General features: G+C 48.2%; 4 protein-coding genes across 4 annotated transcripts in view; 1 reads left to right on the forward strand and 3 right to left on the reverse strand.

Annotated features, from left to right (window-relative positions):
• Positions 1–1491, reverse strand: part of Tlnrd1 (talin rod domain containing 1) — a 1704-nt gene extending 213 nt beyond the window's left edge. The window contains exon 1 of the mRNA XM_075952607.1: positions 1–1491. This exon is cut by the window's left edge and continues 213 nt beyond it. Coding sequence (XP_075808722.1) covers positions 403–1491 — 1089 coding nt within the window. The 3' untranslated portion in view covers positions 1–402.
• Positions 1492–10073: 8582 nt separating this feature from the next.
• Positions 10074–17688, forward strand: Mesd (mesoderm development LRP chaperone). The gene is made up of 3 exons (XM_075952662.1): positions 10074–10311; positions 14810–15042; positions 16477–17688. Exons 1-3 carry the CDS (start codon positions 10123–10125, stop codon positions 16733–16735), a joined length of 681 nt encoding a protein of 226 aa, XP_075808777.1. The 5' UTR covers positions 10074–10122; the 3' UTR covers positions 16736–17688.
• A 15700-nt stretch (positions 17689–33388) lies between these two features.
• On the reverse strand, positions 33389–174840 carry Cemip (cell migration inducing hyaluronidase 1). The gene is made up of 29 exons (XM_075952440.1): positions 174602–174840; positions 96116–96225; positions 92976–93122; positions 92343–92481; positions 91070–91306; positions 89991–90170; positions 87121–87191; positions 85764–85859; positions 85204–85325; positions 82082–82214; positions 81135–81326; positions 72258–72433; positions 70952–71161; positions 63629–63834; positions 62572–62641; positions 60953–61081; positions 59537–59622; positions 58611–58742; positions 56542–56577; positions 56304–56459; positions 53847–54027; positions 52523–52738; positions 49570–49781; positions 47923–48108; positions 44413–44617; positions 44156–44242; positions 42707–42864; positions 38028–38128; positions 33389–36248 (listed from the first exon to the last, which is right to left on the reverse strand). The coding sequence occupies exons 1-29, from the start codon at positions 174652–174654 to the stop codon at positions 36121–36123; spliced, it is 4155 nt and encodes a 1384-aa protein (XP_075808555.1). The 5' UTR covers positions 174655–174840; the 3' UTR covers positions 33389–36120.
• Positions 174841–196613: 21773 nt separating this feature from the next.
• Abhd17c (abhydrolase domain containing 17C, depalmitoylase) lies at positions 196614–235942 on the reverse strand. Its single transcript, XM_075952580.1, has 3 exons — positions 235112–235942; positions 201614–201793; positions 196614–198023 (listed from the first exon to the last, which is right to left on the reverse strand). The coding sequence occupies exons 1-3, from the start codon at positions 235672–235674 to the stop codon at positions 197804–197806; spliced, it is 963 nt and encodes a 320-aa protein (XP_075808695.1). The 5' UTR covers positions 235675–235942; the 3' UTR covers positions 196614–197803.
• Between the last annotated feature and the right edge of the window lie 52416 nt (positions 235943–288358).

The following is a 288358-nucleotide window of genomic DNA, read 5'->3' on the forward strand; positions in this document are numbered from 1 at the left end:
AAAAAGGTAGCTACATCCATGTCTAAGGAGTGAAAACTGAGGTAACCTTTCTTTTAATTAAAAAGAAGAAAGAAATGAACCCATGACCTCTTTCCTGCCAAATTAGTAATTGAGTTGAGGGGCTGGAGGGTGTAGGAGTAATCCTGCAGCCAGCAAGACTACCTAGATCCATCTTCTGTATCTGAGTCCCTACAGGGGGCTGGTAGACACCTGGACCCTCTGTGTGTTAACCTGTGTATATGGCCCTGCGGTCTGGAAAATTCCTCTTGAGCATTTTAACATGGGGGAGGGGGGTCACCTATGATTTCTTTGGTATAAATGGAGAGGGGAGGAGTAAGAGTCTTCCTTTAGCCTGGGGTGGAAAACGGGGGGGGGGGGGGGGATGGGGATGGGGCGGGGATGCTAATTCACAGAATTGGAATTCACTGGCGGTAAAGTCCTGGGTGAAGACCTTTCCCTTAAAGCCTGAGATAGCAGGGTGCAGCCTTCAGACACGGCGCAGGCCGAGTTCCTCAGCCTCTCCCTGTGGTCCGACATCTTGGCGCCCCCATCGGGGTGCTGCGCCAGATCCCTGAGGCACTGGGTCAAGAGCACGCAGGCAGACACCACGCTCATGGCACCTCCCAGTATGGCGGTCTGCACCGCCTTGCCTTCGGCGCTCACGGCGGCTGCGCGACCCAGGAATTGAGGCTCGGTGGCAAAGCCCACCAGGGCGCTCACGGCCTGCACCAAGGGCCCGCTGAAGAGCGCGCAGCGGCTGCGGGCCAGCTCGCTGGGCGCTGCCTTCACCTCGCGCACGCATGCAAGCAGCGCCGATGCACTGGTGCTCATGCACTTGACGCCCAGCTTGAACTGTTCGCGCGAGAAGCGGTCCCGTGACTTGTCACTGGCCAGGGCGCACGCGTCCGTCAGGAACTTGAGGTTGCGAGACAAGCCCTGCGACACCTCCAGGAGCAGCTGCGGGGTCATGTCGGCCAGCGGGGTGGCTCGAAGCACAGCGCAGCCCTGCTCCACCTCGTGGCGACAGCGTGTCACACGGTAGCGGTCCACAAGGCCAGGCTGGGCAGGTTGAGCCCCCGGCGTGGCCACGGCCGCCAGGTAGGCCGCATGCGCAGAACACTCGGTCAGCGACACCACTAGGTCGCCCAGTTCCACGAGACTGTCCCCTGCCTCTCCAAAGCGGCCCATGTTGAGCTGGCTCTGCACGTCGTGGGTGAGGATGGACAGCCCCTTGGTGCGCGCGATGATGGTGTCCCGGCACTGTTCGAAGGACTCGGCGCCAGCGCCAGGGGAGGCGGGGCTTTCGGAGAGCACGGGCCGCGCCTCGCTCGACAGCAGCAGCAGGTCGGCCACCAGCTGCATCTTGCCCTTGCAGTGATCACAGATTGACACCAGCCTCTTCCGCGGCTGTGAGCTGGCCCCGCCGACGGCGCTCCCAGGAGCCGGAGAAGCCGCCTCGCCAGTGGGTTTCCCGGCACTGCCGCTAGCCATCGCGCCCAGGGGGCACTGGCATGCCGCTGGGGAGCCCGCTACCACCGCCGCCGCGACTCAGCTGGCCAGGGCCGCGCTGCCTTCCGCGCACCATCATGCCACCCACCGCGGCGGGCACAGAGATCGGGGTGGTGGCGCCAGCGGCGGCCAGGGGCCGGGCGTCGTGGGGCGGGCCCAAGCCGGCGGCAAGCTCTTTTGGGGCGCTGTGCACGCTCTCTGGAACCGTGAGCCGGGGCACGGTTAGACTCTCAGTCCGCGCCCCTCGCCACGAGCCTACCAGAAAAGTCCCCGCTGCCGGGCTGTCGCCGCCTTCCTGGGCATGGCCGGCCGGGCCGCCGGAGCGGAGAGGGCGGGACGGGGAAGGCTGGGAGTTGTCCTTCCTTCCTTCCTTCCTTCCTTTGAAATCAAAATCCTCGGCTCCTGGAGGAGCGCGGGCGGCGGCCCCGGGGAGACTCTGCTGTCAGCCGCTGCGCTGCGGCGATCGAGCTCGGCGGCGCACGTGGGCTTCAGGCGCGGTGACCCCGCCAGGCGACACCGGCCGGCGAAGGCGGCCGGAGCAGACGATCGGGGGCGCGCGGCCGCATCTCCCGCTCCGGCTCTTGGGGCGCTGGGCGGCCGCAGGGCCGAGGGCGTGGCTGGCTCTGGGGCGGCCGTTCGTAGTCAGTCGGGCGGGAGGCTGCAACGCAGGGCGCTGGGCGGCCGCGCCTTCCCGCCTGGCGGTTCAGAGTGCGCGGCCCGGCGCCGCGGCGACACGCCGTCCCCGCCTGAATGGCCCGCTCCCGGCGAGCGGCTGTCGTGGCGACTCCATCCCTGTTCCCCCGCGCATCCGACGCCCCGGGGTAGTCGGATCAGAAGGTGCGCGCGGCTCCGCGGCGGCCGACCCGGGCTCCGACTCCTGCCATGTTTGTCAACCAGCAACTTCCGAGCGACCTCCGAGCAACTGAAAGGAAGGGCGGAGACCGCAGGCCAGGGGACACCCGCCTGCCCGCGCGCGTCTGCGGCTTTCGCCTCCTCGCGTCCGCCTCGCCCCCGGCTCGCCGCCGCCACCTCGGCCGTAACCTCCCCGGAGCCTATAGGAATCTTTTGTGTGGCGTCACCGCCTTTCGTTTAAATCCCGCTTCCTCCTCTTGCCCTTCCTCCCGCCCCCCTCCGCCGATCCCGGATGCTTGCGCGATGCGCTGCTCCTCCCCCGGGAAGCTGGGGGCCGTGGGAGGACGCCGCGCCCAGCCCCGACACCGCGGCCCTGGGGGCCGGTGGTCCCCGCGTCCAGAGAGGCTGGGAAGCGCGTGTGATGTGGAAGGCCCGCCCTCGCTCGGTTCCCCGGCGCCGCGCACACCCTGGGGACACCGGGGCGCAGCCGCGAGTGGCCTTACGTAAGCTCTCAGCCAGCCCCGGGGTTTGGTGCTTTCTCCCCGCTGAGGGAGCGAGTGTAAAAGGTGATCTGTTTTTGCTTTCTTGAGGAGGAGGCCACTTATTTATTACCCTCTATTTTTTGCCCCCCGGATTCCAGTTCGGATCTCTGAGATTCGGTGACTTATGCAAGCCCTTCCCCGCCCTTTGTTGTATTCGACCCTTTCCTATGGGTGGGTTTCCGTGAAACACTGAAACAACAGGAGTGCTGGTCACGCACAGCGAAGGGGACCAGAGACAGACCCCTCCTGGGGTTGGTCTCCACCCCCCCCCCCCAAAAAAAAACCGATCAGGAATTGTGTGGCCTTGGGCAAGTTCTTTCTTCAAGTCAGGTTGTGTGTGGTGACTCTGTTCTAGCTGGCTAGAATTAGTACGCACCTTGATCAGCAGTTTGCCTTTTCCTGGCTCCATCTATATAATGGAATAATAGCAGCCATTGTTAAGTAATGAGCCCGAATCTGGAGGTAAACACTGCTATCTCTGGGTTATCAACTGGGAAACTGGTGACCCAGATGGCTCTCCTCCTCAGACACAGGGATTAAACCTAGGACTGTACTTTTATTCATTAATTTAACTTTTATATATTAATTCTGGAAACAGGGTCTGATTAAGTTGTCCAGGCTGGCCTTGAACTTCTGACCCCTCCTCCTTCCGCTTCTCAAGTAGTTGGGATAACAGGCCTTTGCCTTCCAGCCCTGTGGCCGGGTGCACTAAGTGGCTTCCTAAGCTCCTTGGCCACAACAGATGGCAAGAAGAGGTGGTCCTCTACCCCCACCGTTTTTGGTCCAGGCCCTGTGTGCAGGAAACGCCTGGAACACCTGGGCCTGCTCCCAGAAAAGCACTCTGCTCTGAGCAGTCCTAAAGCCTTCTGCTGGTGCCCGGCACAGCACAGCTGGGTGTGCTCAGCCAATGGAAATGTTTGTTCCTCTGTCTCTTACTAGGACCTCCACAGCCAGTTATAAATGTTATTTATAAGTTGGGTGACCTTCAGATTTATTGTCCAAACCCCAGTAGTTTACAGAGTGAACTTAGGAGACAAGTTATTAATAAGTTAACGCGGAACGACAGTTACAAACCCGGATGGCTAGTCATCCTACTCATAAACAAAAAATGCCCTTACGGAAGATCGTCTTGATGCTAAGTGAACCAACTTTCTCTACAGACTGAAGCCAGTGGCTCTCTATACAAGTAGTGGTTCCATAGGGTTACTCCTTCGTATTTTTTCTACAAGGGAAAAACAGAGCAGACTCTTTCCATGGTAACCCATGAATGGTCCTAAGAAATGGTTTCCTTAGCTCTAAAATCTTAGAGGCCAGCAAAATGGCTTAGCCGGTGAAGGTACCTTCCCATAAGCCTGACAGCTTGATATTAGTCCCTTGGACCTGCATGTAGAAAGAGAATCATCTCTGGCCACTACATGGTTGGCATTCACACAAATTCACACGCGCACACTGAATATGTAAATAAAAATTAATAAATTTAAAAAGCCAAAGAGAAGCTGATCCTTTCTCCTTGTGCTCACGCTAATTCCAGGAAGCTGTGGGATCAGAATATGAGAAGAGTCCAGTTTCTCTTCTTCTATTGTTACTAGAAGCCTCTTGTCCCCAGGATATTGCACATGGACTGCTCCCAGTTGGTTTGTATCATGAAATTGGGTGTAGCTATGCGTTTGGTAGGCTAAATTTTTGGTCTTCCCGCCTTCATTTTTCAGATAGTGCCATTCCTAAACTGATCTACCCAGGTTCCACCTTCACCTGCCTTTTTTGCTTTTTTTTTCTTCTACTATTGTTTTCTCATAGCTCAAGTACTAGGCCTCTACCATTTGCCCATTCAAGACGCTGAGCTTACGTAATAGATTATAGTAGGCAACCTCTGCCTATGAAGATTAGAATCCAGAAAGGGCAAGTTCATGAGCAAGTGCCCCCAGTTACTGTTTGTACAGTGGAGGCACATAACAAAATGAACCCCAGATCCAAGTACCACATATACCAAGTTTTTCACTCAAAGTGGGCAGACCACTTTGCCCACTTTGCCGTTTTGGTACATTCTGACCAATGCTGGGGGAAGTAGAGGTGACTTGCAGACCAAAGCAGTGGAAGCCAAATCTAAAATCTCCTGCTCTTTCACCTTGCAGTGACTGTGGAGGGATTGTGTCCAGCAACATCCGTCTTCAAAATGTCTCATCTTCTGTGACCCCACCCACCCAAGAAATAGCATCTTTCTAGTCTCTCTCCTAGTCCCTGGCCATCCCAACTTCTTCTATGAGTTTGATTATTTGAAGTCCTCTGTTCTTTTGTATCTGTCTTATTTCATTAAGCATAATGTCATTAAGGTTAATCAGTGCTATAATGTGTCAGAATTTCCTTTTTAGGGAAAATAATATTCACCTGTATGTACTTTGGGCTTTCCATACCCAAGCCTCATGTTACATCCCTGAACTTGTGGGCTAGCAACCAAGCTGTCTGTGGTACACAGTGCCACCCAGTGGTAAGGAGCAGTGTTGGCCATAGTTTTCCCTTGGAGCTGTTTTATGTTTGTGCTCACAGACAGTGGTCTCAGTTGATCTATCTCTGTTACGCGTTTGCAGACATCCCAGTTCATTCTCTTCCTCTGAGTATCACTCTTGGCTGGACACGGGGGGTGCACGCGAGCTCTTAGGAGGTAGAAGTAAGAGGGTTAGGAGTTCAGCATCATCTGCTGCTATAATAGGGAGTTTAAAGCAAGCGTGGTCTAGGCGAGAGACCTAGCCTAAAAACAACAAACGCCACCTCTCTAGGAGAACAGTTACAGCTGAGGAATGTGGTCCCATCCCTTTTGTCATCACAGGTTATGAATAAGAGCCCCTTGCAGGCAGGGGTGCAGAATCACCATGGTGGAATACAGCACCCTCCCTATCTGGCGTGTCCTCTAGACCTCTGGCACATCATGATCCTGTCTAGTACACTGCACACCTGGGCAGAACTTCGGCCTTCAGTTCCTCATCTTCCCTCTTGCTTCTGCAGTGAGCAAGGAGGCTGTGCACAGGCCCAGCGATGCATTGGCAGGAACGCCTGAACATTCAGCTTCCAGTATCTGAGAGTAGGGATTTCCTCCAAGGGTTTCCATGGGCTAGGTTGCTTGCACAGGGCAATAATTTCATAGCCTATCCCTTTGCTGGCCAGTAAGAGAAAAGATGAATCCCAGAATTTAGGGACCGCAGGCAGCTAACATTAACCATTCCTGGCCCGGATACCTGGTGGTTAGTATCTATAGATTAACTGGCTATTGCTGCCTCACACAGCTTCTCTGGACCTTTAGATACGCTTGGGCATGTCTGCCCCTTGTGTCCACTGTGCTGTCTGCCCAGCCCGGGTGAGTCCATTGCCATGCTGTTTGGGGCTACAGGCCTCCCTCCCTCCACAACCCTGTCAGCCTGTGAAGAACAGAGCTGGTATCTATCCTCCTCCACATCTGATGCCTTACACAGTCATTGGCCAGTGCTGATGGTGTTCATTTGTCAGACCTTCTCTCAATTTGATTGCTAAAGGGGTCATGTTTGGCACCAGTGACATTCCTACCAGGTCCTGCGCCTCTTTGATGACCGTGTCATTCCGTTTCTCAAATGTGGATGTTATTCAGGCAGGGTTTCAGGTAGTGCTGGAAGGTGTCATGCTACCCCATTTCCCGTGGAGAGCATAGGTCAGCACGAGTCCAGGCTCATGCTCTCTTTAAACCCGAGATGCACTTGGAGGTAGGGCAAGTACGCAATACAGAACTTGGCCCCTCGTTTAGACCATGAACACAGCCTCACTTCTGGCCCCTTTTCTCTAGGTCTATGTTGCTCGGCCTCAGACCTGGTTCGGATACCAGTGCTATCTGAGTGCTCCTGGCTCCAGATTTTGCAATCTATTTCTATATTTGCTGGTAGTGTTAGTGTTACTATACTCAGAGGTCTCACTGGCTAACCCGTATGGGGCCACGGTAAAAGACCTCAAGGAAGAACATGTCCCATATTCCTGGGTACAGATTTTTGTCCCCATGGTTCTACTAGCTGTCTGACCAGAGTTGAGTCTAAAATCAAGATAAATACAGAGGCTGGGGAGATGGTTTAGCGGGTAAAGCACTTGTTGAACAAATACTGGTCAGCCCTCAAGGAAACAGAAATGGGAATCTTTGTAGTAAACCGGCTAGCCAGGCTAGCAGAAATGGCAAAGTCCGGGTTTAAAGAACAGACCCTGCTTCAGTGTATAAGGTGAAGAGTGATGAAGGGGGACACTAGATGTTAACCTCTGGCCTTCACATCATTACTACACACGCGTGTGTGCGCGCGCGCACACACACACACACACACACACGAAATAAACACACAGACACTTATCATTGGCATGATCCCTTTAGCCCCTTCTGGAATCTATGTAGAATTCACGGTAGATGGCTTATCTCCTCTGCTAGTACCAAGCCTCCGATGATGCCTGAATCCTAATTAGTCTTAACAATAAAAATCCAGAGTCAGGTCTTAGGGTGAATGAAAGACCAGAGAAGCAGAGCAGCAGCTACTAGACCTCTATGAAATCTCAGACTGAATGGGGCCTGCGGTCCCTGTGAATCCTTAAGACTGAATGGGGGCCCTCCTTATAGTCCCGTCTCCACCTCTCTAGTGCTGGGATTGAAGACATGAGTCTCCCACGTGCGGGGAGTATGGGGGATCAGATGTGTGAGCCATCCCTGCCTGGCTCTGTGGTTCCTTTAGACGGGTGGCCTTGAACTCCTGATCTTCCGGCTTCCTCCTCCCAGTGCTGGGATTAAAGGTGTGTGCCACCTCTGCCTGGTCTCTTTGGTTAACTAGTGGCTAGCTCTGTCCTCTGATCTCCAGACAAGCATTATTTGTCAGAATACAAATGAAATATCATACAGCACTCGGATACGGTACTGAGGGCTGCAAGTTCACCTTCCTGTGTGTCTCACCAGCCTAACAAGTCACTGGTAAATAAGGTCCTTCAGAGTTAAACTGGTCCAAGTTCCAAAACACTGAAATATACTTAAAACATCAAAGTGTTAAAATCTAGTTGCTCCAGATGTTTTCACATCAGTGGAGTGGGAGCCAGATGGGTTTCCTCCTCAGATGACAGTCGGTAGCCCTGGAACTTTCAGACTTGTTTCCATGATTGCAGTACGACACTTAAAAAAAAAAAATATTCTCTGTAACCAGATACTGTGGGCTAAGAAAACCAGCAACCAGCATTTTTTCACCTTACCTTGGCAGTTGGCAGAATGAATGACCAGGGTTACCCCGCCCTGCAGAGCACATGATCCGTCACAGCTGTGCATGTTTTTAGCAAGACTGTGCCAGGACAGAGCTCCAAGCCATTGGGTGGAGCCATGTGCCCTTGGGAAAAGGCTCATGACATTTCCCCTATGATTTCAGGAAAGAAAAAAAAATTCCTTTTTTTTTTTGCTTATGAGTTGTTTCTGCACAATGTCAACAGAAAACTTTCATGTGTTTATGTATACCCGTGCGTGAATATGGAAATGTCAGCCTCTGCTATAGCAGGCTAAATGCACACGGCATTTGACCTTAGAGTGGAGGTCAATAAGGCGCTTGTTGCTAGGAAGCTGCTTTCTTAGCCTCTGCTTCATGCACAGAAGCCTGGTTGTGTTTGGACTGGTAGCCAATGCAGCTAAATGACAGTTCCTCAGCCCCTCTCAGAGAGGCAGACTCCGGCCCAAGAGACCTGAAGTGCTGTGCAGTGCACAATTCCCTAATAGGACGTTTCAAATACCTTGATCCCACTGAAAGGCCGTCTCCCTTCACCTTGGCTTCCTTCCCACTTCCTTTTCTTGGAATGTCATCCAATGACTGGAACACCAGGAGCCATCCTGGAACTTTTGATGCCCTTGAGGATGGAAACTCCAGAGCAGTCTGAAGAGGCGGTGTGAGAAAGAAGTCTGCACGGCCCAGAACACCCTAACACACTCAGTTTCCACCTACTTCTGTGAGAGAAGTTCCAGTGATAAGACTTTTGTTTAAACATCTTTGTTTGTTTCTCCGTAGCTTTGAGCTTGTCCTGGAACTACCTCTTGTTAGACGAGGCTGGCCTTGAAAAGAGGTCCGCCCGCCTCTGCCCCGCGTGCTGGGATTAAAGGCGTGCACCATCACCAGCCAGCCATTTATTATTTATTTATTTATTTATTTATTTATTTAACGGCACAGGGTTTCTTTTAGCAGTTCTGGAACTAGCTCAGTAGACCAGGCTAGCTTAGATCTCAAGAGATCTCCCTGTCCTCTGCCTCCCAAGTGCTGGGATCCTCATTGCCTGGCTGAGACTGGAACTACTTTAAACAATAAAACATGGTTATGTATTAAATCATGTAAAACTCTTTTCAAAGGTTGTTGACAGTGATATTGAAAGACTTTGGGCTGAACTGTCTGTGGAGCAGGGTGGCAATAGATCCTCTATTTACTGCCTTCGAGAAAAGTTGCCCTGGCTGTCCTTAGCTTTTTAGCTGGAAGTTCTCGTGGGAAATTGTTAGGGAGCAAGGCTGAAAGTCCACACCCTGAAAAGGGCCTCACTAGGGTCAAGGCAGTTTGCACATCTTCCCCCTCTCTCTTTCATTTCACAAGCAAAAACTGAGGCCTCAAGGACGCTGTTTGGCAGTTTCTGCAGGCCCTGAGGGGAACTTTCAGATCCGGTTAGTGAATGAGAGACAAAAAGGCTGACTTCTAACAACTCCCCCCCCCACACACACACACCCCAAAGTAAAAGCACACACAGTCCTGCGGGATCCAGCTAGGTTAGACAGTTTGGCCAGGCTAAGGGGAGGAGCCGTAGGCGGAGCCTGGAGATGGGGCGGAGCCTTTAGGGTGAAACAAGGGGAGGAACTGTTGGTGCCCAGCCTGGTGAGGTCCTGGAGCCATGGGGCGGAGTCTGGGAGGAGGCGGAGCCAGATGATGAGCGGATCTGCGGGGCGGGGCCGAGGCTAGGGGGCAGGGCTTCCGGAGGAGGTCGCCTGGAGGAAACGGGACGAGGCGGGGCGCGGTAGGCTGCTGATGGGTGGGAGGTGGAGCCACTGGCCCCTGAGTGTGCGGAGGTGGGACTAGGGGGGCGAGTACTGGGCGTCGTAACGTACTGAACACTACGGGGGCGGGGCCGGGGGCGGGGCCGGGGGCGGGGCCGGGCTCCTGGACTTCGCGCTGTCTGCGCAGGCCCGGTGTGCGTGCCGTGGTTCCTCTGGGCGGCTAACATGGCGGCCTCCACCTGGATGCGCGCGGTCTTCCTATTTTTGTGTGCCTCGGACCTGCTGCTTCTTCCTCCTCCTGGGGCCTGCGCGGCCGACACGCCGGGCGAAGCCACCCCACCTCTGCGGAAGAAGAAGAAGGACATCCGCGATTACAATGATGCCGACATGGCGCGACTTCTGGAGCAGTGGGAGGTCCGTGCTGCCCTTACTCGCGGGCACGTCTCCATCCAGATCCCTTCTCTCTAACCTTTACCCTCTTGGTCTTGTGACCCTCTGACTTCTGTCCCCCGATCTCTAGCCCTGTCCTATACCCAGGGCCCTTATTGACCGACTCAAGTTACTGCGGACAGCCCCCCCTTCCCGTGCCTTCATTCCACCATGGCTCAGGCCTCTCTCCCCAATGTCCGTGAGCCATGACTGCTCGGCTACCCCAGTCAGGATTTAGCTTCTCACCAGTCAAGCCACGCTTTCCCTGCTGGGCCCCGGTGGTCTCTGCATTGAGCCTGCAGACAGGGAGAGAGCACTTCTGAAGAGCGTTCCCTCACTCCCTCCTGTTGCTGAGTTGAGTGGGTTGTGAAGGTTGTCTCTCGAGAACGTTTTTTAGCTTTCATAGAGATCCTTCCAAATGTAGAGGGTATTTTCGATTCCTTTGGTGTGTGTTCCTGCTGGGTTTTTTGTAATTTTGTGGGTGGATTTATTTTACTGGTGGAGGGGGAGGTAAGGCATCTCATGTGGAACTCAGGTTTTTCATTCAAGGGAACAGTGGATTTGTTTTATGAGAGGCCGTTTTCTGATCTGTTACTCTAACGCACTGGGGTATGTAGTCCCAGTGAGAGTGTATAAGGTGCCCAAAAGCACATTGCAGCCTTCCCCCTTTCCGAAAGCAATTGTACCGTCATATTTGATTTGCACAGCTGATGGATGGTACCCACTGGGTAACTTGGGGCACTTAGTCTCTTTCTGCAAAGAACTCCCAAGGTGTGTTTCCAAAGCTGATGTTTTGACTTGTAGCTAACTCTGTATTATTAGAGTAATATATAGTATTAGTATTTGGGCTAAGTTGAAAGTAGCCACCTGCTGAATTTGTCCAGAAGAAAGGGGACCCTTTTTTTTTTTCTATGTTATCTGTATCCAACAGAAAGCTTGAAGTAGTGGGGCGGCGGTAGTGCATGTTTTTTTCATGCCAGTACTTGAGAGATTGGTGAAGTAGGCTAGCCTTAGTTAAACCTGAGCCACATAGTAAATTTCCAACTAGTTTGGGCTTCACAGAGAGACCCTTTCCCCCAAAGAGAAAAGAAAAATATGATATGGGTGAGTATCACTAATGAGGAATCCTCTCATTCTCTCCTCTATTTCAAACTGTCTTTTTTGGACTCTAGTAAACATCTTTTCATCTGCCAAGGTGAGAACCTTATCTTGTGAAAAGCTTTGCCATGGTCAGTACAGTACACTGAAACAAATGGTTGGCTCCTCTAAAGAGAAGATGCAGCCAGCACATCAGAAGGCCGCTGGGAGGGGGTTGCATTAGAACAGGATAAGGAGAGTACCTGAGAAGAGTCTGAGAGAGACCTGGGCTTTGGGCAGAATAGCAGAGACCAACGGGTTGACATTCAATACACTTGAACTTGTGAATTTGGTCTGGTACAGATCTCTGTGCTGTGGTTTCCTTATATGCATGATGGAAGTGTTGGTGTTCATCTCCAAGCGGTTGCAAGTATTAACTGAGAAAACTGGGAGAACTTGGAAGAGTGCAATTCATAATCGGTATTGAGTATCAGAACTAATGAATTTCGGCTGTGTCTGAAGCAGAGCGCTAGTGAGTGGTCTTGAATACCTTAGAGCCTATGCTGTATTTAGTAGTGAGTGGTTGGGTCTTAAGGGGATGAAAGCAGTCTTACCCGGACATCATAGCACTAGATACCATACTTAATCATCTCAACCCTGTTTCTAGTCTTTATGAAAACATAATTTTAATAGCTGTAATCAGTACAGATGAACTTTTAAAAGTTGAGTTTGTTTCCTCTGATAGCTATTAAATAGTTCCCTTTGGACCATCTTTATAGCTGTACTTTTTTGTTGTTTTGTTTTGTTTTTGAGACAGTTTCTCTGTTTAGCCTTGGAGCCTGTCCTGGAACTCTGTAGACCAGGCTGACCTCCAACTCAGAGAACTCCACCTGCCTCTGTCAAGTTTGTCTCCCCCCCTCCCCCATGTGCCCTGGAGCTGTGGAGGGGTGGTGGGTAAACAAAGCTTTTGAAGTCTGCTACAGAGCACCTTATTTAATCCTTTCTCTTGGATGATAAGGAAGACTGTTTCCTGAGGGCTGACCCTGAGACAACTGTTTCCTGAGGCCAAGTGAATTTGCCCAGGGTCACAGCAGTTTAGCCTAGTTTGGAATTCTGTCCCTTGACTTCAGAGCCTGTTCTTTGACTCACTTAGCTACACTGCTGCAAACATTGGTGTGCACTGTGCAGGAGTACAGATGTGAGCTCCCTTCCCCAGCAGCCCTGCTTCTCCTCTGAGAGGAGAAGGTTCTTCTGCAGTGGAGTCTTTAAATTTGGGAGTGCTCTGACGGCTTCCTAATAGCACAGCTGTTTCCTGAGGGCCTTACCTCAGGTCTGTGGAAAGGTGGGGACTCTTGTGTTCAAACTGATGGTGAGTCTCAGCTGGCACAGGAAATGCAGGTGTGATTGTGCTTTTTGTGGAGGCCAGAGGGATCGACAGCCAGAAATATATATTTAGCTTAGGCATCAGGCCTTCTGGTATATGTGTAAACTTGCTCGTTCTTTGAGGTCATCTGATTCCTTCAGTGGAGAACTTAAGCAATCCACTGTACAGGTTGGAGATACGGTGTGTCCAAACGGACTATTATTATAGTAACTCCGCAGATGGTCGCTGTTATCAAGGCCCCTGAAAGAACAGAGTTCAGCTTGGTTGTCTACAGACTTCTGTGGGGCTTGGAGAAACGAGTTGGCATGCAGCCAAGTGTGTGGTGCAAACCTGTGGTTCAGGCACTGGTCCTGCTCCCTCACTCTCCCTCTTATTCCCATGGGCGGGGTCTGTCACCAAATCTGAAGCTAGGCTAGTGGCCAGCAGACTCCAGCCATTTTCCTCCCTCTAACCCCAGTGCTAGGATTATAGGCTTGAGAGACCATGCCCAGCTTTTCAGTCTATATTAATTTGGTGTGAGCCACAGGTCAGAGAAAGAGCTGGTTGGGTGGTCAATTCTTTTCCTCCCCCATGTGGGTCCTGGGGATTGAACTGGGTCAAGTGTGCCTAGGCAAGCAACTTTTATCCACTGAGCCAACTCGACCACCCTTTTAGGGATTTTTCTTTTTTCTGTTGTGTGCATTCTTTCTATTTATTAGTTATTTTATTAGTTATTCTGTTTATTAGCTATTTATTGATATTCCACTATTAATACATTCTTTTCTTTTTCATTTCTGATGTCAGTGTGGACTTTATTTGGTGTTATAAATCATTTTTCATGTTCACATTATTCCAAATTTGGCCCTTGAGCTGCTGCTTCAGGTTGGCGTCTGTGTCGTTCTGACGTGGTGTGTGATTCATTGAGCACTTCTTTCTGACGCAGAGATATTTAAGGTTTCATTTTTGTTTCACAGGCAATGATTAGGCTTTTCTTCAAGGAACCTACGCTTTAATATTTTTACCATCTACTCTGTCATCTACTTGTCCAATCAGTCTGTGCCTACAACTCCAGTCTGATCCCACAAAGCACTCTCTGTCTCCTTCCATGTTTGCATCTTCCCTCAAGTGAGGAATCTGCTGTCGTCGCCCTCAGCAGGTCTACACCTTTTCCGGTCCCTAGGATCCGCAGAAGGTGCTTTCAGAAGTGCTGGGTCACAGCACTGAGTAGGGCAGGCCTGCCCCCTTGGGATTGAACACTTGTGCGCAGTGGATTGTGGGTTTTAAGTACGCAGCACGAAGAGTTTGTTTTGCTCTGCTGGGGATGGTTCCCAGGACCCTGGGCATGCTAGAAAAGCACTCTGTCATTGAGCCCACAGTGAGTTTTGGATAGTGTAACCCACACCTTATGAGTCGAGGAGGTTCCTTCATGTTCGTTCGTTCAGTCTGTCTTTGTCCCGAGGCAATCAGTGTTCTGATTTGCTACAAATTGATTTCTGTCACCCCTCGTTCATTTTACCTGTTCCTGATGCTTTAAACAAATGGGATTTTATGGTCTGCCTTCTGTGCCTGTCAGGTGTTATTTTTTAAAAACAAAGTTGTCTTAGTGGTTTTGGACATTGACCCCCCCCCAGGCCTCACTCACGCTAAGGCAAGCACTCTACCACTAAGCCACACCCCCAGCTGTTTTAGAGTCAAGATCTTCCTGAGTTGCTAAGCTGGCCTTGGATTCTCCATCTTTCTCCTTGATCTTCTGAGTAATTGGGATTATGTACCTTAGTTACTATGCCTGTATTTGAGATTTGTTGTAAGAGTATTTGATTTTGTTAGATACCTGGATGTGGCTGGTTTTGTAATCTACCATGTTGGGTAGATTCTTTGAGAATGAACACATCATAGAAAATGTATGACACAGGAACCCTGAGTTGGTGTTAGGGAAGTCTTGTTTGTAATAATTTGGTGGTGTGTGCCCTGCTTCTGACGTGCTGGAGAGTATCTGTGCAATTGGAGAGTCTGATGACAGGGTTTCATGCCCTCTCCTGGCAGAAAGATGACGACATAGAAGAAGGAGACCTTCCAGAACACAAGCGACCCTCTGCGCCTGTTGACTTCTCAAAGCTAGACCCAGGCAAGCCAGAGAGCATCTTGAAAATGACAAAGAAAGGGAAGACACTGATGATGTTTGTCACTGTGTCCGGGAACCCCACTGAGAAGGAGACGGAGGAAATCACCAGCCTGTGGCAGGGCAGTCTGTTCAATGCCAACTATGATGTTCAGAGGTAAAGACCCCAGCCTAGGTCGCTTTTCTGTTTTTTTGGGGGGGGGGGGTTACTATGTAGCTCTAGCCATTTAGTCCAGCTGCCTCAGACTCCCTGCCTCTGCCTCCCCAGCTCTGGGATGCAGCTTCAGGTCACCTGACCTGCATGTGTGCTGCCAAATTTTCTGGGTCTGAAGCAGGGTGTCTTTCTTGGCAGACTTCCCAAGGACCTTGGACCTTTCCTGTCTATGAACTCTTTTAAGTTTATTTAAATATTTAAATTTATTTAAATATTTTTCTTTAAACTTTTTGGAGGAGTCAATCAGTAAGTTTTAATAATTGTTTGGTTTTGAAAGTTTTGTTTATCTTTGTCTCTTTAACTTTTGCCCTGTCTCAATAAAGAGTTGTGTTGCTTAGCCTCTTAGAAGGCTGAGTGAGTTGTGGCTCTCCAGTCCATGGTGTAGCTGTGTTGATACATGCAGCTGTCTCAGGTGACTAATAATTAATGTGAGAAGATCTATTGTCAGAAACAATATGATCTTAAAATACAATCGGAAAGGTTCTACTTTATATCAATTTTATTCATTGATTTTTGACCATGTTCACCACCCTCTCCCCTACCCATCCAGCTATGAGTGTCCCCCTTTTTTCGAGCCTGCTTTTTCTTGGTAGTTCTGAAACTCGAGGTCTTCAGATGTCATAAGAAAATAAGAAAGTGGTGAGCTGTGGAGCAGGAGTTCCTGGGAGTGCAGAGACATGTCTTGGTGGTGGCTGCTCATGAGGAAGCCTTGCTATTGAATGGGGCAGGTGTGGTGTGCTAAGAAACAGAAGAATCGTGCTTCCTGGGCCCTGCTGAGTGGGGATAAGCTGAGCTGCTTGTCAGGTACCCTTGTGGGCCTTGAGGAGGAGCCATGTAGTGCCTGCTCTAAGCCAGTGGCTTTATCCTTCTCAGTGAAGACATTTTGTTAAACAAAAACAACTCGAGACTTGAGAACACAAATGGCTGGGCACAATGGCGTGTGGCTGTAATCTCGGCCTTGGGAGGTGGAGTCAGAGGACCTGAAGTTCAAGTCGCTCTCATGTGGTATCATCTTTGGCTACTTGAAATTTTTATCAGGAAAAAGGGAGACAAAACCAATTCCCCCCCACCCCCAAAAAAGTAACACCGAGATGGAAGTGACATTTCAGAATGTTAAAGATAGAAACGGGACTCCTCCCACCTCTGTCAGCCTACCTGTGCCCCCTCCACCGCCCCCAAGGAGTTTTTCTTTTATAGTCTCTTGACAAGGGCACTGTTTGTGCCCCAGGAATATGAGCTTCTGCTTCTGTCTAGATCCAAACAGGATGTTTAGAGTTCAGCAAACATTAAAGTCAGCAGTCACGTGGCCCAACAGTGCAGTGTTGTGTATTTGTGCGGAATTAACTAGCATTGCTTACCGGTGGCTTCTCCATCTAGGTTCATCGTGGGATCAGACCGTGCTATCTTCATGCTCCGGGATGGGAGCTACGCCTGGGAAATCAAGGACTTTTTGGTTGGCCAAGACAGGTGTGCTGATGTCACTCTAGAGGGACAGGTGTATCCTGGCAAAGGAGGAGGAAGCAAGGAGAAAAATAAAACAAAGCCAGAGAAGGGTAAAAAGAAGAAGGAGGGAGATGCCAAGCCACGGGCTTCCAAGGAAGATAATCGAGCTGGGAGCAGGAAAGAAGATCTCTAGCGGGTGGCAAGCTTCCCAGCATTCCAGACGACATTCTTGTGTCTTCTAGAAAGGGTCTGTGTGTGACCTGGTCAGTATCACAGTTACTGTATGAAGGCTTCACATATGGAGGCAGGCTTTGTGACTGGTAGTGGACACTGGCAAGTCATGCTAACTGTGGAATCGCCTACATGGAAACTTGATAGACGTTCTGTACCTCTTATGCCTGGTGAGTCCTTGACGTCTCCAGAGTACCACTCCCGCCTCTTCACTGCTCGGCTGTGTGTTCCTGCACGTCCGTTGCGAGCTCTCGTCAGACAAGCCTGGAAACCCGTGGCTTGACTGAGGCAGGCATTGACTGTCAGTCCATGAAGATAAGTGTGCTCAGCTCATACGGGATGTGTGGGTTCACGAGACGCACCACTCGAATCCCGAGGAATCATTTCAGATGGCTTCAGTCCTCCTCATCAGTCCATGGGACCCATTGTCCTGTAGTTGGAGAGGGAACGCGGTTTGTTCTGCCTCATGTGAGGGGGAGAAGGGTGCTTCAGCTGAGGGCTCATGCTGTCGTGGCCGACAGCGGTGACGTTGGCGAGGAGGGACCAGCAGAATCTCCATCAAGTGGACCTCATCCACAGTATTTCTAGGTGGTTTTCTTTGATAAAGTGCCTAAACTTGTGCTTTCAGATGGTTCTCTCGTGGTGTGCTGTTGCTCGCATCTGGGTTTTGCTGTTCGTAGGGTGAAGCCTATCTAAAAGAACATTTCTATGAAGAAGCCTTTTCTAAGAACCTACATTCTTTAAAACTTCGGTTGTGATTGTAAGCAATTCAGAATGGTACATAGGAAGTGTCACCGTTAGTGTTGCAGTGCGAAGAATTGTCCTGCCCTGCTGCCAGTAGTTTGTCCCAGTGGAGCTACTGTTGATCATTTGTTTTTCAGAAATAAAGTATGTTTACCGGCTTCCGGTGATGTATATATTCTGTCCTCATTTTGGCCCCTATTCATGTTTCTCCCCAGCTCAGGGTGTCCTGGACGCAACCTGCTGAGCCTCTTCAGAAAGAGGCTTTTCTTGGTCCTGGTACATTGTGAGCCTGGGGAGATGATCTGTTGCTATCCTTCTGAGGGTGGGCTACTGGTGCTCCTTTGAGTCAAATAGAGTAGAAATAAAGTGTACAGAAGCCATTCGTATACAAACCGCAGATTCCGTACAGTGGTACCAAGGTAGGAAAAGCAGGTATAGTGATGCGTGCCTGCAATCCCAGTGTTGGGGAAGTAGAGATGGGAGGATCAGGGGTCCAAGGCCAGCCAGGCTAGGGTACATAGTCTGAGGCCAGCCTCAGCTACTCCTGAAACCCGACCCCCCCCAAAAAATAAACACTAAACAAAACAAAAAGGATGAATAATTCAAGAAGAGAAATCTGTCCCACAACTCAGGGTATTCAAAATTCTTGGTGTACCGTCTTCTATTGGCATCTCTGGGTAGCTTTCTCAGCCTCCTACGTAAGCCTCCTCTGCCATGATTGCCCTCTGTTCTCACACTCAGGACACCCTGCAGTTAACAGTGACTGCAGGTGCACCTGGACAGGACATTCGCTTTGCTCCGGGGTCCCTGAGCTCTTAGTCCAGGAAGCTCTTATGCTGGAAATTGGTCCTGGTGCTGAGTCAGTTATCAGCATTTCTGAGCAGGAGAGTCAGGCAGCCCAGCCAAGGCTACACAGAAACCCTGTCTCAAAAAAACAACAAAAAAAATGCTTACCCCTCCCCTCTGTGAGCATTATGTCAGCCTTTATGTTTGTATGACTGGCCTGGGGTTTTCCTCAGCATATCACATTCTGCCCCTCTGGACAGGTCTGACATCACCATTTTGTTACTCATGGAAGGGGAGTAGTTTTTTTAGTGGCGTCTTACGAGTTTTTTTCTACATTTGTTTATTTGTGCAGCATATGTGTGGGCATGCCCATGTCCTGGATTCTATGTGAGGCCAGAGGCCAGGCCTCCTCTTAGAGTTGGTTCACGCCCTCTGTTGTGTGGGTCTCGGGGATTGAACTCAGGTCACCAGGCTTGGCTGCAAGTGCCTTTACCCACTGAACCATTTCTCCTAATCAAAATTCTGTCCTTTTGCTGGGAAATGTTTTTATGATGATTTTTCTGAATTTTCAATTACAGATTCAGCTCCCTCTCCTTTGGTTTAAATAATTGTATGAAGTATATTTTTTTCCATGATATTTATTGAGCTCTACATTTTTCTCTGCTCCCCTCCCTGCCTCTTCTATCCTCCCCCTAAGTCCCCATGCTCCCAATTTACTCAGGAGATCTTGTCTTTTTATACTTTCTACTTCCCATGTAGATTATATCTATGTAAGTCTCTCTTAGTGTCTGCATTGTTGTCTAAGTTCTCTGGGATTGTGGTTTGTAGGCTGGCTTTCTTTGTTTTATGTTTAAAACCCACCTATGAGTGAGTACATGTGATAATTGTCTTTCTGTGTCTTGGTTACCTCACTCAAAATAATGTTTTCTAGCTCCATCCATTTTCCTGCAAAATTCAAGCTATTGTTATTTTTTTCTACTGTGTAGTACTCTGTTGTGTAAATTACCACATTTTTTTTTATCCATTCTTTGATCAAGGGGCATTTAGGTTGTTTCCAGGTTCTGGCTATGACAAACAAAGCTGTTATGAACATAGTTGAGCACATGTCCTTGTGGCACGATTGAGCATCCTTTGGATATATACTACCCAAAAGTGGTATTATTGGGTCTTGAAGAAGGTGGTTTCCTAATTTTCTGAGAAATCGCCACACTAGCATCCAAAAGGGTTGTACCAGCTTGCATTCCCACCAGCAATGCAGAAGTGTTCCCTTTCCCTCACAACCTCTCCAGCATAAGTTGTCATCAGTGTTTTTGATCTTGGCCATTCTTACAGGTGTAAGATGGAATCTCAGAGTTGCTTTGATTTGCATTTCTCTGATGACTAAGGATTTTTTTTTTTTTGGAGTTCAATTTTATTTATTTATTAAAGATTTCTGCCTCCTCCCCGCGACTAAGGATGTTGAACATTTCCTTAAGTGTCTTTCAGCCATTTTAGATTCCTCTGTTGAGAGTTCTCTGTTTAGGTCTATACTCTGTTTTTTTATTGGATTATGTGATCTTTTGGTGTCCAATTTCTTGAGTTCTTTGTATATTTTGTAGATCAGACCTCTGTCTGATGTGGGGTTAATGAAGATCTTTTCCCATTCTGTAGGCTGTCGTTTTGTCTTGTTGACCGTTCCCTTTGCTTTACAGAAGCTTTTCAGTTTCAGGAGGTCCCATTTATTAATTGTTTCTCTCAGTGTCTGTGCTGCTGGGGTTATATTTAGGAAGTGGTTCCCTGTGCAAATGCATTCAAAGTGTACGTCCCACTTTCTCTTCTATAAGGTTCAGTGTGGCTGGCTTTATGTTGAGGTCTTTGATCTATTTGGACTTGAGTTTTGTCCATGGTGATAAATATGGGTCTATTTTCATTTTTCTACATGTTGATATCCAGTTATGCCAGCATCACTTGTTAAATATGCTTTATTTTTTTCATTTGATATTTTTTGCTTCTTTATCAAAGATCAGGTGTTGGAAGATGTATGGATTGATATCCTGGTCTTCTATTCAGTTCCATTGGTCCTCCTGTCTGTTTTTATGCCAATACCAGGCTGTTTTCAGTACTGTAGCTCTGTAGTAGAGTTTAAAGTCAGGGATTGTGATGCCTCCAGAAATTCTTTTATTGCCCAGGATTGTTTTGACTATCCTGGTTTTTTTGCTTTTCCAAATGAAGTTGAGTACTGTAAAGCCTTGATTCTTATTAGCAGGTTGTGATAGCACCAGCTTACACTTCCAGCCCTTCGGGGGCTGAGACGGGGGTGGGAGGGATGGGATGGGACTGGGGGGTTGGGGAGAAGATAGGGGGGAGTGGAGCGGGGGGGGGGGATGATGGACACTGCAAGCTCAAGGCCAGCCTGGGCTAACGAGCAGGACTCACCTCTAGAATAAATAAATGAATAAAACCACGGGAATGGTTAAAAGCTTTATAAAAGAAAGATCTTGGGCTGATTAGATATCTCAACAGGTAAAAGTACTTGGTGAAAACCTGCAAAAAAAAAAAAAAAGAAAGAAAAACAACCTCAAAACAAACAAACAAAAAACTGAGTTTGATCCCTGGGTCCCACAGTAGAAAGACAGGACCGGCTCCAGAAAATTGTTCTTTACCCCCCCCCCCCACATACACATTATGGCACTCTGTGCGCATGCACACACACCACACCACACAAGAACACACGAGCAAAGACTATGGGTGTGATGTGAACACCTATAATCCAAAGCTTGGGAGATGAAGGCAGAAAAACAGCAATTCAAAGGCACCCTCAGCAACAGCGGGGGTTTGAGGCTGTTCTGGCCTTCTCAAGACTCCATCTCAAACAAAACAAAACAACTTCCTCTCCTGACACGTCTTTCTTGCTTGCTTAAGTTTCCTTGGGGGCCACTGTCTCTGCCCATCATCTCCAGACTGATGTCATCACAGGAGAAATAGAATTTCATTTGTTCTTGTTTCCGTCTCCCCGTCTGGGCTTTGTGCTCAGCACACTAGCGTCTGTAGTGCCTCTGTCCTCATAGACCAGAATTTCACTTAGGATTTTACCGATGACGTCATGGAGAAAGCAGGGCCAGCTGTGGCTCCAGGGAGGACAGCAGAGGCACTTGAGCCAGGTCAATCCTGTCTCTGGAACAAGGCCCCAGACCTTAGCAGAACTGATTCCGTGATGGAAGTACCATTCAGGCCATAAAACTCAGGATGTAGACAGCACCACCTGCCAAAATGAAAACAGAGACCTCCTCTATCAAAGTCCATAGCTCCCGGAAAGCCTCTAAATGCACTAACCTTGCTTTTCGGTTTCCATAGTTCTTCTGGCTAACCGTTCTTGTTAACTGAAGTATGTCATCCAGGATATGGTTTTTGTGCTTAAAATCTCACCCCAAGAAAGGTCCGGGGCTACCCTGGGATCTCTAAAACTGGTGTAGTTGCTGGCCAGCTAGGAAATTCTCTTGGTTTACACACAGGTCTGAGTAGTCTTCTCTGGTGGGTAGCCCACAACAGCCTCCTGTCTGTCTTAATAAGAGAGAGTATCTGCTGCAGCCCAAGGCTCCAGCCTGCTCAACCTACCTTGCTGTTCCACTTCCTGGATGGCCATGGGGACCTTCCTTTCTTTTTTTATTTTTTTCGAGACAGGGTTTCTCTGTAGCTTTGGAGCCTGTCCTGGCACTAGCTCTTGTAGACCAGGCTGGCCTCGAACTCACAGAGATACGCCTGCCTCTTAGGCCTCAGTCTTTAGCATTCCTCTATGGCAAAGTTGTATTGCCCCGTTTAGCAAGAAGCCTGTCAAGTCAGTTCTAGAATCCCCTACCCCTGACAACTGACCGCACTGTGTATGGGCTGTGGCTTGAACGTGAAATGTCTTCCGCAGGGTTATGTGGTCAATGCATGGTTCCCAGATGGTGGCACTATTTTAGGATGTTCTGGAAAGTTTAGAAGATAGGGCCCAGTGGGAGGAAGGAGCCCACTTGGAGGCTTGACTTTGAAGGCTCTATCTGGTCCCCAACCCCTTCCTTTCTTGTTCCGTTTCTATGAACAACCTCCTCCACATGCTTCTGCAGCCATGATACTCTGCCCTAGTACATGGGACCAAGCAACAAGAGACCGAAGCTGTACCGCAGACTGTTCAACCTCTGTGTACGGCATCCAGCCACAGTGAAGAGATACAGGAAAGGCAGATATCTGGGGAAGTTTTCATCCCCTGCCACCTCTGACACGATGCTTTAGCAAGAACCCAGCAAGCCAGGATCCCCTCACCCCGGGTTATCCTCTGCCATCTTCATCCACCAACCCTACCCTGCCTCAGCTCTCTGTCTTCTGTTGCAATAGTTCCTGATTAAAACCCATTTTATCGCCTTCATCCTATCAGACTGCGGTTTTCTTTCACAGAGTCTGAAAGGCAAAGGCCCGGAAGAACTAGAAATTCTGCTCGGTTCCTTTGCAGGGCTGCGTGCAGCAGCGTGCATGTTCTAGACCTGTAGTTCTCAACTTTTCTAATACTGCAACCCTTTAAAACAGTTCCGCATGTGTGGCAATCCCCAACCATAAAACTATTTTCGTTGCTACTTCATAAATGTAACTTTGCTACTGTTTTGAATCATGTGTTTTCCGATGGTCTTAGGCGACCCCTCACTCCCCACTTCCTGTTGAGAACTGCTGTTCTAGGCTTTAGCGCTAATGCCCACGCTCACAGCAGCCCTGCAGCTGTGATACTACAGTTACAGGGGAGTGGGCTGAGGCAGAAAGGGGAGTGATGTAACTGGCAATGAGAGCCCCGCCTCCTTCCCAAGACTCCTGTCAATCAGGTGGCGGCACGCCCCTGAAGCCATGCACTTGAGAGACTGAGGCAATAGCAGTGTGAAAACTTATTTTTAAAAAAGACCCCAGTCCATTAATGTAAAGTTTTACGTTCTCTTTTCTTTACAGTCTGAAAAACAAAACAGTTCCTGGGTTTACAGTCGGCAACTCTCAACGCTGTCTTCCCATTTAAGAGCTAGTTTGCAATTTGAGCGTTGAGTCCACTAGGGGGCAGCAGAGACCGGCTGTGCTTGGCTGCCGCGCCAGCCTGTCTGCTTCTCCACCAGTCCTCAGGGGAGAATTTTCCCGCAGTTATTCATTGCTCAGCCGCGCTCAAAGTGTCTTGTGAAAGATGTGTATACTTACACACACACACACACACACACACGCACACACACACACACACACACACACACACACACACACACACACACACACCTTACATACAGGGAAGCCGAAGCCCGGAGAAGTTAACATCCTGCCCCCTCCAAAGTCCAACCACAGAGGAATGCCAAAGACAGGGTTTGACCTCTAAAGTCTGCCCTAGCTCACACAATTTACCTGGGGGTCCTGTTCCATGGACCTCTCCGCAGACTCACCTGCTTGCTCCCTAAGTGTTGGGCCCCACTGATCCTGGGCATCTTGAGGATGATGGAGTGGAGGTGAAGAAGGCAGGCAGGACCCTCCTTCTGGAATTTACAGATGTCATTGCATATGACATGCCAGCTCTGGACAGTGCGTTCTACCCACTATGCATAGGTCTTCAGTCCTTGGCTTTTCTCCCTCAAGGCAGCTGCTGGCTATGGTTATGGTGTCTCTTCACAGCAATGGAACACTAAGACAGCTTTTCTTGTTTATTGTTTGTTTGTTTTTTAATGCTAGGTGTGTACACAGAGAGTTTGAAGGGTTAGGTTCAATTTAAACTTCCCAGTCATAGCATCTCCGCAGCATTCTCTGTGGAGGGTGTGCTGGCTCACTTTACGTCCACTTGACACAAGCTAGAGTTACCTGAGAAAATGCCTCCACAAGATCTGGCTGCAAGGCCTTTTCTTAATTAGTGATGTGGGAGGGCCCAGCCCATGGCGGGTGGTTGCCATTCCTGGGCTGGTGGTCCTGGTTCAATAAGAAGACAGGCTGAGCAAGCCACAGGAGTCAGTAAGCAGCACTCCTCCGTGGCCTCTGCATCAGCTCCTGCCTCCAGATTCCTTCCATTTGAGTTCCTGCCCTTTAATGACGGACTCCAATGTGGAAGTGTAAGCCGAATAAGCCCTCTCCTCCCCAACTTGCTTTTATGGTTGTGGTGCATTAGAAACCATAGTTAAGACAGAGGACCAAGACTCTTTTCGCTGTGGTTTTAAACCCCGAAGTAAATGACTGGAATGGAAAACGGCATTGGCCACAGAGATTGTTCTAGAAGGACGGCCATCTTCCTGGATAACACAGCTCCCTTCCAGGCAGGACAGCTGGCTGTTCCCACCACTGTGGTTCTTGACTGAGCCTGTGGCGGTGGCCTTCACTCCCAGGTGAAATAGTCTTGCTTGTAGAGTCCCGGAATCTTCCGTGACTAGCAGGAGACTGCAGGCTGACTGATTACTGCTGACACAGATTTCCAGCAGGCAGATTTTCAAGTGGTCCCACCCAGTGCTATAAAGCCAGAGAGTCAAGAGCCTTTCCACAGGGTTCCAGTCTGGGGAGCTCTGAGCTGGAGGCTGGGTCATTGGCAGAGTCTCCGGGGAGTATGCTGAGTTCACACAAACCTGGGCTTTCCGAACACTGTAGACCTCAACAGCCTACTTGCCAGATACCTGCTAGCTGCTCACCACCAAACCCAGAATGCTTTCTTAAAATAATTATTTACATACCAATCCCAGTTCCTCCTCCCTCCTCTCCTCTCACTACCCACAACCCTCTGCTTCACCCCCTACTTCTCAGAAAGAATAAGGCCGCCCCTAACAAGTCATCTAAGTCTGTCCCATCACCTCCTTGAGACAGGACCAACCCCACCCCACCCCCGTCATGTCTAGGCCGAGTGAGGTGTCTCTCCAAAGAGAATGGGTTCCACAAAGTCAGTTAAAGTCAGTTCATGCATTAGAGTTAGACTCTGGTCCCACTGCCAGTGGCCCCATACATTGTCCAAGCCACATCATTGTCACCTGTATCGGGGCCCTAGTTCGTTCCTATGTAGGTTCCCTATCTGTCAGTCTGGAGTCAGTGATCTCAACACTAGCTCGGGTCAGCAGATGCTGTGGGTTCCCCCATCATGGTCTTGACCCCTTTGTTCATATAATCACCCCTCCCTTACTTCATTTGTACTCCGAGAGCTCGGTCTAGTCTCCAAGAATCTCCTGCGGTCCCCCAGGTAACATTCCAGAATCAATGACCAAGGGGTCTGGCTTTGGGCCTGAGGGGCTGCCCTAAATATAATGCGGGGAGGGCGTGTGTCTGCTCGAGTCTGGCTGTCATCTCTGAAGCTCTACAGATTAACCCCTATGAGTAGCAGTGAGTTGAGTCCTCTGGACTTGAGATTTGTATCAAAAGAAATGGCACAAATGGGCCTCTTGTTGCAGTGCAAGGAGGTCCCTGCCTCCTCTAGGACAGACCTTCTTTGTGAATTTCCATGACCCACGTTCCTGTGTTTGAACCACTGCAGGGTGAGGATGGGCATTTCTGTCTTTGAGCTCTTCTTAGCAGTATACCTCACAATGCTTTCTGGGCCAGAATGTGTCACCTTTCTGGGCCTCAGCTGGAGTTGGGTATAGTCCACCAGGAGTTTGCCATTTAAAATAAAAAGGCTTTTGTTTTTATTTTATGTATATGGATGTTTTTCCTCCCTAGTGGCCATAGAGAGCAGAAGGCATCGGGTCACTTGTAACTGGGGTTACATACTTGGGAGCCACAGGGAGGGCACTAGGAACAGAACCTGAGTTTGCGAAAAAGCAGTGTTCTTAACCACTGAGCCATCTCTCCGACACTTTGCCACCTTGAGCCTACTTCTCTAGGATTCTGAGAGGCACAGACGAGGGGGAGGAGGTTCAAAGCTCCGGGGGCAGAGGCAGTGGGGCATAGGAAGAGGCCTGAATCGAATCAGTGCACCAGAGCGCACAGTGGCAGCTGTGAGCAGGGCTGCAGGACTAGGAAGCCAGCAAGAGAGGCGTTGTCCCCGGGAGGCCAGGGGAAATTTCCTACCAAGTACAAGCCAGCTGAGATGCCAACTCATGAGAGACTGTCCCAGGGATGTGTGGGGAGGAAATTTCCCAGGGCATTCTCTAAGCAGAGAATGAAGCAGGTATGAGCACCAAGCTGAAGAGGGATGGGAATACAACCTTAGGTAGAGATGAGAGCGCTAATTGTGCATGCGTGCATGTGTGTGTGTGTGTGTGTGTGTGTGTGTGTGTGTTTGGAAAAGTGTACACATATGTGTATAAGGGGGAAATGAGTGTATGAATGTGTATAAGGGAATATTAAGTGTGGGTACGTATGAGTCCAAATGTGTATGGTGGTTTGTATGAGAAATGGCTCCCATGGTCTCATGTATTTGAACATTTGATTGGTTCCCAGTTGGTAGTGGTATTGCCAACAACATGAAATATTTGGGAGGTAAAACTCGTTGGAGGAATGATGTCACTGGGGGAGGGCTTTGAGAGTGTTGCCCTATTTCCTTGTTGTGGGATAATCTTCTCATACACTGTGAAGACATGGATTTGCCATGGCACCTTCGGATAGGTTTACTAAAGAACTAAATGGCCAATAGCTAGGCAGGAGAGGATAGGTGGGATTCTGAGGACAGAGAGGAAGAGAAGGAGGAATCTAGGCCCAAGGAAGTAGACTCAGAGCAAGTTGGACGTGTAGCACTCGGAGAGGCAACTGAGCCACGTGGCCGGGCATAGATTAATAGAAATAGGTTAAGTAACACTGGAAATGAACCTAAGCTGAAGGCCCAGTTTTCATAGTTAATAACAATACATTGTTATTTGGGGACTGGTGATCCAAAGATAGTCCGACAAGAAAGCTTGCTACATTCCCTGTTCTCTCTCTCTGATTAATGAGACGTGATGTGTTTGCTTCCTGTTCCTGCTGCCACATCTTTCCCATCCTCATGGGATCTATTCCTTTAAAATCTTAATCCAAAAAGTCAACCCTGTGTTCCTTGAGTTGCCTGTAGGGGAGAGTATTTTATCAGCACAGCAGAATAGCAATAACTCTGTGTCCCGTGTAGCTGAAGATGCAGGTTCTTTAAACCTACTGAATGCTCACAAGAATGTCCGCAGTGTACATCCTTATACACCTAAGCTGTATCACCTTGTGCTAAACTCCCAGGTAACTAATTAATAGGTCAAAGAAAAAAGCTCTTTCCTAGGACATTGGTTTGCAATGCTAAATGTATTCTAAATGGGCTCTTTCTGCTTTTCAAAGACTTGTCATGGGAATACGCTGAGTGAATCCCCCCCCCCAAAAAAAAACCAGACTGAGTAGTGTGGTGGGCGCCCTGATGATGGCTTTAATAGCCACCAACATTTCCATAGTCACCAGACTCTCTCAGTTGGGGAAGGGCGCTGAAATGGCCAATCTCTGATCACTTTTTGAAGTATTTCAAGATGCTCACAGGTCTTTGTTCACAGGGCAGCTTGTTTTTGTGCTGTTGGGGCTGCTGCTGGGATTGGATCCCTTTTGCCCGCTGCCCACAGGCCATGAGGTCACCTGTATTTTCTCATGGTGGTTCTTCTGCCCCCTTTCCGAGAAGACTGCATTTGGTTTGTTTTCATCTTCTGCAGTGGTTTGGGATGGAGACATCTTATTTTGAGTAGAACGAATGATCATCATTAGCTTTTGTTTGCATTCTTCAACCTGCAATTACAGATCTATCAACGTCTAGGACAACATACCAGGCTTTCCTCCCACGGGGAAGAAGGAGAATCTGCCCGGCTTTTCCTACCTGCTCCCTCCCCTGCCTGTGCTCTTTGGGAGTCTACCACAAAAACCCAACCTCCTTTCTGAGGATTCCCAGGGGCTCCCTGGGGGACCCCCAGCCTTGCCCTCTGGCAGATTCGATATCTACAAAGCCTTTTCCAAGTCTCTGTCCTTTCAGGCTTTGCTACCAGCTCTTCTGACACCTCTTCATTCCACAACCCTCAGTGCTATGACATCTGGTCGGGAGAACACCTTAATGGCATTGTTTCAGGAAGAGCACACCCAAGTGCTACCCATCCCTCTCAAGCATTTGGATGCCAGGCCTATTTTCTTCTGCTCTTATTCTGGGTGGTACCTAGTACCAGTTTTTCTGTAGACTGATTAGTCCCTTTTCTTTATGAATTTAGTGATTTGGGGATCTGGGAGATGACCGGAGAGGAGGTGGCAATGGGGCAGTAGCTGCACAGCTAAATAATGGCTCAGCAGCTTATTTGACACACCTGCGGCAAGCCTGTTTCCTACACTCTAGGTGACTCTCAAAGCGAGCCACACTTGACCATGCGGGCGACTGTTCTGGGGCTCACTTAAGATGAGGCACATATGGAGCTGGAGAGATGACTCGGGGGTTAAAAGCATGGGTTGTGCTTGAGGAGGAGCCCAGATCCCATTTACAACACCCATATGAAGTAGCTCACAACAGTCTGGAATTCCAGTTCCAGAGGAATCTGAAATCTTCACCAAAGAGGCCAAACGTCAGAGACTTTAGGACTTGTTTTTATTTGGAGATTAATGGGCTTCTAACTTAAACAAAGGTCCCACCTAGGTGTAAATCAGAGTTCGGCTCTCTCAAGGCTATTGTCAACAGGTGTGGCTAGTTGCCAGCCCTTGTGCTCCTGAAATAGAGAAGTAGTTGGTTCCTACCCAAAACAAAAATCTTAGGATCCAACTAAGTTCCAGTTCCCTTTATGGAAATAACTTGGGATTCCACCCAGGGAGTGGTTTGCCTACAGGGTGTTTGGTCTTGGGCAAGAGTCAGGGGCACAAGCGTTGACTGTACCCCGTGACTTTCAATTTGTCCGTTAGTGCCGTCCTTTTGTTCTACTTCTACCTGTTGGAAATTAAACATGGATGAATTTTCAGTACTCACTGAAATTTCCTCCTGATGCTATCCTATGTGTTTCTGTGTTTTATTATTTTTGTTCACATCTTTGTATTCTTTACTGTATTTCTAAATTCCCAACGCCTCCACTCTGGAAGAAAGGTAATTTTGTCCAGGCTGGCCCCTGACAGCCTTCCAAGTACTCACGGTCACATCACACACCCCCTCGTACATAATTAAATAGTGAAACCGATTTATTTTGTTCTCTTTATGTATACATCTGTATGTCTTAGTCAGGGTTACTGTAGTTGTGATGAAACACCAAGACCAGAAGCAGCTTGGAGAGAAAAGTGTTTATTTCACTTAAACTTCCATATAACAGTTTGTCATCCAAAACAATGAGGGCAGGAACTGAAACAGGGCAGGAACCTGAAGGCAGGAGCTGATGCGGAGACTACGGAGGGGTACTGCTTACAGGCTTGCTCCCCAAGCCTTGCTCAGGCTGCTTTTGGATAGAACCCAGGACCACCAGCCCAGGGGTGGCCCCGCCCACAATGGGCTGAGCCCTTCCCCATCAATCACAGTTTAAGAAAACTCTCTACAGACTTGCCTACAGCCTGATCTTACGGAGGAGGCATTTTCTCAGTTTGGGCTCCCTTTTCTCTGGGGATTCTAGCTCATATCAAGTCGACACAAAACTAGCCAGTACAGGGTGCTACAAGTGTGCGGACCTTCAGAGGCCAAAAGAGGCTGTGGGTGTTGGATGCCCCCCGCCACACCCCTGCAGAGCTGGAGTTGCCCATGGTTGTGAGTCACCCAGCAAGGGTCCTGGAGTCTAAACTCTGGTTCTCCAGGAGGGCAGTGTGTGCTCTTAAACCATCAAACCATTTCTCCAGTTCCCCAACCGTTGGTTCATTTTTGACACTCTGTTTGTGTGTGTCTGTGCTTGTTTCTGTGTGTCTATGTACAGTACCTGGGAGTGCAGGTTCCCGCATAAGCCAGAAGAGGGCGTCAAATGTCCCAGAGCTAGAGTTACACGCTATTGTAATCTACCCCACTAGGTTGCTGGGAACCAAACCCTGGTCCCCTGCAAGAGCTGCAACATGTGTCCAGCCCCAGCACTGACTTGTACATGGATGCTGGGGATGTGAATTCAGGTTCTCATGTTTACATACATGCACTGCACAGAGCAAGCCGTCTCCCCAGACACATCCTTTAAAATAGAACAAAACAGAATGCAGCATGTGTTGTGTACACGGTAGGCGGTGCTGAGAGCTTGGATTTCCTTCAGTGAGGAGGACCAGAGTCAGGCCAAGTGTTCTACCTGGAGCTAAATCCCCAGTCCCAATAGCCTGCCTTCCTGACGCTGGTGTTCAGCAGTAGCTGCAGAGTGTGAGGAGTCTTGATTCTGAAAGGTGCTTCTGGAAGTTTCTGGGAACAGGGAACTCTGTCTCTCCACTCCTCTCTCCCTTCCTTACCTCCAACACAGTCTGTGGTCACGGGACTCTCTCTTCTTCAGGAGGTGCCCCCTGCCTCCCATATCCCATTGCTTTTCCTGGTGAGGACCTCCTATTTTCCCAGCCTGCAGGGCGGGGACTGAGCTGGGGTTACAGGCAGCTAGTAGGATCCTGGCCTCACTGGTGGTAGCAGAAGGGAAATCTAGTCAACACCCGGGCACAGAGCAATCTCAGATAAGAAAGGCAGAGGTCCCTATTTTCAGGAAGCCACCACCTGGGGGCAGCGGGAAGGGTGACAGCCCACAGAAGCTGCAAACCCCAGGATCCTGGGCCAGGGGCTGGGTTGGGGTGCTTTGTGGAGCCCTGCAGAGTGATTCTCATGAGCAAAGTGGGGGAGAGTGAGGGATGGGTGTGCCACGTGGAGAGACAAGGCCCGGGGGAGAGGAGAGGAAGGAGGAGAAAAGACAAGAGTTCTGTCTTGGGACTTATCTGGGGCCCGGAGGTGGTGGGTAGGGATGGCGAGGTAGGAATTTGTCACCTAAGGACTCTTTCGTGCCCGAATTTGTCACCTAAGGACTCTTTCGTGCCCAGCCAAGACTGTCCTGTTAGTAACTGAGATAAACAGATAGACAGGGGCTAGGAGCTTGCCTAGTGCTCTACAGCTCCTCCTCGTGAGGACCTGGTGACTGTATCAGAAGCAACCAAAGGTCTTCAGGGTTTGTTCTAGTCACATGTGGCTTCTTTTGCTTTGTATCCAATTGGTAGTGGTAATCACCTGTCAAAGGCCTCCCCACAGTCCATTCAGGGGTCTTTGTTACTGATCGGGCCCTTATTTGTATATGTCAGTGTAAGTTGAAAAAGAAAAAAAAAGTGTATAGATCTGAAAAATGAAAATGTATTTCATCGTATCTTCTCAATAAGCCAAACAATATAAAACTACTTACTAGAGTTATAATATGCTTCATTCGCAAAGCTCCAGTAATTTCCAGAGCACCTGCAAACTTGACATTTTGCTGTGGAAGTCTCTCATATGACTTCCATGTGCTTCTCTCTTAGCCACTGTTTGATACAGGAGAGGCTGTCACACTCTTACAGTGAATCCTCTGCTAAACTGAGGGGGGTGGGGACATCTTTGGCTGAGAATCTTAGGGTGCCCCCGCCCATCATTTCATCACCCTTTGTCTGGCCCTGCCCCGCTTCCTACCAGCCCTCTTGTAAGGTAGCACGTTTTATGCTCGGATGTCCTCAAGTTTTCAAACTCTGGTCACTACCCCTGGCTGGACTGTAAAGGTCCCTTTCTTGTCCTACATGACTCTGAGGTGAACCCTGATATCTCTGCCCAACCTATTGACCTTCGTGGTGATTCTAACTGACATTAAAATTCCTCCCTACTTAAAGAATCCTGCTACACCCCTCCCTGGGAATGCCCTGGCATATTTTACTGTTTCCTGTTGCTTTTTGGGCATGGTGTCTGGCATAGGACAAGAGTTCAAACGTGATTGCTTCCCAATGCTAAAGTTTCTCCCCTGCTCCCCTGTTCTCCTCCCTCTCCTGTCTTTCCTTGAGACTAGGTCTTTAAAAAAATAAATTGTATTTATTAGGGTTTGTGTGTGTGACAGTACATGGTTGGGGATGAAACTGAGGACACCAGGCAAGTACTTTTACCCACTGGGTTCTATAGGACCTTGCAACTCCCAGGAGGATCCAAAGTTTTAAAGAAACAATACTTGACCAGAGTGGACCCAGGGGACATTTTGTTGCTCCTGACACAGTCCCCAGGAACCCACCCAGGAGGAACTGTAGAGGCACTAAGTAATCAGTCAGTAGTACATTCTATTCTGCTGCTCTCCAGTCTCCTGACTCATCCTCCCCAGAGCTGGGATTACAGAATTCCGCCGTCATACTCAATGAAGACATTTCCTGAAGGGCTTGGGTCATGAATTCACTGTATTGATTACACAGTGTATTCAGCGATGGCTCATATAATAACTGTTTACAGACAGCTTAGCACCACTAACCTGGAACCAGCTCCTTTAAGTTGATTGTGTACATCCACATTCACACTCTTTTGCTCACACAAGGGCACAGATGTTCCTTTTTAAAATGCCAATGTGTAAGTCTAAGCAGCATTCTGGACTGTATCAAGAGAAGACCTTTCCGTGGTGGTGGACGTGCTTTATAGTCACAGTCAACAATGACGTTCACTAGATTCCTCCAGCCGTGGAGAATATGCAGTGTGACCAGTACGGATAAGGAACTATATTTTACATTGTTCTTAAATGTCAGTATCAACAAGTGGTCCAGACCATCTCACTCTGCTCAGTGTGCCTCCTCACTCCCCTCCGGAGCCCATTCCACCTATCCTTAACCCTTGTCTGGGGTTCAGATTGGCCTCGTTTCTCTACCTCTGTGCCCATGCCTCTCTCAGACGTGGAGTTTGTCCTGTGGTCAGGACCCGAGAGGAAGAGCAGTTGGTCTCTTGGCTCCACAGTGTGATTACTCTCCCAGATTCCCCAGTAGGAGGGGGAGAATTGAGAGCAGCCTGGTGGCTTAGGGACATGGGGATAAGGCCAGAGTCCTTGCCTGATCACACAAATGGTGTCTTCTCTGCCAGCACACCCTCCCCTCTGCTCTTCCCAGTGCGCCTGTGGGATGCCAGCCAGGTGGGATTCGGATACGCAAATGGCTCTTGAGAACAAGACCAGGAAGTAAGTGGGGCAGACTTGGGTGATTTCCATCTTATTTTCCACAGACAAATGGTTTAACACGAGACTCACTGTCCCAGGAAATGAACCAAGCAGACAAGACAATGACATTTTTTATATGTTTCATATGGTACAGCAGAATTTTTCCAAACCAGAGCTGATGGCCTCAGCTCTGGGCACACCCCTTCCCAGTGCTCCAAAGGACATCCTCTGACAGAATACTTAAGATGATTCTTCACTCCTCTGACAGTGACTTCTTGAAGTACATATATAATAAATAAATAGAAAATAGACCTTTGTTCATGGTGACACCTACAAGAAACATTTACATACAAAACATGCTGTACATCCAATTTCCGAGAAAGGACCAGCTATTTAGCCAACAGAAAGAAGATGAGCCTTTCAATCAAAGGCCCCCAAATCAGTGGCAATGCTGATGAACAGAAGAGACAAAGCAACTTTCTAAGCAAGAAAGACATTTGTACTACCAAGAAAATGCCTGGACAGGAACTCTTGGTGGATGGTTTAGGAAAGAACCCTTTCTGTACAGAATCCCGCACTGTTTAATATATGTACAAACCTGGAGAACTTTCCAATAGGTATTTGCTGAAATGAACCGAGCCAAAGACATTCAACATTCACGGCCACCGGAAACTGATCGCATCTTAAGTGGCTCACTATGTGAGCCCCTCGCATTGAAAATTCAATGAAGCTTCAACAAGAAAAAGATGAGGTCACTTTTATACCCTTCCCCGCTTCCACACATCTCCCCAGAAGAGGTCTTTCCTCTGATGTTGGCTACTGAAGCAACCCTGTCTTAAGACGCTGGGTCCCTTCAGTGGGAAAGACCCTCTGGGATTTGGCTCAGCCTGGGGAGTGGGCTCTGGGAATAAGGCTCCTTGGCACCGCTGGGTGAAGAGGACCAAGAAAGTCTTGGAAAGAATTTGTGGTTGGGAAGGAAAGGGGACCCATGCCATTCATGAACCCCAGGGAACACCTGATACCCCAGAAGAGCATCAAACATGGATAGTTTCTGCTCATCCAAGCTATTTGCTCAGACAGGGTGCACACTAGCTGAGAGACCCTGGGCTGAAACCAACCACGCTCAGATCCCCGTGAAAAGCCAATTTGGCCCACCAGAAGAGCATTGGCTTATCCGGATGATAGCCACTGGGCTTTCCAGCACCACTGTGGAATACAATAGCACCAAGAGGGTTCCACAGTCATGAGCAGCCCATGCCCAAGGGAGGCAGGCAGTATGAAGAAAGAGAAGATGGCAGGGTTACTGCCTGGAGGAGAGCGGGCAGTGTGCACTGAGGTGCAAGATGAAAAAGCCCTTTACAAAAGATCATTCTATTCTGGCCTCTTTTCCTGCTGCACGGGATACGCCCCCTTCCGGCAGCTCCTTCAGCACTGGACTCCCCGGGCTAGCTGCTGAGGCGCCATGATGTGGCAGTGTATACTGAGATTGGGGTTCATGGATCTGGTCGTGTGGTTCTTCCCCATCTCAGGTCTTACTCTCCTCAGATGTAGGTGCAAAGCTCTGAACTAGGTGGTCCTCGAGGGGTCCCCAAGGCCCTCTCTGGAAATCTCTGACACCCCAGGGTGTGAGCATGCTCAGATATCCTGGAGTTGTCTACTCCACTCTTGGAGGAGAGTAGAGTCTGGAGGCCCATTGCAGAGGCTCAGGTCTGTGAACTTCGCTCCGCCCTCTCTTAGAGTCAGAGGGGGCTGGCTGGAGACCACTGTGAACCAGGTTCTGCGCACCACGGCTCAGCCCTTTTCCCTCTGCCGACCCTGCTTCTCTATCAGGTGGGTCAGCCATGGAAGGCAGACGGTAACTTGCCGTGACACAGAGGCTACAAGCAGTGGCAGGAAAGCCTTCCGCCTCTGAACCACGACAGAGGCCACCTCATCTCTCTTTACTATCTCTGTCCTTCCTTCCTGCCAGCACCACGGTACCCCAGAAGGAGCCTTCCCCCATGCTCCTGGGTAGTGTGAACTTCCCCTCCTCTGATCTACCACTTGTCAACCGCATCACTTTCTTTCTGGATTCTCATCCTGGTGTCAGAGTGTACAAAGACCTGGCTGCCTGTCACCTGCTGAGTCCAGCCCCCCCCCCCCCCCAGTGTGAGCTCTCGCCTCTCCATCCCCTGTATCAAGGGCACTCACAGCAGAGATGTCAGCTACAATGATGACTTCTAAAGCTGGTCTCGAGGCACAGAGCAAAACACTGTCGAGTTCTGCAATCCCAGGAAGGGCCACCACGAGCCACCTAGTCCCACTGCAATGTACCAGCTGAATGTCTTTTGAAAAGGGAGCCTCTCCGAACAGAGGACTCCATCTCCTCCCCAGCACAGTCTGCCACTCTGGCCAGCTCTGTCTGCATGCCAGCTCCTAACCCCAAGAAGCCTTATCCACGTTTACAGGAGTAAAGATGGCCTTCCCTCCATCCGCCACTTAATGTGTCCGCAAGTGGCTGTGGAAATCTGGGAGTGGTCCCATCATCTGGACCCCCATCCTCTCTGGGGTCAGACTCCTGCCCCAGTGGCTGTTTGCTGCCAGCACAACCCAGGTCTCTTTGTATGGTCCCCGAGCCTCTCCTGATGAGGCACAGACAGGAGAGAAGCACCCAAGAGGAGGTCGTAGCATCAGCCAACACTGCCCGGGTTGCTGCAGGTAGACTTGAGTTGGGGGCAGGTGGCAGCACCGAGGTCTTTGATATCTGTGCCTTAGCCAAGTGGGGCTGACAACCAGGGGACCCAGGCATTCTGTCCCTGGCTGCTGTAGGAGTCCAGCCTGGGGTGTTGACAAGTGGCAGCTGTCCTTATAACTTCTTTTTCCTCACCACTGGGATGGGAACCACTTGGAAGATTTTGGCCTTGTGTTCGTCAGTCTCCAGAGTCACCCAGGTGGGTCGGAAGCTGCCTTTGAAGCCGACAAACGCCATTTTTTCTGTCAAGGGAGAAAGCAAGCGGATGAGAACGCTGCCTGCCACGCCCTAGCACCCCCCTTCAGCATCCTTTGCCCTGATGAAGCAATCCCTTCCCAGCTCCATTGGGCTGTGTCCTCTTGGGTAAGCTCACTGCCCAGCTGGTGCTCAGATTGGATTTTTGTATGGGCCTGTAGGTATCACTTGGGCCTCATTGCCACCTCAGTGGGGCAGAGGCTCCGTCTGCTATAGGAGAGCCATGCACAGCAGGAGACTGGGTGGATGAGGAGGGAAGGGTGCCAGTAGGATTCCTGCCTGCCTGCCTGCCTTCCAGCTGACCTACGGGCACCAGAAAGTCTCTGTAGCCTGGGACTCCACCTGTGAAGTGGTGGCACTTCAAGATCTCATCCTCAGCTCTGTCACTTTGTGGCTCTAAGAGGGGGAGGAAGGATCTACCCAGGACATGAAGGACACATAATGTGGGACTGAGCAGAGCCCCAGCTCTTAGGCTTCCGTGCTGCATGGTGTCTGCCCTGCACTCCAGTGACCTGGAGGTCCATGTATACATCAGGAGTGACTCGGGCTGGAAGGCAGTGCACACCTCTCGCCTCTGGACAAGTACCCCTTGACGCTGGCCATTGTATATCTGAGCCCTGGGCAACAGCATCTTAATTTAACAGATAGCATCCTGGAAATAGGCCTGGGGAAGCAAGGTTCCCTCTCTCTACTGGCTGCTGTGGTGGGCTTTTTTATCTTTCAGGATTTTTCTCTGCCTGCTGCAATGGGATAAGTATTGACATGATGGGTAAGCTGGTTTTGCTGTTCATTATAATCAGGGCATAGTTAGTCAGGACCTGGCTCAGGAAGGTAGGGTCCGTATCCAAGCATCTCCCTAGGTAACTGTTGAATTCTTCCTCCTCTGTGGAGGGAACCATGCCCGCTGCCTGAGTTATTTGTCAATGCAGGAGGTAATTATTAAAAGTCCATCACGGCATGAGGCTGGCACTGAGTGGTAGCTATCACGGTAATTCTCACTCACACATCTGCTCCCTCTTGTTTAAATCTCCCCGGGGTCTCGCTCTGAACAATCTATGATACATGAGCATCAGGTGGATATTTATAGCTGACTGGCTTTGTCCAGTATATCCAGGAAATCGGGGTTGGGTTTCATCACAGAAGAGGTGCTGTGCAACCCACAAAAACATGGAGGGGTGTCTGGGATTTAATTCTCTCTTCTCTTCCTGTCTCAGAAGACAAGAACTTTTTTCTAACTGTAATAGATGCTACAAAAGCAGACACGAGCCGGGCGGTGGTGGCGCATGCCTTTAATCCCAGCACTCGGGAGGCAGAGGCAGGCGGATCTCTGTGAGTTCGAGGCCAACCTGGTCTACAAGAGCTAGTTCCAGGACAGGCTCCAAAGCTACAGAGAAACCCTGTCTCAAAAAAACTAAAAAAACAAAAAAACAAAAGCAGACACGAGCCAGACTTATGAGGGGGATGTAGGCCCTTGACCAGGCTGAACAGTCCGACAAAGGCAGCTTATGATGGTGCTTTTGCTTGTGGAGTGGAGGGGGCAAAAAGCTTTGAAAGTATTCTGCCAGTGTCTGGTCCCAGGGGAAAATGAATGAATGTACTGTAGTGCAGGGATGGTGAGCAGCTGGCACCCGGCCAGGAGGCCCCTGGCGTTGCTGAGGATTTTGGGGCTCTACCCAAGCCTAGTGGGAAAGGGTGTCATGGATGCAGTAAGGGTAACCCCATCTGCCCCTGGCTCTGAGGTCAGCTTACACCTCACTCTGACTCACCTTTCAACTTGAGACCTTTGTCTGCCCCAAGCTTTTCCAGCACTCTGGTCCAGTGGCCTCTGGTGACGTATCTGCCCTTGGATGCCATAAGAACTATGGAACTGAGAAAGAAGGGACTGGTCAGACGACAGGAACGAGAGGAAACTGCAGCGAGGAGTATACGGGGGAACGATGCTGGCCTTGGGTAGAACCTGAGGTGCAGTGCCCAGGCCTGGCCAGGGGCTTGAGAAAAAGGGGATCCTCCCTCTGTCTTATCCAACGTACTCTTTCCTTTTGGTGATAGGAAATCCCCCAACATCTGGTGTCCCTGGCCTTCTCAAGCCTAGAGAGGGATCCTTGCTCTTATTTGTATGCCCACAAGCGGAGAGTATGTGTAAGGAGCATGTTCTCTTAGGGTGCCATACCAGGATACCACGTCCTGTTCTGGGGCTCACAGTTTCTCTCTCTCTCTCTCTCTCTCTCTCTCTCTCTCTCTCTCTCTCTCTCCCTCTCCCTCTCCCTCTCCCTCTCTCTCTCTCTCTCTCTCTCTCTTACACACACACACACACACACACACAAAATAGTTTTATTTAAGACATTGCATTTCCACTTGAGATGCATTAATGTGGTAGTTTGCATGTAATTGGCCCCCATAATCTCATAGAGAGTGGCGCTATGAGGAGGCTTGGCCTTGGAGGTTTTCTTTATAAGAGTTGTTATGGTCATGGTGTCTTTTCGCAAAAATAAAAGCCCTAAGACAATTTCTCATAGTTTCATGCTATTTCACGTCTTTGTACGTAGTCACGCGTTTGTTTCCTTCTTTTCCTCCCTCCCTCCCTCCCTCCCTTCCCCCCTCACTCCCTCTCTCCCTCTCTCCCTTCCCGTTTTCTTTCTTTCTGATTTTATTTATTTTTTGAGACAGGGAATCACTATGTGACCCTGGCTGGCCTGGAATTTACTATGTAGAACAGTCCGGCCTCAAAATTCATTGAGATCCACCTGCTTCTGCCTCCCAGTGCTGGGATTATAGGCATACATGATCATGCCCAGTTAATATGTACTTCTTCATTCAAATAATCTCACCCATGTTTGGGATAGAAACCAACAGAAATACGGCGAAGGAAAAATCCAAGGTAGATAGAAGGGAGCAAAGAAGGAATGAGAATGGGGATACAGGGAAGAGGAAAGAGCAGCCATCAAGGGTGCCTGACGCACGGAGCTTTGGAGACCTGCTTCAGTGGCTCTACGTGGGAGTCCCTAGGGACCCTCTGCCAACTCACAGCAGACCTTCTGACCTACAAGCTTAGTTCTCACAATCTTGGCTGAATTTGTAAGAACAGTGACCATGCCCTGTGCCAGGTTCCCTGTGGAACCCATCTCTCTCTCTCTCTCTCTCTCTCTCTCTCTCTCTCTCTCTCTCTCTCTCTCTCTCTCTCTCTCGTCTCCCCATCTTTCTTTGTGTGTGGATCTGTGTGTCATGTGCATGGAGACTAGGGGAGGATGTCAGATGCCTTGTTCTATCCTCCTCCACCTTACCCACTTAAGACAGAGCCTCCCACGGAAACTTCTGCTGGGTTGGCAGCCTGCAAACCGGAGCGGTCCTCCTGTCTGTCTCCCTCAGTTCACAGGCACAGGTGTGGCCTTTTACACTGCTGCTGGGATCTGAGCACAGGCCCTAATGTTTGTGCAGCAAGCGTGGAGCCCGGGGTCTGTGTGAGTGGTTTCTGTAGATGGCACTGGGCTTGGGACAGCCCAGCCTCCTCTCAGCTGCGGGAAGAGTGTGACCCAGCTTGAGAGAATTCTGGGAAGAACACCGTGTAATCACTGCATTTCCAGAATGGGCTCCGTTGTGTGTCACCTCCCTCTCTGGTCGGGCAAGATCAGTCTGATTTTGTCAATGGGATATTGACCAAACAGTTACACACTATCTGTGAGGGCTTCCCAGAGGGGTCGCTCAGAAGGGCAGGGGTCAGAGAATCCAATTTGCCAAAGTCTAGGTGGGGGAGTGGGCAGGCTCTTCCTGCTTTGGGCTGTGTTTAGGTCCCAAGGCTAAGAAAACTGTCTCCTCAGCGGCAGCCTCCTGCTGGGCCAGACATGGGCAGTGAGCACCGCCCTCAGAACAGAAACAGGGCAGAAGCCCCACAGGGCTTCCGACTCCCAACTCCATGGAATTCTGAAACCACAGACCACAGTCCAGACATGGAAAAACTGTACGGGATTCTGGAACTCGCTTTTACCTCCAGCTTTGTCCCACTGGGAGCAGAAGAGGAACTAGTGTACAGTAAGGGAAAATGGGAGGGCAGCCGGGAGGCTGTCTTGGGCTCTTTAAGAAGGCTCAAAGGTGGAGGCCCAAGGGACTGGCAAGCTGAGGCCCATTAAGTGAGAGAGAATTCACTGCAAACACATCCTTGGGGTGGATTCAGGCTCTGCTCCCAGGAGGAAATTTCCCCATTGTTCAGACTCAAAGGTCTGTGGCAGAGAACTCAAAGGAAGGTCATACACTCAGGGTGGTATCTGGGCCAGCTGAGAGAAGAGGGGCACGGAGCTAGGTGTGCCCATCACACAGCCTCCTGGTATGGTTTATATCAGGGCCTCTCTGTCTGGTACAGTATTCTCTTGATCACTCAGCCCCTGGGCCTGCTGGCATTGTCTCACACAGGTGGAAGGTCAGAGGGGTTCCCAGAAGCCATTCTCAGTGTCTATGGTGTGAGTTGCTGGAGCCCTGGGGACAATGGTGGTCCTGGGGATGGGTGGGGAAGAGTGGAACAGGCCTAGCCTGGGTCTGAGTCGCAGAACAGAAACACCTCTCCAGCCCCACCCAATCGCTGTTTCTCAGGAGGCCAGGGAGGGGTTAGAGATACCCTTTCCTGTCTGCGTATCCACTGCCAGCCAAAGACTACGTTTCTACGTTTCTCCCCTGTCAGCCAAAGACCGACTGAGACTATTTACATTTCTCCTAGGGATGTGCAAAGACTTTGAGGAGCCCCACCCCCGACTCCGAACAGAGCAGCTCTGGGGGCTGTTTCTCACTCCCAGCTTCTGTGCTCTGGTTCATTTCAAGAAAAAGTCCTGTGGCCAAAAAAGACCCGAGCCCTACTGATCTAGATAATAAATGCGCTTCCTCCGTTTGGAAAGCTGCATCCCTCTGTTTGATTCTGTGCATGAAGAAAATTGAAGTGTGGGGCTGGGGAACTGGCTCGGCCTAAAGGAAATGTGCTTGTCTTATGAGGATCTGCATTTGCCCCCCAGAACCCATGTCAAATAAAGCCAGGTGTGGTGGCACCTGTTTAGAAATTGGAGACAAGCATCAGACTCCTGAGGTTTGCTAGCCAGCCAGCCTCACCTACTTGGAGAGTTCCAGGCCAATAGGAGATTTGTTTTTTTTTTTTTTTAAATCAAAAACCAAAACCAAAAAATCTCCAAGTGCTAAAGAATGGCACCCAAGGCTGTCTTCTGGCTTTCATACACATGTGTGCACACCCATATATACCTACACCTGTGGGCTTCCACATACATACATGTAAATATGATGTGAAAGGAACACTGGCTGTGGGAAGAACAGATACCAAATGTGACCAAGCAAAACCTGTTCTCCAGAATCGCACATGGAGCCCAGTTCCCCCAGGACCCCGAGAGTACGTCCAGAAGGGTGCTTGTCTCCCTCCACTCTTTGACTACAAAGCACGTAGGTATTACAGGGGCCACACGCATTGCACAGGGCCTTTCCCCCACCAGCTTGCGCCTGCAGAGGGTTTTCTACACACACGTGACAGTTCAGGGACTCAGCAAGTGTAAATTTAGTCCATTATGGAGCCGCTATCAAGAAGTGTGATTCCTTGACGGGGCATCTGCCAAGGCTCCTGGTTCTGGCTCAAGCAATATTCCTGTGGAGGATGGTGGATGGATGGGAAAAGACCTCAGGGAGGGGGACCCAGCTGTGCTAGACTCGAAAAGAGGTGAGGAGAGGCTACCAAGGGTCCTCACATTTAAGAAGCTCAAACTAACGTCCAGTATGGGAGATGGGAAGAAAAGAGTTGGTTTGGACCCTCGGTCATGGTGTTGGTTGAACAACAGGGACAGAGGGGACACCGGAGAAAGACCAGGTGGGAGGGCAATGGACTGGGTTAGGATGTGGGGTGGAAGAAAGATACCCAGGATTAAGTTCAGATTCTGGTCTAAATGTCTGGGAGAATGATGATTTAGAAAAACCACAACAGAAGGAGTGGTTGATCTGGAGGATTAAAGGATGAAAGGGAGAGGCAAGGGGATGAGAATTTAGTTCCACAAGAGACATCTAGGGGGCATCCTCTAAGCACCCATTGGATAGGAACGTTCCGGGTTTAGGAAAGAGATCCAAGCTGGAGAGCTTCAGAAGCCACCAGCATTTGGATCCTATTGGAGGCGTGGGTGGGGATGAGATCACTGGGAGAGAGTGTTGTGACGGGGGCAGAGGGTCAGGCAGCCTTCCAAGGTGTGAGGCAGCAGGTCCTCCATGCCTCCGCCTGACCTACATCCACAGCGGCCCTGCCTCTAGCGGGAGCAGCGACGGGCATGACGGCCTCCCCACACGGTAGGCACAATCTGTAGGCACAGATCATCCCAACTGGCAAGTATCATGAGGGGTTGGACAGGACAGACAGGGCCCTAGCCAGGAATCTGTTGTGTTCCTGGACAGGCCAAAAGCTGAGACGTAGACTCACTTGTCAGGGATAGCTGCCACATAGTTGAAGAGCTGCCAGGGTATACCCTGCAGGATGGCACTTCTGAAGCTTCCGTGGCTCACCACATGACCTCGGTTCCCGTCAATCACCACTACCTGGATCCCATCTTCTGAGCAATGGTACTTCCTGCCATCCACCTGCAGCGCCAAAGCAACACAGACGTGAGGGATCCTGGGGCAGCTGAGGCCCCAAGGGTCTCCGTTCTACATAGATACTAGAGACAGAGTTTGGTTACACAGCTGCTCAGTTTATGAGACCCCTTCACGTCATTTTCCTGTGCTGTCTGTAGGTTTGAATAGTGATTCCCCCCAAAAAAGAAAGACATGTCCACTAGGAACCTGTGGATTTGATTTTTATCTAGAAATAATGTTTCTGAAGACGCATAGTGACATACAAAGGTGTCAATATTATGGATCTCAGGACAGGAACATCCTGTTTGGGGCAGGCACTAAATCCAACGATGGGGGTCCCTTAAGAAGAACGGTGACAGATATGGGATAGGACCAAAGGAGGAAGGACCTCATGAAGATGGGACCAGGATGCCAGCGAAGTGACTCTTATCCAAAGGTCCTTAGAGTCACTGGAAGTTAGAGCAAGCTCTCGGGCTTCCCAAACTCAAAGAGAACAACCTTCTTCTCTTTTAACCCGTGCAGCTTGTGGCAATTCATCGCACCACCACCTGTTAAGGGTCAACCTGACACGCCCCCACCGGCTCATGCTCTGAAGCTCTGCTCCCCACCTGGTGAGGATGTTTCAGGAGTGTGTGGAGCCTTTAGGAGGGTGAATCAGCTGGAGGAAGTCGGTGACTATGAGTTGGTCTTTAAAAGTTATTCCTGACCCCCTAGTTTCTGCCTCTCTCAGTTCCCCGGTCCTCCCAGGAGGTCAACAGCTTCTACCTGAGCAGGTGCTGTGGTTTGAATGAGCAAAGCTCCTGTGACATGACTGCTTGGTCCCAATTTGGTGGGACGGATTGCAAAGGATTAGGAAGTGTGACCTTGTTAGAGGAGGTGTGTCACTAGGGACAGGCTTAGAGGTTTCAAAAGACTCCCACTATTCCCGGTGTCTCCCTCTTCTTTGCCTTTTCTTTGGATCAAGATGGAAGCTCTCAGATGTTCTTACCACCATGTTCTCGCCATCGCCATAGACGCTAGCCCTCTGAAACCACAAGTCCCACACTAAACCCTTTCATTTATAAGTTTTGTTTTATCACAGCAATGGAAAATCAACCATGACAGCAGGCCCCTGTGCACTGAGCTGTGCCGTTGTACCTTCCTCGCTACAACGGAGCAGAGCTCTCTGGAAACACAAGCCAAGACCCATCTTCCCTCCCATAAGTCAGTGGGTTCTGTGTTCACAGTAAGACAGAAGGAGATAATCCACCCACTCCATCTCAGTGAGCAGCCTGGTCCCCACAGAACCTCTGCTTACTTCGATATACGCGAAGTCATTCCGAAGGTGGAAGTAGTGCTGCCTGGAACTTTCCATCTTGACTTCCAGGAAGTGGTCCTTTGTCTTCTGAGAAACAAACATGGAACAGTAGTGAGGCTGTGAGGTCTGGGTGGTCTTTCTCCTCATGTGCCCTGAGCCTTGACCCAGAACTGAGTCATGGGGCTGAGTAGGTGTCCAGAGAGAGCTCAGCTAGGTCTGAGCCCCTCTTCCCCCGAGAGGCATGCATGGGCACTTACCAGCTGAGCTCCAACGAGCTTCTTGGGCATCGGCACATCCACCACGGCCCTCTCGGTGAACCTGGGGTAAGCGGTGGCTGTACAGTCGCTGATGCCCGCATTCCTTGGGATGAGGGCTTTGATCTTAATTCGCTCACAGCCCTTCATGGAGCAAAAGGCAAACTTCTCTCTTTCGTTCTGGGCTTTTAGCTTCAGGAAGAGCAACCTAAGCACAGAAGAAGCCTGGGTGTTCCTACGGGGACACTTAGAACCTTCTTCCCACCCAAATCAGACAGGGTGGCACCCACCTGTCATCCCAGCACTTGAGAAGCAGAGGTGGGAGGGTCATCTCAAGTTTAAGGCCAGCCTGGTCTATTTATTGAGTTCAAGGCCAGGTAGACTACCTAGCAAGACCTTGTCTCAGGCAAACAAATGAACAAACAGATCAAAAAAAAAATCTCTTTGCCACCGAGGTTGCGTCTTGAGGGCTTTAAATCATGAACTGTGCCTGTCAGAGTCATATACAGTTGGAGGAAGAAAATAAATGTATTTTAGGAATATATTCAAGATGGGGCTAAGAGTGCTGGCAGATATTTTCTGAGGACCAACTGTGTCATGCAATTGTAAATTGACATATCGTCTAATTTAATCATCAACTTTGCCCGCTGTGTGCCATTATCACACTGACTTGTCAGATGGGGATTGTCCCAGAGAAGTAACTGCCCCATTGGGGACTGACAGAGCTGGGAGTATTCCCATCCCAGTGTGGATCCCAACTCTACTCTCCTTCAAGCCATAACTTATTCTAATAATAACTATGGGGAAGGAAGCTGACCCATGTTCCAAGGAGGCAGACGATGAGGCCACCGCAGAACTAACTTGGCATCTGTTATTGTTTCTTTCACCTCAGAAAAATGCTCTCAAGTCTTGTCTGTAATATCTAATGATAATAAGGACTGACTGTCTCTACGCTTTCCTTTTGGGGAGCCAACTTTTAATGAGCCCACTTGGTTTCAGGCCCACGTGACACAGCCTATTCCACCCCACTTCTGACCAGAGTAGGTGCTCACACTGGATTCTCATTATGATGTGGGAGTCCCCTCTGTATGCTAGGAATATGTTTTTATTACCATTGGTTATTAAAGAAGCTGTTTCGGCCAATGGCTTAGTAGAGGAAATCCAGGCTGGAAATCTGACAGGGATTCAGGTGGACTCAGGAGATAATTTGTAGCTGCTGAAGGAGAAAGATACCAGAAGCTGGATCCTTACCAGTAAGCCACAGCCTTGCGCCGATACACGATGAATAGAAATGGATTAATTTAAGATGTAAGAGTTAGCTAGAATTATATGCCTAAGCTATTGTCCCAATAGTGCTGTAATTAACATAGTTGCTGTGTTCGGGCCAGGAAACTAACGAGCAGTCTCCGCCTACACTCATTAGGTTGTTTATTGGCTACAGGGAGACAAGAGGATGCATTCTCTTGTGAGCTACAATGAAGAAGGTGTTGAGTCTTGTCAACATGAGGGAGGGTGGCTGCTGTGACTATTTTGTACCACTGTCCTCCCCGGAAATCGAGAAAAGAAGGCAGCTTGAGAGAGGACCCTGATGCAAGAGGCTTGGCATATGCACACATATTCATGTATATGAGACCATGAGAGAATGAGCCTTGTCTTGCATCTGAGCTGTTTCAAGCCACTACAAAACAAGAACCTTTGTTCTGCTGGATATGGCATTAAAGGATTGAATCTGTAATCTCAGCACTTCAAAGGCAAAGGCTGGTGGATGTCTTTGAGTTTGAGGCCAGCCTGGTCTACACAGTAAGTTCTGGGCCAGCCAGGGCTATCTAGTGAGACCCTGTCTCAACCACAAAAATCAAACATATACACAAACAAGATACCTTTTGTTCCTGGCATCAAGAGATCCCAGACTAAAATGGAAAGTGTCAAACAACAGAGGGGAGTCTCCAGCTCAAGGCCAAGGGCAGAGCCAGTGCCCACTGGATGCTCCACAGAGAGAACACCTCCTGCTAGTGTTGCCCATGACCACATCCATCTGGGGCTCCCCTCCCCCATCAGAACCCATGCCAAGGCCCAAGGGGCAGACATCAGCATGGCCCCTTAGCTCCTATACTGAACCTAGCAGTGTTGAGACTTCTTTGTTACCAGATCAGAGCAAGGGGAACTTGAGAGATCATCCATCCCACACTCCTCTGTACAGATCACAGGTCTGGCCTTGATCTCTAACCCGTGAGTATGCCAGTGAGCTGAATGTCAGGGCCGTGGGGTGGTGAAGGAACCAGGGCCCTGGCCTTAGTGAGCCCCATGCTCCTGGAGCCCTGCCACCAACGGCCATACTTCTATGCCATACCCAGTGTTTGGTGACACCTCCCTTGGTGGAAACTGGAAAACCCAGCAGGACAGGGCACAGCTAAAACCAAGGGAGGGACCACTTCCCACCTTGGAACTCCTTCCTCTGAGCCTGACCATTTCCATTTCACCCCTAACTACAGCAAGTTGCTTTTTCGCTTAAAAAGAGAGACAAGCTACTCTGTTTTCTCCTCATACAGAAAGCAAAATGACCGTGAAATGACCTTTCGCCTTTCTCTGTGACCAGCTTCATCACTGTGAAGCATACTGGACTACTTCAGTTGTTAGCCTGGAGTGTGTGTGTGTGTGTGTGTGTGTGTGTGTGTGTACACAGGCACAAGTACTTATGTGTGAGTGTGGGGACCAGAGGTCATCTCTTGGTATCATCCTCAGGAGCTGTCCATACTAAAGGGACTTGCATTTTTACCTGGACTTTGCAGACTAAACTCTAGGCTGGCTAGTGAGCCCAAGGAATCTGCCTGTCTCTACCTCTCCAGTTCTGGGATTTTAAACGCCATGGTGCTGTGCCTGTCTTTATTATGTAGGTTCTAGGCAGCTGAACTCTGGTCTTCATGTTTGCGCAGCAAGTACTTGATCGGCTTTAACTATCTCCCCAGTCCTGGGTTTATTTTCAGGGGAAAGGACCAAAGAGCTCCTCAATGTCTTAGTGCAGACACTGTGCCTCCCTTGGGTCTCTGTTGACCAGGACCCAGTGAGGGTAAGCAGGAGTTGGGGGCTTGGGGGAATAGATAGTCATTGTCTCAGATCCAGCTGGGGAAGGTTTGTGCTGTGGCCCCTGACACAAACTCTTGTGTCTCCAGTACCTTCTTTTCCCACCTTCAGATTAGAAGATTGTTTGTTCCCTTTGGGTTTGGGGGATAGCATACCACATTCGTTTATTTGTTTTTTCCTTACTCCCTGTACTTTATTTTCCGAATTTTTTCCTACAATCCACATGCAGATTTAATAGAAAGCTAATGTCTCTCCCAGTGTTTGACTGTGTTATATGGTTGAGAACACGGTTGGCGTTAGGATCAAAGCACCCTAGGAAAGCATTCTGTACTCATCGGTATCAACTACACTCTAGTTCCTGGAGTCTGGGAAGACCCAGGATACACAGGGAACTGAGCCCCACACTTCTGTAGACCAGAGGAGCCTCCTTACCCAGAATCCTCATCCCAGTAGTAGTGGCTCCTGCCGGGATAGCTCTGCTCCACCTTGTCCATCTGCAGGGTCCTCACGAAGGTCCCGGTCTTGGACGTTTGCTTCAGCAGGCGATTGTGAACATCTGAAAGGATGGAAAAGGTGGTGCCCCTTGGGTAGCAGAGCCCCACTCGGATCCAGTCACCCCTAGAAAAGGAAGCAGAGTTAGTTCTGGGCAAGGGTGTCCAGGCCAGGGTGAGCACACCATAATAAGAATGCTCAAAGAACTCTAAGTGGGGAGGTTTGAAAGAATAATTACTAAGCGGCAAAGTGTCCAAGGAGAGAAGGATGGACGGCGACCACCAGTGGCCAAGGAGGGCCATGGGGATGGGTCACCTATGAGCATTCAAGGGCTGATCTAGGGGTGCTCTCTGTGGGTTTTAGCTGGGACGATGGGGTTCTTTCGACTGGGCTATGATTAAAGCGCATAAGCCACTGAGGGCTAGGCTCAGCCCCTTCCTGACAGAGCATGATTGGAGGGCCAGCTTCCTCCTCCTTTCTGCAATGGATGAATGTCTGTCTCAGGACCATAGCGATGAGTACATGATGGATGTAGGAAATGTTTGAATGTGAACCTACACAGTTGATCTGACGCCCTCACCCTGACTACTTCCTCTTTACCATGGTTTGTTTACACGGATGGACTTGGTAGGTCATTGAGCAGTCTGGGAAAAGCTGTAATCCCCCAGGGCATACTGGGAAGGATTAACTAGATTAGGCTAGCTTCTCACCAAGCCTGTGAGGGATTTTTCTTGACTAGGTTGATTGAGGTGGGGAGATCCTCCCTAAACATGGGTGACACCATTCCATCCACCGGGGTCCTAGACTGAATTAAGAAGTGTGCATCTCGGGGCTGGAGAGATGGCTCAGTGGTTAAGAACACTGCCTGCCCTTCCAGTTCCCAGCAACCACATGGTGGCTCACAACCATCTGTAATGAAATCTGGTGCCCTCTTCTGGCCTGCAGGCATACATGCAGACAGAATACTGAGAATACTGTATACATAATAAATAAATAGATTAGAAAAAAAAAAGAAGTGTTCATCTCCCTCTGCTCTCTGTGTGCAATGTGACCAGCTGCCTCAAGCTCCGGCCAACACGATGCCCTCACCGTGACACACTTTAACATCAACCCCAGAGCTGAAATAAGTCCTTCCTTCCTTAAGTTGCTTCTATTAGGACGCCTTACCACAGCCACAGAAAAGTAATTAAGATATCTTCTCAGAGCTTTGTGTCCTTCCCCATAAATAACAGCAGCAACATTCTGTAGCTTTTCCCCATTTCCTGAGCATTTGGTAATGCCCGGAGCTGGGTGGCAGTTACTCACTAGCTCACTACATATGCTTTGTGCACTTGGGAGTCAATAATCACACCAAGCCTTTAAGAGGTTAGCTGTTTTGCCTGAGGCAGACCCCATAAGCATCCTGAGCCCACGTCTCTGGGTTCTCAAAGACATGGTGGGTGACAAGAACCTCTTTGGATTCCTCCTGCAGGGCTGAGAGGGACCAGCCTGAGGTCCCCACTAACCACGAGGAATTCTCACTGTCTCTGCCTGAGCTCAGGCAGCGCCACTGTCCTGGGTCACGTGATCCTGGCTGCTCAGACTCACTTGTTGAAGTTGATGAGCCAGATGGCAAGCTCAGCCGGGGCTGTCTGGTCCCAGTGGATGGTGTAGCCCTTCTGCAGGGTGACGACGGGCTGGTACTGCTGGTAGTGGGTGCTCCTGGTGAGGGCCCCCTCCAGGTAGAGGGGGTGGCTAGGGAAGTCGTTCTTGATGATCTTCATGCGCAGGTTGCTGCTCTTGTAGGCCTGGATGTACATCTTTGAAGCATACAGAAAGGCTGTTAGAAGAACTGTCTCAGAGGGCCCTTTCAGAGCCACTGTCTCTTTATGGAGCCCGAATGGAAGGAAGACCAAACAAGGGGACATCTATCCCTGCTAGTGGGTACAGTCTGAGCTGTACTACGCTCAGCAGCCACTTTCTGGGGTTTCCAAAAAGTGACCAGCGGAACTGCCAGGAGTTGGCTGCCAGCTACGTGTGAACCGTGGAAAATGGATGCACGTGTGGAAAGACAAGAAAGGGGAAGAGGGGCCCTCCCATCCTTCTTCTTCCTCCTTTCCGAATTCCTTCTTCATTTCATCCTTCTTACCTGACCTCTTTCTTCTTCCTTTCTCTTTCTTCTCTCCATATATGCATTAAACACTATGGGTGTCAGGCGAGTACTCCACCGCTGGCTATATCCCTAGGCCTCTTTCTACAATTTGAGTCAAGGAAGGGCTCACTAAATTGCCTGCCCAGGTTGGTCTACTAATAAACTTGTAATCCTCCTGCCTCCAGCTCCCTAGCAGTTGAGATGTCAGGGCCTGGGAGCACCGTGACCAGTGGGAGGGGCATACTCAAATGCCTCTCTAGATACTGCTGGCCCTTCACTGTCTAGGAGAGTTTGTCTGGGTGTGTTGCCCTACTTCACGCTATGCCTCCTGGCTCGTGGGCCAGGCAGTGTATATATCAGTACCCACCAGATGAGAGCATGTTGCCTCATTCCAAGAAAACAAGACTGCCAGCCACTACATCTCCAAGGGGCAAAGAGCTGAGGTCTATTTGAGACTCTCTTCTGGGGGGCTCAACAGGTAAAAAGTCTGCTATAAAAGCCTAAGAACCTTCGTATGGGTCCCCAGTTCCTATGTAAAAGCTGGCACGGCAGCATGTATCTGTTACCCCAGCACTGGGGGTAGGCAGAAACAGTGACTCCTGGGAGCTTGCTGGACATCTAGCCTAGTCAAAACAGTGACTTCAGGAACTCAAGGGAGCTTATGTCAAAACAGAAGGTGGGTATGGGTAGAAGACATGTGTCTTCTCAGGGAAAAGCACACAAACACATACTATAACATGCGTACATCACACACACACACACACACACACACACACACACACAAGACATTGTTCAGCCCTCTGGCTCATTCCATATCCATAAAGTGATATCTCTGCAGTTAGGACCAAGAGAGACCATTACACCAAAGTGCAATGATGTGCTTTGGTAAGAACGTGCTCTCTTCCCTTCTAGCGTGTATGTGTGTGTATATATAAAATGTGCTAGTGTCATGTGTATATGCATGTATATTATGTGCATATAATATATATTACACACACACACACACACACATATATATACATACATATGCTAGGTAAGATGAAAAAAGAAACTTCAACTTTGTTCATCTTACAGGGCTGTCCAATGCATCAAAAGACATAATTAAATATCCTATAAGCTTTCTGATGTCCACTGTGGTGATAGAAATGCCTGCCTTGTCGGGTGGTCAGGAAGACACGGTTATCACATATTTCTTTCTCCTCTGGACCACCTGGTCCAGCTACTTTCTTCCTAATCTGACAATTTTCTCTGGCCTCTTTCCCCTCATTCATTCATTCATTCATTCATTCATTCATTCATTCATCAGTCGGTCATCCAAGAAATGGCAGTGATGATCACAGGGTAATGGCAATTATTTCCGGTTCTTACACTCCAAACATTATATAACTGTTTCACATGTTAGTCATGGGTCATGTGTGCCCATTGAGTCCTGGACATGAGAACAGTGTGGCCCAGGAACCAGTTTTCAAATGCTATTTTAATTACTTTAAACCTCAAAATGCAGATCTGAGTCACGACGTCAATCAATCAATCCATTTCAAAACAAGAGCACTGAAAAAGGTTTTCCTCTCATTAAACACAGCTTGGTTGTTTTGCTAGGTCTCTGCAGCTTTGCTGAGAATAAGAAATGGGCTCGTAGACTAGAGCAACAGCTCAGCAGTTAAGAGCACTTGCTGCTCCTCTAGGGGACCGGGGTTCAGTTCCCAGCACCCACTTAGAGGTTCCCAACCATCCCTAACTCCAGTTCCAGGGGATCTGGCACCTTCTTCTGATCTCTATGGGCACCTGCATGCATATGGTGCCTGTGTGAAGGCAAAACACTTACCACAAAAGTAAAATAAATACTTAAAAAAGAAGTAGGCTAGAAATTTAAAATATATGAGTAAGCTTGAAGTCCATGAACAGAAAAAAAATTGCTCCATAATTTTTATATTAACCACACATTGAAAGGATAGCATTTTGAGTATGTGTAAAAATATTATTGAATTAATGTCTCATTTCTTTTTATCTTTCAACGTGACTACCCGGAAAGTTATGGTTTGTATTATATTTCTATGTCTAAAAAGGCATGGGAGGAGGGATTTTATTTGCATCATCTGAAATCATTCCTAAGACAATGGTTAAAAGGAGTTCAGCTTTCAGCTCAAGTTCACACACAAGGACGTCAAGGCTCCCAGGGTATGAGCTGGAGGCCAGCGGTTAGTAGGTGCTGCACCCTAACATGAAACACCCCAGGGCAGTGTTTAGACCATGAAAATCCCATGGAACGGGAGAGAGGGGCAGGAAAGGCAAGGAAGGAAAATTCTGCCTCGCTCTTGACCCGACATAGAGTTGGACACACGCCAGGCAATGAGAGTCCTTGTCACAGGAGTGAGTGAACAAGCAAGTGGCTTAGGGTGGCATCCTCACCTGTGCATAGCGCCCACTGCAGATGGCCCCTCTCCAGTCTGGGACGTTGATGCAGTCTGGGTGCCGAACCAGCCAGTTGTCATCCTTAGTGAGGTAGGAGCCAGGGTACTCGGACACGGAGCCATCCACATCGTGGAACACAGATGTCTTGTCCCCGTCCATGTCCAGCTGGTTGAACCAGGGCCCAGGCTCTCCGAAGAACACTCTGGAAGTAATCTGAACAGAGCCCAGGAAAATAAGGCTGGGCTCGAAGGTGAAAGGAAACTGCAGCCGTCATCAGGCCAGGGTAAAGTTTCCAATTTCCTCTGACATTACAAAGCAGCCAGACGGAGGCTGCCCTTGGGCGCTGGAGGAAACCGCACGGATGACCATCTCATGGAACTCTGATAAACAGAGTGTCACTGTGCCTCAACTCCGAAAATTAGCGCACAATTTTCACTCCACTCACTATGGTTTGGCTGCTGTAGGTGGCCTTGGAGGCTGGCCTGATGAAGGAGGGGCTTAGTAAGTGTGAGCGTTCTGGCGAATGAGCTGGGGAGGAGTGAGGGATGCCTGCTTGCGCGAGAAAGCGTGTACACATAGTGCGTAGGGTATACCCGTGTGTGAGAATTGTGTATGAGCTTGTGAGTGAGTGCTTTGGATTTGAAGACGATCTCACAGTGCAAGCCATGGGATATCTCTGTGACTGACCTCCTGCAGGCCCTCAGGGGTCTGTGTGAAGAAATGAAATAACTTAAGTTCCCTATCTTACCGGGCAGAAAGGCAAACACAGTAGTAGGAAGGAGGAGGAAGAACTGAGGAGGGGGTGGGCAAAGAGGGGAGACAGGAACAGAAGTAGCAGGCCCCATAGGCAGCCTTGACCTGCTCTCCTGACCCTCAGCTCCTCCACCTTCTCCATCTACAGCCCCTGTTTACATTCTACTTTCAGAATGAAGTTAAACAATGTCTTCAGAAGACTTCCCTTGGACACTGCTGGAGTTGGGAGATGATCTGTGCCAATTTAAGTAGCCTGGTCCCAACATCTGGTGTGGCAGGGGTCTGGAGGAAAAACTTCAGAACCCCAAGTTCATCTCTAGGTTCTTACTGGGGCATAGATTGAAGGCCAATGGGCATTCACCCAGACTCGACCTTTTTCCGTGACCTGAGCTTGTACTTTTCCAGTTTGGGCAGAAAGCAAACTGGGACCCAGTCCAGCCTACTTGGAGGAAGCTATTCCACCCTCGTGGTGGTGGCGGCGACAGCTCAATCTCTAAACTGTGGGGGACATGTGAGTCATCACTCAAAGCCTGGCCATGCCGGGAGTCTGTCCTGGCACCATACTCACTGGGACATCCTCAAAGGCAATGTTGGTGACATTGTTGTGGGGGCAGCTTTGCCAGGCATTGTTTAGGCGGAAGGCCAAGGCGCTGGTGTGCCGGCCCTCGAGGGCCGCGAACTTGCGGAAGGTACAGTTTTGGATGTTGATGGGACCATCGTAGAACTGAATCCCTCGAATCGGAAAATTCCTGTGGAGTTAAGGAAGTCAGACGTCAGATGAGCGCTGTGTTGTTATTTCTTCGGAGGTGACTGGTGAGAGCTTTTCCGTGTTATTCCCGATTCCCACCTCCAGCAACCCCCTCCACTGAGAATCATTAAGTCAACTAACTCACTGGGAAGCCATGTATGGACCCAGTGTCAGTGAAAAGAAAGACCGCCTAAGATAGATGGTGGATGGATGGATTGGGTTGGATGCATGGGTAGATGGATGGGCAGACAGATGAAGGAACGGTGGGTAGATGAAGAGATGGAGAGCTTGTAGGTAGCTGGATGGCAGATGGATGGACCACATGAGTGGTATGTGGGTGACCACATGAGTGGGTGAGGGGTATGATGGATAGCTATCTGGATAAATGAACGGTAGGCTGGGAGATAAATAGCTGTCTATTTAGTTGCTGGCTCAGGGACCTCTGTTTAGACAATTTCTCTCCTCTTCCCATCAGTGTGTCCAGTCAGTAGGAAAATACTGTAAATACTTCAAGAGACTGCCAATATTCTGTCCCTCGGGAGCGGAACGCTGTTAGTCATTATCGTCCTAGTTCTAGTTGCTATGGCAATTTAATCAGATTAAGATCCAGATGAGCTTCCTCTGTAAGTCTACCCAGCGGCAATGTGCTGGGCTTGGGACACTGGAAGGAACAGAACCACACAGCGTGGGCCATGATAAAAAGAAGGACAATATAACTTTCAAGTATGGCCAGAGGCAAAGGCTGCTTTTGCTAGAAAAGCAAGGCCACAAACAGACAGACACAGGGCCCCTGAGAAGGGAGTGGGAAGAGGTGGCAGCTGGGAGACATGGAGGGACCAGGGAAGAATTAATGATGTGGAAACTTCACCCTTGCCTGGCAGGGAGGCGGGGCTCAGAGGGATCCTTCCCATTCCCTTGAGACTCTTGAGCAGGGTATGGAAGATGACCCAGGAGGGATTGGTCAGCCTGCTTGGTGGCCTTTCTCAGAGCTGGTCACAAATCTAAGCTTGTCATTTTCTCAATCTAACATGTTCACTTATGCCCATGTCTCTGCTTCTGGCTTGATCCCTTCCCTTCTGTTCCACAGCAAACTTAAGGAAGCGAGGGAATGAAGAAGGAAAAGCATACAAAGTATCTGTCTCCAGAGAGAGGCTGTCCCCAGCTGTTCCTGGTCTTCTATTCAGGCTCCCAGCTACTGTGTATGCTTCCCAAAGAAACCTCCACTCACCCCTAAATCCCCTTGCGTTTCCATATTTTTATATTTGTAACTGATGGTGTCGTCACCTCAAATCCTGATTCTCGTGGAGGGAGAGCTTCCGTGCATTTTCCCAGTTACGGTGTTCGGGGGTCAGCACATTCTTGCTCATTTTACACAAACCATGGGCTTTAGATCCTAATTGACTTCTAGTCAGGCAGAATATACCTCCGTCAAAACTGCACGGCCCTTTCTAGCTCTCTCCTCTCAAAGGCAGCGTGAGGAACCTGTCATGCTTCCATAGACATGATTGCCTTGGGAAGTTACCAGAATATCCTGCTCCTGGAGGTTGGCAACCTCCTAGAAAGAAATTCTAGAGATGCAGACTTAGACCCACTTGTCTAAGGGTCAGCCACGTCCCTTAAGATGGGAGCCAGGCCTTCTTGACAGCTTGGCCAAAGAAGACCAGGCATATGCCTCTGAGTATGCCTCTAGGATATCTTTGAGGAGACCCACATGCATGCACCCAGGTTGAAAGGTTCAGTTTGTGTGTTTCTGTCCTGACTGTAGCAGCAAAAACCATCATTTTCACCACAAAGAGACAACTAAGCCAATTCTAAGGCCTAAGTGGAGCAAGTCTTGCTTCTTGTATGTGTGGCAGCCTTGAGAGGCGACCACCTAGCGATGGTCTGTGTTTTGGTATACGAGTCTGATCTGTGTGAGACATGGCTGCAGGTTTGATCACCTCTGCTCATCCTCCTGTAAGTGGCCTGATTGCCTCTCTGCCATACTCAGAAGCGGATGAAAGACTTCGTGTGAGTTGTTATGGAGAGTCAGAAGCCCTCTTCTGGACACCATGTTCCCTGAACACTGGCCAGGACCATATCATGTATTTGATGGCTGTGTACTTGTTGGCATCTAGTCTATACTGTTTCTGGACTTCTCTCCTCATTCCAGATTTCATTCTCATTCATGTTCTTAGCCAAAAAAATTCAGAGTCAACACTAACTAACTTCCTTCTTTCCATGGCTGTGACTCAAGCCACATACAGAAAAGTGCAGTTCCCACCATTGCAAACCTACTGGCCTATGGGGAGGGTCCTTCCGCTGTGGTCCAGGCCACCCGGGCCCCAGATCCTGTTGTCCATCATTTCTGTGCCCACGTTGCCACTCTCGCCAACGAACAAGCTGTTCTTTATCTCCTGCTTGGAGCCATCATCGTACGGGAAGGTTCCACCACTGCGGAGAGGAGACGTTGGGGGGTGAGATGTCCAAATATAAGCTCCCACAGAAGTCCCATCACAACGACAGTTACTCTTACCTGGCCAGGGTCAGGCCGATGCCATTATCAGCAAACCTGGGGACAAGAACAGACGGTCAGCACACACTCTCACTCCACAGTCAATGAGAATATAGAAGGAAGGACCCTTCTCTGTCGCTGGAGTCTCACTGTGGACCATCGCGGGAGGAGTTTCACGGAGGAAATGGTAACTTTCCACTCTCCCCAGAAAATGGATAGTCGGGTTTCTCTTCGCAGATTGGGTGTTCCTTGAAGTGTCTGGTGGAGAGCTAGAAGTTGTACCCCACACTGGCAGGGGTCTTCAGTGCTCAGCATTTGGGGGCATGAAGCATTAACTTCAGGAGAGCTGGGCGTCACAGGCCTCCCTTGCTAGCCCACCTCGGGCCGAGCCACTGGGGCCTATGAGGTTGATCAGGAGAAATGGAGGGGGTGCTTTCTCACCCTCAGGACCAGCACTGACTGAAGGTGGACCGTGTGGGGACTACTCTCAGCCAACTCAAACCACTAGTTTAAAACTTTCTCAAAAACCAGGGAGGCTCTGTCCCTGAGAAGAGCAAGAACAAACCCCATAATTACACTATGCTGATCATGGCTGCTCCCCAGAAACTCTGCACAATTTTAGGGTCAGCATGAGCAGGTTTCTGGAGGCAACTGGTTCTGCTTCATGAAGGAGCTGGACCTTAGATCTGGGTTGCCTTCACTTCCTTTGTTCCCTTTCTCTCTTCCTGCCCAGGGCTCCCCATGGGGCTCATTTCCCCAGGGGCTATTTCACCCACCACCTGCTGTTTCTTGACTCTCCAGGGGCTTCATGGCTCCTATAAGCCTGGAAGGCCCAATCCTGTGTTGTTCTGTGTCAGTTACACCGGTGTGATCCTGGTTTCTACAAGCTCCCCAATTCACACTTCATGCTCAGCCCCTTTCCAGCACGCTGTGCTTCCCCTTCAGAGATCTAGCCATTCAAACCAATCAACCAAGGCTCACCTAGGGTACCAGGCTCTCTCACTCCTTCCTCCTCCCTGGTATCTCCTGGTGCTTTGCTGTGGTCTCTCCATGCCCTGCTGTGACCCTAGCGACCTCACAGACACTCATAGCTCCCTTATCCCCTCATCTGTTGGGGACTCTAAGGCTAGACATTCATCCTATCTTGTCTTTGGAAGATTTGCGGGCATTTTCATCGCATGCTTTATGAGCCTCTTCATCGCAGCGTGTCTAAAAGCACAGCATCCACCCATGCCTGTTCTCTGTGCTGAAGGCTGGGTTTATCCACACTCTCCGTTCTGTGATTCTTCCTCACCTGACTCGGAGTGTGGTATCCATTTGGTATTCCATTCTCCCATCTTCAGGGGTACCCTCTCCCATCCTTGCCTGCATCTAGACATACTGCCCCCCTCAAACTCCCACAAACCACACAAGGTTAATTCTCAAAGTCCTGGAAGAGACCATTCTGTCGGCTCTGGACCATGTCAACTTTGTCTATTTGTGGGACCTCAACCCTAGTGCCAGCCAGATTGGGCACTGAACACTTAGCTTCTTTAGAACGTCTGCTGAAGGACAAGAAGATGCACCCTCATTAGCAGGATGCGTCATAATTTTCTTTGCAGAAGGAGAACCATTCGACTTCTGGGGACTTCATGGTAAAGCAATGTTTGGGGCCCTTTTTTGTTGGGCTTAGAGCATCAAGTCTCATTTGAACCCTCGTTAGCTATGCAATGTGAGACACTCGCTAACTGAACCTCAGTTTATCATTAATGGAGCTGGAACTGTGCATTTTTTAAATTTGCATTCTTGAGAAGTATAGTGAGAAAGAAGTAAAACCAAAGTTTAGGCACACATTGAGTGCCCAGCACCATGGCTCCCTTTCCCTTCCTGTACTGACCAGCCAAGGACCACGAAAAAGACCAGCCATGAATACCCCCACAAATACCCCAGCATTCCGCACTGTGGGCATATCCGTCACTCTGCTGCCATCCTACATCCCTGTCTTTCAGGGGAGCACCGAGCTGAACATCAGTATGTTTAGAATCCCCTGTGCCTTGCTTGCTCCTCAGTCAAGACTCCCTTTGTGGCAGTGTCACCACTTCCAGACTCACCGGCAGCTGTCCAGCCACACGTCCCCACCCCGCAGCCAGGCTCCGTGATCCTGGTTCTTGTAGGCGGTGAAGTGGCGGATGATGGCCGGCTCCCGCGGCTTCAGGGGGTCTGCGTCCTGGTGAGGGCTGTACCTGGAGCATGGGAAGACACAGGTACTACTCCTTCTGGCCTCTGTAAGATGGTTTCCCCTCACAGGTTCTCAGAAACTTCTGACTCCACAGAAATTCACTGGCAGGCAGGCACTGGTGTGGACAAGCTGAGCTTCTCCCAGAGGCAGGAGATTCCATCTCTAGGGCCTAGCTCCTTATAGGAATGGGACAAGAGGTCCTACTGTTGCTAATGACCTTGAAGTTTTAACAATAACTTCTTTTGTCTTTTTTGAGACAGGGTCTCACTATGTCACCTTGGATGACCTAGAGCTCACTATGAAGACCATGCTGACCTTGAACTCACAGAGAGATCTTTCTGCTTTCCCTCCTAGGTCCTGGATGGAATTAAATTTGTGCACCACCCTGTCCAGGCTTGACAACAACATTTTAAAAGCAGCCCCTGGTCTTCAGCTAAGCTCTGGCTTGACTTATCAGCCCGGCCATCACATTGCCTATGATTAAGTGGCAGTGAAGTCTTCCTTTTTGATCATCTCTGCATCCCAACCCAGTTCTGTTATGACTCTGGCTATTCCTACTGTTCTATGGTCCTGGCTCTGCACTGGGATCTGGTTCTAGGGATCTTGGTCTCCCTTTGGCTACTGGAGCCTGGACTCTAACTCAGACTTAGTTTAGACTCCAGCACAGTACTGCATCTCAACAACTGGCTCCCTGCCAGCTAGCCAGCACTCATTGCGCGAAGAAATGCATGGCTGGAGCGGGAGAAGAGCAGGCAAGGAGAGAGGTCCTGAGGGACAAGTGGTCCCAAGGGTTAGTACCTGGCAGAGATGATGGAGAGGAAGGGCCGCTTGTCCTTAGCTGAGGCCTCCGTCGTCTTGACTCCATTGTCTATGATCATGCCAGCCTGTGGGAGGAGGGCACACTAGCTATCACGGTTGCCTGCATCCATCCTTACACACCAGCCTAGGCACATGCCTTTGAGTGTGCTAGTAAACCCCAGCATGATTCTCAGAACGTGTCTATGGGAACAGGAACTACTGTGAGGAATGAAAAAAGCCCACTCCACTCTGCATCTCTCTGACCAGATCTGGAACAAGGTGACCTGTGGGGGGTGTAGACAAAAAAACTAACCTGGGGTCATTGAGCCAATTCTACATACAGAATGCACACTGCTTTGGAGAGTTTCTATCCTAGACCCCCAAACCAGGGCTGCAAGTGTGTACTCAGAAGTGTGTCACAGACTTTCAAATGAAATGCTGAACTTAGCTTTCTTTCCCCTGATGTCAATGACATCCTACAGCCTTTTCATGGCTCCCGTTTGACTTGAGGAGAGAGGCTCCTTTCTAAAGATTTTTTTTTTTGGAGGCAGGGTCTCATGTAACCCAGGCTGGCATCAAACTTGCTATGTAGCCTAGGAGGACTCTGAATGCCTGATTCTCCTGCTTCAACCTCTAGAGAGCTGAGATTAAAGGTCTGTACCATCATGACTAGTTTATATACAAACCCAGGAAGTACCAATTTCCTTGTCTTCACTGTTACAAATTGGACCAGACACCATCCTGATGTCCTAGAGACCATCATGGTCCACAGAGTGTTGTCATCTTTAATCTCAGCCTTGTCCCCAGACCTTCTTGATGTGTCCAACAGCTCCAGACTTAAAGGTTGTCCTTATGTGAAAGTTCTTGACATACTGAAGTCCCAGGCATCCCAATCCTCCCCCCTTTTACTCTAGCACCTAGCTTGGAGCAGGGTACAAACTGGTACTCAGAAAAGAGGGGCAATCAGTGAAGGTGGTCAAGAAGTTTCCTATTTTCAACCTTCTGAGATAGCCCTGCACAGATGGGGTCACCCACTTCCCAAAAAAAAAGGGAGAAAGTCTAGGATACCAATGCTACCTCAGAACCATGTCCAAAGTTCCCTCAGTTCATGGCCAGACCTAATTTTATAGTCAACATCACTCATGCCCACAAATGCATCACAGGATCAAACCCGATGTCCAACCCAGCATCCTCCTGGAGGGGAGCCTGGAGTGAAGGTGCACCTTGCTCCTTTGGTTGGGCAGATGCTGTGACTGGCAAAGGCAGGCCCCCAAAGGAGACTTGTGGTGCGTGGTCAGTAACCTGCAGGCTGTGGAAGGCTGCTCTGGACCCATGGTAAGAATGTAGCTTTTCCAGGCAGGTAGGGGCAGGGGGATGAACAGGCTGGCTATAGTGACGCAGCATGGAGAGACTCACCCGGTAGTTAGAATGTGCTCGGTTGTTGTGGAATTTTCCCAGTGGAATGTGCTCGGAATAACCCGGGGAGTACATTCCCACTGAGGGGCCCGTTGGCACATGGTGAAAAATGAACCAGAATCCCGTTTCCTGTTGGGACAGGGCAGAGGAGAGAGCCACAGTAATTAGTGTCAGTGAACTCCTGATTGAGTGGCCCAGGCTCCGGGAAGGGATGCGGTACTGTCAGCAGAAAATGCCATCATTAGACACCACCAAACATACCTGTGTGGTCCGGTGCTTGCCTGGACACCACACACCACCAAACACATCTTTATGGTCCAGTGCTTGCCTGGACATCACACACCACCAAACACATCCCTATGGTCCAGTGCTTGCCTGGACATCACACACCACCAAACACACCCATGTGGTCCAGTCCTGACTGGACCAAAGGAGAAACTCAAGGTTACTCGAATTTGTGATTTGACTACTTGACAGCGCTCACACTTCACACCAGCCCCACCCTATCTGCCACTGTCCGAATTACCGGGTCCCTGTAGAGGTTAAACTCCCAATTGATAAGAGTTCTGAAAGCAAGGGTTCTCAGTCTTCCTTGGAGATCTGGAAGTTGAGGCTCAGGAAGAACAACAGACAGGATCAGGGTCAAGGACCCAAGCAAAACCAGCAGCAGGGGAGAGCTGTGTCAGAGCAAGGCTACTGGGGCAGAACACGGGGCTTGTTTCCCAGCTGCCGTCATCCAGCTCTTTGGGGCTCCCAGCACACAAGGTTTCCCTGATGCAGCTTCCTCCCTAGGCCAGGGCATAGCCTTGGTGTCAGAATCACGTGGTGTTAGCTTACCATGCTGATGCATCAGGTACCATCCGGAGGAAAAATAACTCAGAGAGAGTTACTGTGCATAAGTTGCTTAGCACTCTGGGATGTTTGGATACGAGTGTCCCCAAGGGCCTCATGTATTTGAATGCTTGGTCTCCAGCTAGTGACTCTGGCTTTCTTGGTGTGACCTTTAGAAGGGGGAAATGAACTGGAGGAAGTGGGGTCATTGGGAGTGGGACTTGAGGATTATAGCCTGGCTCCACTTCCTGTCTTGTCTTTTTTTCTAAAAATTTTTTTTTTAAGTTTTAATGTTTTATGTACATGCATGTTTTGTTTGTAAGTATGTTTGTGTATGCCTGGTGCCCACAGATGTCAGAAGAAGGCATAGGATTCCCCCGAAAGTGGAGTTATGGATGGTTGTGAGCCACCATATGGGTGCTGAGAATCGAACCAGATTCTCTGCAAAAATAAGTACTCTTAACCACAGGGCCATCTCTCCAGCCCCTCTCTCTGCTTCTCAGTCCACCCAGATGTGAATGAGCTCCCACTGAGGCGGCCCCAAGTAACACCTGCCATCACACCTTCCCCATGACTATGGACTGCATGCAGTCCCTTAAGCCACAAGCCAAAACAAACTATTCATTAGCTACGGTCACTGGGGTCATGAAGTGACAGACAGGACTGTCATTTAACACCAAGTCACAAGACTCCCCCTCTCCAGACACATGGAGGCGTGGTCTTGGGCTCTGAACACACACATTTGCAGGGCAGCCCCTGCCAGCTCCACCTGGCTTATTTCTGCTTACCTCGGACCCCGCAGCCGCACAGTTAATCAGGTTGTTGTTGGGATTTGCCATCCAGAAGGTGGACACAGCGCTGCAGGGAAGGGACAGAGGTTGAACAGGGTCAGATAAGGGGCTACCAGCACCCTTTCTGCTGCATAGTAGGGGGCATGCGAGACACCAATATTAGTGGAAAAGAGTCTCTTGTCGGAGATTTGGGAAATCGTCGATGTGTCCATTTGAGGCTTCATTTTCTCACCGCAAGGCCGGGCACTTAAGCTGTGCACTGTTCAGGACTGCAAAGGCTAGATGCAGTCTGTGCTTCTACAGAAGCAGGAACGTGGGTCCGAGAAAGCAAGCCTTTCTAAGGAAGGCATCTGTGCAGGAAGCCATGCGGTTCTCTGCATCTACCTCTCTCTGTCTGTGTCTCTCCTCTGTGTCTGTCTCTTCTCTGTGTGTGTCTCTCTTTCTGTCTCAATGTCTGTGTGTCTGCCTATGCTTCTTTCTCTGTCTTTGCATCTCTGTGTCTCTCAGTCTGTTTCTCTGTTTTTTTTCTTCTACATCTGTCTACTATCTCTCAGTGTCTGTTTTCCCGTCTGCCTGCTTCTGTCTGTGCGTCTGTCTGCTTCTGTCTCTTTGACTTTCTGTCTGTATTTTTCTATCTTTGCCTTTCTGTGTGTGTCTCTGTAACACTGTTTGGGTCTCTCTCTGGCTAGAAAGAGATTCTTGTGGTCAGGCTGATGGGTACGTATTGGGAGCTGGTGTGGCAGCTGCTTCCTGTCCACCAGGATGCCATGTGGCATTCAACCACAGGTGAGCCAGAGTTCTCCAGACAAAACAGCACTGGTGAGACTCACGAGGGAGGAGGGAGAAGGGAGGAGGGAGGAGGGAGAAGGGAGGAGGGAGAAGCTACCATGGGGACCTCACTCTGAGAAACAGGCAGAGGTAAACAGGAAGCTTTTAAGGGTCCTTTTAGAGGTCCTGAGGCAGGACGATGGACGTTCACGCTCATCCCTCCCACCCTTCCTCCCCCAGACCCAAGTGTAAGGGGCACACCTTACACTACTATGCACACACTTACTTGCAGTCCTGCCTGGGCTTAGGGATGTACCCTGGGTACGAGTCCTCCGTGATCACTTTGCACATCCTGCTGTCCCGATCTGATGGGAGGAGGGTCCCCGACTTAACAAGGAGGCCAAGGCAGTGGTCAAAAGTGTTGCGTTCCTCTGGCCCATCTTCAGTGAAGAAGCAGTGGCCCAAGGAATTATAGCCCACCACATCCTTGATCTGCAGGGTCAAGACAGGAGTTTCACTCAGCACCCACCTGTGCGTGTGCCCAAATATTCATTCACCGAGTGTGAAACAATACTCAACTACACCAGACCTAAATAGACTGGGGGTGGGGGTGGAGGCAACCTTGACCCCCAGGTAAAGGCCTGAGGGTGGACAAGGAAGCAAACGGGAACTCTCTGGTGGGATGTGCTGGGGATGAGGCTCCAGGGGATAGGGAAAGGGATGAGAGCTCAGAAGTGTGTAGGCGGTTCCAGGGGGAGACCCGGACGCTCATTCTAGAGACGATTCTGTCGAGCTTGCCTGGACGTTCCGAAGAGGGTCTCCAGGGCCTAAGTGGGGGGCGGGGCAGCTCCCCCAGCTGGCAGCACCCAGGCGAGTCTGAGGGGTGGTTCATCAATGTCTGCACTAACACACTGCTATAATCCCTGGAACCCAAGCCAGTTTGTTGGTTCAGGATGCCTTCACACCCCAGGCTGAAAACTAGAGAGGGCTGGGAGAACCAGCTGCTGGACCACCTTCCCAGAACTACAGAGTGCGCAGCAAATCAGAAAGAGCGTCTTGAAGAGACATGGTGAGAGCAGAGCGCGGTCTCAGAAACAACACCAGGAGGCTCTCACACCAGCCTGCCTACCTTGTCAACCACAAAGCTCTGGACTTGACCTCCATCGTCTCCAAGGCCTCGGAATCCTTAGAGAGCCCTATCCCGAGTCCCAGTTCCCTGTTCACACCAGACTCTGACGACAATGTCTCTCCCACAAAGACTCCTGCTTTGGCTCGAACGCCCGAGCAGAGATGATCTCAGCTCACGGGGTACAGTGGGTGAGGGTGGGAGCATTCTCATCTTTACTGTGTTCTTCCAGTCCTGACTGTCCAGTGATTTCACCCAGTGAGATCTCCCCCACTTCCCTGTGACCTCGGATCAACCCACACCTCTTAAGGAGCCACCACTGTGCCAGGAGCTGGAAAATCTGCACACTATCCAAATGCCCTTGGCACTGACTGAAATACCGAGGCCATGCCCTCGGCCCTGATGCCAATACAAGGGACTGTCTTTCTCACTGTAGGGCACTCAGTAACCTTGGTCTATCCCCGTCAGATGCCAAAAGCAACCCTACTCCACCCCATTCCCCAACCCCATCCACCCCAAGCTGGTCCCAGACTTTCATTATTCTGTAGTTCACTGAGTAGGAGGGGGTGACGAAACTGTCTCTGATGGAAAAGTATTCGTCCAAGGTGAGCAACCCCAGCACCTCCAGGCTCTCCCATGGCAGGTGCCTGCTCCCTAACAGCAGGGAAGTCAAAGCTATTTATTAGAACCATCCCCACAGCAAGCCCCTCCACGGCTGAACGCTGGCTGGTCTCTTAGACCTTTTTCATCTCGCTGTAGTCTCACACAGCAAATTTCTGTGGGCAAAGCCATGGCAGGGACATGGGTGCTTTCAGGCCTGTGTGTTCACAAGGAAGACCACACTGCCTGCCCACACCAAGCTCTCAGCCTCCTAAGCAAGCCTCCTTCCTTTAATCTTTGACAACAGGCGAGGGTGTGACCTTGAAGCCCATTCACTCCTTCGATGGGCGTTTCAGCCAATGCCAAGGTCATCCAGTGGGATGCGTCCTTCTCTTCTAGTGAGAAATGAAAGCACGTTATAAATAGCCCTGCAAGACAAGCCTGGAGGGGATTCGGCTGCTCTTGCTGGCGGAGACCTCTAAGATCATATTCAGGGCCTGGCTTTGCAGAGGAGGCAACCGTGCCCAGGGAAGGAAGGTGGGTATCCCAGGGTGTTTGGTACCCTCAGAGTCTCCCGTCTTCTGCTCATAGATCTATCTTGTCCCGACCCATTTGCCCTTCACTTTAGATCACATGGTCAGGAGCCCTTCTCTGAGAGTGAGTCAACGAGCAGGAACATTTTTCTAGCAAGCACTCAGGGAAGAGCTGTCCTCTAAGGCCTGTGAGAGGCGATCCAAACAGAAAGGGCTTCACCCGAAAACAGCTACTGTTGTCAGATGTCCAGTGTCTTACAGTCTTACACACGTTATCATGTTCCAACCTTAGCTCAATGGATGTCACTTGACTTGGATGCCCCAAGTCCCTCTCTTTGCAAGGACCGAACTCAGACTTGATCTCCATCTTGTTTGAAAGAGAGACCAATCCACTGTCTTGAGGGAGCAACGACTCTCGCAGAGCCAGGAGGAAAGGAGGACAAAGGAGAAGGAAGGTCTGGGGCAGGAGAGGAAGAGTAATTCACACCTTTCTTAGCCACAGACTGGTTCTGTAACCCTGAGTATCCCTTGAGTGATAGAGGGATACTAAAAACATACTCAGGTTGTTTCTTCTCAGAACACTTCATGAAGTTGATTACTAGTTATAATAAATGGATGGATAGATAGATGGGTAGATAGATACATAGATAATGAATGAATAGATGATATATATATAGGTAGATATAAATAGATGATGAATGGATAGATGATAGAGATGATAGATAGATGATAGACGGATAGATAGATGATAGAAATGATAGATAATAGAGAAACAGATACAGATGCTAGCTAGCTAGATATATAGGTAAATAAGAAACAGATGATGGTTGCACGAATAGATGAATAGGGAAATAGAGATATATGGGCAGCCAGGTAGATGATAGATATATACATACAGACATATCAGCTAAATAAGTATTCTCTTTTTCTCTCTCTGGGGCTGCCATTCCTTATATGCTGAGCAGAAATAATGTGTAACCCCTAGCCATTCTCTTTGAGAAAACCAAAACTATATTTCCCCTTCATTTTTCTGAGCATCTTCTTGCCTGCCGAGAGCAGCTCATGAATCTTGGAAGCTGTTTTAGGTCTTCCACTGTGGTTAGTAGGGTCTGGGCAGGAGATTGTAAAGGAGAAAATTTATATGAAAGACCCAGAAACAGCTGTCAGGTATTGTTTCAAATAACGTGACCCTTGATTTAGTTGTCACTGAGTCAGGGCATTTGGGGGGGGCGTGGCTAGCACTAGTGGAGACCAGCAGCGGGCAGCTCTAGGTAAGACTGTTCTGTGTATGTCAAGATATTACACAGTCACCACAGTCTGAATTGGCTTCCGTCAGCAACCTGTGTGTTCTACAAAGAAAGATGCTTCAATTAAACAGACACAAGCAGAAATCAGTGATCAGGCTGACTCTCTGGATATGCAGGATTCCACTACAGCTTCAATCAAGCTCAGACCAGAAATATTTCGTTAAAAAAATTGCCTGTGAGAAACAGGCACTGGCTCTTTCCCCTTGGCTGAGTTCCCCAAGCGATATGGGGTGCCAACTGTTTACTAGGCCTTTGCATGGCAGCATAAGCCACCTAGAGGTGACTGACTTAAAGCAGGAGCCTGTGCACAGGTTCTATGCAAACACCAGGCCATTTGATACTGGGACTCGAAATGAGAGATTTTGGCTCCCTCAAGGGACTCCTGGTACCAAAGAGGATGTTACTTACTCCTGAAATCTAGGGTGGGTATGATATTATAAATATGTATCTGTATGTATATATAGATACATACATGTTTATGTATATACACACAGACATACCAGCGGGAAGCCTCACATGCAATTCAGCCATTTTAAAAAAAAATTTCATTTCCAAGCTTCTGCTGTTATTAAAAAATTTAAAAATAAAATTCCCGAGAAGAAGCTGGCCTTGGAGCGCAGGCAAGGGTCATTCGTTCTGCAGATCTTAATGAGTTTTTGAATATGCAAATAGAAGTTGGGAGAGGAAACAGAAGAAAACACTACCTAAAAAGGGAAGGAATGCGTCCGAGACTGTGCAGGGGAGGTGGGAAGGGGTGAGGGGAGAGGATAAGGGGAGGCAGAGCTCCCTCCTAAGGTCAGGTGCTGCCTGAGGAAAAGCGTGTGACCTGAGGGTGCTGTTCTGGAATACTCTCCCCTCCTTTTCTGTACCTCAGTCTCCCAGTGAAGTCCTGGACCAAGGTAGCTTTGTGGGAAAGGAAAGATAAAAATCTGGGTCCTACATCTGGGCTCAAGTGGAAAGGAAAGATGAGAGCAGCTATGCAACCTGACAACACCCATGGTGGCGCACACCTTTAATCCCAGCACTTGGGAGGCAGAGGCAGGCGGATCTCTGTGAGTTCGAGGTCAGCCTGGTCTACAGAGCAAGTTCCAGGACAGGCTCCAAAGCTACACAGAGAAACCCTGTCTCGAAACAACAAAAATAAGAAAAAAGAAAAAGAAAGAAAGAAAAAAAGGAGGGACACATTCAAAGACATCAGAAAAGGGGTGAGCCAGGGAAAATGGAAGCCTCGCCCATAATTCCCAGGGCTGTGCAGCTGGCAGAGAAGATGCTGGGTTTCCCATCCTGGGCCCCAGATATCTTTAGTAGAATGCCAAGAGAAGGGTGTGGCCCCAAAGATGGAGAGCGTAGGGTCTGCCTGGACCTGTTAGCCCACAGAGCCATGCATGGCCCAGCCTGCAGGGAGACAAACCTGCTGTTGGTTTCATCCCCCTGTCACTTACAGTAAAGATAAACTGTGAGCCAGTGCCCAGGTAGAGAAGGGTGTGCTTCCTTCTGCTCTTAAAGGAAGGAGGTAGAAGAGAATAGATCTCACACTGGAGTCTGGTACTTCTGCTACAGGCCAGGAATATACTGATTGCCTTCCAGTAACAGGAAGGCAATGTTCAAGGTCCTGCCTTAGAGCTTCACATATACATGAAGCTCACAAGGAAATAATAAACTGAGCCCATTTCCCTGTGGCCCCTGCAGAGAATGTATGTAAAGCCTCTCAGTGGGAAACTTCTTCCTTCCACCCTACACCTGTTAACATCCTGGGGACAGCGTGTGTGGAGCCTCCCTCTGAAGGCAGGCTTCTTCCCTGCACCCACCAGCACCGTGGTGGGCTACACTACATTGCCAGAAGGATGCCCTCAACCTAAGAGAGCAATCAGTTTGGTGAGTTTTTCCTGGAGACCCTTCGTATGTGAACATGCACTGGGATTTTTCAAAGTGGCAGAGAGGGAGGGAGCACATTCATGCAGTTTTTGCCAAGAGCATCTAACTACACAGGCCCTACTTTTTGGTGCAGGCATATGCTGGCTGCTATCTCCCGGAAGCAGGGATGTTTTCACAGAGCACATAGAAATGCGGAGGCACATGGTGCTACCACCATTTCGTGTCCCCCTCGAAGTACGTCACTTGTTTTATCTGGTTCCGTCCTCACAACAGCCCTTTGAAGCTGACTCTATCAGCATTTTCACTATGCACTGGAGGAAACTGAGGCCCAGGGAGTTTCCATCGCTTCCTGTGACTCTACGTTTGTGAGTTTTGATCAGAGCGAAGAGGTGCACGGGATGAGAGAAGAGCAGTGGTTTGCTAAACAAAGCAGCATTTTAGAGCCACACTGCTAAAAGCTGTCTCCAAAATGCAGGAAAGCAGAAGCCGAAGGGCTTGTGTTTGTGTCAGAAGAGGGAACTGATTTAGATGTTGAACTGGAAGGGGCTGGAAGAGGTGGCTCAGTGGTTAAGAGCACTTGTTGGTCTTGCAGAGGACTCGGGTTCATTTGCTAGTACCAGGTTCCAGGGATCTCATGCCTTCATCAGACGTTTTTGGGTACCAGGCAAGCACATGGTATACATACATACATACATATGCCTTCATTCCATATAAAGATTGATACACATAAAATAAAGCAATCTTTTCTTTTTACAAAAAAAGATAAAAGAATAAATGAGAGGAAGGGGGGCTGCCTGAAGCAGGCTGAGCATGAAGGAAGCTGGCCCCAAGGATGGGGGTACACAGACAGAGGACGGGGAAGAACTATGAGCTAGCTGGCCTCCTGAGACACTGCAGGACCTGCTGGGGTGGGGCAAGTTGCCGAGACACCTCTTGGCTCCATACAGCTCAGCTCCACACAGCTTGGGGTGCTCCACACAGCTGGGATCTACTTATCTGGGATCCACCCACATCTGACCAGGGATGTTGCTAGAGAAACCATCCTCTGCCCCCCAGCCTGGGGCCCCTGCAGTCTAAACCACAACAGCATCTTTGTCTCTATATGGCCTCTTCTGGCTTTGTCAACTGAACCCTCTCCCTGAAACGTAGTCACCCCCTGGTAAACCCTGCAACCCAGTCAGCAAAGAAACACACGCCAGCGTGAAAGGCCAGCTCCCAGAGCAGCTGCATTCAGGACGGCATACAAATGCACATTCCAAGAGCATGCAAAGCCAATCTGCAAAACTTCAGGTCTGCCTGGGATATAGCCCCGCTGCTGTCTGCTTGGCTCAGAGAACCAGAGACCTGGACGCTGTCTAGATGGCAAACAGTGCAATTTGGTTCTGCCTTGGAAAGGCTGCAGTGAGTCTGTGCCTCCAGATCTGGCAAGCACAGCTCAGCTTGGAACTGCGTGGTGGGAGATCCCTGAATGGTCACTAGATATTTGTAGCTGGCACCCTAGCCATGTGGTAGCTGGATAACAAGGCAGCCGAGAGATGCTCCTTTCTAATTTGGCAGCTGACATTCCTGGGAACTGGGCAGGAGGAAGTCTTAGCTTACAGTGTTGCACGGATCTGCTGGTTGGGCAAAGCTGTCCAGGGCTCTGCTCTGCGGCTCTGACTCTACTGTGGGTACCATTGATTCATTGTCCCAGGCTAGATCTGCGGAATGGGGGGGGGGTGCCCCAACTCACTGTCTTCCTTTTCCTACCATAAGTCTCTTGATTTCCCCACCTAAATTAACACAGACTCTTGGGGATGGCCCCCTGCCAGCTCTCGAAGCCTGTAACTCACAGAGGGGCTGGCTCCCCATGCTGTCCTGGCTAGTATCCCTCATGCCTGCTCAGTTCCCCAAAGCCAGCCTGTTCTTTGGCAATACCTGGACTCCCTGCTCCACAGATGGGTTGCTAGGATAACACAGCCAGGAATGTTTCACACACATCCTCTACCCAAGCAAACTGAAAGGTAACCCTGTTCTGCAGGGCTCCCAGGAGGAAACCGGAGACCTGGCTGACTCCGTAGCCTGTCCAAGTTCACACCAGAAGCAGGTGAGAGAAGGCACAGCCCAAGATCTCCCTTCCCTGCATGGCCTAAGTCCCTAGATAGGCTGCTCTTCCAGCAGGTACTTACCAAAAGGCCATTGGAGCCGTGAACAGTGACGCAGCGGGAGAAGGTGTGGTGGATGGAGAGGTCCCTGATGTACGTAGGTGGGTCATAGCCTCCCCGCTCATCCAGGTCACCAGCCAGGTGGAAGTGAATTGGGTACTGGCCCACCAGCTGCTGCCCCATGTACTTTAGCTCCACGCCCTCCAAGTGGGTGGCTTTAAACCCCAGGGCAAACTGCAACAGGAGAGTGAAAGTTAAAAGAGCCCCGAGGCCGCCCCTGATCCCGGCCACCCATCTGATACCTGCATCCCCATCGGAAAGAGGTATCACCTTTCCAGTCCTTTGTCCCGGAGTACCTCCTGGGTACTCATCAAATCAAAGAGGCTCTGTGCACATGGATGACGATGCCTGGCCCTCTTTCACTAAGGAAGTGCAGCAAGGTTTTACAGGATGCTGCAGAATAATGAACTCTGGATTGGAAGTGCCCAGGACAATAGCTAGACTTGCTTCAATCTTCCTTTGCCATCTCCATAGCCACCAATGAAGAAGGGATAATCCTAAAATGCTTAGGGGGGGGTGACAGAAAACCTGACACAGGAGTGCTGGGGACTGGAAGACTTCAGGGTACCATTGCTTACTGTGTGAAGCCTTCTCCCAGGAAGGAAGGGGTTGCTGTGACTCTCTGGAGATACCCTGAGTCTCTGCTCTGGAGGCGGGCCTATGAGTGGAGGGTGGTCATAGCACAGGGAAACTGCTTGGCCAGGCAATGTGTGCCTTCCAGGAGCTCCGTAGAAAGCATGGTCTGGAATGACGTGAGCCAGAAGCAGGCTCGGCCAACTTCTACCAGAGGAGCTGGAGTTTGATATGCAGATCATTTCCCTAGATTCGGGTACCAACTGGAACACTAGTCCAGCAGCCAATGCCCAGAGAGCTGTGTTGAGAATGAGTCTGAGCAGAGTTTGGGCTTCATGGGTGACAGAGTCGTGGGGACTTAAGACCCTTCTCATGAGTGGGAGGCACGGCAGTAGATTGTGTGATGGAGAACTACTGTCTCTTCTAGGTCTCACTGTGGTCTTGGGTACGTGGTGACAATAGCCAGGAAGTAGCCACGGACTAGGGACTGGGGACTCTAGAACCCCTAAAAACATAGGTCTGAACCACAAGACTCTCCCCACTTCAAAGACCAGCAGAGCTCTCTCTGTGAACTCTCAGTTTCCTTTGGTCAACCTCTTTGTTGACATTATTAAAAAGAATGACCCGCCAGGCGGTGGTGGCGCACACCTTTAATCCCTCCTGTAGGGCTCAGAGCCTCAGCCAGGCAGATTCCTACCTTGATGTGACCCCCGAAGGTATCGAAGTCAAAGAAGTCACAGATGTGGCTGCTGTAGGGGTAGCATTGGTCCTCCATCTCTCCCATCACCACGATGTTCCGAGTCAGGAGCCCGACCTCAGCCCGCATGTCCACACCGTCAATCTCCTCCCCAATGTGTAGGTACTGTGGCTTCCCTAGGGCAAAGAGGGTGAGGGGGCAGATTGGCAGGTGTAGCGTGCCCACTCGCTCTTCACCAGGCCCTCACTCAGGCTGGGCCCCATGGTCCTTGTTCCCACAACACAGAACAATGCTCACGTTCGTGTGGTCACATGCCCAGGAGCGGAGCTGTCATTCGTAGCTACCCACGCTTAGGTCTTAAGACCATCACAGATTTGGTTGCTTGTCCAGTAATATTTATTCTTCTGATTTTCAGAGCTAGACTCTCCCGTGATCCATCTGACCCAGAGCTTCCCAGGGGCGCTGGGCTTCCCCCCACCTCCCTTCATCTAGGTAGAAGTGTCAGGGGTAGCCTTGAGTAGCCTCTCGTGCTTTCTAGCCTGGTGGACTAGCCTCACCCCTCAACCAGAGGAAAGCCACGGCCTAGAGATGGCGGGATGGCAGAGGAGAGAGAGAGAGAGAGAGAGAGAGAGAGCTCTAGTCTCCCCAGAGCTTCCACTGTAGCTGCCTTCCAGCTACAATTCTTCGGACAAAACAAACCCTCTCCCTTGCAGACCCCCACTTCAGAGCAGGGCAAACATACCCGTACGCTACTCTCAGCAGCCTTGAGAAAATACATTCACAGCCTGGTACTTAAGGAAGAGCAGGCTGGTGTTCCACGGGCTTGTATACATGCCCCTGTGGCACCACAGGGAGCAGTAGGGAGGAACTTGCATCCTGCTCTGTGCTGACTTCATCCCACAGAGGAGGCACTCTCCCGGCCCATGGATCCTAGCCCTGTCCTGTGTCACATTCAGAAGGCATTGCCTCCAGCTGACAGTCCTTTCCAGGCCAGCCACCTCATCCCTCATCTGTGTTGAGGATGCTCTCGACCCTCAAGCTTTCCCAGACCCTGCTTGAGAAAAAAAAAATCTAACAAACCAAACACCCGCTCCCCCCTCCCCCCAACGTACTCCCTCCAGAACCCTGTCCTGTGTGGTCTGAATCCTTGACCCCGTGGTCTGTCTATTCTCTCCCTCCCACTACCTCACCCCCTTTCCAGCCAAATTCCCTTAGTCTCACCCCTCCTATCTTCTCTTCCTCCATCTGTGCAGAAAACACGGCTTAAGACAGGCTCATTTCTAAGATGGCTAACGGGGCTTGTGGCTATTTCTGTTTCCCTTGAGGATGCAATTACAAAGCACATGCCTCTCCTGTGTGGACTTCCAGCCCAAACCACACCACCTATGCTACTCAGTTCTCACTCTGACCTTGACTTGATTGAGGAGGCCCTTGCCATGGCCTTGAGATACCACGAGTGCCCGTGTGAAGGCCACGGTTAAAATTAGTGATACCCACCACAGTGGCCTTCCTCTGCTTTCTCACCCACAGGAAGAGCTGACCCCTGCCCTCCCCCTTCACTGGCACACATCCTGGGAGCTGGCAGAATTGTTAAGGAAGCAATGCAAAATGGTTTTAGAATTCTGCAGACTCAGTGAGACAGTGGTTTCTTTGAAGCAAGATGACATTGCTCCACGCTGAAGCTGAGAAAACAACTCCGGGCAAGAGAACGGCGCGTGTTTTCTGTCGCATCTGTGACAAATTACCACAGCTTTATTTTTTATAGTCCTGGAGGTTAGATGTCCGAAGTTAATTTCCTGGGGCAAGTCAAGGTGTTGGCAGGGCTGCTTGCTTGAGAAGGTGCTGTTTTGAAACTGTTCCTGGGCTTTTTCAGATTCCAGCAGCGACCTGTACTCCTGGGTTTGTGACCCGGTCTCCCACCTTCCATGGCTCTATCTGCTTGGTCTCCCATCTTCCATGGCTCCATCTGCTTCAGTCTTACCATGGCTTTCTCCTCCCTAATCATCCTCAATCCCTCTTATCTGATAACCTTTGTAATTATATTGGACCCGCCCACATAACCCAGGACACTCTTCCATTTCCAGAACTGCAGTCAGAATTCTAAGTTCTTTTTGCCATGTGAGGCAATATTCATAGGAACGAAGAATAACATAATCAGCATAGAGTCAGCCTTCCACAGAGTCCTTAAGAGTCCCAGGCATAGTGACAGTCAGTTTTCTGGTACTATAACTAATATCTGGGATGAATCAATTTAGAAGAAGAAAGGTTTAATTTCAGTTCACAGTTTCATAGGTTTCAAGTCAGGACCTGCTGGCTATGTCGTTTGGGCCCGTGATGGCACAGGATCTCATGGTGGTTGCGTATGCCAGAGGAAGTCCATATACTTTGCGGCCAGTAATAAAACAGAGAAAGGAGGAGACCAGTATCCCAAAGTCTTCTTCTAGAATATACCCCTAACAAACTTAAGCCTTCCATTAGACCTTACTACCTTCCAATGACTCCATGCGGAGTCTGACAGCGCTAGAGGAGATAATCAGAAGCGAGTTAACTGCAGACCGCTAGTCTTCTTCCTCCCTGGACCCACTATGGCTTTTGGTTTCAGTCATGGTCATGTGTCTTTACTGCTTTAAGGTCCTCCGGACATGTATGTAGAAGCCTCTGCTTCTTTCCCTGGTTCATCTCCCTGCCTGTTGGGTCTGTGGCCTTCACAAGCGAGCTAGTCACAGGGCAAGGGGCAAGGACTGTCTCTGAAAGTGGCGTACATGGCTTCTGAGGGACACTCACTTCAGAAAGCCAGACAGAGGAAACACAGAGACTGCTTGGTGGCTGAAAGGGAAAGAGCCTGGGGGACATGGCTGTCATGGGGTACAATAGGGAGGCTGTTTCTCTCTCTTTTTTTTTTGTCTTGCCGGGGGACCACTTACATGTCGGCTTCTGTCTGGATACATCTTCCTTCTCTCTTTTCTCTGTCAGCGGAGAACCTCTGCTCTTCTGTTTGCTCTCCCAAGCCACCCCTGCTCAACATGCAGAGAACTGGACCCTCTTGCAAAGCTGGGTATCTGTCCCCAAGAGCGTCTGTGATCCGGATCCAGAACTAATCTTCCCTCGTGGACATCCCAAAGGACAGAGTTACCGACAATGCCCAGGGAAACTGGCAAAGGATTTTTTCAGCCAAGCAAGACAGTTTGGGGTTGTGTGAGGGGTATGGTCAAAGAACTGACTGCCACTACCGATGAAAGGGTCAAGGGAAGTGATGGGCATTCCACTGGGACCCGAGAGGTACAGCAGAGCTGGCTTCCCAGAAGATACAATGAGCTACTGGCTCAGTCACATGAGCCCCGCTCCTTCTACTTGTCCAAGGCAGATGGGGCAGACACTCTGGTCCCTGGTAGGTTCATCCCCACCCATCCTTCTTCAGTTGCCACCATGCTGGCTGGTCTTGCCTCCTGAGGCCCTTTGCCATCCGAGCCTCAGAGTTTTCACCCACCTGGTTGCCTTTATCCAAGACCATCATTCTCCACATGGCTCTGAGCCAGGCTGTGTGACTCAGTTTACAGAGGCACCTGGAGCCTATGGTTTAAGTTCCCTGAACCTTGGGCCCTTCATCTATGAAGCAGAGATTAAAAAAAAAAATAGCTCGCATCCCAAAAGGTAGCTAGATCGTTAAGTTAGTTAATCCACAGAATATGTTCAAACAGCCCTGGGCACGTGGTTGGAGTGAAATGACAGAAACGACACCTGCAGCTGTCAGGGCTGTCTCCAGAGCTCCACCAGAGACAGGAACTGATGAACAACAGCTGGTTTCAGGGTTTTCTTTGTTCAGTGGGGGGTAAAGGGGGCTTGAAGGACTTCAGGTGGATAGAAGGCTGTGTTTATCAGACTCCCATGGGCTAAGGAAGTGCAGGTCCAGCTGAGAACTGTGGGAATTTCACAGTCACAGCCAACTCCCCTGCTGCAAGGCTCCTTATCAGAACCTTTACCACATTGCTGCTGTCCACAGCGAGGCCACTTATCTCTCTCCTTGTTCTTTTTGCAGGCCACTCCCAACCGCAGCAACTGCTTGGAGTGGGGTGCCCAATTCCTCTGTCCCTTCCTGGTGAGGGGCTCTCTCACCCCTCTCCACCTCTTTCCATCCCTTCCTGATGAGGGGATCTCTCGCCCCTCTCCACCCCCCCTCCTCTCCGCACGCACATGCGCAGGCTGGCCAGGTCAGCGTTGTCCCAAATAATTTAAGAAAGCCTTGGGCCAAGGAAAAAAGCGGGGAGAACCTGGAATATAGAGGGACTCTAAACTTGGTAGTTTTCTGAGTTTATCCACATGCAGCCCAATACCATACTCTGCAAACCTCCACCGGACAAGTACAGAATCAGATAATACAAAAGAGAAGAAGAAGAAACCATCAATACCTTCTCTGGGAGACAGACACACAGGTACACTTGTAGGTTAGACCCAATCGAACCCAGACAGTCAGGGGAAGTGGGCTGTCCTTCTCATACTGGCTTGCTTAGTCTACAGTAGCACTACCCAACCACCCACAAGGACATCCTGTGACAACCGATTCCTTGTTGTTCAACACGGTAGCCACTAAGCCCATGTGACCTTCACATTTAAAACCTGTCTGTTCTATGAATTTAATTTGACTTCAACTTAATTGAAGCAGCCACCTAGGGCTGGTGGCTGCCACATTGGAAATCGTGGACTTAGATGTTTGATTTCTACAACCTCAGTCTCCTCTTCTGCTTCACATATAAAGCAAGAACCCCCAGAAGCTGAGGGTCTCACAAAGAAGGAACGGGTGACCCTGGAAAGTGTTGGGGCTGTCGGGGGACATGACACTCATTCTAAATAGTGGTGGCAGTGGCTAAAAGTGTGGAGATTATGAGGCAGAGTGGGAAGGTGACGACTTCAGCCACATCAAGAGGTGCTGGGAATCACACTGCAGTTGGTGAAATTTTGAAGAAAAAAAAAACCTTAATTTTTAGATGACTCGTGTGTTTCCAGCACTTTGTCACCTCATCTGTTTCTCATCAGCAAACCCTTAAAATGCAAAGAAGGCTATTTTCTGGAATTAGAAGGAAGGAGGATCCAAGAAGACTGACTCCCTATCTACAGCCAGACTCAGGAGGCAACCCTATAGAATGCAGCAGGCGGGAGAAGAAGGCAGGCACAGAAAGGGATGGGCAGGCCGAGTCCTCTGTGTTAGTGGAGAAGGGAGAGCAGAGAACGGACTTTGGGAAGAGGAGCAGTGGGTGCCTGCTCAGGAGAGACAGATGGACAGACAGCTATGCACGCATACTCATCCCTACCTGAGGCTTCTGTGGCACTGCTTGCCAGAAGGAGCTGTTTCCATGGGGACACAAGCTTCTGAGCAGAGTGGCTGATCCACTCTTACTAGGCGGTGTGAGGCTGAAGAAGAATCCTTCGATGCTAAAGCATAAAGGGACTTGGGGCACCACGAAGCAAGTCTAGCATTGTCTCCACTCCTACGTTCATCCTCTGGGACTTGGCCCTCTGACACTCCTGGTCCAGTTGGTTGAGTTGGTGGCATGCTTATTGGGAACAGTAGCCCTTAGCATGAACCCCCACATCTCTGCTGAGCGAGCCTGGCATCTCATGGGTCCTTTAACCTTAGGGTTATCTTGCCATCCACAGCTCTCCTGCTCAAAGTGAGACCTCCTCGATGGACCTTAAGTTGCTCTCTCTATCTTGGGATTCAGATGAGGTCTAGTCTGCCCAGACCTAGCAGAACTCCTACTCCTCTTGCAGCAAGAACTGGAAGTCAGTCAGGCTTCCTCCATTCTGGATAGCTACATGTTACTTGAAGCCACAAGGAGTGACATCAATTCAAAGGACCTGCCAAAGGGGCCCCTGACATCCCCAGGAGGTTTCTACCACCACACACTGTCCCATTGGTGATCACCTATGTGTCCTATAGATGCAGGCATGGTTCTGCCTTGCTAGGGGACACCCAGCAGACTCACAGACTTCAGTGGGTTCCTGTACATTCAAACAAAGCCCCTAGTTGTCCTGCCTTCTCCCCTTCTGCAGTCAAAGCACTTGCCACACAAGCATGGAGACGCAGGCTCAGTTCCCGCACCTATCTAAATACTGGTTGGGTGTAGCAGCTCACCTCTAATTCCAGGGCTCCAAAGGTGGAGACTGGAGATTCCTGGAACAAGCTACCCAGGCAGACTGACTGTGTCAGCAAGCTCTAGATTCAGCTGAAAGACCACCTCAGTAAATACGCAGGAGAAAGATAGAGGATGACTCCCAAGATGAACCTTGGGCCACCACTCATATACCTGCACATCCTAAACATGTGCCCAAACACATTTGAACATGCATACACATATGCACACTAAACCCACATACACATGAGAAGAATAAAAAGAATTATTGTAGCTGATGTCAATAGCAGTTGTAGCAAGTTAGGTGTGGTGGCTCAGGCCTTTGATCCTAACACTTGGGACATACTTAGACTTTTATCACCTAGATTATTTTGTTCACTTTGTTTCTTTCTTTTGGGGATCAAATTGATGTAGACTTGATTATAAGGTGCCTCAAAGCCTTTCCTGAAGAATGTGGGGTTCAAGCCTCATCATTTAAACAGGGGATCTCTTACCTTGCAACTCTCCTCATCTAGACTTGACCCGCCCCCTGCTACTGCCTTCTCTTTTTTTACTCCCAAATTAGCATCTCACTAAAAATGTTTTGCAGACTCTGTAATGGGTGCCTTGGGATTCCAGCTGCGTACTCGACACAACAGGGCCCCCCTTTCCCCAAGAACGAGCTCAGGAGGCAGAACTCCATCATGGCTTCTCTCTTCATGAAAACGAGGTTCCTCCCAATAAGCCAAGAAAAAAGATTATTTAGAGTTTAGTTTTTGAAGGTTTATTTCTAAAATACTAGACATTTGAAATATACTGGATATGTCTTCTCAGGGCTGAATTTTCTCATCAAGATTGAGATACTTTCTCAGGTAGTAGCATGTGATAGTCTGAACACACGGTATACAGTCTCCTTCCTTCTGGTTGGTCGCTCAGGTTTTTCATTAAGAAACAATCCTTTATTGACTGGGGCAGTCTAAGGATTGCTGGTGAAGGTCATGATCTCTCAGAGAGGTCGCCAGTCCAGTCAGATGCCCTCTCCCTGGACCGTGGCTGTGCAGCATGGGACTCAGAGATTCTTAAAGACAGAGACACCTAGAAATGCTGCCCACTGCCTCCTGCTGCCCAGGCCCTCAAAGATGCCCTTCTCTGAGTCCTTTGCAGCTTAATTTTTTAGTATCTCATTTGTTTCTCTGACACGAACAGCTTGTCAATCAGTTCCTTTCTTGTTTCAGATAGTCAAGTTGGATTCTGTTGCTTACAACTCAAAGATATACATATGTATTTCCCAGGAGCAATGGACCAACATTATATTTAAGGTTTCTGTGATGGTAATAGGAATTCCGGCCCCCAGAGGCATATATATATTTGGATGTTTGGTCCTTAGGGAGTGGCACTACTTGAGAAAGAATAGGAGGTGTGGCTTTGTTTGAGGAAGTGCGTCACCAGGGGTGGGCTTTGATGTTTCAAATTCTTGAGCTAGACCCCGAGTCTTTCTCTCTTCCTGCTGCCTGCTAACCTGGTTGTAGAATTCTCAGCTACCTTTCTCATACCATGTCTGCCTGCATGTTGCCATGCTCCAACCATGGTGATAATGGACTAAACCTCTGAATTGTAAGCAAGTGCCTAATTAAATACGTTCCTTTATAAGAGTTGTTGTGGTCATGGTGTCTCTTCACAGCAACAGAACACTAACTAAGATAGTCTCTCTTTCGCTAACAATCTGTGTTTCTGGTAATGTCACAAAACATCAAATATAGGGTATGAAAGTTATTTAGGAGGAGAAAAAAGGAAACTTGAAAGCTATGGAAAGAGGGGAATTAAAGTGTTGAGGTAGACTAAATTATTTTCAAACAAATGTTCTACCATTTCAGTCTCAGTGAGAAAAATAGGCCTTTCTAGCCATTCATGCTGAACTTGACCAGGGGCTATGCTCTGGATTGACCTGTGTTTTGGCCAGCAGACCGTGTTATCAGAGTATGTCAGTTTTATTTAGTTTTTCTGAGTTCATTTTTTTTAAATTTTGTTTTGAAATAAGGTATTACCTTGAAGCTCAGGTTTGCTTGGAATTCACTATACATCCCAGACTGGCCTCAAATTCACCATGCAATTCTCCATACCTGGTCTCCCAAGTTCTAGAATTCTAGATACAAGCTAGTATGCCCAGTGTGAGCCAGTTCTAAACCCAGACTTTCGAATTTCTCCATTTTCCTCTCATTTCTATAGGAACATTCAACCTCTGTCATAAGAAGAATATGTCTGGGGAAGACTAAGAATAGTGTGGAACCGATCTGATCCCAGTTCCCATGCTGGAGCAAGGCTCAGCGTAGAACAGCTTAAGGCCAGTGCTATGATAGTGTCCCCCAAAGGCCCCAAATCAAGCTTTGCCATGATGCTATTAGGGCTAGCTTTGTGGAAGAAGTTAGATCATCTTCCTCTCTCTTTGTTTCCTGGATGCCATGAGACAAGTAACTCCTTTCACTCCTAGCTCTTGTTCTGACCAGCAGGACTAACAAACCATGAACTGAAGCCTCCAAAACCATGAGCCAAAATAACCATTTCTTCTCAAGTAAATTTATTTCAGATATCAGTTTAGGCTGCCTGCCTGGACAATGTATAGATGCATCAGAACAGAGCTTGCAGCAAGACTCTCTCATCATTTTCTTTGTTACACAGCATTCTGAGAATAGCTCACAGATACACATCTCCTTTCACTTGAGGTCTACCCGTGTCCAGATTCATGCAGCCTGGGCAGAAGTGGGATGCCTACCTGCCACTCTGACCTGCGTAGAGGCACAGGCTTTGCAGGTGAGAACCTGGAACTCTTCCGCCTGGTACATGGAGTAGTCAGTGCTGGCGACGACTAGGGTGTCTCCAGGCCTCCAGGACTGCACATTGTCCACCAGGTTCAGGATGGTGCTGTTTACGTTGGTGTCGATGCTGACCGTGAGCTTGGGCCTCACTGTAACCCCAAAACAGGAAGGAGTGAGAGGCAGCCCTTTGCCCTCAGCAAACATGTGGCTGCCCACCTCCTCCCCCTCCCCTCTGGAAATCGGTAAATGCCAGGTGTGCCCTTCCAAAACCCAAATCATCAGGCTCTCTCCATCACAGTCTCAGTACTTACAGGTTTTTGAAGTCAACAAAAACCCAACCAAAAAAGACCCATTCATTAGCTCCAGGCAGAGGAATTTTCCACTGACTTCTAAGCGGGTTTTCAATGCTCTGCCTCACCACACCCACTTTGCCAAAGATGTAAAACAAATATAGACCTTCTCCACTGTTATTTACAGTAGCCGTAAGCCCCACCCCCAGTCCATCCCTAATGACTGCTTTCTGGAGATGCTGATTCCAGAACAAACCAGCCGTTTCCAGTCCTTTCTAAGGAGGACCGCCTGGGGAACTGGCTTTGAAATAAATAACAGAAGAGGCAGAAAGTCTGTGTCAGCCCTGTCCACCAGCACACTGACTTCTTGAACCATGCCCACCCCTTCTAGAAAGGTGTATGATAGGGCGGAGCGTTGCTGTCTGCTTTCAACTCCGGGGACGTCTGGCTGCTCCTGTCTTTGTGCCTAGACCACTCAGTGGGGGTAATTATGACTCTTTGATACTCCACACGCTGACCCAGCCATCCCGTTTCACAGTGCCTAGCAGCCAGGTCAGAGACCAGAGCACAGTTGTATTTCTAACCCAACAAGGAGCCAGGATCTGCCTGCTTACCAGGTTTCCCACATAGGAATCGTACTCGGTAGTTGCGGCAGGCTCGGCCCCGGGTGTAGCAAGCAAACCTGTAATCTTGGCCATTTTTGTAGACAACTTCAGTGTTGAGGGCAACTCCGTCCATTGTTGTGGCCTGAGGATGGAATGGAAATTACAGAGTAAGGGAACTTTTTTATGACGCAGGGAAGCATTGGTTGATGTCCACATTTTCTATTTACAAGGCTAAAATTGTCCTCACTGCAAAACTATTTACAGCAGCCCAGGACTATTATCCCGATTGTCTACTAGAGTTTTGTTATAAGAAAGACAGTATTAAGACTCGGAATGGAGGTGGAGTGGCCTGATTTGGGGGAAGAGAATCAGCTAGGTTTGGGACCTGGAAGCAAAAACACCTTGCCTGTGTCTACAGGACTTCCTGCTATCATTATGTGCACATGTAAAGAGCACCCAGCACACACGGGCTCTCTTAGGCTCCTGATATGCCCCTACTACCTCATGAACACCCTTCCACTGTGAGTCCACGGAAGAAGCTGGATAATTATTTATCAAGGACTCACCCCGTTCAACCCACAGGTGCTCAGAAGGGTTTTTACATGCCACCAGGAGCCTTGAGGCTCTGTGCCCGGGTTCTCCCCTCAAAGGCTGAGGTTTGGTGGGTTGAGGCTGCAGCCTGGGCAGCAGGACTGTAAAAGCAGCCCAGGTGATGCTAACAGGTAGGAAAGTTTGGGATCCACTGCCTTAGCTAAAGAGGTAAATGCTCGCCGGTGTCCATTGCATCCTCACAGAGAAACTAGGAAGAGGCAGTTGGTTCTGGCGATAAGGAAAACAGTGCGCAAAGAAGATGAGCATCACAAGTCAGTGAGTGGCAGAGGCAAAAACGAAGCTCGAGTTTATAAATTAGCTTCAATGATGCTCCCATTCTAGCTGTGCCCAGCCTAAAAGGCCTTTGTTCAAACATCCTGTTCCTCATTCCACCACCCTCCATTCGCCCCCATTGTATCCTTGAAGTTGAGCGGGGATGCCAAGCAAGAAGCGACAAGGGCAGGGCACAGTTTAGGAACAGGCTCAAAGGAGGGTGGTTCCTGCCAGCTGGGGCTCATCCCAAAGCCAGGGTGTGTCCGTCTGCAGACTGTGACTGTCATTCAAAGATGTGTAATTTAGAAAAGAACTGTGGCCATCTTTGGCACAGAAACCATGGAGACAGGGAGACAGACTTGGATAAGGAAGGAAAGTATCACCAATGAGAGAGAGAGAGAACTAGACTTTTTAGGAAAGATTATTTGTACCTAATGGAGCCACAACTTTGGCTTGAAAGGAGGTCATCCAGATATGCATGCTAAAAGTCAATTAAATTCCAGCTCTTTCCAAGTCATGTGGGCATGATTTCCATGGTCTCTGCAGCAGCTGAGACCAGGTTATAAACTTGTCCCTAAGGGGACCCACTAAGGCCCAAAGAATTCATCACCAAGTTCAAGGTCATCAACTGTTAAAGAAGCCCTGCTCCTCTGACCTCAGAACCCCACAGAGCCAGCTCCATCTTCAAGGGAGTCCTGTCGTCCTGACAACAGTAATGGGCCCTGGCTCATTCATTACCCATTAGGACTGGATATTCATCATGGGACAAACACCAGAAATGATTTCAAGGAACTGCTTAATTACAGAGCTTTCTCTTTTAATGACCTCAGTCTTGGATAAGGAGAGAGAGAGAGAGAGAGAGAGAGAGAGAGAGAGAGAGAGAGAGAGAGAGAGAGAAGAGATCTATCACTGCTAAATGGGAAGAATCTCTAAAGAAACATTATTATTAGCCTTGCTTGCAGATAATAAAATACTTAATAATATTATCATGGTTAGCAGTAAATTAAAATACTTTTGAACAGGGCAGGGTGTCACTTGCTTTTAATCCCTGCACTCAGGAAACAGTGGCAGGCGGGTCCCTGTGCTCGCTTGGTCTACATAGCGAGTTCAAGGCCAGCCAGGCTGGTGAGACCTTATCTCAAACCCTTCCCCCAAGTTTTTGAATGAAATTTGTAGAGAACATTCAGACGCCCATGTATGGAGTCAGTGAGCCCGTGGAACCAAGTTTTGAGGGAACGTTTATGACCCCTAATTTTGCACTGAGCCATGAAGTCAAATAATCTGATGGACCTCTACAGCCATCTGTAGGCTGTGAACAGACCGTGAACGCAGAATGAGGACATGGGGTTTAAACAGACTGTCACTCCGAGGGTGGTAGAAATACAGAGGCCACCCTGAGGAGACATGCCACTGCGGGTACTTCAAACGGTCACTGGTGCGGAGGGGTGCCTTCTCAGCTAACTCAGACCTCTCTGGCTTCCAGAAACAGTTTCCTGGCCACAACCTCTAGGCCAGCTACTGCGGGGTCGGGGGGGGGGGTGGACAATGACAATCCCGCTGCTGCCTCTCGCTTCCCCCATTGCCTTCTCCAGTCCTGTGGAGGCCACAGATGTCTGCCCCACCTTGTTCCCAGAGAACCTGATTATGTCCACATGGAACAAGTGTCCCAGAGCCCATGTCACACGCAGTCCCGGGCAGTGGGAATGATACAGCCATGATGAGGGCTTAGTGGAAGCCCCAAGGAAGTGGCAGGCGACGGGCAAAGAAAAGAGGCCTATGTGAGAATCTTTTGTTTCAGTGTGTGTGCCCAATGTGACAGTCATCCCCTCCTTCAGGTAGAATAGAGTCTGAGTGGCGGACTCTGAACGGTGACTTCTATGCACCTTAGAGGGAACAGGGCTGAGGGCATGCTCTTCCTCTGGGTTGCTGGGCATGGCTACACTTCATATCCTATCTGCCCACCGTGTACTCAAGAGCCCAAAGGGCATCACAGCAGATGAGAGACGTGTGGGCCAAGCAGGCCCCTGCAGCTGGCACTCTCTGATAATAAGGATCAGGAACTCAGAGGCAGGTGCTGGAGTCTTAGCTTTCAACAGCTAAGGAACCTTTGCTTCTCCATGGTGGGAGTAGAATAATTAACCTCCTTTTCAGAAGAGGAGGGGTAGACATTCATACCACCCAAGTGACAAGAAAAGGCTGTGGCCCACAGAGCTTTCTTCAAAGCAGAGTCTTGGGGATTTCCCTAGCTGTTGTTGTAAGGTTGGTACCTGTATGTCAATGGGTCGATTGCAGATTTTTCCTGGGTAAGCCGCTCGGAGATCTGAAATTTTCTCCCCACCTTTGCTCTGAGGTACCTTATCATGGTTGAACCACTCCGTCCATTCCACGTCTAGGCGGAAAGCAGAGACAAGGTCAGACGGGAAGCCGCTCCTATTGACACTTCTCTTTTGCAAAGGCAGCATTAGTTTCCTGTTACTACAAAATCAATGAGCAAGATGTAGAGAAATAATAACCCACCCAAAAACCCGCTCCCAAAGCCCATCACTACCATGGCTGCTTCCCGCAAGCTTCTATGACCAATACCACAATCTAACACATACACTAAATGTCATAAGCCCCCGTGGAGAAGCCACACAAATCTTAACCACTGGGGAAAGCTTGTTGACAGTTTCCCCATGTGGCTTGGTTAATCAAAGACAAACTCCGTTGCAATTTCTTCGTTGATGCCTAGTAATGTGTCCCTGCTGGTGTAAGAGAAATCCTTGCTATACCCAGCCTGGGCTGCTGCTAGCCGGTTTTACCAGCCCGCCTCTAACAAACCCCTCACCTTGAACCCATTCGCTGGTTGAAGAAACATTGAAATGTTCGCCATGCTCTGTCTGGAAGAGTTTGAAAACCCGGGCAGCAGCTGAGCCTTTGTGACCTGTCAGAGACACCAGACACTTGAGGAAGCAGAAACTCCGTGAGGAAGCCCTCACATCTGTAGATCTTTGATTTAATTTGGACTGACTTTAATGTTTGTTTTGTTCTGTTTTGAGACTGGATCTCAGGTAGCCCAGGCTAGCCTTGAATTACATAGTCAAGGATAACTTGAATTTCTCTTCTTGCCTCCACCTCCCAGTTGTCGGGATTTCGCCCAGTGTGCACCACCAAGTCCAGCTCACAGTGGATTTTTGTATTTTACTTATGGTTCTCTTGAACCATTTCCTTAAGGAATTTTAGCCCCCTAACCAGATTATTCTTGTCAGTTGGAAAGTGGTTACATTCATTTTTTTCTTCTGAGGGTCAGTTTTGAAAGCTCAGTTGCAACTTTCTGTCAAATAGAGAGTTGAGAGAATCTGTTCTTTCTCATGATCTGAGTTCTGCCTTGGGATTAGAACCGGCAGCTCTCACCCCATCTGCATGTGGCAGAGGCTACGCTGTATGATGAAGACCCTCTACAGGGCTGCCGATGTAGCTTAGGTGATAGAGAGCTTGCCTAGCATGCATATGCCCTGTATTTATGCCCAGAGCCACATAAGCTAGTGATGGGGATGTAGACCTGTAATCTCAATACTCAGGAGGTGGAGGCAGGAGGACCAGAAGTTCAAGGTCATCCTCTGCTACCAGGGAAGAGGGCCTTGGTCCTGCCTCACTTAATGAGACAGACTTTGTGGACTCCCCACGGGAGACCTCACCCTCTCTGAGGAATGGATGGGGAGTGGAATGGGAGGAGGTGGGAGAAGTGGGAGGAGGAGAGTGATTGGGAACTAGAATAGGTATGTAAAATAAAAAAGATTGTTTTAATTAAAAAAAAACGGGAAAAAAGAAATTGAGACCATCTTAGGCCACACGAGACCCTGTCTTAAACAAACAAACAAACAACAAAACCTTTCTATGGCTTCTAGTCCTTACTGTTCCTCTGGAGGCCTCCTCCCAGTGCTTAGCTTTTCTTTGTCAGGGAATAATTTTTTGAGAAGTTATTAACAATTCTTTGGAGATGTTCAAATTCTCGGGAGAAATCTATTTTCCTCCAGCACGGACCTTTGTCCCTGCCTCAGAATGTAGTAACTCAAGTACCCAGAGTCTCGACTGGGCCCTGGCAGATGGGCAGCCGTGTTCTAAGAGTGGTCACTTACAACCCACACAGCCCCTGGTCAGGGAGACAGTGGAGGGGCCCGGACCTCCCACCATCCATTCATTACCTTGGTATTCGATGTGGTCTTCAACTGAAGAGGAGGGCTTGCCCTTCACAGTGATGAAGCTCCAAGGGTGTCTGAAAAAAAAAACAAACCAGAAAGTCAGGTTTTTCACACACTGGAGCCTGCACTTGGGCCGGCAGAGTGAAGACAGGGTTCCATAGTTGAGTCTCCCTAGCTGCTAGAGGAATTTACCATGCACTCATGGGCTTCCTTTCCCCATAAAACAAGAACCTTTTTTTTTTTTTTTTTTTGCGAACACAAGGGTTTCTGCTTCCTCACCAGCCAGCTCGCCTGGGCCTCTGCACCCTGGAGACAGCTTTGACTCAGTGCTGGCATGAATGGGTATGAATCACAATCAAACAAACACGCCAACAACCCAGTGGTGCCACCCGCCAAGCCCAATTAGATCCTGCAGCAAATATAGAAGCCGTGTTCTGACAGAGGCGATTCCACGTGTGCCCACTGCCTCCAAGAGTGGAGCTCTAGAAAAATGGCACCGGATACTGTGACCGGCCACTTCGCCACCTGCCTTAGACTTTAGAAAGGAATGAAATACGTTGGCTTAGTGCTGGGAAGGGAAGGAGAAAAAGGTTTATGATTTGGGAGATCACGTGGCCCCTTCTCTTTGGGAGTGTGAACTGTTCACAGGCACGTTCCTTAGTGGTCTTTGCCTTTCCAGCATGCCACACGCAGTGGCTGGGGTAAGGGCTCCACCTTAAATACATCACCCTAGCATGTTGAACGTCTATACTGTAGGGAATTAAGAAATGGTAAAATGACCCTCTAAGTTTTCTCCCTGAAGCGGATCCGAAGCCTTTACCCCCACGAGAGAGGTGCCCTCTCTAGAGCTGAATGAAGAGTTATTCTGGGAAGAATTCCAACTCAGTTCACTCCTGTTAGCTTATCTGAGAAAGGCTCATCAGATTTTCTCATTTATTCTCTCCACTTCATGAAACTTAGCATAAAATAACTCAGTTTGAACTATTTGGATTCTTGCGGCTTCCATTTCCCGAGGGAGACCCTGCGGCATGTCAAACTTAACACCGTGAAATCAGTCTGCCTTTCTTCCGAGAATCAGGCCCTTAGCTGAAGACCCATCCCCTGAGAAGGCAGCAGCTACCTTTGCAGGACAAAGCAAAAAAAGATCTTGGTGTGAGAAGCTTCTGATTTTGCTTGGACCTCCTGTCTTGGGGAGTCATTCCTGACCCATGCTCAGGTTGAGGATTCAGCCATGTCGCGCTCTTACTGAAGTCTTTAACTGGCTCCCCATTGCCCTTGGCATCAGCACAGAGCCATTGACCCCCCCCCCAATGCCAACCCTGAAGCCTTGTCTCTCCTGCCCCCTTGCATGCCTATCCCTGCTCTGTCTTTCCTCGCTCATGAGAGCCACACGCTCACTCGCTAGAGCCACTGGTTTTGTAGCATCCTCTTGGCCTCCTCCCAGCTGTGATCCTGCGCTCAGCTCCCCCTGCCTGCTTTCTTGTTCTCTGTCATGGGTACCATTCATCTCCATCTGCTCATGCAAGCTCAGCAGACCCAGCCACGTGAGTCCCACCGATATCTCCTCACTATTTCCCGAACAAACAAACGAAGGGGACCATTCCCAGCACATCTGTCAATTTTTAGATGCTCAGCTCTTATCACTCAAACCTACAAAGGAAGGGGGGGCAGTCTATGTAATTCCTGCTTGCTGTGGCCGGGAGGAAATGTGAAGGTTCCCACTGTTCCAGCGACTTTCGTTTGTAAGGACAGAACAATCACGAACTGTGCCAGGCAGGGTGACAACTATATTATTCATATTATCCCATGAAACCTCTCCCAGCGTCCTTTGAAGATAGATCCGGAGATACCCTATTCTACAGTTGCAGGAATTAAGCTAAGAGGATGAGTCACTTGCCTGTGGTCACACCTCAGTGGCAAGGCAGGACAGACTCAAAGCCAGTCATCAGGAGCCACCGCAACCTTCTTCTGATGAGGCCCTTCAGTAGCCACTCCTTTCAAAGTACCCTCTCTCTCGGCGTAAATGAATAACTTGACTTTTGGGTTTATGGTGTGGTGAAATGAAAGCATGTTTGGCGTTGGCTGACAAAGGGGCCCTGCCATCCCAAGATATCACTGTCATATTTGTCTGCTTGTGTTTCCTGCCCCAGTTCCCCTTCCAGAAGCTGCATCCAGAGAACACAGCCTAGGACCTGGGGTGTCCCTTCCAGCCCAGGAGATCTCTGTCCAGCCAGTTATATTTCTTTGCAGGCTAGAGAAGGCTCTCATCATCTCTGAGCTTGTCTGTATCTGGAGATTGGGAGTCACACTCTCTAACAGCTTTGGGGCACAGCATCTCAATTTAGAACCAGCTTACAGGATCAGAAGATGTGGTCTTTGTGTGCCAAGTGGCTCCTTGCAGTTGTCCATGTGTGCCCATGCCAATATTAGGCGTGATCTTACAATCCAAAGCAAGTAGGACACACACCAGGACACACACCGGAGCTTGTCAGAAAGGCTCCCTTCCCTCGGGTATTTAGCAGGGTGGAGATACTTTGCATAATCCCTAAACCATGGTCTGCCAGAGGAACAAACCCTAAAAGGGTAATTAGCCCTTAACTGCCCATCAGGGCTCTTACTGCCTGTTTCTCACTTAGGTCACTGAGTGCTTGTCAGTGAATGACAGACGTCAGTCCATATAGGAACCCATGCATTACAATAGGGGGACGTTCCTGTAAGGAAACCCAAGCTTCCTTTAGACACAAGCTCTTTGAACTTCACCCAGGGTGGAGGAGCGGTGTGCCCGCCTGCTCTGTGCTGGCACTCAGTGTCAGGTGGAGCTGGAGACAAACACCCTGGCCAGTTCAGGGGAGACCACAAGTGATGGACCGTACCTAAATCCAAGATGTAGGAAGTGCTTACTGCCCAGTTTGGTCATTGCCTTCCTGGCTGTGTCATCCAGGTTCCTCGAGCCTTCATCATTCACTGCGACAGAAAGGATCCTGCCGTCAGGCACCGCATTCAAATACTGGACCAGACGTTCGCTCTCCTTCTTGGATCTGTAGGTGTCAAACCTGCAAAGGGGAGAGACAGTAAAGATGTGGCTAGTCCTGGTGGCAGTCTAATGGACACAGAGGCCTAAGTACACGTTTGTTTCAGCAACGGGGATGCCATCCAAGTCTGTAACAAAAAAAGCCGTCTTCACAGAGCAAACTAGTGTGGGTACTCGGCTTGCTGTACAGATACCCAAGAAGGAGGGATCTGATTTGGCCATAGTGTTCATTCACCGGGTAAAATGCCTCAGAAATAACCACAGTGTTGGAGAGCTTGGGCTCTGGGGTGTAGAATAAGTCACATGCTTGGGGCTCAAATTTTTAATGTCCCCTTTCCTCCTGGGGGTGGTAGCTTATGTCTCTTGGAAAAGATTAGCACCAGAAGAAGACCCAGACACTTAGAGTAGCAGGGATTTCTATCTTCAATCCAGACCAAAGCAACCCCTCCAAAGCCCTTGGGAATGATAGTGTGACTGCCTCAGGCAGTGTCTCCCTCCCTGGAGCAGCTCGTGTGTGTGTCAGCATCATTAAACTGTCACCTCTGATTCATACTGTAGTGAAACTCTTAACCATGTGAACACTGCTTGCTGCCTTTCTGCCTTTTCCTCATCCATTCTCTCTTTAAAAACATTTTGCTTTACTATAGTAAGAATTTTAATCAAGAAGCTTATCCTTTTAAACAAGAGTTTTAACATCCATTTAAACAACATGGTTGGTTTATTAAAAGAATGATGTTATAAAATTGATCATCTCTAACTACAGGTGTGTGTATGTGTGTGTGTGCTTGCATGCATTTGTGTTAAATTCAGCTTTGCTGTGCAAATGCCACTCACTGCTGCATGCTGGTCCCTAGGGAAGCCCCCCAAGTTGGGAGAGATCCTGATCAAGTGAGTACACGCATAGAGAGAAGTCAACCTTACCTATCAGAATGGACGACTGTGCCTGACTTGGGGTCAATGACATGAACAATGACTCCACGGTGACCCCAGCTCCTTTCAAAAAAATATCCTCCCTCCTGCATGCCTCCAGGTCGAAGGGTCTTGTTGAGAAACGTCCAGGAGAGTTTTTTCTGTCCGTGCAACTCAAGAGTGCCTCCTCTGCCCACTCCAATGTACTTCAGGCCATAGTAAGGGTCGGGCTCGATGCCTTCATCAGCCCTGCAAGAGAAAAGCGGTTAGCTGGCACGTCTCTGCAAGAGGCTGAGCCCCGAGGGGACTGTCCCTGTTCCCTGATCCCCACTATGGCCTCAGAGAGCCAGCTGCATTTTTGGTGATGATATTAGGCCTGCAGAAAAGCATTAGCAAGCTGACCTTCCCAAAACAGAGCAACAGTGAGCACCCAGGGTAGCAGTGCTTAGCAGACACTGGTCACGACCACAGTCTTCCGTGCTGTTTCTGTCTCAGTCCTTATCGGCTGTAGAATCACAGGTACTTTCACCGTGTGCCTGCCTATACTCAAACATGCTTGGCTACCATGTCTTAGAACTTTCAATAGCTTAAAAAGGGGTCACAGCCAGAGGGAAAGCCACGGGGAAAATTCCTTTCCCCGTGCTTATTTTCTCCAAATGGAAGCATCCCCTCCTGGAGAATGAGCAGTGCTCCTAAGACCCAGAAACCTAAGGGAAGCCAGAAGACTCAGAATCTCTCAATGGTTAGACACAAGCTGTAAACAGTTGCGGAGGTGAATGAAACTCTCTTGTGGAATTGCCTGCCTGTTGGGTTGGAAGCTCCATGGCTATAGTTTTTATGAGTCAGTACCTATGCTGCTGTGGCTTTTAGGAGATGCAGTTATTCGGAGTCACCTGTGCTCTTATAGGTAACCCCAATAAACCTAGAGGTTTCCCAAGCTAGACTTGGGTAGAATAATTTCTCTGGTCTGTCCTTGGTAAAGGGTATTTGCTCACACCTCCCTGAGAAGCATTGCACCCTGTTCTTTCCAGCACTAAGCAACCTCTTTCAGGGTCATGGAATGACCGGAAAGCTGCTGCCAGAAGCTTCTGTGATGCAGCTGCTCCATCCACACCACGATGCTCACCCACTTCACCACGTCTATCTTGTTCACGGTTACAGTGGGACACAAGGGTGGTTCCTGTCCACTAGAGAAGTCCAGACCTCTCGCTTCCCTCTCCACTGGAAAACCTCTTTCCCATCAGCCCCAAGAGCAGCGCTTGAACCCCGAGTGAGGTCATCCCACCTTCCATACAGCACAATACTGAAATTGCCCTCGAAAGGGCAGAGGGCACTCCCAGCGTGCAGCTCTCCGCCATCCTCGATCAGAATGTGCCGGGCACGCAGCTCGATGTGCTCATGGTGGTCTTTAATGACAAGCTTGCCTGAAGAGAGAGAACGGGGAGGTCTGAGAAGGCAAGAACCTTGGGTACTGTTAGAGCGGAACCCAGAGAAGGTTCCTTGCACCCCATTTCTCTAGGCAGGCAAAGGGGTCCATTTTCTCTGCACGCCTATGCCCACTTGTCTTGAGGAAGTTACTTTTCTCCATCATCTGCTTTGCAAGATATACCCAGTGGTCATCTGGTTCATTGCCATTGTTCCGCATTCTGAGTTCAGTTATCAGACACGTCAGGGTGAGAATAACAGGTGACTTCAGAGCACCTAAGAGAGCTGTCATTTTAAACGCTCTTTCCCTCCCCCCCAAGATTAGACCTTTGATAAGGCCATTTCTCAGGGCTCCGAGTCGATGGCCTTCTCAGATCTCCAGGCACTCTGACCTGAACCTGACGCGTGGAACATTTGTTCTGCCTGTCTTAGCTCCTGGCCAGATAGAGCCATGTGCGGGGCTCCGGGTGGCGGGGCGGACAGGACAGCTTACCTCCCTGCGAGATGGTGATGGAGTGGACGGTAGCAGAGGAGGTGAGCAGTAGATTCCTGCCCTGACCGATGTATACGTGATGGTCTCGGTCATGGCCAGGGCTCCAAGGCTGCAGGTCAGGGTTCTGGTCAGGACATTCAGCTGCCCCTGCCCAAGACAGTGAGATGCCATCAGTCAAACACGCCGGCATCACCAAGTGAAGGATAATGAATGGGTGGGTCGGGCAAGCACATCTCCACGGCACCCATTTCTTCTCCACCAGGGTTGGAAGTGAGTCCTTAGACACTAGAGAGATGCTCTCCTCTGGGAGGCAGGTACCCTGGGGTTTGGGTCCACTCTTTTCACGACTTTATTGTGTGACTCCGGACAGCCCCCTTCCTTCTCTGATTTAGCTTCCCATTTGCCAGATGTGGAACTTTTCTGCCTTGTGGAGATGTCCTGCTGTAGGCTCCTCTCAGGGCACTAACCCTCACCACTGGACATGTCCTTTGTAGGCAAGTCACCAAGTGACATAAGCAGCATTACTCTAAGAGATACAGGCTCTGGCACAGTCTAAGGCCACTAAGCCGGGGCAGTTACTACGTTTGTCCAGGGCAGTCTTATTCTTTCTGTTCTGAACTCCAGGAGCTGAGGAAGATGACGGTTTTGCAGGTTGTATGGGCTCCCCAGGGTAGAGAACCACCTGCTGTTGTTCTGAGGACAGGCTGAGCTTCCTGCCCAACATGCCCCAAGGTAGTCTGAAGCCAAAAGTGGCCAGCGTGCATGCAGTGATCTCAAGAGCCAGGGTGTTTAGTACAACAGGGGAGACTTCTGGATTTTTACAAGATTTGCTGGGGATCTGTTCCAGGTCTGTGCAATGGAAGATGCAAAGGGAGATATCTCTGTCTCAAGGAGTCAGTTCTCAGAGCAGGGAGAACAAATGTGGCCACCCGCAGTGTCCACAGTGCAGACCAAGAACCTCCTGGGAAGCCGGGCAGTGGTGGCGCAGGCCTTTAATCCCAGCACTCGGGAGGCAGAGGCAGGCGGATCTCTGTGAGTTCGAGGCCAGCCTGGTCTACAAGAGCTAGTTCCAGGACAGGAACCAAAAGCTACGGAGAAACACTGTCTCGAAAATCAAAAAAAAAAAAAAAAAAAAAAAGAACCTCCTGGGGAGGATGGGCTCCCGCTAAGTGAGCAGTACCTCAGGTCTCACCGCCTCACTTCCAAGCCAAGCCCACAGTCCTTCCCTGTCCAGGAATACGAGTTTGCAGTGAACTTTGCATCCCGGCCTATCTCTGTTGGGCCTGGTCCTACAAGCTTGCCCTTCATCGGGAGCATGAACCCCACTCTTCAGAAGCTCTGAGACTGTGACTAAGATACAGTACTTCCAGGACTGGATTTGGTGGACCCTGGGTATTTGTGGAAGCTGGGTATTCAGACATGTGGATCAGCGAACAGCTGAAAATCATCTGTGCCAGCCCTAAAACATCACCATGGCAACGCGCTGATTTCTCTGACTAGGGCAGAGGCCTCCTGAAGCAGGCTATGAGGGAATGCAGGCTGCAGCTACTTGAAGTATGAGTGGCAGAGGTGATTTCTACTTCTCTCAGAGAACACGGACTACGGGGCTCCAGAGAGGGCACATCTCCCTTCCGAAGGGTTTGTTTGTAAAACTGGCATGTTGGAGAAGACACCCAGGAAGTATCTGAATATTCCTCTTCAGGTCGAATCACCCAAAAGATAAACCGAAATGCAACTTTGGCCTTATTAATTGAATGAGCAGGTGAATGAACTCGGGCACTGAACACTGACATTATGGTGCCTACTCGCTACATCAGCCAAGAATTGAGAAGGTTTTGTAAGAATCCACCGTGGAGGTAGAACGCTTCCTTCCTCCAGTGGGCTGGTAAGCGATAGAGCCCAGTGTGAGGTCCTTTATTACGGAAAAACTTAAGACTCAGTGAATAATCATAGCATTTTAAGATAAGCATGGTGGCCATGGTAGTGTTATTAAATCTCCATCCAGTTTCTAAGATTTGTGTCTGTGCCTCCCATGTCCTGCTGAAGGTGCCAGTTTTTTAATGGCTGTTTCCTATAGCCTGGCTGAAGTGTCCGGTGCTTCTAATATCTTAATTTAAAATCACGTAAAGATCAGCTTGGCACCACAAAGAAGAAAAAAAATTCACACACAAGAAAAAATTCAAATTACTTAAAGACAAAGTTGACAATATTGAGGTAGTAAAACAGATCTCTGGAGGGTACTGGGGCACATGTCTCTAACGTTAGCACCTGGGATGTCGGGGCAGGAAGATGGCAGGTTCGAAGCTATCCTGGATCATACTGAGAGAGAAACTGTCTCAACACTAAACAACTAGGCATAGTAGTACATAGCCTTGATACCAGAGCTCCAGGGGCAGAGACAGGCGGGTCTGTGAACTTAAAGCCAGCCAGGGCTATCTTGTGAGGTTTTAATATATGTATGTGTCTGTGTATGTATGTATGTATGTATGTATGTATATTTTGTGAGGTCTTCATAGGTGTGTGTAAAACAATCAAAACAACAAAAAGAAAACACAATCTAACCCTCTCTCAGAGCATTGTGAGCATTGTGACTGAAGACTTCATGGGGCCCAGATCCTGATCTGATGACAAGAAGTGGGCAGGACTTCTGAGCTCTGCAGCCGAGTAGCCCAGACAGAGATAGAAAGCTGAATATCAATTGAATGCCCCCTTGCCCCTCCCCTTACTCTCCTGGACAGTCTTTAAATTTTATGTTATCAGGTCACATTTAAAAGGAAGATTTTTTTTCTATAAAACTCCAATTTTTGTTCTCTTTTAAAAATTCAAAATATCTTACAACAGTGTCTCCCCTTCCCAATTGCCCAGCACTGGAGAGAGAGGTACTCCCATCAGGTGAGTCTCAGCTCCGTGGAGACCCTCCCAACCAGGTTCACTTGCAATGGAGCTCGGGCAGACGCTGAGCTTGCAACCTGGGATGATTCTAGGCCAGTCTGTCATTTCCTAAAAAAACCTGGGGCAGGATGAGACTTGCCGCCAACCAAAGTGTTCGACGAGGACCCTACCCCAGAGACTCCCTGTGATCTCCCTCTCCCAGCAGCCTGACTGTAACTGAGGGAGGTCTGGGTTTTGTGGAATCTCACCTGCCGATGTGGCCCCTGAGAAGTCGACTAGGAGGAGCCAGTTCATGGCCAGCACGACCTTAAGGGAGACATGGTGCCTCCCAGCAGCCTTCAGTCTGACAGCATGCTCCCTGAAACGTAAGCACAGGGTCAGAATTGCATCCCTGCAGTAGCACCAACAGGAGAGACAGAGAGTCACCCACACAGAGGCCGGAGACAGACACATGGCAGGACATCAGGAGAGGCACACCCCACGGGCCCAGAGCGGAGACCTTGTGAGTAATTCCTCACCTACCATGAGTCAGGGCCAGGCAGATCTGGACACGCCAACTCGGCCATCGCTCTGCCCCTGTCCTGCAGCTCTGAGCTAAGTTCTCCTCGAGCTCCCTCCCTTTGGAATGGACCCTTTCTACGTAGCCGAGAAATAAGAGAGACTAAGTGTAATTTGGCAATCCAATGCCACAGGCTGGCTGTGTGATCTCGGCTGGTGTGTGGCCTTCTCTGGACCTGGTTGTCTCATCAGGGATGTAGTAGATGAGCTGATTTTGAACTTGACATTGTCAGTGTGCGTTACCCATCTGTCTTCTCTTTATACAGTAACAGAAACCCTGGCTTTTATCTGGGTGCCTGGTCGCCTAGAATAGCCAGCACGCTCTTCAGTTTCCTTGAGGCCTTGGGATTAAGTTCAACCGATAAAGCAGACTTTCAGCCATTGCCCTTAAGGGAAAGGAAAAAGGGCTTCCGGGCTTCCTTCCTCCCTCCGTCCCTCCGTCCCTCCCTCCCTCCCTTCTGCTGGCTGGCATACAGATAAGATGGCTGGACCCCCAGTAACTCTCTGGCACCCATATAGTAGGAACCAAGCACTGAGAACGGTGATATAAATGACAAAGAACTCTGGGGCCAGAAGTAACTCTGGACAACAGACTTATTATTATGTCTTCTGCTAAGGAGACAATTTCATTTCTGTTTTATTAAGCTTGTGTTTTTAAGAGATCTGCTGTGATTTCTTCATTTTACTGTTTGCTTACACAGCAGGTGACTGTAGGGCTCTGGATAAACATCAGGAAGGGGATTTTAGCAAGACCATAGAGATTGGTTTTTGTCTTTGTGCTCCCACACCTGGGCTTTGGGAGGGGGTAACCCTAGTTTCTGAACCATCTCCCCTTGTCCTTCCCAATAGGCCTGTGACTGTGCCCAGAACAAGTAGACTTTATCCCGAGAAAGGGGCTCCCAGAGCTCTGCCTCTCAGGCCTGCTCGGTAGTTAATCTGATGCCCCTGACCTGAGGCCCAGGGAGGCTCTTTGTGCCAGCTCAGCCAACCGAGGCAGGTGGAGGGGGAATCTTCGGCACAGGTGGGCTGGGAAGAGGGCTGGGAGGAAGGAGCCGCTCAGAATCAAAGCCCGTGTGTCTCTCTTCCAGCACCCCGCCTGACCCAGGCTGGCTCTGCCAAAACAACAGAGGCACCTGTCTCTGGTATCTGGGAGGCCACGGTTCCCATGGCTCCCAGGGAGGACTGCTGCAGAAGATGAGAGGGATGGCAGGAAGCGGTGCACCCAGGCCTCGGGCTGGGCTGGGGTGGGGGTGGGGAGACACAGCCCTCTTCTCAGGTCTCAGCTAACTTAGGAAAAAAGCAAAGGTCAAAGGTAGCTTGCCGTCGGCTGCCTACGAGCCTTATACGCTCACTGGGACACCTGCCCCAGGGATGTTGATCCTGGACACTGGTACCCTCCCACTGTAACGGAATCTGGGGCAACGGCACCAGGCGGGGGACTACTTCCCCGGCTGTGAGGATCTCAGACTTCTGCACAGAGCCCAAGCCCCTCTGAGGTCAAGTGGCAAAGGTTGTTTCACTTCGTGGATGGATGTGAGGACACTTCCAACAGAAGGGAAGGATGTCCAGCGTCCTGACATTAGACCTTCAGATGTGTCCTCGCCAGTGTCTGAGCCACAGGAAGTAGAGAGGTCATTGTGCCCAGAGCTACCCCGTGCAGAGTGCACAGCCTTCAGGCTTTTCTGTACAGGGAGGGTCTCAGGACCTGGATACTGTCCAGCTGCAGTAGATTCTACAGACACCTAAGTCATTCTTGGGAACCGTTCACCTAGAAGGACAGTGTGTTCATCTGAAACTCCTGGCAGCAGGGTGGGAATGCAGCTTCTTGGTTGATGAGACAGGCTTGAAGCAGGTTTCGGCTGTGGAAGGCATTAGAACGGCTCACAGGGAACGATGCTTGGGACTTCTGGGAACAGCCAGAAGCTGCAGGCCAGTCGACGGTGCACTGGTCAAGCTAAAGGGTTGCTGGGACGTTGGTCATGATGGGCTCAGCTGGCGTGTTCTCTCAAGAGTTTGGAAACCCCATCGACGTGTAAGAAGAATCACGTCCTTCCTCAGGAGACCTGCACCCCAGGGCATTATACGTCTTCACAGTAACAGGCCAAGTTCCAGATGTGTGGTGTTCCCAAGTCCAGATGCCATACCAGCCCTGGAGATTCAGAGATCAACAGAGGAGCAAGAGTGTCCGTGACTCCCAGGTACAGGGGCTTTGTGCATGCTTCCATGGCTATCCTGGAGTCCCAGGTTGTCATCTGTAGAGAAAGCAGCGTGTTAAAAGATCCAGGGCTGGATTGGGGAGATGACTTAGCAGCTAAGAGCACAGGCTGCTCTTCCAGTCGACCCAGATTCAATTCCTAGCATCAACATGGCAACTCAACATTGTCTGAAACTCCAGTTCCAGGGATCTAACACCCTCATACAGATATACATTCAGGCAAAAACACCAATATCCATGAAATAAAAATAAATAAATAATATTTTTTTTTTTAAAAAAAAGACCCTGTGATGCCACCTGGTCTAGAAGCAGCACCCTAAGAAAGGAAACGGGAGAGTTAACAGATGGAGTCCTGATCTGAATCTCAGGGAAACAGGAAGTTGAGACCCTGGGAAGTCCCTTAGTCTGGAGCTCCCCTTTGCTTTTCTCAGAGCACTTCACTGCTATAATCTACTATGATGAAATGTGGGAGACATCAATGCAAAGGAGCCTGGGGTCCAGCAGTCCAGCCTGCCCCTCAGAGAGGTGCCCGTCGGAACCCTTTGCCTCCGATGCTGGGCATCTCTCAGGGTGCTCCATGAAGTTGGCCTCTTGGGCATGTTCCTTCTGAGAGCTGCCTCCTTGTCACAAAGACCCGAGCCCCTGTGGCTCTACCAAGCCAAGACCCCCCTCCCTCCCCCCGCTCCCTGAAACTGGCTTCCTAAAATGAAACACTATGCCTTCATCTCCGGTCCACAGAAGACTAAGGGACTGGGACACCTCTCCCACCTGCACTTCCCTCTGCGTACCTGTTACCAGGGCAACTCCTCCATGAGCAGATGCTCACCTAACAGATCTAAGGAGGTTGGTTTTGCATTTCTTTTCTTTTCTTTCTTTCTTTCTTTCTTTCTTTCTTTCTTTCTTTCTTCCTTTCCTTTCCTTCCTTCCTTCCTTTTTAAAATAGGGTCTAGTGTATAGCAGGCTGGCCTCAAATTCACTGTGTATCAGAGGATGACCTTGACCATAATGTCTATTTGCCTCTACTTCCCAAATGCTAGAACAAATGTGTACTATCACTCAGCATTTATTTTTTTTTTGGTGGGGGGACAGGGTCTATATAGCTCAAGCCAGTCTCAAAGTCGCGATGTGTCCTTCCACGTGCTGGGATGGCACACATATGCCTATATCTGGTTCTGACTGAGCCTTGATAATAAGCTTCCAAGTGAGGTCAACATGGCTGGGCAGTGGGCTGTGTTCTGAGTAGCAAGGATCTAGCTTAATCACATTCTCCCCGTTCTACAGGAGGACAAACTGAGACCCACTAGTAGGAGGAGGTGACTTGTGTTGAGCAGAATCAGATAAAGGAAAGCCTGACCCAGTATCTAATGGATAATGTTTGGATCCAAGTGACGAGACACAAACCACCTTGTTCTTTGCTTGGGAGGGAGGAGGCACCAGAAAAACTGGGTGTATGCCTTTCCCCTAATGTTTTCCCTCAAGCCACGGTTTGGATTATAAACACAAGTCCGGGGTGCCTTGCAGGAGCTCAGATAGTCATCTGTCATCTTTGCTCCCTCCCCCAGAGGAACCTCCTTTGATCTGGGAAATTCCTACTGGAGCCACCTGCAGAAGCCATGCCTGCGTGCTGTGGAACATGTACAATGGCTGGAATCCTCACCATGGACTCACCCACACCTAAGCACAGCATCGGGACCCCTGCGTGGTCCTCTGCAGCATCAGCTCCTCACATCCCAACACCCCATCACCAGCCGTGGTTGAGGCTTCCCAGCCTTTACTGGCACGGCTGGGGAAAGCAGCTCTAGGACCCTGCTCCCCTCTACCTGACCTTGGGCAAGCGCTCCTGGCCTTGGTGCTCATGAGCACTGTGAGGGTGCGGGGGAGAAGTAAGCCAGACCTCTGTCTTCAGGGATCCCTCCAATCCCAACAGACTAAGCATAGAAAGCCCAACATTGAAAGGATGGACACAACCCTTCAGCAAAGCAGATACTTTGCAGTAAGAGCAGCTGCTTAATGCAACTTAGTTGGTTCTGAGGCTAACCCTTTTCCCTGCAAGACACGATTCTCTTTTCTTTTTCTGTTTAGAGCTTTCCATCTCTCTCTCTCTCTCTCTCTCTCTCTCTCTCTCTCTCTCTCTCTCTCTCTCTGTGTGTGTGTGTGTGTGTGTGTGTAAATGCATGCAAGAATGTTAAGGCAAGAGCACAACCTCCCATGCCATTACTCAAGCACTACCTGCTTTACCTTCTGAGGTAAGGTCTCTCACTGGCCGAGAATTGGGCTACACTGTCTGGCCAATGACTCACAGGGATCTCTCTGCCTCTGCCTTCCCAGCGTTAGACTTACAGCTACTTGCTACTATTTCCAACGTTGTACACCAGTTCTGGAAACTGAACTCTGGTCTTCATGCTTACGTGAAAAGCGCTTTACTGACTGCGCAATTTCCCAAGCCCCGACTTTAGTTTCTTAGCAACAGGAAGCGAGTGAAGCACCCTACAGCTGTGTGTGGTGGGGCAGCCACAGTGAGCATCAGACCTGAACAATTTACTGATGCTCAGCTCAGGTTTCCAGCCTTGGGGCTTAGTGATTCAGACAATGTATACTGAAGCCACGAGTCTCTTTAGAGCAATGAACTCACGGTACGATGTGGGTCCGTATGGGTGCTAGCACTTACTTCCAGGTCTACAGACTTATCCAATCAGAAACTGTGCTGGTAGGGTCCCATAACCTTCTCTGACAAGCCCTCTAGGTGGTATTGATTTCGTTAAAAAGAGACACTTGTCAACCATTCGTTAGGTGTCAGCTTGGTGAATGTCTGGCATGGTGTTGGCTAAGTGCTGACATTCCCCGGTGCATTACAAGATAAGTTCAAAGAGAGGCCTCTGATGGGCCACTTGAGTGGGAACTTAGTCCTGTAGCAACCTGAGCTTCAGTTCTGTCAGCTTCAATATGGGAAGCTACAGAGCTGTCGGGTGTGGTGAGATAATCCCCCTAGGGTGTGTGGCACAGTGCAGGTCCAGGGGGACCCTCCTCCGATGTTGGTATGTCACCATCACCCGGGTCTGGCTTGTTTCACCGGCCAAGCTGGATTGCTAAACAGGGCTGGTACGCTGGTCCCTCTCTCAGTAGTGGGCTGGTGGTACCAACTGAGGAGCTGAGAGGTACTTCTAAGTAAGAAATGCTTCCTCCAAGTTTGTCCCCAGGACCGCCAGCAGGAACCAGCAACTTAGGGCAGGATGTTTATGGAATGAGGAGGAAATACAGAAGGATCTAATGGGATCCCCACACTGGGCTCCAGGCAAAGGTTCTGTCTGGTTAATGCAGGGTGGCAAACATGCCACTTGGGGTCCTAACCCCTGATGTACCCAGCTTGTTTACAGGAGAAGGTACAAGAAAAGGTAGGAGCTGGCCTTCCACCTCAGAGGCTGGGGTAGGGTGCCAGAGAAGGCCACTTCTCTGGTCATTTACATTTTAAAAATTACATTTTTAGCTTTCTCAGGCTATCAAATCCTGGGGGCTTGGCTTGCCCCCTGCAGTCAGGCAAACTCCAACTCCCAAAAGAAAGGGAGAGAGATGAAAATCAAGGAAGAAGAAAAAGACCCTGCCCACCTGACTTAGCATCACAGAGAAGACACACAGGGCACCACGAGGGCAGATCTGTTAGGCTCCAGCCTACCTCCCGCGAGCCTTGGAGTCTGTGATTGGCCTCTTTAATCTAAATCTTCCTCCAGTTCACCTGTCACCCCAGCTGCCACTCCGCACATTTTGTAATTTGGAGTTGAATATTCTGTGTCTACCTCTGAGTTCTCCCTGACTCCAGAGTCCCCATCTCTGCTTCTTACTTTGCATCTATGGGCTACTGAATGGACTGTGTGTGTGTGTGTGTACACCCATATGTGGGTGTACATGTGTGCTTGTGTGAAGAGGCCAGAGACCCAGGTCTCACTAATTAGGGGAAGCTGGCTGGAAGCAAAGTCCAGGGAACCCTGGTCTGCTTCTCTGCTGCTGGGATTATAAGCACTCACGGCTACAAGGGCTTTCGATGTGGATGCTGGGATTGAACTCAGGTCCCCCTGTTTGTGTGGCAAGTATTTTATTGACTGCCCTAGCACCCTGGCCCCTGATTATAGCTTCCCTTTTGAGGATTTCATTCATCTGTGAGGTTGCTGTGCCTTTCACTTTGGGGCATGGTTGCCTGAGTGTCGGGACTCCAAAAACTCAGTTCTTTAAAACAGAAGGCAGAAGCTCCAGGCTGGGCAGACAATGGTGGCCCAGCCAACATCGAATGAGCAATGCGTTTGCCAACCCTTCACTGCATCACCTCGTCCCTCTGTAACTCTGGACTCTGTTCAGGGCTCTTAATAAAACAGGTGGGTGTAATTTTGAGGTTGAGACTGGATCCATTTAAATAAAAATATTATTTCTTCTCCTTCGGCTCTCCTTCTGTCAAGCCTTCCTTTCTACCTGTGGAAAATAATGTCTTCCCTATTCAAGTTGGATTTGACACCCCCACACACACATCATGAAGCAAGAGAGGAAGTTCTTGGTTGATACAGTTGCCAAGTCCAAGGTCAGCTTGTAGAACAGCTAGGGGTAATTTGAGGTTGCTGCAGGGAAGGCTCTTGGCCTCTCCCAGCAGTTCCAATATTCTCTACAGAGACCACTTCATGCTATAAAAGTTAATGAGGTATCTCAATGCTCCCTTCTTATTCCCCAATATTTGATGCCTGACACACCCCTGAGACTCACTTGCTCATGTAGGTAGTGTTGTCTTTTCCCTTTGGGGTATGGCTGAGCTACCTGCTGGGTGCCTGCACACACAATGTCCCCAGCTCGAGCTGCAAATGCAGGGGACTTCACAGCGTGCCTGCTACCCAGGGCTCCCAGAGTTCTGCCTTTTCAGTTTCTGGTTCTGTTACCACTAGCTCCATTCAGGGTGCTGGGACATTCATCCCCGGGGGGGGGGGGGAGTGGTGGAGAAGGGGGGAGGGGTAGCGGCTTCCTCCTATCTCACTGGGATGGAGGCGGAGCCTGAGCTGGGTTTTCGTCCCACCAAGGCATTGGAAAGCCCTAGAATGCTGTGCTCAGTCCACAGAGGTCTGTGTAATAGAAACTGCATGGGTACCTGAGCTCCCTCTACCCTAAGGCCCTCCCCACAGTCCCTCCTATTCTGACCTTTTATCTGTACTGCACTTGACAGCTTTTTCCACTGTGACCTGCCTCTCTCAAGGGCCTTTTGTCCTTTGCTGCATGGGAGCATCTTTCTAGTCTTCTCATCCCATCAAATGGGTATAGAAACGTGACTCAATTGAAGTCGAACTACCCAGCCCAGGTTCCTCCGCCTCCTTAACAAGTCTGTCGAATCCAGCAGAAATTTGGAGACAGGCGCTGTCACTGGACTCAAAGGCCAGTTGCCCTAGACCTCAGTTGCAGCTTCCTGAGCTTTCGTCTGCAGGCTTATGTTTCTGGCACGCTGGGGAAACTGACTGCGGCCAGGACACATAAGGCCATGAGCAGCTGGCTGGATCACGGAACGCAGAGAGTTCCTGTGGGCCAGAGAGAGACGCTGGCCTCGTGTCTTTGCTGGCTCCGAAAGAGACGGCGGCGGTAAACACTTCATCAGCTGTAGTTCTAAGTGAAAATCCTAGCATCCGCCATTGAGTCAGTATTCCTCCTGGCTTGAGAGTGCCCTGTGCGTGCCCGCTTGTTTCTGAGGCTCAAGGAAGATTTCTGCCAAGTGCCCCTCCCCGTCACCTCCCATCAGGCTGGAGAGACACACTGTTCATCTCGTGTGTGTGTGTGTGTGTGTGTGTGTGTGTGTGTGTGAGAGAGAGAGAGAGAGAGAGAGAGACAGAGAGAGACAGAGAGAGAGAGAGAGAGAGAGAGAGAGAGAGAGAGAGAGAGAGAGCGCGCCTGAGAGAGAGCTGTCACTATAAAGAGCTGACAAGCATGCATTTCCTCTCTCATTCCCCAGAGATCTAGTTCCTGGACAGGCCCAGTCTCCTGCCTTTGGATACTGATGCAGGCAGACTCCCTCACAGGCACAGTGAAAAAAGGAAGGTTTTTTTTTCTACCCAAACAAAGGAAAAGAGTTTTCCCTTAACCACCAATACTACGGACTACTAATATGCCAGGGGCTTCACAGCAAACAGGTCTCCAGGTCTCTGTGCACACTAGCGGATATCCTACGATTCAGTTGAGCCCTGACACTGTCATGTGTCACGTGTATTTAGCACCCAAGGGGCTGAAACCTCTTTAAACACAGAAAGGGCTCATGATGGCATTTAGACGACCATACTGAACTTCCTTCACACTACAAAGTAGCTAGTCCGGGCAGGCTCAACACCTGCAATTCCAGCATCCAGGAAGCAGGATTGCTACAAGTTTGGGGCCAACTAGGGATCCCTATCCAGAACCCATCTCCAAAAATATAAACAAACCAGCCAGTCAACAAGCAAAGTAAGCAGAATGCTTCTGGGAGCAGATTGGACAGCAGCCACATACACACACTCAGGGGATGGGTGAGCGTGTGCGTACGGCCCGAGGACGTCATCAGACGAAGGTCCTGACGCGATTTGGAATGAAGGTGATTAATTTGAAGCCTCAGAGGTTGGTGGAAGGGCATACTGTGTTTCATGTGAAGAAAGTAAAGGAGCTGGGCAGGAAGGGGCGGGACTAAGAGTTTAGGAAGGACAGCACCAGGCCACAGGCTTCCTAAGTCCCAGAGCATGCTGGGGCCTTGGCTTGCCCTCTGTTTCTTGATCTTCTGATGTGTGTGCATGGGGCGAGGCCACCTGCATGGGCTCCGGAGGTAATCTGTAAGTGGATCTATTGGCTGGGCTCATTGAGAGATGGCTGCATGCCCCGGTAGAGGAAGACGCCGTGGGCTGGAGTTATTGAAAATACTGGTTCTCATCCCAATGTGGCTGGCAAGTGCCTGCTTCAATGCCATGAGAGCAAAGTGCTATCAGGGTCACCACACAGTCCGCTATTAGGGGAGCATAGAGATGAAAATGGATAACCCTGGGACACCCAGATCCAGCTATTCCTGAATCTAATATTATCCTTGGAGTTTTCAATTGCATGAGGTAATAATGTTCCTACTACCTCATGTAAGCCAGCGCAAATTGCATTTCTGACATTCACTATGGGAACGGTCCTGACTAGCAGGGAGCCAGAGGGAAAGCAAGATGAAAGTTCTTTCAGGTTTCTTTGATCTCATAAAAAGGGCACAAAAGACTTCCTCTCCCGAAATGCAGCATGCCTGTCCCCCAAGAAATGTGGGCCACCTCAGAAAGCAATAAACCAGCGCTGTTGCCGGGCTCGGTGGGACTGACCCGCCGACCTGTAAGTTTGAGGCCAGCCAGAGAACTTAGAGGCCTTGCCGTCAGATAAAATTGAAATTTAAAAAGTTGGGGGCAGGGGCCATAGCTCAGTGGAGAAGGCTGGCTTTAACTCTCAATACCATGGAAGAAAAGAAGTGAAAAGAAAAGCAAGATAATTTTCTGCAAGAACTGTTTACATCCTACCCCCACCCACCCCCCTCATTACAGCTCCCACAGACCTCCAGGGCGGATCCTAAGAGTTTTACTTCTGGTCTTTCTCACACACCAGCGTCTGCTCCTGCTATTCTGTCCTGCTGGACTTTTCCTTGACAACGTGAAACCTGTGCTTCCCTAGGATCTTTTCAGTGTTTTTCCCATTACCTAATATCCTTTCCCACTCCCCCACCCCCACCCCCAGCCTGGGTGCTCAGCGCTCACCCCAGTTCTTACAGAACGTTCGCGGACACCCTCTTCCCACCCTGCCCTTGGGACCCCTCGAGCATCTCGGTTGCTTTCTTTACAAACGTGGAGCAGATCAGGATTGTGTGAAGCTTATGAGGGGGAGGAACCGGCCAGCTGTAAAGCTACTCAGAACCGAGTTCTGCCATCAGTGGCCTCCGCATCACTCGCAAGCTTCCCCCAGGTCACTGAGTGGCAATCCCTAGGCGTGGCTGTGCACACTGAACTTCAACTTGCTGGCTCCAGAGGCACCTTTCTTGCTCCTCTTGTCCCGCTGGAGGAGTCTGAGCTGCTGTCGTGCCAACTGTGTGGTCCCCCGCCCTTCTCCTGATAGCATCATTTCTATCATCAGGGTTACCACACATGTGGCAAAGGAGGTCAGAGCAGCCTCCCAAGGTAGTGACGAGAGAGGGGTCCTCAGAGTGCTGAGGCAGGCATGCACCCATGAGGAAGCCTTTCCAGTTGGGTCAGAACCAGAGGCCCCTGCTGGCCCCTGTTGGGTTGGGCAGGCAGGCTGGAAGGTCATGAGGCAGACCTAACAGGCCTGGCAGCAGTTCAGAGAGCCAGCCTCCCTCCAGGCTACTGTTCTCAGACTCTCACAAACCCAGGAAGGGCCGAGACAGGGAATGTTTGCACAGCAGATAGGCCTCTCCGCGCCTCCCTCTGTCGGCCGCAGTGGGTGCCAAAGGGCACGCCTGCCTTGGGCCCAAGCCCAACCCAGAGTACTCCTTTGATCTGAGAGGTTTGTCTTCCCTGCACTATTTATTTGTAGTAACTGCCGCGGTTTTCAACCATGCCAAATACATGGAGAGGAGGCTGGCCAGCGGTGCTCTACAACAGAAGCCATTGCTTCCCTCAGAGCCTGGCATTATTGTGCTACCTGTACCCCATCTCGCAGGCCCTGGGCTATGCAACAGACACCCACGTTCTCGGGAAGAAAATGACTTTTGGCAAGGCATGGCTGGAAATGGCAAGGCTCTGGGCCTCAGTCTTATCTTCCTGGGGAAGTGTGTACTTTAGTATTTTAACACTTAAGACCACGAGGTTGTGACTGGAAAACACAAGACATAGATGCTGCCTGCAGAGGCTCCCTGTCTGTCCCCTGCTCCGGGATCTCCTGCTCCTGGCTACCAGAAGACCGCCAAACCTCCAAACAACCGCTTCCTTCATCAATACAACATTCCACTGCGAAACGCTCGAATACACAGCCAAGCACTTCACAGTGAACCCTTACTGGCCACACTTGCTACTACCAGCAACACCATGCTGTATTTGGCCCTCCGTGTAGCTAACTATCCATGTTTCTACCTAGTCAAAAACCAACCTAAATTTTTGAAGGCACTTCCAGGCAGAGTGAAGCAACTTGTGTTTCTAATGTGTTTGACACACACCATGTACACAAGACTTCAAAACTCACCACATGAATGAGACACACAAGAGCTGACAGATGTGTGTGTTGAGTCTGGACAAATCCATTGTGCCATGTAACTGAAGGCCTAGGCAGGTACAGAACAAGGCTGTTGTTCCGCCAAGCTCCTTCAAGTCCTGGCTCAGTCTAGTTTACCCACGGAAGGCAGCCACTTCTCCAGTTGAAAGTATCAAAGAAGAGCACCCATTTTGTCTCTTCTAGAACTTCACAGCAAAGAACGGTGCAGGGTGTGACCCTTCGTGTAAGGCTGCTTGTGCTCAGAGCCCCTTAGAGCTGCATCTTTGTCACTGCGTATGTCCTGAGGAGCTCGCGGTAAGTCTTAGCCAGTTGTGAACATATATGCCATGCCACATCGTGGCTTTGGCTCTGCTGTTCTAGGCAGTCCCCATAAAGCAATACCGGGGACTAAAGAAGAGGGTAGCTTTGCTCTGAAAACCCCAACAGACGATCCAGATGCTGTGATAAGCAGGCATCCTTGGTTCAGATCCACTGTACAACTTACTCACTGAGCAAGACTGGGCAGGCCCCAGAGCTGGAGCTCCCCGTATCTGTGAGAGATACAGATCAAGTCTCCTGGTGGATGCCAGAGACCACAGACAGCTCCAAAGTCTGTGTGCACATTTGATGTGGGTTTCCCCTCTGTATGCTGTGATTACCATTAATGAATAAAGAAACTGCTTTGGACCTATTGCAGGGCAGAACTTAGTTAGGTGGAGGAAAACTGAACTGAATGTTGGGAGAAAGGAGGCAGAGTCAAGGAGAAGCCATGGAACTGCCACTGGAGGCAGATGTGCTGAAACCTTGCTGGTAGGCCATGACCTCACGGTGATGCACAGATTAATGGAGATGGGTTAAATTAAGATGTAAGAGTTAGCCAATAAGAAGCTAGAGCTAATGGGCCAAGCAGTGATTTAAATAATATAGTTTCTGTGTGGTTATTTCTGGGCTGAGCAGCCGGGAACCAACAAGCGGCCCTCATTACTACATACATCACACTAAAGGGAGTTTGGGAGCCATTAGAAATACACAAAGGGTCTTCTGGGTATAAGCACTCTCATTCCATGACAAGAGACTGATAGGGCTGCCAAGAGGCTAACAGGTGTGTAGCACACACAGTGTGGATACATTGAATTAAGAGACCTTCTTGACAACAAAGAACAGGATGTCCGAAGACATCATCACACGACGCTTGGCAGTGCTGTTCAATTTTAAACATATGAATTACGTATTTATTAAATTTTCTACCTGATATTTTTGGACCACGGTTGAGTTGACTGCAGGAACCTGAAGCCCACAGAAAACAAAACCACATGCGTTAGAAGCTTAAAGGCGGGTCAGGCTGGCTTCTGTGCCTCTCTGTTCTCCAGCTTCCTCAAGCTGAGAGGAGCTGGTAGCTGCAGAACCACTCTCAAAGGACTGGGAAGCATTTAGGCGAGCACGTGGCAAAGATTCAACAGACTGGGGAGGAGGAACTTTGCCTGCTAACAGGGGCTTGCACCCAGCGTGTGCCACACAGCAGCTCTGTGAGCCTGGGAAATTTCCACAGGCTTCTTTTAAACAGGAGCATTCATGCTGTTTTATGATATTATCTTGTGGGTTTATTTTTCCTCTCCCGTTCCCTACTCTCCCCACCACCTCCCTTCATGTTTCGGGATGAGGCTCCACTCTAACAGGTAAGAATACAATAAATAGGCTTGTATCTTCTGCCTAAGGGAGCACTGGAGAGAACTTCAGATAACACTTAGGTATGGTGGTTCACGCCCAGACTCTCAGCATTTAGGAGGCTGAGGTAGGAGGATTGCAAGTTCCAGAACAGCCCAGACTGCATAGTGAGATTCGGTTCCAAAAAATAAGAGGTGGAGGAGGGTCAGCTTAGGAAATTACCCGTACATGAGTGCACTGCCTAAGATCTTCCAGAGGCTTCTGGGAAAAAGTTATTCCTCACTGAGAGAGAGAGAGACAGAGAGAGATAGGGAGAGAGAGAGAGAGAGAGAGAGAGAGAGAGAGAGAGAGAGAGAGAGAGAGAGAGAGAGAGAAATCCTGGCAGAGATGATTTAGGACTATCCCCACTAGTTTACCTATAGCCTGCAGAGGCCCAGAGAATGGGTGAACTCAGACTCACCTGGCTCTTGCCTTTTCCTAATTCTGTTTGCCACAGGCAATTCAATCTCTGAACTGTTGTTGCCAGAATTTCAATCCAAGTCAGACCCTAAAAATCACCAAGAACATTTCAAATCCTCTCCTTCAATTATTTTGACACATGCGTTTAATCAGTAGTCACCTAGCCAAGCCTAAAGTACTCCTCCTGCCTGCCTGCGGCATGGTGCCTGCTCCTCAGGTTCCCCTTGTCGCAACTGGGGATGCTAGACCTGCTGATTCCTCTGCTACCATCACTCTGCCAGGTGGGAGGGCACCAAAATACAACTCCGTGGTCTGGAGGTGTAACCCAGTTGTCAGACTGCTTGCTTAACACACGTGAAGCCCTGCACGCAATCTCTAGCACCAGATAAACCAGAGTGGTGACACATGCCTGTGATCCCAGCGTGTGGGAGGTGGAGCCAGGAGGTTCAGAAGTTTAAGGCCTTCCTTGGCTCTGTAACGAGTTGGAGACCAGCTTGGACTCTGTAAGATTCTGCCTCAAAATAAGACAAAAAAGAAACATTGCTTTGTCCCATGTAAATATATTGCCATTTGCCAATATAAAGCAAACACAGCCTTAAAAGTGGGGGGCCCACAGACCCTTTGGTTTGTTCAGGGGTCTCCCACAGAGGAAACTTCAAAGTGAAATGAGATGAGATGTCAATTCCAGCTATCACATATTTGCATATCAGATTGAGCAACAAGAAATGGTCCACGTTCAACTGTTAGAAGAATGTGGGTCTCATAAAATTCAACCTGTTCATCACGCAGCCCCTGACTGCACACAGACACCATTGTGTCTAAGCCTGGGAGGTGATGTGGGGACACAGGGTTCGAGGAACAGAGCTGCCTTCAGAGTGGTTGTTGGTCTTCACTATCTAATCTCCCTGCTTGCATCTCTTTCCCGGGCTGTACCACCTTTTGCTCTGAGATCTCTGTCTTTGAAACAGAGCCAGGCTCTTTCTTAGGGCTTCTGGGGCACCACAAGCTACGCGCCGAGCAAAATCTACACTGTGTTCAGAGCAGCAGTGACAGATGTTTGTAGGATGGGCCTCCTGCAGTCAGATTTACCCAGGGGACTCTTTCCCTCCCTACACTAAGATGACTGGAACAGTACTTTTACTGACTGAATGCAAGGGGTCATGTCTATCCTGACTCCAATCCCTTCCTATGACCTGCTTTTGATTCCAGGATAAGACCTGTCTTCCAATAACTCTAACCTTTGTGCTGGCTGAAGACAGCTGACATTGATTCTGGTGCTAGCAACCAGAAGAGCCCAACTTCCTCAGCCATTAAGGACATCCTGGTTTCTGTGTATTGTCCTCGTTGCCTTTCATGTCCCACGTGTTGTCAAAACAGAGGAAGTGATTCTCCTGACTCACTCTCTATCCCAGGGCAGAACCCCAGGGTCACCTGTGTGACCCGGGAGGATTCACGATGAGGAGGCAGAGGGTGTGGACCACAGGGTGATGCCCACAGATACTCAGTCATCTGGAGGAGTGTGCTGCAATCCACATCAGAACAAAGACAGGAGATCTCACCCGGGGAGTGATGAAGAGAGCCAGGGGCCACTGACCCATCTCACTGCCTCTTTTCCCTCTCTTGCTCCTCGTCCTGCTATGGGGGGACTGGTGGTAGATTCAAGGCTGCCTGTCACTTACCCTTTCTAGGCCCCACACCTTGCAGGGATTTCACCCCTTGGGTAGCCCCAGATGATTGGCTGGCCCCAGGAGATCACTGCTTGAGAATGCTGCCTTACACTCTCCAAACATACCATCGAGCCTGATTAGGAATCACCATCCCCACCAAGCTCCTGCCATAAATACCCAGCATTGCCTAGCCCTCCGCCTCTGACTGGACTGGTTTGCATAGGCCTGGCCCTTGTTGGACAATCCCAGCATCCCAGCCACCAGTCTTGCCAACTGAATCTCTCCAGTACACAATCCAACTCTTGCTCAAAAGTCCTGGTGCTGACCCTTCCCAGATACTATGGCTCAGAAAAGGGTGGCCTTCACCTGGCTGCCACATCTGAGCAATCACTTCTCAGCATGAGGTAAGCAGAATCGGCCTCCCTTGAGGCATCTTCCCTGACTCACTCAGCTTCCCTTGCCTGGTAGCTCTTGACACCAATCCATGTATCTTTCTTCCTTGAATATCTATCTATCTATCAATCTATCTATCTATCTATCTATCTATCTATCTATCTATCTATCTATCTATCTATCTACCTACCTACCTACCTACCTACCTACCCATATATCTGGTTTTTGTTTTGTTTTGTTTTTGAGACAGGGTTTCTCTGTACAACCCTGTTGTCCTGGAACTTGCTTTGTAGAGCAGGCTGGACTCAGACTCAGAGATCTGACTGCCTCAGCCTCAGCCTCTGGAGTGCTGGGATGAAAGGTGTATGCTACCCCCACCCCTGGCTCCTTTGCCTTATTTTAACTGAGCTGCATTTTTGTGAGTTCACTGATAACACCAAGAGACAACTCACTTTTCCTGGCTCCCATTCTTTCTCCAAGCTGTCCCTTCTGCGTGCTGCTCTTAGCCACACACAACTTTCACACCAAGAGAAGCCCACGTGTCCCTGATTTCTTTGTCCCTCACATCAGCTCCTGTTCCCCAGCTGGAGCTGGGGAATTGTTGGCCTAAGAGCTCTGTGATCACTAGCAGGGCAGGTGACTGCCCTTGTAATGGGCAGGGTTGAGGAAAAGAGAGGGATCAGGTCAAGTGAGGGTTTGTGGCTAGAACAGAGGACGGGGCCCTTGCTGAGAGAAGGACAAACAGCAATGAACTTCTAGAAGTACCTTTTTACATGAGAACCATGGGGCAGCCAGTTGCGCACAGATGTTTTTTAGCCAGGAGGTGGTGGGGGTCAGGAGGGAGGTGAGTTTTAGATGTTACTTAAGGAGTCCTAGTTCAAGGCCAGCCTGATCTAAATAACAAGTTCCTGATTAGTCAGAGCTGTACAGTGAGACCACATCTCAAACAAACACAGAAACAAACAAGAGAAGTCCCCGAAGCCAACTGTAGGTGTAACAGATCAAGGGAAAAACCGACTTTCAAGACTGAAGTCTGAGGTCGCAGAAACAATCAGAGCTCGTCTTGGGGGCTGCACCTTGGTCTTGCTTTTGGGTTACAGCACCAAAGTCAACTGTTTAGGGGTACAGATTCCCACACCCCTCCTTCTCCCCAAGAGTCCCTTCCTATCTAAGGGCAAGCCCACACCTTTAGGCCAGCAATGCTATCAGAGTGTTTGAAGTTGTTGTCTGGCATTTGTGGGGCTGGCTGTCCACCTGCCATGTCTGGCTGCCAGCCAGCCGCACCACCTGCTCAGTGAGGGCCACCTTTCCTGCCATCCACAGCTGCCGACAGCTCTGTCCTGACAGGCGACGGGCTCTGCCCTAACAGGCTAGGGTGCACTGGGTTCACCTTCCCAAGACTGATCCTCACTGGGGAAAAAACAAAACCCTAAAAGATATATCCTAAACCAGAGATCTGGGTTCATCTCCACCTCCTGGAAAAAAGTCAACCCTGTGAAGGGTCCAGAGCAGGAGAGAGGGCTCCAAACATAGGCCTAGGTCTCAAGCACGCGAATAATCTACCCCCAAGACCTGACCTGCACCTTCAGCTCCTTTGAGGCGGGCCACGTCCACCCACCATGGACATTCCTGCAGGATTCAAATCCAGGCTTGTTCCATCTGCTGCCAGCAGACATGGAAAACAGTTGTGACCACCTCAGAAGCCAGTCAGGCTTTTGCTCACTCAGTTACCCGCAGGACTCGAATGTCTGTTCTTTCATATAAATCCAAGAGAAATCAAACTCTTTGCCCTTGATGGTAAAAAATCTACATGTAAAGTTTTATGCACAATATCATTGTCCCCAACAGCCAGGAACGGAAGCAACACAAACATCCATGGATTGTTGCGTGGATAAATAGGTATGATCTCTCCACACCATAGGATGCTGGCCAGCCAGACCAAAGGACAAAGTGTGACACACCCTGCAACATGGATGAGCCCTGAAAACATTCTCAACCAAAGAGACCAGAAAGACCCCATCTTGTCTGGGTCTGATACATCCATCAGAAATGTCCACAGTTGACACATTTACAGGCATGGACGTCAGCTGAGTGGCTGTCAAGGACTGGGAGCAGGGTGAATGGAAAGTGGCGACAGCCAATGGCTGCTAAGTGTTGGGGATTGCCCGTAAAAGGGACCTAAAAGTGGATTATAATGATGCCAGTTGAAAGACCCTTTACAAAAACTACTTAATCACATGCTTTAAAAGAAGGCATTGTAGATACAAAATTACGTTTCAGTAAAGCTGTCAGGAAAAAAAAATCTAGGCCCCTTCTCGGTCTCCCTCGGACAAGGGGCTGGGCCTCTGTTAGCCTGTGTTCTTGTCTGTTATGTGAGGATGAGGACACCATGAGGACCGGACTGGTGTTGGGTAGCATGTGAGAACCACTGGAGAGCATCCTAGCTACCGCCATCACAGAGTCCAGGCTCTGTCCTGTAGTCCCCATGTGGTGACATACCGTCTAGGCAGCAGGGCCTGGTGAGTGACTTTGCTTGGTCCACATGAGAGAGAGAGACGCTGAGGACGCTGGATGTCCAACAGCCAGGAAGGAAGTAGCTGAGTCAGGATTAAGTTTCACTTGGTCTCATTCCAAAGCCTGATCCCCATACACCCCACTCTCTCTCTCCCTGTCCTTTTCCCCAGCCCTCATTTGGGAAGCATTGATGGGATACCTACTAGATACCAGCACTACATTTGGCTGTAGGGAGTCAGTAGCTAACAAAGTAGCCATGTTTTGTTTTGTAGCTAACAAAGTAGCCATGTTTTTTTTTGTGTGTGTGTGTGTGTGTGTGTGTTCTTGGGCTTTACAATCTCCTGGGGGAGGATACCGTCAATCATCCATCAATCGCCAATTATCACTTGAATAATTACAAGTGACACTGCGAGTTATTGTCACAAGGAGAATGCCAGAGAGAGGAGAGTAAGACAGAAGCAGATTTCTGCTGGCGAGGAACCGCGCACAGAAGCCTGTGATGGGCTACATGCAGGACCAGGGGAGGAGGGGCAGAGTGCCCAGGTCAGCTGTGTGACTGATGTGGATGTGAAGATGGATGTCACACTCTGAACCCCTGGGGAGTTCATGCTGGTGAGGAGAAGCATCCAGTTCCACAGCAGAGCGCCTCTGGGCCTGATGCTGCAAAGGGATTAGGAAAAGGCCCATGTACTGGTGGGTTTTCCCTGGCTCTTTCTTCCCTCTCCCACCTGGCCTGGCCTAAAGAAAATTAAGTGATTTATATGGGAACTTGGATCCGCGTGGGTGGGTAAAGGAAGCCCTGCCCCCTGAATCAGGTGGGCGTAACAGGGTGTGCCACCCGGGACAGGGTCAGACCGAGGTGGGTAGAAGGGTGGACCACGGAACTCTCCCAGCTCTGGAGAGAGGATGTCAGAGGGCAGGTCTGCTTACGTCACAAATTATCAGGTGTATCTCTGCACAAGACTCCGAGGCTCAGTTTTCTCATATTTCCTCTGGCTTCGCACTGCCCTGCCTGAGAATGCTGCCTTTCCACCTCAGCCCTGGGCCGTCTGCCTCGCAGTCACAGCCAAAGTCAACATAGAATGTTCAAGTCTGGAACGTATGGTGTCCCAGACTCCGCTAAGCTAAAATCAGTCCAGGAAAAGTTTTCAGAAGGATCCTTGTCCTCCCCTAGACAAAAACCACGGTGGGAGGGTATTGATGATCAGAGAACCAGAACTTGGAGGGAGGTGACTGTCAGCACCTTGGGTAGTCAGGGACTACTGTGCTATGATCTCATGCCACCTTTATACCAGTTTAAAGTTGCTTCTCGAGCTTCACATTCAGGCTTTAGACCAGCTGATTGAGAGGACCTCTCTAATGCTGAGAATTGAACGTGTCTGGTGCTGTGTCCTGGGGTCCTGTTCATCTAACCAGATGAGGTTGCCCTCATCTGGGTTCCGAGTGCCTGCCTCACTGGATTCTAGGATGGGAGAGAAGTCCTAGCATCTCTGAACATCTCTGATGCCTGAGAGCCACCTTATCATTCCACTGCAACCTCTGTTGCTCTGTGGTGGCAGGCCTTGAAGTAGGGTAGGAACACAGGAAAGAAGGGTAGCCCTGTACAGCAGCTGGTCGGGTTCAACCGGCTTTAGCTGAACCAAGTAGAAATTCCTCTCTAGGCTGCCACAGCCTGTGAGTCACCCTGGGGGAGGCTTTCAGTAGCATTCCCCATACCATGGAGGCCGTGGTCATCCAAAAAGCCCAGAGAGGAAGGAACAGGCAGAGTTTTAACCTGCCTAAACATAGGAAGGGAGACTGCAGCTGTTCCCACCCCCTCCATCCTGGCATCCTGTGTATTTTAATGGTCTTTTTTTTTTCTGGCCTGGGCTTCTTCCTCCCAGATGCAGTAAGGATCCTAGGGCATGTGCTGCCAGAGGACACCGGCTGGTGGGCGGAGGAGTCGGGCATAGAAGCCCAGGAGACAACTTCAATTTATCTTGCAAAGGGGAAGGGGGAGGTGTCACAGGAACAGCAGTCCATGCCCACTGACCAGCTGCTCTCGAGGCTGGAGTGGGTGAGATGAGGACCTATTAGCGTGGGTGTAGGGCAAAGGTCTTGGTGGCAGTGGCATGCCTTCTGGAGATCCATGCATGGCCAAATTCCCCAAAGTTGCCTTCCATCCTCACTTGGCCGTGTTTCATATTTGATGGAGGCCTGAGGCAATTCCTGTTCCACCCTGCCTTAGTTTTGCCATCTGTAAGGTTCTCTCTCTCTCTCTCTCTCTCTCTCTCTCTCTCTCTCTCTCTCTCTCTCTCTCTCTCCTAAGCACCAAGCCAATGCAATGAGAATGCTAAGAAGCCCTTCAAATGACTGTCCCCTAGCTCTTGTCAGAGTGTGGAACAGGTCTTCCTCCTGAGGCCAGGCTGGACTGCTAGCTAGGCACCGAGAGGGACCCCGGAGGAGAACACTTTCCAGCTCTCAAAACACATACCTGCTGGTGGCTACCACCCGCAATCCGTGTCCTCAGCTGCCACAGGCAGAGAGGCATTGGGAATAGGAGTAAGAGAGACGTCTTGTGGGCAGACACCTTTGACTTGTGAACGGAAAGCATACAAGCAGATCTAGCCTCACCCGGGAGCACAGTGCATATGGTCTGGATACGGGCAAGGCTACAAGAACGAGAAAGTCAGCCTAGCTCTGCTTACTGCTTTCAGGCCCTGAGACCAATTATCTCCCTCATTCTCCACGTTCTGACCATCAGTATAGTCCCTAAAACAGAGGGAGAAGCACCGTAGTTTCCCTGGCAGATCACGGAGTTGCCTGAGACATGGCATGCAGTGTTATTCTGGCTAGACTTGTCCCAGTTACCGGGTAGTTCCCTCCTGGTGTCTCACAGCCCTAAGGCCATTTTGTCCAGTCCAGGGCATCCCCTCCTGTTAGCCAAACTCTCACTCTTTCCACAGTTTTCAATTTTAGAGGGTGGTCCAAGCACTAGCCTGTGATCCTTCCCGGCTCTTTTCCCTCACCCACGTCCCTGCTACCTCCTGGATCCACAGCATCCTCCACACTCTCCTCCACAGGTCTCTGGAATTCATCTCCCTGTTTCCTGTTTCCCTGATCGGATCTTCTCTCAAGTCTCACGCCAGTATCTCCAGGATGGCAACCCTGTCCACACCCAGCCACAACCATGCCTTCCCTTTGTCCTCAACCTCCCCAGCCATCACCTGCCTATCTGCCTCTCACCATATGGCACTGCAAGGCTTTTGTGGAGAGTTCCTGACTGGTGTATCAGTGGACGGGATGGGGAAGGTCCACCGTGGGAGGAAAGAGTGAAAGGAGGCAGGGAAGAGAAACTGCTTGTAGCCCAGCTGATGCCTGCTAACTAAGCAGGCCTGTTTAAGAGGCTTTGTAAGACCAGGAGGGTAGCCGGGCGATGGTAGCGCACACCTTTAATCCCAGCACTCGGGAGGCAGAGGCAGGCGGATCTCTGTGAGTTTGAGACCAGCCTGGTCTACAGAGCTAGTTCCAGGACAGGCTCCAAAGCCACAGAGAAACGCTGTCTCGAAAAAACCAAAAAAAAAAAAAAAAAAAAAACCAGGAGGGTAGCATGCTCACCTTACGAGTATAGGGATCCGAGTTCAATCCCTAACACTCTACATTAAAAAAAAAAAACCCAGGTGTGGTAGCACAGTTGCGATCTCAGCACAGAGGAGACAGGTAGGTGGATGCCTGGGACCCAGCCTATTGTGGTCAGTGCTGTCCCTAGTCAGGTGGTCCTAGGTTCTGAGTAAGCCTTGGAGAGCAAGTCAGTAAAGTAACATTGCTCCACGGCCTCTGCATCAGTTCCTGCCTTTAGGTTCCTGCCCTGCTTGAGGTCCTGTCCTGACTTCCTCTGATGATGAACAGTGCTGTGGAAATATCAGCCAAATGGACCCTTTCCTTCCCAAGTTACTTTGGTCACAGTGTGTCATCACAGCAATGGTAGCTTTAACTAACACAGCCGATATAGCTCAGAATCTGGTCCAGGCGCTGTGCTAGGCACTTATCTCCGTACCAGGAAGGAACTGATGCCCTGTTTTACAGATGAGGGGCCAAGAAGTTTGGAAATGGTCTCAAGGTATATGCGGCTAGTTAGAGAGAGATGTTGACCGAATCTGACTCCGTCTGATCACAAAACTCTTGCCTTCCCCACTCTGCGATCAGATGCTGCCACTGATCCCTACTGATAGGGCCAATTGCATTGATTGGCCGGCGTCTCTCGGCCAACACCTTTTAGGGGGTTGGGCACTGGTGTCTCTCAAAAACCTGTGAGAGAGGAAACTGAGCAGAGGAGGGGATAAGAGAGGGAGGAAGACCTCCTCTAGGCAGTGCTTGTGAGTCATTCCAACAGTGATGTAGGCCAAGACTAGAAATGCAAGCGAGAAGGAGGCAGGGAGAGGGAGAGAGAAGGAACACCACCAGTGCCTCCCTCTGTCCTTACGCCAAGGTGACACAGGAAGTGACAGTGGGAGGACACTCTGCTGTGTTCTTCGGACTTTGGGGTCTCCCTCAATCATTCTTCTGCTGCCCTCCATTTCCCATGATTGGCATGGAGACTGTATTGAGGTGGGACCCCTGGCATCTGCAAGCCAAAAGCAGTAAGTCGCTCACTCGCGGCCCAGGGACCAAGTCTGGCCGGCAGATGTAGTTGGTTCAGTCTACACGGTGTTTGGGAGAATTTGTGACAACTGAGAAATTTCACACACGTCTCTGGGTTTCTAGCTTGGCTGGAAAATCTGCAGCTCCAGCCGACAGCTGGAATGGGCCACGCTGCTTCAGAGAAGGCACAGTTCCTCCTCCAGGAGGTGCAGAGGGAAGGCACCCTCAGGCCATCCCTGGCCGAGGCCCCAGGTGCTGGGAGAGGTCTGTGCCTTCCTTGGCCTGTAGCTAGTGAGGACAGAGAGTGGCTTTGTCCGCTAATGAAGCTAAGGCATGGTGGCCCCACAGTGGGGAGCCAGGCAGCTTCTAAGCTGCCTATGCCTTGACCATCGGTACTGGACCTCCAGGAAGACTTCTGGGATTTTTCAATGCAACACCAAATACATCTGGCTTCCTGACCTGGACCCCCCAGGGCTCTTCCTCAGGCCACAGTGTCCCCCACCCCCGTGTGCCCCAGGCTGGTCTGCCCAAGCCACCTGGGCAAACACTTGGGCACTGCAGGCCAGTCTGGCTGCCCACACTTCAGGCTGGTGGCACCCTACAATTTGAGCAGTGTGTCCCAAGCCGCTCCCTGGAGCTCGGGCCTGTTTACTTCCTCATGATGGCAAGGAAGCCATTTCAGAACCAGCAGGCAAACTTTTCTTTCCGACTTCAAGAAGTTTCCAGAGAATCCAAGCACATATTTCATAACGGCAGCCTTGCCATGGCTCTAGCAGCTGAGCCAAGAAGAAGGGTAGCGCTAACAAGCCGGCAAGGGCCCAGGGAGGTGGGAGGGTGCCCACAGGCTACCGTGGCCTGCAGGGCTGGGCTAGGCAGCTGTGGAGAGCCCAGCCCTCTCCTCACAGAGCAGGACATAGCAGACAGGAACCTCTGCTTGTACCGGCCTGGAGTTGTCCCCCTCCACTATACTTCTACCCTTACGGACCCTTGCAAACACTGACCTCTTCGGCCTTCCCACAATCCCCTCTGTGCATGGTCCCTCTTCTGCTGCCCACTTGCCACTAGAATTGGGAGCTTGGGAGTTTTCTCTCCCTTTCATGTTTGGGGGACCCCAAACATGAGTCAGTTCCCCCCCCTACAGTTCTCTTTCCACAGCAGTACAGGGTCCACAACAGCCACAGAGAAGACATGAGATGATGCCTAAGGGGGAGGGGAGTGTGGTAAACACAGGCCAAGCTTCAGAAATACTTGAAAGAAAGCCAGAAGGAATAAGCACTTGAATGGGAGAGCCACCACACAGCCCCCTTGGTGCCTGATGCTGCCTGGTACCCAGGGAAGTAGGCAGATGACAGTTTCCAGCACAGAGCTACCCTTTCCCCGTTTCCCCTTCCGGTTTAGGCAGCGCTAGGCCAGTCATCTGGCCCAGCCCTGAGCCCAGCTGATTTCTTGAGCCCTCAGAGATGCCACAGGTAAGGGTGAGTCAAACAGCAGCATTTTCTGCACAGGGTTGCGGAATGCTCACCCTGTAGGTGGGGCAGGGGATACTGGGAAGTCTGGCCCACAAGGTAGCAGCTGAAGGCGCTGGTACTCTTGCAGGAGCAGAGGAGGGTGGGAGGCTATCGTGAAGCTTGAAGAGCCCATGACTACATGTGACTTTCTTTCTCAAGTGGCCATAGAGACCAAGCTGAAGTTCCCTGTGGATCTGAGGTGCCGTGTGAGCACTGTGAAACGGGCTCTTGGGATCACCTCGACCATCAAAGATGTGCTCAGGGCCTCTCTCCATAAGCATGGTGGATGCGAACCCCAGACAAACACAGAAGAGAGAGAAAACTCTGGGGCTTCCCATGTCATTACCAAGGAGTGTAGTTCAATCAGCTGCTGCCAAGCAACACAGAGACGGAATATTGCTCCTGAACTTGCACAAAGGCTAAGATTTGGACAAGTGTAATCAGAAGCAAGGACCAGAGAAAATCTGCAGAGACCTGGGGTAGCTAGAGGGGACAGAATGGACAAAAGTGTCTTGCTTAGACAGAAACCAGAGAAGTTCCATGAGAAAAACCACAACCTGTGGGGAGGGTTTGTGGGCATAGACAAACCTCCTTGTAGGGCTGATTACATCAGCCACCATCCTGGCTATACCACGAGCTCCGTTCATCTGGGACAACTCTGCTCCCACAAGTGAGCATCTTGAATAACAAGAAGTATGTACTAGCAGTGTCCCTAAACAAATCAAAGGATGTTTGATTCAGATGCTCCGCAATATCCGGGCACTTTCTCTTGATGGAAGGCAGATGAAGCTGAAGAAAACATACGAGAGTATTTAGCACAGGAGTCCTAGCAAGCCAGCACAGCTCCTTGGCACAGCAAGGCTTGGAGGTTCACTGGACTCGGTGGCTTTCAATCGAGACAACTCTGGTTTGTTTTTCTCCCTTCCAGCAACCTCTCAGGAATGTTTTGAGGACGGACAGACACAAGTTGATGGCCGGCAAAGTGTTCCATACCAGCCTGGCGTGGAGAAACCATGGCATTCGTTCTCTTTGGTCTTGCCACATTAAACAGCTCTTCCAGGAAATACTGGGGAGCTCTCTCTCTGCTTAATGTGATTCTAAGCTGTACCCCTCATCCTTTGCACCCCCTTCAACATATTAGTCCCTGCCATTTACACACTCGTTTGTCTGTCTGCCAACCACAGGATTTGCACGGCAATGAGTTGCCTGATCTGTGCATCTCGGGGTGCCTGCCTGACACTCTGTTTTCTGCCCGGTTTCCGGCAGCCACAGATTGGTGATGAAGGCTCAGGACTACTGTGAGGAGCTCCAGCTGCTCCAGCTGCTTCAGCTGCTCCTCAGCCTTGGGGGTATGGCTGCAGGAAGATACATCCCCTGGACCATGCCCCTACAATAACTAGAAAGGCAGGAACTGCTGAAGGTATCCTCAAGAAAGGGTCCTGCCCTGGGTGGGAGGGGCAAACAAAGGCTGGAGCGAGGTGAAGGGTCATTTTCCTAGACTAGGGCGCCATGCATCCGAGTACTCAGAAAACCTTTAGGAGTTTTCAGGTTTGGTTTTCACATTAGTGCCTACTGTTCTGGCTTGCTATAGAAACACCCCTATGCCATCTGCAGCCGAGGTCTTTAGGGAACATCGTTTGCTGAACACCCTGTTGGTTGGACTCTTGAGGTCTGGGCACGGAAGCCGAAGCTAGATCAGATTTTGCAGGGCCTGGGTGGAACATCTTTGGTTTGAGCAAGGGCTGAGGACTAGCTTGAGGAAAAAGGAAAAGGAAGGAGCCGGGGAGATTGGATTCTGGAAGGAGGAGAAGATACGTGTGTTTTAAGAGGGGTTTCAAGCTGGGTTTTAGTTTGGGTTTTCCATGTGTGAGCGTGCATGCATGCGCGTATGTGTTTATAATGCATGGAGGTCAGAGGTCAACTTCAGCTGCCACCCACCTTGTCTTTTGAGACAGGCTCTCTCCCTGTGACCTAGGACCACGGATTTGACTAGGCTGGCTGGGTACTGAGCTCGCTGGACCTGTCCGTCCCCCAGCACTGGGGTTCTAAGCCTGCATCACCATATCCAGCTTTTGTAGTGGGTGATGGGGCTTGAACTCAGATCCTCCTGTCTTTCTGGGATGACGGAGCTAGCTTCCCAGACCCTCAAGCCATTTTTTTAATGGAGCATGTGTTATCAAATCCTCTTTATTTTGAGGCCTTCAGCAAAATTTATTTGATGTGCCTTGTATTTTAGTGCAAATGGACAAAACCTCAATGTAAGCTACGACAGCCAGAGAGTGGTCCAAACAATTTCCTTTAAATTACCACCTCATCTACTTACAAAAGGGGCCCCTTCAGCCTCAGAACTCTGCCACTCTGGCCATTACCAGCCCCAGCCCCATCAGGATGCCTTTTGGGAAGCAGAGCCCAGGTCCCACAAAACTCATTGTATCTCCCTCCTCAGTCAGGGAAACAGGAGCCTGTACCAGGATTCTGAGGCCAGGAAAACCACCAGCAGTAGAGAGGGTGGAGGAATTTTCCAGGCACTTTTTGGTTTAAAAGGAAAAAAAAGCCAAAACATTACCCCCAAAATAAATAAATAATAAGCTACTTCCCCTGTCTAAATATATCAAGCATGAAGCTCTTTTTACGAGCAGACCAAGTTACACATGACCTATTTTGATGTTTCCCAACAAAGCACTTAGCATTTGAAAAAGGCCACTCAAAAATAAAAATGTAGATCTTTCCATTTGCACCTAAATGTTACTGGTATTATTGAAAAAGAGAAGACGTGGTTCCAGTTGAGGCGTGGGTTCCAATCTGTCCTCCCCCACCCCCGTGGACACCAGTGGGGTAGAGGGACAGGTGGTGGGGAAGTGAGACGGTAGATGTCACAGAAGCATCCTCCCCGCAAATCCCTAAGGAAGAGGAAACCTGTAGAACTGTCAGGTTCTCACAAAGTCTGGAAACGCAGAGTTGCGCCCAGAGGTCTTCCACAAGGATGCCAATCCATAAAAGTGTAAAAAGAACATGAGCCACACCAGTACGTCTGATTGTGAAAGACGGCCGGGTAGACCCTACACACTTCTATCGAGTCAGTCTCCTCTGTGGACTTGAAAGCACAGAGGGACTGTCCCCAGGGGGCTGGCTCTACACCACTCAGAGCCAGTGAGACCCAGGACATTACAGATGCTACCCATGAGTGAATGCTGACAGAGCTTCTACGCACTCGTGCAGGCCTGGGCACTGGCGGGAGGAGGACCCTCTCCTTTCTCTGCTTAGGGGTTCACGATTGTTCTTCGTGCCTTGGCTCTGCTAACAGAGTCTGCTGCTATCTCCTGCCCAGCCCCTGACTCTGGCCCCTCTTCTTGTCTGCCTGGACAATCACAAGCAACACATGTGTTACGGCAACCTGTGTGTGTCTGTAGGAATTTTGAAACATAGGCTCAGTGGAGAGAACTTGACCGGGGTTCTATTCCCAGAACCATAAAAACAATCCCGAAGAAAGAAAAAGTGAAGATTAATTATTTGCCATCGCTTATCCGAGTACCATTTACGTACCCCATTAATAGTTGTTGAGCTTTAGGTTGGTCCCACTTGAAGCTGTCACGGATGCTATGGCCCAAGTACCGAAACCTTTTTTTGTACTTCCTACTGGTGGCGAGGAGGGAGAGTCCTAGCTGTTCCTGAGTCTTTACTGACATTCAGTATTTGTCTTTTGACTGTACTGTGTGGGCTCAGTGTGGTCAGAATGTAAACCAGGGAGTTCTCCGCAAGACTTAGGCTTCTCTTGTCCATGAAATTCTACTCAAGTCTTTGCCCACTTTCTACCAGATTGTTTATTTTTATTTTTTTATATTAATTTAGACTAGGGTTTCTCAGTCTTCCTACTATTGATATCTTGGGTCAGACGTGCTAACTACTTTCATTGTTAACTTGACACAAGCTAGGGTCATGTAGCACAGCCTTCTATCCTTCCCTTCCTCCCATCCACGTATCTGACACCCTGGAGATGGATGGGTAATAAGGGCCACTGTTTCCAGAAAACAAAAACAAAAACAACTCAGTTGAGTAAAACTGACCATATTCTGAGACCTGGGAGCGACTGTTTTTCAATATGATCTCACTCTATAGCCCAAGCTGCCCTGGAACTCGTGGCAATTCTCCTGCCTTGGCCTCCCAGGTGATGAGATGGCAGGTGTGTAACACCACCCTTGCTAGAGACTCACTTCCAGCAACCCAGTGAAGTGGAGCGATGCTTTGCTGTTTCTGAGAAATCAGAAAGGGTGAGAGCTTTTTTTGGGGGGGGGGCTCTTTCTTTTCTTCTTCCTCTTCTTAATCTTTCTCCTCACTGGCCTCCACCTTATACTGTGCAAAAGCCAGACAGCCACATGGAGAGGCCGTCGTATCCTAGAGGAGGTCTCCGTGGGGAGACAGCTTCTGCTGCCAGCCATGTGAGCCAGCCTCAGATGGTTCTAGCTCCAGCTTTTCAACTGAAGTAGAACATGACAGGAGCAGCTGACCCTGCTGAGCTGCCCACATCCTAGGTTTGCGAGATGAGAAAAATAGTGCTGCTTTTGCAACTCAGAGCTTGAGGAGAAGCTGGGCAGCCATCGACACGTGGAGTACCTAGGGTTTTGTGGGAACTTTCCAGAGTTTTAAAACTCTCACAGACACCAAGTTCTCCATGAACCTGCACCATGACCTCCCCCAGCTCATTCTGACTTTAATCGAAGAACGTGTGATTGCTTGATGTGATTGCTTGAGACCTCACATGAAGGCAGGTACTGAATCCTGACATTGAGACACGGGCCGTCTCTACCAACTTTTGGACTAAAGCCATCCACTATGTGGAACTGGAAATGCCTTGCATAAGATTCCCCCTCCAGCTCTGAATTCTCTGTCTCTCTTCTGCCTCAGTCTTTCTGCCTCTGATCTATCTCTTGCATACACATACATACATACATACACACACACACACACACACACACACACACACTCCACTTGAACTCAAACTACATCAGTCTAGAGCAGTGTCCAGCACAGTAACCTGAAAACAACACAGCTCAAAGAATGCACAACTTGCAACCGTGGCTCTAATAATACCAGCTCGCACCCGTGGAGACGAGCTAAATGCGGAAAGGGCAGACGCTTCCAGCCAGATTTTTCGAATCAAAGCAGGCCGCCTAGGAAGGGCTCTGTGGCGGTGTATGTGAGGCATGTGAGCTCTCTGAAAAACACATTCTTGACCTGTAGGACTGAGCAGGTGAGGCTTACAACAGAATGACAGCCAGGAAATGCCTGGTCCCCTTTCTCTCAGTTGCTCAGTCACGCGGCTTCTAAAGCTACCTTTCTCGGGGCTTTAGTACGTAGACAGACGCCAGCCTCGGGAAGGTCAGAGGAAAGGAAGGTGCCACTGTTGACCTTGAGGGAGCCATAGGGCCAGCGGCTCCATCCAGGCCCCTCTGAGAAGAGCAATGGCAAGCTGTGATTTGTGGTCAGCTTAAGACCATTGACATTCTCAGCCTACAACTTTCCAATGCCTACCACGTGGGCATCTGTAAGAAAAGAGGCCAAGACAGAGAAGCAGAGAGCTGGGAGCCCGCAGCTCCAGCCCTGGTTCTCAAATCTGAAGGTATGGGGTTGTTAGAAGGTGTCCGTCATTCACTGTCTCCGCATGGGACCCCTAGACAGAGGCTATCTTTCCTGGTCCGGCAGCTGCTGCCTGATTCTGAAGGTAGCCTGGTTAGCCCAAGTCCAGCTTCCCTTCCCAAAATTCATGTCCTTGCATCCTGCTGCCTCCTCTACCCTCCCCAGAGAGATCAGTAACTCAGAAATGCTGTGGTGACCAACTGTTATATGTCTGAGTTCACAGTTATCTTGGATGTCACCAGCAGGCCATTGCTGTTGTCTCCCAGACCCCAGCAGCCTCTGCTTTGCCTGACCTCCCCCCCCCCCCCGCTGTGCCTCTCAGAACCTTGTAGCTTGCCCAGGCCTCACCTGCTTCCCAGACAATTTCTTCTACCTCCTACCTAGGGCCTTAGTCTAGTTCTTTCCCAGAGTCCCCATCAGGTCCCCAAGGCCACCAGTCTTTTTTACCACCCCCGCCAGATCCTCCAGGTTGGAGATTGGACCATTATCGCCCAGACCACGCTTTTCAAACCTAGCAGGATGTAAGTCGCCTGCATTGTCACTGCTTCTGAGTGACTTCCCAAGCCACATGGAAGGTGGGGTGTCAGCATTTGCTGAACATGTACAATTGTATAAACCACGCAGTAAAGGCAGTTCCTGGGGCCTGCTTCTCACCCAAGCTCCTCTGGAGGAGGGAGGGGCCCAGCATCTGCAGTCCCAGTCTCAGCTGTGACAGAACAGTCAGGTGAGAGAAACTGGAGCCCCACAACCTGCAGGACACCCCAGGCTAAGGGATCCCCAACACCTCCTCCCCACTGTTCTTAGGCTGATAGCTAACGGATGAGGATGACCTGCCGTGACCTGCCGGCGGGCCATGGCAGGAGCAGTGATTGCATTTTTCAGCTGGGGCTTTATACTGATGGTGGTAATTACTGCAGCAAGCTGAACTTGGTTCAACAGTCAGAGATGACAGAAATTGAATCACAGAACGTTGAGCAATTGACCACGGGATGCTAGACAAAGAAAGCTTATTGGTGGATGTGAAGGGGACAGGCTATCAGCCCAAACCAGAAAACTTGGACTACAGAGGGGCGAGGGAGGTAAAGAGTATTCTAGGCAGGGTTGTCCCAGATCCCCCCAAGAATGTGAATACTGGTCTAGGTATGGCCAGGACCTCTGGCTCAGGTCTGGTTCCCCACTGGCCACACACACACAGACAGACACACACACACAGACACACACACACAGACACACACACACGTGCATCTGTTAACAAAAGACTCTTAGCCACAAGAGCCTGATGGTTTCTGAGGGGACATTTATGCCCAGTGGTCTTTGGAAAACTTGTAGGAAGGAAATAGTCTACCAGCCTCTTTATTTTCCCTGTAAAATCCCAGTACTCTTTTGGGGTGTTAAGCTAGCCCTTGGAGATTCTCTCCTCACCATAGAGCTGGCCTTCTAGACACATCCCCATGTGGAGCAGAGCCTGAGATGCAAGACCTCATTCCAGTAAGACCTCCCAATATCCCAAGGCTTAACAGGCCAAGAGGAGACCTGCTCTGCTTGAATTAGGGGAAGAGGCCAGATGGTCCTTTTTTTCCTCCAAAACACCCAAGAAACTTCTGCGTTTATGGCGGGGTTCCACAGAACAGTTTGAGGGCTACCGACCTAAAGTGGGCCAAATGTAGTATGGTGGCCCAGAGAGGTGGAGACCATCCATGGCACTTGAATGAACGACACAGCAGTGAAAGCAAGGGACTGGGCGATGGGGAACAGAGGGGCAGAGGCATCCCTCCAGAAGTAGCAGTGGTCAAGGTGGCTCAGCAGCCAACCCACCCCATAGAACGCTCAAGTGGCGGAAGGCAACAGAGGGAGGGTCCAGTTCAAATGCCGTGGGGCATGGGTGATGGCAGGTATATAGAGGCAGGATAGGAAGGCAATCAGACCATAGTCCATGCTTTAGAAGGCTGAGGCACTCAGGGAACAGAGAAGGCCTGGGGCAGTGGTGGGATGTGCGCATGTGCCCTACCACAGATCTCAGCATAGCTGCCAAGGGACTGTTTGCTTCTGTAGTTTCTTTCATCATCAACCACTCTCTATGTGGGATGAAGAGGGAGAGGCTGAGTCTCCAAGGCTGGGGGACGGGGATCAAAACCCATTTTCTTGTGAAGAGACTACAAGACTCTTCTAGATACTTTAGAATTCTAAACACTTGACTGTCAACTATGTTCTCCCTGCTGTGTGATGGCAGGGTTTATTCCTCCTGTCTCTCTGTAACATTGGCTAATCTCAGCATATACACAGAGAGAAACATACTCGGTCAAGATGTATAATTATTATGTCTCAATCAAAAAGAGATTAGTGATCCAGAACCCAGACTGTAATTCCAATGGACACCTGCTTAGTTTCAGGCCCAGCTGGATTCAACTGTCTTGGGAGCATGAAGCTGACCTTAAGTCTACTGAAGACCGCTTCTGTGGAGACTCAGTGTGATCTATTATGAAGACTTTTTTTTCACATTGGAACCTGAAACACAGGCTGGGACAAACAAGAAGTCACCCATCGCCCATAAGTCACTGTCATTTTCTTAGCAGATCCAGCTCTGCTACGCTCTGCTTTTCGTGAATGAGTTTCACCAAGACTCTGGGAGGGTCTATTTATATCACCAAGAAGAGACTGACTGAAGAGAGGGATGGAGGGAAGGAGAGAGGGAGAGAGAGTCACTCTGCGAATGATGAGATGCAGAACCTTTTCAAATGTGAGGTCTAGCAATCAAGCTAATCTTTCAAATCAAGAAGCCTGATGCTACAATGGCCCAAATGGTTTACAGCCCTTCTTATCTTCAACAGTGTGATATTCAGACTGAACCTTTGTAAACAGCTTTGGATCCAGTTCCTGGAGTCCATGCTCCCAAGAAGTCTTAGGCCAATCTGTGTGCTTTACTTGGTGAGCAATTCTTTTCCTTTTCTTTTCCTTAACCCTTGGATTATATCCCTTTTCCCTCCGTGCTACCTGTTTGAGGTGCTGACAGATGATGTAAATTTCTGTCCACATCTTTCCCAAAGGAGGAAGGGAGCTGGGGGCAATTTAGATGGATTGTAGACTGGCCAGCCTGGTAATTTGCTGGGTTAACTTTGCCAACTTTGAAGCCTGGCAGTCTTGAGGAAATGGAAGGAGGTTTTCGTTCTAACTTCCTGTCCACTAAAGCTTTTCAAAATGTCTCCACACCACAGATGTGTTAAAACACCCTTCCCTTTCAGCACAAAAAGTATCATGCTTCCTGTTGTGACTTATTGGTCTTTTTTTATGAGAGTTCCCAAAGACTGAGGGGCTAGGGTTGCTAAAGTGCTGTCCAGATTGTTCACTGTCCTCGACTTAGGACTAAAAATTGTCCACCAGGCTACACTGTCATCTCTGTCAACAAGCTAAGTTTCCCTTCGTCTGCTAGTCACTGCTTGGTGGCTATTCAAGAAAGGTACTTCTCTGCTGGGCGGTGGTGGCACACGCCTTTAATTCCAGCACTTGTGAGGCAGATGGCTCTCTGTGAGTTTGAGGCCAGCCTTGTCTATAGAGTAAGTTCCAGGACTGGTTCCATAGCACTGAGAAACCCCATCTCAAAGAAAGGAAGGAAGGAAGGAAGGGAGGGAGGGAGGGAGGGAGGGAGGGAGGGAGGGAGGGAGGGAGGGAGGGAGGGAGGGAGGGGAGGGGAGGGGAGGAGAGGGGAAGGGAGGGGAGGAAGAAAGGAAGGAAAGTAAGAAAGGTACTTCTTTTCCTCCCTCCCCCTCTCCCTTCCTCTTTCCACCCCTCCTTTCTGCCTCCAACCCATCCTCCAGTCTTAGGTACAGAGTTCCGAGTTAAGTATTTTGAGTCATGGAATGAACTTGTCACTGGGGCCATGTCGGTAGCAGTTTGCAAACGAAATGATGAAAATTAAATTGGCTGTAGCACAGTGGAGTTGAAGGGGAGAATCAGACCTTAGGAAAGATAAACGCCATCCTCAGTTCTGATTCTTGCAACACAACCTCCACTTAAGAACTAATAAGAGACTTGTGTGTGAGAATATCTCTTAAGGAAGGAATGGGCAGGTGACAAAGGAAAGGAGAAACAGAGCAGGAGAGACTGGGCATTGCCCTGAAGAACGAACACCGCATCGGAAGGCATTCAAATTATACTAACAAATGTCCAAGGCAGTGCTTTTGTGAGTCAAACTGAGCCTATAATTGTGACCTCTGATCCCTGCTTTGGCACACAGTATGTCCTAGGTACAGCAGCTGCAGCTGGAAACTCCATGATCTGAGGCCTGGAGACTTTGAAAGCCTAGAGGCTTCTGTGATCCGAAGCTCACAATTCAGATCTCCGTTCTCTGTCAGCTTCTGCACAAAGTCACAGCTCAGTCTGCACACGACTAACCCAGCAGAACACCAACTACCATGACACAAGGCAAAACCACACAACGTGATGGCAGTGACATTCATGATGGACACCAAGCTACATGGAAATGCCTTCCTGGCTATCCTAAAGCAAGGCTCGGAAGTCAGGGCCATAGGGACCAACATGCATCGGAAAGCTTGCAGCCTCCACGGGAGCAGATACCAAAACTAACCCTGGGAAACATGGCCGCAAATGAATTTCGTTAGAAGTACAAAATGCCTAACATCTGAAGAAAACTGCGTTGTTATATGAAGTCTTTGAAGACAGGATTCATGTATACACACAGACCTAGGAGTGTGTGTGCTTGTATGTATGCTTATTATCCTACCAATTACAGGTATGTCTGCTCCCCCAGAAGTTGCTTAGTTAACACTAAGCGCATGAAAGTAACCAGAGAGGCTGCTGGGAAAAAGCGCTATAAGAGTAGATGCTGAATTTGCAGGTACAGACTTGTGCATATGCAAGGGAAAGTGTGAAAAGGGAGTCGGCCCTAAGCAGGGAGGGAAGCCTGGCTCCTGTACTTCTTTCGTTTTTCGTCTTGCCCACCCCATCCCCTCCTACAGTGTCTTGGGTGTTCGGACAGCTCTAGACATACCAAATGTACCTTCAGATAACCTGCAATGACCAAGTCATAGAGCAACCGAACAGCTCCATGGGAGGACTGCCCGCAGATCACAGTGAGGACAGGAGGGCTCTCAAAGCCTGCCGAGTCTCCGTGTGTCCTACAGTTCCTCGGGCCTGAAGGATACCTGAGCATCTGGCCAGCCAGAAGCCGGTGGCTTGGCTCCAGAGCTGAGTGACTGATGGAGACTTTTATTCTCATCCCAGATGCTAATGAAAAGCGCAATGGCCCTTGCTTACTTGTTTGAGCCATGGCCACGTGTGCTGTGGCTTGGCGGGCGCTCAGCATTTGGAGTGGTTTAAATAGCAGGTCAGGCAGGGGCCTTCCCAGCCCAGCCTTGTCCTGGAAATTCTTACAAACATTTCCAAGAAAAAGAAGAGAAAATAATGCCTGCTTTGCTGAGGGTGGAGCTGAGGGCAGGGGCCTTGGAGTTAAGAATTTGAATTTGATCCTGGTACAGGTGAGTGTCCTTCGCCAGATCACTTAATTTCTCTGAGCCTCCGTTTCCCCACTTGCAAATGGAAGGTAAGGCCAATACAAGTTTGCTGAGTTACCGGATGAGGTTTTTACATGTAATTCACGGTCACTCTATAGTGACCGAGATGGCCACCTGGCTCTTTGTCTACCAGTGGAGGTACCAAGACTATACCAACATACAGTGCAGATTTGTTCTGGAAACCCAGGAGAGAAGACATATAAGCAGTCTGGGGAGCTCATTACTCTTCCTTACCTGATGAAGAAAACATGTAAAAGAAAATGGAAGTGGAAGCCATTGTTAAATTATTAAGGCTCACAGGCAAATAATGGCTGGCTGGAGAACCTTCCAGAATATTCTTTGTCTCAAACCAAATTGACCAAAGTTGCATTTGGGGTTTTCAGTGAAACCTGCTTCTTCACAGGTTCAAAAGGTTACTTTCTGAGCTGAAAGTTGCACTCTACCACAATGGGAACCACACAGGATCCTGAAATGAAGTATCTACTTTAGCTATCCCTTCTTCTTTTTTGGGGGGGGGGTTGCTTGTTTGTTTTGTTTTTTGGGACAGGGTTTCTCTGTGTCGCTTTGTTGCCTTCCCTGGAACTAGCTCTTGTAGACCAGGCTGGCCTCGAACTCAGAGATCTTTGTGCCTCTGCCTCCCAAGAGCTGGGATTAAAGGTGTACACCACCACTGCCCGGCTGAGTCCTTCTCATTTAGTGAGAGTTTTTCAAACTATGAATGAAATATGAGTGAGTAAAACTAGACATAAGGGTTTGTCATCTGTTAAGGAGAGCTGACCCAGGCTACTGGCGTCAGGATAAGGCTCAGAGTGCCCTGTCTATAGCCCATCACAGGAGACTGGAATTTGCTGATGTAGCCAAGCACAGTCCTGGGGAGAGTCGGCTCTCTGCGCTTTGGGGTGAGAGGTCACTGGTTTGGAGCAGATAACAGCGGGACTGTCCTCTTGTGTTGAAGATTAGACTTGATACGATCACAACTCCTGAGGCCACCTGCAGCCAGTGTGCCAACTGAGATGCCAACAGGGGAGACTTCCCTGGTGCAGTTTTAACTGAAACCCTAAAGAATGCGAATGTGAGATTCTGGGAAGCAGTGATGATGCACTCGTAGTAGGGGAATGGGAACAGATAGAGACAGCAGCCTGGGGAGCCATGTAGAGGCTGTGGCTGTGACCAGGGCCGCAGGCACTCATAGCAGAGTTTGCAGGAAGGGTCAAGCGAACACCTCTCCCTTCTTGTCCACAAGCTCTGGGCAGCCACTGTGAATCAAACACAGCCTCCCTTCCCTGGGAACCCCAAGAGGACCCTGACAAGCCTTCTCACCTGAACTGGTGAGATACAAGATAATCACAGTCCCAGCCGAGAGGAAAAGCCTATGGTCCAATAGCAGGATCCATGTAGGGCTTTCAGTAGTCCAAGTACATGGGCACATCAGCCAACCCCTGTGTGTCCTGGGCTGGGCTGAGACTTAAGTCCGCACCTCTGAAAGACTGAATCTTCATTCTGCTTCCTCACTCCTTCACAGTCCTCCATCTGAGACAAGGGGACATCTCCCCGTGGAGTATGTAAGAGCCCAGTCCTGGCCTCCAGATATGTCCCTGGGAGATATTCAGGAAGAGGCCATTGCTGTTTTGCATCCTTTTCATTCTCTGACGCTCCTTTCCATGAGTCTCGGTCCAATCTCACTGGGCATGCCTAGAGCCTCCCTCACCATCGGGACAGTCAGTAAACCTGTGAAGACCTGGCCACACCTGGCTTGTCAGCAACCAGGGGTGGGATTGAGATGGAAGTCAAGGCCCCCTCACATCTGGTCTCAAGACAGGAGAGCTCTGGGGATAGCGTGGGCAGTGTGAGGATTACGGAAGAAAAAGGAGTGGGTCTCTGGGGTCTGTGGGAAGGAGAAGGGCTCTGAGAGAGTTGGCCTGTGGCTCCATGGGGCCATGCTAGAAAAATTCTAGAGTAATGGAAAGGGTCTCCAGTCCTCTTCCCTGGCCTGAGTTCTGGCCTTAGGCTGCCACAGGAAATTTCCCTGATAGAGTCAACAGCAAAGGCCTTACTGGAGAAGACACTCTGCTCCTGGTCAACTCTCTGAGGAATCTCAGTGGGCCTGAAACTGGCTCTCATCCATGATATGGCTTGTACTTACTTAGCTCAAACATCAACAAGAACCCACAAGACTAACACATGCAGGGGAGGAAATCCCCACATACTCTTAATACTCTTATTTCAACAAGGAACTCTGGCAGCCCCTTTCTCCAGGTCCGTCCTGGAATCCTATTCTTTCCCCTTCAATCTCTCAGTGTAAAACAGAACTGGGGATTACTGTTGCTTTAGTGTGCAGGACCACCTCTCCTCAGAGAGATTATACAATTTTGTCATGACCACACAGTCAGCAGGAGCTCCTGCAAGACTCAACTCCCAGACTATGCTCTCCCTTGCTTTGCCCGTTTTCCCAGACTTGGCTCTCCCTCCCGGCCATCTGCTCGGGGGCCTGAAAAGTGAGGTGTTCTCTGTGGCAGCAGATGGAAGTCAGTCATAGAGTATGAACCAAATGGCACCACACTGGGGGCAGAGATGTTCTCAGCCTGAAAATAGCCTTCGTTTATGCTACGGCTGACATGAGGAGGGAAAGAAAGCCAAGGCATTGGCCAAGCAGCTGTACGGCCTTCTCCAAACACTGACCTCGCCTGTCCCGTTCAACCCTCACCCAGCCAGTGACTGTGTTTAAGGCAGTTCTGCCGCTGCTAAAGTCAGCTCCAAACTCCTGTCCATGAGTTCTTCTGTCCTGCTGTGGGAAATGGAGGAAGGCAGAGGCTCATGGAAACAGAGTCTGCTTGGAAACAGATGGTAGGGGATGAAGGGGGCGTTTAGGATTCCCAGGCCAAAGGGAACTTGGCCCCCCCTGTTTCAGGGACCTACTGCCTGGCACAGGGTGGGTTTGGCTTGGAAGGGAGAGAGCTATGATTGTACACATGAGAGGACCATCAAAACAGCATGAGCTCATTACAGCCATCCATCACCCTCACTTCCTGCAAGGTCTCTGAGGTGTTTGCCCTAAGTGGGCAGCAGTAGAGAGGCACATACATGCAACCAAAAGACAACTCCAAGAGCTGGAGAGATCTGACTCTGGGCAAAACATTGAGGTTAATGGAAAACCCATCTACCGAAGACCCTTTGCAGTTGGGAGCCTGTGTATAGTGACATCCATCAGGTTACTGCCCTGACTGGGAACATCCATCAAAACCAATGGATATATCATGGCTTCAGGGGCTATCAGATTCCCTCCAGGAAGACTGGAATAACACACTTCCATTTCCTCCCTGCCTGGAGATGAACTGACCTGATGGCTGAACTTGTGTCTCAAGCATCCATAACCAGTAGGGAAAGAAAACCAATTCTGTTGCCCTTCGAGTACTTGGTAGCAGCTGGAAGCCCTGATATGGTGGTCTCTAGAAAGTTCAAGAACTTCCAACAACTTCTGACTTACACCTCTTTGTAATCCCAAGAAAAGGCAGAAAGGTGCAGCTGGGGACAGGGTTAGGGACTTGCCAGCCAGAGTTATTTACCCTTGAGTAATGCTCCATCTCTTGTCAACCCTAGCTTCGTACCATTGCTTTGTGCGCACATCTAAGTGATGCAAGAAAGGGAGAAACCCAAAGGGCTTGTGGAAGTACCCTGGGCTCCTCCAAGTCCCCGTCTGCACACCACACACTTCCTCACCTAACACCCTAAGCAGGAACCTGGCAACCATCTTCCCGAATAAAACCTTTCAACTTTTCTTTTGAAGATTTCTTGAGTCTGACCCCCCTATTAGCTGGTTAGGGGCAAAGCTCCCGAGTCAGCGTCCCTGCCCTTGCCTACCTCTTTAACCCAAGCCTCGCTGCTGGGGTCTTCTAACCTCATGGCTCTCAATTATAGAAAGGTCATAATTTCTCGTCACGATCCTTCAACTTGAACCCTGCCTTTGTTTCTGGTCACCGAGAGCACTGGCACATGAAACGACCAGGAATAAAAATGAAACAGAAATTAAGGTTTATGACTACAATAAGCCAGTGGAGAATGGATTTTTCCGTGGGCCCTCCTGAGTGTGTGAACCACTGCAATCCTTACCCTGCACTGTCAGGGGCTGTCTCCTTAAGTTAAGAACGCATCAGCTCCAGTGGGGAAAGGGGATTGTAATTCCATCTCCAAATCCTTGGCATCTGAATTCTAACATATCTTGCTTCTTAAGTTATTCCATAATCTAGAAGGTGAATATGTGTATATATATATATATATATACACATACATATATATAATATATTATATAATATACATACATACATACATATCCAGGGTCACCACAACTGACAAGGTGCACAGAGTGAGAGACTTTGGAGAACTCAGCCCTAAATGGAATGTCTTCATCAAACCCCTCCCCTCAAGGTTCGGGGATCTATGTGGAAGAGGAGGCAGACATATTCTAAGAGCCAGAGGTGGCGGATGACTACAAGGAAACAGCATCATCCAGACCCAACGGGACTAATGTACATATGGACACGTAGAGACTGTGACATACAAACATGCACAGGTCCAAACCAGGCGAAGTCCCAACATGGAAGAGGGGACATGGACATAAATCCCACCCCTAACCAAGAAGCTATGCGCAACTGATAACTGCTGGGAAAAATCGGTTTTCTTCAGTGGCGTGTCATAGGTATATCAGCTACACTGAGCCAGGCACCATGCTTAGGAGCTGTTGGCCAACATAAAATGGATTCCATTTATTTAGTGAACTTTTTGTTTTACTCTGTTTTGCTTTGCTACTTTTTGGTCTTATTGTTTATTTAGTTTGGAGAGAGAGAGAGAGAGAGAGAGAGAGAGAGAGAGAGAGAGAGAGAGAGAATATGAGAATGAAATTGGATGGGTAGGGAGGTGGTGAGGATCTTAGAGGAACTAGGTAAGTAGAATGAACATAATCCAAACAGACTGTGTAAAAAAAATCCATGGTTACCCTGATATTAGAACCAGATAAAGACTCAGCAAAAAGAAAGAAGAAAAGAAATTAGAGGCCAATCTTGTTGATGAACATAGATAAAAATATTCCCAATATAACTGAGAAAAACATCTCAATGATTATGTGCCACGATCAAGTTTAGCTTCACTATAGGGATGAAAGGGTTGCTCAATGTATGCAAATCAATAAATTGTAGAAACTCAAGAAGAGAAATCACATGACCTCAACAGATGCAGAGACCTTTGACACAGTAAAACATCCCTTCATGATAAGAGCTCTGAAAAAACAAGCAATATAAGACAATATCTCAACCTAATAAAAGCGGCATACAACAAATCTACAGGCGGTATTGAAACATCAAAGCATTTCCAAGTAAATAAGGAGTGAGACAAAGCATGGCCACTCCCCCATTTTACTCAGGGCAGTGCTTGAAGTCTTAGCCCATGCAATCAGAGAAGAAAGGGAAATAAAAGTGATGCAAATAGGAAAGGAAGACGTCAGTTTGTCCTTATTTGGAGATGACATGATCCTATGCATGAAAGACCCTAAAGATACCATCAGAAAACATTTGCAAATTACAAACACTCAATGTTTTTGACAAAGCAGTAGAATGCAAATTCAGCATAGACAAATCAGTAGCTTTTCTATATACAAATAACAAAGTCTCCAAGCAAAAGATCCTTGAAGAAAAATCCCATTCATAACAGCCTCCGTGAGTACCTGGAATAAAGCCAGAAAAGGAAAGGCCTCCACAATAAAAGCTTTAACACACTGAAGGGGTTTCAAGAACATGGAGACACTCATGTTCACACATTGGCAGAATTAATAATTATGAAAACGGCTACATACGTAAGGAAATCCACAGATTCAAAGCACTCCACATAAAAATTCTAATAAAATTCTTCACAGATATATTTAAAAACCTCTGAAATTCATATAGAATCAAACTATTCCAAATGACCAAAGCAATCCCCAGAGAAAAATGCTGAGGAGGCCGTGGCTAAGTTCAATTTACACTACAGAATAATGGTAACAAAACAATACGGTTCTGGAACAACAACAGACAATGGGTAGACCAGATAAACTGAATGGAATAGAACTGCCAACTATAAAGACACACATCTACAGCCACTTGAAGTTTTATACATATGCCAGAAACATACACTGGAAGAAAGAAAGCCTCTTCAACAAATGGTGCTGGAAAGACAGATTTCCACATATCAAAGAATGAAACTAGATCCATGTCTCTTGCCTTGTACAAAAATAAATTCAAAAGGGATCCAAAATCAACGTAAGACCCAAAACTTCAAAATTACTAGAGGAAATTATCAACAGAATATCTCAAGATTTAGGCATCCACGAGGGTTTTCTGAATGGTTACCGATAGCGCAGAAAATAGAACCAAGAACTGGCAACGCAGAGACATAAGGCAAAAGGTTTCTGTGCAGCGAAGACATTGAGTGAGGAGACACCCTAAAGAGCAGGAGAAAATCTCGGCTACCTATATATCTGATTAATGTCTAGTATACAAAATACCTCATAAAGCTAACTATCACTAAACAAAATAATACAACCAGTGTGGTGGTTTGAGTGAGAATGGCTCATATATTTGAAAACTTAATCACCACTCCGTGGATTGTTTGGGAAGGATTAGGAGGTGTAGCCTTGTTGGAGGAGGTGTGTCGCCCTTGCTGGGTGGGCTCTGAGGCTCCAAAAGCAGACACCAACCCCACCTCTCTACCCGCTGCCTGGGAATCAGTTACTGTTCCAGCACCATGCCTGTCTATTTCCTGCCCTGGCGATCATGGTCTAACCCTCTGAAAGTGTAAGCAAGCCCCCCAGTTAAACGCTTTCCTTGAAGAGCTGCCTTGGTCGAAGTGTCTCTTCACAGCACCAGAACACTAAAGCAATCAAAAAAATGGATTAATAATACGCACAGCCGGTTCTCAAAGGCTGAAGTACAAATGGCCCATAAACATAAATTGTGTCCAACCAACATCACTGTATCAGAGAAAAGAAAGCTAATCCTATGTCTGGAGCCGAACTCATGCCGGTCAAAATGGCAAGAAGTGTTGATGAGGATGTGGAGAAATAAAAACCCTTATTCATTGCTGGTAGGCATGTAGACTTGGGGAGTCGCTATGGAAATCAGTATAGAATTATCCTCAAAAGTCTAAAAATAGAACTACCATATGACCCAGCTAATCCACTCCAGGATATGTATCCAGAGAGACAGAGACAGAGACAGAGACAGAGAGAATGAAATTTGTAATTGGGTTGTTTGCTGGGCAATGGAAGCACATGGAGATCCTAAGATTAAGTGAAACAGTCAGGCTCCGAAAGAGAAACGCCGCACGCTCTCACGCGTTTGTAGACCTAGGTTTTCACAGAGACCCGTCAAATCTGTTATGTTCACAGGCTGTGAGAGTAGACGTGAAACTGCCTCAGGAAATGAGGAAGACCAGCAGGAGTGGCTGTGAAGAGAGAGGCGGGGGAGTAGGGCCGCTGAGTACAGTCAAAGTACATGGCATACTCGCATAGAATGTCTTCAATACAACCCAACGCGCGATGTACAGTGACCACACGCCTACAAAAATAAATATTGCTGTATAGTCAAAATTATTCATTGGTTAATTCATCCTCAGCCACCAGCACGGAACCTGATGTTTGAACAATTACTTTCTTTCCACTGCCTTCCCCAAGGCCTCACGACTTGTTATGAGGTCTACACCTGCTGTCCTTGGAGTCTATGTATTGGGCTCCACATCCCACAGCAGATTCTTTCGCGTTTTCAGTGAGTTTGAACTTCAGCACCACTTTGAGAAACAGACAATTACAATAAAATGGTAATATCCATTTTTTTTTGAGCATTCATTACATGGTAAGTTGTCCTGGATGGTCCCTTGTTCATGTTCCTTTATCATATACAACAGCCCAGCTGGCTAAGGACTGTCATCTCTCCATTCTACAGGGGAGAAAACTGAGACTAGAAAAGGCTGGGGAACTAAAGTCCTCTTGCCTCCAGATCCTCGGGAACCAAGTCTGAATCCAGAACACTCTTATTGATTATTGCTCTCCCTGCCCCCCTTCTACAGATGGAGAAACTGAGGCTTAGAAAGTTTGGAGGGCTTCTCAGAGTCACAGAGCTAGTAAGTAGCTATGTCTGCCCTCTCCATCCAGTGACCAACCACCACCCCCCTTTTATGGTTCAGGGTATCCAGGGCTGGGGAACTTGACCGACGGGGAAGCAAGGTCCTAAGACCAGAAGACCCCAGGAAAGCAAACTCATCAGAACATAAAAGACGCACTGTGCCACCAGCCCTCTGGAAATTTATGCAGGCCAGAGAAATACTGGGCTCTGCCTGCATACTTTTGGCAGTCGGAAAGACATGTGACTCATGGTGTTTATAAGGAACAGACTTATAAAGAACCCACTTTCCTCTGGCCAGTCTGAGTAGCTATAGCACCACGGAATACCATTGCCCGGGAGAATTCCAGATGAAACAGAGTAAACCAGCTCGGGAACAGACACACACAGAAGCAAGATGTAGCACGTTTGCAAAGACACACACAGAAGCACAATGTAGCGCTTTTGCACAGACACACACAGAAGCAAGATGTAGCGCATTTGCACAGTTCCACACAATTCCAGGAAAGCTCTGCACAGAGGCCAAGAATGGCGGATTAACAATGGATGAGAAAAAAGCCCAGGCTCTCCCCACTCAGGCTGCTGGGTGGTGTGGAATGTCTTCAGTTTGCTTCTCAGGATATCTGAGGAAACCCAGGTCGGGTAGGCAGGCTCACCCATGAATCCTGACTGCCCAGATGAAGAAAAGGGGCCAAATATTCCAAATTAACTGAGCTTCAGTTTCGCCTGGCATAAAATAAGGCCTATCTCTCAAAGACTTTCATAAACTCAATGAGATATTTATTATAAATTTGCATGCCCCGGGGCTGGTCTCTCGGTCATTTTCCCTCTTCCTAAGACCGATCTTTCCCATTCCTTCTGATAATGACATGCGCAGAGAAAAACCTGGCTTTTGTCTTAACGGATGTGCATTCTCACCCTCTACGCACAACACCCCAGTGGGTAAGCACGGGCCCTGCCGCCAGGTGGAGACGTACCAGGGTTCTCACTACTCCAGGTCCCATCCTGCTTTGACCCAGACATAAATGGTGTGTGACAAGATCGCACATGAAAAGCAACTTCTGAACTGCAGCCACTGACCCCCTGCTTAAAGCAAACATATGCAAGCCAAACCAGCCAGCCAGATTGGAGCATCCTGAAGGGGCCAACCCACCAGCAGGACCCAGCCCTGTCATGAGTGAAACAGACTTCCTGGCTCTGTGGTTTCAGACCTGAACTCTCCCCATGTGCCTCTACATGGCTTCCTGAGAGCCTCACCACACAGTGACATTCACGGCATCCCGGTCAGCGGGGAAATGGGCGAGGCCGCAGGAAGAATTATATAAGCCTCCTTTTTTTTTTTTTTTTTTTTTTTTTAGCAGGAATGGGTATTTTGAGAAGGAACTGACTAGATGGGCTGTTTAGCAGTCTTTCTGGACAGGCTGTGGGAAGTTGTCAAGCAGCTTCCTCTCTGGGTCTTTCAGGAAGCAGGGTTACCTAACACCACCAAAGAGAGATGAAGATGTCCAGGCTTGTTGGACCAACCAAGGAGAGCACAAATGTGGACAGAGCTGGAGCCTTCCTGACCAGGCTCCCTTATAACATGCCAGGAGGCCAGGTGTTTGTAAACCATCCCTCCCTCCCCCCAGCTGGCTCTCCACAGACAAAACCTTTTATCCACCTCAGTGTTTCCATCCAAGAGAGGAAACTGATCAAGGATGAAGGAGGCCTGGCTTCCACTCCCCCACTTCCTTTTTCCATGTTAGACATTACTAATCAACCACAGATCTCATCGGCTGTGAGTCCCATGTTGAATTCTTTCTACAAGACTGCCTGAAACCACCAGCAATGGTTGATGGGAGATGGTTTCCAGCGCTGCATCCTCACTCCCTCTCAACTGCCAGCGAGTGAGCAGCATGTGAATGTTTGCCTTGTGAGGTAGACCTGCTGAGATCGAAATATTCCTACACAGCCACGGGCTCTCTGGACCTTAGTATGCAGGGATTCTGCTTAGCTAAAGAGTAGACCGTTCATATTTGTTTTGGGGAAAAAAAATCACAAGTACTTAAGAATCTAGAGCATACAAGAATGCCTGCAGGGGCTGGCGAGATGGCTCAGCGGTTAAGAGCATTGCCTGCTCTTCCAAAGGTCCTGAGTTCAATTCCCAGCAACCACATGGTGGCTCACAACTATCTGTAATGAGATCTGGTGCCCTCTTCTAGCCTGCAGGCATATATGCAGACAGAATATTGTATACTTAATAAATATTAAAAAAAAAAGAATGCCTGCATTAAACATGCCCACAGACAAGCTGATCTTCTCGGAGCCCATGGTACGTTTGCCTTTCTCAGCCTCTTGGGAGTGGGAACGCGGTCCTGTGCTTTAATCTGGCCAATGATCAGTGAGCAGAAGTGGCGTGTATCGTATGCAGAAGGTCATCACGCACTCCACCACGTTTCCCCTCCACCCTGGTGATCATGGGAGCATATGCTAAGACGCCACTGCTAGTCGGGAGGGTCCTTGAGGAACTGGGATGGACATTTCCTCGTTAATGACCCATGTTGAACACAATCACTAATGAGAAATAAAACTTTTTTTTTTAACGTTGGGTTACTGAAAGCTGGGAACTGTTTGTCGCTTTGGCATTGCTTTGCTTAACCCGATGCCTACACAGCGCCCACTACCAGCCATTCTTTGGATTCTATCAACGACCTTCTGAAATGGGAAGCATATTACTGATCACACTGTGCACATGACATTCATGTATAAATAATGCCTATGAAGTATATACAAATAACGTCGAGAGAAGTAAGACAATTAGCTGGCCAACTAATCATAAAAAAGATTCATATGCTCTGATCATGTGATTTTTCGCAAGAGATGGGACGTATCAACAAGGCCTCACTGAAGATTAAAAGCTGACTCTACCCCCTTGCCCCTGCCACCTGTGGTGGGTGAGGGATCTGACCCCCCTCCCTTACCGGATGCAGCACTCTAGAGAGTGGGCCCTGTATCTCCTCTGGGCAGCAGAGCAGAGTTGACCCTATTGACAAGGGCACTGGTAAACCAGCCCTGAGAATAACGAGCCTGGAGATCTGGCTCCACTCCTCATCTGCCATATGGTGGTATGGGCATGGGAGAGATGATCCCCCTCCCGCCCCTTGCCACTATGGCATGTGGGAGAGATGGCCCTAAGGTCATAAGAGCAGGAGAGCTGTCCCCTCCCCTCACCAGCTGCAGCACTCGTACTGGGGTGAGTGGCCCCTGTGCCGCACCTGGGAAGCACAGTAGTGATGTCCCTGATGGTGTAGGCGTTGGAGTGCTGTCCCTGAGGATCTGAAAGCAGGAGAACTAGCCCCGCCCCTCACCCATCGCTGCAAAGGGTGAACTAGCAGGGGCAACGCTGGAGAGCTCACCCCGGTGCTGAGGATGGGGACAGAGCTGGCGGGCTGACCAACCCTACAATTACTGAGACCCAGAACTAGAGTTATGAGTTGGTTAACCCCAACATCCACCCCAACCATGATCTGCAGGACAGGTGAAGGTGCCAGTCCTGCAGACCCAAAGCTGCAGGACTTTCATGGCATAGGGCGACAACAAGATATCCAAGAGGGGTCCCCAGTGAAGGCCCAGCATTAATAGTGTAGAAGAAACCAGAGACCTCGACCAGACCAATGACTCTGCAATGAACACTTGCAAGAAAAGATACATGGACAAAAGTGCTTATTGCATGACTCACTGGGCCACATTAGAGTCTCCATGATGAGATGTTTTTTCCCCCACTCTTTTCTCTTAAATTTTCTTCTATTGGGGGGTTGCAAGGGCAGAAGGAGGAATGAAGGGAATGAGGAAATGAATGGGATTGAGATGTATGACATGAAAGACATGAAGAATAAAGGAAAAGAAAGTTTTTTTTTAAAAAAAAAGGCTGACTCAACACCAAAATCATTTCTGTGATAACCAAATACAACCACTTAAAAATAAAACCATAATTTACCACCGTAGCCTTCTAAATTAAGGATCACACCCTTCTTCGCAACAGTCACCCAAATCCCCAGATCCAGCCACGCCCTACCCCTGAATGCTCCCATCATCCTCTCTGCTTCTACTCACACCTTATTTATGGAAGCACTTCCTTCTGTTCTGTAGGCAGTGTACAATTATTGAAACCATCCTCCCCAGTTCTCTTCTCTCAGATGACAAGATTCTACACATTCCGGGACAGCCTACCCAATAGACGTCCCTAGACCCTTTCAAGCTATATATAATTATTATTATTATTTTAGGAGTGTTATAATTTTAACTCCTTCTAACACAATGACACTCCACTTCTGTTTCTACATAAATAGCCTTATTGCAAATGCTTAACTGTCAGCCAACTTTATAATTTTTGGAAGCAGGCAGAGTAGACACTACACACATAAAAACGTAATAGATGTCTCTGCCCTTTCATCACCATATAAATATGTCAGCGATGAGATAGCGAGAGGAAACTATCTCTTTGACTTTGTCTTGGAGGAAGGCAAACAGCCAGTTTCTAGTCCCAGAGACCAACTGGTTACCAGGTTTGTATACACTGTTGAGGTCTGGGTTGCAGATACACGGAAGTGGAGTGCCCCCACCTACTCCCATCACTTCCCATCATGGCCTGTCCTGAGGCTCCTCCCTACTCCCAACACACATCCTTGCAAGAGGAGAGCTCAAATCCAGCTGGAGAAGATGGTTAGGGTGCCGGATCAACAAGACTGCGCTTATTTTGAAGAGAGCTTTGAAAGTTGTGAGATCTGGAGCAATCAGAGAAGGCTTCCAAATGGAGGAGATGCAGCTTACTTAGGCCAGGAAAAATGGCTCATGGGAGGACTGGCCCCGTGTGGAGCAGCCATAGCTCAGACAGGAGGAAGGAGGAGCTGAGATCATGAGACTGGCCAAGCTGTAGACCGCAGGAGATGAAAGCAGAAAGAGACTGGGAAATGGCTGAAAAGCCACCGGCGGGACCCAGCCGTGTTCTCCTCTCTACCACTGAGAATAGCGAGTTTGGCTTTAGGGCTCAGGGTCCCGCTGAGTTGGGAAAGCATGGAAGGGGTCAATCTTTCACTCTCCTGTTATCTTGATCAGGTTGGCACACACATAGAGCTAATTCAGCCTTCAAAGAGACCCGTCTCCAGCTCTTCACTGCAAAAGGGTCTGCCGGAGAAAGCCCGTGTCTCTCAACTCCCTGGGATTTTTAAGCATAAATTCCAGCGTGGGGGAATGTTGGAAAGAGGGCACCGGTGATGGAGCCGTCCCAGGAAAAGTATTCTCGCCTTTCCTCGGCCAAGGAAAGTTTCTGCTCTGGAAAAAGCACCTCACCATGGACTAAGCTGTATGGTGGAGGTTAAAATAGAAAGACGCAGTTTGGATGGTCTGTGTCCTGCTTTTAACTCTGCTGTTCCTGGGCCAGAGAAGAATCTTGCCCCTCCTGATTGTGAATACGCATATTTCTTTAGGTTTCCAAATAATATCCTGCTTTTTAAATATATATTCGATTCTCTTTATTTAAAAGGCACTGGCTGGTTTGGATTCTTTAACTGGAAGATTTCCATCCAAGCTTTCCATATTTTAAACTAAGAGACAAAGGAGAAGGAAGGGAGTAAAGGGGAGGACCAGAGGAGGAGGAGGAGGAAGGAAGAGGGAGAAGGCAAAGTAGGGAGAAACAAGGAAGAAGGGGAAGGGAAAGGGGAAGAGGAGAACACTCACTGAGAACTGCTGGATACCCAGGGCCAATTTACCTTATTTAATTCTCATAGTCAGGCTCTCTGGAAAATACTCTCCGTCTCATCGTTATAACAAAGCCAGAACAAGTCAGCGGCTGCTTTTGGAGCTATAAGCTCTCAAAGGGTAATGGTCACAGTCATTGATTGTATCTACTAGGAAGGACACACCAAACCAAAAGCAGATATCCAAAGTCTGTTCTGTTGGTACAGGGACTGTGGTGCAGAGAGAAGGCTCCCTGGTGGAGACGGACCTGGATGTCTCCAGAGATGACTTCATTGTCAACTTGACTGGACATATAGTCACCTGGGGGTATGTAGCTCTGGATGTACCCGTGAGGGTGTTTCTAGAGAGGTTTAAAAGCAGAGGGGATGACCTATCCCTTATATGCAGGGCACTGTTCCCTGGCCTGGGGTCCTGGGCTGAATGGAAAAGGATTAAAGAGAAAGTGAGGTGAGAGACAATACTTGCGTCTCTCTGCTTCCTGACTGTTGCTGGACCTCTGCCTCCCGCATCAGGATGACCTGTATCCCTTTGTAAACCATGAGCCAAAATTAACGTGCATTGTGTGAGTTACTTCTTCTGCCCTGCAGTTTGTCACAGCAGTCAGAAGGAAAATGGACACATCTCCTCTTCCCCGAATCTCATGGAGCCTCTGAACACATATGTCCACGTTCACAAAAGGTACAGCTTACTGCTCCAGGCCTAGAGGAGATGGAGTGTATCACTCGCATCTACCTTTTAGAAAATGAAGCCAAACAAAGCAATTTAAACGGTGCCTATGAAAACAAGACGACAACAACAAAAACATCACCATAAGCTGTATAAACAAGAAAAAAAACTCAACAAGGAAGCTCATTCACAGCCTCAACCAACACTCAGAATGCACAGCCTTGATGAAGCAAAGCAGAATTAAAGTCACAGATAGTAGATTTCATAGCATAGAGGGGAGGGACCACCTCAAGGGGGGTAGGTAAATTAAAAGCATAACGTAGAATTTAGCTCGGCCCTGGGAGGAAAATGTAGCTCAATTAACTTTGGGGAAAATACAGATTTCTAGTGCAGAGGCCACAGGAACCATGCATCTGGTTTGTTTGTTTTTTTCCACCTGGTGCGTGCTGTGTAGCTAAGATGCCCTCATCCGCACATGGCCAGAGCACACCTATCCTGTCTGAAGACGCTGAGGGGAATGGCACCTGCTGGGGCAGCTGCCTGCTCTTCTTTGAGGCCTGGAGAGTAGAAAGCAGAGAGAGGGGGTCCCTAAGGGACGGTAGAGTGGAGCTGGGACTCAAAGGACAATAGGAGATTTCTAAGGACACCTGGAACTTGAAGAGGGTCTTCTAAGGCAAAGGAGTCTAGGCGGTGCACCACCCCAGCTGTAGGAGAGACAGAGCTGCAGGGACCAGGCTGAGCTGAGGCCAGCAGCTAGGCTGTGAGTTGTGCCCAAGAATAAGCCAGCAAATCTGGGCTTTACCCTGAGATGGTAACAGGGAGAGGCTCAGCTTTGACCAATAAACCTGGACTGCTGGCGGCTCTGAAGCCCGAGTTGGAAAGAGGCCAGGTAAAGGAAGGGGCTCTCCCATCCTTATGAAGCCCAGACACCAGAGGGTTTAAGTGGGAGAAAAACAACCACATGCACGCTCCTTATCTCCCTTTATTTCCAAAAGAAACATGAGTAGAAGCAAAACTAACCATTCCCCAAAGAAGGGAAACGGCAATGTGATGCCCTGGAGTCTGTCCTTTGCCATTTCCGTGTAGCTCTAGGGTAGAGACGTCCCTGCTCAGCACAGATCATGAGAAGCCATGATTGGCACCCGAGCTCCCGCCCCCACCCTTGCAGCATCTGAACCTTTCAAGATACAGCGTTGTGGTCATTGCTTGGCCTCTGCCGTGTTTATGGATGCTTTCGTTCCAGCATTTTCCCAGCCTAATAAATTAGGCCTAATGAGTTGCTTTCCTGCTGCATTAAAAAGGACATGACTGCATGTTTTTCATAAACATGTTTCACCATAAATCTGCTTCATCTGATCGGTGAGCCAATTCTGCCTGCAGAAAAATATGAGATTCTTCCAACGGAGCTTAAAATATCAAATGTCCCTGCGAGTGACAGTAATAAGAGCAATGACAGAAGCCACCCCCATTTACCAATGATGTTAATTTGCTTCATGCTCTGCATGTCTTCACAGCAAGCTCACATATGGGTGAGACTAACCCTGCTTTACAGGTGAGAGACCTGATGCCCAGCCACAAGGCTCAGATTCAGGGCCCTGCAATTGATGAACAACATAACAGGCTTTCGTGCCAAGATTATCTCCAAATTTTCTGCTCTTTTACACCAGCTTGTAATACAAATAGGTAACTGTGGTAGCTAATTCTCGTGGTCAGATTTATTGAATTGGAAAATGCCTAAAGCAGTAATGTGTGTCCCTTTGAGTGTATCTGTGAGGACACTTCCATAGAGGACTACCCGAGGACGGAAGGGCCATCTTGAATGTGGGCAGCACCATCCCATGGGCGACGGCCGCTGGCTAAATAAAAGGCAAATATGAAAAGAAGCGAGTTGAGCACAGGCATTTCCTTCTCTCTGCTTTCCGAACCACAGAAATGTGGGCAAGCAGCAGCTGTGAGCTCCGGCTACCCTGCCTTCTCCATTATGATGGACTTTATCCCCTCAAAACTTGAGCCAGAATAAGTCCTTATTCCCTTAAGTGGCTCCTTGTTGGGAATATGGCAATACCAGTGAGAATAGTCACTGGGACAGGGAAGGGTTAATAGGAACCTGCAGAAAGGACCTCCAAGCCTCTGTTTGAAACCAGCCTCAGGTGAACATGAGGGAAAGCATTTAAGCGGTCCCCAGATGCTGGCTATGCAGGTAATCGGAGTGCCTGCTCTTGATGGATTTGCCAAGGCTGGCTGCCCACAGTTCAGGGGAAAGCTGTGGTTGGAGTGAAATGAAAACCCTGCTGCCATGAGCCTCTGGTCACAGGTACAAGGAACGGGGCACTCAACATTGCTGGCCAAATAACGCCAGAGAAATCTAGGTGTTTGTGGGTTGTGTCGATGGTCAGTGGACAGTGAATGAATGGACAAAAAGCTAAACAGACAAAGGCAATTATGTGTTGAAAGTGCACATAATTGAACATATTTTTAGGTAGATGGACAGACGAATGAGTGGAAGTGACGGTGGGTGGATGGACGAAAAGAAGGAAGGAAGAAAGGAAGGAAAGAGAGAGAGGGAGGGAGGGAGGGAAATTTGATTAGTGGGTGGTTAGCTGGACAAAGAGCAGACACGTTCTCCAGAAGCCAAGTCACTGAATCACTAGAAGCACAAGACTTAAAGACACCGATGACTCAGGAAAGAAGATGGGGAGTTGTTTTCCAACCCAAAGCTAATCTTGCCCAGACCAAAACAGAAAAGAATTTTAAGTTACTTTATTTAAGCTGTATTATTTATCTCAGTTGTCTTAGTAAAGTTGATCTCAACACTGCCACAATGTTGTCTATTCATATTGCTAATAAGGGAAACGAATGGGGGTTAGAGGTGTAGCTCAGCCTTCCTAGAATATGCAAGGCCTAAGTTTGATCCAACCTCTCTCCCCCTCAAAACACTGAAGAAGAGAAAATGGAAACAGTGCGTCCATTTGTGGGAAACAGAATTCTCCAATCTCCTACCTGATTCTCAGCACAGGGAATGACGGCAGTCCTATAAACCAACACACCAGTTTCCCCCCACAAGTTTCATAAGGAACTTCAGTCTGGGTAGACAATGGGTCACTGGGTTTCCTTCTAATTGACTGGGGAAATATTCAGCTGCAACATTGTTTCTCAGAGTGATACAAATACTGACCATATGACATGACTATTTCCTCTGTGTAATTAAATACCAGTTTATGAGATTTTTAATGGCCACATAGTATTACACTCAATGTCGGCAGAATAATAGATCCAACCTTTCCCCTACTGCTGGACATTTGGGAATTTCTAAGTTTTTAATTATTATGATCATCACTTGATTAAAAATATCTTGTCACGGAAACTTTGTGTTGTTCCCTGGAAACTTTTCAAATTTGAAGTCCCAGGGACTGGAGAGATGGACTAGCAGTTAAGAACACTTGCTGCTCTTACAGAGGACTTGAGTTCGGTCCCTAGCACCCAGGGAGGGTGGCTCGCAACTGCCTGTAACCCTAGCACTAGGGGACCTGACGCCTTCTTCTGGCCTCCTCAGATACCTACACTCACGTGCACATACGCACACATAAATTTTACACATAACTAAAGAATAAATATTTTTAAATCTCTTGGCTGCATTTAAAAAAATAAAATTGAAATCTAAGAGATGACATTGCTCCCTCCCTGGGTGCCCATTTGCAAACTTTCCCGTCCCCACACCTGGCTGCAGGTGAGACAGTGAAAACGCCTCATTAGTCCACCCTTGCAGCCTCATCCGCTAGCATTCGCGCATGCCACTGGCATTTCATTGCACTTCTCTGCATGTTGGACAACCGAGTCTGTTGAAAACTGTTTTCATTGGTTTTAGGGAAGTTGGGTCTTGCCTCTAATTGGCTGCAAACGGCCCACTCTGCTGTTGACTTTATTCGTTCATGCCTCCCCGTGTGTTCTCGCCTCCCAGCCTGCCGACTCTTCACTTGCAGAGCTGACTTTTATTCTCGAAGCCATAACACAGATGCTTTCAGGTTGTCACCCTGCTTCCTCTGATGATTCTATGGTATTGCTTCTTCGTCACCGTGACTGACTTTCCTGTCGCATCACACGCACACAGCACACCAATTTATTCCCCTTTGGCGATACCACTGAAACCGCATCTTGTGTTTCGCGGTCATGGTGTAGACAGATGCTCTGAATCCCACTGCTGGCTCTGCGGATGCTGTTAGAATCCTGCCTACAGAACTGAAGTGGGAGAGGAGGCTGGCTCTGATGGACAACTTGACTGGATTAAGAGACCCCTAGGACACTAACGGGGCACAGCTGAGAACGTGCCGTGAGGGTGTTTCCAGAGAGGATTTCACTGGAGGAGAAAGAATACCCTGAATGGAGGTGGGACCATTCCACAGGCTGGGGGAAATGAGAGCACCAGCATTCCCAACACTGTTTCCTTCTCTGCCTAGGGGCGAGCAGGCAGCCTCATGCTCCAAGGCCAGGCCTTTCTGGCCCGTGATGTATTATACTCTCAAACCACAAGGTGAAATAATCCTTTCCTCCTTGAAGTGGATTTTTGTCAAGTATTTGTTCACACGATGAGAAAAGTAACTGATGTCCAACGGAACACACAAGAGCAGGAGCCTGGGGACAAGGGAATGGGCACGCAACAGGCCGTCTCTTGACAACACCGGCTGACAAGCACAAAGGGGCATGATATCAGCAGGTTATCACCTATCCCAGAGGTGAGGTCTCCTGGCCACAAGCAGGTCTGTACAAATGTCAGTCCGACAGCCATGATAACAGAAGCAGCAGAAGAGGCATGCAAACTAGAGGCCACAGTTGGGGTTAGAAACCTCACAGTCATCTGACAGGCTTGGGCCCTTTCATGTGGCCTCCAAACATGACGTTTTCCTCTCCCCAAGCACTAATCAAGTGGTTTTGGTGATGACACCACAGTGAACACTATATTTCAGGTGTGTCAAACTAAGTCTGCAGATGCCATGCACCTGGGGATGGCTGTGAATAGGGCCTAAAATAAAATCGCTAACTTAGCTAAAACATTGGGAGGGGGTTAAACTTGATTGTGTGGTCCTTGGGCATAAACTTTGTAGATGATATCACGTCACAAAGTCAAGGGACTGAATATACCTTCGGGCCTTATCTTGCACCAAAGGCCTTCAAAATAAGCATCTGGGTTGTCTTGGAACCGTTTTTAAGAAGTGGGGGATTGGATGTGGATTTGGTATGTGATGTGGCTAGAATGTCCCCTCCAAAATAAAATTCATTTCAGAGTTGTCATGGTAACGGTGATGCATGTAGGACCATAGTTAGGCCATGCGGGCTCTGCACACACCCTCTGAAAAAACTAAGGACCTCTGCAAGGAGAGGTGTTCAAAGCCTGTTGCACACTCTTGACACTTTTGGGGTTTTATTTGTAGCCCAGACTAGCTTCAAACTCAGGATCCTTGTTCTCTAACCCTCTGAGTTTTAAGATTATAGATATGAGCCACAATGCCCAGCCTGAGACTCATCTGAACAGTGGGGATTTTTTAATTCCTCCTAAGATATACTTATTGGCAACAGGCAGACATCACCTGAAAAGAAAACTAGACATGAACAAATGAGCAAAAGATGGAGTTGCAGAAATACCTGGTGACTGAATGAGCAAATGTACCCCTACTTCCTCTTTCTAGGAAGAAAACTGTTCTCCTGGGTCATCCCACAATGCGGGAGAGCTTTTTCCTCTCAGCACTCACAATGCTTCTCTGCAGAGAATGTTTTCCAAACCCAGGATCCTCAAAACTCGCAAGGACACGGTCTTTGAGTTTTGCAATGCAAGAACCGTGTGGACCGGCAGAGTGAATGCGTTACCACGAAGGAAGTAGTGCTCATGTTCCACCGCCCACACCTGCATTAGTGAATGCATTGGAACAGCCCGGGTCAGATGTCTAGGGGCATATCTCACGAAGGCTGAGGATACAGCCATTAGCAGGTAAGGTAAGAATAGCCGTCACGCGGCACCTGCGGCACCTGCGGCACCTGCGCTGTGAGCATGCCGCGCCCCTGCCTGTGAACATCGCAGAGGCTGTTCTGCTGGCTAGCAGATGCATCCTTCAGGCTATCGTTGCCGCACTCACCAACATCTCTCATCGGCGGTAAGTAAATCCACGCTGAAGAATATTCTACCAACCAGAGCTTGAATTTTATTAAAGTATCAGGTTACAGACACGGCTCAGTAGATAAAGTGCTTGCCGTGAAGGCACGAGAGCATGAGGGTTATAGCCAAGGACTCAAGTTTAAAAAGCAAAAATAAAGCCAGGCGAGTGGTGTGCACGGGAGATAGCGATAGCAGGATCCCCAGGGCTTGCTAGCCAACCAGCATAGCCAAATCAGCAATCGAGAGACTGCATCTCAACAAAGTGGAGAGTAACCAAGGGAGACACCTGACATTAGCTTCTGATTTTTCCATGTATGCCACGGTCTCCTGTGCACATGCACACATATACACACAGTAACAATTGTGGTATTTCCTTTTACCGCTGTTAAGTGGGTTTAATTAAATAATGACTCTGTAGCTCAGAATCAACCCCATGTTAAAAAGCAGAAAGGCTGGCCCATGATGACCCAAACAACAGACCTTATGTGAAAAGTCAAATACAGACACTAGTGAGCGAAATATGGAATGAAAAAATAAAGTGTTTCCCACTAAGCCCACCATCAGAAAGACAAATTTCATGGTGGCTGTTTGTGTTTTATTTAAGTTAGATTTTTGCTTGTATATCATTTGTAAATTTATCTTAGAGTTAAGAAGTATAAGACCTTATATAAGCTGAAAGATTTGTACCTAGTCTCCTATTTACACACTTTTAAATAATATAATAATAAAGGTAGCTTGAGTCAACACGGGGCATCCTTGGGAATGCTTCCCCTTATAAAGCGGCTGTATGCTGCAGGAGTAAGCACAACACTGGTCCTGGGCCTGATAAACCACAGCTTAACCACCGCGGCAAAGGCAGCAGCTGGCTGGCAGACTCCCTCTCCAAACCTTTAACTGGTGCCGGGCATGGCTGGGCACGGGAAGAACCTGCCTTGGTGGGTGATTTTTAACCTGAAAAGAAGGTCTGCTTGTTTGTAAGTCCTCTTTGTAAATATTGTCCCGGGCTGGGCAGGAAGGGGCAGGTTTTCAAAATACCCATAATCATCTTCTTCTGCATATTCCTTCTGCCTTGGAGCTGACTTCCAGAATGCAAACAGCACCTCAGCAGCCTTGCCAGGCAGTGAGTGAGAGAGACCAGCCTTCCCCGGGGCTGATGGGATCTCTGATTTTTATCGGGGTTCAAAGTCTCTTCTTTGAGCTGTTTAGGGATAAATCTGCCCCTCCTGCTTTACCATAGTGTGGGAGCTAAGGGGAGGAGAGGTGCAGATGCAGGAATTGAAGCCTTTGTGCCGGCAAAGCCATAAGGGAGCACGCAAGACCAGTGCAGCCACGGTGGCTCTGTACGCAGCCAGAGAACCTTTCCCCTGCCTTGGCTGCTCTGAAGACATGGCCTTGTTTCCTCCTAAGTCAGAGAGGCATTGAAATTCTCCCAACAACAATGGAAGCAACAGCCAACCTGTTCCTTTTCCTTGTCCCTGGGTTAGGGTACTAGTTCAGGTACTGTGCCTGTTTGTTACCCAGTGGAGAGAAGGATCTTGGGCTTCATCATTAAAGGGGAAGCATCTACTCTGACACCAGAATCTTTCCCCAGGTTTTTAATGTTCACCTGAAGTGTGAGGAAAAAAAAAACCTGGAATCTATTGGGAAAGATGTGTGTTTCAAGCAAGCCTGGTCCTGCCTGGAAATTGGCCTTGGGATAGTTAGAAAAAAATCGGTGAAGAAACCTGGTCTCCTCGGCCTCCCATCAGAGCTGGAAGGAGCCTAGAGATCATGTAGCACAGGTTGTTCTTTCACAGTTTGGGGACAGGCTCAGAAGAGCCACCTATCACAGCTCACACAGGTTCTTAGTGTTGAGGCTTAAAACACTAGACTCCCGACCCCTACCTGCAGGACTCTTTCCGGAGAACCACGGTTACTTCTTCCACACAGGGAGACACAGTTTAACACATTCCCCATTCCCCAGCTGAGCAGAACCATCAGTTACAGACCAGGGGAAGACATACAGGGAGATACAGTTTAACACATTTCCCAGCTGAGCAGAACCATCAGTTACAGACCAGGGGAAGACACACAGGGAGATACAGCTTAACACATTTCCCAGCTGAGCAGAACCATCAGTTACAGACCAGGGGAAGACACACAGGGAGATACAGCTTAACACATTCCCCAGCTGAGCAGAACCATCAGTTAAGGCGATGGTCCTGAAAAGGCACTGACTCTTTCAGCAAGACGCAATACAAGGAGATCAGAATGTTCTTAGAGCCAAAAGGAGATCTTGGGAGATGGAGACAGCTTAGTGGGTGAAGCTGAGTTGGTGTGCAATCCTGACAACCTGAGCCCAATCCCTGGAGCATGTGTGATTGACTCCACAAAGTCCTTTTCTGACCACCATACATGCATCCTACCTTAACACATAGCTAACACAATGCAATAAAAGCAAAATCTGTAAAAAAAAAAAAAAAAAAAGAGAGAGAGAGAGAGAGAGAGAGAACTTCTGATATTCACCAAATTCCAGATAGGATCTTTGAGACTCAAAGATGTAATTTATCCACAACAGAAACATGAGGCAGAGGCAGAGAGAAGATCTGTGGATTTGGAACTCAAGAGAGTCCCAAGATTGTACACCACACCTCCTTACACTCAGAAGAGACGGTGAGACCTGTTTCTGGCCGCTACCTGAGAATGCAGACTGCCAGAGGAGAGAGGAAACAGTTACAATCACATTGGGGACTCAGACTCTTACTTTGAGCCCTGGAAGGAATCAGCAAAGAACAGCGGTGCCCGGAAGCCATTCTGCAGAAGGTCTGCACCCCATGCATGTCCCAAGTGACTCATTCCTGTCCCAGTGCCTTTGCAGAGGTGCAAGCAAAGATCTGCTCTTTCCTTGGGGTGCTCCTGCCCTATGGAGAGCAGCCAGGAGCCCCTCTGCTGCTCTCTTCCCCCCAGCCAGGCCCAGTCAAAATCATAGCTACCATGTTGGAATGAACAACCCACTCAAGTAGTGGCCTTTGCTTCGACTCTAGCAAGGGCTGGATCCAGCAGCAGCATTTTCTAGGCATTGGGTCCTTTTCCTATCAGTGACCAAAGAGGTTGTGACTACAACTGGTCCCTATTTAACAGGAATGTCATCTCTCATTGATGCTAGCTCAGGCCTGTTTGTATCATAAACCCCAGCAATACATCCTAGACGGAATGCTTAGGTCCCTCCAAGACATATGCTGAGATCCTAACCTTCAAGCTGAGCATTTATTACCTCCTCTGGGCGGTAACTAGGCCATGTGTGTGCAGCCCTCATAAAAGGGATAACACCTTTACACAAAGACCCTGGGAGATAGAGTCTCTCTTTCTTCCACCATATGAGAAACACAAGCCAGAGATGGTCCTCATCAGAGCCCCCCATGCTGCATCCTGATCTCAGGCTTCCAGCCTCCAGAAGCATAGAAAGCCAATTTCATCTATGAGCCACCCCGTACTCTATCACCACAGGCCAAAGTGATGGAGACAAGGGCTCTGAGAGAAGGCACCAATTCATTTTTTTTTTCATCTCTCCACCAAAACAAGACTTGTTACCATCACTGTACACACAAAACTAGGGAAATCGGGTTGGCCATAACTGTACCAACTCCCGCACCAACCAGGGCCAGGACAAGAACACACGACCTCTGCCTTGAAATCTGAAGCCATCTTGATTCCATCCCAGGACAGACATGTGGACCTGCGAGGAAGCTTCCAGAACATGTACCGAACCAGAACGGTTTATTTCAGTCTCTTAAAGAGTCACTGGAAAGTTCCGTCACTATTCTAGCTAGCCTACACCCCACGGTCATTATTTTAAAATGATGAAACCAACTATGAGATGGTGCCGGCGCTGGAACTGTGCCCCTGTCAACATCCGGTGTGTGGGCAGGCCCCTGGGAGCCATGCTGCTGATGCAGTGGCTCCCAGCGGAAGCTGCCTTCTGGGAAGGTTGGTGTGTCTGTCTGGAGTCTGGAGTCAGACTCAGGCCACGGAGAATGGTGAAGCGGCCACTGGGTTTTCTCTGTTCTCTAGCTTTGCCCTGTAGCCACCGATAGGTTAAACCAGGTTTCAGGATCTGCGGCTGAGATTGCGGGGCATGCAACCTCCCCCTCTCCCATCCTGCCTTGCTGCCCCACTTGTCCCAGTTATCCCAAGGAGATGAGCTGGCAGCTAGACGTCATCAGAAATGAACTCGAGGCCATATTGGCAGAATTAGGGCTTGGGCAGATAACAACGTAATGGGACATGTCATTATTCCCAATGCCCTAACGGAAGAGTGATTGTATCAACAGTGGGGCAGGGGGTTAACGTCAGGATGCCGCCCCTTCTCCTAACTTCCTGTCTCTCTCCAGACCCATCTATTTTCTAATACAATTTTCTAATACAACTCTGCAGCTTCTCCCAACAAGAGGCAGAATCTAAATTTCTTTTTTATGGGAACTGACTTTATTTCAGCTAAAAGGTAAGGTAAGAGGAAGGAGACTGCAATAGTTACTTTTTGTTGCCTTGATTTAAAAAAGTAACTTGTGGAAGAAAGAGTATTTTGGTTTAAGGTTCCAGGGGGATAAGGTCCATCCTGGTGGGCAGGCACCGCAACTGGAAAGGGAAGCTGAGAACTCACATCTTCAAACGTGAGGTAGAGAGTGAACTCAAAGTATAGCCAGGCTTTAAACTGTCCAAGGCCTCTCCCTGTGATACTTCCTTTACCAAGGCTGCACCCTCCTAAATCTCCCAAACAGAGCCACCAACTGGAGGACCCAGTGTTCAAAGGTCTGAGTCTGTGGGGGAAGAGTTCTCCTCTAAACCAACAGAGAGGAAGAGAGAAATGTAGCATTAAGCTGAGAGGTACCGCAAGGAGACAATGCAGGCTGTTTCTACCTCCCAGAACTTTATCAGTCACCATGGGGACAAATTCAGACTTTTATCTGTTGAGAATGACAGGCATACGGGTACCATCACCCTTTTCCCTCGGTAGACCGCTGACTCGAAGGCCAGACACGTAGGTGAGGCTGTCCTAGACCAACCAGCTCCAAATTGTCTGCCAAATAATGTAGACCTAAGAGCTCATTAGGAACCGAAAACCCCGTCTTCATCAGTGAAACCAGCTGGCCAGTCCACAGGCTGAGGATAGGATGGTTGTTTGAACCATTGACCCCGGCTGTGCTTTGTTCCACAGTAATCGTATATTTTGAGAAGGGGTGTTGGGAATGCCTCACAGGGGAGAGGATGCACCTAGAGAGGACCAGGAGGAAAGAACAATGGGCTGTTGAATGGCTGGTTAGAGAAAACAGCACATATAGCAGGCCAAAATGGCAAGGAAACAGCATTATGTCTAAAGGCCCAAGAAAAGCCCCGGTGTGTTCCTCGAATCTAAACTGGAAGGGGAGCCTACCTGGACCAGACGTTAGAGAGAAGGATAGTACCCAGCCACGAGATGTTTCCCCAGTGGTCCCCAGACCGCTGACTCAATAGCCTCAGTTTATCACAGATCATTGGCAAGGTATCAAAAGGAGCAAAGTCGATGCATTTGGCCCTGTGCTGCGGACTGGAATATCTCAAACATGTCCCGACACAGTGGGGATGTCAACTACCACGCAAGTTTCCTCTCTAACTCTGATTTGGAAAAAAAAAAGTGTTTTAAACTGTGGTTCACATAGACCCCTCAAGAACAGAATGAGGAAGGTGTCCCGGCATAAGATGAGAAGAGATGTAAGCCTATTTTCCAGGATTTGGGTTGGAGGCAGTGCTTTTTGAGACAATGTCTTTCTATATCACACGCCACACCTCAAACACTGGAAAGAGAAAGACACTCAGAGAACCCAGAGAACACTGAGTGATTTCACCTGCCTCTCCTACCATTTGTGAATTAAATCCAGCATAAACTCCCATCTCCCGAGAGTCCACCGATGATGCATAGAGGCTCGTGGAGTCTGGGGCAAAGGTGAAAAGGTCGTGTGTGGCCTCTGCTGAACGCTGATGAGACACCTAGGGGAGGGCAAGCCAGCCAACTCTGCTGAAGGACTTCACGGTTCCAGCACCAGGCAGCCAGCACCCCAGCGCGCCAGCCTAATCCTCTCTTGGCTAACCCTGCGAGCAGAATCCCTGCAGGCTGGCCCCAGCCTTCACTCCCAGACGTATCCAGGCTTGGTTTGCTGAGAGGGAGCCACTGGAGTTGGCCCAGATGATCAGATCAAGTGTCTGCCTGAATTCCGACCGAGCTGGCTTTATCACATTCCTGTTATCTCTGTGCTGGTAACCGGATCAAATATACTGTGCCTGGCAGCACAAGTCAATGGATAAAGGAAAGATTGTTCGATAGAATTGTGCTGGCCTAACAGGTTAGTAAATTGAAGGGATAATGGAGTTAGCATATCTTCTTGCAACGTGAACTGAAACGAATTCCAGACAGGTCAAAGAGCTTAAAAATCAACTCACGAATCAGCAGGGAGCTCTAGAACTCTCCTTGGTAAAAGAGATCAAGACACAACTAACTGATAGGTTTGGCTACATGAAAATATTTCACGTACCATATTTTTAAAGTGAAAAATAGAAGAGAGAACTTCACAAATTTATAGGCATTGTAGCCATTATAAGAAACAATATGAATACCGCATAAGTAAGCGTATAAGATGAGCTCTTGACTCGAAAATTATTTCAGCCTTGCCAGTAGTAAATAATTATAATTATGTGTTGGCAAACAATAAATAAATATCAATATGATTTTTCACCCGCTAAAATGAATTTTTAACTTTAATAAGATGGGTTGTTGGTGAACCTGGACCTATTATAAGCAGTGATGGTGGAAATTTGAATAAATATTTGGAGGTGCCTTAAAAGAAGAATCACACTTTGACCCCATTCCATCTCTAGGAATCGTTCCTAGGTGACTATATCAAAACTGAGGGAAGTGCAACATTTCCCTCTAAATGTTTTAATAATGAAGGATTTAGCAAGGAAGTAGATGTCCTTAAAAGAGCAACTAAACTGATGATTTTTAAAGTTGAGACAAAAACTTAAAACTATGTACGTGCATGTTAAAGTTGCATAAGTGCATTATAAAATCTCCTAATAACCCCAGAAAATTATTCATCAAAACTCCGACCATGGCTCTCGTGTGGTAGAGCTAGATTCCCACCCTCCCACCCCCGTAATTTCCAGATGATAAATTGTGCTGGTTGGTTTGTGAACTTGACACAAACCTAGACATATTCGGGAAAAGGAACCTTAATTGAAAAAAATGCCTCCACCAGATTCCCTATAAACAAGACCATAGGACGTTTTCTTGACTAAAGATTAATGGGGGAGAACCCAGCCAACAGGGAACGGTGCCACCCTTTGGCAGGTGGCCCTGGGTTGCATAAGAAACTAGGCTGAGAAAACCAAGAGGGGCAAGCCAGTAAGTAACATTAATGCATGGCCTCTGCAGAGTCTCTGCAAGTTCCTGCCAGGACTTCCCTCATTGAGAGGCTGTGACCAAGAGTTGTAAGATGAAATAAATCCTCTCCTCCCCAAGTTGCTTATGGTCATGGTGTTTTACCATAGCAATAGAAACCGAACTAGGACTTACATCTAGCTATGTGGTGGTATTATTTATATTGTACGAGCCTGTTAAATGTGCACGCATAGGCAACATGTATATTCTTTTAAAACATTTAATCAGATATCTTCCCTAGTCCTCAGTCATCGCTTCTTTCTCCAGAAACTTTTAAATCAGATTGATTTAGTATAGTACCAGAAGATACCCCTAAATATTAGTACGATGAGTGGTTGGATAAACAAGGAGATGAATGAATGACTTTCCAAGGAAATGAATGAATGACCACACACACACCTGGGCATTTTCTTTCTACACAGTGGCTTTAAAAGCTGGAAACATTTTGGCATTGCACCCATGTTAGTGAGGTCACGTTCTCTTGCAGTCCTGAAAAACCTCGAACCCCTAGGAGCTCATGGCTCCTTCACTACACCAGGCTCTCTGATCTCTCTTTGCCCAGAATGCCCATCCCTGATCAACAGATAAATTCTCATTGCTAATGTTCAAATAAGCTTCAGCTTCCTCAAGAATGAAGGCGCCCTTCCCAGCCCTTTTCCTCCCTGTGTCTTTTCTGATCATATATTATTCTCATGTGATCGCACCCCACCTGCTTCCACCGCTATCTCAGGGTTAGAAGAGGCGGTCATCTGGTTTGTGCCCCCCCCTCTGGTGCGCAGCTGATTAATAAATGCCTTTAGAAGGAAAGGCCTAAGCAAACGCGGTAGCTCATGGTTTTATCAAGCTCCCTGACAGAGGCTCAGAGCTCTTAACCCCATCTAGATCCTTCAGTAAACAGGTCAGACCGATAGATGCACAGGTGGCTTATCACACCCCTAGATTGGGACACAAAGCACCCACCAAGAGTCCTGCGATAAGAGTTTTTCACCCAGAATTCCATAGTCTGCTCCTTCCTTTCCTGGCCGTCTCCATTGGAGCACTCTGGGATAAAAATGGGAGCACGGAGGGCAGACACTAGTGGCCCTGGATCTCACCACAGTTCACCATTTAAGACTCACTCAACCATTCTGAGAGTGACCAACAAGGAAGATAACCCAAATCTCTGCTCACTTGCTTAGTTTTGTGAATAATAATAATAACAAATTGCAAAATAGATCAAAAGTAATTTTATAACATTCTTATTGAGAGCTACCTAAAATGCCACAGTATTTTAAAGAAAGTGTTTTTGTTTTCGAGCAATTGATAATGCTGTTGAATTTTCAGGGTTCTTTGCTTGGTAACCAGTGATCTAGCATACACGTGTCTAACCCAAACCCTCTCTAGTCTTCCCAATGCACTTCCAGACTGAAGTTTCCAGGACCCCCTCTCTCCACCAGCCTGTGTCCGATCCACTGCCCAGTGATGTTCGTTGTATCCCCTGAACTCCACTCAGATCCGTCCACACTCTCTTTCCCCCACTCCCAGCTTCTATAGCCTTGCCCTGACCCCAGCCTCCTAGCCTCCTGTGCCTCTTTTCTTGCTAACCATGGCCTATCAACACCACCCCCACTCATATGAATCTTCTGAGAGTTACCGGAGGGATCCTCTTAAAATAAAAAATAAAAAGAACCTTTCCCCTAACTCGTACTTCAGTCTCTACCAGCCAGACACCTGCAGCCAGAATCCCTGACTATTGTCCCTCCTGAGACCCTCACACCCTTGATTCAGGTCACCGACCACAATTAGAAGCGTCTGCATGTGTGCTGTGTACTGCTTCTCCCTGATGTCCCCCTCTGGACCACACTGTCCACACAGCTGGAAGATGGCAGAGAGGGAAGACCAGGTAGGGTGCCTGAGATGTGCCCGAAGTGAAACACACGCTACTTTTGAAGACTTGTTATAAAAAGGCACACTATTCTCAGTATTTTTAGAATGACTACTCTCTATGAATGGTTGTTGAAGTTGCAATATTTTGTAGGCGTTAGACTATGAGAAAGTATATTGTGAAAATTAATGAGCTTTTTTATATGCATGTGTATTATGTGTTTATATATGTGTGTGATTGTGTGTGTGTGTGTATACATGCGCACACACACATGGAAGCCAGAAGTTGATGATGGGTATCGGTCAACCACTCTCTAAGCTTATAAATGTTGAGAAAAGTTCTCTTGCTTGAAGCCAGAGTTTTCCAACTCAGTCTAGCTATTCAGTTTGCTCTGGGGATCTTTTATTTCTGCTTTCCAAGTGATGGCTGGGATTACGGGTGGGCCGTCACACTCATCCAGCATTTACATGGATGCAGGAACTCTGAGCTCAGGTCTTCATGCTTATCTAGTACTTTATGGCTGAACCATCTCCCCAGTCCCACAAAAATGAATTTTGCCCACCCTTTTCACGTTCACAGGATGACTAGAATACTCTAACCTTGTCTAAGGTTCCCACAGGACTTCTATGGAACCGTGAGGCTTTGGACAGTCGTCTCCCAGTAGCCTCTGGGATATTATGAACCAACTCCATCATCCTGCTAAATTAGTCAGCTTAAGTCAAGTAAGCAAAGGATACGTTTTGGTTGAAAAGACATCCTGTAGAAACCGAGCATCCCAAGAAGTTTTGGAGAATCAGGAAAAGCTTTAAACATCATAAGAGACTACAGGATGAATATGCTGCCCCCGTCCCGATTCCTGACACAGAAAGCAAGGATTGCTCAAACATTACAGGGGGTTATTGTCAGGCAGTTGAGATAAATGTTGTTACCTCAAAGCCTTGAGGCTTTTCTGCATGGCAATCGATCCCACGTCCCTGGGAGTCAGCACACTAAGACTCCCAGATGCTTCCCATGCAGAGACTCCTGTGAGCCGCTTCCCATGGCTCTGGTGGCCATGAGTAAGCCTGACAGCGTCACTTTCCCTCAGGTCTGTGAGTCTACTCAGTACTGGAAAAGTTAGCCTCTCCATGGGGATTCTGGAATGCACTGGCTGCCAGGACTATCACCATCTAAGCCCACCTGCCCTGGGAGCTAATGGCTGCCTCCTGGCCACTTGGCTTCTCCATTCAGAGCCACTGGGGTTAAAGGCTTAGGCTTACAGACTCCTCCCTCGGGGTCTCATCTCCAGTCCCAAGAGACTCACAGACCTCCAAATATTCACTTCCAAGCTCCTGGGCCTTTGGCCAAGGCTCTTGCTAACCCTCTCTGGCCAGCACACTGCACTCTGCTTTAGAAGTGGATTGCATCCTTCAGGAGGTCTGCAGCCTCCGAGAAGCCTTCCCTGCGGAGCTGTTTGTGCTCTCCGCAGTGACACCCCATATTGCTTTGTTCACACCCTCTTACAGCCCAGATTGGAAGACGGCTGTCTGTCTATCTCTCCAGCTAAGCTGTGAGCGGCTCCATTGTGGAGAGACAATGATGTTATCCTTAATCTCCGGGGGTCAGAAAAGGTCCACACTTTAACAGTGACTGCCTTGGGGTTGGAATTCCTTTCAACTTGCTCTAGCGACAAGGATAACATTCCCCCTAAACACGTTCTGCCAAAACGCAAGAATCAAGCCACAGCAGTCATTATTAAGAATGTGGCCTTTTATAGGTCCTGCGGCCTGGATCCCAGGTTTCAGCTCTACCCCTTCAAACTGGGTGATCTTGACTAAATCCTGCCACCTTACTGGGCCCCCTTCCAAGTGCAAAATGGGGCAAAGGTCTGTCACGGTTGTCGTGTAGATAAATTGAGGTGGTGTGTACAAAGTGTTTGACGTGGACCTAAACTTTGCAAATGCTCAATAAACCCCAGATAGTAATTTAAATGGCAGGAATCACCTCAAGGCCACAGGAGCACAGACATCTCAGAAGGTGACAGGTAGTCACTACCTTTGCCCTACCCCCTGGGCAAAATATAGAAGAATGAGCATCGCCAACCCTGGTGGCCCAGGCCTGAAATCCCAGCTACTCAGGAGGCTGAGGCAGGAGGATTGAAAGTTGAAGGTTTGCTAGGGTTATACAGTTAGTTGAAGACCAGGCTGGTAACTTTCCTTTGAAACAGTGTCTCGCTAAAAGGAAAGGGAGTGGGAGGGGGGAGGGTGCAGGAAAAAAAATCCTGCCAATGTGACATGACTGTCCCATGGTATGGTTAGGGTTTTTATTGTAAATATTAGAGAGAAAAAGAAAGGAAATGAACATGGCCAGCAAAGTGGACATGATCAGGGCTGGAAAAACGAGAGAGAGAGAGAGAGAGAGAGAGAGAGAGAGAGAGAGAGAGAGAGGGGGGAAGAAGAAGAAGAAGAAGAAGAAGAAGAAGAAGAAGAAGAAGAAGAAGAAGAAGAAGAAGAAGAAGAAGAAGAAGAAGAAGAAGAAGAAGAAGAAGAAGAAGAAGGGAGAGGAGAGGAGAGAGGGTAGAGGAAGAAGGAGAGGGAGAGAGAGAGAAGAGGAAGAAGAAGTAGTAGTAGTAGGGAATAGCAGGTTGTAAGAAGGGTGAGTAGCTGGGGGAGGGAAGGGCCAGGAGGCTGGCATGGGGGACTTTGATATACCAACCACAGATATATAACCACGGAGCAATAATGCCCCTTCTGCCAGAGGTCAGGGAAATGACTCCTTTTGCATCTGGGAACGACCTGGCTTAAGAAATTCCTGAGGAATGCTGGCTTTTCTCTAGCCACCAGAAATCCTCCTGGAGTCCAGATTTGAGCTCATTTCTAGATATTTGGACAGGCTGTGAGACCTAACAAGAACTATGTATGTTCCTACTCCATGCTAGTCACTGGCAAAAATTGTACACAGGTCTCTACTTTGTGCCAGGTGGGGATTCTGTTTCTGAATGAGGCAAGGGCCATTGATTGCACTCTCGGTGATGACAGAGAAGTCATCTCCAGCTAAAAGGAACCACATTCTCCAGAATGATCGCCAGTCAACTGTGAAAGAAGCACAGACACTGTTCAAATTATGCCTCCCCCTTTCGGTCCCCAGATCCCAGTGTCCTCAGGCAACCTCCCCAAAGCATAGGCTCGGGTTTATGCTTGTGGAGCAAGATTTGAAAGAAGCATCACCTCTGTTTTTATGCCAGAAATAGCATCTTATTTAAAGCAACAGTAGATGGGCATGTTTAAAGGAAAAAAAAAATGCTTCGTTCCCCGGACATTCTCAGAAAATTCCAGATGTTGATACGCAGCCATTTGTACCAATCCTGCCCTATGATTTTAAAATCTGAATCAGATGTAAACTCTTCCTCAGCCACCTGAGAAGCCTCAGCACATATCCAACCCGCAATTACGTGGTCAGCAGCATCATCGAGCTGTTGGGAGTGATGATGCGTTTACATACCAACGATATGGCCAGGCCTTTGTGCTTTTGCCAAGCCATTTTGGTAAGAAGAAAACCAACTATCTGGAAATCCTGTAGCCCAAACCCTACAACTGCTTTTTCTCTCACTACCTAGAACAGAACAAAGAACAAAAAAATCTCTTATTTGGTATCAGGGCCTTTTCAGAGTCCTGGGATATGGGCTGAGGATGTAGCTCAATCAGTGGAAAGTTTACCCAGCATGCCCAGGACCTTGGATTCCATCCCCAGTACCATGTACACTGGGCCTGATGGCATACACTATATCCCCCGTACTTTGCAGGTAGAAGCAGGAGAATCAACAATTCAAGGTTATCCTCAGCTACAGAGTAAGCTCTCGGCCAGCCTGGGATGCATGCAGTCCTAGAGAAGGGGTAGGGGAAGAAGTCACAGGCACAGTGGCATTGTGGTACCATGAAATCTGCCAAAGAGCCTCCTGCAGGCCACTTGTTTCTCCTCAACCAGAAACATAGGTAAGCAAGGGAAGAGGAAATGGGTAACTTCAGTTCCTGAGTCAAGTGCCTCTCGTGCCCCAGCTCCAAAGAGTCTCACATCCCCAAAGAGTCACAAGTGCCCTTAGCATCCCAGAGGCTTGCTTGAGCCACCATGACCGAGGGTGAGGCAAATAAAATACTCACGCTAGGTATAAAATATAGAGAACATCTCCCAAACAAACAAAAACCCAGAAAAACAAAACGTGAGGAGGGACAGAAAGCTCAGTCCTTAATATATAAATGATACTGCAATCCAACATTTAAAAATACAGCCAAAACACCCATGATAGAGCCCAGGAACAAAATACTAAGTGAAAACAGAATCAGTTTAAAAAGAGAAAAAAGAAAATAGACTCAGTATAACGGCTCATTTTCCCCCTTTGCCTCCGGTTCATACGCTTCCCAGTGTGCCATGAGTGGCTGTGGAGTCACTCAGCTGTGAAGAGCAAGCATGAGTCAGGGCGAAGAGGAATGTGTGACCTCACGCGGGGTTGAGCAACGGTGGAGAAATGCAACATTTTGCTGAGTCACATGGAAATGGATCTGAAACGTATGGATTAAATTCCTCCGAAACCAACATGATTCTTCAAGGGAAGGAAAGGAAAAGTACTTAGCGGTGGTGTCTGAGGTTTTTTTGAACCCAATCCTCTGGAAAATGAGCACACGTGCAAATTACTCAGTGCCTGCAAGCCAGCTTCGAAATGCGCTGGTCACAAACCACTGGCTTGTTTAAAAACATTTTTCCCCCTGCTCAAGCTTGCTCTCTCGGCACTCCTGCGGGGGCTGATCATCTCTACTGTTGGTTAGAGGAAGAACAGCTGTGTCCCACCACACCGAGAGGGCAGGAACAAGTGTCCCACCAGACAGTGTGACAGGTGTCGTCTGCAGGAGGCAGGCAAAAGGGCAGGGAGATGGCTCACCTGGTAAAGCGCTTGCTCTCCAAGCATGAGGAGCTGGATTTGATCTCCAGAGACAGTGGCACGTGTTTATAATCCCAGCTCTGAGGTGGCAGGGACAAGAGGATCTCTAAAGTTCACTGACCAACTGACAGTTGAATCACCAGGTTCAGCGAGAGGTGTTTTCTCCAAACAGGTAGATAGAGAACAATTGATATATTGACCTCTGGCCTCTACAGGTATACACATACAAATACATGCACATACGCAGACACACAAACATTCTTTGATAAAGAAGGCAGGCAAGTCATGCCTTGAGCTAAAAGCTGAACAGAAGCGCCACACAGGTGTGTCCTCAGATCCCATCTGCAGGTACCTGGCCCCTCAGGAACGTGGAGGGAAGAGGTGAAGTCTACTTATAACCAAGCAGTGGCCTCTACACCCGCGTCAAGGATGACTCAAACTTGCCACCCGCTAGTCTCCCAGACAGTTCCATGTGACTGAGAGAACCAGGGTCTGTGGTCACCTCTGTCGAGACACCAGGGCAATTCAGGAACTACTCTGAGTATAGCCCAAGGAAAAGCCTAGGAAGGCGGGAAAGGCAAAGACTCCATGCTTTGGGAGCCCGTCTGCATACAGGGTTCTGGCTGCTGTGGCAATGTGGGGTGAAGGCCAGATGCTCCCCCAGAGAGAAGAGTCATTGATCACCCTTTTTCTCCAGCCTTCCCTAAACTGCCCAATAGACAGAAGGAACTCCAGGCAACCACAGATGCCTATCCCTGGAGATCCCGTGTGCCAGTATGCTGCGTGTCTCTGCCAAGTCTGGGTGATTTCTAAGTTCTCTGGGCTAAGCAAGACTTGCTTTCGTCATCTTAAATACTGTATATGGTTATGCTGGAAGAGCTGGAACCAGCCCCAGAAGTGACTTTCCAGATCCCCTTTAAAATGACTGGGACCACTCATCAGTGATGGGCAGGTTCTATTGAAATGGTGCTCCACTCAGGGTATCAGTTTCCTCCTTAGGAGAGAGTTTTGTAGGGGGCTCACAAGAACCACACCTGAACTACCTTGCTAGCCAAACTCTCCCATGCCAACCTATCAGCCTTATACCCCTCTCCCCCTTCTAGGGCCTCCTCCTTCAAAAACACTTGACATTCAAACTGGGCTATCTTGCTTTAAGGAAAAGAGGTCCAAGGTGCTCAGTAGAATGTGTTAACATTTTACATCCAGGAAATAAACGATTCTTTTTCACTACAGATGAAAGTCTAAGAGGTTTAAGGCTGATTGACAGGTTTGAAAATAAACAAGCCTATTTTTGCAGATAGTTCACAGCTGTATTGCTTCCTCCCAGGGTGCGCTCAACTGGCGTTTTCTGCCGGAGAGCCTTTGCCAATAGCAACCCTTATCCTCTGTATTCTTCAGGTTAAAACGTGCAAAAGAACTCTGGTCTTATTCCTTTGGAAACTGATGACACGCACATACAGACACCATTAAAAAAAAAAAAAAACAGCAAGACATTGAAATATTTGAAAGACGCAGCAAGATAGACCATACTGAAACTTAAGATAACTCCACTAATATGGCTGCCTGGAGCAAAACAAGAAGAGGCCGGACAAAGGCTTTTCAGCTGTGTGCCTGGGAACCCAGAAGGATCTTTGGAAGCTCTTGTGGGCCTCAGCACAAATACTGCTCCCCTCCTAGCCATAGAGACTTTTTAAAATCTGGTTTGTGAATGGGATTTAGTCAGATGAGAGGAATAAATTTTATAGTTAAAGTCCTCTTTAAAACCCATAGTGCAGCAGACAAAAGACCCCAAGACCTACCTACCACTGTTTGGCAGGCTTCTCCAATGGTGTAGCCCAAAGTCTGGGCACATCAGGGAGCCTGTGTCCCGAGTCACATATAAACCAGAGAGTTGCAGGAAGGGAGCCATTTAGTGCTGTTGGCCTTCTGGATCTTTCTCTGCGCCATTCTCTCTGTGGGGAGTGTTTTAAAGCTCCCCCCTCTCAGAATCCCATTATCGCCTATGTTAAAAATGGCCATTAACCCTTCTGGACTTCCACGAAGCTTCCTCGCTCCAGCTCCAGCTGAGTCAATAGCTCCTCTGATCCCCCAGTTAGTCCTAACCTCCACATTGTGAGTCCTCTATCCTGGTCCCCCTCCTGACTTGGAGGTCTGTCCTCCCTGTAGACTGTTAACTCTTATAGAGATCTTGGACCCTGTCTTCAAATCTACCTCCCCAGAAACTAATTCAAGGCCCATCACAGAGATGATCACAGACTTCTCTACTTTCAGCTTCCAAGTGTGGTGGTGGATGACAGGCAGCAGGAACACACCTGCATCTCCGGCACCCAAAATGCATCTGTCGTGGCCACCCCACCCTTGCGGGAATGCTACAAGGATGGGGGACTGCGGAAGACAATTGGACTTTAAAACTTCATTTTTTACTTTTTTATAACAATGTAATCTTTTAGAGTCCAGGAAAGTTATTTAAATGTAAACATGCATTCTCACTGTCTGGGACCAGGGTTAGATGAAATTCTTCAAATGATCTCTTAATGCCACCAAAATTGCATTCAAATGCTCCTGCCAGGCAAAGATAAATTGCCATTTACACAATAATCTCGCACTTAAAAGTAGCTGGGTCCAGAGAGTTTGGGGGAAATTTATTATGACAGGGAAAAGGGGTTCAAGTTATTTAGTCTGCTGATAAGACAGCTTAGGAATGACCATAATTATCTCTGGGAATTAGAAGGGTTTTTATAAGGTCATTAGAAGGTCATGGGCCAGCTTGGCTCCATCTACTTGGACATCAAGAATTGACTTCAACAACACCAAAATGAGTTAGTTGGAGTTACAGAAAGTCAAGGGGGTTTCAGAACCCCTCCCCGAGCTTGTTGGAAATGCAGGCCTCCCAAGTCCACTCCGCATTTGCCAAGGCAGAGTTGTGCTCTCTCAAGCCTTGCCGTAGCTTATGTGGATGTTCGAGCTCAGGAAGCTCCCCTAATGTAAGAAGGTAAGAAAGCAGGAGTCTGGAAGAGCCAAGGACCCTTCCCAAGATCTGGAGAGCCTTCCCAGGCTGGGAGAAGAATGGCAAGCAATCACCTTCCATCCAGTCTCCAAGGATGCTCCAGTCCCCATTATCTTTCCTGAGAAGTACAACCACATCAAGGGAAGTCTGAGTACTACCTTCATGTTCAGTATAATATCTTCAGCACCATACTCTACAGCTGCAGAGACTCGGGCCAAGAGAACGAAGCACTCAACTCAAGGCTGGACAGCTTGTAGTAGGCCACTGAAAAAGCCTTCAGATTTCCTGACCCTAGCAAGAGGATACACAGCAGTCTGCCATTGACACTCTGCATGGCAAAGCCACCAGTCTCTCTGCTCATGGCTTCCCTGTAATAGAAAATACCTGATAGCTAACTTCCTCAGCAGACGGAGGGAAAATGCACAGCTCTTTCCAATGCAGTTGTTTCGAGCACTATAAGGTTGCGGGTAATCCTTGTGGTCTCACTGCCCTTGCAGAAGATTCAAAGCAAAACGCCTAGTGAGTTCCCTAGGCAAGGAGCCTAAGAGAGAGAGTCTAGGGTGGAGAGAGAGATACTCGCTCAGAGCGGGTGCTTTTGCAGGGAAAGCCTGCCTAGGTTTCCAAGGACCCCTCCCTTGCAGGGCTGGGAAGAAAAGGCCATATTAGCTTCCTGGAGCCAAGCAGAACTTAGAAGAGCCAAGCAGAGTCCAGGGACAGGCCCTGGAAAAAAACAGCAGCAGGAAAGAGCTCCTCTGGGTGGGAAAGTGTGTTTCCTGGCACCAAGGGACCTGAGGAGCAGTGTAATGTATATTTGATGACATTTCTCAGCAAGCAGCCTCCGTGCCAGAGACCTAGGCTAGAACAAAGCCTGGCACCAGGGCAGACGGAAGATAAAGGGAAAACCGCAGAACCTGCCAGAGAGGCCAGGGTGGCCCCAAGGGAGTGATTAGACAGCAAGGTGTGGAGGAGACTGATAAAAGTCACCATGACAGCCACCATCCTATCCGAATCTGCACAGTTCCTACATGTAAGCCTTGGGGGGAGGTGATGATCAGGCGGAGTAACTGACAGGACAACAGAAAGAAACACATGGCCCTGAGAATTTCCCCCGTACCCTCGCCCAACTGCTGCCAACTCCACCAGAGTCAAGCGGGCAAGATCCCGTTCCGAGGAAACTGGAGCTGCCTTCTTAGTGATGAAGACCAGAAAAGACAGCTGCCACATCTCTCTGATAAGATCAAATATCTGTGTGTTTGCCACCAGGTGCAAAGATACATGCCAACCAGACGGTTGCAGTTAGGGAGTCTTGAGGGATGATGCTCACAAACACGACTTTGTTCCCTTAGGCCAGCCCACCTCCATGCAAACACGTGCCTTTGAGCTATAGATAAAATGCAACATATGCACTTGATCCACGTGATGCTGCTGGTCTGCCAGCACTGCACGGGACTAAAAGGGGTCACTCATGCCGCAGGCTTCAAGGGAGCCAACGAGAGTAACTAGAGTTGCCCTTACTTTCTCACAAAATGTCACCTTTGCCATCTGATCCGTCTGTCCCAAAGACTCAGACACAGCCGCCGCAGACAGAATGCTACAGAACCAACGATGAGCTCCTCTTCCACCCAGGCCACTTTCTCCCCTCGTTGGCCTTGCTTCCCTGGAGTGTCCTATGGTTCAGTCATTTTCTTACCTGGAAGCTACAGGGACACTGGAGATGGGACTCCGTGTGACCAGAAGACAGCCCAAACTTCAGGGTGAGGTGGGGACCCAGAACCTTCTTTTGTAGCCGCATCATCAGTGGATGAAAGTCAGAGAGAGACTCCCAGCATGGGTAGGCTGTTCATGAGCTCCATTTTCCTTTCAAGTGGAGGAAACAAAGCATCCTTCTGATCTACTGAGAGAGGGGACGAAGGAAATTCTGAGCACACTAGAATGGGAAACTGGCAGGAATAGATACAGGTGCATGCACACAGGGAGTGGGGGAGAGATCTAACTACAATACTGTGTGCTTGTAGCTCCACTGCCCAAATCTCTGTGGCGTGTCATATGCTAGTGGTTTCTACCAGATAGAACCCAAAAATGAGAAACTTAGGGAGACCTCCAAATCCAGTGAGGACCAAAATACTGTGAGCAAAGTGTCTTGGTCAGGTTGTCATGTCCGAGCAAAACTCAAGCATGTAAGAGAGTGTATGGTGGGACCACTCTAGTCTGATAAGGTCAATGTCTTTCCTCTGCAGCCAACTAGAACTTTATCTAGAAACAAGGTCTTGAAGACTCTCTCTAACCTGTACCCCAAGGGTGCTAGGCCTCAACAAAAGAGTGAGGCCCTGTAGCAGATCGTGTGAGAAAAAGTGCAGAAAGGCATGATCATCTAGGTCAAAGGGCTGGAATGATGAGGTGAAAATTACTTTCTTTTTTTAAAAAAAAACTATTTCCTCCAAGTGGGACAGGTGGAGAAACAATAAAAACCCTTCAACGTATCTTTCCGTTCCATCAGCGAGGAGTCAAATATGACAATAAAATGGCAATGGAGTCACTCCCAACTAATTGCGGAGTTAAGAAAGAGGCCACTGGGTGGCTAAACACAGCTCAGACAAAAGCAGAGCATTTTGAAATGCATATGTAACCAGGACCACTTTACGCGTGCTCTCTGCTCAGCACCGAACTTAAATACTTTGCTCTATACCAGTAATTTCCCTAGTCACTGATAGATTCACCTTGCCCTCACTGACTCATGACATTTAGTTGAATTTCCCAAAGTCACAGATTTTGCTCTCTCTCTCCTCCTTCCCCCCTCTTGTTTTTATTATTTATTATACATATTCTTCCATCACAAGCAGAAATGACCTTCTGATTTGTAATTTGTAATTTTTAAAATGAAGGAACACGCACACTTCTGTGTTTTGGTATGGTCAGTGGTTCTTATCCCCCATCAGAAAAGACAGATATTTGCAATACATTCATAACAGAAAAATTACAGTTAAGTAGCAATGAAACTAGTTTTATGGGCTGGGGGGGTCACCACAACATGAGGAACTGTATCAAAGGGTCACAGCATTAGGAAGGTGGAGAGCCACTGGTATAGGTGGTCCTGACAAGAAAAGCCCATGCAGTATCATTTCTTGCTAGAAGAAGGAAACAAACCCTCACCCAGTTCCCAAGTAATCAGTCTGAACCATCATCTCCTGGGCTAAGCAGAGCCCTCGGAAGCTGCCTACAGAGTCCTTTAGGGGACACTGTTAGGATCAAAAAGAGGACAGCTCATTTTGCACACCCTCTTAGACACTTCCTTGAAATTTTGTCTTATGTCAAATTTTTCTTCTCCATTCTGTCATAGACTGTGAAACTAAAGTACTGATTCATTACCATAGTTATTAAATTGCTTAATAAAAAATGGCCTTATGCCCTACACTGAAAGCAGTTTAGTTCTAAACCTAATTGCAGGTACTTTTATCTCACCGCCTGGATCGTAGAACAAAGGCTGCGCACCTGTCACGCCTCTGAGGGATCACCATGGTGCCACATAAGACTAAAGTGACATTAAGAGGTTACACAGACTCAGAAGCAAGCTGGAAGAAAAGCCCAGCCCCCGGCAGGGTAGGCTCCCTCCTGAGCGGTTAGTGCCTCCAAAAAGAACACCTAGGTCCACAGGTCTTTTAGCACCTCTCTACCTTCCCATTGTCTCAACACCTGAGTCGGTGAAGGAGGCGCCTGACTGCTCCAGACTCACGGCCACAGGCCCCGAGTGGCGGAAGTAGCTGGGAGCTGTCCATGGTGGCGCTGCGCCTGGGCACGCAGAGTCGCCTGTTCCCCGCCCGCGGGCGCGCCTGGGGTCCCTCTCCAGACCGCTGATTTGGAGACGACTCCCTGGCTCACTGTCTCCTGGACAGGGCTTCAGCCAGGCCGTGGCTCTCACACCAAAGCTTGGCTTTAAAAGGGAGTTCTTACCTGTGGGCAGAGTTGGCTGCTCGGAGTAGGACTGAGAACCTCAGACCTGGCGCGGGTGGAATATCCAACTCTTGGGGAACACGGGTGCACCGCCCTTCTCGTCAAGAACACACGCATTCTCCCGGGTCCATTCCGAAATCTCCTCGGACCTCGTTCCCAGAGAGGCGAACTGGAGAACCGCGCACGAATCCGGCTTGCGACCTGCTGAGACCTTGGTTTTTCTGTCTATCTTGTGCGACCCTTCTTGCCAGTGACGTCCGTTGCCAGGGGCCAACAAACATTCCTGCAGCGCTTCCAGTCTTAGTGTTTGCTTAAATATCAGCAGGGACCACCGAGGTCGTCTAACATCAGATCACCTCCGCTCGCCCCGTGCCAGCGCATCGCTGGGACGGCAGAGGCTGACGGCAGAGGGAACCCAGGAGACCTTGCCAAAGCGGAAGCGACAAGGTGCAGACTTGTGAGGCTCGCGACCACTAACCACGGCGTAAGCTTGTTTGACTGGGCTCCTTCCGAGACCTGCTTCGGGACCATCGCTTTTCAGTGAGAGAGTCGTTTGTGTGGGCATCTAGTGCCATTCACAGGAGGACAACCTAAGCAAAGCCTCCCGTCGAATGCGTTCCTGGACGTTGGTGTCCCCAACACCTGCCACTTGTAAGACGGGGGCGTATGCCCACCAACATACACATGGATAGACAGACAGACAGACAAACGGGCAGGCAGGAAAACAGACAGGCAGAGGCAGACAGCAGAGAACAGGCTGGACAAACAGGCCGACGGAGGGCAACGTTTTCCCTAAACCGAGAGGAGGCGCGGGAACCCGACTGTCCTCTCTCTTGCAAGGCTAAATCCATGCGCCCTCGCGCCCCAGTGCCGGTCCTCTTACCTCCGCGGTTCTCTTACCTACGGCTGATGACCGAGACAGTGCCACGCCTCGGGGACCTGGAGTGCAGCATCCCGGAGTCTGGTATCTGATCCCACGCGTCGAGCTCCCGAGCGTGAGCAAACGGGACGAGAGCTCGCGGGAAGTGAAGTGCAGATCCGGGCCTCACTCGGTACAGTGCGCCCCCGGCACCAGACCACTGCCACTCTGCGCAGCGGGCGCTCTTAGCTCGGCTCCGCGCGCTCACTGGCTTACTAGCTAGCTCGGAGCTGCCAGCCCGAGCCGCCGCTTTTTATAGCCGCCTTCCGGGGCTGGCTCCTCCCCACCCCGAGCCCCCGGCGCCCGCACTCATCCCGTTCCCCCCCCTTCCTACCCCCCTCTCGGGGCAGCGGTCCTCCCACTCACCGAGGTGGGCGGCCTGCGGGGCCGGACCCGGGCGGGCTCTGGCGGCCGCTGGGGGAGCCGCAGACCCAAAACCGAGAGCCGCCGCTGGGACGTGCCACGGCCACCAGGTGAGGGCGCTGGAGCCCAGGACGAGCGAGGCCGATCTCGGAGGTCTGTAGCAGTGAAAGCGCGCCTTGCACCCAATGGCCTCCCCAAGGGACGAGAAAAAAGAAAGGCCTGCGACTTCCACAGAGTCGCCACCACTCTGCATTCCTGCTGTTAGATTCCAAACCCTTCCCCCTTTTTGTCAGCTGACATAGCAACAGAATCCTAGAGTCGCCTGGGTCTAGAGGTCCTTTGGAGGGGAAGATGCACCCTCCAAAGATCTTGGTTTGAAAGAGGGTTCACTGAGTGCTTACAGGCTTGAAAACTAGAGTTCAATTCCCAGAATCAATGTAAAAAGCCATGGGTGATGGTCCTGGTTTGTAATCCCAGTGCTGCGGAGGTGGAGACGGGCTTGCTGGCCAGCCAATCTAGCCTACTAGGCAAGTTCTAGGTGAAAGAGACACCTTGTCTGAAAAACCAAAAAACCGAGATGGGCAGCTCTTAGGGTGGGGAGTGCGGTGAGGACACACCCCAGGCAGCTTGACTTCTGCCCTGCGACATGCATACACACATACATCCCAGAAGAAGGGAAAGTAGAGTGATCACACTTTCATGTACCAGTTTTCTGCACGTGCTAGTTACTTGACCATGAGCCTAGGGAGAAGATTTCAATGAGATTGAAGAGTGTGGGTGCTAATTCATAGCAAGGGCTTGCCATCCTGCATGTGGGACAGGCCATGGGTCAAAACAAGAAGGGACCACCTATGAGCTAAGTCTCTGCCGCAGGAGTCAGTCCATACAGAGTATGGCATCTCCTTAACACTGGGTGTCCCCGAGCATCGACTACTTAACCCACTCCGAGCCTGGCAAGTAGTGGAAAGCACTGGAGGTTTTCTTTCCAATTCATTTTAGTTCTAGGATGAGGACTTTGCAGTTCTACATCCTGTGCCCCCCCCCCAGGAACTTGTTACTCTGCTCCCCCCTCTGGTTAATGGGAGTCTCTAAATACACATTTTTTCCTCGCCTACCTGCCAGTGACCTGTGAGTACCACTATGCAGGAGGGGCTTCACTGTAGCCAGTGTTCTCCAGAGTGGGGAATCTAAGTCCGGGTCTTGGGGCCAGTTTGTGGTACAGACTTTGGAAGTCTTTGTCTAGGTCCTCTGGGCAAAAATTTGGGCACTACTTGGAACCAGGGAAGCATGTCTCCAAACCTTTCTAGAAAGCTGGAAACAACGATCAAGAAAGCTCAGTCTGACATCCAAGCACACCAGATCTGAGCTCTGTGGCAGGCTTCCTTTCTTGGCCCTTCCTTTCTAGCTGGAACCGGAACCCAGCCCCTTGTAAAGTGCCCATCCAGCTCTGTCGTGAGCTCTCACTGCATTCCTTCCTTTCTTAGGAACCCATCCCCCCAGGCTCACAAACACTGGGACCTGGGTTGGGTGTCCGAACAATGGGCTCAGTGGAGAAAAGTGTGTTTGGATCGGCCTCCTGGGAGCCACGTGTCTGACTCCCCGTTTCCAACTGCTGGAGCACAGTCCTGAGACTGCAAGGCTAAGGAAGAGCTCATTTCCACTGGGGCCTACGAGAGATGAGGAGTGGCTGGCCTCCTGTTTTAAGGGATGGACTCTGGGAAGTGCTGTGTCATGCTCTCTCCAAGATCCAAAGTGCCCAGCTCATCCCTCTGACACCCAGTTTTCTTTATCATTGACCAAAGCCTGGGGTGGGGTGAAAATGCTGACTAACTACAGACAGGCTCTGTGTGTCTACAACCGGACTATCGAGCCACATCCACTCAGCATGTCTGCTAGGTCCTCTGTGACAGACAGGATATGATGGGTAATTCTTTTGGGGTGAATACTGTCAGTGTGAAAGATGGATTTCCTAGCCACGCCTCTCTAAATCTGCGTGTAAATGCAGAGATGGGGGCTAGCTACAGAATGGACTGTTAGCTGTCTAGTTCTTGCCAGGATCTCCCCAAGAGGAAGAGCAGTTGTCTTGCCTGGGGGATGGAGTCACGCCCAGCCTCCACATCCTGTGAGGAGTTCCCACCACCTCTCCGAGATATGCAGCCCCTAGACCTCATCCTGGGTGTTGTGACATGCTGCCTGCCCCGTTCCACAAACGGCCCGAATCCAGCAGTTTTTCAGTCAGCCAGCCAGATTCCACATCTGGCCCTTAATGCAAAGGTCATCTCACTCCACCTACTGACCACTAAAAGCATGTCTGGGTGAAGTTTGAAGGGCCGGTCACACCTGTGGCTCCATTTCCCAAGCCTCTATTCCTGGCTTCCCGGGACTGAGGAAACAGTTAGAAATGAGAAGCACGATGGGGCTGAGTGAGTTGCCTGTAGAGCTCACAAATTCTAGCAGACAGAAAAATCCCCAGGACCTGAAAAACGCTTGGAGGAGAAAAAGAGCAAATTTAAATCCCACCAACAGGGGTCGCCCTTGGACGCAGAGCCTGAAGCTGGTGTCTGAGAACCGATATTCTGGGGTCCACATTCTAAAGTCAGGTTTCTAGCACTTCGAGTTCCTAAATTCCTGTTTTGTTGGAGGCAAATGAAGTCCAGTAAAGAGAGATAGAAAAAAAAACAAACAAAACTACCAGTGTTTCTGGAGAATTCACAGCTAGCAGGAACTTGAGACTGGAAGTCCGAAGGCTCATGCCAACCTTTCGGGAGCATGTAAGTGGATTTCTGCATTTCTCCTTCAAGGTGGTCATCACCATAGAGAGGGAAGTAAATATTAAAATACATGTAAGAATGTGTGTATGTTCTCACAACATTTATTTTTCCTAATTAGAAAAATAATTCTATGTGTTTCCTATTTTCAAAAAAAAAGTAAAAGAAATTTAGAAAACACACAGGGGCGTATCGCCTAGCTTCTAGTTCAATGTACCAGTGAGTTTACAATGTGGAATGTTTTTGTTGTTTTGTTTTTGTTGGTGATGCGCCCCACCCCCACTCCCAAGACAGGGTTTCTCTGTGTAACAACCCTGACTGCCCTGGAACTCACTGTAGACCAGGCTGGCATCAGACCAGCTACAATGTAAAAAGTTTTTTAAAAGCCAAGCACAGTAGCTCACACTGTAATTCAGATCAGTGGGAGGAGGAAAGAGAATCTGGAGTTCAAGGTCATTTTCGGCTACACGGAGTGTGTGTGTGTTGGTGGGTTTTAGAGACAAGCTCCGTCATCTGCAAAGAGGGAGCCTGAATCGAGAAAATGCCTGACACATTTGGCCTATAGGCAAGTCTGTAGAGCATTTTCTTGATTATCGATTGATGTGGGAGGGCCCGGCCAAGAGTGGGTGGTGGTATCATCCCTGGGCAAGTGGTCTTGGGGTGTATAATGAGCAAACTGAACAGGCCAGGGGGAGCAAACCAGTAAAGCAGTCTTTCTCCGTGGATTCTGTTCAATCCTTGCTTCTGGGTTGCTGCCTAGAGTTGCTGCCCTGACTTCCATTTATGATGGACTGTGATCAGGAAGCCAAATAAATAAGCCAAATCTCCTTCCCAAGATGCGTTTGGTCATGGTCTTTGTCACAGTCATAGCAACCTAACTAAGACGGGGAGTTTGAGGCCAGCTTGGCTACCTGAGACCTTGTCTCAAACAAGCAAAGAGCAAAACAAAAGCTTGAAATAAATTATATTTATCAATAAATAAATTGAAGGATAAAGGAGAAAATGATCTCTTCCAGTCAAAGCCATCTCTGTGAGTTTCAGTATATAGCCAAACATTTGCTCTTGTATGTTACATAGGGAGGTGCAGAAATGTATACATGTAGACAAGCATTTAACAAATGGGCTCCATAAGTTCAAAATCCTCCTTCACCCCAGCACGTGCCCTGGTCTGTGTCTCTTGAATGCACACGTCTACCTGCTACTGTTACATCATCCAGCACAGAGTCCCAGCATGACTGGTTATGAATGAATGGGCATATGCACACATGTCTCTTAGGAGGACAATGTGAGCTGGGTGGTGGTGGCTCACACCTTTAGTCACAGCACTCAGGAGGTAGAGGAAGACAGATCTGAGTTCAAGACCAGCCTGGTCTTCAGCATGAGTTCCAGGACAGCCGAGGCTGTTATACAGAGAAACCTTGTCTCAAAAACAAACAAAAGTTAAAAAGACAATGTGACTGCAGTAGAGAGGGGTCAGCGGGTAAAGGTACCTACCATGAGAACATGGTAGGAGAGAACCAACTCCCCCAAGTCATCCGGACTTCCACGTGCATGCTGTGCTATGTGCATTCGTGTGTACACATGTGCACACACACAAATGTCTTAAAAATATTTTTTAAAAGAGGAGATCTAAACCCTTGAAAAGATGCTGCACTTTTTCTATTAATACAAATTACTCTGACTAGCAAAAATCTTAAAAATGTGGTAGTACTTTTGCCGGTCCTAGGCAAGCAAGGGTGGGGAGCAGCTCCGCACATTCCTTGTTGATGCGAGCCTGTGTCCGTGCAATGTGAGGACAGTTTGACAAGGCTCGTGAAGTGTACATCGCATTTCACTTAGTAATTCCATCCTCAGGAACTTTTCCTACAGATACGATGTGGAAATGATCAACACCAGATTTACACTACAGCCTTATATCTGTGTGTGTGTGTGCGTGTATGTGTGTATGTGTGTGTGTGTGTGTGTGCATGCATCCAGTGTGGGGATACAGGTCAGAGGACACCCTTAGACATCAGGCCTGGCCTTCTATTTGTTTCAGTCAGGATCTCCTTCGTTCTGTGTACACCGGGCTTTCCTGGACCATCAATTAACTCTTAAAGACTCTCCTGCCTCTCACTGTCTGGGATTACAGACGTGCACACTACTGCAACCAGCTTGAAGTGTCTTTTGAAGATTCGAACCCAAGTCCTCGTGTTTGCCTGGCAAGGAAAGGCTTGGCTGAGCCACGGCCCCAGCTCCTGCACCAATATTTCTATCCATTGCAGCAGAGCAAACAGTTTAACGTTTATAACTGGAGTTTATCCTGCGGATTAACATCCTTAGAGTATTGTGTAGCTGTTGTGGGGACACAGAGATGTACGCCTATATCTCCTGCTACTTGGTGAAGGGAGGAGGATCGCAAGTTCAAGGCTAGCCCAGGCTGCACAGTAAAACTACATCAGAGAAAGAGAGAGAAAAAGAGGGAGGGAGAAAAAGTAATTGTTTTATTAGATTTTTAATTGTGTTATGTGTCTGTGTGTATATGCACATGAATGCAGGTTACCCCTGCAGTCCAGAAGAAGAGGTTGGATTCCCTGGAGCTCAAGTCAGAGGGAGTTGTGAGCTGCCTGACATGGGTGTGGGGACCTGAACTGCAATCCCTGAGCCATCTATGTAGCCCCATAGTAATTGTTAGTAAACAGCGTTAGATAAAATGAAAAATTAAAATGTACAGCAATGAATACTACCAGCTGTGCAGACACAGGGAAGGAAATGTATGTTTGCAAATCCCCATTTATTTCTGGAGATAAATGACCTAGATCGTGCATAAGAAGCTAATAACATGATTTCCTCTGTGTGTGTTCAGTAGTATTTAGTATACTCATAAGGCTGCACAACTATTTTTTCTTTTCCAAATTTTTATATATTTATGTTTTGAGGAATGTGGGCATGTGTATATGTGCTATGCACATATGTAGAGGGCCAAAGGACATCTTTTAGGGAGTCTCTCTTCTGGCACGTGGGGCCTGGGGATTGAACTCAGACCCTGAGGCTTGGTGGCAAGCTCCTTTATCTGTTGAGCCTGGCCTGGTTTTTTGCTTGGTAGTATTGATAGCTTAGGGAATGGGAAGGTGGGAAACACACACATAACAGGAGACTGCTCTTTTGTTTCCCTGCTGCCCAGACCTGAATAATCACACAGAAACTATATTAATTACAACACTGTTTGGGCTATTAGCTCAGGCTTCTTATTAACTCATACCTTAAACTAACCCATTTCTATTCATCTGTGTATTGCCACAAGGCTGTGGTTTACCCAGTAAGGTTCTGTTCTAGCGTCTTTCTCCTCCAGCAGCTACACGGCATCTCTCTGCCTACTCTCTCTATATATCTCTTCCAGCCTGGCTATATTCTGCCCTGCCATAGGCCAAAGCAGCTTTATTCATTAACCTGCAAGAGCAACAACTATACAGAAGGACTTCCCACATCCCCCCCCACACACACACACCATTTACACATAGTAAATCTAATAAAATAATATTTCTCTTTCAGCTATGGCTTCACTATGCAACCTGGATTGGTCTGGAACTTACAATCCTCCCTTAGCCTCCCAAGTAGCTGGAATTACAGGAATATACCCTCTGTGCTTATTCCTTTAACAGCCACACAATGGGAAACCAGTAGTTCCTTCGCTTTTTCCTCTATTTTTTATTCCTTTTTGAACCATGTGAATTCCCAACCCAGTTAAAACTTTAAATGACTTTTAAGTGCCAAATTTTATATCATACGCAATAAATTTTCCTCTTAACAGCTTATAAGTGTTCTCCAATGTCTGAAATGTCTTTCAAAATTATTTGAAGGTGGTATGCCATTTCCTGATAAGGATACGCTTTATATAATCAATATCTTATTGCTGACGTCAGCATTCTAGATTTGGCTTTGAGCGGTTTTGCGTGATTCATCCGTTGCCTGGCATTAACTCCGTAGGTACTCTTACCTATATGCTCAGCTTTCCTCCTGAAAACTGCCGCCCGCGTCTGCTCTAAACTCCTTTCTCTCCATCCTAATGCTTGCCCTTCTTGTGGTTTAGTTTTTTAACTCTTTTCAGTGTGGTAGAAAACTAGTATGCTCTGCCGGGTTTTCCTGCCCATCCAGTTGAGATCACTCTTCCTTCACAAACTGCCTGGTCCCCGATTGGCCGGTTTGACTGTACAAAACACAGCCAGATAACTGCACAAGCTGGGCCCCTTGACGATAGGCAGTCTCTTAGAATGTCAGGAATCATGAAAGCATAAAAGTACAGCCAGAGCTCATGTTCCAAGACAGAAGGGCAGAGTGTGAACCTCCTGAGATGCAGCAAACTACTTCCCGTTCACATAAAACTCCAGATTCGGTGTCAATGGGACCCCCTTGATGTCCGCCAGGAGCCACCATCACACCACTGCCTGCTGTGTTCATTCAGAATGTATCCTCCAGCTATTTCCTTAGCGTAACTACCCAAGATTCCTTGTCCATGCTGTTCCTTTTGAAGTGCTCTCCCCTCGTGACCCAGGAGTCTGCTCAAGGATTACTTTCCCAGAGAGGACTTCCTATCCCTCTACAGTAATGTCACTGTCAACTTTAATTCAACCTCTTACCTTGCTTTATTGCCTGTCCTCTCTATACTGTAATAAGAATGTCAAGGGCTCAAAATAGTCTTTTTTTTTTTTTTTAAAAATCAATGACTGTGTTTTCAGTGCCTGATACAGTAGGTACCCTACAAGTATTTGCTGCCTGATTGAACATCTTTCAATTACTGATCGCTATCATCAACAAAAGGCCATTTATAGAAAGTAGATACAGTCTAACAGAATGTATCTTGAATAATAAGATATTAGTTCTTACTAAGTATCAGATAGTTCATTTGCATTTCTGAACCCATGCTGGGAACCAGGGTATATCTGATTGATGACTTTCAGAAACATTTAGATACAGCACAAAAAATAACCCAGTGCCTAGTCCCATTTTTTTGGTGGGGTGGGGGTGGACGACAGACAAGCATGAAGCCAATCTCAACATTTACATCAAATATCACCGTCATTTAGAGAAATAGTCTGACCTTTCCTACCCTGAGTTCTCAAGGTGTGACAGTGAGGCACAAGACGGGGGCACAGTTCTACACTGCTCCTGGCGGCAGCTTGGTATGTTATTTTCAGAGACTTCTACTCAGGGGAAGCTGGGATTCTTGGCTTCACAGCAGAAGAGAATTTCAAGATGACCCAGTAGGAAGCAGAGCTGGAGTTTATTGGGTGGAGATCTTTAACATGTATTTGAGAGGGAAATTATTGAAAGAGAAACACTCAGAGGAAGATAAGGTAGCGCCAAGTGTGGGTGTGGGCTTCTCTGAGGAGAGCCGAACTTCGTGACTTACATACCTCTGGATTTTTGTGGTTTTTAAAGTTGCACCTCAAAGCATTGCAAAGGAGTTTTAAAGGATATGCCATAGGATGCTTCTGGGATGCACTGGAAGATCACACAGCTGATAAGGTAAAAATCCCTAGATCATGTGGGCTACAGAAGAAGTTACGATGTTATTACTGTTAATAAAAAATGTATAGCCTTGTTTGTAAAATTCCTGGAAACTGCTGGTTTAGTTCTGGGAAGAGAGTAAGTCTGTACACGTAGGTAGAGCTGAAGCATGGTGCATTATAATGTTACCATTCTTGTTTGAAAATACTTCTATAGAAAAGGGATCCTGTCTCTGGGTAAGTATTCTTTAAAGTAGAATTTATCATTTGTGCTGGCTTTTTGTTTTGTTTTGTTTTTCGAGAAAGGGTTTCTCTGTAGCTTTTTTGGTGTCTGTCCCAGAACTAGCTCTTGTAAGACCAGGCTGGTCTCGAACTCCCAGAGATCCACCTGCCTCGGCCTCCTGAGTGCTGGGATTAAAGGCGTGAACCACCACCACCCGGCTATGTGCTAGAATTCTTGACTCTCAGTTGGGAAGCCATCTCAGACTCCAGGGTGTGGGACTTTCTCTCGCATCCCCTTAGCTTTCCTCTGTCTCTCTGTGCTGCCTCAGCAGCGTCCCAGACAGGTGTTCCCTATAGAATCCCAGAGGTGTGCCCGTGTGTGCATGGGTGCCGCATGCATCTCCTTCTCTCCAGCTGCGAGTTTGAAACGGTGGCCCGTCTTACCCCATCTCTGGCCACTGGCCAGCAACAAGGAGGGCCCAAGTAAATGCTACATCAATCAAAGCAGAAGTAAACACCATTTCTCCACTAGGATTCATAAACCCTCCCAAAGAGAAAGCCTCCGTGTGAAAAATAGCGGGTAAGCAGACTACAATTAGGCGCTCCATGTCATTCTCGCAGATTGAGGAAGTAGATGCGAGATGCCCTGAGCTGGTGCATGATTTCACGTCTGATACAGCATCATGGTTGATTTTAGGTGCCACGAAGCCCTGTTTCTTCTTTAAAAGCAAAGAAAGTGTGCTCTAGAGGGGCTAGAGTGTTGGGACCATTTGGAGTCCTGGCCTCCAGCTGCTCTTCCCTGCTAGAGATCTTTACTTTCCTTCTGATCCGAGTTACTGAAAGCTGTGTCAAAGTTGTTTGCCAGCTCTGCTTCATGAGCACGTGTTGCCTTGCCTTGAGGATCAGAGGATGAGGTTTTCACCTGTTGGCCCACCTGACTGCTGGGTGTATAAGCCTCTGTGGTGCTATTGAATAAGGGGCTTCTTACCAGTGACTAGAGGTCCGTGTCTCTGTCTTTGTCTGTCTGTCTCTGTATGTTTCAACCTCCAGCCCCTTGCCCGAAGCTCGCGCGAACTATATGGTAGCGCACAGAGCGCAGACAGGCATTGTGCGCAGCACTAGAGAGATGCCTAAATAGGTAATGTGCTTGTCAAGCATAAGTAACTGAGCTCATATCCACAGCAGCCACATAAAAAGCTGGGTACAGCAGGGCACACCTGTCACACCCCAGTGCAGGTCAGGAGGGAGACAGGAAACCTGAGACTTATTATCCAGCTTGTCAAGCCAGTCAGTGAGCTCCAGGTTCAGTGAAAAAGACCCCGTCTCAAACGAAAAAGAGAAAGAAGTGACTGAGAAGAAAGTTGACGTCAACTTCTGGTCTCCATACACAAGTGCATCTGCATGTACACCGAGAGACACAGACACACAACCACAACCACCACATAAAAGAATGTAGGCTTTGCATAAAACTGTCTACAGATCAACCCCAGATCTTGAGAAATTTCCTTCCCCTGAATGGCCTAAAATGAATAGGATGTATGTAAACACTGGAAAGCCTACAGCCCTCAGGGTCACTGACAGGCCTAGGCACGGTGTGTTGGTGTCTGAGAAGACCTGCACGGCCCACTTAGTGTATTGTCAATCCCTGGGAGCCTCAAACTGTCCCCGTGGACTGAACCCAACTGTTTCCACGGGAGAGGCCACTTGTGTGCATCAGGAATGGAGCAAGGGAAGAGTTACAGCAGCCAGTTGCAGACTTGGGGACGTTGGTGCTCAACCTCAGCAGAGAGGCAGCTCAGGAATGACCGACTTGTGGAAAACATGGAGGGTGTGCTGCTGCTTCACAGGTTGGCTTCTGGGAACCTCTCTACTGATGGAAGCTGTCACCAAGACGCTCGAACTGGAGTTACAGGTGCTGGTGAGCCACCATGTTGGTGCCGAAAAAAAACCAAACCTGAGTTCTCTGCAAGAGCAGTAGCTTTTATAACCTCTGAGCCATCTCTCTAGCCTGTGCTTTAGTTTTTGGAGAAACTTCCAGACTTAACTTCATAGTGCCTGCACCAATTTACACGCCCACAAACAGTATAAGGGATTCTCCCCCCCTCCTCCCCAGTATTTGTCATCATTTGAATTCTTGATAATGGTGCTTAATGCAAAGACTCAGGACTCAGTCCTCAAGAGAACATTCATAGCACCCCTGCTGAGACTCAGCAAATACCACTAAAGAGGGGGGGATAAAAACTGTAAAAGCCAGATCACGGAGAAGCTGGCCCAGAACCCTATTTTCTGAGCACGACGCGGCCACTGCACTCACGGACTCAAAACAGTTGTGGCTACCTGCCCAGGGCCTGCACAAAACTGAACCTGTCAATATTCAGTAGTGGATGGGACAGGGGCTCCTGGAGAGAGGTTCCCTGAAATCAGCCAGTGAGCAGCAGCACGCACTCTCCAGAGAGTGACTGGCAGTTGGTGGCTTCTGGGACAGGAGGAGTCAGTCACTGTCTCCAGAGGTGTTACCACTGGCGACTTACTGACTTATGTGTACCCTCAGTGGATAGCTACACACCCCTGCCAGTGACAGGGTGCTGGTTAAACCCAGATGTCACAAAACCTAAACAAAACAAAAAGACACAAAGAGGGCTTGGCTCCGGGAGGGCAATAAGAGAGGGTGCAGTGACAAATGTCACCAGAGTGTGTATTTACATATACAAAATTGTCAAAGAGTAAATAATTCATATCAATAAATGAAACCAGTTCTTCAGGTTCCTTTTTCTATGGCCAGAGAACAGTGTATCTTTCTTTCTAAGAACAATCGCCAGAGACTTTCAAGAACCAAACACTCAGGAGAGTTCCTTTTGTAATTAGATAGAAAATAATCTGGTTTAGTGGGTCTCAGATTTACTGTGGATGAAATGAGATCACGGGGCTGGCTGCTGAAACAGATACACACTCCACCCCTGAGCCACACACCCCGCCCAGCCCAGATTCTCCTGGTCAATAGGGCTGGAGCAGGTCCAAGAATCTGCCTTCTGAATTCTCAAGTTCCTGTGAAGCCGTGGCTGCTGCTAGCTAGGAATTCCCGCTAAGTGCCTCAACTCCTGGGCAGTATCAGCGTTGGCATGGACGACAAGATGCTAGTAGGTTAAGAACGCCTTGCAGTAAGAGTACAGCAGGATTCGGGGCAGCCTGATGTTTCAGACCGATGGGCCAGAGGGACACAGAAAAGAGGAGAGGACAGGAGAAAGTGAGAGGGACCCTCGCTCACCTATGTAGATCTGGCTTCATGCAGCTGGCTGGCTAGAGCAATTTTAGGGGAGTGGGCATGGCCCCCTAACATCTCAAACAGGACTGTTAACACAACTAGCAAGCCATGTTCTAACCTCTTTGTATAACCTATGCGCTGCCAAAATCTTCAGTATCTAAAGGTTCATACATGTTCTTAGGTTTGCTACATTCTTCCTCGTATGTCGGTCTGCCCAGGACACCCAAAAATCACCCTACAATTTTATTTATTTAAAAGAAAAAAAAATATTATGGGCTGGCAAGGTGGTTCAGTGGGTAAGGCGCCCTGCTCCCAAGCCTGGAGAGCTGAGCTCAACCCCTGAGACCGACAGGGTGGAAAGAGAGGACCAGCTCCTGCAAGCTGTCCTGACCTCCATACCCAACCCTCACACAATAATAAAATTGCTGTGTGATGTTTTACTTAATCACACCCCAAATAAATCACCCACAGAGGCTTATTCTTAGTTAGGAATGTCTGGCGTTGGCTTGGCTTATTTTCTGCCGGCTTTTCTTAAGTTATCTAACTACCTTTTGCCGCTGGGCTTTTATCTTTCTGTATTTCTGAAATTTTTTTTTTTTTTTGGTTTTACAAGACAGGGTTTCTCTGTATAGCTTTTGAACCTGTCCTGGAACTAGCTCTTGTAGACCAGGCTGGTCTCGAACTCACAGAGATCCGCCTGCCTCTGCCTCCTGAGTGCTGGGATTAAAGGCGTGAGCCACCACCGCCCGGCTATCTTTCTCTATTTCTATATGCCTTTCTTTACTTCTTTCCCCATGGCGTGCTGTGAAGTTAGTGGCTGCCCCCAAAGTCCTCCTCCCTCCTTGTTTCTCCTATTTATCCTCTCTGTCTGCCAGCCCCACCCATCCTTGCTCCTGCCTCCCTATTGGCCGTTCAGCTTTTTATTAGGACTATCAGGTGTTTTAGACAGGCAAAAAGAATCACAGCTTCACAGTTAATCAAATGCAGCGTAAACAAAAGTCACACACCTGAAAATAATATTCCCCAACAATAAAATAATTGTTTAAACCCTTCTTGTGATAGAATAAACAAATCAACATATTCTTTTGCTCCCTCCCCCTTTGTTATATATAACCTCCTTTGAGCAATGAACCTGCAAAAGCCCCAGGTCACTGACAGGGCAGTTGCTGAAGCACTTACGTGGGTTCCTCTCAAGACCAGCACCGGACTCTTTTAAAGAGGGCTGTCCTTTCTCCTAGTAGATAAAATCACTGGCTTCACTTCACTCTGGCTCTGCCTAAAGTTCTTTCCTGGAGGCTGTCAAGGACCCAGTTGTACCTGAATATTCGAGGTGAGGCTTACAGGGCTTCTGAGCCTCCATGGTGGCAAGGCTGAGTTTTCTGCCCACGGTGACATAGATACAGGTGAAGTGTGATAGCTCCTCCACCTACAGACTGTGGTCGGAAAATGGGCCCTAGGACACCACAGTAACTCCTTCCCTCCCTCCTCTCTCCCTCCACTTTCCCCCGTGGAACTGCGGTCCATCTCAATTAGGGAATCCACAGACCAGGCACTTCCAAGGACTCGCCTAGGTGGGTGTCTCTGCTTGAGGAGGTCTATGTGATGCAGGGGATACAAAGCAGTTTGTTCTCGAGCCAAATACAAGTGACCGTGGCCCAGGAGTATGGAATGGGGTTGCCTTCCACATCATGCTCCAATGTGCAAACAGTATGATGAAGTTTTATAGTTAGAGATAATAACCGTGATTGAGATTTTTCAAATGCCATGGCAGGACCATCCAAGAGGTGGATTATAGCCAAGTGGGCAAATCTACCAGATGCTGTCTGATGACTCCCTTAGCCTTCAGACTGATGTGATGCAGTGGTCTCCTACGTTAATACAGATCCCCCAAAATTCACCTGGGTTTTTTTTTTTTTTTTTTGGATTTTTTGAGACAGGGTTTCTCCGTAGCTTTTTTGGTTCCTGTCCTGGAACTAGCTGTTGTAGACCAGGCTGGCCTCGAACTCACAGAGATCCACCTGCCTCTGCCTCCCGAATGCTGGGATCAAAGGCGTGCGCCACCACCGCCCGGCTTCACCTGATTTTTATAAGGATGTTTGGTCAGAAACTGTGATGGGCAATGGATGACTATTACGGGAGCTAAAAATAGTCCAAAATAATTTTGTCTCTGGATCTGCAACATCCCAACTCTTCACAATTACAGAGTTCTCAGCCTTGAGGATATTTAACATGAACATAGCTTTTCTCCTGGGAACTCTGGCTCACAATCTGAGATCTGGCTCTTGAACTCTTCAGGGTGAGTCAGAAGGCAAAGCCATAGCTGACGTCATCTGAGCATGAAGGAAGCCAGTTTACAGAACAAGCTGTAGGTGGTGTGTGTGTGTGCGTGCATGTGTGTGCATGAGTGTGTGAATGCGTGTGCATGCGTGAGCTCGTGTGCATGCGTGAGCTCGTGTGCATGCTCGCATGTGTGTGTGTAAGTGGTGGGGTAGACACTAGAGTTCCCATTTAAACAGTAAAGGCTGGGCAACTCTCATTCTCAGGAGCATCCTGGCTGACTCCAGGACCTTGGATTTTTGCTGTGAGAACACTCAGTCTCTAAAAGGGAGCCTGGCACAGCCATTAGCCTGTGGGGCCAACACTTATAAGGGAAGTAAAACCACTTCCTGTGGTTTTAAAGGTGAAACAATTTTTGCAAAGCAAATTCTCACAAAAGAAACAAAAATTTAAAAACAAACAGGTAGTTCTCTTATGCATAGAAGCCCCCGCTGTGTGTGAGTAAGGGTTCCAAACCTGTGGGGCAGGTAGAGCCATTTTCCCACACATTGGTATCATCTTCCTCTCTGGGTTTGTGAGCAAACCCGTTTCAGTGGAGAATGAGCGCTCTGGTGCTCCAGGTGTCGCTGGTTGGGGTTCAGAGTGTAGTCGCGTGTTCTGGCCCCGTGGAAGCCTCACCTGAATCGAACAAGGTAGGACCAAATCATCCTTATTTACCAAGGGAAGGACCAGCAGCACAGAGAGGTTAAAGCGCATCCCCGTGACACACAGCTGGGGACAGGAGTGCTAACCCCGGGTGACGAACTCCACACAGGCACATCAAATCACTGCTCTACCTGTCTAGGGCCAAAAGACATGGCGCCTTCCCTCATCTCGGAGCTCTGTGGACAGCGCATATCACACTTGGAGTCTGGTGGTTTCTCAGTGTTTACTGTCATTTTTCTATCAGAACGTAAGCTCCAAGAGAATGTGCACATTGCTCGTGGCTGAAGTTCCGAGCCAGCGTGCCGTAATGGATTCTCTGAGTGAGAGGCAAAGTGTTGAGTCTGGTCCATCAACCACCCTGGGGTTTGGGAAGGAGATGGTGTATGGCTGGAGAGAGGGCTCCGTGGTTAGGAACACAGGCTGCTCTCCTAGAGGACCCGGATTTGACTCCCAGCACCCACATGGTGGTCTCGCTCTTAGAAACCACCTGTACGTCTAGCTCCAGGGGATCTGACGTCCTCTTCTGGCCTCTGGCAGGTAATGCATGCAGACAGTGCACAAGCATACAGGCAAAACACCCACACACATAAAATATTTTTAAAGACTGCGTTATATAGTTCTTATACTTTATGTGTCAAATGATTCTCTGTCTAAGAAAAAGCCTGAGGTTTACAGTGGAACAGAAGTCGCCTCTAAGGTGACAGCATGTGGCATGGAGAATGAACACCACCTGGTCTCCTCAATCTACGTTTTGCCTCAATTTTTCTTGAGCTGCTAGAACCTGGGGGCATAGCAGAGTTCTAACTGCATCTCACAAGGCTCCTTCCTAACCAAAGACTAGTGTGCCCATGGAGACACCTCTGAGGCATGGGCTTGGCAAAGAGCAACTGAGTGAGTAGATTTGCAAAAAATTAAATAAAGGAGTATCTAGAATTTGTGAAGATTATGACCATGAAAAAAGAAAGTACAGAAATCTATCAGGTGAGTAGGCTAGGGCTACAGGCAGACATTTCACAATAGAGAGCTCTTGAACATCCTGTGTGGTTTTGAAAACTTATCTCTTGAGTGATCGGGACATAATATTATACATTTAGACAAAACTGCACAAGACACATCAATTGTGGAAGACTAGAACTCTAACCCGCTGTGGGGAGGAGAAAACACCGTGCCCTGACTTTAAGAATGACTTGGCACGGCTCTAGGGGAGCTGAAGGCAATCCCCAAGACTCCGCTGGACTCCACACTGGGTGGGCAGTAGACCAAGTCTATGAAACCTGCTACCTTAAACCATCACAGATGCATGAGTCAGAGTCTGCACGAGGGGAGGGCACAGGAGACCAGGAAGACCTTCCAGGTCAGGTTTCTGACTTTCAGATGTCCATCTGAGAATCTAGAGGTATTTGACTTCCAAGTCCAGACGCCCAGAGCAATTAAATCGGAATCTGGGGATTCAGGCATCAACATATTTAGATGATGCTTGAGAATTTCAACACATTCGGAAGATGAAGGCCCTTCAGGAAGATGTTTCTTAAATCATGAGGTGTGAAAAACCATCTTTAGTAAGAAAAACCTGGAAGTCAACTTAAATGCCCACTGACGGTCCACGGCATGAACTGGAATATACTCATAGACATGAGAAGAATAAATGCCTTTGCGGTACAGCCACATAAATTAACAGGGGCTACAGTCTGGATCTAGCCCATGTGCTGAAGACTTGGTCCCCAGTTTGGTCAGTGGTTTCAGTGACATCAATTCTTACCTATCTGGATCTCTGTATTTGGAAAAAGACATCATGGCGGGCGGGGGAGGGGCAGAGTAAATGGCAGAGGAGAGCTGTTCACTTCATGGCTGACTAGGAAGCAGAAAGTGAGATAGGAAGTGGCCAGGGCTAATACACCCGAGGACTGCTTCCAGAAATATACTTCCTCCATCTTGGCCCCACCTCCTAAAGGGCCATAAACTCGCAGGGAAGCGTTATTAACTGGAAACAGAGTCAAACTTGAGCCCATGAGGGACATTTCTTATACACCCTTCTTACACACGCATGTGTGCCTAGGCACATCCCTACTAGAAGAAAGTGAGGTCTAACAAAACGCACATGCCTGTAAGAACTAGATTGTGCTAGTCTACTTTTAGATGTGTGCTTAGGGCGCATGGGGTTACAGAGGAGAAGGAGGCGCTGGACCCTCATCTCTGGTGGCAGCTTTATCTCAGAACTCTGAGCTGAGAACTACAGGTTGTCTGCAGTGTGATGGAGCCCACAATGAGGCTCAAATTCCAGATTATTCACTCAACAAGGATTTGGGTCCTAACCAATGAGATGGGCCACTTGGGGAGAGAGGGCAAGTCCCAGCCTCCTGGAGGAGTTTCTTCCAACCAGACTTCAAAAACCACCGCCTTATGGCAAATCCTCTACACCGACACCCTACTGCAGAATGTCATGTTAAAAACTGCCTCGTTTTCAACCATCTCTTGAATTTGTCATGTTATTTCCGACATGTTCACGTTCTGACTACACAGGAATGTGAGCAGGTGCAAAGGGGGATGCAGGATGGCGTTCGCTCTGGAACGTGGGGAAGAGAGTCTGTTACTAGGAGAAAGTGAGGTCTAACAAAATGGTTTTCTAAGGTCTTGGTGATATTTATTCCTTAATAGTAGGAATACGGATGTAAATATTTGGGAAGTTGGTTTAATTTTTAGTATTTCATGTGTATGGGTATTTTGCCTGCATGCGTGATGCCCAGAGGCTGGAAGAGGAAATCAGAGATTCTGTGACCGGATTTCCAGACAGTAGTGAGCTGCCACGTGGGGTGCTAGGAATCAAACCTGGGTCTTCCGGAAGAGCAGCAAGTGCTCTTAACCACTGAGACATCTCTACAGCCCATAAAAATTGTTTCTTTCTTGTTCTTCTTTTTAAAAACAAAAAAACAAAAATTAGGTGAGTCAAAGGCTCAAAGCCAGTAAATATATCTTAAATAGCATCTGAGCCAAGGATAGACTATATATACAGCCAGGTCCAGCTTGGACCAGGCCCATCTCGGCAAGTGCTAAGTCAACGACCTAGACAGGGAGAGATTCAGGCAGCTGACTGTCATATAGGTCTGCAAGCTGGGGCCACCCCCAAATACATTCAGACAGCACCAGATAGGGTCAGGTGTGAACACGCTGGAACCAGGCAGCTGAGAAGTCCTTCGGCAGGAGAGCAATGATTGGACAGCAAGGGCTCAGGCAGCTGAATGAATTCAGTGTGCAGTTTTTAGTGTTTCTTGTTTTGTTATGTCCTAACCCAGGCTCTGTACCTCTAGTTAATGTGGGTGCACGCATCCATTTCTCCCCTCCGGGAACTTCTACTTACGAAGTTTCATTTCATCCTTTCTTGACTGTGGCTGCTATTACTATCACTTCAGAGAGACGGAAGGGATTCATTTAGGGTTACAGGCTCACTAAGGTGTAAGAATTCTGAGCCAGGCTGCTACATGCAGAACTTCCAACTGTCCAATGCTCACCGGGCCTTCTTCACTCAACTCTTTTACCTCCGGACAGTCTTTCTTTCCTACACACTGAGCCTTGACAAACCTGGGCTCACTGAGCCCAGAGAGTGGATCCAGGCTCCTCAACCCCTCCATGACCTTTATACAATCCTCAAAATCTGCAAATATTAGTGGTTTTTTTTTTGTGTGTGTGCATGTGGTGTGACTTGGTTTCTTAAAACAAAATCTCAGGTATATTTTCTCACTATATTGATAAATTTGGTGGCAACTGATTTTTTTTTTTGTCCATTTTTATTTGTCTCCTACGCTGGTTGGTTCTTGTCAGCTTGACACAAATCCAGACATGGGCGGGAAGCGTCTGTAAGATTGGTCTGCAGACAAGCTGTGGGCTTGATTACTGGATGTGAGAGAGCCCAGCCCACTGTGGGCGGGGCCATCCCTGGTGAGCCTGGGCTCTGTAAGAAAGCAGGTTGTGCAAGCTGTGGAGAACAAGCCAGTAAGGAGCACTCCCGGGTTCCTGGCTTGGTTCTCAAAAATTAGTATCACCCAAAATTAATAAACTCCTTCCACCCCAAGTCACTTTTATCCAAGGAGTTTTTCCACAGTAACAGAAACCCTAACTCAGTCTTGGAATCTTACTGCCTCTTGAGTTTGTTGCAATCTCTCTCCCTTCCCGGCTTATCACATGGTTGGAATCCTTGGCATCATACTATAGTGTGGATGGCAACACCAATCCTTGACTCCAGAGCAAAGAACTTGAATATAATCAACGTTAATTTTTTTTTAATGAACTAAAAAGCCAGTTTAGCAGGCATGATGACACATCTGCAATCCCTGCTGAGACCCAGAGGGTGGAGGGAGGCGGAACTGATTAAAGACTAGCCTGCGCTGCAGGGTGAGACCCTATCAAAAAAAAAAAAGGCATTATCCTTCTGTACTGATTTTACTAGAATTTCAAGTCAGAAGTGAGCGTCAAGTCATTATTGCTGGGCTGGGATGTAGACCAGGGGTAAAGCATTTGCCTAGAATGCTCAAGGCCCTGTGCTGGATCCCCAGCACTGAAACAAAACCAAACCATTACTGTGGAGTTTGGTTTTTAATTACTGAGATTATGCCTTACCTATTAACATGTTTGTGCATTTTGTTTGCGTAATCAGAATAAGCCCAGCTTGATCATTCATGCTGTGTTACTGTGACAGAACATCTGTCCTGTTCAGAACATCTGTGGAACATTCACTCCACACATCTGCATGTGAGCGCTACTCTTGTCTATGTGTGTATCAGTATGCATCTGCATGAATGTACCGTTAATTGTCTAGAGATGATGGAATTCACTGTTCCTCTTAACAGTATGGAAGACTTTATAATTGCCTGAGCCTTGCATGTTTTTGGAGACAGTTTTACACTTTTACCCGTTCTTCCAATGCTTTCAGCTCGTTTTCTTCGGGAAGCTGTGTCTTGACTGGGTATCTCTGCTGTGAGGTTTTGCATCCTATTACAGAAAAGCTGTTCCAGGGTCGTCTGAGACTTGGTCGTCAGAAACAGATTCGCCAGTAGCCTAGACCAAGGGGAGCACTAGAGGGAAGGCATGTACGGCTTCCAACTGGGACCTGATGCTCTGGCTTCGTTCTCAGAAACAGCGCGCATCTGTGGTTCCTTTCCTGATGGCTCTGAGGTCTGTGTACCCCACATTCCCCATTCCACTCCCAAGAGTCAGGAAGCCGTACCCGAAAGGAGTTATCCTGACAATTCATTTGCCCTTCCAAGCTTCAAACAGTTCTCACAATCTGAACTGTTGTAAGCATGGTTTTGAGAGGATACTTTTTCAGAAACAATAACCACCCGATTCTCCACGTTTACAAAGAATGTGACAAAAACCCCATCCATCCAAATCTTTTTCACCGGCTAGTGATTTGGATGGTGACGGTACCCACAGGCTCGGCTGTCTGAGTGTTTGGATACTTGGACCCCAGTTGGTAGAACTGTTTGGGAAGAATTAGGAGAGAGCCTTGGAGGATGTGTCACTGGATTTGAGGTTGCTGCTGAGATGTAGGCTCTCAGCCACAGTACCACGCCTGCCTGCTGCCATGCCCCCCACTATGATGCTCATGGACTCACCCTCTCAAACTGTAAGCTCCCAAAGAATGCTTTTCTGTTTCCCTTGTTCGTTCTGTGTCTTAACAGCAACAGAAAAGTGACTTCTTGATTTCAGGGATAACAACCATCAGAACGAAAGTGAAGAATGTGATCAAAGTACCTTACCCTGAGTGTGATTTCTATGTCTGTCTCTTAATATTTGAGTTTTTGTTAGTGGAAAGCACCAATTCATATATTAGAAATAACCCACTCAATCTCCAGTCTATGAAGGGGCTTTTCCATACATCCTTGATTTCTTTTGCTTTCTAGAGAGGAAGGCAATTTAAGTCTCCCAGACAGAAGCTTCTGTATCCAGAGCAAACCTGTTGGGCATCCGTCATTGAGGGGTGAGCACAGCTCAGGCAGGAACCTGCAGTCAGGATTCAAGACCCCTATGGGATTCCATTACTTCACCAGCCATGCTCAAAAGGATGCTGCTTCTACATCATGACCCTTGGCTCTAGGAAAGCACCAGCTGCTTTGAATGACTATGAAGCAGCAATGAAGGAAAGGGCCTCTCAGTTTCTATCTGCCCACGGGGTAGTTTCCTATTATTAATAACAACTGTTGAAAGTAATCTCACTCAATTGTTCAGGAGGTAAAAAAATGAAGCAAAAGTAACAAAGATGCAAGCACCCCCAACAAACAGGATGAGAAGTCAGGTGTTTAGAACTCCAGGTTAACTTCCCCTCAACAGGCCTCTGGAGAGTTTCTCCCCTTCTGGTGCTCTGGACTTCTGGGCATACCCTGGAAGCTTTGTTAATGCACTCTCAGGGGAACGGCCCTGCCCAAGGCTCCCGCATTAGCCAGCCGTGATTTAAGAGCTGAACACGGCCTGCTCAAGCATGCACACCCGTATCCTTCACCTTCCGCGAGAGCTGGGACTAGAGCCGTGTGCCGTGTCAGGGAGCCACCACATCCTCTTAAACACGGCTGGGAAGGGCTGCTAAGAGCTGAAAGCTGGCATCCTTCCTCTGGTGCTCACAAGGCTGAAGAGACCCCACGGCATCCCCACAACTCACCCTTCCCAGAGAAATAGGCATTTCGTCTCTTCCAGCTGTGTGGTGAGGAGACTTCTCTCAGTTTTGTGCATTTATACGAAGTGCCCACTGCATGCCCCTCTTAGGGGCCTTCTGTTTACTGCAGCTTTGTGTTTCGGCCTATGCAAGTATCTCAGGCATCTTACCTAAAGCGATGCCCCAAGGATCCCCTCTTGAGATGACTGATGCGATCTTATAGTTCCTTCCAAGCGAGATGAAGAAAGAAGCACATAAGCCCACGTGTTCTGATCCATGCGTCCTTTATTCCATTACCAACCACCGTGCCACATTCAGGCAACAGCACACAAACTGGCAACCAACGCAATCCAGTTGTACAACGATCTGAGGCTTACAGTACATTTAAGGCTTTTAAATTTGAAAGAAAGAAAAGAACTAAAATAAGACTAAACAACCCCAAACCCAATCCCCCGACCAATACAAGTAGTGTAGCAATCTTAAGCATCTCATTTCTGATGTTCACCTGGCACGACTCCAGTGTCAAAACCCAAGTAACTCCTAAACTAAGAAATCAGCTTAGGGAAATTTTAATTACCTAAATTCTTCAAAGCAGAAACTTGGAATTTTTGTCTTGGAAATGTTATAAAAATTTTAATAGCAAAACATAGGAATAAAAACATATTAACAAAATGTATTCAATCATTTACAATACAAACAAGGAATCTGCAGTCTGTTGAAGCCTGACTAAAGGAAACTACCCATTAGGAATCTGTGCACAATGTCATTGCAAATATGTACAGGACTTTAAAAAAGCCGACAAGAAAGACTTTACAGAAGGAGAGTCGGCCAGGCTTTATTAGACCAACCAGACAGTCAAAATATTAAAACTCTTGGCTAGTAATAAATTTACACTTAAAAAACCCCAGTTTCCTGTTGTTTAAGAATATTCCAGTTGTATTTATATGGTTCTAGCTGATGAAGCTGTTGGCGATAGTTCATGGGTGTGGGAAGGACTGGTGTGTTAACACAGCTAATGGAGGATGTCTCACAACAGGTTTCCAGTTACACTACCATAGCTTCACAAATGGGTCTCACCCACGGCACCAGAGCGGAGAGTGCTGCAGTCAGACACTGGCACCTGGGTGAGAGGGTGATCCTGCACCGGTTGGGGAATCAGAGGTGACAGCCAGGGAGACAGACTTGGTCACACTTTAGTCTACGATGCTGGGAAACAGTCCCCACGGTCAGCTCTTGTTCCCACTCCTGCAAGGTCATGCAGCTGAGGCCCCAGCTGCTCAGCCTAATGGAAGGTGGTGATTAGGTACAAAAGACAGACTTTGTTAGCTCTTTAAGGACAACACCCCAAGGGCTGGGCCCTTCTCTGTGGTTATTGGGCATCACTGTTAAATCCAGTCAAAGTGTGTGCAAACAAGGATCCTCGCTTCACAGTAATGAGGTAAGGTCGGCCGTCATCTTCAGGAGTTGGGAAGCTCGTGAGATATGAACTGTTTTAGCCGTTCTAGGTACTGTGCATAGAGCTCTATGTCATTGTGCCCAGCCCCCTCAACCCACAAGGGCTCCACAGCACGAGGACAGCGCTCATACATCGCCAAGCCATGGGAGAAATCGATGACCTCATCCTCAGTACCATGGATAACCAATACAGGAGAGGTGACTTTAGATATCTTGTCAATGCTGCAAGACAGAAGTGGGAGGGGAGACAAGGACCGTTTAGTCATGTTCACGGAAGTGCTGCCCTGTCACAGCTGGACAGTACAGAGCCTGGCCGTGCCCTCAGGACTAAGAGTAGTGCCCTGGCCCAGGTGATGAACTCACACCAACACACTATAATTTCTCAGTTTTCTTTCCCCACTGCTAGTCTAGTAATATTTTTTTCTTAACATTTTAATTTGGAATCATTGAGGATTTATAGCAAAGGAAGATATAGTTTCCCATAATTCCTAACTCATTTTCTATTGGCTAACAGCAGCCATTACCATGCAGTATTTGTCAAAATCAAAAAACCAACTTTGGTACATACACAGTAGCTGACATCTCCCACCTTTATTTGGATCCCACTTAGTTTTTCCACAAGAGTCACTTTCCTATTCCAGCACCCTGTCAACAATACCATACTGCATTTACTACTTTTTAAAAAGCAGTTTTATCAAACATCAGACTAGTGCCTAATTTTTCTTTAGATATTCACGTTTCGAGAAGACTTTAAAATGTAAATAGGCGAGCACTTGATATGTCTGAATGAGCATCTATCTCTGAAAAGTGGGACTGGACGTCCTCAAATTCTCAGAACTCTTCTTGAAGAAGCAAATGCAGGCTGGGTGGTGGTGGCTCACGCCTTTAATCCCAGCACTCAGGAGGCAGAGGCAGGCGAAGCGCTGTGAGCTCGAGCCTGGTCTACATAATTGAGTTCAGGACAGTCAGAGTTACACAGTGAGACCCTGTCTTGAACAGACAAAGAAGCAGTTCTGGGCTGGAGAGATGGGGGTCAGTGGTTTAGAGTACTGGATGCTCTTACAGTGGATCCAGGTTCAGCTTCCAGAATCTGCATGGTGGCTCACATCCACCCAACTCGTTCCAGGGGATCTGAGGCCCTCTTCTGGCTTCTCTGGGTACCAGGCACACATGTGGTACATATACACGAAGGCAAATTACTCATACATATAATCTTAAAAATTTTTTTTGAAGAAGCCCCATTTCATAAAAACAGGGGACTAACTTTTTGATAAAAAACAGCCTCACTTAGCTCAAAAGCTTAACATGGTGTTTAGATTTTACTCCAACCGTCTTCTGTTAATAAAAACCAAATCCACTCTTACAGGATAAATTCTCAAGGATCTGAAAGGACCATCAGCATCTGTCTGGCTGGGTGCCTGGGCGATGCCCGGGCGACTCCCGGGCGACTGCTCTGGTGGGCGGGGGGTGGTGGTGGTGGTGGATGCGGTCCATTAAGCCATGAATAAACATATCTTTCCATTTGTCCTTCGGCCCAAGACCTGCTTACTGCTGACTCCTTTCTGCAGCTGATCCTGGTCAGGCTTGTAAAGACACAAGCAGGTCTATCTGTGGGAGTTTCGCTGATAAAGTAACAGCCACCATTCATCACAGCTGAACACTCTGTACAGTCCGTCATTTAATCCTTAGGAAACAGGACCCATGAGGAATTGCCTTCTGTTGATCAGGGAGGGAACTGAAGCTCAGAGAGATTATACAGTAACAGGCACCAGGCCAAGGAGATAATACAGAGGGCTTCCATCAGTTATACATTCCAAAGGTCTACTAGTGACTGTCACGGTCTTTATGAACAACTCACGAAGCTGCCAACTGCTTGAAGGCACTACAGAAAGACAGAAACACCTCAGCAGCCACGGGTCTGCGACGACCAGAGCCTCTGTGGCCATGTGCAGCTCTACAGAGCAAGAATCTTACCTGAGACCTACTCCTCCCCTGGACTGAATTTGAAAGTGCCTGCCTTTATAAGCTTTCAATTATACCCAATTAAAAAAGCTATTTACTCATCAGTTACGGCAGCCCTAAGACTATGCCCATAAATCTCGGACTGCCGAGGACACGTAAAGCTGAAAGCCCCGGCAGAGAATAGCCAACACTGACGTATAAACAGGAATCGTCCTCTCTTTCTGACACTGGGACTGTGAAAGTGTCTTCCCTTTCAGAAAGAAAACATTCTGCCATTTGGTAGCAAAGGATACTATATTAAAAAAAAAAATGTTTGCCAAATCCAATTAATGATGAAAGCCAGTGCAGCCATTAATGGCTTGAAATATATTCCATTAATAATTTAGGGCGCTGAGTAGGAGCAGGGGCCTCTTTGTCTCTAACCTTACGAAACCAGTGACATCACTGCTCTTGACCTGATCTGTAAAGAATACAGTTACCGGGTCAACTTCTTAAAGCTGCTGGGAAAGCCAACTGGGGGGACAACCACACGCCTGGTGGATGAGGCAAATAGCATTTGTTGCTGGTTTATTATTAATTAATAACATATAATTAGTTACAATGGAATTAGTTTCAATTGCTGCATTTTAAGGTATAGGCTAAACTCATCATTTTGTTGCCGGGGTAACTCCTGAAATTGTTTTCCACAAACATGCAAAAAACCCGACTTTAAACAAACTGCCCCTCATTACCAATTCAGCACAAATAAGGCCACATTTGGGAGGCACATTAGCCCTACTTAGCATTCGCAGCCACGCCACCAGAAATGCACAGTGCCCCATTCCCAGGAAGCATGGTTTCAGTGAAGCCTGGTACAAGCTACACAGAGCTGAGGGTCAGCCAAGGTGCTAACAGAGATTTCTTCCTGTGAAATGAGACAGTGGAACACAACCTTATGCGACCTAACGCTGTGTTTTCTTCTCCAGCAAGAACAGAACGCTGGCAATTAATAGGTTAGCCCAAGTCTGGAGACCATGCATTACTCCTGCTGATGCTTTTCCTGGAAAGGGTAATACAAGCTGGCTAGCTTCTGCAATGGACTGTGGGAAAAAGCTAGGGGCAAATACTCTAAAAATACATCTCACATTATCACTTAAATAACACAAAACAAAACAAAGAGCCAAGAAGGAACTTGCAACGAAAGCACTTTGCTCACAGCTTCTATTTACAGAGGATCTCGCTCCCAGTAAGGGGAACTAGAGACCGGCAGGGGTCAGGTCAGCCTGCAGGAGGGGCCTGGGCTGGCCAGGATGAGTCTCATGCCTCTCCCGGGCAGGGCGTGTCTGCAGGGACAGGCTGCAAGTGTAAGATCAGGACAAGGAGGTGGTTTTTCTCCATCACCCCAAGAACATCTTTCTATTCTTCTCACAGAGACTACCTGAGCACGTACCTTTCCCCTCATCCGCATCCTCTGACTGGAAAACAGAAATTTCATACATGTGCCTGTTTTTTATTTCAAGGTCTAGACCAGGGCTAATTGCTAATTTATATCTCTTGTGTGTAGCTCTTCAGTAATTGAGCAATACAGGTCCCTCTGAACAAATCAACACTGAACTGGAAGTTCCTTCAGGACATGCTGCATGTTACAGCTTAATCAATTAGTCCCGGGCACCGGCACCGGCACCGGCACCGGCACTCTCAAGGCCCTTATCCATCATCTGGAGACTCAAGTCTCAGTGCGCTACGTTTGCCTCATCCCTGCTGGTGCCCGGTGAGTCTGACCTGGGGGGATGCTCAATCAATATTAGAAAGTGCACAGATGTGGACTCTGAGCACTGGCTGACTTCTCACTCACCCAGCTGTGAGCTTACCTGGGGAAAGCATCAAAACAGTATGTTTTTCTGGTATCCGGAAAAGCGACACGCAGACCAGACATCAGCGGGGAGTGGAGGATGACAGCTGCACACTCATATCGCGAGGCCAGGTCCACGGTGGGGACAGTCCCAATGCTCTGCCCATAGAGGATAATGTTCTCAGGGCTCACACCGTATCTGTGCAAAGCAGAGGTTACAAACCATCAGATAATGGGTGGGGGGCATGGATGATGACAACACTATTGTAAGCCACAAAAACTCCCACATACATCAACTTAAAACCGTTATCTAACATCTACATTTTAACTTAAATGAACGAGAATTTTATAAAAAAAAAACAAAAAACAAAAAACCAGAGGCCTATTTCAGGACTAAAGAACTAAGGATCTGTCTTCTACATTTGAAAGCAATCACATCTTTTTAAGCCTCTTCTCAGGGCTAAATGCTCCCCAGCTTTTCGTCTCAGCAGTGGTCTCCTAACCTGCTTCTGTAGGGGTTCCAGTTGGGTAATGCCCAAGGGGAACACTGACTACACTTCCCAGCCTCCCTTGCAGTTCCAGCCAAAGGCTGATGCTAATGAACAACCATGAGGTGTGGCTTTGAAGTGTGCTTTCCTTCCTCTCCTCCCTCCATGTTGTTGGGAAGTGGTGTCAGGTGAAGGTGTTACAGAAAGCTACACCCTCCTTCCTATAAAGGAAGGACAAATCAGAAGGCAGACAGAAAAAGGACCCTCTTACTAGCCTACAATAAAGAGATGGATGGTGAGAGACAGAGATGCCTCAGTGGGTAAAAACACTTATGGCCAAAGCTGAGGACTTGAGGTCTTATCCCTAGGACCCACATAATGGAAGGAGGGAAACTACTCCTACACTGCCCTCTGACTCACGTATGTGCAACATGGTACACACACACACACACACACACACAATCAAGAGTATACTAAGAGCACCTAGTTAGAAAGGACAAAAAGACGGACAAATGAGTGGGGGGAGAGGGGCAGAGGAAGTGCAGACACCTAATACAAACACAACACATTACTTAGTTTTGTTATCACATGACAAGACACATTAAAGCAGTGAGTAGCTATTTTATATCCAGGAGACTGGGGAACATGAGAGGCAGACAGCTTCAAGGTGAAATGTGCTGTTTAATCCTCCCCGTCATCTTGGCTGCATCTGGATCCCCTAGGAAGCTCCAGCCATCTCTATACATGTGTAAGTTCTCCAGAGGTTCTCGCTGAAGAAGGTGCGTGCCGGCCCATGGGTCGGGTCTCGGAGGAACACAGTTGGAGGGGAAAGGGAACTGAGTACTAGCACTCATCTCTGCTCCTTCCTGACCACAGATCCAGTGTGACCAGGACCTCACGTTCTCGCTGTCCCGCCTTTGCAAGTCATTAGAAACCCCATCCTTCCTTTTGTCACAGGGAGGAGAAAAGTAATACAGATGACAGGACTGAACCACAGAATGTGTTACCTTACTGAAGGAGTATAAATTGCTACAAAAACCTCCGGAAAACAATCTGGCACTCTGACACTAGCTGGTAACACTAACAATATCATGTGCAAAGTGTGTAAAGCCACCAAAAAGAAAAGCTACTGCTTACTGCTCACTTGATGCAATACTGAAGAACAAGGATTTCAATTCCTACACAAGTGGTGATGGTGGGACAGGGAAGGGTTTCATCCGGGAAGGTTGAGTCACTTGCTCAGTGTGCAGAGTGGCAATGGTGTGTGTCCTGTTACGGTGTGCCTCTGCTGGTCACTAGGCCGGACATCTGCCAGCTGATGATCCTCTGAGATCCGTTGCAAGAATCGGGTCGGTTTCCCGAGGTATTCTGTAGATCTTACTGGCACTGCCTCTGCATCCTTCCCCAGGAACTTAGACTGCACTTCTAATCTGCCCTATTCTGTGAATCATCCCATGATTATGGGAAGCAGGTGTCCCGGTTTCCTGGGTCTCAAGTCCCCTGTCTCACTGACTCATGTTAATGACATATACCCTGATAGCCTGCCAGGACTCTGCCCTCTGCTCAGGGCGGATCTTGGTTATCACCTGATCTGACATGCCCACGTCAGACCTGCTCTTCTCTGTGACCTCCTGCTCTCACTTCTATCTACATGAACCACCATGCTGCCTACACTCTGACCCCTGCCCTCTGCCCAGGGCAGAATTTGGGTATCAACCAACTTGACAGATGCCCATGTCAGACCTGCCTTGCTCCCAGTTCTAGCTCCATGAACCGCCACGATCCTCATTCCAATTAATCTCCCACTCTCACCACATAATACACCTGTCTGGAAACAAAGCCGAGCAAACGACCTTTTACCATGTTACTTCCTACCCACACCCTTCGGCAAATCCCTACCTCCAAGCCCACAGACCTAAAGGAACCACCACCTGGCCCAGATAACTATTCCACCCTTTACTAAGCCCGTCTGCCAGGAAAGCTTAATCTCCTGCTGATCATAAACGCTCTCTGCCTGCAAACCCTTGACGGCCTTCATCACTGCCAACCGCTGGGCCCTATAGACTCGTCTTCCCAGCTCTACCTCCTTCTCACACTTTTCTAAAGCCTCTAGTCTGCTGCAGTATCATTTGCCTGAGCTACTCATTCATGTTCACTGAAGTGAGGTGAGGGGTATGTGATGAGCCACTCAGCTGCATATAAGCCCTGCTCTGCTGGTGGGATGTAAGCCCATATAGCCTTAGGTGTACCCTTTAGGAAAGCTAAGGACATCCATGTCCAGGGATCAGTTGGAGGCATCTCCAGCTTTGAACTAAATATGATTCCAGCCAAAGATTACTTGTGTAAGACATAGAAACAGACACACACAAGCAAGCACATGCACACACGCACACACACCCACACGCATGTGTGTGACGGTACTGCTTAACTTTTTTTCCCCGTTTTTGCTGTCTGCTTCAGGTAAGTTTCTGGTCTACAGCTTGCCCAGTAGACTAGGCCAGGCTGGCTAGTAAGCCCCGAGAATCTGCCTATCTCTGCCTCCTTAGTTCAGAGATGGAATGTGTACACCAACATGCCTGTTTTTTAACATGGGTTCTAAAGACCAAATTCAGGTCCTACAAACAGCCATCTCTCCAGCTCCAAAAGCTATTTAAAAAAAATAAATAAAACTAAAATCCATGCATACTTAATATTCCTATGATATAAAACTCACTGAAGCCTGGCATCCTGGAGATACTGGATAGGAATACAATCTCCAATTTGCAGGGCAGTGAACATGAAAGTCGCATCAATAGCAGTAAGCATATAAACTTTGGTTTTACGGGTATGACCTAAGGTTTTCTAGAAACAAAGCTCAAAGTCTCAGAGTCGGGGTCTGAGGAAGCCATGGTCCTGGGCCCAGCTTCCCATGACCAAGCGTGACTGCAGGCACGCCCTCGCACATCTCCACGTTCTGCTCAGCCTCTTCCAATGTCCACCACGGTTTCGTAACTCCAGCGACACACAGTCCAGGAGTGGCCTGGAGCCACAGACGCCATGCCCCTCTCGGCATCAAAAGGTGCTGGACAGGAAGACCCACCCTGGAGGCTGAGTGAGCCAGGGCACTGTCCCGTGAGAACAACCACCTATAACATTCAAGTCATTTGTTTTTGTTTCAACGTAAAGCTTTCTTCTCTCTACAGCAGAGCACAAGCCCGACCTCCCCAAGACACCCTGCATCCTGTGTGAGTTAATGGGCCCTGACTTTGTCCTTTGTCAAAAGCTTCCTCCTTTATCTTCAAAACTGTGCTTGGCACAGTTCCGTTGACTTTGAAGTCAACATTTTAAATATTTCAGAGCTAGAATTCCTAGGGGAAATTTCTTCAATCATAGGATGAAGAAGACAAATACTCCAGGTAGTGGGAATGTTAACGGGAGGACAGGGTCTGAGGATAAGGAGAGACCCTTATCTACTGTGGGCGCAGAGCCAAACAGCAAACAGCCCGGCTGGAGAGGGAAGCAGGCGCACACACTGGCCAGCCCCAACCAGGGTGAATCCTCTGCCTCTAGGCAGGCGAAGTGAGCTGACTGGGGACTTTCTGGGCATAGAAAGTTTAATCAATACGAGCTTTATATTTTAACTATGAGGAAGAGGAGAAAAAGCACCCATCAGAGAAAACATGTTGAGCTCCCCTTATCTAGGCACACCTCTGTAGTCTGGAGAGGCCTCGGCGACTGACTAACCAAAGCCTCATGCACTGGCTTCCCGGCTGTTTATTCCAGTGATGAACAGGAAGCACACGAGAATCTGCTGCATGGTACTGCTCGAGAAAGTAAAGCACTTACAGGTTATTGGCACAGACTATGTTTCTTTTCTTTCTAATTTTTAGTTTAGTTGAAAGGGACATTTACTTTTTGTAAACTGTCCCCTCTAGAAGCTTTACAATTGTGAACACAATCAGTGTTCCCTCCATACCAGGTATAAAATCAAACAGGCCAAATAAACGACGAAAAGTAGCCTTACTGGTTCCAAGATACAACAATAGGGAGGGGGGAAGTGGAGGCAAAATTACATGCTCTTCAGTCACATGTCTTTGAAGGAATAAAAAGTAGACGGATTCAAACTTCTCAGTTTGTACAGACAGGTACAAATGGAGGCAAAATGAATAATACAGCCAGTGGGTTTGGTCCATACAGAGAATAGAGGATGAGTATGGGGAGCTGGGTACAGCTCTGGGAAGAAGGCAGTTAGAAGTCAATCAGAGGAGGTGGAGCTCAGGGAGGGAAGGCAGCTCACATAGGAACCTGGAGGTCAGAGGGGTACTACTAAAATTGGAGATGTAGCATGGAAAGATCCCCTAGGATCAGGCACAAGATGCCCAGGACACAGAGCTTGGCCGCAAGCTGTGGTCTGGGGAAGACAACTGTCTACATCAATACGTACATGACAGGAAGGCTCAAGGGAAGGGAAAGGCTCAAGGGAAGGGAAAGGGAGCTTCAGACAACATTGGAGAGAGAAGGGCTGACAAAACCGGCCGAATCGAGGAGCTGCAAAAGAGATGAGCTGGAGCTAGTCAGAATTTTGTTGCTCTAGGAAGTCCAGTTTGGGGTATGTTGAGTTTCAGGAAACTAAAGTAAACCTGTTGTACCACACATCATCTTCCAAGCCAACTGCTACAATCTCCATGAGTTCAACTGTGCCCACTGTGTATGAACTTCCCAGCGTGGCTGCTTCCCGGCCACCTCTGCCTCTGCTGGGAGCCCTGCACCACTGCTCTGTAAATAATGAACTCACTGGTTCCCTAAAGTGAACTCTGGTAGAGCTGCAGCCTGTGCTGTCCCTGGGACCTCAGGAGGAAGGGTGGACATTGTTCAGCCTCACTGTCCACCCAAGGAATTGTAGCAACAAAACCTGACAGAATTAACTGTGAGGAGAAATCCTCTCAAATCTGATGTATACGCTACATACGCTACAAAGACCATCCGCGAGTACAAAGCTTTATCTTCTGCTGTAATTCAGAAGATGGCTGGCTGAAAGAGGCAGCCTGGGGCATGTGTATGTGAACAGGAACTCAGCTCACCCTGGGTATTAGAGGATGTCTCCAAAACCTGTGGGATGTTCACGCCTCCTATGTGGAAGTGTAGAGCTTGCATATAACCCTGCACACTTCAATACTTTCAAACATCTCTATATTGTTCACAATATTTAACTCTATTGTTTATGGTATAATGAGAAGAAAAAGAGCCTACACGTTCAGTACAGGGACAGGCATAGCCACAGCAGGCCTAACTACAGCCCACAGCGTTCAATGGGTGCCGGAGAAACTGGCACGAGAAGCAGGAGGCCACATGCATGTGTACATAACACTCTGTCCACATGCATGTATACATAACGACTCTGTTCACATGCATGTATACATACTACTCTGTCCACATGCATGTATACATAACAACTCTGTTCACATGCATGTATACATAACACTCTGTCCACATGCATGTATACATAACACTGTTCACATGCATGTATACATAACACTCTGTCCACATGCATGTATACATACTACTCTGTCCACATGCATGTATACATAACACTCTGTTCACATGCATGTATACATAACTACTCTGTTCAGATGCATGTATACATACTACTCTGTCCACATGCATGTATACATACTACTCTGTTCAAATGGTTTGGTATGTTACTCAACAAACAGCAAATTCAAGTTTTGCTTTAGGGAACATTCTAGAATCCAATCCACCTTCCAGATATTCCCAATTTATAGTTGATGGAATCCATGGATGCAGAACCCATGGGTAAAAAAGGCTCAATTCAGTGTTTTGCTAATGCAGAGACTCTGGGAAAGATCAAGTGCCCAGATCCTATTCACTACGATAAAATGAAATGCATAGGACACAAAAGCCTCTAAAAAATACAACTTAAGGAAGGCTTGCAGCGTGTGTGCAATGCTTATCAGCTCAGTCTTTCTTTGTGTTTATCTAAACAGCCGTTAGGCCAGGCATCTTCCTTTCACACAGCACCATCCACCTGTTTACAAGTCCTTCTAGTCGACTGCTTGCAATTTCCTTCTAAATAGAGATTAAGGGAAAGGTTCTCCTACAACTCAATTTTTTCTGACATTCAAAACTATTCCCTACTCCAACTCTCTGTCAAAGCAAAAATAAATAAAGCCTGACACGACTTAGTTTTAATATTTTAAAAACCGTCTTTCGGAGGAAAACTACAGCTCTAAAGAATACAGAATTAACTGTCTCTGGATTTGTTACAATTAAAATAGAATCACTTACTTGAATTCATCTAAATATAATTGAGCATGAAATTATCCCGATGATAATCAGATTCCTGGCATTCTGTAATTATCTGACATGCTGGAAAAGCCAACAAATGCTGCCTCCCCCCAGCTGCAGCCGCCTCCTAGCAGGTGAGAGCACAGCTGCCCTGCGGGCCTCTGCAATATGAACTGCCTTACGCAAAATTTGAGCACGGGCCCCCAACAAGAGACCAGTGCTAAGTGTTGCCTTTGTCCGTGGGAAACAGTTCAACACAAATCCCAGCTCTAAGAAACCCCAACGAAGCTAAGGCACAGACATCATGAAAGCTCTCCCATGGGAAGACAAAGTTTAAAAGCCCAAGTTCATGGCCTACCAACTGCCAAGGCAGAGTAACTTCTTAGGAGTGGAACCTATGATGTACTTGCTCTCACTCTGAACAGTCTCAGAGGAGCTGTGGGAGACCTGCAATGTCTGGAAGCTTTCCTGTGGAACACTGCCTTAACAAGGCTGGGATGCCACAGGTCACATCAGCTCATGCAACAAAAGGTTTCCACTAGCAAGCTCTCTCAAGATGACAAGCGGAGACAGGACACCTATGACCTGCTCTTTTCAGGGTGGTCAATAAGGTCTGGGCCCCTCTAGGGTAACGGAGTGACTTTTCAGGGTAAAACACAGGACTCAAGCATGCTTTCTGGGGGTATCTGACTCTTGTCTGAATCATGTCCTGGACTGAGGCAGGGCACCAGTCAGCCTGGTTCTTAAGGACCCACACCCAGCTTGTGCTCTGACTGTGAGGTCTCCTGATGCAGCTGCGTGAACTTCGTACTCTGGACGGCAGTGAGGCAGGCGCACATGGTCACAACTGCGGAGAACAGGGCAGGAGGAAACACGGGGAGTCAGAGCTCCCGGGTTTGCACCCTAGCTTGGCACTGCACTACAACAGGACTCCACCACCCTGCTTCTCTGGCCCCTGGACTGCAGTGAGGAGTAAGTGAGAAGAGAACACAGGGCAGGGGGCAGGCCAGCCCGAATTCTCAGACTCACTTCCACACACCCACAAGTGAGCCACGCTCTCAGCTCTCTCCTTCACAATCCCGTCCTCCTCCCCTGTGCCTTCCACACTGGTGTCCCATTTCCAATCTCAGGTCTTGCCTATAGGATCTACTGTGGCCCCAGTTACTACAGCACACTACGTAGGCTGAGGTCCTGCCCTGCTCTGCACGCATCCTGACTGTGCTCCAGCACCCACCACGGCACCTCTGAGATCCAGCCCCAATCTCCCGGACCAAATTCTCAAAAGTGTCCCTTGTTTTCCCCACTCTTCCTTTTGCTTCCAGAACTTTCCATCACTCTTTCTTAAAAGAATACACACACACACACACACACACACACACACACACACACACACACACGCCACATCATCAATTATGAAAATAAATCAAACCACAGGACAGCTTGGCAAGGTCCGCAGAGACTGTAGATAGATGGCTGTATTTTACAGATAAGGAAACACTAGTTCTGAACAAGGTTACTGAGTTAACGGGGAGTGCGATTACCAAGACAGCTTAAGTGAATCAGAGCCGGAACTGGGACTTAAGCAGGGGAAGAGCCACAGAATTCCAGGTTTACCAGTTACCGTGAATTACAGCCCTGAGAGGTGTAAGAACTGAGCTGGTGTCACCAGCGCTCTGCCGGTCAACCGCTGCTGGTCCACCTCTACCCCCACAGGTCAGGGCATGTTTTCCATCACCGCACCGGGTTCTAGCTCCCACTGTGCACCAGGCTCTTCCCTACCAGAGGTGCTGGGTGAAGACTCAACACTGGTCCTTAGCACATGCACACCCATGACTCAAAGACGCAGCAGTCTGTACCCAGGGCACCGCGCTGGGTCCCCATCAACAGAACAAATCCATTCAGTAGCAGTCTTACCTTTTGTGGGGAGGGGAGGTAGGAAGGCTTCTAATGATGAACAAGGGTGGTGGCTATATAACAATGTCAAGGTGTTCACTGCCACAGAACATCTACATAAAAGTGGTTATGACTGGAACCAAGGATGATGGTGCACACCTATAATCCCAGCAATAGAGAGGCAGACACAAGAGGATCATCTCAAATTTAATGCAGCCTAGCAAGTTTCCAACCAGGATATACCATGACCCTACCTCACAAACAATGTTTTTGTTATCACTGTTTTCCTGAAACAGGGTTGTTCTGTGTAGCCCTGGCTGTCCTGGAACTCAGAGATGCACCTGCCTCTGCCTCCAGAATGCCGGGATTAAAGATGTGTGCCACTACACGTAAATAAAAAATTATTTATTTTTTTTTTTTGGTGATAAATAAAAAGTTGTAAGGGCTGGGCAGAGTGAGACACACCTGTAATCCTAGCATTTAGGAAGTAGACTCAGGAGGATTGCTGAGTTCAAGGCCAGCCTAGTTGACATAGTTAAGATTCAGTTAAGACTCTTAAAAAACCAAAAATCAGGTTACACTGGCAGATTGTGTATGTGTGTGTGTGTGTGTGTGTGTGTGTGTATTCATAGTTTCAAAAAAGAAAATGAAGTGACCATTCCTCTCACATCTGACCAACGCATCTTATTTCCCTATTATCCTAGATTCTACCATGGAAGAACAGCTCTCCCAAATTCTAAATAAAACAGAAACACACAGTAAAACTGTCTTTTTTATAGTAAAATCCAAGGGCATTAAAGTTTATTGGTAGTATAAAGAAAGAAGATTCTCTAGCCAGGTTTTGAGACTCATACTTGCAATCCACTATAGGGGAGCTAAGGCAGGAGGATTACTGGAGACCAGCCTGGACAAAACAGCAAGAGCCTGTTTCAAAACCAAGAAAACGAGAATCAGATTATAAAATGTGACCATGCTGTGCTCTTTTGTCAATCTGGAGGACCATTCCTCCCCTGGGATACTTAGTGGGGAGGGTATAAAAGGCATGGTGACAGCAAAGCTCAGATCCTAAACACTGCTGTGAACGTCATTTTACCTTCCTTGCACAAGGCTTCTAATGTGCTGCCTCCGCCCCCTGTCAAGGACTCTGGGATCAAGTGTGCCAGTCTTGATAGCCCACAAACAACAGATGCGACTCTGTGACTGAGGCCTAACCCACAGAACTTCCCATTTCCTCTTTTTAGTCAGCCTCAAACAAAGTCTTGAAGTAACTTCAATGTTCTATTTTAATTAAAATACTATGTAGGGTACAAACTTAATAAAGCAAATTCTGCATCCTTATTTATCGTAAACAGGAAGGATTTCCCGGCCACTGAGAACATTGAGTACCATGATCAATAATTCAAAATACCCAGCTAACCACATTCCGCTCCACACACTTCACCATAACCAGTTACAATGTCTTGTAATGTAGTCTTTGGGAGTAAATGCAAACCAGAGGTGTGGCAGACTCTGGGCTGCTGAGGCAAGCAAGACAAGCATACAGGGTTGAGTGCTCAGGATAAGACAATCATAACCTTTTGGTTGTTGTTTCTTTCAAGACAAGGACTCACTGTGTAGCCCCTGGCTGTCCTTTACCTCCCTAGCACTGGGAGTGAAGGTATGCACCACTAAGCCAGCTACATTCACAGACTTTTAGGCAGCAAGTCCATACTGAGTGTTACATTGTTCCGCCAAGGCAAGGATGGTTCTCCTTTGGCAGAACATAAAACGTAACATATCTCTCCTTTTCTGAAATGGTGATGCCTTCAACAAGCTACATGCTAACAAGGCCTTGGACAGCTCTAGCTGCATACCTGCTTTCTACTCTGAAATGAGACTATTCTGTAATTGTAAAATCTTCAGACTGTAACATCTGGATGCATTGATCATCCACACTCAGGTGCCCGGGGGAAGGGGCCTCCTCATCCTGACAGCAGGAACTGAAGAGGGCAGCACAGGCCAGCAGAGGGGCATGCCACGGATTATGAGGACAGACGACATTCGGGCCAGTACCCTGGACTGAGGAGGCAAAGGCAAGGGGATGAGGGCAGTGTAGCAGAATCAGACATAGACGTGCTTCTGGACATCTCCTGTTCTGAACACAGAATTTACTGTCTCAGAACAAGACTCCTCTGTGACTGCCACGCACGTGTTCTCAGGGGCTCACAACTTCCCCAGATGGGTTCCTCCTCCTAAATCCACCTGACTTCAAACCCTGGTGAAATCCCCTCGGAGACGCCTCTGGGCACTTCAACACATCACACTTTTAAATACTGCTTCCCTTTGCTAATTTACTGGTGTTTGAGCTCCCACCAAAGCAATGCATTAAAAAAGTCACATCAATTATAAAGATGTGATCTTAAAGGTGTAAGAAGTGGGCAAGTGTGTGATGTCAGAGAAATCAAATAGATATAAAATCTACAAAGCAAGAACAAATGCTTTCCATAATATCTACTTATATGCATGTTTATCCTGAAATAAGCATATTTTCTACAATGTATTCGAATTCCTAAGACTGAAAAGAGGAAACATATGGCTGAAGTATTTAAGAAAATATGAAGATATTATTAAGATTTCACATCTGCTGTACTACAGCACAAAGCAAAATTCATAAGCAAGATAATAGACACAAGAATGGACAGCAAATGCCTGAACTGAGCAGCCCCCCTCCCGTAGACCTCTTAGAAACCAGAGGAAGGTAGCTCTGATCCTCTATGAGAACTGTGACATGGTTTCTGGGGACTGCCCTTAGAGGATGCTTGACCAGAGAGCTGATCATGAGTGTCACCTGCATTTGGTACCAGAAACCTGACTTATAAGTATGGTCAATCTGTCTCCCAGGGCTGACACTCAGCCTCAATCCAGGCTGGGTGTACTTGGCAAATCTGTGCTTTTAGATAATCCGTTTGGTAACCTAGGTGATAAAGTTTTATCTTCTAAAAACAGCCTCAGTTCTCTTCAGACCTTGGAAGGCTCTAGAACTGACTTGAATGTATCAAGAGAGTAGAAGACCCAGCCACCACACATCACTACTCCTAAGTAATGCCCTAGGAATGGACCTTATATGGAAGTCAGCATTGAGGTGCGTTAGGCTGATCTGTCCAGTGATGGGAATGGATCAGGCCTGGACCTTGCCCACTCCTGCTCCTTCTCCGCTAGAGTAACTCATCACTGTCCCCCTACAGGCTCAACCTTACCAGGTCAAAGCAAGTGGAACAGCCCAATGCCCAGGTGCTACTACCTGGGGCTCAGGCCTGATGTGAACACTGTCTGGTTCTGTAAGAATTTGCACACTGAGGGCTACTTGTAGCTATATATAAGGAAGCCTTGTGCTCGTGGCAGACAGATTCTGTTACAGCAGTGGCTTGATCTTGCCATTAGCAAATGCCCAGCCCACAGAAGAACCCATTCTATACACCGTGTCCTTGATCCTAGCAACAATCTGGCATCGCCAGCTCCATTACACAGACCAGGACACTCAGCACCCTTCAGCCAGGTAAGCTGAAGTTCAAGTCTGGTACTTGCCTCCGTGTCTCCACAAAAGACCAGCGAGGCTGTGGTGAGAGCCAGGGAGGGCAGCCTTGCTACACAGTGCAAAACCCTATGAAGTCAGGAATGCAAGCCTCCCCAAGTACACAAGGAAATCCTTGGGCCTTTCCCACAATGCCACATTCATGATGAAGTCCACATCTTAGGAGGCTGCCCCAGACGCATGGCCACAGACTCCATGGTCCACAGGCACACTCAGGGACAGCTCTGGACAGCCACTCCCTTTCTCTCACCCAACATTCCCCGTTACTGCAAAGCAACTCCTTATTTTCGGGGTCTGGCCATGCACTATGTTTCAAAGAATGCAACGCTCTGACAGTGACGGCTAGCTGAAGGATCAAGAGAGGCCCAGAAATGTGGAATTCACAGCCCAGCACAGAAGGCTGGCAGGGCACAAAGAATGCACTTTATCACGTGTGCAATGGAGCTCTGAAGTGCCACCTGCCAAACAGCCACATAGTTTGAATTTCTCACCTTCAGTTTCTCAAGTAGGCAGATAACTTCCCATACCCTCCCCCAGCTGGCGGCCCCAGGCTCTTTATGAAGGCCCTGCCCACCAGACCATACTCAACGAGAGTTCTGTCAAGGAAGAAAGGGGGTCAAGTCTCTTAAGAACTAATCATGCCCACTACAGCATTTACAAGCGAGCTAATGGATTTTCTCTTTGCATTTACAGCTTAACATTTCTCTCTTTCCCTGCAAGACTGGAACAGGGCTCCCTGTGACCTCAGACTGAACTTACTGCTAGCCCCAGACGACGGTGAGGACACGGGAGCAGACTGTCAGTAGGGAACCACTTAGATCAGCACAGGAGTCTATAAAAGTGCTGAAAGGGCCTGAGCTCAAGACCACAGTACATGACACGGCACCCTTTCTCACTGCAACGTGAACAACCAGTACAAGAATAAAGAAGTGGTTAGCCAAGAACAGGGGAACTCCTCGGCATTTTAGAAAAATGTAGGGTTTAAAAATTTTTTTGCTGAACAATTGTGAACCAAAGAGAAATGAAAGCCAACATGCAAAAACATTGAAAGCACCAGCTACTCAGGCAATGGAACTTACTGACCACCATACCTAACATCCACATAACCAAAGTCACAGCAACACTGAACTACAATACAAAACTCGGGGCTCAAGAGACTTGGGGACAGTTGACAGGTGCCAACTGCATGGAGCAGGATCCTCAGCCACACTTGCCTGTAGCAGCCCAGCATCCCTAGGATATCAGAGGCCAAGTCAGGTCCTATCTACTACAAAGGTCTGCAATGGCTTAAAAACTGAAGAGAAAACATTCTCAATTATTTGGGACTAGTATATGGCTGTCAGTCTGCAGTATAATGCCCACCATTCTAGTTTTCTTTTTTTAAGATTTATTTATTATGTATACAACATTCCTTCCATGTATGCCTGCAGGCCAGAATAGTACCAGATCTCATTATAGATGGCTGTAAGCCACCATGTGGTTGCTGGGAATTGAACTCAGGACCTCTGGAAGAGCAGTCAGTGCTCTTAACCTCTGAGCCATCTCTCCAGTCCCTCTAGTTTTCTTTCTGCTGCTGTGATAGAACACTGTACACAAATCAGCTTGGGGAAGAAACAGTTTGTTTGGCTTATACTTCCAGGTTACAGTCCATCACTGAGGGAGCCATGTAGTAACTCAAAGCAGAAGCCATGGAGCAAAGTAACTTGTGGGCTCACTCTCTATATACAGCCCAATATTACCTGCCCAAGGTAGGCTGGGCCTTCCTACATCATTAACTACCAAGAAGTCTCTCAAAGACAGACTCACAGACCAACCTGACAACTGAGACTTTTGTTCCCCTCTGGTGATTCTAGGCTATGTCAAATTGTCAGTTAATTCAGCTCAGGACAATCACAAACACCAGCATCTCTGAATGAAACCTTGCTACTTTGTTGTTTCCTGTCATTCTTGGACAAGCTGACTGGCTATTCTGCAAGGTTCCAGAGCAGAGGAACATAAAGACGGAGATTACATAGGAGAGAAAATAGCACTGGTTTTTCCTCTAGTGATACTCTGCTGCTGGTGGTCCTCATCGTAACCAAAACTGGCAAACTAAAGTCATGTTACTCTCTTCTCATCCAGGGGCTCACCACAGACAAGGATCCCAAGAAAATACTGGGGGTAAGAAGAAAACTCTACCTTCAAGCAAAGAAGTCATAAAAAGGCTGAGGAGGAATGGGGAAAAGATGGAGAAGACAAGAGAGCACTTTCGTGCAGAAACACCAACAACCCAACAAACACGACAGCTCTGCCCAAGAAACTTCAGGTCATCACAGAAGCACCTGTGAACCTCTTGAATGGCTCCATTTTTGTTTCCAGTCACCCTTTCTTCACCCTATCAATTACCCTCATAACAAACAGACCACTCTAGACAAGATTTTAAGTCAGCAATCAATCAAAAACTACACTGTAGAATACTGTTTCCTAATGATGATCCAGAGTCATTAATAAATGATTATGCCATTCATTTCCTGCTTAGAATGGAAAGGAAGCACATGAAAACATTTTAGACCTGTTTTATCAGGGATTGCTGAAGTTTTAAAGTTTAAGGACACACACCAACTCTGAAGCTCTGTAAGCGACAGCCAGACTGCAGCTTCTCAGAGAAGGATCTGGCCACCCCTCCCCCTAAGTATCTACCCCCCAGCACAGTGTTCTGGATCCCTCATGTAAATAAACCCTTGAGAGTCCTAGACTTTGGAACTCTACCCTCCTCTCGGCAGAAAGTCCAATGTCTATCTGGCTGGGCAAACAGCTTTCTCTAACAGCTGGCCACAGCTGATTTGGGGGCTCTGACTGCAGGGAAGGATTTTCACCCTCCCAGGCCTCTGAACATGCATCTGAGTACAAGCCAGCCCTGTTAGTGGTCTTTCTCCCTGCTCACCAGGTGGCTTTAAGAATCCTGTTGGGGAGCAGGTGGCACATACAGGATACCTGGTGGGTGCTGGTACCGCACACTCCACAGAGAAACCCACAACTGATGCTTACATCCTCCAGAAGTACTAACGAGCTCAGCAACAAGGGAATATGGAGGAAGCATGCTGCTCAAAATTACAAGGACATATTTACCTATCTTTTTTTTTCTTTGCAGATAGGGTCTCATTGTGTACCCCTGGCCTACAACTCACAGTTCCTCCTGTCTGTGCTTCCCCCATGCTGGGATTAAAGTGCCACCGTGTCTGGTCTTCAAGAAGGTATTTAACACTGGTGTTTCAAAAATATTCAAAGCTGGTTTTAAAAAGTTAAACACTAAACTAGAGAACTATTCCGGCAACAGTTCACAGAGGGAAAACAACTTGGGGAGGTCGTCTTATCACAGGTCTGAGTGTAACGACATTGCTAAACACAGAGTACCCAAGTCCCTAAACAAGCCCGCTTTCCCCATCCAACCTGACCTTCCTGGATCCCACTTCTGTGGCTCTGGCAGTCACTCCACTGGCCAGCTGTATCCTGAAGCAGTAGAACACGGATGCAGGAGGCCCTGTGACTAGTCTGCTACAGGTGTCCTAGCAGTTGAGCTCCTAGGACCCAAGTGAGGGGGAGCTTTGGGTTCCTGCTAGGTGCAAAATCCACAACTTGGAAAGAACCATGCCAGGAGCCAAATATGGTTTTCAGGGTCCCATGTTGCCCAGGATGGCCTGGGATTCACTCTGCAGCTAAGGCTAGCCTTGAATTCCTCATCCCCTTGTCTGTGTCCTATGTGCTGGAATTACATGTGCATGTCACATGCCTAGCTTATGCAGTGCTGAGAATTGAACCCAGGGCTTTGTTTTGTGCATGGTGGGCAAGCACTCCAACATCTGCGCTCATCCTTAGCCCCAACTGGGAACTTTATGAAAATGGGCGGGAAATGGAAAAATGGAAGTGCTAAAGCTAATATGCGCAGGGTGCGTGTGGACGAAATGACTGTAGTGAAGATTTGAAAAGGACTCAGCACATTGCGCTTTGATTTTTTTTCTGCACACTAAATGATCACTAGCCTCTGGATGAGTACACATTCAATTATAAAGGGAAAAGGGACATTTAAGGAACACTTAGAAAAAGGTACAAAATCATCTTTAAAAGTCAAGAATAACTAGGGGATTACCTTTCACTCCAGCGCTCAGTGCATCCTTCCCTGACACTGTCTGCAGAGACACACACTGGGCTTGGAGGCAGGAGAGAAGGGCAGGTAGAAACCACACAGAAGGAGGTGGGGGACCACTTCCCTAGCTTTTGTCCATGGCAAATTCAGTGCATTTTAAAACAACAAACAAAACTGATAGGTGGGGCCAAGAAAAGTATCAACCAAATCTCCTGCCAGGAGCGTGGCTCAGTCCTGGCACACTGGCTGACAGGAGCCAGGCCACCACGAAATGAACAACTGAGCCACAAGTGGCACGAGGGCTGAGAGGAAGTAAACCCAAAGTCCAGCTGAGTGTGCCAAACTGCCCCTTCTCTCCTCCCAATAAAATAAGGGAGTCACTAAGTTTGCAAAAACTAAATAGCAATCAATCAATTACTGTAATAAAAAGCGGGAAAGGCAGTATGTTTTTTGCATTTGGCTTTCCAGGAACTGGCGCTGCCTTTACTTTTTGCTTTCCTACTTTATCATAAAGTCAAAATGTCTTTTCAAACCGTTGGCATTAGGAATCTAGGGGATATTTCCCATCTCACAGTTCCACCAAGGAACAATTGTTTTCTTAATAATGGAAGGAACAAAATCTTAAGACCCATTGACAAGTACCAAGGACTTTTTTACAGGGCACAGCCTGTTTGACCACAAGTGGCCGTGCCTCTGAATCTCTCTGGCTAATAAGACTAAACTTGAGTGGGATCAGGGGCTCCATTCAGTCCAGCTGCCTGCAGAGTTTGGATTGGTCTCCACAGTCCCCTTGCTTTAGGAATAAGAGACACCACCACTTTCTAAACTTTTACAACAATGCACCGACAGCTAACAGCTATGAATCATACCTCCAGCTGGGTCACAGAACTCACCTTACCTGTCCCCACAGTTGTCAAACAAGCCTGTCCCTGTTGGGAGCCAAGTCCTCGGTCAGTAAATCATCACAGAGCCGCCCAGCACCAGCCCTCAGAGCAGCTGCTGCTGAAGACAAGCGCTCTATACCTTGGGTCTACAGGACTCCGGGAAGGAAAGCATCACAATGCTAATTTAAGCTCCCTAAAGAACTCAAACTGATTTTTAAGAAAACATTTCAATGCCCCCTAACAACTCGACAGGAAAAGTCAGTCCCTGTCTGAACGGTGTTGTCCCAAGAGGGGCTACACTACATGTTTGAAGCCTCATTTCAAAACAAAACAGAAAAATTAACTGAGTTAACCACTAATCATCACCAATTACAGGAGTATCAGTGAGATGGTAGAACACTCAGCTGCCCAGGGGGAGAGGGGTTAAACCCAGAAGACAATACTTGGAAGCAACTGCCAACAGATCCGCTGAGGCAGGTGGTAGCCAGAATGTTTGTCAAGAGAAACGGCAGCTGATACTTGCTCCTCAGTCCCTGGCTCTGCTAAACCAGAGCTGCCAACTTCCTCCTGAACTCTCCTGCTGTTCCTACAGAACTGTTCTCAGGATCAAAGGTTTGTGGCGCACTTTGAAGACTGCAACCCCTTTAGAATCACCTAGTTGATCTCTTTCAAATCTCTGAGAACTATCTATACTGCGAAATGACTCATTCATTTCTCTTCCTTTTAAAAAAGAATCTTACCAGAGTTTGGAAACAATTTTTTTAGGGGGATAGGTGGGGGAGTGGAAACATGGTTTCTCTATGTAACCACTCTGTCTGTCCTAGGACTCACTCCGTAGACCAAGCTGACCTCAAACTCAGAGATCTTGTCTCTGACTCTGCCCCAGCCTCCAGATTGCTGGGATTAAAAGGCATGTCACACCACCACCAGCACAGTCACCACTGCCAGAAGAACAGCAACTACTTCACAGAGGAACCTGAAGCATAAGATTCAAACACCACTCAGGAACTGCTCACTGGAGATGATGTTTCCTTCTTCTGTGTGATTTCAGAGTCAGGAGAAGGATACTGTCTGTTACAGGATTTGAGTTTCTGAAGGGCAGTGGGAGTCTTTATGAAAGGGTTCAAAGTCATCTTTTCAGATACAAACTATTGTGTGTGTGCAACATAAGTCCCTACCTGGTATTTGGTCCTACAACCAACACAGACACACCAGAGCGTCAGTTATCCAAAGACTGAAATTGTCCTGCTCAGATCTCACAGTTCAGGAAAAGAAATCCAGGAATGGCCGGGCGGTGGTGGCGCATGCCTTTAATCCCAGCACTCGGGAGGCAGAGGCAGGCGGATCTCTGTGAGTTCAAGGCCAGCCTGGTCTACAAGAGCTAGTTCCAGGACAGGAACCAAAAAGCTACGGAGAAACCCTGACTCGAAAATAAAAAATAAAATAAAATTAAAATTAAAAAAAAAAAAAAGAAATCCAGGAATGCATGAAACAACTGCACTGTCATCCAGACTTTAGATGAGAGAAGATGAGAGCCTGTGCATGACTTTAATTAGGCAACACAACCGCTGCGAAACAAGACAGACTGTGGTGATGCACCTTTAATCCCAGTACTTGGAAGACAGGGGCAGATGGGTCTGTGAGCTCAAGGTCAGTCTAGTCTACAGAGCGAGTGTCGGAACAGTCAAAGACACACAGAGAAACCTTGTCTGGAAAAACCAAACCAAACAAACAAACAAAAAAACAGAAAGAAAAGAGACAGTGAAAATTCTAAATTCTGATCTTGCTTTTCTGCACTTAAGCTTGACTGTCCCCCATAAGACACACAGACAGACATACAGACAGGACAGACCCATTCCCCCATCCCCCCAGGTCTTAGAACACAGAACATAGGCCCCCAGGTCAGCCCCAGCCTGCCTGGGGTCAAACTCTGCTTTGCTGTTTAATGTGTGACCCAAGGCAAATCACTCGGTTTTCCCCAGTCTTCAGTTTCTATACCTGTGAAACGGATCAACCACACACAGACCCTTCATAGATGGGTGTGCTAAAAATATATAAGTAAAACAAATGTTTTCACACCAATGCTGCCTCAGCAGAATGGGTACAAAACCGTTATTCCAACAAATAGAGGCACTAAGGCCACCGAGACAGGACCTGCCAGCCGTGTTTTGGTGGTCACCCACAAGCCACTGCTCCCATAGGGTTCTGACCAATTCTCTGTCACTCATCTTGGCATGACTGAAGTCAGAACAGTCAGCCAACGACTAGAGCCTTCCTTCTAACTGTCTAGTATGCATCTACTGGCAAGCCCCTTTAGTTCATCACACACCAAGCCCATCCTCCGGCTGTCATCTAGCACTGTGTCTACTGTATGGTGAGGAAGGTGGGGTGCCACACCTGCTCACCACCAGACCAGATAATGAGATCCTGCCAGGAACCAGACAGCCAGCATGGCTGCATTTCAATGCTTTTACATTCTTCCTTTGAAAAAGAACAGCCTACACAGTACTAATAACAGCCTGGTGGAGTGTGAGCCGGGACGGATGCTGTATGGCAGGTTGTTAATAACTGCTCAAAGATGAAAACTAATATCATGGGGTTTATTCCCATAGTTCCTTACTTTGCTTATAATTGAGGTTTTCCAAATAAAGTGGCTTTCCATAAACAATACAGTATAGGGAAAAGGAGTAAAAGATCTCATAGACCAGAGGGGATGAAGCAATAGTCAAGTAGTCAGTGAAACCACATTCTCGTCATTGTCAGCTGACAGTATGTGATAACCACAACCATTCTCACAAGTATTATAAAAACACAAGGCTGTATAGACACGCACGCACACACACACACGCACACACACACAGAGGGGATGGTGGTTTCCTGATAATGGTTAGACTTGCGCACACAGGTGCACACATACACCCTGCCCCCTCTAAGAAATTTGGTCACCTTTTTGAAATGCAGATATGGGGGTGTTGATTTTCCTAAGAAAGCAAGTTTCATTCTTCTTCAGGTCTGGTTTGAGAAACTGGAAGGCAGGGTATCAAGAAGGCCTTAATTTTCTCAGGTCCTTATACTTAAATCCCTGTACTTTTTCTGGGCTGAGGTATACTTCCACACTAAACTCTAAAGAAGGACTTCACAGAAAAAAAGCTAAGACTGCACCAGTTAGGTTACTGATGCCTTTGTGGCCAGAATTAAGTAGATCAAGACCTACAATCTTGAATCAGAAAAGGAAAAGGGCCCTAAACATAAACCCAGTGCTTCAGATTGTCTAGACCATCCATTAACACTGCCAGAGCAGGTAAGACCAGCTCTGCAGGAAGAATGCACTGGACACCTACTAAGTCTAAGAACAATTGGTTGTGACTGTGTCTTTCCTCAAGGTTACATTCCCAGGAGGAGGCAGACAGACAAGCTACTCAGAGGACTAGAGAAGGGCAAAACCCAGGAGAGGCAAAATCAGAGCAATCAGAGTGTAGACAGGGAATTCTGCTGTGCTAGCAAGGGTGACATGGGACCAGGAGCCAGAGGATTCTAGACAGCACATCGGCAGAGAGGAGCCAAGCCTTTGGAGTGTGTGTATGTGGGGGGGGTCCCCCTTTCAGAAATACACAGGTAGCAGTCTTTCACTCTACAAAAAAGCTAAGATGGAAAAGAAAACTCCAACTCCTATGAGATTTAGATCCAATGTTTGGGGTGTTAACTAACTTTGCAGTTCTTCGGTAAATGTAAAGTTGGGGGATAACTGAAAAATAAGAATAGGATTGAGAAAAGCTTGCAAAAGCCCCCAAGAAACACTTGTCCCACTTTCAGTTCAGAGGGGAAATAGGAAGAGATACACAGGCATCCAGCACTGTGGAAATTAAAATGGTTATCCTTCACCATCCTTAATCCTGTGAAAAGTAATTATGGGTCTGTGGCACTTCACACATCAGAAAGATCAAGAGCACACCAGGTCAGCAGGAGGGCTTTTCAAAATTGATCCAGTGGAAGCCAGGAAGCATGCAGTCATGAAGACTGCTGTCAAAACTGCAGTGCACAGCACAGGTGAACACACAGAAAAGAACCTTCTATGGGTTTTGGAGCTCCCCCAGACAGACAAGCTAGGTCACAGTCTGACTTCAAGAATTTCTCTCCCAAAGAAAAAAGAGGCCAGTCATGAGAGATCTGTCCTTCAGCACCAGTCTCTTCTAGGCCTGTAGGAACAACCACAGAGACACTCAAAGGAAAAAAATGGACCAAACAGAGCTCTTGCAGGGTTACCCTGGCAAGGACGGTGACAAAAGCTGACTAAGTCCAGCAAAAATGGCATCTCTTTGTTTTAACTTTTAAAATTCATATTCATCCATTTACATGCTGTGTGTGGGGGTGGGGGGGACATGCCTCTTGTAGAAACTTTCTCCCTGCATTGTGTAGGTTCCAGGGCTCAAAACTTAAGTTGTCGGGCATGTACTTTCACCTACTAAGCTACCTTGCTGGTCCAAAAGTAACAACTCTTTGTCACTTGTCTTAGGTAGAGCTTCTATTGTTGCAACAACACAACACAGGAAGTCGGGGAGGAAAGGGCTTATTTGGTTTAGACTTCCATATGGCTGTTCACCATCAAAAGAAGTCAAGACAAGGTAGAACCTGGAGACAGCAGCTGATACAGAGGTCATGGAGAATGCTGCTTACTGGCTTGCTCCTCGTGGCTTGCTTAGCCTGCTTTCTTTCCTTGCCAGTCCAGGGACAGCACTACCCACAGTGGGCTGGACCGTCCCTCATCAATCACTCATTAAGAAAATGCCCTGCTGCTGGATCAGTTTCTCAATTGAGGTTCCCTCCTTCCAAATGACTCCAGCTCATGTCACGTTGACATTAAGACTAGCCAGCACAGGTGGTTTTGTTTTCATTTCAATAGGTGCCTTTCTCAATTCTCACACTTACCTCTACTAACCCAGACCTCTGACTCCTGGACTCCACACGCGTGCTCTGCTGCTGCTTTTCCGTTTCCACTCCATGGTCTGATGGGCACCTTGAACTCAGAAGCCTAACAGCACACTCTCTGGGTGCGCTACCACCCTACCCCTAGCCATCCAGCTCCGCAGAAACAAGGGCAGCTTGCCTAACACTCAAGCCTCATTCTAGCACCTATGTGTATATTTATTCATCTCTTTATCTGAGACACGATGTAGCCTAGGCTAGCCTTGGACTTACGATTCTCCTGCCTCAGCTTCCACTTGCCAGGATGCCGACAAGAACTGCGATTACAGGAATCTATCCCACCTGGCTCCTGCTGTCATTTCTGACATTCCCATTCTCCATCCTGCATCAGCAAATGTTGTTTGCTTTACCTTTAAAATACACCTAAACTTTAAGCACACTACCTCATCACCTCTCACTTGAAACATTCCAAATTCTCACTAATTTTTCTTTTAGTGGTACAGAAGCTCCCCTTCCTGCCCCCACCCCGGAACCTTATCAAGAGCACACCAATGAGGGGCTAAGACCTAAGTCAAACCACATCACATCTCTGCCCAAAGCCCTTCCATAACCTCCATGTCCTGCAGTGGTCCTCATCTACTAGACTCCTCCTTGGCACTCTCGACTTTCCCTGCCCCAGTCTCTGACTTCCTTGATGCTCTGCATCTGCCAGGCACACTCACTCCAACCCCGGGACCTGACCTCTCAGTCCTCTCCTACACACAACTCTCTCCTACTACTTCAGGACACACGTCACTCTGGAGATGAAGCGAACCCTAGCCACCCCTTACTGCAACCACAGAGCCCACTCCAGACTCGACAGCAGAACGCCCAGCTGTTTATTCGGCAACACTTTTTGTGCCCTACCACACGGTCATCATCATCATGAGCAGTGTTTGTCACCAGCATTTGTGAACAGAAACATCTCCAGGCCAGGGTATGTTTTGTTTAGGGGCACTCAATACTTCTGTCAGTAAGCAGACCCCACAAGATGTGACCCCAGGAATGTGTTGTGCAACGGTACCATGACGTGAGAGGATAAACTGAGAAAAGGGATCACGAAGCAGGCTCCTGAGCAGTGCCTGGCTACCATACAATACCGAAACTGTACAGGCTGACATAGGTGGCTGACCAAGGCCACAACGAGCTTTACAACCAGAAACTACACATTTACTGTATGACAGCCGAGTATGGTGGCTTACACTCAGAGGCTGAGGAATGCCATGTGTCCCAGGCCAGCCTGGGCGAGGGAGATGTTAAAACAACAAAACAGTATATATTTACTTCAAAACAGAATTTCAAAAGTCTGTTACACTACAGCGATATGCTTCAAGCTTCTCCACTCCAGGAGAACTGCAGCAAATGTCAGAGAAAGGATAACAGCTAAAAACCAGTCACCCCGCAAGCTTCTCCACTGCCTACTTCCCAAGCTGACAAGTCCCCGTGTCCTAAAATTTAGATCACACACCCTCACACCAGCCTTGGAATCACCAACTCATTTGCTTAACTACTCAACACATGGCAGGCGGACGGTTCCGCTGCAGCTGCGGGAGAAGCAAAAGCCAGCCAAGAGAACCACGCAGTCACACCTGGCCCAGGACTGGACCGAGACCTCCAGAGAGCAGACGGGGACCAGGGCTGTAAGGGGAAAGAGTGGTGATCAGGAAAAGACTGACTGCTCAGGTATGTGATGGCGGAAGAAAGGCGCCAGAGGGCTCTCCAGCTGGAAGCCATGGTGGCGGAGGGCTCTCCTGACTCAGAACAAGGGTGAGCCGTGTTTACAGAACACTGAGCCTAGGTACAACATGAAAAGACCAGTGGGTGCCACCTAAGAGGGCGAACCCTCAGACTGCTGGATCCCATGATGATCTCTCTAGGTACTAATGACAGCCCGAACTCTTACTCCTCTGTAAGCATATTTTTAGCTCAGTATGTTCCTAATCTAGTAGAAAAACTAATTTTTCCCATTAACTCCAAGATGGCATGTTCATTTCTTAACTTACTTCATCTAGCCTAATTATGATATAAAATGTGTACAGAAGCAAATTAGCATGCGAATAGTCTTTTCCTAACAGGTATATAAAAATTAAAATACAGGCTGAGAGAGATCCCAAGTACATAGAGGGCTTGCTGCTCAAGTTTACCACACATCAAGGTGGAAACAAGAACCCGCTCCACAAAACTGTTCTCTGGCATCCTCCCACGCAGTGGCACACATCCCAACAGACACACAATAGTAAGAAGACGGATCTTGTTCTGCACCGTGGCCCTTTACAGCCAGCCAGCAAGGACTGTTAGCACTGCACAGACTTTGGCTGCATCTAGGGCAGTCACTAAAGTCAATCGGGGCTGAGCTCCAGCCCTCACACTACAGTGACAGCCAGCAGTCACACTTCCCATCTGGAAGCACATTCTCTGATGGATAGATTCTGAATATAGGTCTGTCTGCTTTTCACTCTTCCCCCAAAGCAACTGCCCAGACTTCACTGTACGCATTTAAAATGTCAGGTGAAGCAGCATGCAGGGGTTCTTTGTGTTCCTGTTCTTTTGAAGATGTGAGCAGTCCTGGGCTGAGAGGCAGTGTGGCTCTCCCAGCCACTCAGTGTGTAACTGATACTCAGCTAACTGTCGCCTGAGCCCTGGACTTGAGCAAGCCAGACTTCCTGGAAACAGGTTTCCAGTTTCACCACGGTGCCACGGTCCTTTAGCTCACAGTGAATTAATATCATAGAACTTATCAATGAGCTCCGTTACACAGCCTTGAAAACACTCTCTGAATAGGAGGTACAAGGCATTATGGGAATATTCATATTTTAAAAAGAAACATGATTAAGGTTCCTTGGCCAACTTCACAAAATGGGCAAGTGACTGCGTATGTTTGTCCCCTTGGCAAAAAAAAAAAAAAAACAGTCAGAAGGTTCTGATGGCCAGAGGAGCCAAGGTTTCACTCCTGTCCTGATTTCCCCTAAAGCCTCTGGCTCCTGCTGCATCTGACAGGGCTCCCTTGTGGTTGCAGCAATACAAAGGACAGCCTGCAAAGTGACTGGAGGTACTGGGTCACAGATAATGTTTCTGCTCCTGGAAAGAGCTCTCCGGGGGATAGAAAATGCCCTGGTATGAGTGCAGTGCCACTGCGTACTGCTCTCCAAGCAACAAATCTTGATAACCTCCCTCTTCTCGGCTCTGCGCTCACACACCAGAGTGAGGCTCCACTTGGACATCTCCTTACAGAAAGGTGAGGGAACAGCACCCGGTGGGACTGGTCTCCAGCATCACCTGATGCGGCAGCCCCAACACTTCTACCAACAATCCCCAGCAATGGCGTCTCATGCTTTGTGTCTCACTGTGTGGAGGTGATGTGTCAGGATCTGGCATAGGTATCTTATTTGATGTTTACTCTTTTGGGCTCAGTAGGCTTTTTGGGGGCCCCACCACCCAGCTCCCAAATAAACTACACACGGAGGCTTATTCTTAGTTATGAGTGTCCGACCTTAGCTTGGCTTGTTTCTTGCCAGCTTTCCTTAACTTAAATTATCCGATCTATCTTTGGTCTTGGGGCTTTTATCTTTCTCTATTCCTGTATGCCTTTTCTTTCCTTTTTACTCCATGTCTGACTGTGTAGCTGGGTGGCTGGCCCCTAAAGTCCTCCTCCTCTCTCATTCTCCGATCTTTTCTCCCAGAGTTCTCCTTTTATTTATCCTCTCTGCCTGCCAGCCCCGCCTATCCTTTCTCCCGCCTCGCTATTGGCCATTCATGGCTGTTCAGCTCTTTATTAGACCATCAGGTGTTTTGGACAGGCAAAGACTCACAGCTTCACAGTTAAACAAATGCAGCACAAACAAAAGCAACACATCTTTATGCCATTAAACAAATGTTACACAACATAGACAAAAGTAACACACCTTAAAATATTCCCCAACAGGTATTACCATTGACATAGCATTATCCATTATGCTACTCAGTTGGGGGCTGGAGAAAGCCACATCTGAATGGCACCAAGCAACTTGTAAGTGGCACAGCCAAGACCTAAATCCAAGTCTGTTCCTTAATAACAAAACACCTGAAAGCTCAGGTTGGCGGAAATGTGCCTCTCCAGGCTATCCCTGAAAACAACCTTGCCTGTTTGACTGTGACATAAGCTGGCAACAAGTTCCAGCTGTAAATCTCCTAAATGAAGAAATAAACCATTGGACTATCTCATGCTGAGAACCTTTAACCCAAGCGGCACAAGCCCAGCTTCACTGTGCAGCTTCGGTCCTTCTCCTGCCTTCTCTGCCCTCAGACTGTTCAGGATGGCATCAGTGTCACCTGGGGTCTGGAGGAGTGCAGGACAACAAGAAGGCCCAAAGGGAAGAGCCCCATTTCCCTTGACTGTTCACTACCATCACTCCCAGGCTTTCCTTGGGTTGCCCACACACAAGGTCACTAAAGAACAGTGACATCATGTTTAAGGAGTTAATTGTGCTCAGTTCTCCAAGGAGAAGATTCTGTGTCACGCACCCAGAATGAACAGAAAGCATAGCCTACTAGGGGGCAGAAGAGTAAACATGGAACACTGGATATGATAGGGCACACAGTGGCGCCAGGCATCTGCCACAGCTCTTCCCAAGACCAATGCTGAAACCTAATTCCCACTGTACCAGTGTTAAGAGGATGGACCTTCAAGAGGTGATGGACCAAGATGGCTCCACCCCCCTAAAAGGAAGAACACCTTCTCTGAGAGTGGGCATATCATAAAAGGACCCTTTTTTTGCTGACTAGGATAGAGAACGCAAAGGGAATAGATGGTAAGGCAAGTAGGATTCAGAAACACTCGTTATAGGAAAGGGCAAGCACCAGATAGTGATGTGAATAAAGTCCTATCCACCCACCCAAATCTAGCCCATGAAAAGAAGCCGTCCGCCCTCTAAAGGTGGCCAGCACTCAAGGAATCTTCTTGGAAGCCAAGGCAGGGCCCTCAGCACACCACACATGTGCCCTGATCTTAGACTCCCCAGGCTACAGAATAAGAAGGAAGAAATTACTCTTCTTTTAAATTACCTGTTGCTGCTACAACAGCACTAAGGGACAAAGTGACAGTGTCAGTGGTAGCGCTGAGTTACAACTGGCTGCCAAATCCAAAAGGTGTGACCTTTACCTACTGTCCTGTCTTTTCATCAAAATCAAGAAACCTGTTACTTAGAATACAGTACCCAAAAAAAGTCAGGTTTTTTTTACCTCCCATGTGTGTTTGGGTGGGGAGTGGACCAGACGTATAGCTTCACTATGAAGCTAGCAGAAGCCAGTACAGACAAGAAAAGTTGTGAGCAAGTGAATACCACAATCTCTAAAGCCAGACTTTTCGAGTCTCCCCTGGGATTATGACTGCTAAACAGAGAATTAAAGGTGGAGGGTGAAGAGAGGAGGCAGAGGGTAGCAAAGGAACCTTAAGGGTAAGGACTGGGTAGACTCGGGACAGCCAGGCAGAAAGAGCTGTGGCAACCCTTCTTCCAGATTTTAAGACTGAGCATTAGAGGGTGAGTCTCCAAGAGTATCCAAACCAACGCTGAGAGGAGAGCGGGCTCATTAACAAGTTACACATTACCAGAGAACATGTTTCTCCTGCAACTGGATCACAGCAGAAGTACAAGGTCCGCCAGACAGAACCACAGTCAGCAGGATCCCCTAGGATGAAGCAAGAACTCAGACTGTGTTCCCTGCAGGGGCAAAGTAGTAAACCTAAAGGCAACCATGGGGAGAAAGGGAGCGCCATAGGGAGAGCTCTATGCAGGCAAACAGTCCCCAGCTTTGCCTGAACACATCTGCTCTGAAGAGGAGCCACCTTCTCCTAATGGGAGTCTCCCCCTGCCCTGGAACTGTGAGCTAGCACTGACAGCTGGCCTGCTAGGTCCACAAGCTCCACACCTGCAGATCCACCTTCGAAATAGCAAGAAACACAAACTGCATGCTACTGAACAAGACGTTTGCCTGGTTATTATTCCGTAAACAGTACAATCCAACAACTATTTACACAGCATTTACTCTGCATTAGATGTTACAAGCAATCTAGAGATGATTTAAAGGATGTGTATGGGTTTTATGCAAATTCTGTGCCATTTTTCTACTAAGAACTTGACCTGTGGATTTTTGTATCCATGGGGTCCTGGAAACAATGGCGCATGGATACCAGGAGACAAGTACATTTCTTTTCCGCAACGCTTTTTCCTCCTATCAGACAGTGCTCAAAGCAGGTTCTGTCTTCATACTACTGAGCAGAGTCGGGTGGAAACCCTAGGTTTTTTCCCTTACTGACTCACAGTGTTCCTTCTGAGAACAAAGAGGTTATACTACCAACTTCACCATGCTCAGAAAAGGCGAGCTGTGTTTCTCTTGAGGACAATTACACCCTGTGAGTGCCAATTTTAAACAGTATCCAAAACCAACAGAAGGTGCCTTTCAAGCCCCCACTGCCTGTGTTCCCACAGTTCTACTGTCTGTCACAGGATTTCCCAAATCACAGACCCTATGAATGGCAGACATTAAAGTTACCAAACAGCATGCGGATACATGTTCGGTTGCTTCTAAATTCAGTTGTCAGAGAAAGAAACAGACAGGCAATGGCTAATATATGGTTTGCTGAGAGAATGAACATTGGGTCTTTTTTTAAAAATTTGTCTTTCGAACCAAGGCGCAAAAGCTTTTCATCTTCCCCTCTCTACATCTGCTTTCTCTGTTACCAAATGCCTTTCTCCTCCACTGTCCTTGCCACCTACGTCAAATAGAAGGCTCAGAAGTGACTTATGTGGATGACATCAGTAAATACCACCAACAAACCAAATCATGAGCCACTGTCTGGGTCTCTAGATCAGAACACTCAGCTAAAATACTCTGCCTACTTTGCACCTCATTCTTGGGGGTTGCTTATATGGGTCCATTCCCACTCATTCACAGTCAGACATCTACAGTGTACAATTGCTCTTGCCAAGAGATGTCTCCTTAAAGGGCATGAAGAGAGCCTACATCCGCCTAGTCTCACCCTGTCCTGCACACACCAGCCACTTTCTTCGCCCAACTCAAGCAACACCACAGGCTCCAACAAGCCCCCCAGGATTGACAGTGTCCTCTCTACAAATGCTTCAAAGCCTGCAGCTGCTTGCAATTCATGGCACACCTGTCCACCACAGGCTGCAAAGCTGATGCATTGGTATCCCTGGTGCTCTCCATCAGGTTCAAGTTAATGGTAGCAGTACCAACTTTCTTCCATACTAGCTTACACTTTCTAGGGGCTTCAAATCCTACCCCTCTCAAACACACTTTTTCATAAAATGCTAAAATCCTTAAAACAATAACCTTTCCCAAATAGCAAATCAGCCTTTCTGCCTCTGTACCTTTCAGAAAAGGGATTTCTTGCCTTTATCCATGCAGGTGGAATCTTCACACTGGGGAGAAATCCCGCTATTAGCATCATAATAACAACACACGGAGCTGCACGAACAGGTAATGGATGAAGATGGAAGACAGATGAAGAATGAGAACAAGCATTCTTTTCTTCAGCACAGACACCACAATGTCCGAAGAACAGCTTGAACATAGCTAGCCAATACACTAGCCAATACATCTGAACACCCATCCTCCCCTTTTTGGTGAATGGCTGTGCCCACAGATACTAAACACTGAAGGGAAAATAAGATCCAACTCTTTGTGACTGGTACTCATCTAGAGAGCACTCAACTTACTGTATAAATGAAACGCCCTGAACAAATATTGAATCAGGCTCTATATTTTAAGGCCCAGTGCTAGCTTCTGGGAACAGAGAAGAGACAGAGGTCCTTCCCTCGAGGAACTTTCGATTAAACACACAAGCACAAGTGAAGAACTGAGTGCCGGGTGCAAAAGTGTATCAGTCACTTTTGGTTGCTATGACAGGTACTGGGGGGATTGACTTTAGCTCATGGTTTCCAAGCCTTTAGTCCATCCAAGCTCAGCTGACTCTTGCTCTCAGGCCTGTGGCAGGAAAAAATACTAAGAAAGAAAGGAATGGGAGAGGAGAGCTGTCCCCACCCACTCACCCACCACACCCACCACAGTCAGGAAACAGGGAGTAGAGAGGAAGGGGCCACATGGTGAAACAATTCCTCCTCCAATCAGGCCCCGCTTCTAGGTTCCCCATCTCTGAATAGTCCATTTGACTAAGAACTATCAACAGATCCATCTGTTGGCTAAGTTAGGCCTTTATAGTCCCATCACTTCCCCCAAGACTCTCCTTCTGAACATCATACTGCGGACCAGGCCTTCAACACATGAGCCACAAGATGGGGACAAAAAGAATTTCCTAATATCCAAGTAGGATCCAATTAGGATCAATACTTGTCCCTCTCCCCCAACCGAGACAGGGTTTCTCTGTAGCTTTGGAGCCTGTCCTGGAACTCACTTTGTAGACCAGGCTGACATCGAACTTGCAGAGATTCACCTGCCTCTGCCTCCTCCCGAGTGCTGGAATTAAAGACGTGCACCATGCACCACCACACCAGTAGATCAATTCTCCTACCATGAAGGGTACATTCAAAATGCCAGCCACAAGCTCAGGAAGGGCATATCCTGTGCCTGGGACTCGGGGGCTGCCTATAGCTCTGAGTCAAACAAGTTATTTTTCAGAAAATAATCTCCAGACAGAACAGACAACTCAGAGGAAATAAGTGTTCCAGTCAGTATCTGTGACCTCTGATTAACCGAGATGTTGGGTTTGGAAGAGGGGTTCTGAACCGACCCAGAAGAACTGGCACTGGGAGGGGATGATGTCCTTTCACGGCAATGACATCAACAGCTGGGAAGGCGCAGAAATGGACTGAAGGGTCACAGAGAGTAAGACAGAAAATCTAGACTACAATCTAGACTAAAGGAAGGAGTCTTTAGACCTAGAGGAAGCCTGGTCAGCCTCAGAATCAGGCATCACCTAGATCACAATAAGCCAGACTCACACATCTGAGAAATCCAATGACTACAAAACCAGGGTGGAAGAGCTCTAAGGTATCAGTCAGGAGACTTGCTGGTTGGCTGTGAGATTATCCTTCTGTCAAGGTAGGGTGGGCTGATGGAAGCAGCACCCCACGGGCGCCAGGAAATACTCTCAACACTGCACACCCAGCACTTTTTTTAAAAAAAGTCAAATAAAACAGAACACATTCTGCTATGCAAAGCACCCACTTGGGGGGGTGTTGTTTTGTGAAACATTTGGTTCAGATATGCAGCCACGAATGAACGTGTTTGCAGAAGCATGATCAAGATGTAGAACAAGCGTCCTACTGTAGGCAGTCTAAAGGCTGGGAAAGCACAGGACAAGAGGATTTGTGAGGTGTCTTCAGATTCTAAGATTCTGGGGACCAGGGGTGGGTAGGTGTTCCACCTGTAATAACAGCACTTGTGAAGTAGAGGCAGGAAGTGATGGCCAGTCTCAGCTACATTGTGAGTTTGAGGTCAGCCTATGATTCACAAGTCCCTGTCTCCAAAAAGTTTAAAAAACTGAAAATTAACAAAAAAATTCACTTATTTTAGATATGAGTTCTAGTATAACATTAAATAACCCACAAGCAAAATTTAGAGCTATCGCTAGGTAATTCAAATTTTAACTTACCCCCAAACAATGCTTCTTATATTCAACAGACTGCAGAAGGTAACTACACCTCACCCATGTGGTAAGACAGACACATACACACACTCAGAGTGATGGAGCAACCCTATAAAAGGCATTCATTTCCCTAAAGACAGGCCCACATAGGAGGAATGTTCTGTAAGAATTTTTATAGAAATTCCAAACATCTAGTACCAAAATTTATTTTTAATACCTACACTACAGCAGATTCTAGTAGTTCAAGATTGTGCGACATGTGCTTTTTAAAAATAACTTAAAAAAAAAACAACTGTGTATTTAGTGTATGGGTACAATTACTGAGGTGACAGGACAGCCTGGGAGAGCCAGTTCTCTCCTTCTACCTTTGAATTCCACAAAGAAACACTGGACAGCAGGTTTGCCCTGCAAAGCACCCTCCACTTACTGAGCCATCCAACTAGCCCACATACTCTTTCCAGGCTGGGTCTTACTGTAGTCCTGGCCAACCTAGAACTCACCACGTAGCTCAGGCTAGCCTCTGCCTCCTGAATGCTGTGGCATATCACACACCACCACTCCCTGCTTGTGACACATGCTTTTGAAAGCCTTTCTTAGAACAGGTGGCATGCAACGACTTGTGGATTCTCAGCCAGACCTCAGGACATCTGCGGCCTCATCTACCTACATAGTTTTCCAAAAGCTATGCTCCAGTTAAGGGTATCTCCAAGACCTCAGAAGAATTTGAGCAAGAAGCACAGAGTGAATACTAAGTACTTCTCTGTTATACAAGCCATTTCCCCCACAGGCACAAGGGAAAATTTATGAACATATGTGCAATTAAAATCATTACTATTGGCCATTCACTTGAGCCCAGCAAATAGGACTTTTCATGAGAACTACACAAAGGTCTCTAACAACAACAGTGCCTATTGCCCTAACTCTGGAGGCTCGTTCCTCTAAAGAAATCCAAGCTCATTACGGACAGAACCTCAGGTACGGCTGCCACCTGTGCTATAGGGATTACGTGGGAAAGGTCATAAGCACCCAACAGAACGGCACTTGACTCTCCCACAAACCAAACGTTTGTCTAAGTTAAGAGTACAACTCAAGCGTTTTTCCTTTTTCTTTTTTTTCCCCCCACCTGGTCTGTCAGACTATGTCAATTTATGCCTGGCATGTAAAATACCCTCAAAAAACACTTTCCAGTTCTCTGAACGCTAACTCAAGGTCAACAGATTCCCTCAGGCCTATGAGACATCCTGTGCTACTGGTGGGGCTTTGGGAAGGTGCCAACACAGCGAACTTCCTGATCTCCTGGTGCCAGCTACTCTGCCCCACCAGGAGGCAAAGTCCTCGCCACACCCGACCCTCCCCGCCTTAAGGGCAGTTCAGACGCCGCCCCAGGGATACTTTCTACTCGGAAAGTCTTTTAGAGGTCAACATCTCGCCCACGCTTTCACGGGCACTGGAAACCCCAAGGTCACTTCCACCAGACCTTCGGGGTCTGAGAGTAGTTCACCACACAACTCAACCCAAACCAAGTCGGTTTCGCCCGTACGTTAGCACCCCCCACGGCGGCCACGTGCGTTTAACCGGAGCCACAAAGACTCCAGGCCGCGCGGGCCAGTTAAGTCTGAGCTCTCCAGCCCCGAGTGCTGGCCATCCCGAGCGAATGCAACGATCTGAAAGCTCAAGCCCGCACCCCACCCGCAGCTCGGGGCTCACCGGGTGCGCAGCGCCTGCCACGCGGCGTCGATGTCGGCATAGAGGTTCTTCTCGGAGGGCTTGCCGGAGCTCACGCCGTAGCCCGAGTAGTCGTAGGAGAAGATGTTGCAGTTGATGCGTGAGCCCAGGCCGATGTAGAAGCTACACATCTGGCCCAAGTCCACGGCGTTGCCGTGAGAGAAAAGCAACGTGTAGCGGCTGGAGGGCGCACAGCGCACGAACATGCACCCCAGCCGGTTGTCTCGAGCCGTGCGGGAGAAGAAGACCTCGACGGCGTCCAGTTCGCGCTGCGAGTACTGCCAGTCGGCGCGCTCGCTCAGGTGCAGGCTGCACGCACCAGGGCCCGCGCCTTCCTCGGCCGGGGCGGGCTGAGCCGCCGGGGCAGGCGCGGGGGTCGCAGCCGGCGCGGGCGCGCGCTGCTCGGGCGCCAGCACCGTGTAGGTGGGTTCGGGCGGCAGGAAGGCCAGCTTGGCGGCGATGCGGCTCGGACAAGGCGGGCAGCAGAAGAGCCAGCACAGCTCGCCCAGCGAGAAGCCGTTCATCCTGGGACCGGGCTCGGGCATCGGGGCGGCCTGGAGCCCGCCGCGGGCGGGAGGGAAGCGCAGAGAGCTCCAAAGGAGCGCGCGCCGGGAGCGGGAGGCCGGCCGAGGAGGCGGAGAGGCCAGGGGCGGGGCCAGGCAGGCGCTACGCGGCGAGCGGGGCGGGTCAGCAGCGGCCCCGCCGCCCCGGCGAGGCGCGGACGGCCGGGGCTTGCGCGAAGCACACAAAGCCGGCGGCGGCCGCGGCCATGGCCCGCTCGAGCGCGCCGCCCCGCCCCCGCACGCTGCCGCCACTTCCGGGTTACCGCGCGGCGCGCCCCCACAGGTGGGCGGGGCTACCCCCCGAACGGACGCCCTAGTCTGAAGCGAGACTCCCCCATCTGGGCGGAACTCCCGCCTCTGGGCGGGGATTAGCGCATCTGGGCGGGGCCACTCGTTGGAAGGAACCCCCGGGTCTGAAGCGAGGATCCTCGATGGGGGCGGGGCTCATCTTATCAGGGGCGGGGCTCTGGAGGTAAGGGGGCGGGGACGGTTGGGATTGTCCTGGACTGAAAGACTGTGTGCAGGTACCTGCGGATTCGATTCTCCAAAACCAACTTCTGCCCTGGCGAGGGGTTATTGGGAATTTATGGAAAAGAAAATTATCAGGAAAGAGAATTGAATGAATTAAAAATACCTTGCTCTCGTCTGTTCATCACTACTTATTTTTTTTCTCCCTTTTGGTTGTTTGAGACAGTTAGCCTAGGCTGATTTAGAACTCATGATGCTCCTTGCCTCCGCCACCAAGTGCTAAGATTCCAGACATTTTTAACAGCCTCTACCGTACGAGTGCCGGACCATCTCGTGCCTGTTCACGTGTTGCGGGTGGCTGCCGTGTGTGTAGCTGCGCCAGTCTTTCTGTGCCCACTATTACAGCATAGCCTGATGGTTTTTACAACAAATGATGTTGATGGGGTCCTTGCTTCGCACCCCGCACACCTTACATCAGCCCCTGTGGTGCCAACTGGATACTCTGTGTCTATCTTTTATGATGTCAGTTTTCTTTCATATTGTTTTGGCGTCAGTTTTATTTTATTTTTATTTTATCTTATTTTATTTTATTTTGGTTTTTGAGACAGGGTTTCTCTGTGGTTTTGGAGCCTGTCCTGGAACTAGCTCTTGTAGACCAGGCTGGTCTCGAACTCACAGAGATCCGCCTGCCTCTACCTCTCAAGTGCTGGGATTAAAGGCGTGCACCACCACCGCCCGGCTTGGCGCCAGTTTTAAATCATGAAAGACAGCAACGGTTTTAATCCACTGTGATCTTGGCAATCAGCTTCAGGTGGTTTTCCAAATATAACGCTCAGGACCTTTGAAGCCATGGGAACCGTGGTGTCCAGTTGGCAGAGCCTCTGCCCTTCCCCCATGGGCTTTGGCATCAGGCTTTCTTTTCCAGAACAGAGAGGAGGGCATCCCAGGCTACCTACAATGCAATCAGAGCCCCGGTGGGCAGTCACCACTCCAGACCTGTTTCCCTCGCAGAAGGCCCGAGAAGGACCACAACTTTTTTCAAATTTTGAGCACTATAATCTAAACTAATTTATCAGTACCAACTTGTAGTGACCTTGATTGGGTTTCTAAAGGCCATGTCTTTACTAAATCAAGTGTTAGATGTGTTTGAATTATCAAACTGTTCCGAAAGCCTGCCCACAAAGCCTCTTCAAGTTTGCTGGGAGAGACTGTTTTCCCTTAGGCAGGCTTTAGTTTCTGGCCTTGAGTTTCATTTTTTCCCAAAAACTTTGTAAGTGGTTACATGTTCTTCTATTTTGCCGCTTTGTTTCTTGTATTCTGTAGCTATGTGGGTGGTGTTTTTCATGCTGTTGTACCCGCTGGTCAGGTGCCAGAGCTACAAAAGATAAGACAATGTCTGCTGTGGTCAGGATGCTCAGAGAAGATTAAAAACCGCTTTGCGTATGCATTAAAGAAACTATTAACTCAGAAATGGTGACGGGGTAACCAGAAGTTCAAGGTCATCCTCAACTACATAGTGAGCTGAAGCCAAACTGGACAATGAGACCCTGTCTCAAATACATACATACTCAAATACATACATACGTACGTACGTACATACATACTCAAATACATGCATACATAGTCAAATACATACATACGTACGTACATACATACATACTCAAATACATACGTATGTACGTACATACATACTCAAATACATGCATACATACATGCATGCATAGTGGGTTTGGAGGATACAACTCAGATCATCAGACTTGATACCACGCAGTTTTACTCACTGAGCCAGCTTATAGCCTGAGGCAATAGTTTCAGGTCCCAACCTGGTGGCGGTATTTCTGTGCAGAATAGACGTGTAGTACATTGCACGCTAATCTAATGCAGAACAAGAATAGAGGACTCTGAGAAGTGAGAAGAAAAGTATCCACTACTTGTTGAACCTTTCTCCAGCACCGCTCCTCCCACGTTAGAATGGACAAGAACAGAGCTCTTGAAAGGTCACCCAAGGATTCCTAAGTCCACATCTTTGTGCTGCCAGTGGAAAGGATAGCAATCACATTCTAGATGTCCTGGTAGCAGTCCTCAGACTGTTGGGCTACTTCAAGTTGTTTATTTGGTTTAGTCTCCATCTCTTTCCGAAAGGGATTTGTGCAATATGATTTGGTACATTACCGATAACTAAATAAAAAGCCTAAATTTTTAGATCGCTTTAGGAGACTAGGCAGAGTGAGGTTTCCTGGAAAAATAAGCTCTTTCATATTTATGTGACTATTAAGCTTAACCCCTTATGTTGTGTACCATAGAGAGCAAGCCAGCTTGCTCATACCATGTAGAGGAGAGACTAGAGTTTGTGCAACCCTCCAAGATGATATGTGCTGCCCAGGGGCTGACAGGCTCAGCATCTCAGAACATTTGGCATGTAAAAAAAACCTTCAACAAACACTTTGCAGCTCTTTGGATGCTACCCACTCTGTACCATCATCTTTAGATATGAGCATCCACAGGCACCACCTTCAGGTACGAACATCCGCAGGTGAGAGTGTGTGCCTATTGAGCTGGGGTTTAACACCTACCACAGAGAAGTGCTATGCCCTATAAGATGCAAGGGCCAGGTTTAACTGCTGTCCAGTTTGACCTTAAAGAACTCCCACGTGATTCTTTTTTTTAAAGATTTATTTATTTATTATGTATTCAACATTCTGCCTCCATCTATGCCCACACACCAGAGAAGGGCGCCAGATCTCATTACAGATGGTTGTGAACCACCATGTGGTTGCTGGGAATTGAACTCAGGACCTCTGGAAGAGCAGACAGTGCTCTTAACCACTGAGCCATCTCTCCAGCCCTCCCACGTGATTCTTAATGTTCTAGCAGAGGGAGATCTATCTACCTTTGAATTCGGATCAGCAAATGTATTTGTTGGGTGTCTAGCATGAATTGGTCAATGAATTGATCTGGGACACGTGAAGGAAAAAGTTCATGCCACAGCCAAGTGTAAGGATTGTCAATGCCGCTGAAACAGCTCTATTCCCACCCACCAGCTGGGGCTAGCGAGCTCAACAACGCTCCATGTAGCTGAAAGGCATTGGTTTCTACTACTTGATAATAGAGGCATTTACATGTTTGACATTATCTTTCCTATTGGTCTTCTACATGCTATGTTGCTGAAGACTGACTTGATTTATAAATGCAAAGCCATATTAATATGGAAAAAATGATCCATGTGTTATGGCCAGAAGAGAAGGCTGGACACACATGCTTAGAAACTAACCTGTGAACTCTAGAGATGGCTCTGCCTTTAGAGCATGCACTGCCCTCACAGAGGCCCCGAGTAGTCATGCCACATGCACACAATTAAAAATAATAGAAAAAAATCTTTAAACTACAAAACCTGTCTCATCTGTCAGGGTGGAATCAGACGCACTGTCCTGTTTCTTGCTTTTGTTCATTCTGACGCCAGAGACTGAAGTCAGGGACCAGGAGCCAAGTGGATTCTGTCCATCACTGTTCTCCCTATGACAAGCATAGATGACAGAGTTTCAAAAACATTATGCTGCTAATGAAGGAATGATTTGGTGAATAACTCTATGGACCAAGCCTGTTCCTTTTGGTGTGGCCTGGAGGAAGATCAAAGTGACCCACACTTCTGCTAACATGACACTTGTTGGCCAGTGTCCATGTGCTCTGTGACTTAGCTGTGCCGCCACCCCACCTTTCTTGAAGGCAAAGCCCAGATTTTGTCCTCAGTAACAAGGCTTACAAGGAAGACAGTCACCCAGCCTCCCTTTATATAAGCAGAGCCCCCATGACACGACTCCACCCAGGAGTAGCAAACATCCTGAGGATCTTCCAGAAATACATTCTTTCTTTTCAGGACTGGTGAGCAAGCAGGAGTGGGATTATGCGGTAGTTAGACAGATGAAAGAAAGGGACCACAGCTGGGTAATAAAGATGGAGAACTTCCAAGGTGGCTGGCTTCTTCTTTATCCTCCTGTGGCATATTAAAGATTGAAAGGTCTTTCTCCTGCCCGCAGTCCCTCTGCTGAAGGACTGGCCCAACAAGTTCCAGGTTGGATCAGGTTATGTTACACAACAGTTGTGGGCCAACCATCCTATCTTTCTCCAAACAGACCAACCCTAAATCAGGGAGGAAATCTCTTCAGTCTTTAAAAAAAAAAAAAAACCAACCCTCTAGAGGAGACTAGATTTCTCAGCTTTCTGAGCCCCCACCTCTGCTTTGCCAAGGGTCTTTGTCTTTGTGTTTCTGCATGGATGTTTCCTCGCCCCAATAAACAGCTTTCTTCAACTCTTGATTTTATAAGCTCCTGTTAGCTGTGTCTGAGATTTCTACCTGTCTCATTCTTTTCCTGCTGCCTGTGGATCTGGATGTAGAACCCTCAACTTTTCCAGCATCATGTTTGCCTGTATGCCACCATGCTCCCCACCATGATGATAATAGACTAAACCTCTGAACTGTAAGCCAGGCCCAATTAAATGCTTTCTTTGATAAGAGTTGCCATGGTCATGGTGTCTCTTCCCAGCAATAGAATACTATTGAAGACGGAGGTGGTCTCCTTAACACAATTTAAAAAGAAGTAAGCCCCTCCCAGTGAAGAGTATATCAGGCTCTGAGAAGAGTAAAGGGGAGAAGATTGACCCAATTTTCCACCAGTTTCCAGGACCAAGTTGCTCAGAATTTCCTTAAGAGTTCTATTCATCCTTTCTATCTGGCCTGAGTTTTGTGACCTATATACACGGTGTAATTTCTAATTAATACTTAATACGTTTGTCAGATTTTGAAACACTTTGGCCATGAAGGCCAAGCCCTTGTTGAACCCCAGAGCTAGGGGCAATCCAAATGTAGAAATTCCTTAGTCACTATTGGAGCAGTCTCTTTTGAGGTGGGGTAAGCTTCCACCCATGCTGAGAAGGTGTCTACAAACACCAGCAAATATTTATAGGTAGAAATAGTAGGGCAGATTCCAGAAAAGTCACCTCCCAATGTTTCCCCACACGGTTTCCCCAAGCCTGGATCCCTTGTGGGGTTTACCTGAGCACAGACGGCACAAACTAAAAGTGGTATCTTTAATCAGGCTTTCCAAATTCGGAACACAATACCTGGGCCTGAGGAGTTCAGCAGCGTCTACAGCTCCAAAGTAAGCGGCTTGGTGTAACCGGTTGCCTTCTCAGACTCATGGGAAGGATGGGTCTGTCTGCATCTGGCAGCATCTACCATCCTTGCTTTTCCTGTGTGGCCAGTCTTGTTTCTCTGTCTCACCCTGGGGTGCATTCCAGGTAGTCCAGTAAACTGGGCTCCAGCAGGGCCACCAAGACTTGGAGAGGACCCGCTGGCTGTAGGGCCACTTCCCCAGGAACCAAGTCAGCCATACTGTTGCTTCTGGGAGAATCACCTTTCAGGTGTCCTTTGCAATGGATACACTCTTGGGTAACCAGATAGCTTCCAGGAGGACTAAGATTTCTTCTCTATTTTTGACTTCTTTTCCTGTAGAGAGCCCATGGCCATGGGCTGTGGAGAGAGCATGTTGGCAGTCAGGCTTGACAGACTGGACCAGGTTGGTCACCTCAAGACACTCATGCAGTGGACCCATGGGGTCATATTTAACAGGAGCCTGGCAGGGGTGAGGGCTAACATCTGGAGACCAAATACAGGGTTCATCAGAAGCAGGGCTTGGTATTGGGACACCCCAGCCTTAGAGAGGGGCTTTAGCATCTCTCAGGTGCTCCCCTCAAGAAGACCTCAACAGAGTGAGGGGCCGTCAGGAACAGTTCATGATCTAAAGTTAATTTGGCAGCTCTTTGTACCAGCAGGGCAGTGGCAGCTATCGCTCTTGCACATACTGGCCATGCAGCTGTGACCAGATTAAGTCTCTTAAGCAGATATGCCACTGGTCTTTTCCAGGGTCCCAGGGTTTGCATGAGGACCCCTAGGCAGTGCCTCTGACCTTATCTTTGTACAAGTATCATGACTTAGTAATGTCTGGGAGAGCCAGGACTAGTGTGGTCAGCAGGGCTTTTTTTCGAGGTCTTGAAGATGCTCTGCCCAGTCTCCGGCCATTCCAAAGCCTGTGTGCCCTGGTGCTGGCATCTCAGCAAGTCCCACCATCTATTGCTGCCAGCGTCCAGCTGCCTCCAGAAATTCCTATACTGATTTTTTTTCCGGTGGTGGCAGCGTGGGGGGGGGGGGGAGGGGAGATTGCAGGATAGCTGAAACACAGTTGTGGGAAACTATCCACTTTTCTTCCTCTAGGCTGTAGCCTAGGCGTGTGGCCAAAGGAACACATGACTGAGAATTCTTTTTTTTTTTAATTTATTTATTTATTAAGGATTTCTGCCTCCTCCCTGCCACTGCCTCCCATTTCCCTCCCCCTCCCCCGACCATGTCCCCCTCCCTCATCAGCTCGAAGAGCAATCAGGGTTCCCTGACCTGTGGGAAGTCCAAGGACTGCCCACCTCCATCCAGGTCTAGTAAGTTGAGCATCCAAACTGCCTAGGCTCCCCCAAAGCCAGTACGTGCAGTAGGATCAGAAACCCATTGCCATTGTTCTTGAGTTCTCAGTAGTCCTCATTGTCCGCTATGTTCAGAGAGTCCGGTTTTATCCCAGGCTTTTCCAGACCCAGGCCAGCTGGCCTTGGTGAGTTCCCGATAGAACATCCTCATTGTCTCAGTGTGTGGGTGCACCCCTCGCGGTCCTGAGTTCCTTGCTCGTGTTCCCTCTCCTTCTGCTCCTGATTTGGACCTTGAGATTTCTGTCCGGTGCTCCAATGTGGGTCTCTGTCTCTGTCTCCTTTCATCACCTGATGAAGGTTAATATTCAGGAGGATGCCTATATGTTTGTCTTTGGATTCACCTTCTTAATTAGCTTCTCTAGGATCGCGAATTATAAGCTCAATGTCCTTTATTTATGGCTAGAAACCAAATACGAGTGAGTACATCCCATGTTCCTCTTTTTGGGTCTGGCTTACCTCACTCAGGATAGTGTTTTCTATTTCCATCCATTTGTATGCAAAATTCAAGAATCCTTGTTTTTTTACTGCTGAGTAATACTCTAATATGTATATATTCCATACTTTCTTCATCTATTCTTCCATTGAAGGGCATCTAGGTTGTTTCCAGATGCAAACGACTGAGAATTCTTAACTGAGATTTGGTACCTCAGGGCTTGGAGGGCCTCTGAAAGGCCTTCTGTCAGCTGTCCACATTCTTCCTCAGTGGTTGGAGCTCTGGGGAAGCCAGCTACACACTAGAGCAGGGTGCTTTGTGGATATTTTTGTCTAAATTCCATCAGTTCTACACTCAGGACCCTACCAAATGATGCTGGCGAGTCCCTGAACCCCTTCTTCCGATCTATTTCCCCCATTTCCTCTCTTGTTTGCCTCCCCAGGGGAACAATCAACCTCAGAGTTTCTATCCCTTTATGTCATCAGCTGAACCGTGACTGTTGTAAACTTAATGACCAATTTCCAAAAGTTGAGACATATCCATGCCTTCAAATCCCTGTCATTTCTGGAGCTTTATCTTTATGTCTGGGGCCAACTGCATGGCGAAGGTAGTATTAGTGGCTCACTGGTTTTGTGGGGCATCTGGGTCCATGGGAGTAAATACCTGACATATTTCACAGAGTTGTTCCAGAAACCTAGTGGGCAATTCTTCTGGTCCTTGAGTAACCTGATCTACCCACCTTGGATACATCGGCAGGTTTTATGACTGCTGCTTTTTGCCTTTTTTGTTTTATTATCCCAATAATGATTGGTGCAAAAAAACAAAAAAGCATCCAATTTCCTCTTACCTTGAAACAGTTTCCAATGGGCTGAAAGGGCCTGTGGCTTCTCTGAAAATGGAGGGTTTGGGGGTCTTCCAATTATCTAAGCCACTGGTAGAGAAGAAGTTATAAACCGTGAAGGGTGGGAGAGGTTGAACCACCACTCTCCTGCCCCCAGGGCACTACGGGGAGAATTACTTCCCCTTTCTCGGGCTGCAGCCAGCTGCTTAGAGAAGGAAGGGAAGGAACAGAGTGCTCTGACTGGGGGCCTATTTCTCCTTCCTGCGCAAACTCAGAGAACTCCCCTACCTCCATACTACAAGTGGGAATCAAGCAACCAAACAAGCTGGAAGAGGGGGGGGGGGGGAGAAGGTCTGTTTTCTTCTGTGGAGCTGAGAGAACAGACAGAGGCTTGGGTTTTCTGTGAGTGACCAGGGCAGCCCAAAAGGATTCAGGTCCCCAACAAGAGGGCACAAGCCTTAAGCCAAGGGGTTGTGTGTGGCTGGGGAGCCATCAACATCACCATAGCAACAAGAACAGCTGGCTGCTAAGGTGCCACCCAAAGGAGGTGTGCCACATCAAGGGTGGGCAGCCCTGGACGGTCCATGGGCCAGTGAGAAAGCAGGAAATTAGGCGATTCATCAAGAGCATTAGTAGCTGTGACCTAGGTCATCTCATTTCCCTTCCGTTTTAGACCCGTTTCTCCAAACAATAGAACTGACAGAAACACACACTGACACATAGTCATATGTGACACATTCACACACCTAAACAGACCAGGCAAGTCCAGTGACACTTCACACTGATCCTGGACACAGGACCTACAACTGCGTCAGACCTTTCCTGTGTCCTACCCAGATGTCACCTCTTCTTACAGACCAAACTCACCTCCCTGGTGTTCAGACCAGATGACTTTTGATTTCTCTTTTGGGGGTGTGTCCCCCTTGCTTCTCCGTGACATCAGAAGGACAAAGCATCACATCCTAATCCCATGACGGGAACTCAAAGCAAATCTGTCAATTGATTGGAATTCAGTTTCTGATGATTGGTTTTTAATTTGCTCTGCTGCCGTGCCACAGTTGGATTGAGTTTGGTGAAGTAATTAGTAAATGTTTACTTAGTGGTAACGTAGAGCAGAAAATAGGGCGGGGTGGCCTGTGTCTGCCAAGCTTGCAAATGCAAAAAATCAGAACATCGATTTTAAAGTCTTCCCTCCAGCCAGAATTTTGGAAAGCAGGGCATTAAAATAGTTGGATGATTGATTGACAGGTAGTGTTGTTCCAGGGAATTTACAATAATAAATATTAAATGTATACTTAAAAAACAAAAGAGTAAGGCTCGCGTAAGACCAGCGAGAAAAATAAACTGCTCCGGCAAAGCCTTTCTCCCAGGAGGAAGCTGGTGTTTCAGACCTGTGAGGACACGGAAACTTACTCAGCTAGTATTTGAAAAATCTCTGTCCTGAGGGATCCACCGGTCAAAGTTGGTGTGCGTGTGTACAAGTCTAGACGTCTATGCATGGGGAGACCAGAGGTCAATGTCCAAGTGTCTTCCCCTATTGCTCTCCACCTTAGGTTTTTGAGGCAGGGTTTCTTGCTGTCTGTAGCTTACAGATTGGCTACATGGGATGATGAGTTCTGCTTTCCTGTGAGTGCTGCAGAGTCAAAGTCAGTCTCTCATGCTTGAGCTTCAAGCCTTTCATCAGTTACATCACCAGCCCCAAGTAAACCAAAGTCAAAAAAGTGCAGATAAAGATGACTGATACTTTTTAATTTTGTTTAAAATTATGTCTGTGGAGATGCCTGCAAGTAGGGGAGTTACACCTGAAGAAGGGTTGATCAAGCAAACTGTACAAAGTGTCTGAGATCTCCTGGCACGTTATAGATTTTCTAAGAGGGAGGTCCCCTGGGTCAACTCTACATCACAGCCAGAGCCCTCCCAGAATGCAATGCAACCAGCTCCAGGGAAAGAGTAGCAGCCTCTTTAACACCAGTGATTTCATGAACCCAGAGGACAATCTCTCCCCTCTGTCTTCCTCCCATATAGAGGGAATGAGGGATTTTCCTTGCCCCAGGGGTCTGTCCAACCCTTCTGGCTACTGTGACATCATACTTTTATCGCCCAGTCTTCTGGGCTAGGACACTGTGCGCCTACGTGGGTCTCCTCTGCTGTGAGTAGAAAATCTCCCTCTGCCACCATCCCCCCAACACTGTTAGAGTGCCCTACTTATTCTCAGGCATCTGGAATCTCCTAGGTATTCATGCCCTGGTTCCCTCAGGTGAATTGTAAAACCAGGGGACAGCCTCTGCTCTCCAGCCTCCGCCCAGAAAAAAAGAGAGACAGGGTTCTAGACAAGCATAACTTATAATGTGAACTATTAGTTGTTTTGGTTAGACTTCTTTTCTAATAAACTACTTTTTTTTACTTGCTTGCCTGCTTGTTTGTTTTGAGACAGGGTCTTTCTACTAGCCTGAGCTGTCCTAGCACTCACTACGTGGACCAGGCTGGCCTTGAACTCATTGAGATCTGCCTGCCTCTGCCTCTTGAGTGCTAGGATTAAAGATGCGTGTGACCACACTCGCAGCAATAAACTGCTTTTATGCCATAAAGAAAACCCAAAACTATGTGTATGGGAACCATATGTGCACATGAGTCAGAGATGCCCTTAAAGGCCGGAAGTGTTAGATAGCCTGGAGTTGGAGCTACATACAAGAGATTGTGAGCCATGGAGCAGCAGTTGACATGGTGCTGGGAACCAAACTCAGGTCCTCTGAAAGAGCAGTGTGGGCTGTTAGCTGTTACATTGTGTCACCAGTCGTTGGTATTCTTTGGAGCATAATACTACAAGCAGAAACCCCCGAGGAAAACGTGGAGACGTGGATGATTTGATGGCCCACGTTTTCAGTCACATCACACTGAAGTATTTGCAGATGAAACGATAAGATGTTGAGGATGAGCTGCCAAGAAGAAGTCAGAGAGAGAAGATGATGGATGTGAGACAAGACTGATCATCTGTGAGCTGATAATCGTTGAGTTTGCGTACTGAGTTGACGGGGACAGGAGGGTTTTACGTATACTGTCCTATGCCTGTAAATGTTTGAAGGTCGTTTTCATGATAAACATTATGTTTTTAGTCCAGTGTTTTCCCAAACTGGGCAAAACTTCTGTCACAACTCGCTATTAAAAAGTCAGGGCGAGGAGGCCAGGCCCAGAGAGGAAAATGCTAGCTCTGCAAGAGTGAGGGTCTGGGTTTGATTCCCAGCACCCATCAAAGACAGCCAGGTGAGTTCTGTAACCTCAGCCGGGGTGGGCAGAGACAGGCACAGGGGCTTGGGCAGTGCTATGTCAGTCTAGATGAAACAGTGAGCTCCAAGTTCAGTGAGAAAAATTGTCTATGAAAAGAAGGTTGGAGGGAGATAGAGAAAAGCCCTCCATGTCATTTGTTACTTCTACACACTAATGGACACACACACACCTTTATTCAGTGGAAAGAAACACAGACTGATTACAGGCATTTTTAAAATTTATTTGTTTGTGTTTTTTTATGTGTTTTCTCTGCTTGTATGTCTGTGTAAGTGTGTCAGATCCCCTGGAACTGGAGTCCCAGACAGTTGTAAGCTGTCATGTGGGTGCTGAGAATTGAACCCAGGTCCTTGGGAAAAGCAGCCAGTGCTCCTAACCACTGATCCATCTCTCCAGCCCTCAGGCATCTTATTTTAAAAAGTACAAAAATACTGGCACTAAGGAGACCAAGGCAGAAGATTCAGAGAATCGCCTCAAGTTTAAGGGCAACCTGGGCTGCCTATTGAATTTTAGGTTCACTTGGGCTCCATAGTGAAGCCCTTTTGGTCTATGGAGAGAGTTCCAGGATGGCCAGGGCTACACATAGAAACCTTGTCTCAAAAATCAGAGTATGTATATATATATATATATATATATATATATATATATATATATATATCTCATACATATAGACACATACATATAGACATATATATAAAGTATTAAAATATTAAGTGTGATTAGTTTCAATGAATCTGGGGCCTGGTGAGATGGTGAGATGGGTCAGTGGGGAAAAGGGATCACCATACAGCCTGAAAACCAGAGTTCAACCTCCGCGACCCACAACCCACGAGGTAGAAAGGGAGGACCCACACATGCATGCACACAGTGGCATAGTCACCCTTCCTACACACAAAATTAATGTAATGAAATTATTTTAATAAATGTACTTTCATCCGTCGATTGACTCAAACACTGCCAATAAAATGAGAAACACTCTGCTGGGTGTGATGCGGAGAGAGTGATCACCTTCATGGTTTTCTGCCGAAAGTGTTCATTGGAAATCCTGTCTGGACAGAAACGATATATCCCAAGATGTTAAAAAAAATATAGCAGATCTGTAATCCAGTCATTCAGGTTGGAATTTGGTCAAAAGAAGCAACTCGCAGGGACTTTCAACCCTAGGATGCCTGTGGCAACATACTTGAAAGAGAACAGAAAAGGAGGGCTTCAAAATCAAAAGAAGCAAGAAATCAGCCATTCCTACAATGGACTAATAAGGACCGCCAAAGCTGGAACTGTCATATCAAAATGTAACAATCCAGGCTCCTCGGCACAGGCTGCAAGTCCAGCTTCTTGGGTGGCTAAGGCAAAGGGAACTCAAATTCAAAGACTGCTGTGTTATGGAGTGACATTTTGTCTCAAAAGAGTGAGCTGAGAGGCTGGTAATGGCTGTGCCTCAGTGATAGAGTGCCTGCCAAACATGCAGGAGTCTAGTCCTAGGTCCAGTCTGTAGAACTGAAGAAACAGAAAATAAAAGATAGATAGATAGATAGATAGATAGATAGATAGATAGATAGATAGATGATAGATAGATAGATAGATGATAGATAGATAGATAGATAGATAGATAGATAGATAGATAGATAGATAGATAGATAAAAGTGCCAATGGAATTATGGGATGTTTGGTTTGGCTGACTGGTCTGATATATGTACATGTATATTCTGTGTTTTAACATTTTCTTAGTGTTGTAATTAAGAAGACAATAAAGTTCACTTCATTCCGAATCATACACAAATTAAGAAGATATTTCAAAAATAAAGATGTTTTCCAGTCATTAAGTATATTTAGTATACTTTGAAAAGTTGACGACCTAAACCCAGGTGTGAGGAAACAGATTCAGAAAGGTTGCAAGGTCAAGACCAGCGTGGGCTGTGTAGCTGGGCGCTGTCTTACAAGCTAATCAGTAACGTTCACCTGCCAGGGATATAGCGAGTTCAGAAAGATGGGGTTCTCGGGGTTAGGCCCATCTACTACAGTCTGCTATGTTGTAGTATGTGAGATTTCCTCACGTCCAGGAAGCTCAACTGCACAATTTGTGGTAGTGGAGAACAGCATTCGTAAGAAAAAAGGAATCAACTACAAACAAAAATAGCCCACAGAAGAAGTCACTTTCTATTAGCACAAGAATAATATAATGTTGTTACCGAGACCTATGCAGCAATGTCTGCAGGAACTAAATATAGAAAATGATCATGAGGGCAGTCAAGATGACTCAGTGGGTAAAGATGATTGGCTTATGGCCAAGCCTGACAATCTGCATTTGACCCCTGGGTTCCACGTCATGAAATGGAAGGACTAAACCAACGCCCCAGAGTTGTTCTCTGACCCTCATGTGTGCACCATGGCACATGCACTCCCACACCCACCAAATAAATAAACGAACTGGAGTCTTTAAAGATTCTTTTTAAAAAAATGAATAAGACAGCCCATGGCCCTCCGTCAAAGGTCTCTCTTTCTCTCTGTTTCTCTGTCTCTTTCTATCTTTGGTTCTGGTGTTTCTGTGTGTGTGTCTCTCTCTCTCCGTGTATTCTTTATCAGTAACCATGAGTAAAGAAGATGTTAGCAGGATCATTCAATTCTTTGAGGACCTGAAGAGAACAGAAGGATGAAGCCCCTCCCATGGGTAACCAACCTCTCCTCCCAAGCCTCTCCTAACCCCAGACTGTGGCCTCAGACTGGGTTCAGACCTCTGAGCTGAATGACATCACTGGCTGCCAGCCAGCAGGTCATGGGATGTCTCAGCCGAGCCCCACAGTCCAGCTCCACTCAGCCATCTCCCATCATGTGACCTGTCAGTCTGACTCTCTGAAGAATATGACCGTGGGCTTCGGGGTTCTAGGACAGACAGCTTTGCGACTGGCGTGTCCCCTCCGTCTTCTCCCCTCTCTGGTGACGACATCCTTAATTAAGGGCCTGAGCTCTGTTGCCTTGTTTCTCCAGCATTTCTACTTCTGCTCTCCTGAGCTACCCATACATTTCCCCTTGTGCCTGTGGCTATATGACACTGTGCTATCCTCAGGAGGGACATGCCCTTCCCTGGCCGCATCATCTTCGTTCTGCCACAGACATGCTTCCACAGGTCTTCGCTTAGTGTTTTCTTCCTGGCCTCGGTCTTTGGCCAATAGTGGTGCAGATGCTGTCATTGGCTCCTTCGTACACAACCTGCTTCCTCCTCATCCTTGTGGTTTCTCTGCTGTGTGCATTCTGCTACCTTCTGGGACCTCATCATCTTTATGAGCTCTGTTCTCATGAATAAACTTCCCAGACAGGCTTGCTTTAGTAGGGGAATACAGTAGACCTGGAATTGAATCCTCATTTTTTAGGGCAGGAAAACCACTTCTCTGAAGCCAGGCTCCCCATCTCAAAAAGGTCTAGCAACACCTCTTGGTAGAAAACACCTTGTAATCCGATGATGATGCCCAAGCTCTTCAGCACCACGTGACCAATTTCTAGTACATGCTAAAAAGTTCACAAAAAATACCTACCTATAAGGCTAGGGGTTTAACTCAGTTGGAGCACTACAAGCTTAACAGGGATGAAACCCTGAGTTCTATCCTCAAAACCACACAGACTGGTCAGACACTTGTGATCTAGCCTTCAGGAGTCAGAGGCAGGGAGTGAGAAGTTCAAGGTCACCACCCATGGCCACCTAGCAAGTCTGAGGAAACTTGAGCTCTGTGAGAGAGATCGGGTCTTAGCAAGAAAAAGAGGGTGGCAGAGTAGGGCTTGGGCGGGGGGAGAAGATCAAAAGAAACAAACAGTCCCTTTAACCTTTAGTTAAAGGCCAATCAGTGATGGAGAACTTGGGCTCAAACCCCAGCTCTGCCAGTTCAAAACTGGGTGAACCTGGGCACAAGGCTGTCTTGCCTGCCATAAGCGGGGTGGGTGATCATGGGACATATATACCGGATCAAGCACCTAGCATTGAGATGGCTTGCCATGGATCCACTACTGTCCTCCTTTCAAACTTGTGAGGTCACACCAGACAGGCACAGACCACAGAGCTCTTGTCTGTTTCCAGAAAATTCCTTTGCACATATGCTTTGTGCTCTGTTTTGCAAGTCAATGATTACGGTGGGGCTGGTGGTGATTACAGAAACGAACACTTTGGAGTCACTATTGTGCTTGTGTATGAGATATTGGTTCAGGCACTTTACGTGGATTGACTTAGCTTGTTTGCCAACCATCTTGATGAAGCACGCACTGTGATTTTTCTTCAATTGCAGATGAAGGAACTGTCATAGAGACAGTAACTAATTTTTAAGGTTACGACCCTAATAAGTAGAAACGTCTAGATACACCCTTGATCTAAGCACCATATTCTACTGATTTTCACAGTGTATACCCAGTGACTATCTGGCAACTGAAACCAAGTATTTATGAATGAATCATTGTCAAAGACGATGCTGAGAAAAGAGAAAAACAGGTTTGCAGAAGATGACCAGAGAGCCTCTGGTTCCCCCTGTCTCCGAAGAGCTTGTCCCCTTACTAGGTGCTTTATTCTATTCCTCTACCCATTTGAAACAGGGTTTGGTTTCTATGCAGCCTCATGACTTAACCAAGGCCAGCTTCTGATCTGCAATCCTCCTGCCTCTGTGTACAGGATACTGGCATTCTGACATGTTACCACACCCAACTAATTACTGCTAAGAGCAGTGTGCTTCTCATTCTTTTCCCAGTTTGTTTGTTTGTTTTCCATGGCAGAAGACTGAGCTCCGGGGTCTTATACATGCTGGGCAAGCACTCTGCCACAGGCCCAAGTCTGCCTATGGCTACTCTGATTGGCAGGGCAAGGCAGAAGTGATTCTCGGAAACCTGCACGCTTAGGTCTTTAGGTAACTTCCAAGTTCCTCCTGACTCTTTTGCTATGTTTCCTATGGGGCACTCCAGCTGCCACGATGTGAAGAAACTCAGGCTATTCAAAAGCAGAGTACACGCGCAGAGCTATGGTGTGTTAATATCCACAGCTGCCAATGGTCCCAGCGCAGACATCGTACTTCCAAAAGAAACACCTGACAACATTGCCTTCTTCCCCAGCTTATGAGGGACTCATGGGGAGACTGCTAACCAAGCCCTTCCAGGGAACCGCTGGGAACACCTTATTTTTACTGCCAAGCTTTGCTGCAATTCCTTGACTAGCAGCAGAAAACCGGTTTTGTCCTGCCGTACAGAACCCTCTGTACCAGAAGCACTAGGGAGAAATTTCCACTTAACCTCGATTCCAAGAGAAGCTGGGTAATGAAAATATTCTCTCCCTGCTCGCCCAAGCCCAGGCACAGACTGTGAATTGCGTGCTCCAGAAGAGACCCTCTCACTTTGGCTGGTCCAAGGCTTGCTGCCAAATGCGGTCCCTCCTAAAGACAGGTGGGAGCCATCATTGGCAATCACAATTGACTTTTCCTTTTCTTTTTGTTGCTTCTCTATTTTCTTCTTTTTAATACATCTATTCTCCCCTCCCCTCGCCATTTCCTTTTCCTTCTCTCTCCCTCTTTCCCAGCCTTCCTCCCTTTCTTCCTCTGCTCTTCTCCTTTATTTGGAGACAGGCCTTTTGTTGCCCAGGCTGCTCAGGGACCCACTACATAGATGAGGATGACCTTGAATCCCTGATCTTCCTGCCTTGACCTACAAATGCTGGAATGACCGGCATGTATCACTATGACTAACTTTCTTGTACACTTTCTTAAATAATTTCTGGCACATAATAGGACATAGTTCATATATATATATATATATATATATATATATATATATATATATATATTACTTTCCAGGGGGGAAAAAAGGACCCAAAGTTTAACAAAAATAAATAAAATGTCACCAGGTGGGGCTAACCCGTGGTCTGTCCTGCAGGAGAAAGACTGTCAGCCTCAGGGTTATTGTGTCATCTGCACAGTGGCATTAAGAGTGGACGCATTTTGAGAGGACAGAATGGGGGCCTTGGTACATATTCTTTCAAGCTGGGGCTTAGGGGGATGCAGGGCCAGTTCTGAGGACAAACAAAAACTAGTGCAGAATCCAAAGGTGTATTGTACAGGCATGAGGGAGAGCCAGCAGGTGTTGTGTCTTGTACTGTGTTCAAGGCCACATGTTGGCTGGAGGTAAATGATATTAAATCGAAGTCTGTAGCTAAATTATAAAGGCCTTGAGGGGGGTTCATTTCCATTGTCAACACAGGAGTTCAGATTCCAACTCCACCCTCCCCAGGAAACCTGCCCTCTTCCCCTGGTGACATTCTATTGCTGCATCCTGATACAGCCTGGTTCCTAGGCGGCATAATCCCAGACTCACAGAGGAACAAATGGAACCACACCAGCGGCAGCAATGTTTGGTGCTGAGACCCTGGGGAATGTTGACTTCTCATTTTCCTTCCCTTCTGCTTTCCAGATTTCCTAACACGAGCATTGTTACTTGCAGAATGTTGGAAAATAAAAAATCAGCTTTATTTTTGTCATGCCTTCTGTGCCATACTACAAGGACTTCAGCTTATTTTGTAGGCAGCAGAGAGACATCGGGACTATTTAGGAAAGAAATAGCCCCATCTGGTCTGGGAGGAGTGCCCGGCAGTGTGGAGGTGTCTCTAGAGCGTTCACCAAGTGCTACGCCCAGAAGCACCGAGGACCACGCAGGATGATTCTACAAACACTGTGGATGGGTTCCAGTGTAAGGCCCACTCAGCAACCTCTCCACTTCCGAATCTGCTGTTGCTTGGCAACCCTCTCAGTGACACCCTTGCTTTTCTGCCAACAGCTCTTCCAAACCTGCCATTCGTTCCTTTCCCAGCTCTGCCTGTGCTCTCTCTACAGGTGACGGCAGAAGGGGCTCGTTATGGTCAGGATGCCATGGTGGGGTTTCTCTTGCATGCTTTCTGCTGCCTCTTAGGCCTGGTGACCTTCAGTAGCTACGTCCCAACAAGTGTTTGCTATCTTCTCTAATCAGAAGGAAAACAACGAACTTCCATGTTGGAGGTAATATTTTAATGTAACATATCTTAATGCACGACATTTGCCTTTGTTATAGGAACGGATCTGAGTCTGGAGGGCTCCTGATGAAATTTTCAGATTCCTGTGTTCCAGGACTGTGACTCACGCCAGGGACAGACAGTTAGAAACAGAAACAAGGATAATTTATTAAGGGTAAGGTATTTCCAAGACTAGGAACAGGCTTATGAGCTCATAGGTGGCAATTGCCTCCCACACACAAACCTTCCAAACCTTCCAACTTGGGGGCAAGGGGCTCTTAAAATATAGGGTGTTCTAAAAGGAGCCAGAACGTTCCCTCCTGCAAGGGGCCTTGTGAAGCTCAAGAAGTAAGAAACTCAAAGGCTTCAGGAAGTCCCTAAAACTGACCAGAGCCACTGGGTCCCTCCTTCCCTAAGCGTTTATAAACGGTAAGAACTGCTGAGGGGCATTGTCAAACAAACCAAGCTGTGGTCGGGCAGCAGGCTTAGAGCCGCGAGCTGCCTGGAAGAGGCAGAGGCCCAGAAGAGATGCTCTTTAAGTTGTCAATCAATGAGCTCCAAGTTTTGGGCTTTTGTGAGCCAGCACCACCTTGGGGGGTGTCGGGAGGGGGGTTCGTGTGCTTTGGTGATGCAGCTGTCTTTGGATCATTTCTGCTTCTGTAAGCGACCTCTCCCTCATATTCTTATAAGTCACCTCAATAAAACTCACCAAGTAGGACTCTGGCAATTTCTTTATTTTTAAGTCTTCCGTTGGTTCCCTCTCTGGGGTGAGGGGAGGTTTGTTCACATCTTCCCAGGAATAGTGGAGAAAAGCGAACACACACACACACACACACACAGGCCCAGGAGGCTCATGACCTTTTATAGGCACTGCTTTTCCTATGTTTATATCTGTTTGTTATCTGTAGCCCAGGTGGGGAATGGGTTCAGCTAGTTACATATGTTAATTTTGCTGCTGCTGCTGCTTACAGGTTTCAATTCCTATAGTCATAGAATGCTTTTTTTTTAAAGATTTATTTATTTATTATGTATACAGTATTCTCAGTATTCTGTCTACAGGCCAGAAGATGGCACCAGATCTCATTACAGATGGTTGTGAGCCACCATGTGGTTGCTGGGAATTGAACTCAGGACCTTTGGAAGAGCAGGCAGTGCTCTTAACCGCTGAGCCATCTCTCCAGCCCCCATAGAATGCTTTTAATGAAAGGTGACCACAAGGCTAAAGTGTCCGTAGTCCCCCAAGCTGAAAGCCGCAAAGTATTTCTGTCTTACAGAGTGTGACCTTTGAACTCCTAAACAAACCTTGCTGCTGGAAACAGTTATTCCTGTTACCAATTATTGCAGAAACTCTTCTCTCTCAGCTTCAGTCTCCCCCGGAACCTGCCCTCATCACATAAGCCAATGACCACCCTCACCTTCCCGCCATCCTCCTGCACAAGCTTCTTTGCACCCTTGTTGCTCAGTGGCTACAAGAAGGGAAGGATGGTCCATGTTCATTAGCTCTACTGTCCCTGTATCCAAGAGTCCTCAACCCAGGGGCTCTGTGTATTGAAACTTCCGAAGCCAGTCTCTGGAGGAGGGACGTAAGGCTTTAGTAATGTGTGTTTTCTAAGAACCTCACTGCCACAGGCCCTTGTAGGCTGCTCCGTGGGAGTCATCAAGTGTTTCCTATCAACTCTTATCCATTTCCAACCCCGTGGTCCACAGGAATAATTGCTTATCTCCAGCTGTGAGAAATAGTAGCCCCAAGTTCAAATGCTCACTGTTCACAGCCTTTGGTAAAAAGTCTTTGACAAACTCAAGAAGCTGTGCTTCCTCAAATGAGCTCCCTGGGCTATCATAAGCCCAATGGGGTCCAGAATCTGGAAACAAATGTATTCCGACTCTATTTCACCATGGAGAATTAGTCAACCTCCCCAGTCTCCAGAGTTGTGGCCTGGCAACCATTCATGCCTACTCTGTACCAGTGCAGAGATGTCACTGCTAAGAGGGGCTCATGGAGAGTGTGCCACACAGTACTGAGAAGCTTCCACCCCACATCTTGGAAAGACAGGCATCAGCAGAGGCACCCAAGGGCAGAGCAAAGCATCTAGAGTGTCCAACAAGAGGTACAAAGCAACTCCCGTTCACGGGGCGTGTCTCTGTGCTAGGCAGGGCAGGGGACTGCTGTAACTTACTCCTTAGGAGGCTGCCATGCAGGAAGTTCTCCTGGGAGTGCTGTTGGAACTCTGGAGACTGGGGAGGTTGACTAATTCTCCATGCTCAAACAGGTGGGAGTGGCATGGTGTCTCATAGTATTCTAACTGACTTGGGAGAAGCCAAGAGAAACTTAGAAGCTGCAGCGCTGATGGTTTCCCCTAAGTGCCATAGCATGTTAAGTACAGGTCTAGCCTCTCTGGGTCACTGCAAGTACGCAGGGAGGACCAACTAAGGGGAAAACATCTGGAAAGGCTGGAGGGAGGAAGAGTGACGCAAGAGAACCTATTCTAGAGACCACTTAGGGGGAAGGTACTGTGTAACCCCAGGCCAGGCCTCAGGGAGTTAGTTACAGAGGAATGAGGAAACGTCAGGTGGGCTCCTCCAGGCCAAGTCCAGCTGCCTGGGTGTCTCCTTGAGGAAGACTGCGTCCCTTTCGAGACTAGGCTATAGCAGGAATGTGAAGGGTGGGTTACAAACAGGGACAATCACAGACAAGAGGGCGAGGTGGCAAACCAAGAGAAGCAAGAGTGAGGGTCGGACTGACGGTGGATAACAGGAAGGACAGACTGAGGGAGATTGGCCAGACATTAAGTCAGACAAATTGGTAAGATTCAGAGCTGATTTGGGAGAAGGGGGAAGAGAGTTAAATACAACCTTGAGCGTTGGTACTAGCGGTTTCTGGGGAGAGATGGTCCCATGGGTAGGGCAAACCTAGACTAGGTTTTAGAGTCAATACCGTATATGAGGCCACTGCAGGACCCTTGATGAGCAAGCTGGTTGGAAGCCCACACATAATTTGTGTGAGGTATAGGCAAATTATGGAAGAAGCAATGATTGAAATCATAGGGGTAAAGGAAGGCTCTGAGGTAAAGAAAGGGGAAGTAGAGGGACTGGAGATGAAAGGAGGAAGAGAAGCAGGAGAGGAGGGACGCATCCCAATGTGGAGGCTCACATTGGTTTCCCTGGTACTCCAGGGGCTAAGGCAGGAAGACCAAAGGTTCAAGGCAAGCCCAAGCTACACTGTGAAAGCCTGCCCTAAAACAAACAAAAAAATGATTGACAAGTTAGAGAGGGTCAATATATCAGATGTAAAAAGTTGGAACATAAAGACACTATGTTTTTGAGACAGGGTGTCATGTGTCCCAGGGTGTCCTTTAACCTTGAAGTTCTAATTGTCTTATCTCTATCTCCTAAATTTTAAGATTACAAGTTTAGGCCGCCATTCACGTTTCATGTGGTGCTGAGAATAGAACCTAGGGCCTCACTCAAGTAGGCAAACACTCTATTGCCAGAGCCACCTACACAGCTCAATACACTTGATTTAAGTGTTAGAAGATATACCACCATATTAGAAAGAACAAGTTCAACAGACTGAAAGCCATGCCGCCAGGAATGGGAGATCCCAGTAAACATTCGGACTCAGAAATGTGGTAGGCCTGCCTGCCCCCCCATTACTTTTCCAGTATGCATTCTGTTTCGTTAACTTATCTGTACACATTTGGATGGCGAGTCAACTTTAATGAGACGAGAGATCAAGTAGGGTATATGTTTGTAGAGCAAGACGTGTTACTGGCTTAATGAAGATGCTATTGACGTGTGTGTGTGTGTGTGTGTGTGTGTGTGTGTGTGTGTGTGTGTATGTGTGTACGCACGTGCACACACACAGGGTTTGCTAAGGATCACACCCACAGCTAATACATGCTTGGTAAACATTATCCACTGAGTGCTACCCCAATCCTTGGTTAATGTATTTACCTGAGCTTTTGGTGAGGAAGAGGGTCAAGGGGATTACATTCATTTCTTTGCTGCACAGTAAGAAATGACCACAAACTGGGTGGCCTGATAAGTGATAAACCGACTCTGTCATAAACCCTGAAGCTAGAAGCCTGAAGTTAAGGAATTATCAGGGCCACACTTCCTTATAAGGCTCTAAGAAAGATGGTTCTCTTGCCTGATTCTGGCTTCTGGGATCCGAGACGTTTGGAAGTCCGTGGAAGCAGTGTTCCCCTCTGCTGCTATCTTCTCAGTGTAGTGGCATTCAATTGTATTTTTAATAAAGACTGCCTGAAGATCTGAGACTAAAACAGTCCTACTGGAAAGTCTTATAGACCAGGTTATGGTAAAACGCACCTTTAATCTCAGTAGCCGTAATGACACGTACCTTTAATCCCAGTAGCCATAATGATACATACCTTTAATCCCAGTAGCCATAATGACATGCACCTTTAATCTCAGTAGCCATAATAACATGAACCTTTAGTCCCAGTAGCCACACTGGTTGCCATAGAAATCGGGTTTGTGCATGCCTTTAATGCCGGTGGTGCACACCTTTAATCCCAGCCCTAGGGAGGATTATAAAATGGGAGGAAACAGCTCTCAACAGACAGTCTCATTCTGAGATTCCTGGAGGCAGGATCGCCATTTTTGGACTGAGGTCGAGGTAAGAGGCAGTGACTGACTGTTTTGCTTTTCAGATCTTCAGGTTGAACCCCAGTTTCTGACCCTGAGGTTTTATGAATCATGCTTCATCTCATGACCTTTATTTTTGTAACATACTGATCAGGACAAAACTGATTTCACCAGGCTGAAATGTCCCTGCTTCATTTTTAGCTAATGTCAGGTCTGGGTGCCTCTCTGGAGGCAGGGTCAGTGGCTATAACACGCTGTGCCCACTCCATTGTAAGCTCTGCTTGCAGTTTGCTGAGAAACTGTGAGAAAACCAACTAGGATTTGTCTGGGGGCTGTTATGGTGGTAAGATGGCTGTAGTCTTGTCAAGATGGATTGGTACGCAACAGTCACACACAGGCCACGAAATCTTCAGTGATTTTGCCCAGCTGTTCTGAATAATTCTTCAGTGACTGCTTCCAAATGATGACATGTTCTAAGTTTGAGATAGCAGTCTGGGTCAAACACGCTTCCATTACAGGAGAACAAGGCCTGGTTTAGAGACGTCGATGGTGTTTATGTCCGAGGATGGGAGAAACATGGCTGTGTTTCATGGCTTTGGAAAGGGCAATTCTTTTCTGTGATGGAAGACAGAAATTCTGGTGGGAAGCAGGGTCCAGAGAGGGGCAGTTGAGGATTTGAGAAGCACTGCCTATAAGAATGGGAAGAGAGGGGAGAGCCATCGAAGTGCAAGTGAGTAAGCGCAGGGAAGGGGAGGGGCATCTTAGCCCAGGGCTGCATTAGCCTGCACAGAGCAGTATAAGCCAGAAGAGAAAGGGGAAGACAGTTCGTAAATTGGCTTCATGTCACTATAACAAACACCCAAGACCAAGTTTAGAGAGAGGAAAGGTCTATTCTGGCCCATAGTTTTGGAGGTTTTGTGTTGCGTCCACCCTCGACCAGCAAGGAAAAACGCAACACCCGGAGCTCTTCTTGTAGCAGTTTTCAGGACTTTATTCACAGCAATCTATCACCTTCTCCTTCTTTCTCTCTCTCTCTCCCATGGCAAACCTCTCCCAGCCCTTAAGTAGGCATGGGCTGCCAACCCCGAACTGCCAGGTGGGCACTGCCCATAGGTTCACGCATATGCAGGCAGCTGATGATCATTGCATGATCATAGCATAGGTCAGACTTTAGCCATAGGAGTTGATTATACATCTCCATCAGTTGTGATTCCACGCAGCTCGCTACAGTTTTGTTCATGATTAATTGACCTCTGAGATAAGGCAGCAGATCGTGGCAGGAGTGATGGGTTCACAGTCAAGGAAGTGGGGGTTCCTTATGTCGGTAAGCCCCCAGTGACCTGAAGGAGTCTCCCTAGAGCTCACCTCCCAAACGATCCACCACTTCCTAAGAGTGCCCCTCTGGGGACCAAGTCTGTAACACATGCTCTTTGGGGACACTCGAGATCCAAATACTGACAGAGCATACGGTGAGGGACCTGGACTTTATCACCTGACTAGTCGGTTATGTGAGCAATTATTTACTGAAAATTGTGGAGGAAGAAATGGATGAATAGGCTAACAAGGAAAACTTAGGCTTCAAATACTGCCTTGGTGTCTGCTACCCTGTGTGGGGCCGCATTTCAAGCAGCAGTGAGGGTTCAGGTGAGCTATTGGAGGCTACTCATTTAAAAGGACTTTGCAGGGTTAGGGAAATATTCAGCTGGTAACCTGCTTGCCTTAGAAAATGCTAGGCCTATGTAAATGCTAGGCACGGTGTTGTGTGATGTTTGTGCCAGCCCTGGAGAGGTGGGGACAGGTAGAACGCTGTGTCTTTTTGAATTCGTAAGCATCGGGTCCCTGTGACGGTCCCTGTCTCAGAGAACACAGTGGAAAACGGTTTGAATGCTACCCAAAGGTGGACCTCTGGCCTTCACAGGCATGCACACATGTGCATACATACAAAGGACTTTGCTGAGGAATGACGTGTGCAAAACCATGCCTGGCTCTGTGAGGGAACTGCAGGACACGTTGTCTTCCTTTAAGATTGTTTATCTTAAACACTAGGCGGGGGTGGTGCACGCCTTTAATCCCAGCACTGGGGAGGCAGAGTTCGAGGCCAGTCTGGTCTTTAAGAACTAGTTCCGGGACAGGCACCAAAGCTACACAGAGAAACCTTGTCTTGAAAAACAAAAACAAACAAACAAGATTGTTTATCTAAACCTTCTGGAAGGCAAAGACACAGTAGTACAAAACAGAAGACTACAGAATGGGAAAAGATCTTCACCAACCTCACATCTGACGAGAGCTGATACCCAAAACGTATAAAGAATCAAAAGAAACTAGATTTCAACAAACCAAATAATTCAATTAGAATATAGGGTGCTGACTTAAGCAGAGATTCACAACTCTGGAGTCTCAGATGGCCGAGCACCACTTAAAGAAATGTTTAACATCCTTAGCCATTAGGGAAATCAAAAAACAACTCTGATATTCCCTCTTACACTTGTCAGAATGGCTAATATCAAAAACACAAGTGACAGCTCATGCTAGAGAGGATGTGGAACAAGGGGAAGACTCCTCCATTGCTGGTGGGGGTGAAATTGTATACAGCCACTTTGGAAATCAATATGGCGGTTTCTGGGAATCAATCTACCTCAATACCCAGCTATAACACTCCTGGGCATTTACCCAAAGGATGCTCCATCCTGACACAAAGACACTTACTCAACTGTGTTGATAGCAGCTTTATTCATAATAGCCAGAAACTGGAAACAACCTAGATGTCCCTCAACTGAAGAACAGATAAAAAGAAATGTGGTACATTTACACAGTGAGCATTACTCAGCTGTTAAATACAATGACATCATGAAGTTTACTGGCAAATGGATGGATCTAGAAGAGACCATCCTGAGTGAGGTAACCCAGACCCAGAAAGATATACTCACTTATAAGTGGGTATTATATTGAGAACCAGGCTACAACCCACAGACCCAGAGAAGCTAAGTTACAAGGAAGACCCAAGGGTGTGTGTGTGTGTGTGTGTGCCCGCGCGCGCGTGCATGAATCTCACTGTGAAAGGGGAAGAGAATAGACGTTGTCAGTGGAGGGGGGATCTGAATCGGGCATGGGGTGGGAGCAAAAAGGATCAGGTGGGGTAGGATGGAGGAAGAGAGTACGGGGACATAAATGGAATCGGGGACATTTCTGGGACGAGCTAGAATACTAGTGCAATGGAAACTCTCAGGAATCTATGAGGGTGACCCTACCTAGCAATGGGGGATACAGAGTCTGAACCAGGCATCTCTATAACCAGGCAATATTTCCAGGGGAGTGACCGGGACACCAACGCAGCCACAAAACCTTTGGCCAACAATTTGTCCAGCCTACAGGAAGTGCTGGGGTAACAGGTGATGCAGAAATTGTGAGCCTGGCCAACCAATGACTGATCTAGTTTGAGACCCGTACCATGGGAGGGAAGCTCACCTCTGACAGTAGCTGGAGGGCCAGGATCCAGAGATAGGATGGCCCAGAGACTTGGGATAGAACCAAACACAACTGGAAAAAGAAGTCAACGAAATGATTCCTAATGACGCTCTGTTATACTCAGACTGGCGCCTAGCCCAATGGTTGTCAGAGAGGCTTCACCCAGCAACTGACGGAAACAAACGCGGAGATCCACAGCCAAACATTAGGCAGAGCTTGGGGGAATCCTGTAGAAGAGGAGGAGGAAGGATTGTAGGAGCCAGAGGAGTCAAGGACATCACAAGAAAACCCACAGAATCAACCAACCTGGGCCATAGGGGCTTCCCAGAGACTGAACCAAAAATCAGGGAGCCTGCATGGTACCATCTGAGGCCCTCTCTATATATGCGACAGTTGTGTAGGTTAGTCTTCTTGTGGGACTCCTAACAGTGGGAGCAGGGGCTGTCTCTGACTCTGTTGCCTGCTTTTGGCACCCTTTCCTTCCACTGGGCTGCTTTGCCCAGCCTTAATAAAAGAGGAAATGCCTAGTCTCACTGTAACAATATGCCATGACTGGTTGATATCCATGGGAAACCTGCCCTTTTCTGAAGAGAAACTGAGAAGAAGGGAGGTGGGGGGGGGGGCTGAGAGGAGGAAGGGAAAACTGCCATGGGGATGTAAAAACAACAATATAAAATAATAGTTACAGAAAAGATACTTTATCTAATTATGGAGCATAAGACTTAATTCTGGCATTCACTATTAAAGCAACAGAAGGAAGCACCACACAGTTAGTGTGTAACCTGGAAATCCAGAAAGCATTTAAAATAAATCTAGCACCCATATTCAAATAATTTCCATATCTGCAACAAACATTAGGCGTGCATCTTATGATTTACAAAGAAAGAAAGGATTAGTGGAAAGGGGAGGAGGCCCTGTGTTCTCTGGGATTGGATGGGGAACCACAGAGAGATGTAGTTTCTGCATGGACTCTCTCTCAGGTATGAGGGATGGCTATGTGAGGAAAATCGTACATTATAGCTGCAGGAAGAGCCGTGCCAAGTTGGTTGTGACTGGAAAAGCTGGCTGAGGTGTCTAGAGTCAGGATGTCTTGGGAGCTGCCGAGGAATCAGCCTGTTACATTGTGCATGCATTCCCACACAGAAGATAAAACCATCAGAATCTGTGCAGCATCTCACTGGAGCTTTGTGGACCAGATGCAAACAAGGCTCCGTCCTTCCCATCTCCCTCTTCAGTCAAGAGACCAGGAGAGGGCTGGAGATGTCTAGTCTGTACGGTGCTTGGGTAGCATTTAGGAAGCATTTAGGAAGCCCTGTGTTCGATCCCTAGCACCCCACGGACTGGGTGTGGTGGCATGCATATACTCCCAGCACTTGGGAATTGGAGGTAGGAGGATCAGTTAAAACTCAGTGGGTCATTTTCAACAGTGCAGCAAGTTTGAGGTCAGCCTGGCCCACATTAGTCCTCACCTCCAAAAACAAACACGCACACAATAAAATCAGAAACAAAGAAACCAGAGGTGGCTCTGCTTAGCAGATAAGAGAAGGACAATGGTAGCTCTTGCCTTAATAGCCTATCTAACCTCAGGTCTTTGAACTTAAGACAATGATAGGCCTCTAGTCCAGTGCCCAGCATCCTCGTCTCCCAACACTTTTGCTTCAGGGAGAATGTTCGTCAGCCACTAGCTTCCTAAGGGCCACATAGTTCTCCTACGCTGCCGTTACACAACTGGTCCATGACTTCCTTAGCCATCTGGGAGGTCCAGTGAGCAGGAGCATCTGATGTCCCTCGTACGTTGAGAGACTTAGATTGTGAGCCCACACACGGTTTGATTAAAGAACACTGAGAGAACGCCAAAGGCTGTAAATACGGGTACTATGATAATAAATGAGAGGCAGCTTGGTTAACTTGACAGATCAGGCAGTAATTAGGGAATGATCCAGTCTGGTATGCCCCAAAGAGTGGCAACGACCTTTAACGCAGAGAGACAGGTCAGAAAATTTGCATCCCACTCCCTTTTGAGACCATAGGAAGTGATATTAAGCCTCAAGTTTTGAATAAGCGGAGAAAATTCTTTGCTTGGCATCGTCTCCCTACTTGTCTGTGTGCCTCTCTGTCTATCTGTCTGTCTACCTGTCTGTCTATCTTTAGAGTCAACTTTCCAGTCAATTGGCTGTTCCAAGAGACACTGGGTCCCCCTCCCCTATCAAATCTCAGGCCCTACAGATCTATCAGAATATGACGTGCCTGGGAAGCTTTCCCCTGATGAGAATGTAGTGAGAAGAGGGTAACTCAGGGATACAGATTTTAGGGGCTGCAGGGCTTATGAGAATGATGTCACTGCTGCTGCAGAGTGGCCGACTATCCCTGTTCTCCATGCACAGCCCCATGCTTTCCATTTGCCTGTTCAGTTGCACATTCAAGCTCCCAGATCCCTGAATAAATAGATTTATTTCACAAAAGCTGCTGTAAACCAGCTGTAAAAGGAAACACTGTGAATGTGTATGCGTGTGTATGCGTTTCTCTGCAGTCTGCTTTCACAGCTCATTTCACAGACGGCATGCAGATGCGCGCCCCCATCCTGGGTCTCTCCCTAGGCAACCACAGCATCAAAATCCTGAGCACCAGCCTGCTTTTTTCCCTGCATCTTTCAACTCCTACTCCGCCTGCTTTGGAGACATTGCTTCTGGAATGGTCTGAAGCCCCTCCGAGAGTCCTCCCACCCACCCTGAGCTTCCTGTCTTCCCAGCTCATCCGGCCATGTTCTCAACTCAGTGGTTAGCACTGCCTAAAAACAGAGGCAGAAAGGCTGGCGTTGTCTGTGCAGGCTAAGAGGTGTATCACAAAGGGGTTCAAAAGTCCATGCCTTGCGCATTCCGCTCTCCCTGTCTCCTACTTGTGAATATGGTGTAAGTGCTCAGCTCTTCCTGCCGCTATGCCTTTGCTCTATCACCATGGACTATAACTCTGAAACTCTGAAATCTGAAAACTGAAGACCAAATCAAATGCTTCCTTCTATAGGTTGCCTTGGCTGTGGTGTGAAGCCGTAGGAGTCTAACTCAGACAGCTACTGTTTCCAATAGATTCAATCACAAACACCCAATACTCGGAGATGCAGATATGATTTTAATAAATCATTAATAAGCCCCCATTAATATTTCCAGCTCCACCCTCTTTTTCTTTTTGATTTTTTTGAGACAGGGTTTCTCTGGGTAACAGTCCTAGCTGTCCTGGAACTCTCTTTGTAGACCAGGCTGGTCTTGAGCTCACAGAGACCTGCCTGTCTCTGCCTCCCAAGTGCTGGGATTAAAGGCGTGCGCCACCACCATTTGACCAGTCTTTTCTTTTGGAATGAGAAATCTAGGGAAGAAGCTTTGCATGTGACCCCTCTCCTCATTCCCAACTCAGCCCCCAAACTCTTCTAAGCAGAAAAATGGATCTGTGACCATTCCTGTCTTTCATGATACCAGAAAGAGCATCGGTGGTATTTAATGGAGAACTTACATATGAAAATCTACTGAGGTAAGCTTTATTTAACTTCCTTGCGTAACCTCCATTAAAATCTCTACTATCAAATGTTAAGCAGCATATTATCAGGAAAATAATGTGACCAGTGTCTGGGACTTTTTCTGGGACTTTCACAATGCTTTGTGAAGAGGAAATGACAGACAGGAAAAGTTAATATGTTCTGAGGGTAGCCAGGGAGGCGTAGGGACAAACTCACATTAAATGTCTTCAGAGAGTGAAGGGATTCTTCTGAAGATGATGTGACAATGGTAAGACTGAGGAGAAGGAGCTTCTAAAGGGGTTTCTCTCTCTCTCTCTCTGACGCGCCCTTCCTTTGCCAGTCCCTGGATATGAACATCGTTTGTTCTTGGGCTTGGGCAGTGAGCTTGGCTAAGGGAAACTGTGCTGTTAGGTAACACCAGTTGCACCCTCGGTTCTCTTCTTCCTGTCTCCTTACTCATCCTTGCTTCAATTCAGGCCACACCTTATGCTGGGTAAAAAGCCTAGCACCATGGGTCTGTAGAGACTGGGGCAGGATGGAGCATGCCCAGAGGCTTGGCCACTCAAAGCCAGGCCTACTGAGGAATTCTCAAAAGAATTCTAGGCGTGGGGGGGAGGGGGAGAAGGGTGGGAGGAGGGGGAGGGAAATGGGAGGCTGGGAGGAGGTGGAAACTTGTTTTTTTTTTCTCTCAGTTTCTCAAAAATAAATAAATAAATAAATAAAAAGAATTCTAGGCGTGTCACTGAAGCACACAAGAGCTGGCTTGGGAAGACCGAGAGTCTTCTGAGAGATTCAAAGGACTTCAGCTTGAGCTAAGTGGCAAGAACTTCAGGAGGAAATGGTTCAAAGGTCAGGACAAGGAAAGACCCTCCAGGGAGCTGCTCAAGAGAGAGCTCCCTTTCTCCGGATGCATAATCTTCAATTGCTGATGGAACTAGAATTCGGGGAGGGGGGTCCCTAATATTAAGTCAAATAGACCATTATTCTTTTACAGCTTCAGATTTATTTTTAAAACTATCTCCACGTTGCTTTATGTGCGGGAGATCTCTCCTTTGTGATTAAAACGGCTTCTGCTGGGAAGGCGAGCAGGGATGTGAAGAGATAATTGCCGCATGGTATGAGAAGTGCCACCCTAAGTGATGCCTCCGACAGCACAAAAGAGGGAGTGACGGCCGCTGCGGAAGCGGGAGAAGGTTTTCTATGAAGGAGGTGGGTTTTCAGATCCGTCTTCTACAATTAGACCGATACGTTCTCATGGGAGAGCTAGGTTTTGCAGAATGCTGTGTTTGGTGTTCATGAGGCAGGAAGCATTGAAGCTCAGAGTTGGTATAAGTAGGAGAGAAACTGCTGAAGATGGGTAGCGGACAAATGCGAAGAAAACTGGGTTCTAAAAGGTTGTGACGATGTCATATGAGGTGGCTGAGGCCACCGAGGGAGACTCTTGCTATATAGGAAGTTGGCCACAGGGAGCAAGGGTGGAACAGGCCATTGTTTCGGTGGGAAAATTGATACTAGGATCATGAAGATCCCATACAGGATTCAAGTGAGAGTGGCTTAGAGATATCAGCTGGCGTGCCTGAGTAGGTGATGAGAACATGACAGGAACGGGCTAGAGTCTAGAGCTGGATTTCAGTCATTACACTCGTGGTGCATCAAGTTGGAATGGTCTGAGGAGCTGAGGCCCAGTAGAGAGAGGTGGCTATGTAATATCAAGAGAAATTGTTACGATTCTTTCTCAGGAATTTCCCAGTTGAGCTGGGCATGACGGTACAGGTCCCAATGCCTGGGAAAGAGAGGCAGGCAGATCCTGTGCGGTCTAGGCCAGTGTGTATAGCAAGATGCTGTCTCAACGATTACAACAAAATTTCCAAAACATATATAACAGCATAGGGGACAACCATGATGTTACTATTAAGCTCCAAAAATGATTACCAACTATGACTCAACTGTCCCTCTGTTTCCTACTAGTTTATCGTCTTAAATATATTATTTTAATTTCTTTGAGATTTTCATATCTGTGTACAGTGTATTTTGACCGGATTCATCCCACACTCCTCCCCAACCCTTCTGTGAGCCTCCCTCCCCACCTCTTCACTCCCCTCCTGATTTTATGCCTGCCTTAGTTAATGTCTATACTGTGACAAAACACCATAGCCAAAAGCAACGTGGGCAGGAAAAGGTTAATTTCATTTTTCAATTCTCAGGTCACGCGCCTTCACCAAAGGGAGTCGGGGAAGGAACTCAAAGGAAGAACCTGGATGCGGAAACTGCGGCAGGAGCAACGGAGAAATGCTGCTTCCTGACTTGCTCCTCTGGCTTCCTCAGTTTGCTTTTTTAATTCTACTCATGACTGCTTGCCCAGGGGGGGCGCTGCCCACAGTGAGCTAGTTCCTCCCACACCAATCATCAACAGAGAACATGTTTGCCAAACATGTCTACAGCCTGTAGCCCAGTGTTATGGATGAATTTCTAAATTCTTTCTAAGAAGAAGCTGGTGTCACGTTGGGTAGGAAACTACCCAACAAAACGTCATTTTTTTTTAAAAACATATGGTTCTTTTTTTAAAATATTTATTTATTTTTATTATGTATACAATATTCTGTCTGTGTGTATGTCTGCAGGCCAGAGGAGGGCACCAGACCTCATTACAGATGGTTGTGAGCACTGGTGGTTGCCGGGAATTGAACTCAGGACCTTTGGAAGAGCAGGCAGTGCTCTTAACCACTGAGCCATTTCTCCAGCCCCCCCCCTTTTTTTTTTTTAGTGAGCTACCGAGTCCAGGTTGTGCCGTCCCTATATACAAGGGTGTGGTGTTTGCTAAAACGTCTCTCCTTCTCCCCGTAACCATTAGCTTATGTATAACTCCTCAGGGAGGGGAGGGGCCTACAAGGCTCCTCCCCTTTCCACAACAGCGTGTTTGTGGGCTCCATCTTGTGCCGATCATGACAATTACTGTGAGTTTAAGAGTGCGTGGCTGTGTCATGATCAGAAGTCAGCGTTCCACACCGCTCTTCTTCCCATCCCTCTGGCTCTTATATTCTTTCTACCCCTTCTTCTATGATGTTTCCTGAGCTGAGGCTTGGAAGGGGTAAGATAGACGTTCCATTTATGGCTGAGTGTTCGCCACTTATTCTTATCACTATGGCCAGTCATGAGCCTCGGCAGTTACTCTACCCACTGCAGAAAGAAGCGTCTCTGGCCAAAGCTGGTAGCATCACTTGTCATGGGGCCATACCATAGCCATTTAGAGAGCAATTTGATAGGCTCATCATTTCCTTTTGAAAACGACAGTAGTAGCTCCCCCTACTAGGGTCTATGGCCTCCCCAGTCAAGGGTTTTTAACTGGGTTTTCACTACTAGATATGAATTACTTCCCATAGAGTTGGCCTCAAATCCAAGCAAAAAGTGATTTGTTGTGGCAGAAATTCCTGCCAGCCTAGCACTAGAGGGTTAGCAAGCAACCCCAGACCCATCCCCTCACCCCTCTACCTTACCCACCTCCAGTCATGAACCCCCACTGGGCCATACCTGGCCTAGCTCCCGAGTTAGCACCCAGCCTAAATTCATCCTTTGTGGCCTTTTGTGAATCTTGTCTGAAAGTTTCCCATGGATACAAAGTCTGTGCAAAACTTGGTCAGAGAAGACCCGGAATGCGTGGTACCCCATGAATCAGGTATCTGCACCAGACACTGTATTGTCGGGAAGCTTCATTCAGTTTATTCTGAGAGAGGGAAATCTACCAGCTAAGCTGCCTAAGGGCTAAGGGAAAGGGGTTCAGTCCACAGAGGTGGAGTCCCCTGTTGCTGCAGAGGTTAAGGTCATTCTCAAGGAGTCTCCGGGTCCTCATTTCATGGACCCACGCGAACCCACATACTCGTGCCGTGTTACCCACGACTGTTTGTTAACCCCTAACACACCTGCTGCTGTTGCACTGCTGGGGACATCTGGCTTGGACCGTGAGTCCTGTTGCATTTCAGGTCCACACCTGAGTTGACGGCATTACTCCCCAAGCAGCCCGCAGAGCATTTTCCAGGGCTATGAGGGCTGGGCAGCGGGAAGGAAGCTTCCAGCCAGGTTCCTGCTTGATTTCTGTGCTCCCTCCACCGTGCTTTTAGCAATTATGCTGTTTCCCATGACTTTTCATGAGCTGATGTCATTTCTGTGCTTGTGGTCCTGAATTTGCTGCTTAATTTTAGGCTCAGGCCAAGTGTCTTTGCTTCAGAGATGAATGGCTTCCCCAGCACCCCAATATTTTCCTAGACTTGAGATAAGTTAATCAGCTCAAGGTAATGAAACATTTTCAAAGTTCAGGTAGAGCCTTGCATCTTACTTTGGATTGGAGATGGTTCATAAAGAGTTTATTTGGTGGTTTTGGGATGTTCAAACTCTATTCCCTCTCCCTCACTGTTCCAAAGCACACGCTGACCCTGAACTTGCTCCTGGAGTATGGCCTCTGATTATCTGTGCTTCTGTATCAAGCTTTGGAACACACGAGAAGGCTGAAACTAACACTGATTTCAGAGGAAGACCTGCTACATTGTATCGGTTTGATCTCTGACGCAGCTAGACACAAAGAACAAAGCCTTAGCCACCATTGCTGTGGTTTGAGTGTTTTATCTCCTAAGGTTTCCTAAGATGGAATCTTACTCCCCTAAGTAGAGGTGTTGGGACCTTTAAGCAGCTGTGTGTGTGTGGGGGGGGGGGGGCGCAGAGGGAAGTAATTAGGTCAGCAGGAGAATCATGCTCAGAAGAGATAAAAGTAGTTCTCACAGTTTCTGTAAGTGCAGGCTGCTATCGAAGGGGAAGGGCTGCCTCCTGATTTCTCTCACATCCCTTCTTGCCACGTGATCTCTCACTTTCACACATGCTCCCACAACCATGTGGTCTATCATGTCGGGACACAGCTATGGTGGCCCTCACCAGAAGCCAAACCAGGGGTTAACCTGACGTAGACTCTGTCTCAAAATGGTGACCTAATCACACCCTCTTTTCTTTATCTGATGCTCAGCTTCGGAAAATGGAAGTTACCCAGACTCTGGGAGCTATGTGGGTGGTAGTTCATTGTTCTTGGGAGAACTGAGTTCTGCCAGAGGACTGGAACAAGTGCCTGGTGTCTTCTCAATTCTGCCTGTTGCTCACCTCGTTTTAGGCTGTTTCTGTCTCTGTTCTTTCACTGTTATAAGCTGTGACTGTAAAAAAAAAAAACAACCACCTTTTCTAAATCCACATCACCAAACACGAGAGTCACCATGTGTCTTACTTAGAGTTCTATTGCTGCGATAAAACACCATAGCCAGAAGCAGGTTGGGGAGGAGAGGGCTTCTTTGCTTTACACATTCACATCATAGTTCATCACTGAAGGAAGTCAGGACAGGAACTCCAACAGGGCTGGAACCTGAAGGCAGGAGCTGATGCAGAGGCCATGGAGGGGTGCTGCTTACTGGCTTGCTCCTCACTGCTTGCTCAGCCTGCTTTCTTATAAAACCCAGGACCACCAGCCCAGGGATGGAGGGCACCACCCACAATGGGCTGGGTCCTCCCACATCAATCACTAATTAAGAAAATGCCTTACAGAGTGATCTTAGGGACACATTTTTCTTAATTGAGGCTCCCTCCTTTCAGATGATCTTCCTTGTACTGTGACCCTTTAATACAGTTCCTCATGACCCCAGCTATTAAATTATTTTAGTTATTACTTCATAATAACTATAATTATTGCTCTTGTTATGATCGTAATTTAAATATCTGTATTTTCTAATGGTCTTAGGCGATCCTGTGAAAAGATTGTTTGACCTCCATAGGGGGTCACGACCCACAGGCTAAGAATTACTGCCTTAATAATTTAAATATTCTTCCAGTATATGATGCATAAATATGGCAAGAAAAGAAAGTGAGGATCAGGCCCAGGGGCTACTCAGAGCTGAGCACTTCTCAGGTCTCAGGATACCCTGCTCAGAGTGTGGACAGCTCAGCTGCAGAAGGGCAAAGCAATGTTCTGCTCCAACGCTTGTTCATGAAGCCTCTTACCTCCCTGCTTCCTGCATGTCTGGCCCAATCACCAAACCTTGCTGTTTTAGGATCTACACACATCACAACAGCTGTACTCACGAGAAACACAAGTGAGACTGCTCCATCAGTCATCAATTAGTCTGTCTCTCCATCTAGAAGATAGATGGCCTTAAAGACTGGTCCATCTAACTCTCATCCTACAAAGCAAACAATAACTACAGAAACAGGCTCAACTCAAAATGTATCACAGATCTGAATGTAAGACCTGGAATGCTAATACTATCAAAACAGGAACGATCAGAGTTCAGTATCCTTAGTCATTGAGATTACATCCTCTTTTCTTTTCTTCTCTTTTTTTTTTTTTTTTTTTTTTTTTTTGCCCATGGTTTTTTGATACAGAGTTTCTCTGTGTAACAGCCTTGGCTGTCCTGGAACTTAATCCTGTAGTTCAGGCTGGCCTGGAACTCAGAGATCCAACTTCCTCTGCCTGCTGAGTGCTAGGATTAAAGACATATGCCACCACTGCCTGGCTGAGATCACAGCTTATTCTAGTCAGAATGGCTATCATCAAGAAAACAAACTACAATAAATGCTGATGAGGAGAGGGGAACCCCTGTTCACTTTTGGTAGGAACGTGAGCTGATGTAGCTACTTTGAAAATCGGTGTAGAGGGTCCTCAAAAACTAAAAAGAGAGCAACCATATGACTCTGTGATAGCATTTCTGGGCAGAAACAAGAAGACATATAAATTAACACACCACAGAGCCATTGGCACACCATTTACTCCTCCCCTGTTCACAAAAGCCAAGATACGGAAGCCTTGATGTCTAGCAGATGACTGGATAGTGAAAATGTGGCCTACATACACAATGGAAGGCTATTCAGCCGTGAAGAAAACACAATGTCATTTTCAGGAAAAAATTTAAGACTATCTATCACGTCAAGCAAAATAAACCAAATTCAGAAAAACAAACGCTGTGTTTTCACTTGTATAGAAACTATATATTTATAATTAAAAATTATCAGAAAGGATGACTATTTCATCTTTCAGGTAGGTCCTTACAATGTTTGCATCCTACCTGTTTGAATTTCTATGACGCTCAAAGTAGGAACAAACGCCATTTCCTCCATGAGCCTCTCCTCTCAAAGGAAGATGAAGACTTCCCACCCATGATTCTGCATGGGAATCCGTGTTCCACCCAGAATTTTCAGACTCCTGTGTTTCCAACAGAAGGAAAACAACTCTCCTGAGCTCAGAGTGTTGAGGAGGGTTTGCTCTGCACTACAGTGGGCAAACAATTCAGTTTCCTGCCAACTTGCAGCCTATGAGCATTTCCTAAGTGCCAAGCAGAGCCACAGCTAGGGAAACCTTCAGAGAGGCACTGTGTGTGTGTGTGTGTGTGTGTGTGTGTGTGTGTTTCTCACAGGGATGCCTTCACAGAGAATGTGGCCTTGAAGGTTGGCTCTTTCCACTCTTAGGTCTTTGCTTTTATGTTTGTTTACAGAGCCTACACCACACTGAGGCCCTGGGAAACCAGGGAGGGTAAGACAGAATGTCGGATTGCTTGTCTGAGCACATTCCTAAGCACAGAAGGATGCTATGCAGTACAACCAGAGGAAGCCTATCTAAGAATGTTCACCTGTCTGAGGGAGGGGCTTATGCAGGTTCTCAGGAGAAAGGGGTTAGACTGAGAGAAGCTGGGGAGGATGCAGAGTGTTGAAGTGATGAGAGCAAGGTCTTCTTGAAGCCAACATTGTGCTAACGGCATGGGGAAGGGTGCCTGGAAGGCAATGAACACTCTACTACATCTGAGCAAAGGTTTGTATACAGGGCAAGCATCCAAATGAGCAGTGGTGCCCACTTGCAAAGAGCACAGCCATCAGTGAACAGCCATGCCCACCCACTAGCTTGCAGTCATTCTCTGGTGAGCTTGCACTCAACCGCGTAGTGTCGTGGGAGGCCGCTAGCTAGCAATACGCTTAAATGATTGGCCAAGCAGTGATTTAAATAATATAGCTTCTGAGCCGGGTGGTGGTGGCGCACGCCTTTAATCCCAGCACTCGGGAGGCAGAGGCAGGCAGATCTCTGGGAGTTTGAGGTCAGCCTGGTCTACAAGAGCTAGTTCCAGGACAGGAACCAAAAAGCTATGGAGAAACCCTGTCTCAAAAAATCCAAATAATAATAATAATATAGCTTCTGTGTGATTATTTCGGGGTTGAACAGCTGGGAATGAACGAACAGCCACCCCCAACAGCATAGAAGATTGACATCATCAAGACTGAAAGCAAATACATGCAAGCATCCCCTGATGCTCCTGAGGCATGGATTTGAGAAGTCTGGAGTTTCAAGCATGACGCTCGCTCCTTGCAGGTGACTGAAAAGCTCATTTTGAAAACAGCCTCCTTCAAAAAGAGAAAGAGGAAATGGGCTTTGCCATCTATTGAACAACTGGGTTTTCCATTTTCTGCTAAAGCAGAATTGACTCTCTCCCGGAAAACCACAATCCACAGAGGAGGAGAATAAACAAGACACAAACATCGACGAGGGGCTGGCTGTGAGTACAAGCTTCCTTAGGAGATGAGCCCTTGATGGCAGAGTGAGGTCAGATACGATGACTCATCACTAGTAAACTGGTTAAGCAGGGAAAACCCAGGAGGTCACAGATGCCACGCTGGTTGTAAATTACCCTGGTTAAAGTCACCATGCCAGGCACTTCTTGTGTATGCTATGGTGATAAACAGGAAATTCTCTTCTGGGAGCTTCTTGTCCTTTATCCCTCCTCTGCGTCCCTCTGGATAATGGTGCATTCTGACTGCGTAGCATCCTCACCCAGAATCACAGCCACACTGCAGGGATTCAGTCTAGCTTGCTAGTCACTGCTTTCCCCAGAGCAGAAACTGCAGGTGTATTTCTTGCTCCTGTGGCCCAGCTGCTGCTAGTACCGCTACTCTGTGATGGGGTGCTCTGTACCCACCTTTCAGGGTCCTGCACCTAATCTTCCCAACTCCATCCTCCACAGGCCAGCCCTTCCTCTCGCTCTCTCTCTGACCTCACCCCTCTCCTGTGAATTCGCTCCAGCTTTTCAGTGATCAAAGGAAGGAAATGTGACTGTAGTTTGCCTTAGCAGACACTCAGGACCCCCACAAGGAGACAGAACAAGTATCCGACACCCGAGGCTGTGGGGAAATTCGATGCACAGAGTTCCAGCTCAACATTAGGTACAAAGCGCTATATAACATATTATTCCCGATAGTTATTTCCTCTATGTTTCTATGCTGATGATTGCACAGTATCAAGCTGCTAAGCCATACACTCTTCACGAGGCTTACATGGTCAAGAACAGGCATGGAGAGGCAGTGTTTCTACTTTCTGAGCATCTGCAATCTACAAAGGACCTGAGACTAGACCTAGCGGTCAGGGGGAGGTGAGGGGGGAATCAGAATCGTAGAAGAGCTGAAAGAGGAGACCTGTTGCATGGGTCTGGTGGGCCATGTGTTTAGAATTCTGTCTCAACTGGAAATAAACAATCATGAGTCCACTTGGCTTCAGTTGTAAATGGTTACAGAAGGAGTATTTCCCAGAGCCAGGCCCCATGGGGTCCTGGGCAGTGGTGTCTGCCTAGCCACAGTTCGGGCTCATTTCTCTTTCATTCTTAATCACAATATTGACTTCTTCGGCGTGACCTCGGCTTGCTGGTGCTTTGTGGGGCTCAGTGGACAAATTTAGAAGCAGAGAGGAGCGGTGATGTGTGTGTGGCCGAAGCTACTCACTCCTTACCGACTCTTGTGTCATCACAGGCCAGTGACGTCCTCAGGTTGTGAAAAAAACTCAGGAAACGGATGATGTTGGTTGCACAATATTGTGAATGGACTTACAGCTACTGAAATGTACACGTAAAAGCAGCCAAAATGGTAAGTTTTATAACAATTAAAAACAATGATGGTATCAAGAGACCATGAGTCAGCCTCCAGGAGGAATCCAGGAGTTCCTTCGGAAAATACGGCTTCAGCGCTTGGGTGAGCTGGCCTTGCCTCTCACCTCTGGTGTTACCTGGCACATTTTTTTAATTGTGTGGCATTCCCCATGCTTGTTTGTGTGAAGCAAAGAGGTGGTGGGATGATTCAACGAGATCGCTAAAACTCCAGCTGTACTTGGATGTCCAACAGTTCTAATGCGTCTGGGACTGAGGGATTCCTAGGACATGGAACCTTCAGTGTTAAATCATGATGAGTTAAACAAACGAGGATGACCGGTCCCTATTATAGTCCTGTCTGGGATGGTTGATACTTTCATCTCAATGAGACCGAGCTAGAATCACCGAGGAGACAAGCTTCTGGCCATGCCTGGAAGAAATTGTCTAGACTAGGTTTGTTGCAGTGAGAAGATCCACCTTAATGGTAAGTGGTACCATCCTTAGGATGGAGTCCTAGACAGACTGGAAAGGAGAAAGTGTGCTGAGAGCTTGTACTCTCCAATTCTGCTTCCTCATATGGAGGATATGTGAGCAGCAGCCCTAACTAAGCTCCTGCCGTAATGGACTGCCCTCTGGAACCAAGCTAAAGAGCAAACTCTTCCTCACTTAGCTTGCTTTGGGCAGGTAGTTTGTCTCAGCGGTAAGTCACTGACTCACCATGATAGAATAGATGCCCAGTGTCGGAGGATGTTGGTAGAGAGTACTGCTGCCTCCACTACCTCCAGGAGAAGCTAGCACTTCATAGCTATAGATCAAGCCCTATTCTGTGAGTCTTGTGTTGACGGTCTCATTTCAGCCTCACAGCCACAGCAGGGCAGGGAGCGGTTATCTCAGCTTTTCAGAGGAGGAAACTAAGCTGCTACCATCTGAGTCCAGGCAGCACTGGGTAAAGATTGGATACCATGAAGTCTTAACCAATAGGCTACTCTCTGGGATGATGGGACTCTGTGGTAAAGAGCTGTCTGGCGCACACAAAGCCCTGGACCATGTTCCCGACCAAACAAAAACAATATGGGCTTCTTTTCTCAAATGCATGTGCTCAGCCCCATGCAGGGTTTAAGTGCTTAAACTGTGACATCATTTAAAATGATATTGCTGCCACTATATAGGAGAAAAGGGAAAGAAGGCCTACCAGAAGAGTGGGAAGGATTTATTAGTAATAAGTAGAAAATCTATTCTAGTGCAGTGTGTTAATTTTCTCATCAATGAGACAAAATACCAGACAAAAGCAACTTAAGAGAGGAAAAGTTTAATTTTTGGCTCACGATTCCAGAGTACAGTCCATGGTCACAGGAAATTTGTGACAGCTGGAGGCGAAGACAGGCGATCACAATTGCACCAAGCCCAGTGTGGGCAGTTGCCAAACCATGCAGAAGACAAGGTGACCGACTTGCCTTGGAGTTAAAACTCCAGACTTAGTCTTGAGCAAACCCAGATTCACCTACGCGAAGAGCACGCGGGTCCAGGAAAACCAGCGAAACCGGGGAGATTAACACAGGGCAGGAGGAGCCAGGACTGGTAAACAAAAGAATTGACGCAAGGTTGTCCCTCCTACTTAACGAGAAAATGCAAAGCCCCTATCGCCAGCGTCAATGTTTAACAGATGCGTAAACAATTCAGATACTAATGATGACCCAAAGCACGCAAGTTCCTGGAAACTGGTACACTCACCCATTGTTGGTGGCATGGGTAACAACACCCAGTGAGATGCTATGCAGCTATTAAGCTGATGAAGAGTGTATAACAACATGCGAGCGTGCTCTGTCCGTGAGCCTAAGGCAGAACAGCTGAATTTGGAACTTTGGATGGGGGCCCGAGCTGTGTTTACCACACAGCGTAACATTTTTGCATAAATGTCACCGAGGCCTGGGAAAATGACTTGGAAAAAATAAAAGCATCTGATGAGTTTAGTGGGGAGGACTGTGGCGATTCTCCCCTCCCCACCCTCATTTCCACTGCTGTTATTTTATGTTTGTGTAAGAGCAGCGCGTGAGAGAGAACAACACCACACTTGGCCCACTTTCCCACCCCCAGCTCTGTTCTGGCCCTTGGCCCTTCTGACTTGCTGGGTAATTCCAGACTGAGCAACTGTCCTGCTTCTGGACTCAGCTCTTGCCTGACTCCCCCCTCTTTTGACTTCATTGGCTCTGCCTTTGTCTGGCTCTCCCTGCAGCTCTGGGGGTAACGACCACAACACACACTCCTGGCTTACATGTAGCACAGCCGACAATTAACCAAGACAGGGGAAGTTCAACCCGACATGTAAATTGATTTCCTCTTCCTGGTAGTGTGTGGTGAGAGTCCAGCGTGCAAGTAGAGGTGAGGGCAAGGAGAGAATGGCGTGCTGTTCCAAAGCCATGGGAAGACGAATTGTGAGCTGGGAAATTTGAGACACAGGATGATGAAAAGACAAGACAAACATCCCAACATAATCCAAGTAACAGCCCAGCCCCGTGGCTTTGTCCTGAGGGCTAGAGAGAAGATGGGCCAGCTTTCTCGGGAGCAGCACAGCTCCTCTGCTCTGCCAAGGTTCTAGAACTTCACATCACCCTGAGTCATTCCTTTTGAGATTGTGCCCTATGATAAATATCTGTTTTGTTTCCTGGAAGTGGGAGCTGGGGAACCCATTTGAAGCCATTGTCATCTCAACCTGAATCGCTTGATCTCAGACATGGCTTTGCAAACCTCTGTTGTTGAGGTTTTCTGTCCTGCCTGGTTCCCGCAATCAATCATTAAGTCCCAAATAAATCACACAGAGATCTACATTAGGTTATAAATTGATTGGCCCATTAGCTCAGGCTTCTTATTAACTCTTACAACTTACATTAGCTCATTATCCTTGTCTATGTTAGCCACATGGCTCAGTACATTTTTCAGCAAGGCAGTCACATCTTGCTTCTTCTGTGGCTGGTCAGGATTGCAAAGGAATGGGCTTCCTTCTTCCCAGAATTCTCCTGTTCTCATTGACCTGCCTCTATTTCCTGTCTGGTTGTTCCGCCTATACTTCCTGCCTGGCTATTGGCCAATCAGCATTTATTTAAAATATAATTGACAGAATACAGACCATTCTCCCACACCAAACCTCCCTTCTCCATATCTATCATGTGCTTGCGTATATGTTCATGAATTTTATATGTGCTTCTAAGGTGGGCGTTGATGTGGCAAATGATTGGAATTTCATCTGTAATTATCAGTAAGGTTCAGAAGTTTGACTCAGATATCTGTTCAGAAAGCATTTGTTAAATTTCTTTTGTCTCTAAATTGAAATGCTTCTTTGTTATATATATTTTTAGCAATATAGTTGATATTTTAATGAAGATTTCATTGCTTAAAATAACAGCAAATACATAACTTACAATTAGATCCCTGGGGAGGCAGGAGAAAGGATACTTTTGTAGAAAATAAAGAGCTGGGGAACAAGCCCAAATGAATATCAAGGATGTTGAAGGGAAAGTAAGGATGGTAGAGCCGGATCACCCTGATGACAATGCAGGACAGTGGGCTTTCCAGGGAAGAAACCAGAGGGAGGTATGGTCCTGGAACCCCTTCTGTGGTTTAATCCATAGCCTTAGGCAAAAGCTTCCTTGTCCATCTAATGCAATGGTCATAGAAAATGCCTTCACTGCTAGCCGTTGTGGGGAATCTAGGAAGCCACAATGTTTGAGTTCCAGCAGAAGCCATTTAGTGCCCATCAGGCAAGGGGACATCATCTAGGGTATAAAACTGGATTTAATTGGAGGTCGCACAACATGTCAATAGAAAGCAGGGCTGACAGTGGGCTGTGCCAGGTGTCTGATGATGGATTAGGAAATCTGTGTCCTGGTTATCCCTGAACAAGGTCATTGTCCCATGCAGCATTATCAACAAGGCAAGACAGCTGTCGTGAACGAAACATGTTCCAAATCCCCAGAAACTTTTCTTTCAAGACTCTTCCTCCTTGTACTCATCATCCTCCTTCTCCCCCTCCTACTTGTCCTCCTCCTTCTAGGTCCCCAAATGTCACTATCTACTGAAAAGCATTCCCCATGGAATGTGAGGCTCATTCCCTCCCATCACAGGCACGGGACGTAGTGCAGAGAGTGCAGGGCCAAGGCGAAGGAAACTTAGGTCCAGATGACAGCATGGACTGCCTCCCAGTCCATGAGAATAACTGTCACTGCCTGAGAGGGCTGGCCTTGTTCAAAATGCAGTGAGAAGATAAAAATGTCTTTGGAGACTCTGGAGGGTGGTGGGGGTTCCTTGTTACCAATAAAACAACTGAGGCACAGAGGTTAAGTAATTCTACAGCTAATACATAGTTGAACCATGATTTAGCCTTTCTCATGCTGACACATTAAAACACTGATATCTGGTGACACTCAGGGAAAGTGCCAACACAGTGCTTACTGCCCACTCAGGATGGTCTTACCAAAATACATTTAAAGATGGCAGCAAAATTTGGCTTTGTTTGCAGCTGAGTTAGGATCCAACAGAGGCACTTACAAGTCCCAGCACTCCCCTGTAAAACAGGAGGAGCTGCTCTGGGTGAAGCGTAAGATATTCCTCAGTTCCAGTGGGGAACATTTCCCTCTTCAATCCTGGGCTCTCCCAACATCACGCGGTGTCTCTTCAGATCAATAGACTACCATCTAGAGGAGGTTTGGGACTTCCAGATCAGATAAGTGCTGTTTGGCAAAGTAGTCCCGAAGATGAAGCGAGCTTGTCAGAAACAATTGAGGCATTTTCTTTACTTTCCTAAGGAAATAATTTAATCTATCCAAAGGTCACTAGCGAAAGAGGAAAGTTCAATCATGTTATACACACTGAAGTTTCGGCAACTCATCCCAGCTGGATGGGGAGTCAACACAGGCTCTGTCGTGTGTGTCTGTGTGCATGAGGTGTCGTGCACATATGGTGTGTGCATACCGTGTGGTGTGTATAGCATGTAATGAGTGTAGTGTGCGACGCCTGTACATGGTGTGTGTATTCTGCATCTGTTAAGCTGCTGCTTGAAGTCTCCTGTCTTTTCAAAGTGTAGATCTCAAATCCAGTTAGTACCCTTTCTGAGACCTTAAGAAAAATCCCATGACTGGGCTTCCCTAGGGGACTCTGAATTTGAGTTACCCTGTAAAGGCTTTTTACACAATTCCCCAGACGGCTTTAAAGGCACAGGATGGAGACACAGGGCTCTAAAACTGTGGTTCGGAACTCCTGCACTCACAGAACTAGCTGGAGGGCTGAAACTAAGAGAAGCTCTCGGCATCTCCAGTTCTGCAGGTAGTCAAGGATGAAGAATATTTACAACCCATTTCTCTTGGGGATGCTGATGCTGACTGGGGCTACCCTTTCCATCCAGTGCACTGGGACCACTCCCATGCTGTCCTCTGGGGTTTTCCAGAAGCCCCAGGCCTCTTGACACTCTAGGTATACCTCCAGACACTTCAGTCACCTTCTCTTGGCATAGGACAAGTATTTGCTGCCAACCGTGTTTCATGATGTGTGTCCTGGTAGAGATCCACACGTGGCCACTGGGAAGTCTGAGAAACTCCCATTACTATTTCATGGTAGAAATGTGAAGGCTGAAGACAGAGCCTGACGCCTGCCTCTTGGAGCTGGCGAAGACCCAAGAATAGACCGGGGACCATGGGGCCGTAACACTGATGTCAGAACAGAGAGCCTCAGCCTTTTTCAGGAACCACGTTTAGCAACAGGCAGAAATCTCAGACATACCCTGGATGCAGAGAGAGAGAGAGAGAGAGAGAGAGAGAGAGAGAGAGAGACTGAGACTCACCTGGACCCAAACAGGTTGAGGTCAGAAAGGTCTGGAATCCAGGCAGCTCTCCCCCATTAAAAGAGCTTCCACCCATTGTTTTTCCAACAGCAAGGTCATTAAGGTACCTGACACCATTGTGACGTCTGAAAACACCTGCAGCCATAGCACTTCTGTGGAACCAGACGGAATCTTTGAAGGCTAATTTTCCAGGCCAACTTGAACTAAGGGGTGTCCAGGTGGTTCATTAGTCATTATTTTGGGAATTATTTTGGTGAGGGAATTTCTGAAAGAGGTTATTTGTCAGAGTGCAGCTTTGACAAAAATGCCACTTAGCAGGGTAGGAGCATGGGGATTAGAAAAATAAGTAAAGAGAACAAAGACGCAAGTGAAAGTAATACAACAGAAGCACAGGATAGTACCAGGAGGGAGTTTCAGTGAATATGGAAATCCTTCTAAGTTTAATTTTCTGTACGCTTTTATACCCCAGTACAACAGGGGGGAAAAAGACAAAAGACGGCTTTAACGTGATACAAAGGACAACTAGAACAGTTACTTGCTTCAATACTTTGAACCGTGGAGTCATTAATTCCCGAGAAAAGCAGTCTGTTGTTTAGGCAGTGAACCCACCCTAGACCGTGTAACTTGAAGGCAGCCACTGCCAAGGTCAAGCCTCCTATTTCAAAAGAAGGAGCAAAGTAAGCTGGAATACTCTGACCATTGGTCAGGGTGGAGTGGATCTACAGGTGTGGGCTGTCTTAAAGTCCAAAACACAAAAAAATCACACTCTAAGTCAGGGTGTGTAGCCATGCTTGTGGTCAATAGCTTTGAACAAGCTAAAACTCTGACCTTTAGACAAGGAGAAAATAAGCTCACAGTTTTGGGCCTCCATAGTCATTCATTCAATCAGTAAACTGGACAGATGATGGAATTTTTCAGTCACTAACAGTCCACATCCCTGTACTTCTTTATATACCCTCGTGGTCCTTCTTCCCTGGGGACCATCTGCTTTTCTATGACTCCTTCTTAGAAAGCATGATGTGATAAACCGAGGTAGATTCTTGTTTTTTTAATTCCACCCAATATGTGTGGGTGGCCCCCTTAAGTAGAATCAGGCTGGCTTCAGAATTCACGGACACCCCAGGTCTGGAAACATGCACTGTGCTTCCTGGAGTGCTCCATTTTGTTTTTGAGGTCCAAAGAAATCAATTGGCAGGCACAAAATGAACTCCACAGTTTTGTGGCGGGGGAGAGAGGATTTACGCAGAATAAGGTGGGCGTGCTTGGAATGTTGACTATAAGGCGGCTCACCATTGTAATCCACTGGGGCGCTTTAAACACTGACGTGTCCATTCATCCATTATTATGATTAAATTGGTTTGGGGTGTGGCTTAGTTACTAACACTTTAAATATCTTTTTACAGTATCTCATTCTTAAGTAGGCATATATGGGTATATTTAATGTACATGTCTATCAGGAACAAGATTGGATTGAATGCATATAGTTTTTCCTTTTCTTTTTACACTTTATTAGGAGGTATTCTACAAATATTTTATGATTCAGATATTCTTTAAATCATTAAAATACCTAAGCAGTATTCTATAGTGTGAGTTTATAAATGACATAATTTATTTAACATCATTCTGCTGTAAGGTGTATATGTTACTTTTTCCAGCACTATAAATAATGCTGCAATAATAATCTATTACACCATCCACTTTGTACCCATCAATAATTATTTCCTGAGAATACTCACGCCTTCAAACTTTGTTGACATGAAAGGTAGAAAATTGTATTACAATATTTTTTAAAATAAAAATTTAAGGATGGCATTGAACACCTGCATATGTATGATAGATTGTTTTGCTTGTTTCTTTTTTAAAAAATAGTTTGCTGGGTTTTTTTATTTTCCCCTCTGAAGCACCTCTTGGAGTCTTTCATCCCCCATCTTTGGAAAGACATGAAGCAACTGATTCTCTGAACATGTCTTATTCCAGGGTTATTCAGCCTTGTGGTACCCAGATCTTCCTTTAGAACCCAGGAGTACATCTTTCAGTGGTATCTACCCTGCAGAACCTGGATGTTGTCCTTGGACTTGGAATTCTGTGGTGACTCTGGGACTGAGAAGCCAGCCACTGATAGATCTCGCTATAAGATTGACAGAGGAATTGGAAAAGGGGGGGGAGGTGTTCCTCCACCCCTTTCTTCTCCTCTCAGACTCTGTACTGTCTTCTTTTGACCTGGATAAGGCATTCTACAGACTCCCATCCCTAAATCCTCTAAGCAGCTCATAAAAAGGTGGGTCCCAAGGGTGCAGCCCTCCTGAGCAGTGATCTGCCTAGAAGTGGTTTCTCTGTGTCTCCCCAGTTCATGCTGCTCATGACTTTGCCATAGCTTCCAGCCAAATGGTTCATTCCCATCCGCAGTTTACGCCTTTGGGAGAGCCTTCTTCCCAGCTGACCACTCTCTCACGTGCTCTCAGAAAGCTGTTTAACTTCTGGATTTGGAAGAAGACGCCATCAAGGTCTTCCAAGTTGGTGGTAACTCCAGACGGCAAAATAACATTTGACAACCAGGATTATGAAATGTTTTAGTTGGCGTATCTATGTCATACGTGAGACAATCAGCTTGACCTTTGGTGAATTCTGACATCGTAATTTACTGAACGTCTCCCACCAAGATCCCATGCTGTGCTGCTCAACTCTGACTCCCTGACCTTGATGAGTCTACATCATGACTACACTGGCCACTGGCCACAACACAGGTCATCAGAGGGTTGGTGACCAGCCTCTGGCTCTTCAGGCTGGGAAAAGCCCGTGAAGGTGCATGGCGTCTAGAATAAAACAAGTCAGAGACATTCTCCCAGTGGCTTCCAGTTCCCCTTGCTTCTCATGAATGTGAATCGCTTCTCTTCTGTTTCTGGTCCTGTCCACCTTTTGAGTTCTAGCCAGTCATTCACACATGAGAAGCATGTAGCTGCCCCTGCCTAGGACACTTTAGTCAGCCCAACACTAACCCGGATAACTACTTGTGGGAATCTGTCCCCACAAAGCTGCTCCTGTCACCAGCTAACCAAGCTCACCCATGAGGCACTCAGGAGGAAGGGCTAGTGTGGAAACCAATTCAGAGAAGTATCCCAAGACTGAAAATGGTTATCATCAGCTTCGTCAGCTTGTGAGGCACCTAAGAGATCCATGAAGAGCGCACTCTCTGCGTGTCTGAGGGTGTTTCCAGAGAGGATTAACTAACAGGGTTGGAAAACCTATTTTGGATATAAGGAGCATCTCCCCAAAGTCTAGATGACCGGATGGAATAAAAGGTAGGAAAGGAGAGTGTCAGCATTTTCTCTCCCCTGTTCCTGGACACCATTATGCCTTCACACCCTCCATGCCAAGATTGTCTGCTCAGATATTTCCGTCGCGGTCAAGAGACTAAGACGTCTGCCTCTCTGTCTTTGTACATGCTTTCTTCCCACTGCACTCACACACACACACACACACACACACACACACACACACACACACACACACACAGAGACCTGTGTCTGAGCTCTGTGCGCTAGAACCCAGTTCGCGAGCTTCGGGAAAGGGAGATGGAGGTTGAGAAACAGACACAGAGACAGACAGAGACGCACAGACTTTCAAACACTGATACCAAAGCCTCAAGAATCCCCCTTTATTGTGTTCAGGGGCAGATTATATAAGGGATAGCCACGCCCCAGCCAAACCCACCAGAAACCACTCTCCTGCCATCAGGAACTCCTGAAGGTCTAGTGCTCAGAGCAGCTGTAGGCACTCAGATCAGGGGAAAAGAAGTTGTTTACAAGAAATTCAGGATCTGGGGGCTCAGTGCTCCCTACAGTCCTAACCTCCTCTTCCATCTTTCTGACTGCCTCGTTCTTGCTTGCATGTCACTGGTGCCTTTCACTTCAGATCACATCTTTTGCTTTCCCTTTGGGACCCAGCCTTGGCCCTTTCCTTGTTCCCATTGCCTACCCTGCCCAGCCCAGGGAGAGCTCAGCAAGATGCACTCTGGTTCACTGGAAGTCTTCTTTCTGGAAGTCACACCTCTGATTCCTGTAATGTGTTACCGATAGGGGTGACTCTGGCCTGCAGAGCTAGCTCTCCAAGGACCTTTGCTTTCCTTAGCATCACCCTATTGGACTCTCGTGTGGGTTTCCCTTGAAGCCCAAGGCCTTTGCCCAAAAGCAGGATGAGTGCTTTTTAAGGACAAAGTTTTGCTCGTATGGGGAGGGTGCTCCTTGCCCATGACCGCTGGCCTTTCTTCATTCCACTGGGAGCAGAGCTATTGCCTTCTCTAGCCCTCCTTCCTTCCTCCCATCTCGGCAGCTTCTTCCAGGTGATTCCACGGAGCGGAGGCTTCTGGGTGCTAAGATCTGCTTGCTAAAGCACACCTGTACATACCCAGTTCTTGATGTAACCAGGGGCCATGGCGGTCACCACACATAATCTCACTGGCTGTGTGGCTTTCCTCTGCCACCTCTGCCCGAAGTGGGCGTGCTGACTGCTCTGACTTTGATGGGAAGAAGTAGGAGATGCTTCTGCGATGTCATAGAAACAAGAAAAGCTCCATATGACAAAACCTTTTTAGAACTTCGTGCAAGGGAAAAAGCTCATTTCCTCAAATAAAAGGTATGCTTCTGCCTTTTAAGAAAAAAAAATAACGATGTGAACTCAGTTTTTGTCCTCCCCCCTGGGGACAGTGAGCCAGGAGTAATGACAAAATTGGAGGGGTTCCAGCAGCAGGCTGGTGGGCTCTGATAGTGTCTCCGGGGAGCATCTTTTTGTCTGCTTGGACCAGAGCCTCCCCCACTCCCTGCCTTCACATTGGCTTCAATCTCTGCAGGAAAAATGACCATAGGAGTTCAGTAGGGTGTAAGAGGGAAGTAGCGAAAGCATTAGTGACATTCACCAGTCCCTACCTTAGCGGATGACCTGGCGGACGAGTATGAACAGTGAGTGAGTACGAAAGACAAGGAAGTCTGTCTGTATTCGAGAAGGCCAATTTTTCACAAGCTCAAACTCTGTGTAGGATGGAAATGAGTTAACTTTCTTCCCCTCTTTAGCTACAGCAGCCACAAAGGCTCCGCTGCCCTGGCCATCCTAGTCATTTGTCCCTTGATGTCCCTCTTCCAGCCCCTCTGCTCCATTCCATCTGGAAGGCTGGGGCCCTGCCCTCTGCTTAGATTTTGCAGGCTGGTTAGAGTGTGCCCTGGGGCCGTGGTCAGGGGATGGGAAGGCAGGGAGGGACAAAGGAAGCCTTCCTCAGCTTTTAACAGCATCGCAGGAGGTGGCTTCAGCTCCAGCAATCAGTGGAGACAATGGCTGTTTGAATAGCGCGGTGTTTGGTGGTGAGCGTTGGCTTAGGCGGTGCTGGGGTGACAGAGGTCATCTGGCATCCTGGCACCCACAACAGCAGGAAGAGATTAACAGGCAGCTTCCCCAGCGCCACAGTGTGAGCAGAGGGCCCCCAGCCCCTTCCACCTAATGAGGGACTCCCAGGCTATAGTCATTTTCCTTGTTAGCGCTTTCTCTGGGGGCACAAGTTCCCAGAGCTCCAGTCTCTTGCAAACCTCACGGTTCCCCCTTCACCTGCTTTAGCCTTCAGAAAGCTTTAGTAACCAATGCCCTGCATTCACTTCCTGTAGCTGCAGCTCACAGAGCAACTTCTGTAGTCTGGACTGCATGCTGACTGACAAATCTTCCTTCTGTGGGTCGGGGGGAGCACCCAGCCCCTGCCTATACTTGTTGAAGAGATGTCGTCAACTAAAAGAGCTTCCTCCCAGGGTCTTGGGGATATCTATTTTCCCACCTCTGCCCTTCCATTGAGAACTGGGCGGGGGGGAAGGGGGGATGCCAGTGGTTGGGCTAAGTATCATTTTTTTTCTCCCATACTGCTACCAACTTCCTCTCCATGGGACCAGCTCCATAAACTAAAAATAAGTTTCTTCATGACTTGGAGAAATTAAATGTGTTGATTTTTGGACAAGGTGCTTGAGGCTTGTATTAGGGTTCAGAAGCATGGGATTCTTGGCCAAGAAAAAACAAAGCAGGAACCTCTCTGGGGGGGGGGGGAGATTGGGAAGATTTGCTCCCCCTAGTTTCCCCGAACATGGCTATGCTGGCTACTAAATATGAAGACCTATTCTGGGGCCTCCCCTCTCTATTTTCATATCTTCTGTTCACATGGCACTCTGATTCCAACCAGCGCGTCTCAGGCCTTTCTTTTCCTTGGCTGTGAGAAAGTAAATATTAGTAAAGGTCTGGGCATGGCTTCTGCAATGCCAATTGTCATCATGGGGACTGTCACCACACAGCTTCCTGTCCTGATTCATTCCACAATGAGATACAGAGGATGTTTACATATGTCTTGCCAAGGAACAAGCTGTCTCCTTAGATATATGTGTATAATTTTTAAATAATTAACTTTTAGCTTAAAGCGTAAGTCAAGGAGTATGGTGGTTTGAAAGAAAATGGCCCTCACATGTGCATATATTTGAATACTTAGTTCCCATGTTGGTGGAACTATTTGGAAAGGATTAGGAGTTGTGGCCTTGTTGGAGGTAAGATACTGGGGGTGGGCTTTGAGGTTTCAAAAGACCTACACCATCCCCAGTGTCTCTCCCTTTGGCCTTCTTTTTTGTTTGTTTTCATTTTTATTTTTTGTTTTGTTTTGTTTTTCGAGACAGGGTTTCTCTGTATAGCTTTTGAACCTGCCCTGGAACTCACTCTGTAGACCAGGCTGGTCTCAAACTCACAGAGATCTGCCTGCCTCTG

The sequence above is a fragment of the Microtus pennsylvanicus genome, chromosome 18, assembly GCF_037038515.1.
Source record: "Microtus pennsylvanicus isolate mMicPen1 chromosome 18, mMicPen1.hap1, whole genome shotgun sequence".
In the NCBI taxonomy this organism is placed as follows: domain Eukaryota; kingdom Metazoa; phylum Chordata; class Mammalia; order Rodentia; family Cricetidae; genus Microtus; species Microtus pennsylvanicus.

Bases quoted from the DNA above. Each gene is read 5' to 3' on its own strand.
- Mesd (XM_075952662.1), top strand. From the start codon at position 10,123: ATGGCGGCCTCCACCTGGATGCGCGCGGTCTTCCTATTTTTGTGTGCC. The intron at 10,312-14,809 runs GTCCGTGCTGCC...CTCTCCTGGCAG, and splicing joins GACTTCTGGAGCAGTGGGAG to AAAGATGACGACATAGAAGA. The intron at 15,043-16,476 runs GTAAAGACCCCA...TTCTCCATCTAG, and splicing joins GCCAACTATGATGTTCAGAG to GTTCATCGTGGGATCAGACC.
- Cemip (XM_075952440.1), bottom strand. From the start codon at position 174,654: ATGCTGCACTCCAGGTCCCCGAGGCGTGGCACTGTCTCGGTCATCAGC. The intron at 71,162-72,257 runs GTAGGAATCTGC...CTCCTGTTGCAG, and splicing joins CCTTCGGGGGTCACATCAAG to TTTGCCCTGGGGTTTAAAGC. The intron at 44,243-44,412 runs GTAAGTGCCCAT...TTTGTTTCTCAG, and splicing joins AGCTCGTTGGAGCTCAGCTG to AAGACAAAGGACCACTTCCT.
- Abhd17c (XM_075952580.1), bottom strand. From the start codon at position 235,674: ATGCCCGAGCCCGGTCCCAGGATGAACGGCTTCTCGCTGGGCGAGCTG. The intron at 201,794-235,111 runs GTGAGCCCCGAG...TGCTTTGCACAG, and splicing joins TGGCAGGCGCTGCGCACCCG to ATACGGTGTGAGCCCTGAGA. The intron at 198,024-201,613 runs GTAAGCTCACAG...TCTGTCTTGCAG, and splicing joins TGTTTTGATGCTTTCCCCAG to CATTGACAAGATATCTAAAG.